General features: G+C 42.5%; 2 protein-coding genes and 1 long non-coding RNA gene across 6 annotated transcripts; 1 reads left to right on the plus strand and 2 right to left on the minus strand.

The window, feature by feature from the left end:
* Positions 1-15,013: 15,013 nt before the first annotated feature.
* On the minus strand, positions 15,014-51,255 carry LOC132249553 (uncharacterized). Of its 2 annotated transcripts, XR_009461042.1 has the most exons (7): positions 50,783-51,255; positions 40,881-41,068; positions 39,342-39,433; positions 30,542-30,667; positions 27,294-27,458; positions 23,938-24,025; positions 18,148-23,691 (listed from the first exon to the last, which is right to left on the minus strand). It is a non-coding gene; the product is annotated as an uncharacterized LOC132249553 (long non-coding RNA). The 2 variants fall into 2 exon arrangements; XR_009461043.1 differs by lacking the exons at positions 18,148-23,691; positions 23,938-24,025; positions 27,294-27,458 and adding an exon at positions 15,014-16,034 and having other exon boundaries at positions 50,783-51,253.
* Positions 51,256-51,282: 27 nt separating this feature from the next.
* On the plus strand, positions 51,283-65,916 carry LOX (lysyl oxidase). 2 transcript variants are annotated; one of them, XM_059724914.1, is made up of 7 exons: positions 51,285-52,098; positions 53,627-53,735; positions 55,061-55,198; positions 57,773-57,929; positions 59,843-59,938; positions 60,358-60,473; positions 61,522-65,916. In XM_059724914.1, the coding sequence occupies exons 1-7, from the start codon at positions 51,516-51,518 to the stop codon at positions 61,526-61,528; spliced, it is 1,206 nt and encodes a 401-aa protein (XP_059580897.1). In that variant the 5' UTR covers positions 51,285-51,515; the 3' UTR covers positions 61,529-65,916. The 2 variants fall into 2 exon arrangements, with proteins under 2 accessions (XP_019333711.2, XP_059580897.1); XM_019478166.2 differs by lacking the exon at positions 61,522-65,916 and having other exon boundaries at positions 51,283-52,098; positions 60,358-60,477.
* Positions 65,917-67,386: 1,470 nt separating this feature from the next.
* On the minus strand, positions 67,387-225,541 carry SRFBP1 (serum response factor binding protein 1). 2 transcript variants are annotated; one of them, XM_006270178.4, is made up of 8 exons: positions 225,375-225,539; positions 175,254-175,342; positions 170,406-170,478; positions 105,817-105,888; positions 75,695-75,776; positions 73,153-73,897; positions 72,461-72,498; positions 67,387-71,112 (listed from the first exon to the last, which is right to left on the minus strand). In XM_006270178.4, the coding sequence occupies exons 1-8, from the start codon at positions 225,477-225,479 to the stop codon at positions 70,922-70,924; spliced, it is 1,395 nt and encodes a 464-aa protein (XP_006270240.2). In that variant the 5' UTR covers positions 225,480-225,539; the 3' UTR covers positions 67,387-70,921. The 2 variants fall into 2 exon arrangements, with proteins under 2 accessions (XP_006270240.2, XP_019333745.1); XM_019478200.2 differs by lacking the exon at positions 105,817-105,888 and having other exon boundaries at positions 225,375-225,541.
* Between the last annotated feature and the right edge of the window lie 62,817 nt (positions 225,542-288,358).

Raw genomic sequence — 288,358 nt, forward strand, 5'->3', positions numbered from 1 at the left:
TCAGAAAACAAATGTACAAAATTAGGGCAGGTTGGGTTGAGCCGGTATGACTACAGAATGCAAGTTTGGAGAGGAAGAGTGATGACAAGCCATGACGTCTGACATTGTAATGCCATTCAGTGAGACCTTTATTCCACAATTACCAGGTAATATGTTATCAAACCGCATGCATCAGCCATGGATATACATTAAGTATACATACCTAGTAACTCACCCTTTTTTTAAAGTTAGCACTGAGACTGGGTATGGATTTCAACCTATGTAGGAGAAATGTATTTTCAATATGGCAGAGAACAATAGCCTGAGGAAGTGCTTATGAGGCTTAGTCTCTTTCTACACACATGCCATTTTGTCCTTTAACAGGATGATTGGGAGCAGAATGCAATGTTGAAAATGGGCCCACTGGGGGAAGGCCAGGATGACTATAAAGCTGGGAGAAAGGGGATATCTCTCCAGCCTGAAAATGTAGAGAACAAAGAGGAATAGGGTGAAGGAAAGGGAGAAAATGAGAAGGGTACAAATGTGGAAGAGAAAGAGACCAGATCATAAGATAGATCAGGGAAAAGGGGGAAAAAAGAAAGGGAGGAAGGAAATAGCAATGCATCTAGAATGTGGAGATGGCATTGAGAGATGTAACTAAACTCGTAAGATATGAATCCTGGGCCAGCATTTCCCAAACCTCATTGTCACTCTTGCAACCCAAATGGTCAGCTACACTTGCTATGGCAAAGCTTGCCAGGAAGGTTCTTTCTCTACTTCACAGCTTCCCAGTCCTCCCTGCTCTGTGTGGAGGGCTACCTCACTTATCCACAACACCAAGTGCCACACAGTTGCATGCTTGTAGACGATCTGCAGGGGCAAATTCAGGGGCAAGAGAGCAGACCTGGCATCAGAGTAGGAAGTGTTGGGACACTGTGGATAATCAGGTCAGAGGAACAGCACTGCAGCTGGAAGAGAGGTCCATTAGAGGGGTGAGAGAGTGTCAAAGAGGTTTGAAAAATGCTGACTACAGTGGATGAGCACAGTGGGCCTTGAGGATGACCCCCTTTAAGTCAGCGCCTAATTCTCACACCCCACTTGCCTATCCCAAATTACGAAGCTGTTGGCATTACTAAGAGAACAAAGAAATGTAGCAGAGCTGTGTTGTCAGGGTCACCAGTGTGGTTGTTGGTGGCATCCTTGTTGAGTGTTACTGATGCATTGTCAGTGTTGAAGTCTCAGCAATTGTGGTACTGGCCAAAGTCACAGCCAGGAGATCCAAATCCTAATCTTGTTTTAAAGAATGATCACAGGCTCAGTACAGTGGCAAAGATTTGGCCAGGTTTATTGTCTACTAGCATAGCCCTAACATGTTTTGGCTTAACAAGTACATCAGACTGGGTATTAATGCATTTTTACATGGGACAAGATAGTCAGCACAACACCACACAGGCTTCCCTAGGCCGCTACAGAGTTCCCTTGATTTCCAATTCTCCTTTTATATAGTGATCACAACAGATTAAGTATCACATTCCATCTATATCTTGGCTTCATGGGTATCCTGTTCTAGGTGTTCCTGCCCTAGTCATATCACACAGGCACCAGACTATTCAGCACCAAGCACAACTATCCCTTTCACACATCTCACGATAAGATTGCACATCTTGCACTATCATCATGAAAAAGAATAATGTACAGACAGATGGTAACCCAGTGGGTTAGACACCATTTTGAGGTTATCTTGTTATACCTATATATGCATTCATGCCCCGTCTATCTACATTGGTCTGCACATGCCTTTGTATGACCTGTAGACAGTTTTTGCCCAGTTGTTTGTTCCATTGATTTAATGCATCAATCCTTGGTACAACTCTGCTTGCTCTGTCCCTTTAAGTTTTGTACCCCCTGTCATAGGCAACATGATTTTTCCATGGGTAGATTTTGAGGAATCTGTGGCTGCATTGATTTATTTCATGTATGATTTTATTAAAACTAGGTGATCCATTCCTCCTATGAGCAAGGGTGGACTCAGTGGATTTCTTTTAACTTTTCATTCACTTCTATCTCTACTGCTTTTGCAAGTATTGTTCCAGGCTTCAGAATAGGATTTCTTGAAACCCGGCTTTCAAATGGCGTGGTTGTGGTACAGTGGCTATTGTCCATGAGTCATTGGATGGTAGTTGATCTAGGTCAGGGTTTTTCAATCTTTTTTAACAGGTGTACCCCTTCTGTCTCAAACTTTCAGCTCATGTATCCCATTTATATTTTTTCTTGTTTTTAATGTTACCAATTATGTAATTTAAGGCTGGCTACACTAATTAACATTAAATGCATTAGTAATATATGCATTAAATATATATATATCATAGTTATGACATAACAGTTTGGGCCAGGTTAGACCCAGCTGTGTGCAGGAGGCAGGTGGCATAGCCAGTGCACATTGTGCTGTTCCTGGGGCACTGGCAGTGGGGCATGGAGCGTAGCCTGTAGTGGCAGCTGCCTTTGCCCCACACACAGATTGGGGGGCACATGCCCCCTGTACCTTCCTGGAGGATGTGTGCAGTGGAAAGGGCCCCCACACACTCTGGATGAGCTGCCCGTGCTCCAAGTGTCCCACGACCTGCCCTGGGGCCCTGTTCATCCCATCGCCTGCCCGTCTCTGCCCCGCTCCTTCCCTAACTGCAGGGGCCTCTATCTGCCCCCTTGCCGCTTCCCCACAACAGACATACCTGCTGGCAGAGGGGCGGGGTGCATGCACGCATGTGTGCTCACCCTCCCAATCATATTTTCTTCCTCTGCCTATGGGGAAGCAGTGGAGCTGGGGCTGGAGCAGGCTCTGTTTAGCTGAGGTGTGGTATGGGATGGAGCCATGAGCAGCTCGTCCAAGGATTGCGGGGGGGTGGGTGGCTCCTGCCACTGCATGAACCCTGGGAGGACACTGGGGGGCATGTGCCCCTGGATCTGAGTGCAGGGCAGGGTGGGCTGCCACTGTAGGATGGGGCTGGGACAGTGCTGGGTTTTTCCTGGTGGGGGCCTGGGCCGGGCTGCCCTTGAGGTGGGCAGCGGTAGCACTGGAAGGGGGGGCTATGGCGAATTTTAGGGTGGCTGCAGCCCCACCCCCCGTAGCCCCTTCCCAGCACTGCTGCTGCCCACCCCAAGCACAGCCCAGCCCACCCCGCCGGGAAGAGCTCAGCGCAGCCCCAGCCCACCCTGCTCCACACACAGATCTGGGGCACATGCCCCCATGACTTCCTGGCATGTGTGCAGCAGTGGGAGCTGCCCCCACTCTCTGCGCCCCCTGGATGAGCCATGGCTCCATTCCCTGGTCCACCCTGGCTATGCAGTGCCTGCCCCTGCCTCCCTCCCTCCCTCACCACGGGGCCCCCCATCTCCCTTTCTTTCCCCCCTTTGTTTCCCCACAACAGACTTACCAGCTGACCCGGCTTTTCCATACTGCCGGGCTGCACTCCTGGCTGCTCATTCATTCTGTGTACCCCTTATGACCTTTTGAAGTATCCCTAGGGGTACACGTACCACTGGTTGACAACCACTGATCTAGGTCATTCATATATCTCCATCCTAGTAACCATCCCAATTATCCTATGATCCTTTCTTTAATTTTGCAAGAGCCACCTTTTTCCATTTCTACCTCTACTCCGGGTGCTATGTCAGTATTTGGAGCATGTTGCTGTCTTTCAAGATTTACCTTGGGGGTGGGGGTGTGTGATTTTTTAATTTGTTTCAAATTTTCAATTGCCGTTTCTAACTTTTTATTCTGTTCCTGCTCTAATTGCAACCTATCATGTGTCTGCACAGCTTGCTGCCCTGCCAGCAGGGCTTGATATTTCCAGTGTGTCACTGCTTATATTGTTTCTTCTAACTCCTTTCCTTTTTATCTCAGCTGCTCTTCTGATAATGACCTGATTTCATTGGGGATCATTAAACTAACCCTATACTTTTTCTCTAAGAGGAAATGTGCCCTCCAACATGCAAACAGGGCAGGATGTAGCAGGTAGATAACAAGATTGGAGCATCCTACAACTCTGTTGTTGGATTTATGCTGCCAGCCAAATGTAGCCTTTCATTGTCATCTTCTAATTCTCCTATTGAGCTTTATAAATGAGATTTATGGAAAATGACTTTATAATGAGTTCAGGAATTTATTAAATATTATGATCCTGAAAGTACCTTCAACAGCCGATAAAAACTAAAGTTTAGGAAATTATAAGGACCACAAAATCTTTTGGACCACATCTAAAAAAAATCTGTAAAATATTTCAAGAATCCACTTCCTTGAACTTTAATCCATATCCCACAAGTGATGGACGGTTATTAGGCCATTCTGTCTAATGCAGGAACAGATGGGGATTATGATCCTTCCAAATGTTTAAAATAAAGCATTAAGATCTCTGATGGGCTGAACTTCATTTAGCATATTAGTAGGCATTATTTAATTAAATGAGACAGGCATTATTTGACACATCTAAACACACACTCCTAATCAAAGAACTACCAGGCTAAAGCCTGTCTGCAAAATTCCTGAGTAGACTCATCTATCTATTTGCTTTGGGTGAAGAACATATACTTGCATTTTGTATTTGAAGACTGCTATATTTTCATACCTGCTTTATCTGGGAGCTCAATGACTTCTCACAAACTTCTTATATAAAGGACAGTGGATATGCCCAAAGTTTCAGTGTAATGATGCAACCGATAACAGTATTTTACAGAAAATGGAACAACGTATACAGAAGAGATTGAGAAAGATAAAACCCAATCTTACTGCACAGTGGCTGGGAGCACATGGAAGATGAATGACTATTTCAAATATCTGCACTGGTTAAAGTATAAAGGGAAGGTGGCACCACACCACTTCTGTCTGTTTTGTGAATGCTGCCTTATGAATCTGGCACTTTGCTTTTGTGCCCCAAATATTCCAAAACCAAACAAACGAAAGAATCCCATTCTATATGGGGTTAAATAGAATGCTTGGTTGACCAGACATTTTTTCCCACTTTGGTCCCTGAAATGAAAAATTAATTATTTGCGACAGCCCAAGGAATAATCCTCCAACACCTAATATAGATGACTGTACCTCTTCATTGGCATGTATCTTCTTACCTGGCATAGGATGGGCAGAATGACATGGTTCCAAGACTGTGACTTTCCTCATAGATAAGTTTTGGCCCCATTGCTAGTTATTTCATATATGTAAGACAGTGCATTTCCATTACTTTATATACCTGGTCTTGGTCTACAGCTGTGCTCTAGAAAATTGCCTATGCTCTATGCTCATGCATACTGCTACTTTATGGCAAGAACTGGTGGCTCCCAAAATAACCACCACTTCATGTCAAGTCTTGTAGCTTCCTTTTTCCGGCAAAATGAGAATTTGCATTAATTCCAACATATGGTATATGTTTGTTCTTCAAGATAGACTTGTGTCATGCCACTAGTTTGAATAAGGCTGTTGATACAAAACTAGAGTGTAACAGGCTAGAGCAGCTGCAACACCCCTTGCACCTTGAAAGGACAGACATATTTCTTCACAATCTACTGCAAAAAAAATTCAAAGTGCTTCCACTTTCCACAGTGCTACAACCCATGAGATATTTTCCCAGAAGTCTTTCTATAACAAAAGATGGTAGAGTGAAAGTATAGACACAAAGCATTACGACTCACTTATTCATCTGCAGCATGGCTTCTCTTTTAATGAAAGGTAGCACAAAGAAAGTCAGTCAAGGGTAAATCAGCTGTGTTAACTCTGTAGTGAAGATGTCGCTTAAGCTGAATGATGACAACACTATACTGGTTAGTTCAGAAAGAAACTGAATGCAGTCACCATCTCTCACTGAAAGACTATTTATCTCATAGATTCATAGATGTAGGGTTGGAAGGGACCTGAGTAGATCAAGTCCGACCCCATGGCCTGGGCAGGAGAGAAAACTGGGCTCATATGACCCCGGCTAGGTAATCATCAAGCCTCCTCTTAAAGACCCCCCAAGGTAGGAGCCAGCACCACTTCCCACTGATGTTGTGGATAAGTGAAGGGCTCTCATGATAGCCCTCTTTTTTCTTTGTTTGTGAACTCTTATTTCCTTTAATAGTATTCACATATTCACTGTAAATATGTACAAGTATGGGTTTTTAACAATTAAAATCCTGCCCACATCCTTCCTCTCATCATTGTCACATGCTGGAGAAGGGAGAACTGAACTGAAAGATGATGTCAGAGCTTTGTATGATTCCAGTCAAGCTGATGAGCCAATAATAAATTCTTACATTCCCACCTAGAAAACTTCACCACTGTCAGGAAAACAATGTGTATACCCTGTACCATAAACAATGGGATCTTTAGCCATGGAAATATGCAGAAAGCCAAAAAATGAAATATTGAATTACAACAATGATGCCAAACTCATCTGGCTCTGCTGTCAAATTTCTGGATCTCTGAACCCCATGAGCTGGATGACAAGGCTCTGCAGGCCATATCTTGGTCACCCATGAATTATAAAATAACACTATTTATATCATAAACACTTTTTCTACTAGTCTGTTTTACTCTTCATCCTACTATTCTACATAAAACTATTTCTATCATAAACGGGTATGCTTACACTATAGATTGAAATGTAGCATAGATATATTTGAGTCAGCTTTAAGTGAGCTAGATCCAGTACTGGAAGTAACCTCGTTACAGCAGCACAGAGCTAATTTGTGAGCTAATTTATGTTGCCAAATGGTGTAAATTATTCTGTGTGGTGATCCATTCTCCTGTGGCTAGCTTTCTTGAGCTAGGTTATGTACCTCTACATTACACTGTACTCTCTATATGCAAATAGGTTTTGTCTCTGCCCTAAGTGCAGCAGCGGTGGTCATTCCTCAATATGAGAATGACAATCTTCCAGTAAATAGGGAAGGCATTGCTGAATCTGTAGATGACTAAGGAGGCTGGTCAGATGATGAAGTCTGTGACAAATAGGTTTAAAATTAAAGAAAAATAATTTGATTTTTTGTCATCTTATTAGTATTGCTAGTCATCCTACTCATCACTGAATCCTCAAGCTAGATGGGGCATACACCAAATAAACAGGTATCCTTTAAACCTCAGAGAGAAAAATTGGCTTATGCTTTAAATTTCTTTTGTATATCACCCTCAAAGTTTGACTACATCAAACCACTGGCAAGCTACCCATGGTACAGAGGTTCATTTTGTGAGGTAATGTAACCTTCATGTGTATAAGAGAAAATACTCAGAAAAGTATGCATAATTGGCTAGGATACACATGACTTAACTTTTTCCCCAAGATAAGAAATTTGTCTTCAAATTTGTGAATCTCATCAAGGGCATTAAAAGAAAAAAATATGAAAAAAGTTAAAATTGCAGTAACAAGAGTATTGCATGCAAATTTTTCTGTTCTTATACTGATTTAATAATATTCCAGAATATCAAAGATTTATAGAATTTCCTTAAAAGCTGGAGCCATTTGTATGTAAGTAGAAGATGATTAATCACAACAGTAAGTTTTTGTATTAATGTTCCCTGATAATAACCTTATAGGCTATGCAACATGGCTAATTTTCTCTCTATGATAATAATTTTGCCTTAATCACCATGCTTTGTATTTTGCAGGAAGCCCTGACCTTTCTGGAGGTCAGCTGGGGTGAAACAAAAAAACAAATAATCTGGGATCATGAGCCAAGTCTTCAAAAGGAACCGTGAAAAAGTGAAAGAGGTCTTGAATTACTAGAACCTCATTATTTTTACTATTTACTACAATTCATTTGCTCAGGGACAAACCAGTACTGTCAATAGATCAAGAAAGCATATTTTATCTTTTATATTTGCTTTGTAATTTACTTTTTCTTGGATTAATAAGTATTCACAACTTGTTCTGCCCATTAAGAGGTATTATTATAATTATAACATTATTATTAATTGAACAGTAAATTTGGATTTAGTTGTGCTTATTAAAAATATTTAGCTAACACAAGATATTGAAGATATAGGAGTCTGACTTTTCCAGCCATAACATTCAAACCTATGTCTAGCCTTGAAGGCAAAAGCTGTAGGATTTTCCTTTTCTTTTTCCTTTTCTGTTTCTTTTATTTTACTGCTGACATTGCTTTATGTTCATACCTCCCTAATGTCTTACTCTCCAGATTAGCATGTTGAAACTACAACAAAAGGTTCCTTTAAAGTATCTAAAGACATGTTAAGAACGTAATTCTCCTCTGCTGGAGTTAGCGTTGAAGGACTGTTCTATTCTGGGACAGGGAAACAGTGACACAAGAGTTGAATGCACCTTGAGCAGCCATTTCATTACCGTGTCTCATGGGGAGCCAGCAGATATAAAAGATTATATTGCTTTATGTTTGTGTTTTATGTGCTAAAACACAGTTCAAATGTGCATGACCCAGATTCTCCTTTGAAGCTTAAAATCTTCCTGGGGAGATGAATATGGCTGCAGCTGAAGCAACAATGACTTTCTCACCCAGTGAAATGCTATCATGCATTCCAAATCTTGGACTATACCAACCAAATTATACAGTAATCTTAATGTGAATCCATGCCTATGAACACCTGAAAATACCTAAACTTAAAAAAAAAAATCTTTATTTCTAATATTACTGCTACACTTGTATTTGCCTCTTGGATTGAAACTGCTGGATTGGGTAATAAGTTGAGACATGAATTAAAATGAAGAAATTAAAAAAAACTGAAGAGGAAAGAATTCCTAAGGGTGGAGCTAAAGAAGGGTACTTAAAGAACAGTCCTAAAGAACAACAGAAATAATATTCATAGTATAAAGACTGTGAAATTGAACTTTGTACTCAAACCAGAATTTCTAAATCTTGGCAAACAAGGATGAAACATTAATTATAACTGACTTTCAGAAACAAATATTTCTCACACATGGGTGTCCATTGTTCTGAGCATTTTTAATGAAGTTAGACCACAACAGAGACTGTTGTCCTACTTTGAGTTCAGACTCCCTCTGTTGGACTGCTGCTGCACTGCATACTAATCAAAGCTTCCTCAGACTATCTGAGAGATTCACTTTAGGCTCATTGTTTTCATTAGTCATTACACTCTAAAGTGCTCTACAAAGAATTTCCTCTCTCTGACCAGGGATGGATGGAGGGGGTGCAGTGGTGCAGTTGTACCCCCCTTTGATTCCTGCTGCATCCAAACTTTAAAGCCATCTGCATTTCTATTCAGCAGTGCTGGGGGAGTCAATTGATTACATAGCTCATTATAAAGTACCTGATTCCTGATAATCTTGCTTCACCCACAGGTGTTAGTAACCCTCTCTCCTTTTTAATGGTCTTGATGTTTCATTAATCCAGTTATTCTGTCCTATGCAATGTTGCTGTCTTGCTATTCCTGGTAAACTAATATCTCTCTTCTATATCACAGCCCTGAACACTGTTGTGAGTTGCAGCTAAAAATCTCAATTCAGGTCAACATTAACTTAAGTGTAGAAATGACTGACTAAAGTATTGGATGTGCTGTCAAGATGCTCAGGAAGACTAGATTTTGTTTCATGATCTGAATAAAAGATGTACGTTTACTTATAATGACCACAAGACGATAACACAGTATCTTTGGACTATTTTTGCTTAATATGTTGTGCTTTTTAACTTAATAGGTAAGCTAGCAAATCAGTACACATTCCAATAAAGTTATATTTGTTTTTACTTTAATCTTAAATTGAATAATATAGCACTGGGCCCCTAACATATTGGTAAAGTTTCTATTTTCTCTTTAACTGGAGGAAAAATATGTGTTGTGTTGTATCTAATGATGCACACCACCTGCACTTCCCTTTTCAAGATCCTAGATCCGCTCATATTTTGGACTTGGGCAGTCCATATCATGGGGCTGCCCTGCTACACCTCTGTCCTCAGATACCCACCAAAGGATTTGGAAGCATCTGAAGACCCAGGCAGAGGTGGAGGATGTTTGCTGGCAGTAGGGCCACATTTAGTTCTTAATTGACTCACAGAGTTAGAATTGATTTGGCTGATTTGACTTGGAACATGAAAAATTTTCCTTAAAAAATAAAAGGGGGCCTGCTGGCAGTTCTATCTAGCAAAGTGTATTCCAGTGTAGCCTATTCCATTATCCTATGAGGATCAGCAAATAGGTAGTTCAATTTTAATAATAAAAGTTTCAGCATTTAGAGCTAAAATTACCCTAACTGTTGTGCCAGTGTCATACCACTCCACAACTGCCTCGCTGTGCAATTTAGAATGAGGGATTTTCTCTCTGCTCTAATGCTCCTGCCTGAGCCTTCTAGCATTCCATAATTTGCTATTTACAAATAAATACATTAATGTAGCTATATTACTCATCTATAATTGATTGAGTACAAAATTCTGGGTTATTTTTGGTGAAAATAGGGTCTTGGGTCTTGGTTCAGGAACCAATCCTTCATTTATAACATTGTTTCTTATGGGAAAATTGGTTCCAAGTTACAACGTTTTGATTTAAGATGTGGTTTTCAGAAACCAATTGTGTTGTAAGTCTGAGGGCCACCTGTATTTGGCAGATGCTATTCCTAGTTCTCATACATCTGACAGATGCCCTTCATTTAAGAAATACCCTCACAAAGGTAAAATACTGAGTACTAAAAGGACTCTAATCTAGCACTGAAGGACATAATAAGAACAAATGGCTGGTAGCTGAAAATAGACAAACTGAAATTAAAAACAAGGTATGTGTTTTAGTGATGATGGATAAACAACTAAGGAAGAAACTATGGGAAGTGATGCTATGGGAGGGTCCTCCCTTCATTTCTTGAAATCTTCCAAATAAATCTTCCTATCATTTTGAAAGATATACTTTAGTCATGCAAGTTATTGGGCTCATTATAAATGTAACTGGATGAAATCCTGTAGGCCATGCTAGGTCAGACTACATGATATGTTGATTCTATCTATAGATACAAAATCTAAGAGTAATGTAATTCCTCAAAAGTGGCCCACATAAGAAGTTAAATTATCATATTTTCTCACATATAAAAACACACCTCTCCCCCTCCTGCCCCCCAATTCCAGTTTTTGGAAACTGGAGTACACATAATATGTGAGGAAATACGGTAACCGCAGTTTCTGCTATTTATGGGGTAAAAGTGAAAGTAAAGTGTGGATTGGAACCACAAATGAGAAGGCTTGGCTCCCTAGCTGCTGACACTCAGTTACTGACTACAATAAAAGATGTTTTTTCTTTATTGTGCCTTTCAAAAACAGGATGCATACTTTATTTTGAGGTCCATTGTATGTGAGAAAAAATAGAATACCTCCACCCTCAGTTTTTGGAATATTCAATCAAAAGTTTTTCTGATATTTCTTTCTTATGCCCTCTTACCTCCTATTTCTTCACAACTGCTCCTCAAGACAGATTTACCAGTAGAGCAGAAGCAGCTCACTGCCACTTGACAAGGTCTGTCTTTTAGCACTGTACTTGTCTGTCTCTTTCTGAGCAGGTAGGAGAATAAATGAACTGGAAGTAAGGTCAGTGAAAGAACTCATTTTAATTTCTTTCTTAAAGATGATATTTAGTCTACATCTTGACTTTCTACACATCCAAAAAGAACATGGTTATACTTAAAGTAATTTATCTTATATTTCTGCCCTAAACCCAAATATCATTAGGAAAATAGCTGCATGTATTGGATATGAAATGGGATTTAAAGCCTATCTGCACTGGACCAAAAAATGGAGAAAGAGGGTCTTAAGTCTTCCTTCAGGGGGTTCCAAAATGCTTGAAGTTCTCCAATATGCTGTCTGTGCAGGGATCAAAATAAACATATGCCAAACATGCAAAGCATCCACTAAGACCTCTCCTGGGGATATCAAAGTACATTCTGTAAAGGATTCATCAAAATCTTAGGCTGAGAAGCATAGAGCTTTGTACTATGAGATTTATGATACAGCCACTTACAAGATTGGCAGTCCCTTCAAGTAATAAATGTTGAGCTCACTGTCTCCTTTTCTTTTGGTCTTCCTCCTCTTTCCTTTTTCTATTGACTCATCCTTTTTTCTTTGTAGAATACTGGAATCTTTCCCCACTCCACATTACATTTTTTCCACTTTGCACTAATTTTTCCTTCTCCTCTTATACATTTTCCCCAAGTTATTTTCTATTTATCTACCTTCTTTTTCAATGCTCTTCCCTGTTTTTATCACTAACTCTTTTCTCCTACCCTAAATTTCTCTTTTATTCTCTTTCTGCCATGGCCATTTAGTCTCTTCCTCCTTTTTTCACTGCCTGGCCACATCCACCACAGGGGGTACAAACTGGTCCTGCTGACAGCGAGCCCGCCAACCTGTATACAAGAAAATGTGGCATTTAATGTCTCTACCCTCATTTTTGTAGTGTTCAGGAGTTTTTTAGTATTTCTTCCTTATATTATAAAACAGCCCCTCTACCTCAAACAATCTTTCTCAAGCAACAGACTAGCTAACTCCCATTCTCATTGAGGTACCAGGTTTTGCAATGGACCCAAATGCATGCTGTGTCCCCACATCAATACAGACCACATCATCACCAGACCAAATAACAATGAGTACAACATACAATACTTATTCACCTGCCATTACTTTCTTATAATGCCCATCTGCTGTCTACATTGGACTGACAAGACAATCCTTACATGTAAGAATGAATGAGAACTGATCTGACATCAGCTTCAGAAAGACAGAAAGGCCTATGAAAGAACACTTTAACCTCCCTGGACACTCTACTGCCAAGTATGGTTTAAACAGGGACTACCTGCATTAGTTTTCTGTCATCCCTTTGTTCCTGTGGGCTCTTCTATGCCTCTCCCAGCACTGCCTCCCTCTCCCCTTCCTCTGTCTCCTCTTTTCCCATTCAAATCACTCTCACTCCACTTTATACACTGCCCTATGCTCTCCTTTCACAGCATCTGAAGAAGTGAGCTCAAGTTCACAAAAACTTATTCTCTCTATATATCTTATTTAGTTAGTCTTTAAGGTGCATATATACCCTTCCTTCTGCTTGACTTCAGGCTAACACAGCTAACTACCTCTTCCATCCACCACTCACACTCTGCCAAAAGCACTTGTGCCCTCACTCACTTATTCGAACTACATATGCATACTTAGTATCTGATGAAGTAAGGTCTTGCTCACAAAAGTTTGTGTGTCTCTGATTCAGTTAGTTGACAAGGTACAGCTCTATCCTGCCTTCTACCTCCTCTCCTATGAGGGAGCTGGGAAATGAGGAGCCCATGAGAAGCTGCAGGGGAACCACCTTTTCCCAAAGCTTGGCTTCAGAAGATCAAAGGGCTAAGAGAACTTCAGGAGACTGTCCTTACATTACGTTATTTTAGCAGCTGCAGGAGAGGGCAAGTTTTGCTGACAATGCTCTGTTAAAACCACCTGTGGCAAAGAGGCTGAAGTCACAGTAACAGCATAGTGGTGACAGGGTTCTTGCCTGTTTTCTTCTCTGATGATGCTTCTCCCACCACCCAATGGTATCTGCTCTCCCATCCCTTTCTACTGTCTTTTCCAGGCCTCCTCTGTTGTTGTATTAAGCTAGGCTGCTTGTCTTATTTTCTATAAGCTTGGAGGATTTCCACCGGTCTCTCTTGCCTTTAAAGGATGCAAGCACGCATTAACAAAGACCGGGGCACTGGAATTTCCTTGTCCAGAATGCCATTTTCCCATTGTGGACTCTGAAACATTCTGGGAAAATAAGAGGCCAAGAAAATTCAGATCAGGAGCCATTTCAACTCCTACATAAATAGAGAGAAATCACAAAGCCAAAGAAACAGGCTGAAGCCATGAATGCATTTGAATAAATATAGTTAGTCATGTTAGTATGAAGTCAAGGTAGAAGGCAATTGATGGTCAAGAAGCAAAGCAATCTCTTTTCCCCACTTATTTCATTTCCTTCAACTCCTTCAATACAGTGACCTTCCTCCATCTCTCCAGGGTCCATCAGCATTATTAGTAACTTGGCTGTGACGTGAAATGTTCTTGTGCCTAGGAGTGAATATAAGAACATAGACATGCCATACTGGGTCTAACCAATGGACCATCTAGCCCAGTATACTGTCTCTGACAGTGGGAAAAATGAATGCTATACAGGGAGAGCATCAAATTAGATATCTGTGATCTATCGCCTATTCAGTACCCTCCCTGGCATCCCCCAGAGAACTAACAAAGTTCTTTCAAAGACATAAAACAAAACACATTAATGCACTCATTTTCCATATACTGTTTGTAATCTTTCTCTCTCTTTGTCTTTCTTCAGGGGTTAAAGGGAAGGTGAGGATGTGAGGGCAGGACTGATTGTTTTTACAAATATTTTCCTGCAAGGGGTTGCCAGGAGCTGCAGGAGGGAAGCACAAATAGTAATAATGAAAAAAGGAGAAAGGACTTAGAATAATATTTTATTTCACTTTGCTGGGGGTTGTTTTTTTTCAATCTGGGCTGCTGACTGCATGTCTCTGTGGGCCCATCAGCATCTGGTACCTGTAGCACTGCCTGCATATTCTAGGTAGGAGTCGATTAATGTTCATCATCATGAATTATTTACAAGCTGTGTATCTCTGTCTTCTCGGTTATATTTAACTTCATCCTATGGAACTGATTGTTGAATAGTACTAATAAAACATAAACTAATTCTCATCTGTGTCAGGCAAGGTGGTATCTGAATTATTTGGGAATTTGTGGGAGTACTAAGAGATAGAGTGGCAACAAGTTATCAGTGAGAGACACATGTGCACACAGTCAGCTAGTTATGATGAAAAGTCTTACAGAATACAGGCAAAGTCTTACTTCCACAGAAGCAAAACTCAAGACTAAATTAAAGCAAATGATATGCCTATTGATAGCAGTGAGCATGACTGCTTTGCACTGCCACTAACAACCCTCTGGTCTTTTCCCCACAGAATGTCTGGAAAGAAGTTTTATTTGATTTCTAGTTCATCTGTGAGCAAGAAGTCGCCATCATCATATTCCTAAATATAGACAGATGATTTCATATCATGCTGTAAGTCAGGAGTAAGAAAATCCCAAAGCTAAGAAGCTTCAAAACTATATCTAGGTGGATACAAATCCTCAGAAAGCTGACACTATAAATATACTGTATGTTTTACACTACATCAGTAGGAATACATTAATTTGATCTGAATTGGTTTCATGCCATAAGATTTACATTGGTTGCCGTTTAAAATATCTTAAATAATAACCAGGTGAGTTCATCTTGACAAAGGACAACTTGTTGCAACTTTAAAACTGGCTATATGGGCTTAGAAAGCGTAATTTACTGTGGGTTATTGTGCTTCTGAAAATACTACAAGATGGTTTCTCATCATTTATCACTAACTTTCATGCCATGGCTATATTGTATTATTTTATCTTTCTATTTAATGCTTTGATTGGGTTGCATGGTGATGTAACAAAAACTAAAACAAGGCTTTGTGGGTTATTATTTTAAAGGACATTGCATGGTCAAGTACTTTAAAAAAGGTTTTATTTTATATCCCTCCTAGGAACTTGAAAATCAAATCTTTTTCTTTATTGTTTTTTACCCTTATGGCAAATGCAGCATTTGCTTGTTTCTTTTGTTTTGTTGTGTTACTGAAGAAATTTGAAATGTAGAACAGGGTCTTTTTTGCCGTGCCTTCATTTTAAACTGAGCAGTATTTCTAGAACAAATATACTGACAGTGGTTCTTTCTTGGGCAGCTGCCAACTGTAAATATGTTCTGAGTTGTTTACATTTTCATCCCAAGCAGTTTAAAAAATTGGTGTTGGCTTTTGTGCTATGTTAAAATCCTTTCACCCAGAAGACTGCTATTCAGGATGCTTAAACTTTATTGATAAACTACAATGATTGACTTTAGTTCTGTGACTGCTGGGGACATTGCATAAAAGTGTGTTCACCTTATCCTTGATGGGAGATTGCTTTGAATTTCTTGTTCTTCAAAATCTGTCTTCTTCACTGTCTCACCTTGTTCTCCCATGGTTATTGCTATCTCCTTGCAGTTGGGAAATGTGAGTTTGTACATCAGCAGGCTGAGGAAGGAAAGGAGCTTTGGTGAATACTCTTACTACTCACATACTGAACACAAAGGGCAAACCCGACTCTCCTTTTCTTATGAGGAACAAAACATTTTGTCCAGGATGATATGGCACATTTTGTATTGAACAAAACAAATTGGGGAGGGTAAATTGTGACAAGAAAAACTAGAAAAAAGTGGAGTTACTTGGAAACTCCCCTCATTTTTTGTATTTTGGTTCACTGATGATCTGAAAAAAATCAATTATTTACACAGTTATTCAGTTCTGAATGGCAAAACAGTCTTTTTGAGTTTCCCTGTCTTCTGCTAGTATGTAAGAGCTACAAGTGGCCTTCCTGCCATTATACATAAGAGCATACTAATCACTGCTTCCTTATATTAAGTTTACACACAGCAAAACATGCAGCTTTTGGCAGTACTGTGTACTCCCAAGCAATGGGTGAATACTATTTATATTACAGAACACATGGGCAAAAATCTATTTTATTCCAAAAAGGGAAATCTATTTTAATGGTCGTTAAGCCCTAGAACCCAATTAGTTATTCTGCGTCCTATTGTCTAAAGAGAAGAATACCAAAATGCCACACTTCTGTATTCCACAAATAAAGGGGGATAACAAAGGCTTCTACATAAAATGCAACTTCAGATTGAAGAGCTGGATTTTGTTTGTATTGCTCAATGAGGAGGAAAGGAGACAACATACATTCTTGCTGTAGAAGAAAAACCTACTTGTGACTCATACATGGGAGAATTTTTTCCAAGAACAGTTCATCCTTGCAAAAAAATGTTTCTCAGGTACTGTTGCCAAGGCTTATCTGCTCTTTAAAGCAATATTGTCAGATTAGAGATGGTGGGCCATATCCTCAGCCTGGTAAACTGATGTAGCTCCAGTGAAATTATGGGAGCTATGCCAGTCTACATCAGCAAGGATTTGGCTCAATATTTAAAATTATTATATTGTGTTATTGGTACCAAGTTAGAGTTTTACATTATTTCCAGTTTTCATTATATAATTTCCTTTCACTGCTATTCACATTCGCCATTCCATCTTTGACAGTCAAATTGTTTCAGTCTAGTTCTTACATACTTATAGATTTTTGACTGAAAAGGGGGCAGGGCAATTTTTGTACACAGACCACTATTTTGACTGAAATCAACAATTTACATTCATATTAGTGCACAGTGTTCTATCAAGTTCCTCCCACATAAGTAGATACAAGTATTTGTTTTAAACAGGGGTATACAACTCACAGACCCTGTGGGCCAAATCCAGCTGATGGGTTTCTTATGGGACAGATGACACATCTCTGGCAGCAGAGCAGTGGCTTGTAGGTATGTCAACTGGAGCAGTTACATTGGTATAGCTCTGGAACCAGTGGACTGAACACTGCCATTACTTGCCCCACTCTTTCCTTTGCTGCTGATTCTGATTACCAATGACTGAAGTCCCTGAATTCAGAAGCCAACAAAGAGAAGAGAAGGGGCAAGCTGCAGGAGTGCTCACCTCTAGGTTCACATAAATACAACCAAAACAACAAACCCTGTGGGCCACAATTTAACCCCTCCCACACCATATGTGGCCAAAGGGCTGATAGGTAGATAGCTTTGGTTTAAAAACTGCTCTGTAGTTCTCTTTTCTTAATCACTTCTGAAGAGTGGGTGCATCTACACATGTGCTTTAATGCAGAGTTGACTAATTAGCTCCGCAGTAAAACGTCACAATCTACATGTGTACTGGTATTAGGGTATAGTAAACTAATTAACTGCTGTAAGATAGTACTGTTGGAGACAGTACTATCTTAAGGTGGAGTCATTAAGTGCGACCAATGCACATATAAATAGTGACTGCTGGGTACAAATTGCATCCGGTTAGCCCAGCCCCTGGACCATGAGCTCCTGCCAATCCTTCCGCCACCTGACATCATCACTTGGAGCCCAGAACTGACCTCCTGTACTCTGTACTCTGAGAGCTGCTCTAATTAAAGTGCCCGCAGCATCTGTGCATCAGTGTTTCTGTACTTCACAATGGCAGCAGGGTCGCTTTAACTAAAGCTTGTTGAATGAGCTTTAGTTAAAGCGCCTCCTGTTGCCATTTTGAAGCATGGGGATGCTGATACATGAGATGCAGAGGCTGCTGGAGGTGTGCTAATTAGCAAGCTACAGCAGACTTGATTAATCTGCTGGAGCATGCTAATTACTTGATTAATCAACTGTGCTCTGACACGCTGTAAATGTGCATCAGAACAGCTTCCCCGCACATATACAGGCAACTCTAGAGGGCTACACACTGCTGCAAACCCACATGCTCTCTTGAGAAAGTCAGATATCCCACTCAGTAGATAGCAATATACTCTGCATGTACAGTATAGGAAATCCAACCAAGATACAACATAATTAAAGAGTTAGTGTTCATACACTAATATTATCAATAACGTCAATAAATTAAAAAAATATTCAAATTATGACAGTGTTAATGGTAGCAGGTACCATGGCTTGCTGTGGCAGAGCACCTTTGGTGCCTGCCACTTTAACGGCTTAGACAAAGCAGCAGAGCAGCCTGCAAGTGGTTGCAGTCTAAATCAGGGGTCACATGGCCATCAGGAGGTCGCCTGATTGGGGAAGAGGGCTCATCTGCTGGCAGTATGAGCAGTCCTGAGCAGGGGAGCCAGAGGTTTGCAGCAAGCAGCTGGAGGGGGAACATCACCTGGCTGGAGCTGTTGCTAACATAACATCCTTGGAGGTACAGGGCAGACACTATGGGGATGGCAGGAGGTTCCTGGTCTGGGGCATGATGTAAAATTATACCCTGCTAGGACAGGATGGTGTGGTGGGGCTGCCTGTGGTGGGGTGGTCCCCAGGAAATGCCACACCAGTTGCCTCCCTAGTGAAAGGTGAGTATGGGATGCCTTATAGCCCCAGCCCTCATAGCCTGGTGGGTAACATGGCAGTAGGGACAGGAAGGGGACCAGGCACATCTATGGACACCTGAGCCCCATTGGGTGTAAGACTTCAAGACCCCAGTGAAGGGGGACCAAGTAGTGGCCCCATCAAGTAAGTGAAAGAGTGGCACAGAGAGGGACTAGAAGCTGAGTTTGGCCCATTGTGGGGCAGAAGGCCAACAGCCACGTGGAGTATGGTCTGTGTGAGGGCAGCCTGAAGGGCTGTGTGTGAGCTGTCTATAGTGTGTGACCAAGGAAGCCTGAAGGGCCATGTAGAGTAGGATCCAATGGGGACCTGAAGGGCTGCGCAGACTAGGACAGGATGAGTAAGGCCCAGTGAGGGGCAGAATGATTGAGGCCCAGGAGCGGGCAGTGTGTTTGAGGCTTTGTGAAGCGCAGCATGCTAGAGGCCCAGCAAGGGGCAGAGTTTGGCCCGGTCACAAGCTGTAGTTGTCACCAACTTGGGATACCCTCTGTGAGGCATGGGACATGGTATAGGGAAGGTCGGAGCTGTGGCATCAGGGCATAAAATGGGCAGCCTCCCGCATGGTTATATCTTTTTTTTATACATCAAGTCATGGCAGGTGGACAGGGCAGACTGCCCTAGACAGGTGGGCAGGTCAACGATGAGACCCAGCCCTGAAATGGCACCCGTCACACTTGTTTAGACCTTAGAAGTTCAGAATTGTAGCTGGAGGACCTAACTGGCACTGTTCAAGAGAATGGCACTATGTCCACCTTTCACATTTTCTCTTCAGTTCAAAGATGGAGTTCCATTTCCTTCATCTAGGAGTCAAGTCAGTCAAAGCTCAATACAACTTTAAGACCAATAAAAATAGATTATTTATTGGCAACTATCAAAAAGTTGGTTTAATGTTAGAGCATGGAACAAGAAGTACTTTCAAGTTGCCTCACTATTTTGAAGCTATTCCTTTCAAAATCAGCTCTTTCATCTGTCAGCTACTTCTTGGAGACATGTATCTTTATAAATGTGCCATGAGTTTATTTATAGGTAGTTTTAATATGTAAAAGATAATACATTTCAACATATGTTAAAATAAAAATTTCAAAATATGTATGGGTAAGACTTTATCCATTGGAATACTGGGTAATTATTAAATGAAAAATCATAAGTATAGGACACATTTTTTTTTTGGTTGAATGTCCCATCTTGGAACAAATCAAGTTGACAGTGAAATCTATAAAAAAACTTATTAAACAAATCCTTGTGTATGATTGCCTCAGAGTATCCAGAAACACATCCAGTAAAACTGTAAATGTATTAAAAGACTACCTACATTAAGTAATCAATTCATGTTGGCCCCCTGAGGGATTAGCTAAGATTTTACTGTACTTATTTTCTTACAGGCATTGAATTATGATAAAAGAAAAAGTTTCTCCCCAATTAATGCTTTTTCAAGAATTACATCACATTTTGTCCATTTCAAACATGTCCTTGTCCAGCTGGCTAAACAAAAAGATGTTGCATACATTTTACCAAACTTTCCCCCCCCCTGTTGTTAAAGATTAAGGCAATACCTGTTGCCAACTCCCATTAGTATTAAAACAAATATTAATTATGAATATTTACAGATGATGCTATTGATGTTCACTGAACCCTATAGGAATAAAGAAACAATCCCTGAACTAATTCAATTGCAATCTAGTTTGAAGAAGATAGGACATTTGTATGTACACATTTAATTGCGTTACATAGAAGTCTCATGACAAAAAGGTAAACTGGACAGGCTGATCACATTTGTCACAATGAAACAAGACTTAAGATTCAATATATCAATGTGCTTTCTTACTGATGCAGTCTAAACGTGCAAAGGTAATTAGTGAAGTAGCACAACTGCTCACAAAAAGACAATACAAGCATCAAAACAAGCATAGGCCACAAGAGCCCTACTAGACCTTTGGGTCTTAAAATACAATAAAGAAAGAAGGCTCAGGATTCTATATTAATTTTTATACACAAAATAGAACCATTGTGAAGTCAATCTTTTTCCTGGTGTGACTGCCTTTCCTCATGCATGGACATATTGTTCTTTGACCCTGTAATATATAAAAACTGCTGAAAAATAAATTGACAGTAAAAAGGAAAGATTTACCATGCATCCCTCTAATCCTCATTAAGTCAGATTCTGCTCTTACATACATTAGCACAACTCCATTCAAGCAAATTCTGCTTTCAATTACATGATGTCATTGACTTGAATGGGGCTACACTAGTGTAAAGTGAAAACAGAATGTGTCCTGTTGGCTAAGTATAGACAGTCAAAAAGCCCCAGAAGGAATTGATCCAACCATCACAGGTTTCTCTAAGCTGTATAGATTGAACCGATAATGAACAGAACTCATGTTCGTTCTCTTGTTCAGAAAGACAGAAAGATGCCTGCACTGTTTGGGGCCAAAAGGCAGGGGGCACTCTGCCACACCTCCCAGAGAGCACCTAAGAGCAGCTGAGTAGGGACCATTTCTCACAGGCTGCCTGGTACATGCCCCTATCCCCCTGCTGTCTCCTCCCCTTGAGCTGGGGTTTTCCCAGCTAGGGGTGGCCCTGAGCTGCCAGGGGTTTCCCCTGCCCCTGTTTCAGCCCTTTTACCCCAATCTCCATGGCCTGTACATGCCCAGCTGGGCTGGCTCCACAGCCCTGCACCTTGTATCTACAGGGGGAGGGGGAAATGAAGCCCACCACAGTGGTCTGGAGCTGAGATAGTGACAGGAGAAACCTCCCCCACATGGTCCAGCCCCTCCCCCCATGCTGGGAAGAACCCAGTCGGGGGGGGGGGGAAGAAGCACTGAGACAGTGGTGGGGGAACATCCCCTCCCCCCAGCATGGACTCTATGCAGCTAGAAAGACTCCAACTGGGGGGGGGTGCTGAGATAGGACAGGGGGCTTCATTCCCCACTCCCCTGTGCAGGTCAGAGGCAGAGACTCACAGGGGTAAGGGAAGTGCAGCTGGCTGGTTGGGGTGGTGAAAATCCCCCATGGTACAGGGCCTCCCCCAGCTGGGCAGACCCATGCTTTGGGGTGGGGGGGAGCCTGCGGTTGAGGCTCAGGGCTTTGTTCCCCTGAATCCCCCCTGCTGGGTTGACAGGCACAGGCAAGACACAGGGCTAGGGAGCACAGACTTTGCTGCCTCAGCTCTGTGACAGCCCAGGGATGGGCCAACTTGGCATGCCTGGAGCAGAGCACTGGCTGAGGCTAGCCCACCTGTCCTGTGAGGAGGGGTTAGCAGGCTCTGCAAAGCATCCTGGGATGCCAGAGGTCTGTGACCTAACTTGAATCGGGAGGGGATCTGGAACAGAAGTTCTATAGACCAGTCTAATCTAAACTGCTTAAATTTGATACTCCATCCATCCATGTCTATCTTAAATTGGGTTCGGCCACTTTGAAACTGGTCTATGGGTGCAGACAGAAGCACAGCTCTTAGCTGTAACTCAGAACAATTTTTGCAAAGTGTTCTGAGTTACAAGTTACCCCAGACCAAACAGAAGCTCACTGTTGGTTCCAGGGTGGAGGGCAATCTAGCTGTGGGCTGGGATCCTGCAGCCAGGTTCCCATAGCAAAGGCCATGGCTCTTTGCCAGTGCTCACTGTTTTCAGAATGGGAGTGGGGAAAGGCAGCAGAAAGAGCTCATTCTTGGGGCTCCCCAGCTGGTGCTGAAGTGTAGGATGGGTGAATTGGAGCCCCCCCCCCCACCTTGGGGGAGAGGGGCTACAATATACCTGCCTACTCTCCAGGGGGGCTGAAAACCCCCCAGGCTGACCTCCCTCTTTCCCTCCGCCCATTCTGAAAACAATGACAGGCTGGAAGCTCCACAGACACAAGTTATACAAAACAGCACATTTCACAACATCTTTATCTGATACCTCATGTAATGAGGGGTCAGATTTTCACTGAATCAGCCATTTTTAAGCTGTTTGCAGCCGTGCACTTGTGTTTGGCCACTTTTTGTGGCCGGATCAGGCAAAAATTGTCATTTCTGTCTGTACTCTATGTGCATTGAACTTCTGTTCTGTTATAGGTTTAGACTGGTTTCCAATCACTTATACCAGTTTATGTGTAATTTCTGTCCCTAGCCATTGTGTGTTGATCTTAAAATGGAGTATATCATCTAGTGCTGCTAGAGTTGTTAAACTGCATATGGTGTCCCACCTTATAAGTATTCCAGAAATGGCAGCTCCCCATATCATTCTGATGTTTGTAAAATATGCTACATAAATTGATACTCCTTAGTTACACCAAGTATAAATTCAGCCTCTTATATTTCTTAAAGTCACGGTTTCAATCTTCCCCTAGTAACACGAATGAGAGAGAGAGAGAGAGAGGGATGGTTATGTGACTAACCCACCAGCTGGGGCTCAGGAATTCTGGGTTTTCTTCCTGGATAGCTTTCCTGTATGATGTTGAGCAAGATATTCCCTAACCACAAGTGTGACCCCTGCAAATGGCTTAAGTGCAGGAGACTGACAATTGTGCCTCTGTTTTCCCCATGTGTGCAAAAAGAACAATATGGAATACTGCGAGATTACTTTTTCTTTGCAAAGTGTCAGAGATCCCCAATTGGAAGGTAGTTAAAAAAGCTCATTTTAATTATATTCCCTGGTATAAGGATACTCATGGAAAACTTTTCTTTTTCAGTATCTCTCTCCAATCTTCCAAAGAGTATTATGGAAACCTGTAGATCCCACATGGCGTGACAACTGAAGAGAAAGGAAATATACAGAGAGGAAAATAAATAACTCATTCACAGCAGTTTTGTTGTGTAAACAGAGAAAACCACAACCAGATGTCAGAGAATTTGTTTGTATGTATGTATATGTAGTGAGAGGGGTAAAATGAAAATATTCACATTCCTGAGATTACAAAACACTGCAGACCACCATTGTGAGCAATACTTTTCTATAGCATAAGTAGAGGGATTTAATAAAAGCAGAACCTAAACTTACATAATGAGCACCTGTCTGTTATTTATTCTTCCAATTTATATTTAAGGCATATATCCACTTCTCTTCTAAGGTGCCAAATCTGGAAGAACTTTAAAAGATAAAATAAAGGGTCAATTTAAAAGAGCTGTATAACATTTTGGATATCGAATATAATTTATGGTGTCAGTGCTTGGCTAAAAACAAGTAATTTGTTTTGGATGTGGGTGTTTAAAATGTATCTTATTTGAATTTGTGGTACAGTATATTATAAAAGAATCTCCCTCTGTTTAAAATGAATTATACATATTTTAAAGAAAGGAATTTTCAAGGCAAATATATATTTTAAAACAATTTTTGAGCTCTTGGGACTAGTATCTTCCCATAACAACTACCTAGTACTTATCATTGTTTGGGCTTTGCACAAATTATGAGCAACAACATGCTTTGTACCATCAGGGAGAGAAAGTATCAGTTGATTATTGGGAAATTAGTGGAAGCTAAAATTATATATATATAGCACATGCATATTGTATGGTTATAATTAATACTTACATTAATTACATGCAATCAACTGAGAAATAATGATAACATTATTCAACTACTTGTTGAATCATATTAATTCATTTAAGAAGTATGGTAGTGCATACAAAGGCAAAAATGTCAAAGCTGTGGGAGCACCAAGAGTCTGCTCACTTTCCAGAGATGGTCCCTAATGATCAAGGCAAGGAGGGGGTGCTTGCCTTGTGCATGTTGTACCCAAATCTACAGTAGAAAGATAAGAAGAGTTTTCAAAGCTGTCAATATTTCAACCTTTGCCAGTACTACAGATACTATATTTTCTTTTATAAGGAGCCTCCATATTCAACATCATGACTTCACACCCTTGTTGGGACCTCAGACTCTCTAGCTTCCACCTCTTTCTCTAGCTGGGTCCTTGAGTCTAGGCCCACTTCACTGGACCCGACTCCTGGGTTCCAGCCTTCATCTTGCCTTTCTTGGGTGATGGGCCCCTAGCCCTGTTTCCACCCTTCTCAGGTGCTGGATCTTCTCTGGCCTCTTTTCTGCCTTCTCTGGCCTCTCTGGGGCTCTTGTTAGCCCTGTCCTTGCCCCTCCTGGGCTGTGGGGTCCTGGCCCCTGGCTTGGCCCTCCTAGCAGTCTTAAGCCTCATGTGCCTTGATGGCACTACTGAGATCTCTTAACCTCTCCTACAGTCCCATACCTGGTCCACCAGTTAAAGCCAACCAAAAACATAAGTGCATTGGCTGTAACTTAATTCTCTAAGCCTCCCAGGTATCTAATGAAATCACTATCCATACTGATTCTAATCCCCTGCCAGCCCTCAGCTTCTTACTTGCAGCTCACAGACATAACAGGATCTCGCTCACTCTCTCACCAACAGGAATCCTGTTGCAGAGCTTCTTCCTCTTCATACCACCAAAGCCCTCTTCATACCACCAGAGCCATACCACCAGAGCCCTGACCACTTCCAGTCAGATGATGCCCTGTGCCATCTGCAGATGCCCTCTAACAAGCTTTGCTTACTGGCCTGAATTTAGGGTACCCTATAGCAGCAGGCTGCAGTAGGTTTCTCCTGCCTCCACAGGTTACTCTACCGTTGTCATATGCTGTGCTATAGCACAATAGGCACTTCCCATTATGGGCTTTGGCTGGTTATTTCTTTACAGTTAACCCCATTCTTTGTCTGTCTGGGCTCTGTTTGCCCCTATTTTTCTTCTATAAGTAACAGGAGCTGCAGGTTCCCTGTTACACCATGAAATGAGCTGGGTATTTAAACCAAAAAAGGCATACTGTTTATAAGAAGCACTTTAAAATTACAGCCAGATAGGGCATTAGCTTGGTGCCATCTGGGGACAGCTGGCAAGGTTTTCTGAAACAAACATGGAAAAAATGAATTGTAATGAACTAAGATGGAAAACAAGGCCTACTTAGGGAACAGATTAACTAAAATAATTAAAAGAATATACAAAAAAAAGGCAGGGAGGGGGAAACAGAGTGATGAAAAAGAGAAGTCACTGGAGGTCTCTGAGTTGTATTGTTCATACACGTGTCTCCCTATGATGTGCTTGTGTCCTAGCAGTCTCACACAGAGCAACAAAAATGGTGAGGGGGCTGGGGACATGATTTATGAGGAAAGATTGAGGGAACTGGGTTCCTTCATTAACACTAGCAAACAGTCCCAGTACCACCAAACTGACTCAGCCAAACAGAAAGCAGCATAATCACCACCCAGGGGATCAAAGGTATGGGTAGAAAGTATACAGGAGGCTTTTGGCCACAGAATATGGAAAGGCATTAGGGAATCTGGACAGAGGCCTCCTCTGAAGCAGAACTGGCACTTTCTCTTGATGTCTTCTGCAAACAGATCTCTCTTTGGACGGCCTCAGTCTACAAACTGAATTCTCAATTTATGTCTGGTCTAGGGACCTGAGTCTAATAAAACAATCTGATTTGGTGTTCTGAAGGCCAGGAACTTGTTTATTTGGTGTTGAATGTACCACTGCCTAAGGAGAACTCTCCCATGTAGAAGGAAATAACAAAAGAAAAAAAGGCAAAACAAAATGTGTATATTTGAAAATATAAAGATGATAATAAATAACTATGTTAGAAACTTTAAAAGACCTTCAACCAGAGTTTTAGGCCTCAGACTGTGAGCCAACAGAGTTCTATTTTGAACTGATAATAGCTGGAGGGAATTTAAGAGTAGGAAGTGTGCACTTCTTTTAATCCTCACAGCACACAGCACAAGTAAAGGAAAGGCTACAATGTGTTCCCTACAGGGACAGCTTACACAAAGAATTTCCCATCTTGAACATTAGGATGCATGTATACCCACAGTGAGTATGTGAATATGGACAATCACCCAAAGGAGAAATATTTCGTTTAGAGACTTAACAAGCAAAACACATGAAATACAGGTAACAATGAAAACACATGACATTCCTTATAGGATAAAGACAAGCAGACTGCCCTACAGAATCATGTAATTCAAATACAAACCAAAGTTAAGTTTTGGGAAGTTAAATGAAGTACTGCATAAACATGAAAAACATTGTAAAAGCAAAGTAGAGAGAAATGCATGCATTTCCTCCAAGTGCACTTAAAAATGGCTTCCATCCTTTAGTAGCCATGGATAAAAGAATAATAAGGAACTGGAGTGCTCAATTTCTTCTGAACAGAATATAAACATATTAGATCATCCAAATTCATCCCATTTCTAGGGTTTCCCATGAGCATCAACTAAAGCAAATCTTAGCCTAACCTCAGCTTGATTTACGGGCCAATCTGTTTTAGACCCTCTTTTCCTACCCCCCCACTTCCCTCTGATATTTGAGTAGGAATAAAGATCCATAACTTACCAAAACGACCTCTGCCTTTCTATCTTGGATTCAAGCACTTGATATCAGGCTACCTCCTCGGAAGAGCTCACCTCTTGCTGATAGATTTTAGAGGCAGGGTGGGCAAAATGTGGCCCTGGGGCTGGATGCGGCCCGCCAGGCCATTCTATCCGGCCTGCGGGACCCCTAAAAAATTTAGAAAATTAATATTAACCTGCCCTGGGCTGCCTGTCATGCGGCCCTCAATGGCTTGCCAAAACTCAGTAAGCGGTCCTCTGCCCAAACTAATTGCCAGCCCCTGTTTTAGAGTATGCTGCAAGAGCAGACATATGAAGGCCAGACACCAAGTCATAGATAAATCTACTATGAAATACCAGAGTTATCTATAGACTCTGAGAAGGTGTACTTTAGAAGAAAATTATATGACCTTTATATCTCCCCCAGCATCTGCAAACCTCCAGGTGCTGTGCCTGCACTGCTGCTGCTCTGCTCTCTGTGCTTCCAGAGCCAGAGCTGAAATCACTGGAAGGAAGTTGCATGGGGTATGTTGGGGTAGGGGAAGACGATGGAGGGGCACAGATCTAGTCCATCAGTCATTATTAGAGGCACTCAATTCAAACAGAGTGATAATATGCTAATAAGGCATCTGATGAAGACAGCTTCAGCCCATGAAAACTTGTGCTCTCTCTCTCCCACACACACACACACACACACACACACACACAGATAGCTATAGACATAGACAGACAGATAGCAATAGACTAGGACCTCCTGAATTTGGGGCGGCTGCCCCCTAGTTTCACAGTCCAAGCATGACGCCAGTTGCCATGTTCATGGTGGTGTGTGGCAGTGTCCTCCCCCCTCCCCACCCCCCCCCAAATACTTCTGCTTGGCCAAGGGGCCCCAGAAGTCCCACTCCTCCCTGGAAATTGACAGATCCACCACGAAAATCTCCTTCCCTTTCCTTCCCCTTGTGCTTCAGAATGCCATGGTTTTCTGCCCTTTTCTGTTTTTGCAGCACTCTTTCCCTTCCTCTCTGCCCTACCCCACTTGCAGTTGACTTTGTGCAGTTTTGCAGTCCCTGTGCTTTTTCACAGGGACCAGGCTCTTTTCTAGAGACCTACCAATTTTGTGGTTTCTGCAAAAATCACATAGCAAATTCGGTAGATCGCTAGCTTGTACAGACAGATAGACAGATAATTTACTTTGGTTAGTCTATAAGATGCAAATCTACCCTGCCTTCTAATATATCTACCTCCAGGTAAGGGTACTTGCATTGTAGAGCTGGATTTGGGTATGTAACCAGCAATGGAGAATGTAAGTAGTCTGCCAAAACAGCTTCAACTTGATTTCTGCTGAATTTACAAACATGGGCAACCATTCCAGGAGAATAGGAAAAGAAATGACTGAAATGCACTCATTTATTCTAATGTAACCCATCTCACAAGAGGGTATGGGTGTGTGGCAGTGGTGACCCAGTTTCTCCTAAGAGTACCTAAGTTTAACAGGAGGGTACAAACAAGTTTGATTTATTTACACACACAAGTATCCAAACAGCAAGCTGTAATCCAACATGGAAACCTGTTAACACAATTACTCCTTTTAACAGGGCAACTTAAAACCCCGATTCTAAACAGTTTCACCCTCCTGGGTAAGAGTCTTCACCCTGTGCACAACCCAAGCTGCTCCAGATGGCACAAGGACTTCTTCTGCCCTACAATCACACTACACTAACTTCTGCAGCCTTTTCAGTACTACTTGCTTGGGTCCTGCTGGGATCTCCTTTGTGGGGAAGTCAATTCTTCTCCCAGGTGCACTCAGACCAGGCTCCTCCACAATCTCCCTGCAGCTCTTTCAATGGTTCAAGTAGCAAGGCCTGTCCCCTGCTCCAACCTAACTGACTCTGGGCAAAATGCCCCCCAAATTGCTGCTCCTCTTTCCCATTTCCCTTCCTGCTAGCCCTCAAAGCAGCCAGGGGATTGCAGTTCAACCTACTGTCCCCTGTTTTTCATTTTCCTAGGCTTTTTGTAGCCCCACCCAGTCCCTCTCCTATTGGCTCATGGCAACCAGATTCCCTGGGTCTGGTTTTCCTGGGCGTGGAGTGGCCCCATCCCTCTCTACTTAACCCTTTGCAACTTAGGGGTGGGGGCTACACTAACATGGGAGAATCAGATAGTAATTAATGGAGATACAAAAAATTGCTCCTTGCTTCAGGTTTTTGAGCAGAAATATGCTGTAATGAGGTATTTAGGGAACAAAGGCAACTTGAAACTAAGCACTGAATAGAACTTGTTGCAGTAGACAATAGTACCTTCTCTCTTCCTTCAAAAATCAGACCCTAAGGAAAAAGGCCTGACTTGTTAAAAGGATCCTGTTCATGCCCAAAGTTACTTCTAGGTACAGCACATGTCAATTGGTGCATTTGTGGAACAGGCACAAAATGAAAATACATTGTAGCTACTCAGAAAACTGTGCAGATGAAAAGGGAAGTGGGGACTAATATTGGGCAAGGAGTCATGGCCACAGTACATGTGCATATGTTTGTATGAGTGTCAGATCTTAAGTATGATGCTTTCAGATGTCAACTGAAGACAATTTTCACTCTATTGTGTTAGCCTCATGGCAACAGTTGCACACTCCTATTGTGCTGAGTCCAATGGGCCTCTCTACCTTCTACCCTTGCACTGAAGAGTGTCACTGGGTTGTGATACCAGAGCCAGCATTTTCTTCCCCCTAAAGAGAGCTATCAGAAGCCTTTTAAAACATCCTTACATAATATAAAACTGTGTATGTGTATGAATAAAACCTAGTTCTAAGTCTCAGTCAAAATTAATGTAGCCAAACAATTCCTGGAAAGCATCAGCATGAGGGTTTTTAGCAGGCTGGCTTCTCTGTTTTTTGGTAATTGTGGTGATAACCTCACGCAAGACTGATATTTTTCTCTCATCCAGGCAGCACTGGATCTTGTGTTTCAAGGACCATGAGAGAGATTAGGCATATACCTTTTCTATGGTTACCAGGTACCATGGACTAACTGCCTGAAAAATTTGTTCAGCAAGTAACCAAGACTGGGCAATGGAAAGTCTGTCAAAGATATGAATAATGTTCTTAGGAGACCTAATTCACGTATTTCAAAATGACATATTTTAATATTACCAGCTAAGACCAGAAGAGGGCAATGAGCACATATAATGTTGATGACTGTAAGACCCAAGTTACTGAAATGATATGATGATTGTCTTTTTAATCAAAGATCAGTATTTATTTACCTTATCCTCATCGTGATGTTCCCAACAAGCTGTGAGTCTGAGAGTGCATATTGCCACATGATACGTGACAGATCTCAGTTCTCTCAAAAATACATGTATGGGAAAGCAAAGGTATTCAGATGAATTCTGCAAACATAAAAAAAATTACAACTTGCTGTTCATAAGCTTCCTTTTGGGCTGGATAAAAGAATGTAGTTAACTGGACAGATTCCCAGAATTAATTCCACAGAAAGTTGTATGTTTAAAAACCTGCTTTAGAAGTAGGAGAACAGTTGCAAAGATCTTCTGTTTTAAGGACTGCTCTCACACCACTCCTACACAAACACACTTTCTCTGACTCATGTATGCACTTTAAAAATACTGTGTTTACTGCACCAAGGGCTCTCTCTCAGAGAGTTCACCTTTGAGTGAACTTAGGAGAAAAAACAATCTGTCCATTAACAAAATTAGGACAGTATTTGTTAGGTTTTTACCCAGAAAAGGAAGCTCAGTACCATTTGTGTTGCTTTTAGGTCTACTGCAGACATAAACAACAATAAATTGTCCTACCAGATTCAGGCATATAATTTTCTTTGTTTTCTTTTAAGAGGAAACTCCCTTTAGAGAGACAGGGTAACTTCTAATTTCAAAGACCTTGTAATACATAAAAAAGGGAAGGTTGCTTTGCTGGAAGCAAAAATAACCTTTCCCAAAAGCAATGGAATGAGTGCATCATTATCTTCAGGTGTAAACAAGTACAGAGGTTTAAATTCATAACTCACATTAGACTTTGAGGAGCTTTTTATGGCTGGAATGGAAATATATTTCATAAATGATCCTGTGTATTGGGAAAAACTGCGTATTTATATTTTATTTCCTGACATTTTTTCATGGTCTGGGGGTATTTGTTGGATTCTGATTTTGTCCTAAAGGTACTGGTTTAACATTTTATACACAAAAAAATCTAAAGCCCTTGTGAGGACCTCAGAATAATTTCTGTATCTATAGCGGTAAGCAAATACATATTGTCTGAAATACCTAACTAGCCTAATGGCTTACTCTAGTGATAGACTGCCCATTAATGGTGAATGTCCAGGGTGCCGCACTGCATTCGTGGCTTAAGAACTCAGAACTAAGCAACACCCGGGCAGCAGGCGATGGGCAGCTCAAAGAACAAGGAGGTGGCTGGCTATACCCTCTTCTGGAAGGGTATACAGGATGGAGAGCACCAACTTCATGGAATTGGCTTTGCCATTAAGAATGAACTCATAAACCAACTCAACAAATTCCCTACTGGACTTACCAAATGCCTCATGACTCTCTGCCTTTAACTGGCAGGGACCCAATATACTATTGTCACCACCACTGCCTTGATACCTCTGATGAAACCAAGGCGGAATTCTATGCCAACTTTGACTAACTCCTCTCTGCCAACTTTGACCAAGTCCTCTCTGATGTTTTGAAGGGAGACAGACTTATCCTGTTTGGCAATTTCAATGCCAGAGTCAGAAGGGATTTGAACCTCTGGAATGGAACCATCTGCAAGAAAGGAGTGGGAAAGGTCAACTCCAATGGCATCCTCCTCTTGACCAAATGCATGGAACATGGACTCACCATCACCAACCCCTTGTTCCAGTAGAAAAACAGACACAAGACATCATGGCAAAACCTGCAATCTAAGCACTGGCACTTGATTGACTACATCATTGTTTGTGCCCAGGACTGCAAAAATGTCAACATCATTCAAGCTATGCTAGGAGCTGACGATTACTGGACTGATCACTGACTCATCCACTCAGTTATGTTGTTCAAACTGCCTCCCAAATAACAGCTGAAGCAGAAGCAATACTGATGGAAGTTCAACATCAGATGACTCAAGGGCCCAATCTGGTGAGACCTCTTCCACCAGTGCTGGAATGAAAAACTGGCAAATTCCAATCAATAACAACAGGAGAATGTTAGCAGTGCTGGGGGTGCCTTCAAGTTCACCATCATCAGTGTCTGTGAAGAGACACTTGGATTCTGTACCAGGAAACATCAAGACTAGTTTGAAGAGAATGACTGGGAGATCCAAGAGTTGGTCAATTATAATTGCAAGGCCTTTTGTACTTTGCAGAATGAGATCAACCCCAACGAAAAGAAACTGAATCACCAGCAAGCCAAGGCAGAGGTTCAAAGGAGGATCTATGATATGAAGAATCAGATGGTGGGAAGACAAGGCAAAGGAGATTCAATATCTTGCTGACATCCATGATATGCTCAGTTTTTTTAGTCCCACCAAAACTATCTATGGCCTGAGTATTCAGGGACCAACCCCCTTGAGACCTAAGGATGGAGGAGACTTTATCAAGGAAAGGGGAGACATCAATGCCCCCTGAAAGGAGCATTTTGAAGGCCTTCTCAGTCGAGACAGTTATTGATGAGTATATTCTCTATTCCATCCCACAACACAGTCAGAGATGATCTTGGATTCCCTCCAACCCTTGACAACATGAGGAAAGCCATCAATCAGATGAAGAATGACAAGTCATCTGGAGCAGATGGAATTGCTGCCAAAATCTTCAAGCATGGCAAAAAGGAGCTCACATCACAGCTCCATGCCTTCATCTTAAGGATTTGGAATGATGAAGAAATCCCAGATGACCTCAAGGGTGCCATCAGAATCATGACAATCTTCAAGAAAGGATATAAGTTTGACTATGGAAACTACAGAGGGATGAACTTGCTGTCCACCAGAGGAAAGATTGTTTCATGAGCCCTTCTGAAACATCTCCTTCTGCTTGCTGAAGAGCTTCTCCCAGAATCTCAGTGTTTAGGGCATCAAAAGGCAAAACCAAGATGATCCTCACTGTTTGCCAGCTGCAGGAAAAATGCCAGAAACAACATAAATCCCTCTACATGGCCTTTTTTGATCTCACAAAAGCCTTTGACTCTGACAACAAAGAAGTGCTGTGGAGGATCCTCCTGAAGTATGGATGCCCACTGAAATTCATCACTGAAATATGTTTGCCTGTTCCATGACAGCATGCCAGTGGTGGTACTCAGTAATGGATCCCTTTGCAGCTAAGACACAGGTTATGCAAAGCTGCATCATCACTTCAACATTCTTCTTGATATTCATTACTATGATGCTACATCTTACCACGAACAAACTTCCAGTCAGAGCGGAGCTAAAACATAGAATGGATGATAAGCTGTTTAATCTCAGCCGACTCTGAACCAAAACCAAGACTACCCTGACTTCAGTCATCAAGCTCCCGTATGCTGATGATACTGTACACACTGTAGTGTGTGTTTACTTGAAAGCAGACTTTCAGGAAATCACTGACATCTTTACTGAGGCACACAAAAAAATGGGACTGATGCTTAAAATTCAGGAGACTAAGGTCTTCATGAACAAGCTCTTAATGAGCAGACCCCAGTTCCAGTAATTCAGATTTACAGTGCGACTCTGGAGAATATTGAGTACTTTCTGTACTTCAGCAACATCTCTCATAGAAGGCTGACATCACAAAGAAATCCCATATCACCTCAAATGTGCAAGTACAGCCTTTGGATGCCTGAGGAAATGCATGTTTGAGGATTGTGACATCAAATTTGAAACAAGCTCATAGTTTATCAAGCAGTCATGATCTTTGTCTTACTGTATGGAGCCGAGATGCGGACAACATACAGGAGACAACTCAAGTTGCTGGAGAAATACCATCAATGCTGCCTGCAAAAGATCCCTCAAATCTAGTGGGAAGACAAATGTACCAATGTTAGCGTCGTCTCACAATCACATATCACAAGCATTGAGACAATGATCATTTGACATCAACTTTGCTGGGCTGGCCAAGTCATCTGGATGTCTGCTCCATACTTCTGAAGTAAGTTTTATTCTCCCAGCTCAATCAAGGTGTATACTCAAGAGGAAGGCAGAGAAAGCTCTTTAAGATTTTCTCAAGGTCAACTTGAAAAAATGAAATATTGACATCAACTTGTGGGAGGCTATCACCCAGGACCACCCCAAATGGAGAAGAGTTTGTTGCAATACCTCATGACAACAGAAAAGTAGGAGACGGAAAAGCAGGAGTGGCAGAAACAGTGTGTTGTAGACCAAATCAGGATTCCAGAGCTGTTCACCCCAAAGAAAACACATGCCTGAGTTACCATAGAGCCAGTTGATCCCGGGTTGGCTTTGTTGGCCATTTTTGGACCTACAGATAAGACAATCATGGAAGACAATCATCCCTGGCTGCAAGGGATTGTCAATGATGATGATAAAACTGTCCACTAGATATTATGGTTCAACCTCAGTGATCAGAGTGCTTTCAAGAGTTCAAGTGGACTTAGCTTTCTTTTCTCAAGAATATTGTTGCTTTACAATACCTGCTGGTTATATAATAAATGCCGTAGGTGAGATATCTAACATTTTTTATTGTACAACAATGTTTTTATGTTGCAAGAACAATTACACAATCATTTTTAGCCTCTGGTTACTGACTTAAGTATTGCAGAAGACCAAACAAATTTTAAATAGTTATTTAAGAACTATTATTAATAGCAATTTATTTTTTAATAAATAAAATTATTACTTTTTATATTGTGCTATCAGTGGGCAAGGGCCTTTACAGAAAAAAAGTGGAGGCAAATTTCTGTCTGAAGTATGTTAGGATCTAAGGAGACAAAATGTAATCCCAGGATGTTCAGTGGGATATAACAACCAAGGGTGTTGATACATGTGCTCTGGGGTGGTAGTGGGGGAGGGGCAGGGGGCTTTATAATGGCTCCCGGACAGCTGGTCTAATTAAAAAGCCACAGAGTCACATATATTCATTGTCCTGTGTTTCAAAATGGCTGTGGGGTTCTTTAACTAAAGCTCATTTGATGAATTTTAGTTAAAGCACCCCTGCCATCCTTTTGAAATGTGGGATGCTGAATCCATGTGACATTGCAGGATGCCAGAGCATTCAAATTAGACACATTCTATTTAGAACATGTTGCAGTATGTGTATAGATACCCCAAGAGAGTTAATTCTACATTTCCAGGCCTCTTAGAAGTAATATGTTTTAAGGAAAAAAATCTGGAGGAGGTGAGAGCACAGAAGTATGTTAGACTAAGGGATGTTCCTGGTGCACAAACCTAGTTAGAAAACACGGAGTGGTGAGGATGGGAGTGGATAAAAACAGTGGTCAAGCTAACTAGTTTGGCTATTCTCTTCAGATGTGTTAAGTGTGTCTGCTGTGTTTTAATCTTCCCAGAAAGTCATGAGTGAAGGGAATGCATAAGTGAGCAGGTTTGCATCAAGGTTTCCTTTGACCAAGCAGGCACTTTTGCCAAATGTGTTTTTGCTTTGTGATGTGAATATTACCTCAGTAGGATAGGAGACAGATTTTTTAGCAACAGTGAATATAAGCCTCTGTCCTGAACATTAACTTCTAGTGGTTAAGAAAATTGAACATTTCCAACCTATATGAGCTTTGTTCTCATCCTAGTGTTTAGAAGACATAAACCATACAAGAAGAGAAATGACAAACCCCGTCATTTCCCTTCCCTGCTCACCCCTGGGGCCTTACTGCCTTGTTTTATAACTGACAGAAACTGATGCCAGGTTGGATTTGTTTTTGGATAGAAAAACACCCCGGAATGCTCTAACGTTATAAGAAGCGATGGTGCTGAATCAGTAAGTGACTCTTTTCCCTTTCAGTCAGATACTCCTTGGGGGCTTTGCCTTTGGGGCATCTGGTCACAATAGTACTCAGAAACAATAAAATAAAATACAATAAAAGTAAAAATGCCTTCCCTATATTCCAGAGCAGAATTCAAAGCTCTTAGTATACTGCATTGTTTCCCCTTCCCCCAGATGAAAGATGTGTTTAGGGCAATTGCATGATTGCTCCAGGTAACATAAAACACATTCCAATGGATTACCCCAAGCTATCAGAAAAACTTTAAGGAGATCACTGGGGCTTTGAACAGGCATTCATTTTTGGCATCAGAAATGTCTGGGAAATTTCTGATAAAATTCTACCATTGGAAAGGGAGAGGGAGCAGTGCAGATATTCAGCTTGCAGCTGCTCCCTCTCTCCTGTTTTCTGTGCCTTCCCCAGACCAGGGTAATCCCAGTCTATGCATGTTCTCCTCAGGAGAAATTGAATGAACACTTGCATGCCTGTAGTTTCTAATAGGAGCGCGGCAATTCTCTGGGCAAAAACATAGCGCCTAAATGTTGCTTGGGACTTAAACGCTGAGTTTGCAGCCAAAGCACAAAAGTGAGTATGTGAGGTCAGTTAATAGTGTTCTCCTTAGATTTTGGATCTAACTTAATGTCCTCCCATGGTGAGTATTTTGTTGCTGCAGGTGCTTTAATTAATGACTACTTGTCACTGAAGATAGTTTTTCTCAGGGTAGGGGTCTTAAAGTCAGATTAGAAACAAGACACAGTTTTTAAATCAAGGGTAAGTAAACACTGCAACAACTTACTGTGGGATGTGGTATGTTCTCTGTCATTTGACCTCTCTAAATCAAGACTACAGGTCTTTCTAAAAAGACATTTTGCCTCAACTAGTAATTATGACCTCAATGCAGAAATTATGGGGTGAAATTCCATGGCCTGTGTTGTACAGATCAGACTAGATCAGTGGTGCCCAATCTTCTTGCTTGATGGGCTGGATGGGCAGTACCTGGTCTCCCCATGGGCCGGATCTAGTTGGTGGTCCCAATTCAGAGCCTGGGACAGGCATGGTGGGTACCATCCAGCTGTGTGCAGGAGTGCAGGATGCAGGCCAGCCCTAACATGGCCCTGCAGGGCAGAGGAGCTTCACCCAGTCCCATGAGAGTGAAGGGTGTGGCCCAGTCCCAATCCAGAGGCAGGGGTGAGAGGGTGTGGACTGGTTCCATAGGGTGCATGTGAAGCTTGGGGTTTGGGGAATTCGGCAGCGGGACAGAGTGGCCATATTAATGACCACTGCTCCCTCTCTGCCAAATTTCCAGACTCATGGTGATCCCCACAGCCCTGATGAGATGGCTTTGCAGGCCACATTTGACCTGCATGCTGGAGGTTAAGCACCCCTGAACTAGATGATTGCCTTGGTTCCTTCTGACATTAAGAATCTATAAATCCAAATTTCCATCCATATTTTGACATGTACAGTCCCATTCTACGTGGTGAATTTAGAACCTTTACTAGCAGTTTCAATGAACAAGCATTTAATTCATTCCCTGTCTAAACCTGTTCTGTCATGTCATTTTTAAACAGGTGCCTTGTTCTTCCTCAGAGATGTCCTCATATCAGTTGCGAGTAAAGTATTTTCTATACAATCCTTTGAGTTCTCTCAATATTCATAGAAATCATTGTTTAGTCTTTACTGAATACTTAGTTAACTGTGGTGAGGGAGGACAAGGTGTGACTTCGAGCAAGCTGATTTCTCCCCTTCTTTTCATAAGTCATTGACTTTAAATAATGCATTGTTCCAACAAATACTCATTATAGTTGAATTGAAACTTAATTGAAGCAAATTTTGTAAAAGTAGTTTTCATTCAATGCTGAAAAAACCTCCACTTTTAATACAAAGTAAAAAAGTCACAGCTATAAAACAAAATATGACAAACGTAGGATCTTGAGGAATTTTCATTCCATGTAAATAGGTCACTAGAATCAAATTATATGCTTTACTGGAATAATTAACATTTACAAAGACAAATTTACCTTGGTATAACTCAGCTGACTTCTTTGGGAGTTATACCAGGAATGAATGCAACCTACAACCTTCTTATGAGGAGTCTAAGTCCAAACACACTGGACCAACCATCTTGGTTGCTTTTGTGGGGGGGAGGGGGGAGGCGGACTTCTTTAGGATCCAAATGCTGGTTAAGTTTTGTCTTCCTATCTCAACTAGAAAATTGACCCCTGAAAATTGTGAGTGTTAAGATTTATGTAGGCTTTCTGTTTCTACAGTTTCTTTCCTCTCTGGCCTCCATTCTGAAGCAGCTGTACTTCTCTGGGCTCCCATTGTGACTACTAACTTTGACTCACTCTCTTTAGTGGCCAAGCAGGAAAGCAAGTAAGAGAATGCTGAAAGGTCAATGATTCTTTTACTCAGTTACTCATTTTTCCATTGACTTTTTAGGGGAATCATGCCAATGAAATTAGCTTCACCTCTGTAGCCTGGTTCCTGCACACCAGTCACAGGGGGCTAAGAGCAGAATACTGCAAAAGCTGGAACATTTTCCTGTACCGCTTTGGCTCGTGGTATTAATCTAGCATATTATGTTTGAAAAAAAGAAATTTCAGGTAGTTGTTCTCAGTCTAGTAGTTAAATATATATTTAATGGTTAAATATATCTCAAACATTCTACTGGAGATGAGTTTCCTTGTTATAAACTTGGATCTCAACAGAGATCTAAACTTTTCCAAGTTTAGGACTATACATTTATGTTTCTGACTATGTGTGTGTCTGTGTATTTGTACAAATCTAAGAATTTGGTTTTGGCCCATCTATTAACTACTATACTTTGGAATGTTAGATTTATTATACTCATACTATACAGGAGATTTCTCTACACAAACAAATGTAGAGACAGAAAAATATTATGGTGAAAATTAGACCAAAGGAAAAGCCCCAGGAGATATTCACTTGGGTGAGAATTGCTGATTGTCTACTTTGTTAAATAATACACCTATCAGCAGGAGGGGTTTTGCATGGCTCTAGATGACTTAAATTATGGCACCTATATTAAGGACTTCTTTCGTGGCAAACCTCTTTAGCAGTTAAGTGATTTGCTGTGTTTTCACTGTTTTTGTTTAATAGGTTTGAAATTAAATAGAATAAAACTGACCTGAGATCCAATTACAGTGTTCATGCTTACTCCCAAAAGGTTGTACTTTGATCCATCAGAGAGTCCTCCAAGTATCTGTTTGTCAATAGTCACTGTGAAAAGGAAATAGTATTGAAGAATAGTTTTTACCTCTGCCAATTAAAATCAAACAGGTAATTTAAAAATATATTTTCCTCCTGCTATCTTTAATTAGTAGAAATACTGTATATATTACCTTGCTGTGCCTTTAATTTACCTCATAAAACATTCCTTTCAACTTACCTACATTGCTTTAATATTTTAATTGCAATTAGTCCTTTATTTATTGGAGCAAACGGAAGACCTAAAATGAAATCTAACAGTTGCCCATAATGAAAATAGGTGGCTGGATGTATTATACAGTTATGTTGAAAACAATAGTATAGGACACACATTTTGTTTTCAGTGTAAATTACCATATTTACTCAAATATAATATTACCCTGAATGTAATATAACCCCCCAGTAATTAGATTCTATATACGGAAAATTTATATTTTTGTTATAATTTTCCAGGTACAGAATCTAAGTTTTGGAGGGTTGTCTTGAATTCCCCTCCCTTACTGTGACAGCAGGGAAAGCAGTGGCTGTGGGGAGGGTCATCTGGCCCCCTTGCCCTCTGCTCCACTCACTTGTTCCCCCTGCAGCCTTCCTGCCCCCCTGCAACCTGAACCTCTGAGCCCCAACTCCCCACAGATTCTGCCCCATCCCCCATTCCTTTGTCTCTGCCTCTTCCCCTCAAACTCTCCCCAGTCTCCACCCCTTCCTCCCTAACTCTGCCTCTTTCCCCACACCCTCCTGCACCCCTTACTGTCAGATCTGCTCAAGTTGCTCCATCTGGGAGCACAGCATGTGGAAGTTCAGCCCTTGCCTGGCCGTGCAGCAGTGTCAGCACTTCTGATTGGCCAGGCAGGGGAAGGCGTTTTCATGTGCTCTATGCCCAGGAGAATCCCCTTCATCTTAAATACAGTAAATCTTTTACAGTCATGGCTGTAAGCAACAGTCAGTAGCAGTGCCTCATTATGAAATCATAATGAACATGCATAAGGAGTTATAGTCCATGTTTGGAAAAGCTTATATTTATATAAGAAAACATGCGTGTGCAAGAAACAATAGGAGGGAAATAGCGTGAGAAAACAAAATCATTCAGGCGCACAGAATCAGAATATACACAATTAATGAATAGCCTTTTATTTGATTCAGAACTCTCCCCCTACCTGTTCATAAGAAAGGTAAATAAATAAAGGTGGCTTTCCCCAAACATCATTATAGCTAGTTATCAAGTTCTCCATGTTGCCCATAAGACCTTGTGCTTAGATCTCAGAGATGAATACTCCATAAAAGAGGATCAATGGTCATATTACCAGTTAGCATATTCAACATAGCTTTTGAAAGAAACCACTCAAGAACTTCACTTAGTGCCTAGAGATTGGACATACACACCTTCTTTATTGAGATAAGTAGTGTTAATGTTATTCTTAAAAGACAGAGAAAATTCTGTTAATATAAAACATTTCCTCACCTCAACAAAGAAGCAGGTTAGATTGTTCAAAGATGTATGGGCATGTATATTATGTTCGTATTGCTTCAGTTCCTCTTGGGGCGATACACCATTGGCAATCCCTCACTGTCGAGGACGATTGTCTTCCATGTTTGCCTTATCTGTGGGTCCAAAGATACTGGCCAAGGCCAATCCAGGATCAACAGGTTCTATTGCAAGGGAAGAGATGCATGCACTGGAGAAATAATTAGTAACCAGCGCTAGACATAGAAAAGTGGTGGCTGAGATTTTTGGAGTCTGCATGTATTAGATGCTTGATTCCCATTAACCTTGCGTAGGTATGTGGCTCTTGCAGGCTAATCCCAAACTATAGTTCACCATAAACACAAAAGGCTGATCTATGAGCTAGAGAGGCAAGTTCTAGAGAGGACAGGTCTGAATATACTTAGCTTACTCAAGTCTGCTGATGTGTTGTAGATCTGGGAGTTCATTAGTCAGGCTACGCTGAGCCCACTTACGCTGAAGACAGAGGGCTTGGGAGTGGGCAGTGGGGAGAAGCCTGAAACAACCTCACTGGTGAATTTCTGAGTCAGGTGCATGCTTATAGACTTAGGTGAGTGGGCCATTGTCAGCTCCATCTTATCCAGACACACTGCTGCTCCAGTGTATACAAGACAAAAGGGCCTTTTTTTCACAGGTAGGTCTCTCCATTCTTCTAGAGATGTAAATTCATGGCACACAACAGGTTAGTTCATCTGATTTGGTTCTGTTCTTTCCTTGCTTGCTTTTGAATATGACTTGCCAATTATACCTTTAACATAACTGGTGTTGTAATGACACTTTGTGACTTCCAATATTAATGTTTCTGTCATATGAGTACCCCTGAGGAGGAAGCAAAGCAGCAGACAGAATCTGGGCAATTTATATCCTGGTTACAGTGATGCTGGAATGATGTATGCTGGTGCTTCCCCTCCATCTTTAGTGTACCAAACTTGCGCATTCACTAAATCAATGTTTATGTTCATTGTATCTCTAGACCATATTTGCTTAATTTGCAAAAGCACTTTTTTCCTCCTTTCTTGCCATTTCTGTGAATTCATGTTAGGATGTGATTTATATTACCACTAATCATAGAGATTTTGATCACATCTGTAACATCTGTGCAAACTCAGGGAAAGTTAATAGTGGGGCTTCATAGGAGTCATTAGAAACATAATACGAAGATGGTGGGTTCCAAAGAAGTTAGCTGAAGGCATAATTTAGCCATCAGAATGTTTAGTACTCTTGCTGATACACAAGATGGAAAAGAAACATGATGGAGGGATAGAACTTATTAAAATCCTGGTGCACATTCTCTAATGATTCCTTCCTGTGTGTTCACAGCTGAAGATCAGCGTACCTGTGGTCTACCAGTGGGATAAAGAGGGTAGCTGTGGAGAAAGAGGACTTCAAGTTTGGTCATAAATATATTGGCATTTTGAGGATCCATATGGGGACCCATTGCAGTGCCATTCATTTATAGGTACAGGAAATCCCCAAATCTGAAATACTTGTGTGAGAGAGTGCAAATGGAAACAGAAGCAGTGTTCTCGTCACGGATAATGTTCTTAATATCTTGTAATCTTGTCCTCATGGAGGATATTAATGTATAGAGGTCTGTAATCCATGGTAGCTAATATGATGTTAGCTGGAAGCTCATCAATGGAAGCTAGTAAAATACAATGTGATCATGTGCTGTGAGTTTCCACATACAGTTTTGGCAACATGCCAATTTTCTTAAACCAGGGGTGCTCAATCCCTGGCCCACTGGCCAGATCTGGCCTGTGGCATTATGTTATCTGGCCTGAGGGGCTTCCCATAGATCTGAAAATTAGTGGGTGGGAGAACAATGGCAGTGATTGCCTCTCCTGCTAAATTTCCATACTATAGGGAACGCCATCGACTGGATACCATGGTCCTGTGTGCTTTGTTGGGCACGCAGGGTCCAATGGAAGCAGTGCAGAGCCTAATCCAGGTGCAAGGGGCTGGGCAGTGGTGGCGCAGCCCAATCTCAGGTATCTGGGCTGGACAGAGGTGGTACAGATCCTTATCTCCACATGCTGGACTAGGTACAGATGGCACAGGACCGATTGGGGCATGATAGGGCATACATATAGGGGCAAGGGGCCCAATCTAGGTATCTAGAGACAGGAGAGTCAGTGCCTTGGGCTTGACCCAGCCTGCAGAATGGCTCTGCACCATTCATTCAGCCTATGGGGCTAAAAGGTAGAAGCACTTCACTGTTTTCAATTTTAACATTCCTGTTACTACAGTCTTATATGAAATCTTGTCCTGGCAAAGTTCCACTGATTTCAGTGGCATTAAGACTTCATCCATGAGTCTCACACAAGTGAAGATAATCAATTTCTTCACACTGATAAATGAACATAAGAGAGTAGTGAGCTGATATTTCATTGGTAAGGTTTGATTTCTGGAGACTATTTCTCAATGTAATTTTAAATCACACTGGGCAGAGTCTTGGTGAATAAATATATTTTAAATAGTTAAAGTCCATTAACTATTTTTTGTAATTTCAGTGGCAAGAAACCCATAACTTGAATCTGACATCAAATGTTTACTTTTGGCTATATGCATAACAATAGGAAGTTATGGTATTTGATTAAAACTTGAAAATCAGATCTTTATAGAGGTGCAAAATTTAACTGAAAGACTAATATCTATAAAATTGTATGAGGCCTGTTCTGTATCTCATTAATATCAGCTGGAGTCTGTGACCTTGATTAGTCTATAATCAATTGTGCAGTTGAAAAATTAGGTCATTATCAGCCCTACTTCTCGAAGAAGTCTATACAATGAAAAAAGTGAAAATATGAAATATAATTCACTACTGCTGCAATTTTGCTATAAATATAATGCCGTATAAGCAGCATAACCTTAGATGAGACCTTTAGCTGAGGACACTTGAGCTGTCTATAAAACGTACATCAGAACATGTTACAAAATTCTAATAGTGCATGATACAACTATTGGTTTTAAAGATATGAAACTTTAAAACCACAAACACAAATTCTGCCCATTCCTCAATAAGATTTATAAAACAAGACAAGTTTGAAGCTTCTAGCTTCAGCTATTGTTGCTTTGCTATGTAAGCAGAAGAAATTAGTTGTAATAGATGGGGAAAATTCTGAGTGAAGTAATTTTGCTTAAATGTAATAAGTCATCTTTGATCTAAGAAAGTACATAGGAAAGTACATATAGGCCAGTCCTTATAGAAACTTACGAAACAAAAAGGTACAGCTGAGTTGCTGTCCAAACAATATTAGCTAAAAAGTACATATTATAAATGTAAAATGAATCTTCTTTCAGATTTGGATTGTACAATATTACTTAAATTTAGTTCTTATGCCTATACCTAGGTATTCCAATTTAAAAATGAACAAGAATAAAATAAAAAAAAGAAATGAGTATGCTGTACCACAGTTTGTCTATAAGAAATGTATGTGCACTACTAACATGGAGACTAGTGCTGAATTTTTTAAAATAAAGCTTAAATAATAAATAATGTGACACATTGTTTAAACAATATTAAAAAATTCCATTCTGCATCAAGACATACAAAAAACTAGAACTCTTGGTTCCAAAATGATACCTTTTATTAGACCAACTGGAAAATGGCAAGAAAATTGTCCTTTTCTGCAAGCTTTTGGGATCCAAGTCCCTTCATCAGGCTCTGGGAAAAGTGTAGATGGTACAAGATGGTAAAAAGTCCCCATAGGTAGGAAATAAACTTCATTTTTGCACAGAGGTAGCTGAAGATGGAAGTCTGTCCCTCTGGGTTCATGAAAGTGTCTTTGTGAGCTGTGTTGAGTAGCTCTTTGATGTGTTGATCAGGTAGAATTCCTTCCCTGAAGGTGTCAGATGGGAGGCAGGGAAGTAAAAAAGCTTCCTTGTAGTTTTGCAATGAAGTTTAAAATCCAAAATTGGCTGAAATTCGGCATCTTCCATGTTTCTACCTAATCAACACATCAAAGAGCTACTCAACACAACTCACAAAGACACTTTCATGGACCCAGAGGGACAGACTTCCATCTTCATCTCTCTCTGTGCAAAAATGAAGTTTATTTCCTACCCATGGAGACTTTTTACCATCTTGTACCATCTACACTTTTCCCAGAGCCTGATGAAGGGACTTGGATCCCAAAAGCTTGCAGAAAAGGTCAATTTTCTTGCCATTTTCCAGTTGGTCTAATAAAAGGTATCATTTTGGAACCAAGAGTTCTAGTTTTTTGTATGTCTTTTTGTCTCAGACCAACATGGCTACCAAGTACACCCAATTCTGCATCAAAGGCTTTTCAGCCTCAATTGAAATGATAGGGTCAAAGGCATCAACCATATCTATTGTAAACAAATAAAAATAGATTTGATTTTATTGAATATTGATTAATTCTTTTCTGTTCTTAAAATTAGGATATCTTGCTTTATCCTGCAACATCAGTATGAGATGTATAAAGGCTGATCCAAAACCCACTGAAATAAATGGAAATCTTCTCACTGACCTGCTTCGGATGAACCCCTCAAAACTCTACCAATTGCATGTATTAGGGCAGGGCTATTCAACTTCTGAGCAGTGCCCCTGGTCTCCCCCACTGTGTGGACTGCCCAGCTCCCACTTTCTGCACACACAGCACAGGCAGCCAGGCCTCCCTCCTCTCCCAGCTGCATGCACCAGATGGGCTGCCCAGTGCCCCCCATCTCCTCTGCGTGTACCTTCATGTCCCTCTCCCCCCCCCCATGCATGCACTGTCCCCACTCTCCTGGCCACATACATCACCTAGATGCAATGCGGGCAGCCTGGCTTCCTCCTTTGCTGTGCTTGTAGCACTCCGGCCCCTTCCTTTGTTGCTGTGGGAGGGTGGGCGGTGGCAGCCGGGTGGGAGCCTGCAGGCAGCATATTAACCCATACTAACCCCACAGGCCACCAAGTTAGATAGCCCTGTATAGTGCATCATCCTTTTTTTCCCCCCTCAGTATATGACAGAATAAGTTATAGATATGCCTCTTTGTAGTTGGCATGTTTTTTGCGGTGGGAAGAGTGTTATTCTTCAGTTGTTATAAGAAATTTGCTCTGTGTGTGTGTGTGTGTGTGTGTGAGAGAGAGAGAGAGAGAGAGCGAGAGTGAGAGTGTGTGTGTCTCACAAATCAAGTTCCAGTTCAGCAGTGACTCAAGCACATGAATTGTTCCATTGATTCAAATGGGATAAAGGTAAGCACTTGCCTGAATAATTAGCTGAGTCTCAACTCAGTAAAAGAGATAACATTTTTTAAATGAAGCTGGTGAAGACATTGTATTGAATACTAGGACTGTGTGAAACAGCACCATTCCATTTCGACTTGCGTTTTGACGTTTCAATGGAACAGCGTTTTGTTCGAATTTCATTTCAGTTCAAAACTGCTGTTCTGTTTTGTTGAAACAGTTTCACTGTTTCAACGTTTTGGCCATAGGCTATAATGGGGAAGGTTGAAACAGCCTTTAACTTTGTCATTTCTAGCCTGATTTGGATGAAACTTGCAGGAATGGTAGCCCCTTCTGAGGGCATGAAGTCTGCCAAGTTTCAAAGAGATAGGTGCAGGGGTTTCAGGGAAACTGCACCTCAAAATCTTGAAAGCAAAAAACTTATGTCACATGTATGTGTTAAGCCACAGCAGGGTCAAAACTGCAGGCACACTAGCCTCTTCTGAGAGCATGAAGCCTGCCAAGTTTCAAGGAGATAGGTGCAGGGGCTTGGGGAAAAGTTCACTTCAAGCTTTGGACAAGCAAAACTTGTGACATGGGTGACACTGTGTGTTAAGGCGCAGCAGGGTGAAAGCTGCAGGCTTGCTAGCCCCTGCTGAGGCCACAAAGCATGCCAGCTTTCAAGGAGATAGGTGCAGGGGCTTCTGGGTTCTGGGGCCCTGCACCTCTGGCTTCTGACAGGCAAACCTCATGACTGTTAGGGTGACAATAATTTGTATTATTGGGGAGCATTGGATCTGCAGCTGGAACAAGGCTTTAACCTGTGTCTCAACGAAAAGTTGCTGACCACAAGGCAGAATGATGAATGAAAATAACCTTGCAAATGTTTAGGCAAGTAGTTTCTTTAACAGTGGAATAATGTGCAGGATACATGATTCCTTGTGTAAAAAGAACAAGATGCAGCTCACCAGCTATCGTCAGGAGATAAGACAGAAGCCAGACCTTGGAGAGTCTGCTGGAGTCAGCAGAGAACAAGAAAAAATCAGCAAATGACCAAGAGTACCTGAGTTCATGGCCTTACGCACGCGCTCTTAGCAGAGAGGCATGTAAATGAATGAAATGCATAGGCAATTCGATGCTAATGAAGTAAACCGTAAACCAAGGTGGAGCTTGAGATGGGAGGAGATGGGTGGAACCCGAGGAGGCACATAGGTGGAGTAAATGTTAATATGTATGAACCAAGGTGTATAAAATGTGAAAAGAACTAATGTTCAGTGCAGCTCCCCGGTTTGTTGTTTTCTTGGGAGCTAGTCTGAAGCTGTTTCCATTCTGAATAAAGCTGTTGCGAGCGGTGTGTGCTGGTGTTTCCTCCCTGCTTGCTCTGGCTAATGAGTAACAGGATCCATGAGCAATTGAATCATCATCTCCCTAGTTGTTGGGCACTGCATGGAGTTGGGATCTAACAGTGACATGGGTGCTTGTGGGACTGTCTGTCTTGGGGAACAGCAGGGTGAAAACTGCAAGCCTGCTAGGCCCTGCTGCAGCCATGAAGCCTGCCAGCTGTTGAGGAGATAGGTGCAGGGGGAGTCTGGGTTCTGGGGCCCTGCACCTCTAGCTGCTGACAGGAAAAACTTGTGACATGGGTGGGTGACACTGTGTGTGTGTTAAAGTGCACCCTCACTCAACTGACACCAAGACAGAAAGCAGGGCAGTTCGAACAGTGCTACCTTTTATGCAGTTTTTCCATCCCTCCCCCCCCCCCCGAGCACTGGGATTGGAAGGGACCTCAGGAAAGGATGACAGTCACTGGCCAGCTACAGTCAATAATGAGAGCAGTCCTCCCCCCTCCCTCTCTTTCCCCTCCCTCTCCTTACTTTAGTTTCTGTTTCCCTGTGGGCAAACCCAGTTTGAGCTTCAAAACTCAAAACGTTTCTAAAATTTTGAAACATTTTGATTTGCCTTGTTTTGTTTCGAGGCTGTTTCGAAGCTCTCTATTTTGTTTTGATTTTGCTGTTTCAAGCTCAAAACAAGTTGAAACAGCATTGAAACGAAACTGCCAGTGAACTTTTGCACAGCCCTATTGAATACCTATTTGTTCACTAGATTTCAGAACATTTTCCCACAATTAAATTAGGGGGCTGAAGGAACTGGATGGCTAGGAGATATATAATGGTACATACAGTCTTTTGCCTCTTGCTCAGGGTCAGTGGTATATTTTTTAGTGGTATCGGCAAAAGAAACTACTGATTTTAGTCGTTTCTAAAGCATAGTTGGTAATGTTTGCAGAGTGGACAGGGAGTGAATTGAATGTGGAGACCCAACTAGAAGCAGAGGACTTTAGTTTCTTGGATTGTCGCCAGGGCCTTTTATGACTCACAAGCTTGAAATTCACTGAAAATTCAAAATTGTACTTTGGAAAAAATGATAAACAATATAACAGACTGATAAATTGGTAGGGCAATCCTGTCCTATGCTTTGTTCAGCTTTATGAAAAAAACAGTTACTTAATCAGGCAAAGCATATAATGCTGTGGCCAGAATCCCAGTGTGGAAACATTTTCTAATATCACACATTAGGAGACAACCTGCTATTCGTAACACTAATAAGATTTACAGGAAGATTACAAAGACAGAGACCTCATTTTCTTCAGTGTTGTATTTTCCTTCTTCTCTAGACTTTCCATTTTCTTCAGTCTTAGTCAGTGATTGTTCCAGTCAAGATCCAAGATGAATGATAAAATTAAGAAACCACAATGCAAAAGGCTTAGGGGACTGAATTAAACTGTCTGAATATTTGAAGAAAAACCCTCCATAAAATAAATGAGAGAGCAGTTAGCTAACAGGACCTTAACTGCTACATCTAAGGAGAGTGAACAGTTACCTACTGTGCTTTCTCAGAAGGCTCAGCTTGGCAAAACCTACCATGTTAGTATAGTGCTTATCATCTCAGGACCACTCAGGCAGTTGGAACTCTCAAGGTAAAAATATCTGTTAGGTAGGAAGTGGTTGTGGTATGGGATTTAAAGCTGGAAAATTTCCAAGTGAATAAAAAAATCCCACTTATTATTATTACACCAAGTATAAATGGATAGTTTTTGCCACCATTCTACTTAAAAATGGCATACAGAACTGAAGATGACCACCCACTCCAAGTCCAGTTTCCTGCAATTGCAAGTGAACACGTAATGAAATGTTAGTCCAGAAAAAAACAAAAAACAAACCAGAGCCATAACTACCAGTTTCAGCATCTTGGGCAGAAAACAGTGTGTGTGTGTGTGTGTGTGTGTGTGTGTGTGTGTGTGTGTGCCAAGTACCAGAGAGTAGACTGAGAGTGGCAGGATGTGGACAGGGTTTGCACTGAGCACTGGAGACTGGAGAGTCGGGGTTGCAGAGTGCTGATACCCCCGCTAAATTGGTGCCCAGGGCTGGTGCCCTGTTTGCCCAGCCCTAGATTATGTTACTGAAAACAGCAATCACTTCTGCTCCCATCTATGCACCATGGCCACAAAAGAGCCCAAAACAATCCAAACCAAGTCGTCTGTAACAAAGAACTGCACGGTGCCAGAGGAAGAGACCAGGGCTAGGAACAGATGTATGTTTGTCTCAGGATCAATTCTGCCTGTGTTTATTCCAAAACAGGAAAGTCTCAGGATTAGCATGTACCCATATCGTCCTTCCAATAGGGGTTCAGAGAGTGGCTGAATACACTGCCCTTTTCTGCCATTGATTCAACAATGCAATCCCAGCATTCAGAGATGTCCCAGGACAAACTGGTAGTAGCATTCCTTATCCTGTGGACTTTTTTAAGGTTTGCCCTGGGATAAGACATGGACTCCCCCCCCCCCCCCGCACCACACTAATTAAACATATTCATTACAAGCAGTGTTCGAATTATGTAGGAGCTGGGGGTGGGAGGGCTAAGCATAAAAGATGAAAATCCTCCTGTAAGCATGGGCGACTGGTGCTGCCTGAGTCGGGGGGGCACTTGTCCCCACAGTGGCCAGTCAGCGACTGGGGTGGGGCTCCCAAACGGCCCATTGTGCCAACGGGGGAGGGGATCTGTCACAGCCAATCGCACCAACCAGGGGGGTCCCCCCTGCTGGTTGCACCTGCCGACCCAAAGTGCCAGTAGTGCACCCAGAAAGGCCAGGGATGTCCATCGACTCCAGTGCTGGGGGGGAGGGGGGCACCATTGCTCCTGCCTGCCCCCCTGCCCATTGCCTAAGTGGGGAGCGCTGGCCATCAGAGGGTGCACCAGCGCTCTCAGGGGATGCACATGCACCCCCGTGCATCCCCTATGTGTGTCCACTGCAAGATTTGAAAATCATAAAGGGGGGGGGTGTCTCCGATTTTAGTAAGGCATTGTGATGGGCAGCCCATTTTTTTTTTTTGCAGACCTCCGCCCAAGAGTCAAAGGGGGGACTCGAAGTCCGCAAAGGAGGCATTTTTTTTACACGTGGGCAGCGACAGAAGGCAGCACATCTCTTTGGAAACAGCCTTGCCAGGCACTCCAGACACCTGAGCCGGGAAGGGCTGGAAGGGTCCAGAGAATGACTGGAATCCATTGCGCTGAGAGGAGAAATTCCAGCCTGCCACAGACTGGGGAGTGACAAGTCAGACGGAAAAATCCTCAGGACCCCGCTAGGGGTGAGGGAGCTCCTCTCAGTCCCCATTCCTTTGCACAGACTCACCGGGAACCGCCTCACAACAACAACGTCGCCCCCTCACCCATTTCCTGCCAAAGGCTGCAGCGCTGAGGAGCCCCCTGCCTCGGGGGGGGACGGGAAACCGCCTGGCAGGCTGGAGCAAAACAGGGGGGATTGAAAAAGAAAGGGAGAGAGATGGCAGAGACTAAGAGGGAGATTTTGATGAGGAGCTGTCCCCTCTCCTCATGCCTGAGGACAGCGGGTGAGGGGCGGCTGCGGGGCTCCCGGGCACTTGCCGAGGGGGCGCGCAGGCAGCCCTTCCCAGAAACACGTCCCCCCCGCGCTTTCCCAGAGCCCTCTGATGAGCTCATAGCATTTTTCCTTTGCATATCTTGGCGCGGGCCGCGGCCCGTCTCAGCGCGCCCCTCGCCCAGCCCAGTGCGTGTGCACGCGTGTGTATGAGCGCGGGACAGGACAGGACAGGACAGGACAGGGCAGGGCGCGCCGCGCCGCGCCGCGCCGCGCCGCGCTCCTCCCCTCCCCTCCCCTCCCCTCCCCGCCCGCCCGCGAGGGGCAGCCCGGAGGCAGCGACCGCGCCGCACGTCCCCGCTCGCGTTACGTGAGAGCCGCCGCGCTTGTGTAACCGGGCAAAGCCGCCAGAAAGTTTAAAATCCCTCGTCCTGCCGCCGCCCGCCCGCACTCCCGGCGCCGCCCCACGGACGATGCGCGGCGGCTGAGCCGGCCGGCCCGCCCGCCACCGCGCCGCTGAGCAGGAGAGATGCGCCCCGCGCCGGCCGCCGCCGTCGCCCTGCTGGCGCAGCTGCACGTGTGCCTCTACCTAGGCTGCGCGGGACAGCCCCGCCGCGCCCCGCCGCCGCCCGCCGCCTGGAGGCAGCGCATCCAGTGGGAGAACAACGGGCAGGTGTTCAGCCTGCTCAGCCTGGGCGCGCGCTACCAGCCAGCCCGGCGCGGCGCGGCCCCCGCCGCCGCCGCCAGCCCCGTGCTGCTGCTGCGGAACAACCGCACGGCCCCGCGGGCGGCCGCCGCCGCCGCCCCGGCCGCCACGCCGCCCTCCGCCCGACACTGGTTCCAGGCCGGCTACCAGGGGGGCCCGCGGGCCGGCGGCACCAACCGCACGGCCGGCCGCGCCCCGGCCCCGGCCCCGGCCCCGGCGCCCACCCCGGCCCGCGCCCCCAGCGCCCCGCGGCCCGGCCGGGAGGACATCATGGTGGGCGACGACCCCTACAACCCCTACAAGTACACGGACGACAACCCCTACTACAACTACTACGACACGTACGAGAGGCCGCGCCAGGGCAGCAGCTACAGACCCGGCTACGGCACCGGCTACTTCCAGTATGGTAAGAGCCCGCTCCGCGCCCCGCTGGCAGGCAGGCAGGCAGGGGGCGAGCCCGCTTGTCCCGGCGCTGCAACCCTGGGCGGGCCCGGCGTAGGGAAAGCGCTCTGTGTCGGATCGGGGACAGCTTGTGGCCCCGTCCGTGTAAAAAGCAACAGCGGACAAAACACTCGCGCGAGGGGTGAGAGCTTTTATCACACCGCCTTCTCTCTTGTTGACAAAAACAGCGTCCGGATCTCGATCGTTGTGCGCTTTGGTGTTTTTGTCTATTCCGAGATTTTACCAGGGATCAGTACGTGGACCTGGCTCTCCTGATCCCCGTTAGACCAACTACATAGTAGCAGACAACAGTAGCTTTCTTGGCAGGCTCTTGGGTCCAAACACTCTTCTTTAGGCAGAAGAGAGCTCAAAGATTGTAAAAGTGCACCCAGGGAGAAACAACAAAGTTCTTCAGGGGAATCTGATATTTTTTTTATAAGAGCAACTTAGAAAAGACAAGGTACTTTAGGTGAATCTGACATCTTCTATAAGACCAGCTTAATTAGCTGGAAACATTTTTCTTAGCAAGCTTTCGGGTTTTAAAAACCCTTCATTTTAAATTTTCCCCTCCCCAACTATTTTAATTGGTCTAATAAAAGATGTCAGATTCACCCAAAGAACCTTGTCTGCCTGTGTTCTTAGACCAACATGGCTACAACCTACACCCAGAAAGAAAATAAACTTCATTGTGTGCAAGGGAGGTAAAGGACAGTGTGGTTCCCCTGGGTTTCAAAACATGTTGTTTTTTGAGGCAGCTCACTTATGGAGCCTATACGGGACCCAAGTCATTCTCAAGGGAGTTGTAACTGACTTTTGGGTTTGCTGGCAGCACTTTCTTACGACTGCTTGCCTCAAAATCAAAAAATGCTTTGGCTTTGACCCAGTTCTTACTCACTAGCTACAGTGAGCAAAATGAAGTAAATAAGATGATGGCTGATTTGCATACTTATTTGCATATTTTTTCAGTATGGGTTACTCTTTTAGCAAATGTGATCATTTTGAGCTTCCAATACAATAATTTCATATTTAAGACCTGGCAACGCTGGCAAGAGGTGATCTGTGCCTACGTCACAATGGGCAGGAGTCCTCCATGCAATAATAGGGGCACAGTGGGCATGGCTGGTGCTGCAACTCCCTTCAGTTCTGGGTGGGGGGGGAATGGGTTAAGACTGAGACCAAATCAGATGAGATCCAGTTACCCTGGAACAGGTTACCAAGAGAGGTGGTGGCATCTGCATCCCTAGAGGTTTTTAAGACCTGACTAGACAAAGCTGTAGTGGGATGATTTAGCTGGGGATGGTCCTGCGCGGAGCAAGGGTTGGCCTAGAATGATGGCCTCCCGAAGTCTCTTCCAAGCCTAATTTTCCAACCCCCATCACAGCTTAGCTCAAACATGACCTCCCCCTACATCACGCTTGGGAGCGCAGCTCCCTGTTTGCAGACGTGTCCTGGGTTGATCCTTGCCATTGTGTGGTTGGTTTGATGCACTGCAGGTCTCCCTGACTTAGTCCCGGATCCCTATTACATCCAGGCGTCCACGTACGTGCAGAGGATGTCCATGTACAACTTGAGGTGCGCTGCTGAGGAGAACTGCCTGGCCAGGTAGGCAGTTATGGCTATGTTTTTCCTTGCTCCCCCGGGAGTGGTGCTTTTGCAGCTCCCAGCCACAGAAGGAGAGCAGGCCCTCTCTCTAGCTTGACTGGCATCTCTAACCTTGGTGAGAGGCAGACAAGGAAGATCTACAGCACAAGATTTTATAAAGTTACAAGTGCTTTCGGATGTCTTCATACTAGGGAGCCCAGCTCCCTTTAGGGGTCTTGCCAAGGCCTGCTTTTCAGAAGGGGGAGAGAAGAGCTTGCTAAAAAACAGGCTTCTTAAAGGAGCATACCTGAACTGCCCCCCAAAATGACTCATCACTGGTGAAAATACTTGTCTAGGGTTTTTATTGGAATCTGTTCCCTTTCAGCTCTCCTCCTGCTCCTCCCCAATCTTAATAACCGACGATCCTGTTGCATTTCTTTTAGAAATGCTGCTTTGTAATCAATGTAAGCAATTCAAAATTATATGGTGCAACCCCTGTAAGGTTTAAACCCATTTAAAAAATGGTTGCAACAACTCAAACTTGAAACAAAACCGTTGCTATCAAGTTTATCCCAGTCCACTTGGCAAAGAAGGATTTTTCCTGTTTTGATTGGAACTGAATTGAAGGCCGTTTCTAACAACTTATGTAGTGCCTTATCATGCAAAACAGCTTTGTTTATGCACCAGCATCATAAATTTGTGTCAGCTGAGTTTTGGAAAGAGTTCCATGCAGCGGATAGCCAACGAAACACTAACTTGTTTAAGGGGGCCTTACAATAACAGTTATTTGAAAAGCATTTTATTGATTTTCAGATCGTAATTGTTTTAAGACAGCCCAAGCCCTAGGGATAAATGTGTCCTTTTAAACTATACTAGAAACAAAATATATTGTGGCTGTGACAATAAGATATTTTGGTTTATAGCAGTTACTAAAAAACAGTTTTTCTACCAAGCGAAGCCATTTATACAGTCATTTGCTGCTTAGCAGTGCCAAATCTTGGCACCACAAGTTAAACGCCACTAGTTTCCCTAAGTATCAACTGATTTCAAAATTGTGTTTACCAAGGTCAAAATCTGCTGAACTTGGTGGCAAATCTGCCATTAATATCAATACAAGCAGCAGTGAGTTATTACTGTTATTACAAAGTGCTATTACAGCATGGATCTAATACCAGTGGCTTATGACCATTTCACCTGGGATCTTTAGTTAATTTTCAGTAGCTGTGATACTAGAGTATCATTTAAATCATCAATTTCAGTTTATAGCAAGACCTACTTAAGAAACATTCTAACGTGTCTCTTTTGTGTTTTCTAAACATACTTATGCCTCTTTTGCATCCTTACAGTTCAGCTTACAGATCAGATGTCAGAGACTATGATAATCGAGTGCTTCTGAGATTTCCTCAAAGAGTGAAAAATCAAGGCACATCAGACTTCCTACCAAGCAGACCCCGATATTCATGGGAGTGGCACAGCTGTCACCAGTGAGTGAAATGCCCAGTATGGTACCTTTCTAATTAATTTTTTCCTTATTTCCCCGGTTTTTGTAATGTGGCGTGTTCTGCTACTCTCTGGTGGGGAAAGGAAGACTTTAGGATTTTACTAGCCCCTCGCATTTTATGGTTCTAGTTCATCGTATAGCTATCTGTGTAAGGATGGAGAATCAAATTAAAATAAATGGCATTAACTCACCTGTAAATACAGAAGTCTAGAAGCAAATAAGTTTAGATATAAAGGCATATTCATTCATCTCCTTTGCTAAATTAGTAGATAATTAGTAGGAGTAGAATTAATATAAAAAATTATTAAAATTACTATTCATTCTGCTAAATGTAAGCTTAGTCTCACACACACACATTATAATATTGCATGTCAGTTGGCCCTCTTAGTGACCCCTGTATTTCATGGGTCAGTGATTTATAAGTAGCACTCTGATTACTATTGGAGAACACACAAGTATTGGAATTATTCTTATTAAGCACTTGTGCACATATAAAACCCTATGGCTTTATTATCATCACAATCATCTACATGGGAGTTGCCAAACTATGACACAAGTGCTACAAGTGGCACTGGCAACCTGTAGGGCACATGGCAGATCAGGGAGGAGACATGCACAAAGTATAGCAGCAACTAGGGCAGAAAGCAGATCAGGAGATCAGGCTGGGAGCACAAGACAGGAAGCAGAAAGTGCAGGAGACTGCGCAGGGAGCACAGAGTAGGGAGCAGAAAGAGCAACAGATTAGGCAAGGGAAGATTAGAGTGGCACTTGGGAAGGGTACAGGGCTAACTCGTGGCATGCCTGTCAAAAAGGTTGGCACTCCACTAATTTCCATCATGCCACAACATATCCACATTCACTTTGCTACTCAGCCAAAACCATCCCTGAAGAATTGCTGGACTCTTACCAAAATAAACATCGTAACATTTTAGGACCTGACAAAACAACACTTGTACCTTTTATCAAGGGTTATAGTTATAAAAATGTATAACCTTGCTCTATGTTCAGCTCTTTTGTATTAGGTTCATATGTAGTACACTGAGAAAGTATAGTTGGTTTACCTAACTTCACATTTTTTGAAATGTTATTCTACAGGTGTAGGCACCTAAAATCATTAATATTAATTAAACGCTTGCAATAATGCACTAAAGGGAATGAGGTTCCTGTGGGCCTCCAAAGTCCCACAAAAGGAGTTCAAAGGGAGTTTAAAAAGAAAAAAAATCTTTCTGTGGATTCAAGTAATTTTGGACCAGGCCTTTATCTTCAGGTGATCAGACGTACAAAGCTGCTTTTGTTCTTGCTGGAAAACTTACTATCAAGAGACATTTTTAGCACAGAATAGGCAATTTTTTTTCATGGCTTACAATTTTTTTATACAATTCCCATAAGCAAAAAACCTTTCATGACTGCTATAAATAAAAAGTAAAATTAATGCATATGAGAGCTGATTTTATGGACAGTGATCTGAAATTGGGCAACCCTGCCCCAGAGGGTGCAGAAAATAGTCCACTTTGAATGTTCATTCAGTCCTGGGACTTCAAACAGATTTCCAATGAAAATGGCAATTTTGGTGATTACTCCTATGACACAAACTAGTCCATGAGGAAAAGAACTGTACCAACTAATTTGTGACTGATTAGCTATCAGATGGTGATTTTTCATTACCATCATTCCCTGGGCCACTCTGAGTGAGTGAACTATTTCATTTCTTCTTTTTCATACACACAGTGTGCTAAGGGAACAGTAGTAGAATGCAGGCAAGTTGCTGAGGTAGGTGACTTCAGTTTGCATTTTCCATCTATGTGAGACAAGTAAAACTGCAAGGAAAAATGGTGTTAGAGCCAACAGATAGGATCTAGGGTACTTCTTAGCATACACAGGAACAGCACATATTATGAAGTAAGCAATTTTTTCTGCAGTAGTTTAGAATGATCAAACACACTGAGACATCACATTTCAATCTATATACAGTAAGTAAACAAGTCTTTTGGCTGTTGGTATCTGGTATATACTATGTAAATTCTCTATTTAGAGTGGATAGTTTGCTGATAAACTTATAAAATATCACACGAGGAATCCCAGAAATAGAAAAAAAAATAACCCTAACACTTCAGTAACTTTCAGAAATAGCAAACTTTTTTGGAATTCATAGCATGTCAGGTAATCATTTCCAGCCAAACTATGCCTGAAGGCAAAGACTTATAACATGTACCAGTCAAATGTGAAGAATTTCGTATTTGCTATTTTTGTAAGAGATTAAACAGGACATTTTGGAAAACCAAATGAATTGTACAGCCTCTTCTTTACCAACTTGAATACAAGTTTTGTTTTTGTTTTTTCTTTACAATGAATGAAAACTGGAATAATAATAAACAGTAAAAACTTGAAGGACAGGCCTACAGAGGAAATATACTAACCCACAATTTGTAAGTTACAAAAAGAACTTGGTGAGCTGTCTTAGTATGTGGATTAAGTAGAGAACATACGATTAATGCCAAGATGAGTAAATGATGTATTGGCTACCTCTGAAATTACTAATCTACCTATGATTTAATAGACATTACCACAGCATGGATGAATTCAGCCATTATGACTTGCTGGATGCCAACTCGTATAGAAAAGTTGCAGAAGGACACAAAGCAAGTTTTTGTCTTGAAGATACCTCCTGTGATTATGGATATTATAGACGATATGCATGTACAGCACATACACAGGTAAGTGAACAAACATGTTTTTCTTGAAAATTGTCTTCCTTGAGATTTATATTTATCAATATATGCTCCAATTCTAAGGTACCTTGACCCGATCTGAGAGAATTGGCCCAACATAGGGGATATTCTAGTGGTATAAGGCTAGGGTGGCAGAAGTTGTACTGTCCTTCCTCATTGGCCATGAAGGGAATTCTAGTTGCTAGGACTGGAGAGTCCTGAGTCTTTCTTGCAACCCAAGCTCACTGGCAGGTAGTTCACATCAAAACAGACACCAAGCTAATATAATTTACATCTAGAGTACTGCATTGTCAGCTTACAGGGGTATCCCAGGACTGGGGACAATGAAGAGGTGGGTTAAAGTCCAAATATTTCCACTAAATTTGTAGTGTGCTGTTTGGCTGCAACCAACGGCTAATTCTCTCCCATCTTGTTGTTGTAAAATAAAATGCTGAGTGCCTCTACTTCCATTACTATCAAAAGGACTTGAAGGAGTCCTTGACAGCATAGCATTTTGCTCTGTTCACATGTATTACAGCCATTCAAGAAATTGGGAGCTGTGTGAACATAGCCAGTAAAATATGTCCCTTTTTAAAAAAAACAGAAAAAATAAGAGATGAGGTAGTAATTTTATCATTGGGAAATACCAGCTATGCTGCATTGGTTGATGTGTCCACATTTAAACCCTACATTTAATGCATGATCTACATATGTTAAAGCTTTGAAGAGGGTTTAAAAATATCTTTTTATCTTGTGCAGACAACATCATTGAACTAAGCAATGAATATATTTTACAGCTGGAGTATTTATGTCACTAGTCAAGGCTGTGTCAGCATTTCCATTGGAAACCCATATTTTCAGGAGTTTGTAATTGGACTGTAAAACTTTGCTCCAGCCTCAAACTTGGCACAGGGAGTGGGACAAGTTGAATACCAGTGGAGATAGGAGGGAGTTCCTCCATAGCTTTGTCTTACAAGTTCAACACTTCTCTAGAAGGACACCTTTCTCTAAAACAGCCTATATTAGTCACTGTTGAAGATCTAAAATGTGGTAAGCTCTCAGTTTGGCCATTCCTCTTCTGTTCCTAACAATGGAGTGGTGTTTTTTTTTGTGTAGATCAATTTGGAAACAGTTCTACTGCCATTTTGGATTTCCTCAAAATTGTTGTGATCACTTCTGAAATTTCAAAACCTTTACTTATTTGAACAATATTATATTATTAGGCCATTTTCCTAATAAGAGTAAATATCAAGATACCTCTTTAACTCCATGACTTTTCTATTACAAGAAAGTACTTCACTTTTATGAATAGCTGCAGACTAATCTTGATGTCAAAGGAAGCACGTAGCTTAAGAGGAGTCAAAGGCTCTGCCTCTGGCAATCAAATCAGTTTCATTTTAGGAATGTAATTTGAGGTTTACAAATCTGGTTAAGCCTTATTTTGTCTGAAAAGATTGTAAATAAACAACACCAAGTAATACAGTTAGTAATATGTATAAGTAAGTAGGATTGCTTACTACAAGTAATGCTTAAATATTTTGTGTAAATTATCAAATACACATTTTCAAAAATAATCATGGAAATGAATAAAGTATAAGATGTATTTCAGAATTTTTATTTGAAGCTTTTCTTTTTTCCTTAAAATTGTATTTTAAACACTTTTGTGAATGTATATTCTGATAAGTTTTTGACAATAGAAACAAAGTAATCAACGTTTGTGATGTTTCAAAGCTAGGTATTATTTAAATTCAAAGTCAGCTATTAAACTCATTCACTGACGTGCAATTCTGTTTCTCAGTGATGTGCCTTAAGGAAGCATGATTGTATTAACTCCCTCTTGCTCCCCACTGTCTTAATGCTGCTAATACCTGAAAGTATTGTTCCTTAGACTCACTTGTTTCCATCTATCCACATTTTAGGGATTGAGCCCTGGCTGCTATGATACCTACAATGCTGATATAGATTGCCAATGGATTGATATTACAGATGTAAAACCTGGAAATTACATTTTGAAGGTATACAAGGTTCTTTGGGTGAATCTGATATCTTTTATTAGACCAACTTAAATAGTTGGAAAAAAATTTTAAGTAAGCTTTTGGGTTTAAAAACCCTTAGGCTGAGGAAGTCTCTGCAGTTGGTGTGTGCTCTTCCTGGATGGAATGAAAAGTAAAGAAGCCAGAGGTTGGGCTGGTATGCATACAAGATAGGCAGTCAGTGAAGATGTAAATTGAGGAGTCAGTGGGTGAGAGACAGGCTGGGTGTGGCGGGGAAAGAAGGGGGATGAATAGTGGAGAGGTACCTGGGGAGTCAGATGTCAGGCAGGTTATAATTTTGAAGCTATGTCTTTAAAGAAACAATTGAGATTCCTATTAAGCTAGCAAGCTATATTATCAAATTAAGCCCTGAAGTAAACACTATTTTTCCTTCCTCACAGGTTAGTGTAAACCCTAGCTATTTGGTACCAGAGTCCGATTACTCCAACAATGTAGTACGATGCGATATCCGATATACAGGCCATCATGCATATGCTTCTGGTTGCACAATTTCTCCGTAAGTACATTCTTGTTTGCAACTACCATAAACTCAGAAAATGAAGGTTAACAATTAGGACACTATAAACATTTATCAAGATCTGTCCCTCTTTTTGTGCAAGGACACCCTCTAAAATTCTTGTGACAAGATGTTGCTTTTGAAATCTTTGACACAATTTATAGGGATTTTTAGATTAGTACTATTATAACTGGGTTCCCAATACTACACTGACTAAGCCACTCCCTGAATTTCCATACACATACAAACCTCCAGCTGTTCATCTGATTCCTATACACGGAATCACCCAAACCTCTTAAAAGACTTTTAGCTATCTGCTTAAGACAGTAAAAACACCTCCTTATGTATTATGTTGCTGCCACAGAAAATCTATCCAGCATACTTTTTCCAGGAATACTCTGTTTGCTTGTTTTTGTTAGCTCTTTGGATGTTTGTACTTTGTAGTCAATTAAAGCAGAAATGAACTAAAAAGTACTTTGTATTGTGAGATCACTTATAAAACTGGGCTAAAAACAATGCACATATTTTCACCCATGTGAGATTCTAGGCTTATATCACACGTCATAAAAGCCCCAAGTTAAACATAATTGGCTTAGTCCTTTATTTGTTCTTACCACCTGCATTTGTGGAAGACTGAGAAGCAGAACAACAGGACAACTGACAACTGCAGGTCAAGTGATGATTTTTTGGTAGATCTGTGAAAGGAAGCTTTCACAGCGTCTCCTACAGTAGATTAATTAGCATGCCCAGTAACACAGTGTTTTTTCACTTAAACTCAGTGTCAGGAGGAGTTATTTATACAAAGTTATTTTGCTTTGCACCCTCCCCTTTTCAGCTCCCAAAGTTTAACAAAATAGCTGCATTCATGAAGACAGAAAGGAGAAAAGGTTCTTTCATCCCTTTTGTACTGCTATGTTCAGGTTGATGCGTAAACTGGATTTAACATACCTAGATTTATTTGATTAAATACTAATTTGGTATTAAGCAAATGAGTTTGTTTAATATGCTGTGGTTCTTAACAACTGTTTCTTTTTCCTTTTTTTAATAGATACTAAGATGCAAGAAAATGGATGAGTCAATGCCAGTGTTTTGATTTGAAATGTTATATAAATTCAATAGGATGTAAACACTTCATAAAAATAAATTCAGAGTACACATACATACATACATACATACCCTTACCTTATGTGATTTTGAAGCATAATGGCTGCTTCATAACAACACTTGAAACTGGATTTTAGGCATTCAAATTGGCATTGCTTTTTAAAAAAATGATTGAAATGTGTGGAAATGGTGATTCATGCACAGATTTTCAAATTTTACAGGAAATCAAGTAATTCACAGAAACATAACTGTTTCGTTAACTCTACTGGAAGTCAGAGTGCAGATAACAGCAGGATTTGATCAATACATTGCCTGTGAATGAACTGAAAACATTAAGGGGTAGCAGTAGAAAGAACTAATATTAGCTAGCCCAATGAATGCCAAAACAAAGACCAACTTGGGAACGGTGCTCCTGCCATTACAGTAAGATTGATTTGGATTCATTTAATGCAAATGAGAAGTATGTTCAGTTTAAAAGGGATATCAATGCACGGCAATGTTTATATATGCATTAGTTACCCCCTGCATATGACACTTGTTTACATTTTTAATATATTAATAGGCAAACCATTTTCTTAAATTAAAGAATATGTGGGGGCCTATTTTATCTTTTAGAATAGAACTGGAGAACTGAGCCACCTTTCTGTAGGAACAGAGATTTTTAAAGTAAACTCCTAAAAAGATCTACCATGAATTCAGTGTGGGTAATGTGGATTAGAATGCATTTCTGTCCATCAGAAGTTAGGCTACTGAAAGAGACATTGGACAGTCCCTGATGTCATCATAATCTGTGAAAACAAAGGTAAACTGAACAGGTTAACCAATTGAAAAAACTGACAGTGGCAGTCAACTCAGGTGGCACCACAAATAAAAGTCGATCAAAGGTTTATCAGGATTTTCTTTATGAGAAAAGCCTTCTACTTGTATTCCCATTAACGTTATTTTACATTACGTACTGTACTTGATTGTTAATTGCGCATTTGTATTATTCAAGGATTAAAATATTATGCAATATTCATGGACTGATAGTTGACATATGCAAAATGCTTTAGTTAGGTTGTTCAGGAGCTCATCATTAAACTTTTTAAAGTGAGTAACTTTGTCCCAAATTAAGAAGATAGTCTATGCTGCTTACTAGTGATGGTTCCCAAAATAGAGACACAATTTGCTTATGCAATGGACCATGCTGTAAGCTAAAATAGCTGTGATTTTTTTAAACTGTGAAATAAGTTCTTATAAAAGAGCCCGGGCAGTTTTTCAGTACTGATGGTACAATTTACATGGTTTGCTCTTGAAAGAGTGACCCTGATTTGATTGTGCTCAACCAGCAACTGCCAACACCTAACGTAACAGCCAATGCTCAAAGACTTTCAGAGCAGTAATAAAATATACTGTTGATTAAAATAAGAAAGCATTGAATAGCTTGAGAAATAGAAAGTGTTCTCTTAAAATTAACAGGAACATTTTAATCAGTATTTGGGAAAATTCCATGCAAAAGAACCATAGAAATTTAATTTGTAAAATGTATGAGATGTCAGGATAACCTTAAGGGCTAGGGACCACCTGTTTCTTTTCAGTACATACTTCAGTTTCTTGTTTTTAAGATTATTAAAAGCTTCTGCACAAATCCTGATCAGGTTATGGCATAACAACAGAACAATTATAACATCAGTACGTACCTAAGTGGACAGTGAGGACTAAAGGACCATCAACTCAGAGGGTACAGCCTTTGAAGATCACATAGTTTGATATTTGAGTATAGAATGAGTACAATTTATGTCATCAGGCTCCAAAGTTTTCCACATGCTTCATTTCACTGATCAAACACTTAATTTATACTAATTGCCAATGTATGCATCTAACTCTAACGGAAAAGTTTGAACATTAGATGCTTGGTACTTTTACTATATGCATATCATGAGTTAATGTGTGCCTTTATTTTTCAATACAATATCCTATTTCTCTGTATTATAACTCGCTGCAAACATATCTGAAGTTTGGTTTTCAAGGTATGAGCCCCAGAAAAATGTTTTAAGAGTGATATTTTTTCCCAAATAGAAATACCTGTAAAGAGATATAGCTGCATTGATATCTCCTTCTTCTAAAGTGATTTAGGCCACATTTTCAAATCTAGTTAGTTGGTCTGATCCTGCAGCTTATACATGTGGAGCTGCACTAAAAGTCAGTGAGGCTCCCCATAGACACACCTGTGTGGAGCAAGCAGCAGGTAACTAAATTAAACTGGCATTATTCTGAACAGCTGTATCTCTTCAAAGTAATTTTTGGTGAACAGCACATCTGAGATCATATATTTATCGGCACCTGAGGTACTGAAGGTACTCTGAGGCATTGTGTTTTAAGTGAGTCATTTGGAGGAGTTTAACTCTGTCTAGATGTGCTGAAACCTGTATTTTCCTGTGGCTTTTAGAGCATCTTCAGGATTAGAGGGACACACTCCATACTCAGCCATAGGAAAGTAAATTCTATTACCTCCCAATTAATACCTCAGTAACGATGGAAGTATAAATAAAGGACCTGTTGAGTACTTTCAGCTTTTCTGTAGGACACATTCTGGCTGGTAGTGCAGATGTTTGGGCTGCAAAATGGTCCACTGATTTAAAAATCTCATAAGTATTATTTGCTCTGATTGTTAGGACTCAGTGACTGAGTAAAAGGTAAAGTGTATTCAACAGATAGTCAGTGGTAGCTCTTTTCTTTGGTCAAATACTGTAAAACTTTAAAAACTATGCACTTTTGTTTTAAGCCAGTGATTCTCAACCCAGATGCCATGGCACTCTAAGGTGCCATGAGATCCTTTTAAGGGTATAGCGCGATATTAGTACTTGTGTAGGTGTGCAACCACCTACACAATTCACAAGAGAAACCAGAGATTTCAAACAGAAATCCATAGCATCAACACTCTGACCTGTTGTATTTTCCTGCAACAGAAGAATTGCTCTATTATTTTTCTGTAGTGAAGAAAGAAGTGAAAACTAAGACCTGGCATTTTTTAACGGGTGCCTTGAGTCTAAAAAAGGTTGAAAACCACTGTTAGAAACAAAGGGAGAAGAAAGGACAAAAAACCTGTTCAAGATCATAGTCTTCCTTGAATAAAGAATAGGGATTAAAAATTGGAAAATAGTGTCTTTATTTATCCTGCCATGTTATAATGCAGGAGGCATTATACACAAACAGTTGATTTACCTAGCATATGAGCTAACATTTCTAAACGAGAGTGCCAGTCATCATTCTCAATATCTTGGCTCTCTAGGTTTGACCCAGATACCCTAAACTACTTTTCCATGCTGGAATATATTTAAAGAGAATACTTGTATTTTTGTTGACATTTTAAAAAATGTGTTTTGATAGAAGAGTTTATTTTATAAAACAAAGTATATTGTGCAATCATTTTTACTAGGCATTGGGCTGTTACTGTTCCCTTTGAAGGGAGCTTTGCCATTGGCCTTAATGGGAGCAAGATCAGACCCATCTTTTGTGATATTTCAGAAGTACAGAAATACTCTTTTGTTCAGTTTTGAATTTCCTTTGAAAACCTAAAATGTTAGAACGTGCGTGAAGCAATTACCTCCCACATTTCAGATCTTTATATAAATGTTGCACACAAAGAACATTCCATACGCCAGACTCATTATAAGAGGCCTTTTCTATATTTTTTAAGTCTTGAGATACAATTTTGATAATATTTGCAGTTTTCTATAAAAATATTACTAAAATGACAGATTGGTCATCATTTGAACCAACATATCATGTAGATGATGTTTTTATGCTATTAAAATTAGTCATTTTCTGTTTGCACCAAAAGTTTACTGTGTAGTATTTAATGTCGTGAACATCAACATTTTTTTTTCTAGTCCTTTTATATGTCTAAATTTTTTAAGTTGTAAGGATTCATACCAGCAGGGTGAATTTCATTCATGACATTCAAGGTGGTCTATCCTGTGCCTCGTATTAATGTGCTAATTATGGTATTTTCACATCCTACAGATACTTTTAAAAAAGGTGCTGAAATATTTTAACTTGAATTAAAAGCAAGGAGTATTCTATTGGTATTTTTTTTTGCAACTAAATGCTACAAATTCAATGAAATGCCACTTGTTTTTGCAGCTTTTGAAGGGATTTTCAGTATTTCCTTCACTCCTTTTACCCCCAAGAGTCTTAGTTTTAAAATCTTTGTGTCTTTATTTGAAGAGCTCTTATTTATAATATTCAGACACTAGCTTTATATTCTTGTTGCACTTTTATATTCTCTTGTTACATGCCTGTATTATGGTTGCAAGTTTATGTGAAAATTACTTGAATAAAATGTTTCAAGTGTTAAGAGTGTTTGGCTAGTATGCTTTGCAACATGGGCCTCATCCATCTTTCACCAATGTCAGCTGAAGTCTTTGTTACCAACTTCAGGGGTAATTGGATAGGTTTTATATGGGTCAAAATGAAAGCATTTAGAGCCTGGCAAAATTAGAAGCAGCTGAAAACAAGGTGTCTATTGGGAATTGTCTGGCAGCCTTACATGTTGGTGATGCTACCAGTTCTACTTATTATATATACACTGAAATTCAGCACAAATACATAACACCTGTGTAATCTAGATGTTGACCTAGATCCGTGAAATATAGATGTTGAATGGTTTGGGATACAGTTATCTGAGACAGCCCTGTACCATGTCATGGCAGCTATGATTAATGAAGTGTCTTGAGTATTTTGAACACGGGATTCCCATAAATTATTCCCTTCGGTTTATGCTAAATAGTGTGTTGAGGTGGCTCGTGCTTTCACAAGAAGAGTGGTAAGGGACAGGGGAGATCTATTCACTGAAACACAAAATCCTCTCTTGCCAGGAAGGGAGCAGTATAGCTTCTTTGCCAGTGATGTTAAGTGCCACATGCTTGAAAACTACCAAGAATAGCCATGCTATAGTGCAATGTTTACCTCATATAATTAGGAGGGTTGAGGCAAAGTTCTTTTAGTTGTTCTTGGTATCTTCCCCACTGAAAATAACAGCTGTCTGCTGCAAATTAAAAAGAAAAAAATGCTCTTTATGGAAGCTTGTTATGTCCTTAAGTCTTAGTTCATCTGGGGCAGGAATGTTTTTAAAATGTCCACAGAGGAGGGCAATGAGAACTGGGGAGGGGGGGTTGCAGTTTTACTTTTGTTTTAAGCAAAGCATTAACAGGAGTCCTCTGCAAGTGCCAGCTCAGAATCTAAGTTTAAAACACCCCTTGTTCAGAGGCAAAAGCACAATGAAAATGAAGGGCTTCAACTCTGGAATTTGTACCTTTTTCAAGTGTGTCAAAATCTAGTGACCTTCAGGGCATTACATACACCAACTAATGGGAAAGAGGATGTGCAACAATTGCAGCCACTGCACTCCCAGCAGCTGCACCACAATCAGTAGTCCAGCTGCAGCTGCTGCCCTTTATGTTGTCAATGCCCAGGGTACAGAACTGCACAGTTCCAGTTCTGATTATGTAACATAGTTCCATAAAGGTTTTGATTAAATTTTTTGTGGTCTAATCGGTCTTTAAAATGCCTGCCAGCCATTAGGTGCTAGAGAAATAAGTAATGTATCTCTGTAGAGTGTCAAAGGAAATACCAGTGAATAAGACACAACAGCAATGATGCTCTGATACTTCGAGCCAGATACCATTTGAACCCACATACTAATAATATAGCTTACAGGGCAGTGTTTTGTCATTCTGGATAAATTTCACAGTAAAAACTCTCTCGTGAATTTAATAGAAATAAAAAACAAGAAAGCAGAACTTGTAACAAAATTGCCACACAAACAAAACATGGAAGTAACTGTATTACTGTAATGCCTAACAATACAAGAACAGTGGATTGGTCTGTGGTACAGCTAAGTCAACACACTTTACTAGGGACACAAAGTTATCTTACCAAAGTAGCAGAAGCAGAGTTTTTGTGGGAACCTAGAAACCACAACAGAATTTCAATTCCACGACAAGATACAGAAGATCATTAGGAAATACAACTTAACTGTATCCCAATACAAGCATGGCTTCTTGACCTGAAATACAATCCCGGGCCTAACAATCCATGCACCTTAAGGTATCTAGTATAGACAACAGCAGAAAATATACTTCAGATACTTTGAAGAGCAAAGAGTTTCGCATATATTTCAGTAACTGCTTACATTCTGGACCTCTTAGAACATAAGATTTACAGCTTAAGGTTACACAATATGCCTGACATCAAAGAATGAGATAATGACAGATCTAAACTTGGAACCAATCAGCCTGATTCCAAAACCCAATGAAGTCACTGAAATCCATGTTGGTTCTGGGCCTAATCTCAGTAACTATCTAAATCCCCTACATATAATTTAACATGTATGTGTGTCTACTTTTAAATCTTTAAATAGGGATAGCAGTATTAGTATTGCCATAATTTGTTTTCTTATAAAGTAACTTGAAAATGTAATGTCATCATTTTTCTATCAGTTTTCTTCAAGTACTTCAATTTCTCTTAAAATATTTCCATTTTAAGCTATTGATACATGCCTGAAGTGCAGTCTAATAAGTTTCTGATAACATGGATTGAAACTGAGAGCATCACTTCTCTAACTTTACTAAAAATGATGTTGTTTTGTACTGACAAGTTGGCTAAAGCTTGTTAGGAGTTAACAATAAATAGTCAAAGAAGGACATTCCTTTTCAGTAGAAGATCATTATTAAAAACAAATATTCAAACAATTACATAACTTCACTGTAGACTTACATAAAGATGTATATGTTTTGCTAAGTGATCCATATTATGAGAAATTTCAGAAATTACAAGCCTGTAACAAATCAAATCTCAACCATTACTACACATTCAATTCAGTAACTACCACAATAGTGACGTAAGTGGTGCTTAGAGTCCTCACCTAAATGGTAATAATGCATAATATGCATGGAAGGCAGTAAAAAACACCTCTCACTTCTCATTTATGTAGATGCAAACTGTAATCAATGAATACTGAAATGTGGAATAATATTGATGTCTGTGATCAGGATCTACCTGTGAAAAATTAAAAAGCCTTTTTACTAAAAAGAAAGATGCTCTGATATATCAAGAGACTTCAGGAATATCCTTATGGTTAGAGACTATAGCTTTTAGAAAGTCTCTTTCTGAATCCTTATCTGCCAAGAAGAACTGGCACCTGAGGGACATGTAAAAACACACAAAAACATGCTTTAGGATCAAAAATTCTTACCTTTAATCAGCTTCTAACTATGTATTGTAGAACATTTCAAATTTACAGCTTTTCTTTCAGTCATTTGCTCAATAACAAGAGTCAAAATTGGGAAACTTCCAGCTGCCCAGAAAATATTAGCAGTCTGTGAAGAAGCATTTTATAAGTGATAACAGCTAACAAAAGGAGAGAAAGCATTTCCTGTGTTTTATTGAAACCAGAAAAAAATGTACATCAAATTGTTTGAACTAGAACTAATCCTTAAAAAAGGATTCTTATCTAGAAAATATATAAAGTGTGCCCTGGCTATATGATGTAAAGGATAGGGCTTTTTTTCCCCTTCAGAACATGATTTTCCCTGAAGAAAAACACATGGTCAAAAATACAACAAACCTAGTTCCTAAGTACAGGCAATGGCTGCTTACATACAGCAAGATTACTTTGACGCTAATGCTAGAAGGGTGGCTTGAATTCTTCAGAACAGGTATAAACTTTCCTTATGTACCACACAAAGAGACTGTTTCAATCAATGCAGTGAGAAGAAAAAACAACCTGGAACACACACAATCCAATATTCTCACCCATTCAGAAAGAGAAAACTTCATTTGGACCTAAATACCAGTATGTTATATGACCTGCAAATTCCAACATCTTAACCCTAGTGCTGTAATACAAGCTCTGGGAATTCATTCAAAGTTTGTGAAGGAGAGTAGCACAGTAAGTTAAACTATAATGTGTAAGAAATTACAGTAACATTTATAGATCTTTTTCAAACAACTAATTTGAAAAAAAAACCAAACAGCTATCTCCATTCAATATCCTTTCTACCATTTAAGACAGTGGTCACCAACCAGTTGATTGAGATCAACTGGCCGATTGTGGAGCCTCTGACAGTCTGTCAGAGGCTCCACGATCAGGAGTGCCAGGACACATGTGGATGGGCTGAGACACATCTCCTGCTGCCTGGGAGGGCTGGATGAGCCCCGGTGGCTTGTCCGGTGTGGGGGAGGACCGGGGCGTTTGGGGGGGGGGGGGGGAGCGTAGATCTCAGATGTTAAAAAGTGATCTTCACCATAAAAAAGTTAGAGACCACTGATTTAAGAGGACTGAAAGAACAAGAAACTCTTTGGAGGAACAAATCAGGAAAATGGATTGGAAGGCACATTTTTCTTTACACTCTCATTTCTAATTTTAATATTTAGGAATTTGGTTGGATGAAACCTAATTGTGCAACTAAGTATAAATGATGTAAAATGAGGAACACTGAAGAGTTCCTTCAGAAAAGAATACACATGACTATGCCAGTTATCTAAGCTACTAATTTAATCAGAGATGGGCATTGTTTTTTTAAAAGGTTAAATCTTTATTCCTACCTAGAATTTGTTATTCTATGAAAACTACCTGGCATTTCTTCCTTGACACATTTATAAATTTATCAAACTTATTCAAACTTATTCAGGTAATAGACTTCTGAACTTCTCCCAGATGAAGTAAGTGTATACTTTTTTTACACAATTTCTAATACAGTTCATATTAAGGAATATTAACGTCTTTTCATAGATAAAAAAACACTTGTTTTTCCCATAGCGTCTCATATTGAGGTCCTTAAATAGCAATCTTGAACTAACTTTACATAACAAAAATACCAATATAGAAAACAAAGAAAACCTGTCACGCTACAGGATACAAACTCCATCCATAGATCTACTTGCTCACTTTCATCAGCATTTCACAGGTGGCAACCCTTAAAGCCATACCATGTGAACTTCCAATCAGTCTATTCATAAAGCACATGAAATGAGTGAATCTGGGATAGGTATTTTATGCCAAAAAGGTTTTTTAAATTTACATCACATTTCACAAGATCAGGACAATATAATGAAAATAATATAGGAAAAAATTGTAAATATTTTTTTGAAAAAAGAGACTTTTGTAGTTCTCAAGCACTGCAGAATGTTCAGCTTTTAAACAACATTGTATGTATTATTTTAACCAAAAATAAGAAGTACTCTCCAGTCCAAATACACAGCTACTTCATGTGTAAATATTGTCAGTTGTGAACTTTATCTTCTTTAAAATCTGAATCTTCAGAATGATCTTTAAAAATCTGAATTCACATGAAAAAAGTTCAGTCATCATCAAATTTAATCTTTTTCCCCTGGAATGCTGTAATTTGAGACACCTGTTGCTGACGTTTCTTGCTTGCCTCCCATGAAGGATGAAGAGGTTGCTGCAAATGCTCTTTCTTATTTTCATGCTTTATACCTGCAGCTTTAGCAAGCTGGTGTTTCCTGAACTCTGGTTCCATTTTCGGAAAAGCTGTGCATAAAGTACAATACAAAACATTAAATGCAATTATCTGATGAACATTCATAAAACCATGAAAAATCACATGCTAAAAGTGGCAGAAGATAGTGGTAGGTATTTAATAGAAACCATTGTATCAATACAAAGTTTGAAACAATCTCTGATCTATTCCTTATGAGCCATGTGTACCACATGCACAAGAAACACATGAATGCACTTTTATTCACGGCTCAATGGCTTTAAAGTCAGGCGTTCTCCAGATTCTTACAAGTCAGCAAATGATCACTTTGTGAACAGCAAATATGCTCAAGATGATTTGCTGCTGCCAAACAGCACTGGGGTCTAAGTGTAGAACCTGTGTGGAATTTAATTACCACATGGAAACTAATGGCTCTCAACAATCTGTGTTTACTTTTGATTTCATCAGCGAGGGATTAAACAGCACTTTCCAAATATCATTTTCCAATATGAAACTAAAAACCTAATTTGGTGCAGAAAAAGAAACATAAAGCAAAAATTACCAAAACCACAATCATGTTAAAATACTGAAATGACTAAATAAATAAATCAATAAATCAACCCTTCTGTTCTTCCACTGGAATGAACCAATGGTTAAGATTAATGGTCACTGGGGGTTCCAGTACTCTTCAAAGAGTAGGAGTTTGCACTTGAACTATCTCAGCAATGTTCAGGTGCCTAGCAGCATGGTCTCTGCAGGGCTCCGACAGCTCACCACAGCTTGGGCCAGAGCGCTAGCATTCTCCTTCCCTTCCCCTTGGCTTGTGTTGGAAACAGGGCTTTTCCCCAGCACAAATGTAACACCTGTCCATAGTCTGAGACAGGAACTTTTACCCTGAGCAGTCTTACTGAAGTAGAGTCATGCAGTAAACTACTCAACACAGAGGAATGTAGAGTGCAGGACTATATGGCTCTTGCATAGAAAAATATTGTTTTCCAGACCATTATGAGTTAATAGCACACATTATGTATATCTACAAGAACATGTGCTTCTGAGTTAAAGTGCAATCATTTGACGTTTGATCGTTTAGGCAAAAACATCTTTGAATAGAAGACATTGCACTGATAAACAAAAAGCAAAACCAGCCTAATGGGGCTTCCATGGTTCCCTGCTTTACCTGTTGCAGGCTGGGGTGTTATGTCTGTGTTGTGTCAGGGTTGATGGCAGTTATGTAGAGTGTAGATTATAGATTGTATAGGATAGTTTGGATAGGGACGATCCTGCCTCAGGCAGGGGGTTGGACTAGATGACAGCCCTGCTTTTTTTTATGATACTCTAAGTCTACCTCAAAAGGATTTTTTAAATTTTATTTTTGGTTTCTATGATATTACCAATACATACCTGTTCTTCTGTTTTTGGGAAGCTGTTCCTTTACATTTCTGAAAATAAAATAAAAGTGTAAGGAACATGGAAAAAAAAAAAAGATTAAACTAAAAATCATTTGTCCCCAAAATGGACAGCAGCAGATGGAAGCTCGATGCATTTGTTGCCTTCAGTGTGCAGAGTTTGGGGAAGGTAAGACTTTGCTTCCCTCTCCTCCTCTCCACAATAGTGATCAGTGTACCTCCCCAACTCCTGCACTGCTATGGGTGCCGTATGAGCTTGCTACATCTTTGCTATATAGCACTATTGTTAACCAATAGCAGAAACTGTTTAAAGTGTAACAGAGATATTTATTAAACGACTACAAGAACTTAGTATAAATTAAGTTGTATAAATGTGATTTTTATTGGTGACTTGTACTGAGTTACACAGTTTTGTGAAGATCTAAACCAGATCATTAATTTAAAACTTTAATGAGTGCTGACAAACTAGTGCCGTTTCTAGAACAGGGATGAATTTGAAAAAAAGGGCATAAGGGTCAAGGAAGTATGGAAAAAGGCCAGAATACTATGACTAGACGTATACAGATTGATTGATTAATTGAAAGTCTGCATATTTGATGAGCAATATTAAAAGTCATAACCATTTCTATTACTATAACAGAATGGGAGGGGAGGTGAAGTGAGGTGGGGCACAGCAGGGCAGCTTACCTCCTCATATTTTTGGATTTCTGTTGAGAGCTGGACAAAGAAGAGCAAAATACAGATTCTAGCTTCCTTGCTTTAGCACTTGGGTTGTTTCCTTCTGTGTTCACATCCTTTCTTGTCACAAATTCCGAGTCCTTTTCTGCTTTTAGTAACATTTTTGGGGGTATTTTCTTTGCTGAAGAATGGTTAGAGTCTGCCACTCTCCTCCTTTTTTTCTGCTTTACTTTGCTGATAAAGAAATCATCACTGCTATCGTTATCTTCAGAATCTGACGACTGGTTATAAAACCTCTCTTCAGTGCTGTCATCAAAGTATTCCTTATGTTTGTCATTTTCTTCAATATCACTAACATCGCTATCTGACTCTTTAGTAGCAATAACCTTGTTCACACCTGTAAGTTTCTTTTTTTTGGGCCTGTCAATTCTTTTTTCTGTTTCAGCCTGAACGACTGCCTGCGTTTCCAAAGCTGGGAATGGAAGATCATCTGGATTGCATGTTCTCTCAGCGTCCAAAGTCTCCTGATTGGACTTTTTCTCACCGATTTCTTTACCCTGTATGTTTGTATCTGTTTTCACATTCGCCTTCGTTTTGTTTCCGCCCTCTTTCTGTTTTTGAACTAATTCAAAATTTTGGTCTTCTGTATTGCTATTAGAATGTTTCACCAATTTAAGTTGTTCTGATTTACACTCCTCTGAAGAATGAGCTTTGGCTGCTGTCTGTCTTGCAGCTTTAAAGGCTTTTACAGCAGCTAGAAAAAAAAAAAAGCAAAAAAAATAAACAGGAGGTTCTTTGATAACAACACATGTCAAGACAAACATTAATTGAAATAATGTAAAAAAACTGAAAATTTGCAAGGTAAATAATTTAACAAATAGGATTTTCAGTGTCTGTATTTGATTATATATTGTGTAACATTAGGGGCTAAAAATGGTTTAAATAGAGGCATCAAACTCACCTCCTGCCCTCAGCCAGATCCAGACCACAGGGCTCTTTGTGGGCCAGATCCAGCTTGAGGCACGAAGTGACTTTGGCAGTGGCAGCAGCTCCAGCTCCTGCCACATGCCCATGCCCCATGTTGCAGCAACAGCTCTACCTCCAGCACAGGGGACACAGTGGCAACAGCTGTGGCTTTGGCATGTGGCAGTGGTGGTGGGCCTGGTGGCTGAGAAGGCAGGGCCATGGTGGTGGCAACGGGCAAAACTGCTAGGGCTGTATCAGCTCTCATTCACCTTGTAACTACCTGCCAGGTCCACTAGGGCCCAAGGTCCTCAGATTCTGTGGCAGGCTACTCCCCTTAGCCATACACCCACAACTTTCATTTGCCCACTGGTAGCTCAGGAGGCCAGACAGAGCAGGTCCATGGGCCAAATTGTTTGATACCTTTGGTTTAGAGTACAGTATCAGTATTAATAAGAAATGTGGAAAACAAATCACAATGGGGAAGAGGCCAACTTATTGAAACACCTAGTCTAAAATCAAATATAAGCTTATCAGCAGATGTGCAGTTTACAATTTGATGTAAGGAGATATTTGGGGTATGAAAACTGAGCACTAATAATATACAAATATATAATTATAATGGGTATCTAACCCTGTCTTAAATAAGATTATTTTCATCATAAGCTATTTCTCTCACATAGTCATCTTTTCTAAATCTTTCACTTTTTGTTCTCCTTCTACCTCTGTGATTTTTTTTTTTTAATTTTAAGGATATTTATTAAAAAAAAAAGTAAACTGCAGTGGAACTACAATCTTCTCCACAGTAACAACCCACATGCCTCATGCCTCAAACTCTTTTTAAGGGAATCAGCACTACAGGCAGGATGGGAGAGTGCAGTCTCTAACCTCATTCATTCCTAAACTTCTATATTGAAACTCAAAAGGTACGCATTCATGCTAGTTGTGACAGTTAGTCGGTCATTAGGATCCAACAGCATTTTTTAAAATTTAACATTAGTCATGCTATTCCATATTTTATGCAGCAGGGGCGTCAAACTTGCCTGGTCCCTCAGAGCAGTTCCGGATCAAAGTGCTCCTTGCAGGCTGGATGTGCAATGGAAAGAGCCTTGCAGGCCAGACCCAGACCTCCCGCTGGCAGTGGGGTGAGTGGTGACAGCATCAGCTGTCATGGGTGCCCAACTTGCTTAGTCTCCTCAGAGAACAGTGGGGATTAATGGGATAGGATTTTCAAAGGAGCGTAAGGGAAGTCAGGTTTTCTGAAAAATCTCTGTTTTTTTATCCTATATGTACAGTAGTGTTAATGCAGAAGAAACTTATGGATTTTACGAATTATAATTGCAGTTCTGCTAGTGACTATGCCATTGACAGTTTTAGAAACTACTGAGTAGCTAGGAAAGAATAAAGGGCTGATGTAATCTTAGCTAACTGGATTGGGTCTGATAACACAGGTGGAAAACATTGCACGTATCTGTATGTAGATATTATGCTTGGACCTACAGTAAAAGCAAATTAATCAAGATAATGTGTAAGCAAACAAGTACATTTATATGCGCATTTGAACAGGGTTAAGCTGTTTATTTCATACCTTTAATATCAGCAATTTTTGTCTTTAAGAGTGGGTGTGCTGCTAGCCTAGCAATTGCTCGGTCAACTGCAGTACAGTTGGGCTGTAAAAAAAACGGTTGAAATTAATTAGATTTACTGAAAATAAAACAAAACAAAACAAAAATGTGGATATATGGTGGTAGAGTAGATTGGTATGATTCATGTCATAAGGCATACTAGGGAAATTCTGTACCTCTCAGCCCATCAAAAAAACGGAGAGAGAAATTAAGGATGTTATCAGGTTTGTACATCTCTTTTATTGTAAACTACTCTCTCAGGTCATTCCAAGGCATGTGGAAGAATCTAACTGGAGAATAATTTATAAAAGCATCACAAACATGCACTTCTGCAATTACACAAATAATAAATACAGATAACACTGTGATTTTTATGTTCAAGAATGTTGGCTAAATATCATCCAGACACAGTATACTGTAAGTTTACACTCATTACATATTTGCTATGAGTCCAGCTCATTTGCTACTGGTCCACAGTAAGTTCAAGAAAAGGAAGAAAAAACTATATACTCCATGCCAGTTTTATTTTCAGTATTTTACATTATAATACTGCTGATCTTCCTTTTTGGCTAAACTTTGAAACTGCTATGAATTCTTTCCAATACGGGCCGCAACTTGCTAAGCATTTTTCAAATGTAAGATGAGTCTTTGTCCCCAAGAGCTTTTTCTGTTCTAAAAGACAAAGGGGTAGGGAAAGGGATACATTATATAATGAAGAAGACTCAAATTAGCCAATGGCTACACTTTATTAATACAGAGTTTTCAATATAAAATGTACTTAAGTAAATAGGTAATGAGGAGGCTGGGATAAACAGAATAATCATCACGTAAGGTAGTCTTCAGAAGACATTTCAACGTTAAGGGTGTTGCAAAGTTGCAGACCAGCTGAAAGGGGCGTTCCACTGGGGGTGGGTGATTTGAATTGAAATGTTTGTGAGAAAAGCAGCTTGAATTAGGCATCAAATTGACATAACTTAGGGAGTAAAGTTGGTGAGTGAAGATGCTTAAAGAGTAGATTATTGGGGTGGGGGAAGAAACAGGGTTTAAATGGGATAGAAGTTTAAAGTTGATGCAGTAGAGCAGGGAAAATCAGCAGAAAGATTCAAAGAAGAGGCTGATATGGACAAAACGATGAGAAAAAATGAGACTGGTGACTAAATGTGTGTGTGAAGACAGAGACAGGCAGCAGTATGGATATAATGGGAGTAAGAGAAGAGATTAACATTAAACAGGGAAAAAACTATTATAGAGGCTATTTATTCCTTCTTCCCTTGTGATGTCTCTTTTTATATGCTAGAAGACAACATATTTTTAGAAGGGGTATACTTTTTCAGTAAAATGGTCAACATTTCTTAAGAAAGTTCCTAATGAAGAAAATAAAACCTGGTTAAAATTTTTACAATGAATTCCTTTGTTGTTGGTGGTAGTTATTTCTTTCATTGGGAAAGTTTCTCAGAGAAGAAATTGGGAAGGTAGGTAAGAAAGAAACCAACCCCCCGCAGAATAGTCAATAATTCATGTGTTAAAACACCTAGGATGCGGGAGTCCTAGATGGGTCCTTGATAAATTAAGGGGGGAGAGAGACTGACTATGTATCTTGTTTAAGCTGATCCACATTGTATAAATAATTAAATAACTGTTGGGCCAGAGATTAATGCTATAGATCAGGAGTTATGGCAAGCCCATGAAGGAGACCCAGCCTCAAGTCCATGGTCTCAACGGGGCAGTCACTACATCCCAACCACGTGCCGTAACCACCAGACTAGTGGCTGTAGTGAGATGAGCCTCTCTGAATTACATAGTATTGAACATTTCATAAAACGGACATATTACTATTACAAGACCCAGGCAAAAATTACTAAATAAGACAAGTTCAACCAAACAGTTGAAGACCATTCAGTTTACAAAAGGTATTTGTAAGCATCCCCAAAATATTATTATATTTAATGTTTGAGGAGGCGATATTCTGGGAGTGATTATATTTTGCCTCCTTCCTTCTTTCTTGATATTACAGGAATGTTTTCTCATGTTGAGAAGACCTAAAAAACTGTTTTTCCTCTAGACTGTCTACAGTGCCTTGAACGCTGGCCAGAGGAGATGTACATATTCTATTTCCAAGGGCCTCAAGCTGGATCACTCCCAGAATGTGTTGGCTTAGAGAGCTTAAAGACTGAACCTGGTCCCCATGCGACAATAGAGCCTGCTGCCACCAAACTGTGCGACAGCTGGGTTCATATGTCTGAAGATCAAAAGGTATTTTCTTTGGAGGTTTTTCTATAGCTGGAAAATATATTTTTGAACATAATTAATATACTTTTCCCCTCAGCCACTTCCTGTGGGTTTTGAAAACGTATACCATAAAGTTCAGAAAGCAGCAACAGCTTCTGTTCAACATCTGGTGTCCTTTAATTCAAGTATTTATGGAAAGGATTTAAGCTTATATATGCCAGTTAGTATAGGATAGTCACTTTTCACCCCTATATTAAAATACCCCACAAACAATCTCCATTAGTAGACAGTAACCATAAATATACAATGTGACATTCATATCCTTAAAAACTTCCTATTTTTCTATTTGTTTGGCATATCCAAACTTACAGGGGAAAAAAAGCCAAATAAAAACAAATTAAACTTAGTGTTTCCAGTATATAAAATGCTTGCAAAAAAAATATAAAAGGAAAAAAAATGTTAAGTGAATCCACAGCCTGAAAAAAAAGATACCAATGCAGGCATTAGAACTGTAAATATTTATTTTCATGAGGCCATGCTACTCCTATTGCCACTTTGCACTAATATAGGGCCTTTCATACAAAAAGTGTGCAGTTCTTTCAAAGGCAGACATTTTACAGATTGAAGATATACTTTATCCATGTGATGTGCCTGGAAGTTAGAAATCTAGAAAGTCTGGTTTGCAACAATAAAATCCAGGTTTCCTGATTTTCTGGCAGGAAACTAATTATTACAAACCTAATATTTAACTAGATATATAGAAATGCTTTGTTAAATTGTAAAGTTTTAAATATCATCGAGTGCCTCCAGGCTGGCAGATGCAGGGGCACCACTTATGTGATTGGTAGTACAATCCACCATCCTTCAATCAAGCAGACTTATCTCACAGCAGACCGGATAGTAGTTTTATTGCCTCAGGTACCCACCGCAGCTCTATTGTGTTTGCAGTTAGACCAAACAATTATTTGTTGCTATTTTGTCACATCTTAGGAGCTGCCATTCGCAGACCAGAACCTGTTTGTGCTAGGCATTAGATGAAGACAGAACAAAGCATGGCCTTTCTCATGGCAGACAGGGAGCATCCAAAGGTAGAAGTGAACAAACGGATTGTCAGGATGAAGGCCTGGTGCTACCACTTAAATGTTACCCCAGATTAACTTCTCAGGCTCACTTCTTAGCCAGCTTGAGCTCCCCAAACATCCCATACTCTTCAACACAAATAGACCACAGATCCCACCAATCCTGCCCTTTAGACTCTACCCAAACCAACCTTCCTTTTTCCTCTTCCAGCTACTTAATTCATTCTGCACTGCCCAACAACTACTACAGTAGAGTCTTCCTTACTTACCTTTGGCTTTTTTTTTTCCCTTTGTTTTTTCCCCCTCCCTTCCATGCTCTACCTTTTGTTTTCCTAATTTCCACCTGGTTACACTCTCAATGACATCCTGTCACACATTTAGCTTCTTTCATTCCTTGGAGTCTCAGAACAGCAGAAAATCTCTATTCCTGAAAGGTAATTGTGCTTGAAAGCTTGCAAAGAACTTTTTCCCAACTACTCAGTTGGTCTAATAAAAGACATCATATCTACCCAAAGAACCTTGCCTGCCAACAAATCTCAGCAATTCCAGACAACCTTTGCCACCCACCCATCTCTGTAGCCTCCCTAAACACTTTCTTATCAATAGATGCCAAATATGTAGTCCTGAATCCTTCCAATACCACTACAAACTATGTTGGGTATGTTTATAATTGCACTCAAATTAACTTTATAGGTTCAAGGTGGCTTATAGCAATGGACACCTTTCAACATAGTAAATCAAATAAATGCTGCATTTCTTGAATATAAGATGAAGTTCCCCTCTACACCCCAAATCAACATGAGGGAAAAAAGCCCCTCGTCTTACATTTGCATACATTAAACCACATTAAATACATTGCCTATCTTTGACTGCTGCTAAAAGCAGCATATATACTCAGTACAGGCAGCCCTCAGATTTACGACACAACTGGTTCAGTCAGTCTCAGGCCAGTCAGTCTCACCTCCATCCTAGGCAAAGTCTTTGAAACAATTATCAAGGCTCACATTTGCGAGAGCCCGGCAGGAAAAATTATGCTGAGGGGAAACCAGCATGGGTTCGTAGCAGGTAGATCATGCCTGACTAATCTAGTCTCTTTTTATGATCAGGTTACAAAACACCTGGACGCAGGAGTAGGGGTTGACGTCATTTACTTAGACTTCAGGAAGGCCTTCGATATGGTATCCCACCCCATACTGGTGAACAAGTTAAGAGGCTGTGACTTGGATGACTACACAGTCCGGTGGGTGGCGAGTTGGCTAGAGGGTCATACCCAGAGAGTCGTAGTGGATGGGTCGGTATCGACCTGGAAGGGTGTGGGTAGTGGGGTCCCACAGGGCTCAGTCCTTGGACCGATACTCTTCAATGTCTTCATCAGCAACTTGGACGAGGGAGTGAAGTGTACTCTGTCCAAGTTTGCGGATGACACAAAACTGTGGGGAGAAGTGGACACACCAGAGGGCAGGGAACAACTACAAGCAGACCGGGACAGGTTGGACATATGGGCAGAAAACAACAGAATGCAATTCAACAAGGAGAAATGCAAAGCGCTGCACCTAGGGAGGAAAAATATCCAGCATACCTACTGCCTAGGAAATGACCTGCTTGGAGGCACGGAAGCGGAAAGGAATCTTGGAGTCCTAATGGACTCCAAGATGAACATGAGTTGGCAGTGTGATGAAGTTATCAGAAAAGCTAATGGCACTTTATCGTGCATCAGCAGATGCATGATGAACAGAACCAAGGAGGTGATACTTCCCCTCTATCGGGCGCTGGTCAGACTGCAGTTGGAGTACTGCATGCAATTCTGGGCACCGCACTTCAAGAGGGATGTGGATAACCTGGAGAGGGTCCAGAGAAGGGCCACTCGTATGGTTAAGGGCTTGCAGGCCAAGCCCTACGAGGAGAGACTAGGGCACCCGGACCTCTTCAGCCTCCACAAGAGAAGGTTGCGGGGCGACCTTGTGGCTGCCTATAAGTTTATCATGGGGGCACAGAAGGGAATTGGTGAGGCTTTATTCACCAAGGCGCCCCTGGGGGGTTACAAAAAATAATGGCCATAAGCTAGCAGAGAGCAGATTTAGACTGGACATTAGGAAGAACTTCTTCAGAATTCGAGTGGCCAAGATCTGGAATGGGCTCCCAAGGGAGGTGGTGCTCTCCCCTACCCTGGGGGTCTTCAAGAGGAGGTTAGATAGGCATCTAGCTGGGGTCATGTAAACCCAGCACTCTTTCCTGCCTATGCAGGGGGTCGGACTCGATGATCTATTGAGGTCCCTTCTGACCCTAACATCTATGAATCTATGGTTCCTGAAAACCGCATCTTAAGTTGAAACATCTTCACTTGGAACTAATTTTCCCATAGGAACAATGTTATAAATGGGGATTGGTTCCTTTACAATGCTAGATATAGCTGCATGTAGCTGTTAAGTCTGTTGCGGTGGAAGGGAAGGGGTGTGGGGAAGCAGATCAAGGCCCCCTGCAGTGAGGAAGGGGCTGAGGCAAGTTGCTTATCTAGCAGCTCCCACTGCTCATCCAAGAGAGGGGGGGGGTGGGGGAGGGGGGGGCGCTGTGCCCCCGGATTTGTGCAGGGTGGGGCAGGCAGGGCCGGGGCTGCCCTGGGAGTGAGGGCTATGCCCTTCTGCTGCTCTCCCAGCTGGAGTGGGCTGGACGCAGGACAGGACCACCGCACTGCCTCCGGACGAGCAACGTGCAGCAGCTGGAGCGCCCCCCCACCCCCGGCCGAGCCACAGCTCCATCCTGTGCCCACCCTGCCCCAGCTGGGTAAGTGGCAGGAGGGCATGGGGAAGAGGGCGTGTGCCCCTGGATCAGGGCAGGTGGTGGGGTGGGCACTGGAGCAGAGGCTATGGGCAGGCGGTAGCCCCCCCATAGGCCCCGCAGCCTGCCCAGAGCACAGCCCGGTGCAGTCCTGGTCCGGTCTGCCCTGATCCAGGGGCACTCGCTTCCCCCATGCCCTGCCACCGCTTGCCCATAGTATGAACATGAGCTGTCAGTGCGATGCTGTAGCCAGCAGGGCAAACAATACTCTGGCATGCATCAACCAAGGCATCTCAAGCAAAACCAAGGAAGTGATTCTCCCGCTTTACTCAGCATTGGTGAAACTGCAGCTGGAGTACTGCATCCAGTTCTGGGTACCGCACTTCAACAAAGACATGGAAAAGCTTGAGAGAGGCCAGAGAAGAGTCACCCGTATGATCAGACACTTGCAAGGCAAGTCATACGAGGAAAGGCTGAGGGATTTGGGTCTCCTTAGCCTAAAAAAGAGAAGGTTGAGAGGGGACTTTGTCAGGGGACTACATCACAAGGTTGGCAAACAAGTGTTGACCAGGGCCCCCTTGGGGAAAACCATGAGTAATGGCCACAAATTCCTGGAAGACCGTTTCAGGCTTAACACTAGGAAAAACTTCAATTACAGTGTCCAGACTGTGGAATAAACTCCCTCCAGAGGTGGTGCCAATCACCTACCCTGGAAATCTTAAAGAGGAGACTGGATGGTTACAGTTGTCTTTCCTGCCTAGCACAGGGGTGATGGACCTGATAATCTTGTGAGGTCCCTTTCAGCCCCTTACAATCTATGAATTTATAAAAACTTGCCTCATACTGATAGAGAGCTTTTATATATTTAAGATGCAGGCCAGACCTAAAGAATTAAAGACCTAATTAAAAGGCCAGACCTAAAAGCTATATGGCCTACAAGTTGCCAAATAGTTCTTAAGTTTCAGATTGGTGATTATGTTCCTTATGCTGAAATACCTGCAATAAGATTTTAGAGTGCAGGAATGTCATTTTCCACTCCTTTGTTGGAACTTTTTGGAAACATTACATTACCACATTTTTTCCTCAAGAAAGTGAATGTGGTAGGCCTTTTGTGGAGGGGGCGGGGGTTGAATTATGAAACGTGAGGTACTAAAACTATAGTAAAAGCAGGCTTTGTGCCACTTCCCCACACAGTTTGGGCAAGAAAACTCAGCATGACCACAACACCCCTGCTCATCAAGCTTCTTTTCCTTTGATGGGAAAACCTGCAATCATGTTAATTGGTATTCTGGGTTGCTTTTTTGTGTTTGATGTGGACAAATTCCCACTAGAGACTAGGTAGATGCTATACTCTTCCGATTTGACCTTACTGAGATGAAAACATAGAATTTACAGAAAATACTTAACTGCAATTAGAAGGGATACTAGCTATGACAGTCTGCAAAGTGCTTGAATTAAAAATACTGAAAGTAATTAGAAAAAGGATGCACATATAATGGAATAAGAAGAAAAAGGAGCATGAGATAATGGGGAATAGCTATAAAAATACAAAGACAAAACACACAAAGAAGGCCTTGGTTATAAAACTGGTATTAACTGAACATCCTGTAAACTTTCAGAGACTTTAAATTATTTCTATTGTTAAGGGGAAATAATTTAGAAATAAATATATATTATTAATACAATTACTTAATTATTTCACACCTGATTCAAAAGCATGGGCATTTATAGATATGTTCCAGCAGGCGGGAGGGGATGCTTTAATTAGTGTCCCCACACTGAAAAATGGCAGCAGGGTGCTTTGAACTAAAGCTCATCGAATAAGGTTTAGTTTAAAGCACCCCGCTGCCATTTTTCAGTGTGGGGATGCTGATACACATGACTCTGGAGGCTGCTGGAGCATGTTAATTTCTGTGCTCTGATGCGCTGGATTTACAGCATGTTGGAACAGCTTCGCTGCACGTCTATAGAAGCCCATAGTTTCATGATGGAAAAGGTGTAACAAACTGTAAAACAGATTTGTCAAATTTACTACAAGGTAACCAACCCACAATAAAAAGGGAATAAAGAAAGCCAGGGAACTGAGACCCAGAGCAGACAGTTGCTTTCAACTAAAAGTTGGATGACACATTAAGGGAATTAGCCAACCTCAACAAGCTCCAAAAGAGAGGCTTGAAACTAGTATGGTTACTACTGTTTGAAAAAAACGCACTTCCAGTTGCCACCCAAGTTTTTAAATAAATAAGAGAATGAGGGTAGAATAAATGATTCCCCTTTAAACCTCCAGTGTTATAAGCCAGGCTGGACAGGGAGTTCTCAAACAACATGCAGTTAGCTGTATCCTGAATGCATCACAATTCTCTAAAGTTGAACCTGCACCAAATGCCATGACCAAAAACACAGTGGAAGCAGATAGTAGAAACATATGAGCAGAGGTGGGTGGGGAGGGGACAGAAGTGACTTCTACATGAATAAAACCATGTGACAGACCAAGAAATGTGGCTGCTCAGTCAAAAAATATCAGTTAAAGAAGGCCTGAAACTAAAATTACATTGAGAAAAGCTTATTAGAAACTCAGGATGGTGATGACATTATAAACATAGGGATTTATGGGGATTTAACATCTGAAATGTTATTAGGCAATTATATGGCGAAGGTAGAAACACAAACCCAAAAATATCTTTCCTTAGGTACAGGCTGATAATAGCATACATTTTACCTATACACATACCCGCCCACCATGGAAAAATCAGTGCCTCCTTAACTAAAGCTCTAGGGGAAGACATGAGTTAATCCTCATGAAGTGCTATGGTGGTAAGGTCCAGCAGGGAGTCACAGGAGGACAAATGACCCAATGGGTATTGAGTACTATTACTAGTCATATAGAAGGGTCAATTTTAGATGCTGGAGATGCTATTGAAAATAAGACAAGATTTTTCTGGCATACTACACTTGGGTTTTGCCCACAATTGAAAACAGATTTTTCCCCCTAGCTATGCATATTTAAGCATTTTTCTGAAAGAGACAGTGGAAATGGAAATTCAGTTCAGCAAAAAATAAAAAACAAAAAACCAAACCCAAAACAAAAAAACAACCCAAAACTATGAAGTATCTGAAATAAACATGCAGATTAACAACTCTTTGGCACTGAAAAGTAGATTTTCCACCACTGAGCCTACAGAGGCAATACAGACATTCAGAGCTCTTGGTCTGAAATGATTAACATATGCCACATATGCTTGAAGACTGTCAAGGTTTCCATATATATTAGTAACAAAGGAGATGAAAATATGAGACATTCTTGCACTCTAAAATCCTACTATAAGTATCTCAGCATGGGGACCACAATCATCAATTTATACTGGAGGAGATCTATTTGGCACCTTCTAGACTACAGCAGTATTATTCTCTGGGTCTGGTCTACACATTATACATATATTTTTATATATTACCTTTACATTTCAGTAAGGGAAATTTCATAGATTTTATAGACATTAGGGCTGGAAGGGACCTTGGAAGATCATTGAGTCCAGCCCCCTGCCCGAGCGGGGGCAGGAAGTCAGCTGGGGTCATAGCAAGATAAGCATCCAAATTTCTCTTGAAGGTGTTCAATGTAGGTGCTTGAACCACCTCGGATAGGAGGCTATTCCAGACCTTGGGGCTCGGACAGTAAAGAAATTCCTCCTTATGTCCAGCCTGAAACGGTCTTGCAGTACTTTGTAACCGTTTGACCTCGTCATCCCTTGGGGCGCACTGGTGAACAAACGTTTCCCCAGATACTGGTGGTCACCCCTGATAAACTTATAGGTGGTCATCAGATCATCCCTGAGCCTGCGCTTTTCCAGGCCAAAGAGCCCCATAGCTCTCAGCCTGTCATCGTAAAGTCTGTTTTCCTGACCTCTGATCATGCACGTGGCTCTTCTCTGGACTCTCTCAAGCTTCTCCACATCCTTTTTGAATTGTGGGGCCCAAAACTGACTGCAGTACTCCAGCTGCGGCCTCACCAAGGCCAAGTACAAGGGGAGAATGACGTCCTGGAATTTGCTTGAGAAGCATCTATGGATGCAAGCCAGTGTTTTGCTTGCTTTACTAGCCACAGCATCACATTGAAGGCTTATGTTCATCTTGTGGTCCCTGATGACCCCCAAGTCTCTTTCTTCTGTAGTGCTAGCCAGCGCTGAGTGATAGCCACTGCTGAGCCTATAAGGATGCTGCAGATTTTTCCTCCCAAGGTGGAGAACCTTGTGTTTTTCGGTGTTAAACACCATCAGGTTCTCATCCATACATTTGCTGAGCCTGTTCAAGTCAGCCTGGATCACCCTCCTGTCTTCAGGTGTGGATGCTTTGCCCCAGAGTTTGGTGTCATCAGCAAAACTGGCCAGTCCACTTCTGACTCCAATGTCCACATCATTAATGAAGATGTTGAACAATATGGGTCCAAGGACAGAGCCTTGCGGGACTCCACCGGCCACAGGGCACCACGGAGATTGACTTCCATCAACCACCACACTCTGGGTCTGACCATGGAGCCAATTTCCCAGCCAGTGGATCATGGTGGACCCAAGGCCACAGTTTGCCAGTTTTGCCAAGTGATCATGGGATACCATATGGAAGGCTTTTTTGAAGTCAAGATATATGACATCAATCTCTTTTCCCTTGTCCAGTTGATAGGTCACCTGGTCGTAAAAGGAAATGAGAAAGGTCAAACAAGACCTACCCACAACAAACCCATGCTGGCTATCCCTCAGGATGTTGGTGTCGGCCAGTCCATTAAGGATGACCTCTTTAATAAACTTTTCTAAGACCTTTCCTGGGATACAGGTCAGGCTGATGGGCTTGTAGTTTGCTGGATCCCCTTCCCTCCCTTTCTTGAAGATAGGCACCACGCTGGCCTTCTTCCAGTCTTTGGGTACTACACCAGAGCACCAGGAGTTCTCAAAGATCCATGCCAGGGGCTGGGCTATGATGCTCACCAGCTCCTTGAGTACCCTGGGGTGTAGATTGTCAGGGCCAGCTGACTTAAAGGTATCCAGCCTCTCAAGGTGTTCCTTCACAAGGTCAGCACTGATGGAGGGCAGGGGAATCTCTCTCACCTGGACCTCCCTGTCCCATAGTGGGCATGGGTGTCCCATGGGACTGATGAAAGACCGACACAAACCCATTTAATAGGTTGTTTTTTTCCTGGGCATCAGTTGTCAGATGTCCCATCTGGTTTAGCAGGGGTCCAATCTTGCCCTTGCTTTTCCTCCAGCTCCCCACATATCTGAAAAAGGACTTTTTATTGTCCTTGATACTCAAAGTTAGCTAGAGTTCAGTTGCAGCCTTGGCTTTCCTGGTTTGCTCCCTACAGGACTGGACCAGTGCAGAATATTCCTCCTTGGAGGTGAATCCCGTTCTCCATCCTTTGTAGGCCTTACTTTTTAGCCTCAGGAGGTCTGCTAGGTCCCTATAGAGCCAGGGGGGCTGCTGTGCCCTCTTGCTGCCTTTCCTCTGAGATGGAATAGAATTAGCTTGTGCATTGCGGATCACTCCCTTGAGGAGCAACCACTCTTCCTGAACTCCCCTCACCCTGGGGTCATGGTCCCTTAGGGTCTCACTGACAAGCCTCCTGAGCTTGTCAAAGTCAGCTTTCCTGAAGTCAAGGACTTCAGTGTTGCTGACTGACTTGCCAGCTTTATGGCAAATGGTGAAGGTGATCAGCTTGTAGTCGCTGTCACCCAGCTTCCCATCGATCACTAGGTTGCCGATTAGGTCATCCCCAGTTTCCAGTACCAGGTCGAGCAGCACTTTACCTCTCGTTGGCCCATAGACTTCTTGAGTCAGGTAGAGGTCATCCAGGCATGATAGGAAGCTTTGCGACCGCTCGGATTTTGCTGAGTGATCCTCCCACGAGATGTCTGGGTAGTTGAAGTCAACCATGACAACCATGGTCCTGGAGCATGCAGCCTCAGCCAGTTCCTGGGTGAACTCCTAGTCAAGCTCTTGAATTTGGGTGGGAGGTCTGTAGTAGACTTCCACCGTTGTGATCCCTGTGCCGTGTTCCCCACGGATTTTAACCCAGAGGGTCTCCAGTCGTCCACCCTGGTTGCCAATATCAGCTTGCAGGGATGTGTAGCTTTCCTTAATATAGAGAGCTACACCCCTGCCCCTTTTATCTATTTGATCTCTCCTGTACAGGGTATAGCTGTCTATACCCGTGGTCCAGTCATGGGTGGAGTTCCAGCAGGTCTCCATTATCTCTATGACGTCATAATTATTTGTGTTAAGCAGGAGGACGAGTTCCTCCTGCTTATTCCCCAAGCTCCTGGCATTTGTGTACAGACAGGCAAGTGTCCCCTTGGGGGCTCTTGCCTTGCCCACAGATTGTACCAGGGCTGGGGCAGGGGTGAGCTCCCTTAAGTGTCTTGGCCTGCTGGCTTTGCAAGGGTTGCTCAGCGGGCCAGCTGTGGTGGTAGTCCCCCTGTCCCCCAGTGGGCTCAGTTTAAAGCCTGGTGGAGCAGGTCAGCCAGTCTGACTGAGAAGAGCCTCCTCCCCAGGGGAGAGAGGTGGAGGCCATCTCTTCCCAGCAGTTCACTGCTTCTCACCAAAGAGCGGGCTGTGGTCATGGAAGCCAAAGCCTTCCCCATGATACGAGCGTTGAAGTCTTTGGTTAACTACCTGGATCCTCCTCTCCCTCAGCCCATACCCTGAGACTGGGAGGATCGAAGAAAACACCACCTGTGGCCCCGGACCCTTAAGCCCCGCTCCCAAATCCCTATAGCGCCTCATGACCCGGCTGGGAGCGCTCCCAATCACTCTCAACTGTGAAGACTACATCAATAAGGCCCATACTGACTCCTATAAAGAACTTGTGGTAGATTCCATGCCAATATTCACCCATGAACTGAACCCCCGCCCCCCGGCAATCCTTTCCATCCTAACTGCACAAAAAACTGTGCGCACTTATCTCCCATGTCAATAACTTTTTATATCAGTGGTTCCCAAATTCTGACAGATTGCATACCACCAATTTAAAATGATACAGCTTTAAGTACCACCAGCAAATGTTTCATACACATAGGTAACAGACTACATATTAAAACAACCTTTAGTAATCATCAAACATTGTTTTATTAGTTACATATAAAACAATTGTAAATCAGAAAGAAGACAGTGTAAACTTACCTGGCCAGAGATGCTTTTGGGGATGTCTTTAGTGGGAGGGGTGAGCTTGCTTGACAGAGCACAGTATCCACATCTGGTGGGGGGCTGTGAGTGTGTGTGTGGGGTTTGGAGCTGAGAGAAGGGGTGGGGTCCCTGCATGCCTTGCCAGGATGCAGGGAACTGCGGGTCAGGAATGAGAGGCAGCAACAAGGCTGAGGGGGCAGTGGTTTGGGAGTGACAGACATAGATACATACAGTGCCCAGCAAGTATGTCTGTGGAGAGGGAGGAAAGAGATGGGGGTGCAGAGCAAGGCCCCCATGGTGAGGGAGGGAGCAAGAGAGGGGCAGGGGCTGAGGTGAATGGGGCCCCAGGGCTGGGGTATGTGGGGGACAGAGCCACGGAAGGCTTGTCTAGGGGCGCTGGAGTGGGGGCGTGGCTCCCCACCACTTCACATACTCCCAACGGAGGCATGGGGGGCACGTGCCCCCCCCCCCAGATCTGTGCGCAGGGCAGAGGCAGGCTGCCTGCTGTGCACTGGGCTCCGTGCCCTGCTACCACTGCCTCGGGAGCTGCGCGTGATGCCATGTGCCTTCTGCCACTGGGCAGGCAGGGGACACGGAGCAGCCAGCATGCAGAAGGCACGTGGCATCGTGCATGGATCCCGAGGCAGAGCCCAGTGCACAGCAGGCAACTCACCTCCACCCTGCACACAAATCTGGGGGGCATGTGCCTCCCCATGCCTCCCCTGGGGTGTGCACAGCAGCAGGAGCCCCCTGCGCCTCTGGACAAGCTGCCCAGGGCTGTACCTGTGTCACATGGATAATACGTTTATCATGTGGACTGAACCTAAGAACAAATAAGAACCTAAGAACATAAATGCCATTTACTGGGTCAGACCATAAGCTCATCTTGTCTAGTATCTTGTGCCACACAGCGGCAGAAAGTGGATGCTGAAAAGGAGAGTGAACTGGGCAGGACCAGCATTTTTTCCACTGTTCCTCTCTCACCTGCAGTCTCCAGCATTTAAGGTCTAAGAAGTTTTGATCTGAGGCTGTACCCCTATCTCCTATGTTCAATAGCTTCTGATGCGCCCTTCCTCCAAGAATTTGTCCAATCCTTTTTGAATCTGGCTAAACTGTCAGCTTCCACAACATCCAGTGGCAATGAGTTCCACACTTGCTTTACACGCTATGTGAAAAAGAATTACTTTTTGTTAGTTTTAAATTGACAGGATGTGTCTACATGTGGTGCTTACTGTGAATTAGCCTCATAACACTGCACAGTAATGTCACAACAAAAACCATGCTAATAGCCTACTGCACTGTGTTATGAGGCTAATGCACAGTAAGCATCACTAAATAACTGTTTGCCAGCGCTACTGCACAATAACTCTAGGTACTGCACATTCAGTTAGTACTTTCTTAAGGAAGTACTAAACTAAATGTGCAGTATCTAAGGTGCATTAATGAACATGTAGATGCACCCACATTCTACTAGTTTCATTTTGTGACCTCTAGTTCTTGCACTGTGAGAGAGAGTAAATAATAAATCCCCATTTACTTTCTCTTCACCATGTAACATTTTATAAATGCTTATCATACCTCCCCCTTTCAAGTGTTTCTTTTCTAAGATGAACAGGCCTAGCCTCTTCAGTCTTTCCTCATATGGAAGCCCCTCCATACCACTAATCATCCTTGTTGCCCTTCTTTGTACCTTCTCTAGTTCTTTTATATCCTTTTTGAAATGTGAAGACCAGAAGTGGGCACAGTATTCAAAGTGTAGCTGCACCATGGATATATAAAAGAGTATAATGATGCTTTCAGTTTTGTTTACAATTCTCTTAATTATCTCTAACATTTTGGTTGCCTTTTTGGATGGGTGCCGAGCACTGAGCTGATGTTTTAATGAACTGTCCATGATGACTTCCAGATCTCTTTTCAGTGTGATAATAGCTAATGCAGAGTCCATCCTAGTGTAGGTATAGTTTGGGTTATTTTTGCCCATATGTATCGCTTTACATTTATCTACACTGAATTTCATCTGCCATTTTTTGCCCCTTTACTAATTGTGCCAGATACTTCCTCACAGTCCATCTTGGTATTTACCACTTTGAATAATTTTGTCTTCTGAAAACTTGGCTACCTTGCTACTTACTCCCTTTTCCAGATCATTTATGAATATGTTAAACAGCACTGGTCCCAACACAGATCCCTGGGGGACCCTGCTGTTTCCTTCTTTCCAACTTGAAAACTGACCGTTTACACTCTGCTTTCTGTCTTTGAGGCAATTTCTAATCCATAAACGGACACTCCCTGTAATCTCATGACTACTTAACTCAGTTAAAGCCTCTGATGGGGCGACCTTGTCAAAGGCTTTATGGAAGTCTAAAATACACTGTGTCAAAGGGATTGCCCCACTCCACCTGCTTAATGATATACTCAAAGAACTCTAGTAGGTTGTTGATTTCCCTTTAACAAAGCCATGTCGATTCCTCCCCAGCAAGTCATGTTCATCCATGTACTGAAAAATTCTGTTTTTGAAATGATTGTTTCTACTAGTTTTCCAAGGAACAGAAGTTAGGCTCATGGACCTGTGAACCTCCCGAGTTTCCCGTGTCCACTCTAGAGTATTTTTTTAAAATATGGGAGTAATAGTGGAAACCTTCCAGCCCTCTAATACTGAGGATACCCTCTAATATTGTTTTAAGTGATAGGTCACATATTACAGTTTAGCAGTTTCTGATCTGAGCTCCTTCAGGACCTTTTGGGTGAATGCCATCAGGTCCTGGTGATCTGCTACTGTTTCATTTATCAATTTTTTCCACAACATCATCTATTGAAACCTCAATTTGGGTCAGCTCCATTGACTAGTCCCTAGAGAGAAGTGGATCTGGTGAGGGAATCTCCCTAACATCTCCCATAGTTTCTCAGCAATGACTGTCATCCTTTAGCACCCCTTTTAAACTCTGATCATCCCAGAGGCCCAACTAATGCCCTGGCAGGTCTTTAGCATCTAATATACTTCAATAATTTTTTATCGTTACCATTTAATGTTTGTCCTCAAATTCTTTCTCTGCTTGTCTTATTATAGGGTTTTTTATTTTTATCCTTAGGATTTGACTTCCACTTTTTGAAAGAAACCTTTTTTGCTGGTATTGCTTCTACAGCTCTGTCATTAAACCATGCTGGTTTTCTTTTGGTCCACTTTTCAGTTTTCTTTTGATTTGAGGTATGCATTTGCTCTGTGTCTTCAATATGATGGTCCTTAGCAATTCCCATGCTATTTGCAAGTTCTTCACCTCTTTAGGGGCCACTTATCTTCTGTCTAACTATCTTCCTGGTTTTGATATAGTCACTCTTTTTAAAGTTAAAGGCTACCATAGTAGATTTTCTTCTAGTCTCCACTCCTACATGAATGTCAAACCTAAATGCATTGTGGTCACTACTGCAGAGCAATTGCAGAGTAACACTTACCTTTTGCACCAAATTCTGTGCACTACTTATAGGACTAGGTCAAGAATGGCCATTTCTCTAGTAGGTTCCAGGACTAATTGCTCCAGGAAGCAGTCTTTTATAATGTCAAGGAATTTGGTCTCTGCATCCCAGCCTGATGTTAGATTGACCCAGTCTATCTGTAGATAATTTAGTCATCTGGACTCTCCAGATGGGAGACAATTTTGTATAATTAGTACTATTTTTATCACTTTAAAAAACTGACCTACAAAGAGAGTGGAGCAGAGATGAGAATTATTATGTACTTTTTATTATTATATGATATATTAGAGAGGCAAAAGAAATACTCCTTTATTAAAAAAATAAAAATGCCCAAAAGCAACAGCAGCTGTTTTTCATTTTAGAAATATTAGGAATGTAAAATGCAGCCTTCCTTGATTTTGTAATATGACTCTGAGTCATGCTATGATGTACATGTGTACTGCAAACTTTCTTAGCCAGTAAATGAGGGGGGAGTGGATGCTGAATCTTTAATAGTTATTTCATTTATTACAATTGGTTATAAAGAAGCATGAAATTTAAACAAACCGTAATGAAAAGCAAAAAAGCCAACAGCAAGCCTCCAAATATGGTTTTCAATATACTGAGGAAAACTCACTTCTCTGCTCAGATAAATGTAATTTGATTGGTATTTGTGATGTGACAACTCTTCTAGTTCTCTAATGGTCCATAACATATCTTAGGAAAAAAAACAAAATACTCCCCCCAACCCTGAAATGACAAAAATTAATTTCCAATGTATAAAATAAGCAGGGGAAAAAACCCCAAACAAACAACCCTCCCTCCCCCACCCCCAAACCAGACATACCTCATTATCAGGGATCTGGGTTTTCCATTTCCCATGGATAAACAACTCCCCCCACCTAATTTCCCTTTTTAACTGTGAAAACGGTGGATTACTCATTTTAATGGAGAAATGTGGATTTTCCACCTTTGCAAAGAGCTCTCTGCAGGCTGGCAGAGTTCCAGCCAGCACAGGGTAAGGGGAGTGGAAGGAAGGTGGTCAGGCAGGGGGCACCATTTGCATATGTGCGCTCATACATGCACATGGCCACCAGGCAACCTGGAGAGCAGCTCCCTGCAGGTAAGTTGTCCGGGGGGGGGGAGAGTGGGGATTGAAGCCCCCATAGGAAGTGAGGATGTCGGGCAGGGCTGGGGCTGCTGCCCAGCCAGGTGGTGCGTGGGGTTTGGGGCTGACATGCGGGGCCGCAGGCCTGGGAGGCTTATCCACAGGGTGGGCAGGGGGGGGGATTGGCTTCCTGCCACTGCACACACTGCTGAGGGGAGTAGGGAGGCACAAACCCCCCAGATCTGTGCACAGGGTAGGTGCATGCTGCCCAGTGTGCTTGGGGCTCCCCGCCTTGCTGCCCTACCCCCGGGGCCTTTGCAGCCCAGTGGACAGGACCTGGCATAGCAGGGCAGAGAGGGGCCAGGTGGGGAAGCTTGTTGCCACTGCTGCAAGCACTGCTTTACTACAGTGAGGCAACCCCTGCCTCCTGGCAGCAGCGGGGCTGGTGGTGCTGAGTTGTGCCCTTTGCTGCTGCCAGGTGGGCAGGAGTAATCTTGTCAAGGCTGTGCGGGGCTCCAAGTGGTGGCATCGAGCTTCCCTGCTCAGCCCCACTTTGCCCTGCTGTGCTGGGTTTCACCCATTGGGCCGCAGAGGGCAGCAGGGCAGGGAGACCCGAGCTCACAGCGGACAGGCCCCCTTATGGGCTGCACTCCTGCCATACTGCCTGTGGGAGGGGGTGGGGGCTGGGCTCCAGGCTCTGATCTGCTGTGGCAGCCAGGACTTGGGCGCTGCTGCAGGGGGCTGCAGACCCAGGCCCCGGCTCTATAGGCCTGGCAGCCGGGGCTCCTTCCAGCAGGGCTGGGAGGGGTGGCAGGGGATGTGGGTGGGGAGTGAAGGGTACCAGTAGGGATGGGGGGGATTGTGGTTGGGGAACAAAGGGCACCAGCTGGGGTGGGGGGGCTGTAGGTGGGGAGTGAGGGGCCTGGACCTGCATCCTGGTGAGGTATGGAGATAGGGGAGGTCTGATTTTCCATGATAAAAAGCCCAAAATAAGATATCAAAATTTATAGGTACTTAGAATTTATTTTATTATAGTGACTGAGGCACTGGTAGGCTCTCAAATTGATTTACAACTGTAGATATATCAATAAAACATTGTGTTCATTTGATACCTATACATATATAGATATATATATATATAGTGGCATTTCATTTTAATCGTGGCGTTTGGGGTGTTTAATCAGAGAATCTGCAGGAGTTATCAGAGATCCAGTGATTTTTAAACAGAGAAAACCAGGATCCCTACTCATTATTCAGGTAGTTTAGAAGGTTTCTCTCCTATTCCCCTCCCCACCAAATGACCCCCCTCCTCAAACTCCCCACTTTTTTTTTTGCCTTTGTGGACCAGCTGAAAAAGCAATGAATTTCCCTCGCAAGTATGTAGCAAATGCAAATCTTAAGACTTGTCTCTTGTTGCATGGCTGAAAGCAGCCTCTTACTTTGTCAGGGCAAGGTGTATTTAGCCTCCTTTCAAACACTGCCCAGGACTATCCACTGTAGAGAATTTAGTATAGAGAAACAAGGAATGGATATAGAAACATACTATCATACATAACTGCCATTCCTATGGGTTATATGCATCCATTATTGCTATGAATTTACCTACATTCATACAACTTAAAGGAAGACAGGGATATAAAAGTTTAATCTATTTTTCTATTAGCTACATCACATGAAACCTCAATGGAGTTCTTTAAAAAAGTGTCTCTCTCAGTATTTTGGTTGCATAAATTTAGGCCAGTTTCATGCCTTCCCACATTCTAACAATATTTTTTCAAATCTGTAGGAAATTCTTCAAAAAATATTAAAAAAAAATATAAAAATAGTACATATCCAATGTAAACTTTTTCTTCCTAAAAACACTTCCAGCTAAAAAGACTAAATCTATTTTCCTAACAAATCTACAAGTTTCAATTCTGAGCACCAACCTATTTTAACACACTTTTGTTAAATCCTTGGCTTAAACATGTGAACAAAAATGTAAATGATTCAAACTCTCAAGCAACAATGGTATTTCTACTAAGCCAAACCAACTGAAGACAGCAAATAATTGAAATTAATGTAATACAATACAAGTCATGCTTAAATCACAAACTGAAATATGCAGCTTGTGTTAAAACAGAATTAGCTGTTATGTCTGCAGCTGATGCCTGTATACAAATATACACACACACACACGCACACTTTGTTTAAACTATTGAACTATTCTGGTTAGAGGTGTGACTTCATACTGATATAATTAAGTAGCATAGCTCCTCTGTATGGTCATAATTATACTGGTATAAAAAAGGTTACTAAAAAAAGGGACTGGAAACACCACACATTTTTTAGGTTTGATGACCCTATCAGACAACTCTGTTTTCAGTTGCTCATAGCTAACTTTGCCAAGCTATAACTGACATTTTCTAAGGGCCTGCCTTAGGCGGAACATTTTTGGAATTTGGTTCAATCACTTCTGAAAATGAGGCTAGAGAAAAACACGCTTTTAACATGATAAAAGCAATGTGTGGTGATGTACTACAGACACAACCATAGTAAAAGAATAACCATTTTAACTCTGTTTATAAAATGTAGTTAAGGAGGGTATAAACTCTAGTGAAAACCAGTCCTAAATACCGCTAAGTTCCAAGTTCAAATGATTAATTTTTGAAGTAATGAGACTGAGTCTTGAAGAATCAGTCCTGCAGACAGTTTTTACACCTGAATGCAACATTCTTCACATCATCAGTCGTCTTTGGAAAAACAGTAATCTTTGTTTGAAGTTAACATCTTCTGTCTGCCATGGAAAATTCTCAGGAAACTGTGGTTTAATATACACGGAGCCATTTACATTCCAAATAGATACAGAAAAAGGATACAATAAATCAACTGTATACTTTTGATTCCCTGGGTATCTTCAGTTATTTTAAATCTGTACTAAAAAAATAATGTATTTATTTAAAATCCTTTTTTTCTGAAGTAGAACTCTGATTAGGTAAGTGTCTTCAATATTTCACCTGTAAGCAACTTACAATTGAATTTTTCATTAAGAGGTTCTGACACTTTCTTACAGACAGATACTGCAGGATTTTAAATAAAAAATCACTATGACAAGAAAGTTATTTTATACTTTTAGCACATACAGACAGTATATACACGTATACAGGACACCTGAGTGACAGCTTAGATATGCTTTTATATGCCCCAAGCTGGTAGACTGATGTAAAAGGCAACCTATCAGTTTTGCAACAAGGAAGTAAATGTGATAATCATATATTGTTAGGATATGTGAATAATTATAGTACTTAAATAACCTGATGGCAGTATTCTAGTAGTTGCTATCACTATAAATGCAAAAAGGAGAGTAGCTACTAAGGCAGAGAAGGACAAAATGAGTTTCAGATAAAAAATACAATTTGAATCAAAATTCTGTACTGAATGTTCTCATAGGATATCCATTTAATTCAGCTGAACCTTTTCAGGCCAAATTTGGGCCATAAGTAGAGCAAAGAAAAAATAGTAGTAGTAGCAGTAGTAAGTTTTGGTAGGTCTCACAAAAACAACAGCTGTTTTTTGTCTGAAAATGTCCTGGCAGTGACATAAGGCAAAACACTCATCTTGCCAGACTTGCTTGATGATGACTGTTAGAATGCAATCACACTCTGACTCTGGTAATTTTTTAAAATGGCAAATTTTGGAAGCTAATGCTGACAATAATCAAGTATAGAAATACTGAAGTGTAAGCTAGAGACAATCATAATATATAAGAGACTAAATGATAGGCTATCACATCAACATTAAACCAAGAGGCAGAGAGAAGACTGCATACAGTAGTTATTTCCCTGTGGATTACAAAGTGCAAACATAATTTTTTCATAAGCAAAGAAAGTTAAAAATCCATGAGTAATTATCTTTTTATATTGCCATTAAAGAAAACTAACAAAACCAGACGTTTTATATCATTAACAGAAATCTGTCATTATAGAAAAGTTGTTTTTTTTGCTGTCAGCACAAAAATTGTAGTGATTCTGCTCCTTATCCAAAGCCCTTTTGTAGTCAATGAAAAAATTCCTATCGACTAGAGTGGGCTTTGCATTGCCTAACCATATGGAAACAAAAGGCATCTGCACTGTTTTAACTATACATATTTTCAATCATAAAATGCTTAGTTCAAACTAAGTTAAAATTATAAGGATATATTTAGGAACGTCATAAAAACTGAAAGGAACTCCACATGTGAGAAGACTAGTGAACTGTGCTTTTCCGATGAGAAATCTCAAATATTAATGCTCTCCTTGCCTCAGCAATGTCTTCTGTCATCCTCTTTCCTTTGCCTGTAGGATAGTTAAAATATGCATTGCCGAATACCAAATTTTAAATGATTTTATATGTAAGTCTATTTGACATTGTGTTTACTGTTACTAACCTTTACACAGTTTTCTGCAAGTGCTGTAATTAAATGCTCTGATCATAAAACTGGTTGTCCCACAGTTTCATATGGCCTAATCATACAAAGTGCTGAGTGCCCTTAGACCAAGCCCCTAATGCAGGGGTGTCAAAGATATGGATTATAAGCAGCATCCAGCACTCAGAGCCATGCCATCTGGCCTGCAGAGCTCCTATAAGACTGGAAATTTGGCAGCAGGACAAATAGTGACAGCATTACATCTGTTACTGAAGTAGAATGCATATTCTTTTCTTTTCTTATGCTTGCACCCTTTCTTTGGAAAAAGAAAAGAAAAGGAAAAGGATTGGGCTAAGACCTAATTGCCCCAGTAAAGCAGGACTGGAGACTCTAAGTGCTACCACAATACAAATAATTTTCCACTACTGTAGATTTAATACATTCATCTCCCCTGCTAACTGTTACTAACTGCAAGCTTATGTACATTTATATAAAGACAGCAAAATCATGAAATTAATTTTTAAAATTATCTTACTAGATGCTTAGCATAAATATTTGTGTCAACAGTTGAACTATATATAAACCCTTTCCAAACAGCAATTTACGCTTATTTTATGCTGAAAAAATATGGAAAATAGCCATAATGCAACATAAAATCTCTGTAGGTGGAAGGAATTAACAACTAATGTCTTGACTTTGTGTCTACTATGCAAAAATAATATTCAGCATTCCACAGAGAATTAAAAACAGATCATTTTTACCAATGAAAATAAACCTATTCTGAAAATGAAGAGTCACAGGATGTTTTACTTCAGATATTTGGATATTCAAGTTAATGAAGGAGTAAAATAATATATGTTTTTTATCTGACCTGCAGAACATTATTAGGTATTAAAAGAGAAAGAAAAACACATCCTATCAAAAATAATAAAGGATACCTCTATGAATTATGGGAGGAGAACCCCCCCCCCCCCCAAAAAAAAACAAACAAAAACAAAAACCAAATTACTTAGCAGTACTGAGATAAGTATGCACCTCAAGCACTCTGGTTCAGAAACTTTTTTTTACCCTAACAGTACTTGCACAGCATACACATGTCCTCCTCTCTTTTTTGTGCTTCATGTCTAGGCAAACAGGTAGGGTGGACTTCCTGGTCCTCAGTTCTTCTCAATCCCACTGTCAGAGACTGAGGAAGACAAGAGAGTGGGCAGGATGAAAAACATGCTTCTTCTATACACTGCATCTCGAAGCACTCAATGCACTTTTGCATGTGTCAGGTAAGAAAATGAATGCCTACAGGGATTTTCTGAAATGTTTACTCCTATGCAGGTAAAAAGAGAAGTGTCTTTTTACATGAAGCATCTCTATATCAACTCTGGAAAATGGAGGTTTTGAGAAAAGCACTAGCAGAGGGATTCATTGGCTGAAATAAAATTCAGTAACAACCTTAGGTAGACGCGCTTGCAGTGAAGTCCATAAGGAGAGCTGGTTTGTGTAAAAGACTATGTGGAGCATTGGGGTTTCCCCTGCCTGAAACCTGTTTGCAAGGAAACTGGCTTATTCCTCACCTTCCTCCCACTGAGGAACCAGCTACATTGAGATCTTGAGGTGCAGGAGAGTGAACTTGATGGCTCTAACAACCCAGTTTTATACAATCAGCACATACTTAGGCAGAAATAAGCTCCAACAACCCAAGTTAAAACTACTTTTATATGCTGAACTAAATTAATCCCACAGGACATTTAACATGGCATTATTATATAATTATGAACAGCAGCAACATTTTTTTCCCTGGATCTTCTAACCTTATTTTATCTCCCACCTGCCAGTGGCTGTCTCAACTCTGTCTCCTTGGTAATTGTTCACACTATTTTCTATTCCCTGCGCCTACCACTTGTTCACACTGAATTATCTGCCTCTACCTCTCATCACTAGTACTTAGGTCTCACTCACCCTTTTTGCTGAAGTAATCAGTAGGGATCCAGGTTTTTTTTTCCCCCATGGAAAAATGAACAAAACCAGGGATTATCCCCTTTTACTGGAGAAAAACACGGATTTCTCATTTTAATGGAGAAACCTGCAGATTTTGCAGTTTTGCAAAGAGCTCAAGCTGGCAGAGTTCCAGCCTGCAAGGGGCTGGGAGGGAACAGGAAGAGGGTGGTCAGGCAGGGGACACCATGTGCATGTATTCAGTGCTGAATAGAGAGGAATAATCACGTCCCTTGACCTACTGACAACACACCTACCAATGCAGCCCAGGATCCCGTTAGCCTTCTTGGCACCAAGGGCACACTGCTAGCTCATATTCAGCTTATTGTTCACTGTAACCCCCAGGTCCCTTTCTGCACAGCTGCTGCCCAGCCAGTCTGCACCTGGCTTGTACCAATGCATGGGATTGTTCTGTCTTAAGTGCAGGACTTTGCACTTGTCCTTGCTGAACCGCATGAGATTTCTTTTGCCCCAGTCCTCCGATTTGTCTAAGTCACTCTGAATCCTAGCCCTACGCTCCAGTGTATCTACTACTCCCCCCAGCTTAGTGTCATCTGCAAACTTGCTGAGGGTGCACTCTATGCCATCTTCCGGGTTACTGATGAAGACATTGAACAAAACCAGCCCCAGGACTGACCCCTGGGGTGCTCTAGTTGATACCAGGTTCCAACTAGACAACAAGCCATTGATTACTACTCTCTGAGCCCAATGCTGCAGCCAGTTTTCTATCCATCTTATAGTCCATTCATCCAGTACATTCACCTCCTTAGCTTGCCTGTGAGACTACTGTGGGAGACCATATCAAAAGCCTTGCTAAAATCAAGGTACACCACATCCACTGGTCTCCCCACATCCACAGACCCAGTCATCAGCATAGAAGGCAAGAAGGTTGGTCAGGCAAGACTTGCCCCTGGTAAAGCCATGCTGACTGTTCCTAATCACCTTTTTCTTCTCCAAGTGCTTAGAAATGGATTCCTTGAGGATCAGCTGCATGACTTTTTCCAGGGATCAAGGTAAGGCTGACTGGTCTGAAGTTCCCTTCTTCCCTTTCTTAAATATAGGCACTATGTTTGCCCTTTCCAATCATCCGGAACCTCTCCTGATGCTATGAGTTTTCAAAGATGATGGCCAGTGGCTTTGCAATCTCATCAGCCAACTCCCTCAGCACCCTCAGGTGCATCCCATCTGGCCCCATGGATTTGTTGTACACACCCAAGCTTTTCTTAGTCCATAACCCATTTGCTTTTTTTTTTTTTTTTTAAACCACTGAGGGATGCTCACCTCCTCCCCAAACTGTGCTGTCTAGTGCAGTAGTCTAGGAGCTGACCTTGCCTATGAAGACTGAGGCAAAAAAGGCATTGAGCATTTCACCCATTTCTGCATCCTCTGTCACAAGGTTTCCTCCCCAATTCAGTAAGGGACCCACGCTTTCCCTGATCCTCTTCTTGCTACTGACATACTTGTAGAAACCCTTCTTGTTCTCCTTCACATCCCTTGCTAGCTGCAACTCTAATTGCACATTGGTCTTCCTGACTTTATCCCTGCAAGCCTAAGCAATGTTTTTATATTCTTTGCCAGTTATTTGTCCAAGTTTCCACTTCTTATAAGCTTTCTTTTTGTGATTTAGTTTGGTGAAGAGTTTCATGCTAAGCCAAGCTGGTCTTCTGCCATACTTGCTAGTCTTCCTGTGCCTTGGGATGGTTTGTTCCTGCACTCTCAGTAAGATTTCTTTCAAGTACAGCTCTCCTTAATTCCTCTCCCCCTCAGTCTGGCTTCCAAAGAGATCCTGCCTATGAGTTCCCTGAGTGAATCAAAGTCTGCTTTTCTGAAGCCCAGGGTCCTTACTCTGCTGCTCTCCATCTTTCCTTTCCTCAGGATCCTGAACTCTATCATCTCACGGTCACTGCTGCCAAAGTTGTCATCTGCTACTACGTTCCTCACTGATTCTTCCCTGGTTGTGAGCAGCAGGTCAAGAAGAACATGGCCCCTAGTTGGCCGCTCCAGCACTTGCACCAGGAAGTTGTCCCCAATACTTCTGCACTGCTTTACTGCCCTCCCAGCAGATGTCAGAGTGATTGAAGTCCCCCATGAGAACCAGGGCCTATGATTGGGAAACTTCTGCTAGCTGTTTGAAGAAAGCCTCATCCACCACTTCCTTCTGTGGAAGATATTCTGGAGATATGCTGCAGGGTAGGGCTGGGATTCAGAATGACTTAGACAAATTGGAGAATTGGGCCAAAAGAAATCTCATGAAGTTCAACAAGGACAAGTACAAAGTCCTGCACTTAAGACGGAACAATCCCATGCACCAGTACAGGCTGGGGGCTGATAGGCTGCGCAGCAGCTCTGCAGAAAAGAACCTGGGGGTTATATTCAGCTTATTGTCCAATATAAGTCAGCAGTGTGCCCTTGATGCCAAGAAGGCTAATGGCATGCTGGGCTGCATTGGTAGGTGTGTTGCCAGTAGGTCAGGGGAAGTGATTATTCCCCTGTATTTGGCAGTGGTGATGCCACATCTGGAGTACTGTGTTCAGTTTTGGGCCTGCGGGCTGCACTGCTCAAGCAGGGCGAGGAGGGAGACAACGTGGCTCCACAGAGCACCTGCCAACCCAGCCCTACGCTCCTGCTGCTCCACTCTGGGCCACACTGGCGCTGGCCCCGGTGCTCCGGCATGGGCCTTGTGCTCCCACCTGGCTGTCACTGTGCTCTGCCCTGCCTGTCAGCTGGCACCACATGGCTCCCACCTTCAGCACCAGAACTGCAGGAGCTGGCCTGGCTGGCTTTGAGGAATGGGGCAATCAACAATGGTCCTCCTCTGCCTGCCTCCCCCCTCCTTCTTATCTGTATTTCCCTCAGCGCAGGGAGGCAGGAACAGTTCCAGGCCAGAAACCCTCAGAAGCCCCTGCCAGGCAGAGGCTTCTAGCTGGGGTTTGGGGAGGGGCTTGGAGGGGGGGCAGGGCCGGGCTGGGCCAGACTTGCTGCTACGGCCATTTAGTTCTGCTGCCTGCTCCCCCTGGGTCCTACTGCTCCTGGATCCTGTCATCTTTGACAGGCAGCCAGGGGCAGATAAATATTCATTTTCTAAATTTTGTAGGGGCCCCATGGGCCAGATAGAATTGCCTGGGGTGCCAGATACAGGCCATATTTGGCTTGCCCCTGATCTAAGGTCACAAAGACAATGAAGGAGATCTAAACTAAAAATTGAGAGAGACAACAGGAGACTCTCAAAACGGCTAAAAATGGGTTAAATAAAAATAAATAGATAGACAAAAGGCTTTAAACAGCCGTAGGCCAAACAGAACAGACTTCAAAACACTTAATCTCAAGGTAGAACTGCTTAGAGGAACTGAGGAATTTGAAGTACATACTTCCCTTTATGCCTTCAGCAGAGTAGTAGGAGGAGAAGAGTGAATGAGTTTGTGGGTAGAGTTAACACAGTAAAGCCCTGAGCTTGAGTGCTTACAGAGCATGCTCTTCCACAGTGATAATGTATAAATGGACAAGCACTTGAAAGAGACATAGCAAAGACAGAAAAGGAACTGGGGAGCTGAATTTTATTAAAATACACTGATAGTTGTACCTTTTGTAACTGTTCTTGTGAGCAGAGATTGCATTCATGCAGAAGCATGTTCAAAGTAAAGCCTTGTTTTGCAGAGCCATATAATACAGAAACTTAATAGCAGAGGAGCTTTACAATTAAGATCCTTAGAATAATAATTCTAAAAATGGAATTTCATAAGTACCTGTTTATAAATAGGATTCTGAGAAAAACAAAACTCACCTTAAGGACTAAAGCATGCAGCTAGATGTGTCTATGAACACCATTACTGAGGAAAAAAATTCCCAAAGCCTAGGAATTTCATGGCATAAAAATCTTCCTTTGCAAGTTTGCTACAGTCATACTCAGGGAAAAACGAAGGAGTAGACGCAAGAGATTATTTGGTAGGATTAAACAAAAGAAACAAAACAAAACAACCCCCACACAAAACAAATCCTACCACTTTCCTTTTTTGGGTAACAAAACCTAACTGTGCATAAAGTGTTCCAGTGAAATATCAACCGTTGCTTTACTTCTGGGCCTTTGTATCTTTCAGTAATTCCATCAGTGAAAAGCCTAATGCTCTTGAACTCTTGGCAGTGCTACTTACCACACTAACAGACATCAGCATCTTGATGTCCTTAACCCATGATTTTTCTGAGATAGAGACTTGCTGCAAGAGTCTTTTTAAACTAGGAAGTACCTCTTCCCCAGTACTATAAATCCTATTTCCTGGTAGTCTGTCCCCAGCTTTCCTCCTGAATGGAAACTTCATGTCCTACCCTTGAAAACATGTCCTACTGATTCCCTGTCAGCAACACTGCAACCCTTTTTGTTCTTATTCTTGTCTGGCCATCACGTGAAGGAATGGCACAGAAGACAACACAGCAGAACTCTTATTAGACTTGTGCCATGTCAGACCCAAGAAGTCTTTTTTTTGTTATAGAGAATATGTTACATTACTCTTCAAATAGGAGATTAACCCAATTTTATCCATGGAACTATTCTTGTTGTATATGCTGGAGACTCCATAGGCTAGAGAAATCACCAGAAACCTTTAGCAGCAGGCTGTACAGTCATTGTACAGTCACCATAAAAGAAAGAGGTCAAGCTTATTATGGGGAGATGGCCACATTCCATGTTTAGTTATACTTTGTGGACATGGATACAAAATTAGTTTTGTGATCACAATCATTAGTTAGAGCACAGAGATCACGGGGAGAAGACAGCCTTTATGGAGTACCTAAACTTGTTTCTATCATTTATTACTGATTCAGTATGATTCTGTTAAAAATACCTGCCTCTTAAGGGTACTTATTACTGTTCTTCATTTTCTTCTCTGTTGCTGCCTATTTACTCTCTATGTGAATTTCCTTTGCTCTTTCCTCCAAATTCCATCCTGAAAAGCAACTCCTAATCATGACCCCCTCGGACATTCCATCTGCTAGTGACATCAGGAATGGAATAGTTAATATTTAACTAAGCATCTTCATTGGATTTCAGAGGAGACATGTCAACAAGATTAACAGAGAACAGGGAGTTCACACTCAATTACGATTTTAGGCTGTCCATAGACTCAAACAGATGTCATGATGTTGGTTACATTCTGTGAAAGATTTTGCCTGCCATCTAAAGAGTTAGAATTTTTTTCTTTTAAGTGAAAGCTTTGACTGGGCAAAATTAAGTCAGTCATTTGAACCACAAACACAGAATGCCAATAAAAAATAAATAATGAATATGACCAGTTCACTTAGCTTTTTATGAGGTGAATCTGAGAGAACTGGGCTGCTTTAGTTTGGAGAAGAGACGACTGAGGGGGGATTTAATAGTGGCCTTCAACTACCTGAAGTGGGGATCCAAAGAGGATAGAGCTAGACTGATCTCAGTGGTGGTAGGTGACAGAACAAGAAGCAACGGTTTCAAGTTGCAGCAAGGGAAGTTTAGGTCAAATATTAGGAAAAACTCTCACTAGGAGGGTAAGTAAAGCACAGGAACAGGTTACCCAGAGAGGCTGTGGAATCTCCACCCCTGGTGGATTTTAAGACCTGGGTAGACAGAGTCTTGGCTGAGATGATCTAGTTAGGGATTGTCCTGCTTTGAGCAGGGGGTTGGACTATATGACCTCCTGAAGTCCCTTCCAACAATAATTTTCTAAGACTCTATGAATCTAATGTCAAATACGTAACAGATGTGACCAATTACCTAGCTGCCTGTGACTGGTGGGGATGAGTCCCACCTGCCTTAAATGACAAGCCACTTCTACTAAATTGCAATTTGTAGGTGCACATGCCATAACATACAGATATAACTCCAGATTACAGGCATAATTATCAATAATAGTGATTTTAATGTATTTTTAAACTCACCATTTTGCAGACACTCTCAAAATTACTTTCTTTTTCAAGAGCAAATTTGGTTACTTGATCTGGTTTAATTTCCTGTGGAAGAAAACATTGTTTACTTATTCTCTTTAGATATAAATAAAAACAGTATTTCATTATATAAATGTCTATTCCAAAGGGAAATCTTAGAGGTTTACTAGAGTTTGGGGTTTTCCCATTAATCTCAAAGGAGAAACGATTGGTGCCTAAAAATAGCAAACACAAATATTCCTCTGAATTTTATGGATATGTTTAGTGAAATTGCTTCCAAGATTCACTAAAGCCTACTCAGGGTCTGATTCTGTGTGTTAATATCATACCCATCGCAAAAATATCTGATTATACTGGAACCACAGAATGAACAGATTCTGCAAGATCATGATCTTATTTATAGAAACATTCAATTGCCTCAACGTGTGTTAAAATATAGACTGTAAAAGGTTAAGAAATGCCAATCTACCACAGACACTGAAATTACTATGAGACCTCTAAGCATATATAAATACATAGGTTTGATTAAAACCTTGAAATTGAGGTTGAAAGGGAAAACTACGTACCTGTAATTCTCCTTCACTGAAGGCACCATCTGTGCAGGGTTCTCACTGTTGGATCTCAGCATTGCCATCAGAAGATGAGATCCAGTAATGAGAACCCAGGATAGATGCTATCTTTAGAACTCTATTTTTCTGAACCGTGCCCGCAATGAGGACAGACGTTTATAAATATGAAAAAAATATATATGAAAATGCTTGGAAGCGACATATAATCAAATAATCTTGGAAGCTACATATATTCAATAGTCAGTTTAAAGCTCTTATATTGGCTTAAGCATTTTTGTCCAAGGGTACTTGAGCAAACAAATCATATTACAGATCAACTGCTTGCCAGCAATCCATTTTAAAATAGATTTTATACTGCTAGGCTACATGAAGACTAAATGACTTTTCCATGTATTTGTTGTTTTGAAAAGTAAAAGTCCCTTATAAAACCCTGTAAAGGAAGGAATTGAACCATGTTTGTCAGTAGCGTTCTGGTTTACCTGTTACCAGGATGCTTGTAGTGCTAAGCTGTGGTAAAAATAAATCTATACACTAGGTATTCAAAACAGTAGAAATTTGGAGGCTCAAGAGACTCTTTTCCATGTGCTGCACTTGCACCTGGAAAACTGTTTCAAATCCAGACACCCCATTACAAGAAAGGTATTAAGTGAAGGAAGCTCAAAGCAACTAGAATGATGACTGGTCTAGAACAGGTAACAAGTAAGTAAAGACTAACATATCTACAACTTGCAGGTAGGCTGTTGTTTTTCACATAACATCTGAAAGATATAAACATGAAAGACAGCAAGCCACCTCATCCTCACAAGGTTGTTATTGATCTTGGTGTCATTTTCCCTTACTTAAAAGGGCCTTCCAGACCTCTAATTATCCCACTTCATTCAGCTTTTTACATTTCATCATATTGCTCCCTTAGGCTAAGGACAAAAATTAAACATAAACTGGTTTAAGTGACCAGAAACCGATTTAAACCTGTTACAGAACCATGGGCGACTGGTGCTGCCTTAGTCATGGGGGGCACTGGTGCTCCCGCCTGCCTCCCTGCCCATTGTGGCAAGCATGGCCCATCAGGAGTGCACTGGTGCTCTCAGGGGGGGCGCATGCACCCCCGTGTACCCCCTACGCGTCGCCACTGAACACAAGTTCAGTGCACATAAACCAGTTTCAAAATGGCTCAAACTGGGTTAAGATAAACCTGGTTGAATGTAGTATCAGACTTAACTGATTGAGGTCAAACCAGTTTATGGAACTTCTGTCCCAGACCCCTTCCTGGTTTAAATTAAATCAGAGTCCCCCAGCATCCCAGCATGCTTTTCAGCCCTGGGCTGGGCTGGGCTGTGCTGTCTGCTCCAGAGAGTAGAGCTGCCCCCACACCCCTCTGCTCTCTAGCCAGAGCAGGGGTGGGGGCGTGGCCAGATACCGGTTGGGCATAGCCCCCTGAGGCAAACAGGGAAGGGAGGGGGCTTATTCCCCCCTCCCTCCCCTCTCTGCTTGGGACCCCAGCTGGGTCTGGGGTCCCTCCCCCCTCGCCGCTGCAGGGGTGGGGGCATGGCCAGATTCTGGTTAGCAAGGCCCTCTGAAGCAAAGTGGGGAGGGAGGGGGTTTATTCTCCCTCTCCAGCCTCTCTCCCACCGGGGAACTGCAGCGGGGTCTGCCAGCTGCAGTGTCCCCCGTTGACTTCTGATCTGAGCCACGGCAGGTATGTGGCTGCATTTCCGGAATCAAAACATCAATGTCTATTCACTTGCTTGGCAGTACAATCTACACAGGTTAGACTAACCTGCAAAGATTGAATCAATCAGGCTCGGGCTCTTTGAATGTCTGTACTTAGCCTTAAAGTAAGACAATTTGTGTGTCCTCATGCTTCTTTTTTAATGCCCACGTTTCCAGGTAGTCTCTTTCCTTTCTTATTAATGATTCTTGCATCTTTTCTTCCTACTAATTAATGTCCTGGCCATCCTCTTAGACTGTAAGCTAATTCAGAAAAGGAGAGCTGCATACTTTAAAACAATTAAACATAACAACCCCAGCAGCGAAGTATAACCAAGCAAAATAGTTTAAAATTAAAAGTAGAACTCATTTGATATAGAAGTCAGGAAAAACTTGCCGACAGTGAAAACCAGTAGCCTGTAAAATCATCTCCCAAAGGTACTGGTGGAAGCCCAATCACTTGGCACATTCAAAACCAGACTAGAAAAACACTAGTAAATGTAGGAAACAATTCTGCATTGGCAGGTAGACAGAGTGGATGATCTAATAGGTCTTTTCCATCTCTACACTCTATGATTCAGTTTTCCATGACTTTTCAAATATTTCACAGATGAAGAAAATAAGTCAGAGTTGTTAAGTGATGTGCCTACAGTCACATAGCAGGTCAGCAGGCTAAGAAAGAGGAGCTCTGGCTCCCTGTGGAGTGATTTAAAACAGTAGTGGTGAACCTTTAAAAAAATACATATATTTATTTATTTTTTTTTTTAAAGTGGACCAAACCTTAAAATAAAAAATGGGCCAAGGGCCACATAGAAAAGCATCATAGTTCTATAATTTGACATATTCTAATATTAAGTATTTTATGTAATAGTAGAAAGGAAAGTATATATTTTAAGCAAACGTTGGCCTATTAATGCATAGTAAAAAGTTTAATAATAATATTCTATAATATTATTTTATATTTTAAACAATTAAACTTTAAAATGAAATGGTACCCTGTGCAAGCAGCAGGGATTGAGGTTGATGGATCACTAAACTGTATCAGCTAGTAAGGAGCTAGATGTTTACCAGCTTGTAAGAAGCTGGATGTTTTACTCGTGTTGGTGGCAAATTGCAGGAGCTAAGCAATACCGCTGCTGCTTGGCCCCTTTTTTCCTGCTGGGGAATTCAATGGGGGAGAAGGGGGAGTGTGAGGCGAATGGCAGTGATGTTCAACTCCTGAGCTCTGGAGCTGTGTGAAAGCTGTGGCTCCATCCAGAGTGCAGTGAGCTCAGAACTTTCAGGCAACTCTGGAGCCCAGAAGGTGAGTATCACCATCACTGCAGCTGTTTGGCTCATCAGTGCATTAACTGGATTTATAATACCTAGATGTATTTGATTAAATACTAATTTAATATGTGGTGGTCCTTAACAACTTTTTCTTTTTTTAAGTAGATACTAAGCTGCAATAAAATGGATGAGTCAGTGCCAGTGTTTTGAATTGAAACGTTATATAAATTCAATCAGATGTAAACACTTTATAAAAACAGAGTACACACACATACAAACCCTCTCTTTATGTTGGGGCAGGTAAAATACGGTTTGGGGACCAGATCTGGCCCAGGAAGGGTCCCACTTGGTTCAGGTGCCATCTGGCCTGTGGCTCTTTTCTCTGGGCATGCAGCAGGGTAGAGGCAGCTTCACAGCTAGACTGCCTTCCTAGGCAGCTCAGGTGGTAGCAGTGGCTCCTTCCAGCTGCCGCTATCACTGTCCCCAGCCCCATGGTACTGGAGGGGACCTGCACACAGACCAGACCCTGGTCCACCCTGTGCCCACTCTGGACTTGGCCTGGACTTGGAGCAGCCAGAACCTGCTTGCCCTGCCACCAGCCCGCCCCATGCCTGCTCCACTCACCCACAAACGCTGAAGAGTGGCAGCAGCATCGCTGGCTGGGCAGAATCTGCTGCTCGGCCCAAGGGAGAAGCAACACCTTCCCTTCACCACTGCTGGGCTCTTCTTGCTGCAGACATCCAGAGTCCATGCCTGGGCTGCCTTATGGCTCTTCTGCATTGCCACCACTGTTTTGCTAGGTGGCCCAGATGTGGTGGGGATGGCAGTGGAGAGGAGCCACAGGGTAGTTTGCGCATGGGCTCCAGGCAGCTGCAGCAAGAAAAGCCTGGCAGTGGTGAGGGGGAGGGACCGTTTTCCCCCTGCGCCGAGCAGCAGCTTCTGCCTGGCTGTTGCCCAGCATGGGCAGGTGGTCCAGAGCAGGCACAGGGCAGGGCAGAGTCAGGTCTATGCATGTGGGTTTTTGTTGATCTGGAGTGGGCATGAGGCAGGCTGGGGGTAGGGAGGAGCTGCAGGGTGTGCAGGCTCCGGGCTGTTTCAAGGGGGTGGGAGGATGGAGCAGTGCTGACTGGCCCACGGCAGCTCCCCAGACGTGCCTGCCCCTGGGCTAGAGGTTGAGCAGCGCTGATTTAGAAAAACATCATCATATTCAGAAGAATGTATTTTTCTAATTGAAACACCCCAAATGGAGAAATGTTACAATGCACATTTCAGAGAGATTCTATATACAAGAGCTTCACTCTTTTATCATTGTTACTCTATGGTAAAACAATCTTAAAATTTGCAAGTAAGATTAGTTGAGAAATAGTGGTGTGGGAGAAAACCACAGAATTCTCCACAGAAAGCAGCATTCTTCTCCCAGTGCTTACATAAAGGAAGCCTTTCCTTGAAGCATAACCTTGTCATGGTGGCAAGGTGTGTGCGTTCCAATGATCCTCAGAGCTATGTCATCTGGAGTCTTGGACTCCTGGTAGGGTCTCCCCTGGTGAACAGATCTGAGGTGAGGTTCCGGACTAAGCATGGTCCAAACTCCTGAAAACCCCAATGGTGCAACAGGCATACTTGAGGACCTGCTGGTTCTCTGTGGCTGTGAAGGCAGAAGAGGGCTGAAGCAGGATGGAGGTCTCTGGTTGTCTTGGACTTCCTTGCCACTGGGTTCAGGGCTCTCTTCTGTCAAGCCTGTCACTTGCGCACTGGCTTCCCCACGTTAAACAACGTCACACGCAGGCGTCTGCCAGGAAAGTTAACATCTCCCACAAATCAAGTCCTGCAGTGATGAATAAGTGGCAGTGAGGCCAGGAATGATGATTTCTGGGAGTCCCAAGTCACAAATCTGCATGTAGGCAGCGGTTGTGTGATAGTTGTTTCATACTTACCAAGACAGGAATACAATTTGGCAGCTGTAGCCATGACTGAGCAATCCTCTTTAGGATCCCCTCTGGTCACCCTGAATGGGGAAGGGGCTAAAAAACGTGCCCTAAACACAGGCTGTCTCAACCCCCTCAATTGGATTGCCACATCTAGTAGGATCAATCTACTTGCGGCTGAAAACAACAAAATAAAGTACTAAAGTTCGCCACATGGAATATCTGCACTTTTGTGGTCTCCTTGAACAGTGAGTGTCCTGAAAGAAGAACTGTCATAGTGCTAGAGAATTTGCAAGATATGACATCAATGTTGCTACCCTAAGCAAGACCCACTGGGCAGATGAAGGTCAGTTGAAAGGAGGAGGTGGCTATACCTCTTTTTGGAAAGAAAAGTCACCTGAAAAGAGGTGTATTCGTGGCGTTGACTTTGCCATCAAGAACAAGATGGTCAGCCAGCTTTCAGAACTCCTTGTTGGTATTAACGAATATCTTATGACTCTCTACCTCAAGCTCAGTAACAACCAGTATATGCTACAGTCATCAGCGCGTATGTCCCCACACCTGATGATGAAGAAGTCAACAAGGAACAGTTCTACTGTGCTCTTGACACAGTCCTGACTGCCACAGCCAAGGAAGACAAGCTCATCCTAATGGGTGACTTCAATGAAAGAGTTGGGTGACACTCTGAACTGGCACCACTGGGGAAGAGGGGATGGGGAAAGTCAAATCTAATGGTATCCCCCTCCTCAGCAAATGTGCAGAGCACAACTTGCTCATCATGAATACCATTTTCAGACAAAGTGGCAAATATAAAACCACTTGGAAACATCTGTGCTCCAATCAGTGGCACCTTCTTGACTATATTATTGTCAGAGCCCATTACTGTATTGAATCAATTAGATACACCACTTACCATCACCAACATTGGTTTGAAGAGAACAATGAGGAAATCCTAGCACTTATCCATCAGAAGAGAGCCACAGGTAGGAAAATGAACCCTCCAACTAGCAAAAATGAGGCTTACTACCAGGTGAAAGCTGCAGTTCAGAGGAAGCTATGGGACATCAGTGGTGGCAAGCAAAGACCATGGAGATCCAGAGTTTTGCTGACCAACATGACATAAGAAGTTTCTTTCAAGCAATAAAAGCCATCCACAGGCCACGTTCCGATGGCCCAACCCTTTTGCAATCCCAGGATAGCTCCACTGTTCTCACAATGTATTCATTAAGCAACACTAGAAGAAGCAAAGACTAACTCAACTGTGAATCTGAGGCCTCAGCTGCCACCATCGAGTCCATTTCTTAAAAACCAGTAATAGAACCTCTTGCTGATCCCCCATCCTTCAAGGAAGTCTGGAGTGCCATCACTCAGACCAAGAACAATAATGTGCCAGGCCCAGAAGGCATCCCCACAGAGGTCTTCAAAGCTGGTGGAACAGTACCAGTGCAAAAATTTCACCAACTTCTCATCAAAATATGGGTTAATGAGGAAATTCCACCTGACTTAAAGAATGCCAGCATTGTGACCATCTTCAAGAAAGGGGACAAGTCAGTGTGTGGGAACTACTGAGGCACTGTCGTCGTCTCTGTTGCTGGGAAGATTTTTACACACATCCTTCTGAATTGCCTCTTCCCCCTTTTCGAAGATGTTCTTCCGGAATTACAGTGCAGCTTTAGACCACCTAAGGGCAACACTAATATGAATATTGTTGGATGACAAATGGGAAAGTATAGAGAGCAATACCAGGAGCTGTTTATGGCATTCATTGACCTAACCAAGGTATCTGACCCCATCAATCGTGAAGCTGAAGGGGAACAGAACGGAGTCAATCACCATTATGTGTAAGTGAGCAGGTCACGTACACAGCTTAAGCTGTGAGGAAGTCAAAGGGCATGACCCCAAACTGCTAGGCTAAGCAGAAACTGGAACAATTCTAGTTTAGTAAAAACAGGATACTAGTATAGAAAGTGTGTGGCTATTAAATAGATTGATGTATCTGTTACTATGCATATGATGTCATACTTCCTATATCATACTTGCTATATAATCAAGCTGCGCGTGAAGTAGAACAACAGACAGTTACCTCTCGGGGCAGTTGTCTGTTCAGAATGCATTCTTTAATAAATCAAGTCTTTAAACTTACGTTGTTGTTTGTTTGAGCCTCTGCCTAACGAACCTGGGGACAAGTTTTCCCCAACAGTTTTCTGGTACCAGTAGTGGGATGCGGCGGAACGCCGAGCTGACGGCTTGAACAGTCTGGGGACACAGCTGACACCCGTGGCGCCAAACACAGAGGTAAGAGATCCTAATTGAAAAATCTCACTTAACGGGTCTCAGTGCTCCCTAGCCTGGATGAGTTACGTCTCTCAGCAGTAAGTGCTCCCTACGTTATTAATGTACAGTTTAAGACTTGCTTTATCTGACTGACTGAAATTTGTAACAGGATACTTTATCTGAAACTGAATCTATGGGATCCCTGACAGATAGACTGCTCTGACTTGGTCTGGGGATGCCCAGACTCTTCTCTGCCTATCCCTTTGCCTACTGGCTTTAGCAGTCCCTGTCCTGAGGCTAAAATTTGATTTGACAAACTTGTTAACTTTCTACAAGTGTAGTGGGGAACTGGGTTTATATTAGATTACTATAGACTAAGGGATATTGAAACCTCGAAAGTACTATGAACATTATCCATACCCTCGCTGACCAAGGCTGGGACTAAAGAAAAATTTCTTGAACCCCGTGCCTCAGCACTATCCTTTAAAATAATAACGAGTCACTGACCAGATCTGAGACTAAGGCTGAGTCTAGCCGCCCCAAGGCTGCCTGCAAAGCAGACTTGAAAGCAAGGGGGCTCAGCTCGAACCTTGTGATCCAGCAGACAGGTTCTCCTCCCTTTCCTTTCTCCTCATTCATGAACGGGCTGACTAATCAGTGGGTAAACGTAAAACGCCGCTTTGTGTACTAACCTTGGTTACAATTATTATATTTAAGTTCCCATTCTCTTCCTTAACTGAAGAAAAAAACAAAAAAAACAAAAAACACCCTTGGGTTGTATGTGTAAGACTTATGGAACTCAATTGGGTTCCAAGAAGCAAAAGCGCTTAGTTAAATTGGCACATGCTTGGAATGGGTATACCTATGAAAAGCCTGAGTTACAATTTCCAAATGAAGGAACCTTTGACCCTGACAAATTAAATTACCTGAGGGGATTCCTAGAAATACCCAAGCCAAAGCAAATGGAATACTGGTACCTATGGGATAATGAAGCTTCTAAAAGAAAACAAAAATCAATTGAGGCTAGTCTCAGAGACTCAAACAAAAAATTGAAAAAACAATCGGCTACTTTAAAAGACGCAAAATCCAGCCCTAGCGCTTCCCAACCTGATCCTCCTACCTATAAAAAATTGTACCCCAGTATTCTGGCACCCAACGCTACCACCACTCCGGAAGACACAGAAGATCTGCTAGACTCCTGGGTACCCAGTCAAGTTCCTCCACCTCCACCTCCAGTTCCTGCAGAGGGGTCCGTTACCTCTGAAAGCAGTGCCAGACAAAATTCTGCTAAAACACCAACTGCTCCCCTCTCTCCCCCGCCTTCTACTGACTCAAGTTCAGATGAGGATGACCTGCCCACTGTCTGTGATGTTAAGAAAAATTTAAAGTCTGAATTAAGACCATTATATGACGTTAAAAATATCGAAAGGGGTCCAAATGGGCAGACTGCAACAACCCTATATGCCCAAGAGGGAGGAAGATTGATTGTAACCACCTTCGGAGACCCTCAGTATTTTAAATCAACTGTTCTCTGCCCATTGCGACAATACCCACCTCAAATGCACGGCAGCCAAAGGACTATTGTTCACGTTCCTTGGACTGCTAGTAACATCACCACCTTTTGCAATACCTTTCCAAAACTGAGAGAAAGTCCCTCAGACTTTAGAAAAAAGTTGCAACAAGTTTTTAATATCTATAATCCCACAGTGTCAGATGTTGATTGGCTCCTAAACGCTTATGTAAAGAATTTACAGCCGAAGCTACAAGATAAACCACAGCAATTAGTTCTAGGCTGGAAGGGTAAACCCATGGCCGAGACTGTTCAGGCTTGTGTAGATTTATAGGAATAACAGCAGGCAGAAAAGGAAAAAAGAAAAGAACTTAAAAACTAGCCTTATGGCTTTGCAAATCCAAGACTTAGAACAAAAACAGCGTACTGGTCCTCGCCCATACGTCCAACCTCGCAAAAACTTTTATCCTGGGGCCCCAGCGTCTGATCAAAACCCTCATTCACAAGTTAATTCAAGACCAAATGTACCTCCTTTCCAGCCGTGTTTCCAACGTGGACTGTGTCCTGACGATGTTTGTAATTACTGTAAACAAAAGGGACACTAGAAAACTAATTTCCCAAACCGGCCCCAGCGTAATGGCCCATCTGTTTCCTGTCCCTCAAGCCCTACTCAATGACAGTTTAGCATGGCCTCTGTGTCTCTGCAATGTGCTATGCTGCATTCTCTCATCAAAACCTCTAAAGATGCCAGTGTAACTGTGAGTGTTAATGACAAATCTCATAGTTTCCTTGTAGATACAGGGGCCTCTATGTCTACTATAAAATATGAAGAAGCTGGAAGACTAATACCCACCAATGAAACAGTCAATGCAATTGGTGTAGGGGGGCAAATCATTCCGCATAAATATGCTAGTCCAGCTACAGTCAATATTGGGCCATTGTCTGCTGAACATGCTTTCTTGTTAAGTCCTACTGCTCCAGTAAATCTATTAGGAAGAGATTTGTTTTGTAAATTGGGTGCCACAATCTACTGTTCCCCTGAGGGTGTGTATTTAGATCTGTCCTCTAATCAGACCCAAAATTTAATGCTCTTGTTTTCTACAGACCCTGAGAATAACCAAATAGATGGTGACTCTTCCAACTCTCCATCTCTTTCGGATGTTCCAGAGTCCTTGTGGGCTTCCCACCTCAATGAAACGGGGAAGCTCTTGAACTGGCTCACTATTCAATTGACTTATAATACACTCAAACCTTTTCCTGCTGTAGATCAGTATCCCCCTTTCCTGAGAAGCTAAGGAAGGTATTGCCCCGGTTATAGATGCACTGGTGCAACAGGGTGTTTTAATTCCAATTCGCTCTCCCTGTAACACCCCTGTCCTACCTGTAAAGAAACCTGGGAAATTAGACAAGCACGGAAAACCTGTTTATTGCTTTGTACAAGATTTAAGAAAAGTCAATCAATTTGTTATTCCTTCTCATCCTGTTGTGCCAAACCCTTCTACTATCCTCAGCATGATTCCTGCCTCTGCTGCTTTCTTTTCTGTTGTTGATTTATGTTCTGCTTTTTTCTCTATCCCAATACACCCTAACTCCCAATTTCTGTTTGCGTTCACTTACAAAGGAAGGCAATATACACGGACACGACTGCCTCAAGGGTTTACTGAAAGCCCTTCCATATTTTCTTAAGCGCTAAAGAAAGATTTAGATACTATCACATTACCTTGTAACTCAGTACTCATTCAGTATATTGATGATCTTATGATTGCTTCAGAAACTGAAATCACCTGTGTTACAGATACAATTCACCTTCTAAAATGTTTAGCCCAACAAGGTCATAAAGCTTCCAAAGCTAAGTTGCAGTTTTGCCAGCCAAAAGTTATATATTTGGGGCACGAAATCTCCAAGGGGCATAGACATTTAACTACAAATCGCATTTCTGCTGTTCTTTCTCTTCCCAAACCTACTACCAAGAAACAACTCAGAGGGTTTTTAGGCTCTGCTTCATATTGTCGACAATGGATACCCAATTTTTCCTTACTGGCAAAACCCTTAAACGAGCTTACTAGAGATGATTCCGCTGATAACCCTCTCCCATGGACTGAACACCACGAACAGGCGTTTGTTGATTTAAAGGCAGCCCTAGCCTCTCCACCAGCATTGGGACGCCCTGACTACAATAAGCCCTTTACTTTGTACTGTCACGAAAGAGAAGGTGTTGCTTCTGGAGTTCTGATTCAACTTTTTGGTTCTTTTCACAAACCAATTGCTTATTTTTCTTCCTTGCTTGATCCTGTTGCACAAGGATTTCCACCCTGCCTGTGTGCTGTAGCTGCCGCTGCATTGCTTTTGGACAAGTCAGCAGCTATAGTGTTAGGATCTCCCCTTACCCTTGCTGTTCCCCATGCTGTATCTGCCTTGTTAAACTGTGGAAAAATTCAACACTTGTCCTCTCAAAGGTTATCTTCTTATGAGCGCACTATTTTAGCTGCTGATAATGTTACTATTGTTAGTTGTAATGTTTTAAATCCTGCTTCTCTTTTACCTTTACCGCATGATGGAGATACTCACTTGTTAGATCATGACTGCATTACTCAGACAGATCAGGTATCTACCCCACGTCCAGATCTCACAGATACACCTCTAGTTAACCCTGACTGTATTTTTTTCGTAGATGGCTCATGTAAAAGAGACGCGACTGGGCAACTTTGTGCAGGATTCGCCGTATGTTCACCACATGCAGTCATTGAAGCTCACAGTCTCCCTGGTGTCCGTAGTGCGCAACCCACTGAACTAATAGCCTTAACCCCTGCTTGTATTCTAGCTAAAAATAAGTCTGCTAATATTTACACTGATTCTCACTATGCCTTTAAAGTGTGCCATTCCACAGGTCAGATTTGGAAGCATCGCAGATTCCTAACCTCTGCAGGGTCCTCAATTTCTCATGCTCCGTTAATTAACGCCTTGTTAGATGCTATTTTACTCCCTAAACAGATTTCTGTTATACACTGCAAAGCTCATACAGGAGGCTCTAATCCGATAAGCCAAGGAAATGCTTGTGTGGATCAGCACGCGCAGCATGCCGCCCTCGAAGGCACCCCGCTTGTTATCTCCTTATGTGCAACTCTTAATCTTTCACTATCTAATATCTCTTTCCTCCAAGATGCAGCTCCAGAATCCGAAAAGCGTGCGTGGCTTGTGGTAGGCTGTACTTTACATTCTGATACCCTATGGAAGTCTCCAGATGGGTGCATTATTGTGCCCAAAACTCTTGTCCCTCAGCTTGCCCGCACGTCCCACGAAATGGGACATGCATGCAAAAGGGGGGTAGCTGAGAACATTTTGAGATACTGGTATGCACCCGCCATTCATGCAGAAGTGAAAAAGGTATCGGAAACCTGTGCTATATGCCTACAGCATGGAATTAGTAAACCAGCACATGTCTAGGCCAGTGCTACTCCATGGTTCTATGAACCATTTCAGAACTTGCAGATAGATTTCATTGATCTCCCACCTAGCAAAGGGTTTAAGTATGTTCTGGTTGTAATATGCCATTTCAGTGGATGGATAGAAGCCTACCCTACCAGAAGGGCAGACGCAGTCTCTGTAGCAAATAAATTAATGACTGAATTAATTCCAAGATTCGGCATACCCCTCAGGGTAGACTCAGATCAAGGGCCACATTTTATCTCACAAATTCAGAAAGTATTAAGTAAGGCATTGGGATTTACATGGAAATTCCATACACCTTATCACCCAGCAAGCTCAGGAAAGGTTGAACGTCTTAACCGAGATATTAAATCCAAATTACCCAAACTTTGTAAGCAAACTGGACTTTCTTGGCCTGACATTCTTCCAATTACACTGATGCACCTCAGGAACATGCCAAATAGAAAACATGGGTTGACGCCATACGAAATTTTGTTTGGTAGACCAATGAATGTAGGCCTACACCCTATCAACGAACAAAAAGCAGCAAGCCTGTTAGAAGGCCATGGGAATGTGTTAAATTATTGCAAAGGACTCATGAAAACTGCTAAAGCTTTGTTCCCACAGGTCAGTGCAGCCTTACCCGTGCCTACTGATGTTCCTTGCCATTCTCTAAGCCCTGGAGACTGGATCCTTGTAAAAGAATTTCACTGGAAAAACTGTCTGCAGCCTAGATGGAATGGACCTTATCAAGTCTTACCAACCACCAATACGGCTGTAAAGGTTGATGGAAAGTCTGCCTGGATCTATGCATCTTATTGCAGAAGAACCTTAACACCAAAAGAAGTAGAACAAATCGACCCGGAACTGACCCAGCTGGATTTAAATCCCATTCCAAAGGGAACTGGATTTGATGAGGAAGAAGGTCTCCCCGATGTAAGCGCTGAAGCAGCTCACCGGGTTGAGCCCCCTCATACCTACAACCTGTGTCTGAAGAAAAAATAAACCAAATACAACTATTTCAGTAAAAGAAATCTTCCATACGGTGAAGCAAGTGACAATGTAATCCAGAAGAATTCCCTGCAGAGGCAAGCCAAACAATACCTGCCAAAAGAATTCAACATATTGAAGCTGTTGATGTTAATGTTAGTGGTACTAGCTATGGCAAATGCAAATGTGTATTTACAGTTCCTAAAAAGGGTTACTTGGCCTTAAATGTTTCTGATTGTTGGGTCTGTGGACTTATCCCCAGAACTAATGATGAAGGATTTCTAATGATACCGCAACCTTTAACCCTTCTAAATTTAACTGTGTGGTGGGCAGACCCAAACAATGCCACCTGGAATGATGCCGAGTACCTTAAGGTGACACCTCAACAGGGAAAAATGTGTTGGGTACGCAACTACTCCCAACAGCGAAATTATTCAGTGGGGCATAGTAACTGTAACCACTATGATATGGGTAATGGAGTTTGGATGAATAATCACACCAAAGACAGAACATGGTGCAAAAGTTTCAAAAGTTGGTATAACCTATATGATCAATCAACCACTGACAGCTCAATAACCTGTAAATCAATACAGCTACCAAATACTACTGTGTGGGATTGCTCTCTAATAGGAGGACATTGTCATAAAAATGGCACACCCATACCAACAACAAATGTTTGGGGTAGACCTAGTCCTTTGGGGGGCTGGGGTCATCACATGTCTGACTTTCTTTACAACGACCAGTATAATGAAAATAAAAAAACCTTACCCAGCTGGATGGCCTTAAAGGGAACCTATTGGGTATGTGGTACAAAAGCTTACCACCATCTACCACCTGGCTGGTTTGGGTCTTGCTATTTAGCTTGGTTAACTCCAGCAGTAAGAATAACCAAGTCCTTACCCCAAGGTCGCCTCAGAAATCGGAGGGAAAGCCCTAACCGGTCAAGTCAAGAACAAGCTGCTCGAGCTACTTTAGAGACATATAAGAATCCCTTAACAGTAGGAAAGCTGATCGGATGTTCAGTAGTGGGGATAATTCCGCTTATAACCGGCCCCGCCATTTCCTGTGTGGGAAGATATACCCTACGACTACAAGCGGTGGTTGAAGTATTAGCCCTAGAAACCGAAACTGCCATAACCAGTTTAGGAAATGCCATAAAAACTGTAGCACAAAACCAGGACAATCTACAACAGATGGTTGGCTGAAACCGATTGGCTATTGATTACATATTAGCGTCTGAAGGGGGTGCCTGTGCTGTAATAGGGCAGGAATATTGTACCTATGTAAATAGTACTTTTAAGTTAGTAGAAGAGCAAGTGAACGATGCCTTAGCTCACGCTGCCAAGGCTGCTGAAGTAGCCTTTGTTCCTAAAGATTCTTTGGCAGATTGGTTTGCTTGGTTAGATCCTAGAGGATTGTTTAAAGGGCTGCTGGGGAATATAATGTCTGCATTATGCATGATTTTAATTTTAGGCTTAAGTTTATATGTAATAGCACAACTAATTTTATGTTGTGTAAAATTGTGTGTAAAGAAGGCTGAACAAACTATCTCAAAAATATCAAAAGAAACAGTAAAACAAATGATGGTAGAATTTAAGGAAAATGAGATAGAACAGGAGAAACTATGGATAGACCTGTGCCAGATAGAAATAGAGTGATCCTTCTTTTGAAGGATCAAAGGGGAGAATGAAGGGGAACAGAACGGAGTCAATCGCCATTATGTGTAAGCGAGCAGGTCATGTACACAGCTTAAGCTGTGAGGAAGTCAAAGGGCATGACCCCAAACTGCTAGGCTAAGCAGAAACTGGAACAATTCTAGTTAAAAACAGGATACTAGTATAGAAAGTGTGTGGCTATTAAATAGATTGATGTATCTGTTACTATGCATATGATGTCATACTTCCTATATCATACGTGCTATATAATCAAGCTGCGCGCGAAGTAGAACAACAGACAGTTACCTCTCGGGGCAGTTGTCTGTTCAGAATGCATTCTTTAATAAATCAAGTCTTTAAACTTACGTTGTTGTTTGTCTGAGCCTCCGCCTAACGAACCTGGGGACAAGTTTTCCTCAACAAAGCCTTATGGAAGATGTTGGCTAGGTTTGGTTGTCCACTGAAGTTCATCAGTGTCCTCAGGCTACTCCATGAGTGGATGACCACCACAGGTCTTTGCAAAGGATCAGAGTCAGACCCATCTACCATCTGTACTGGTGTCAAGCAGGGCTGCATCATTGCCCCAACCTTTTTTTCCCCATCTCTTTTGCTGTGATTTTGAATCTCATCCATTACCGCTTTCCTCTGGAATTGGGGTTAAGTATTAAATGGACGGTCAGCTTTTCAATCTGCAGTGCCCTCACAGCAAAACCAGTTACCAAGACTGGCATCATTGACCATTGGTATGCTGATGACTGTGTTATACTTGTACATGCTGAGAATGATCTGCAGTCTACGCTTGAGTTTTTCTCAGGTGCTTATCACAGCCTGGGACTCTCCCTTAGAATTGGGAAGATGAAAGTGCTCCATCAGCCTGCTCCAGCACAAGCTGCCCCTCTTCCTCCACAAATTACCACCGGTGGAGAAACCCTGGAAAATGTTGAGCATTTTCCACACCCTGGCAGTCACCTCTCCCAGTCAACGTTAATATAGAACGCGAATATAGGATTTGCTGTGCCAGTGTATCCTATGGAAAGCTGCTTTGCTGTGTCTTTGCTGACTGAAATCTGCAGATGAAAATTAAGATCCTGTTCTACAATGTAGTGGCTATCGCCATGCTCCTCAATGGGTGAGAGACGTGGGTGAGACATGGGTGAAGCACCTGGAATGGTTCCATCAGCATTACCTCAGGAAGATCCTTTGCATTAGATGGGAAGACCATTGAACCAGCGCCAGCATCCTCTCTGCAGCTAACATAACCAACACTGAGGCAAAGACCATTAAACATCAACTCTGCTGGGCTGGCCACTGTGTATGGATGGCTGACACTTGTCTCCTGAAGCAAGTCTTCTTCTCTAAACTTAGTCATGGTAAGAAGACCCACAGAGAACAGAGGAAGCAGTACAAGGACACCCTGAAAACATACCTTAAGGAGAGTAGCATCAACTCTATAAATTAGGAAGTGCTGGCTGGGAACAAGTTTCTATGGAGCTGTATCATACATCAAGATACAGCCCACTTCGAAGAGAACCATCTTGCTTAGGAAGCCAAGAAATGGCTGAGGAGGCAGGAAGCGCACAACATCCTGGCCAACAGCTGTGCCCTCTACTTATGCACTCTATGTATTTTTGTGACTTAATCTCTCTGTTTGGGAACTAAGTTCCCAAAAAATGTTAGCTGCAGGAAAACTACGACTAGTTTACTGACACCTGATAAAGAGAAGGATGACAACAATGACCATCCTCCCACCATTTAGGCTTATAACCTAGTTTCTAGCCCCTCCCCACTCCCCAACCCAGTGCAGTTTGAATCAGCACCTCTCACTTCCCAACTGAGTGCCCTTACAACCAGGTTAGGACTTGGGGATTGCCAAGAGCATCCTCCATCTGTCCTGTTGAAACTGGCCTACTGGGCAGCCAAGAGAAGAATGGCCAGGAGCATAAACTAGAGGCTTAGTGAGAAGCTTAGCTAGAGGCTTAGGGCAGGGAGGCCTTGGTTTCTAGGCTATCCCACTGTCATTGCCCTGTTTTACATAATGGCTGTTACAGGCAAGATACAGAAACACCATTGGGAAAATGCCCCATAAATACCTACCTGCCCAGCTAAGAGGAGCACATTTAGCATAACTGACAAACCATTAAAATGACATTTATATAAATTAAACATAATCCTATTATAGTGAAGAAAAAGACTCGGTTCTAAACACTAACGTGCCAGGCAGAAATGATATTTTAAATTTTAATTTCAGATCCTCATTAAGATTACTCAGAATGCAGTTGTGTCCACAAGGTGCTGAGCAGCATCCAGATACAGACTAATACAATCCCCAGCCTGACAAAAACAGAAATAGATTATATTTTATTAAATAGCTTAAAAAAAAATCTAGCGGAATAGGCAAACATACATATCAGAGCTGGAAGAGAGCAAAGCAGAAGTGTTAAAAAGAAATAAAATGTATTCTCAACTGTCTTGTCTAGTACAGCTTTAGATGACTCAGAGGAAAGATTTTCTAACACTTCCCTAGGGATATGATACCAACATCTAGAAGACCTCAGTATTAAGAAATTTTGCCTGATATTCAGCCCAAATTTTTCTGTTCAGCTTTATTCCCATTATTTCTACTCATATGCCCATATGCTACTGAAATATTCTTCCTCTTAAATGTCTACACCCTTGTATATTGTTGTGTTATATACACTTTCCTTGGTTGTCAGAACTGTAGCATCTTTCCTCTTAAATCTCTTAATAACTTTTGCTTATCTTGCTTAAAATTCCCTTCCATTTTTCTGATCTTGGAAACAATTTTTATCTTAAATAAGTATTAAATGATAAGATTAGGCCATAAACAGATGGTACTACACTGACAAGAACTCTTGAAAGTATTTTAGATGAAATTTCAGTAGTGTCACATAGAAGATGACTTTCTTTGCACTTTATGATGATATAAAGGAGCACAGATCAAAACTGTAATGAAAATTTTGCTGCCATAATGTATCCTAAGCTTGTCTCTAATTGGCTGTTCACTACTTCACATAAATCCTTTTAGTTAGTACACTTTCTAAATAGATTTCCTCAGTTGTGTTTTTATTTCAAATTACGTCTGTACAAGCGTAATACTAACCTGACCTTCTTCTCAATCTTCCAAGTTCATTTTGCTATTTCCTGTCCATTGTTGTACACTAAGGCTCATAGTAGAAGGCTAGTTTTTGGGTTTTTTAAGGCAGCAACCTGCTTCTTAAAGTGCCACTTTTCTAACGACTTATGGTTGGATAGCCTAGCGTCATGATTAACTTAATATTCAATTTATGTCTTTTGTCTGAAAAACAGTAATTTAGTCCATTAAGAACATAAATACTTTATGATTGATAGTTGCAAAGTACTGAAGCCATGTGCTGTCACACGTGGAAACAGAGCATACTTAAAACTCAATAGAGAAAAAAATTGTGCACCTGCTTGGATATATACTTCAGTTAATACAAAGGGTCACATACTTTCCAAGCAAAAACTAGGGGCCAGGTCCTACTCACCGATTAATCTGTCTGTTTTTGTTCACTGTAGCCTTAAGATTATAACACAAAGTGGGAAGAAGGATGACCCAACCCCATTTTCTATTAACAGTTTTTTCAGGGACTCAGTCTGGGTGAAACGGAATTGTGCTTAGATATAATTACCACTTTGAGCACGGACACCCCTAAGACTTAAGTGGAATAGTGCCTGGCTCTAAAACTGTATTAGGGATATGGGTCAGATTTAGGGCCGTCTTTCAAAGAAGTGCTGTGCTATCAGTCTATTCTCGGATTACCACTCAATTGATATCATATTCTTTTTTTAACCAAACAATCTAGGATGGTAGATCTGAAATAGTAGAAAAACTATTTTTTGTCCTGGCATATTTTAAAACTTCAAACTCTTTGACAGCTATTATGATACAAGTCTTCATGAATTTCAGCAGATGGAAATCTCATTAAGGGTCCATTGTAACAACAAAAGAAAAAAGCACCCAAACTATTTCTAAAAAATTGTTTTACCAGATGTGACATCTACACTTACCCTTCACAATGCTGCCAAGGTTTATTCAAATAAAATATAGTACGTATTTTAGCAAAGAAACCTAGAAGTTGATATCCAGCTTCCTTCAAATTCCAATTTAGATTCTGGATTCTTGTAAATGTATGTACAATTTTAAAAGTAAGAAGTAAATAATACATCAAAAGATTTATATAAACATAATGTTCATCATGTGATATTTTCCAGTTCTCGAGTACCACATTAACCAGTTGAATATTATTGCAGAATTAGAGCAATATACTTAAGAAAAGGAAAATAAAATTCAGGCTTCAACAGCTCTATTACTTTCCAAGCCACATATATAATTCATTAACAATCTCTGCAACTCCGCAAAGGGTCAGCAGACTTTAACATAATCTGTTTTTCATCATGTGTCACTTTCTCTCTTCCAGAGAATACCACTTCTTTGCTTGGCCTAAGTTTGTAGAATATTCTACATTTTAAATCACTATTCTCTAAGCTATGTTGCAACTTTCTATATAATTTATTAACTGACAAAGAAACTGTTCTGGTGCTGAATAAAATATATTGTTATTAGCGTAGATAAAATTATGGTAACCATCTTTTTGTCCTGTGTTTATATCATGTCCAGCTCCCAGTTGTGACTGTGATACTACCACAACATGACCAATAATAAGAATTTAGAAAGATTAATTATTTGGAAAAATATTCAGCCCAACTCACAAGACATCCATGCAACACATGGGATAACTATGGTAAGCTGCGAAGCTACTCTGCCCATTCGTGCATGCAATGTCCCAGGGTGTAAGACATGTAGAAAGCTATATTCTTTATTTCTTTATTTGAATTAAAACTAGACAGTGCTCATGAAAATCACAATATTAAGTAATAAAAATATAGAGATTTGCATAGTAATTGTACATTTAAATAGTGTGGCTTATTAAACCATAACACTTTTTATTCTCTGCACAAGGAACAGTTAAATTTTGCCTTTTGATTTTGAATTACTCAGCTGCTTAATGTCTCAATGCTAACATTTCAGAAATGGAAACACCTCCCCCTCCACAGCCTCCAAACAAGACTAGGATTTTTTGTTTGTTTGTTCATTTTTAAATAGAACTAAAATAGAAAAAGACAATAAAAGCAACCTTAGATTCCAGCTCATGAATTTACAAGTCTGGAAACCAACAGGCAGCCATGCAAACTGCAAGCACTGGTGAGATATGGTTCTTACTTGACTCTATACCACAGTAAGAGATTTAATGTGGGGTGATTTAAGCTGTAGCTTAATGCAAACCACATTTCAGTTATGTAATTGTCAGCTAATGTAAGATCAGAAATCTCTTTAATTACCTGAAGAGATGATGATAAGACAATTTCTTCCCTAGAAACTTACTGCATGTTAGGAGCTACTACAGATTCACTGAAGTTTAGGACTGGAAGGGACCTCTTAAGATCACTGGGTCCAGCCCCAGGCAGGAAAGACTGCTCTGGTCAAATAAGCCCAGCCAGGTGTGCTTCCAGTCTCCTTTTGAAGATCTCCAGGGGAGGTGCCTGCACCACCCCTGCTGGGAGTCCATTCCAGAGTCTGGTCACACAAACTGAAGAAGTTTTTCCTTATATATACTCACAGCAGTCCAAAGTGACTGATTCCCAGAATTGGCCATTGATGCACAGCTTATGAAAGCTTTTTCTTGCAGACATCAACAAAATGAAGTTTGGGCAGTCTAAGCTGAAGTTTGCCAGTGGCCAGCTCACCATGAAGTATGTCCTTGGGGATCCGGCCATTTCTTATATGATTCACATGTCCTAACCAACAGAGGCAGAGGTGTATCTTTGTCTCAGGGGCAAGAACATATTGCGTTTGTTTACTGGCCCATTACAGAACAGAGAAGTTGAAGATTTTGTCATGCCATGAACCTGTCTCCTTATCATACAGGGGAGTCAAGTTGGTCAAGCATGACTTGCTCTTGGAGAATCCATGATGGCTCTTCCTGATCGCCTTGTTCTAAGCCCATCTTCAAGAAGGGGAGGAAGAGAACAAGGCGATGGGTACAATGTTGGCCCTCTTCCAGCCTTCTGGGACCTCTCCTGAGCACCATGAATTCTCAAAGAGGTTCGCCAACGTTCCTGTGATGACTTTGTCTAGTTCATTCAACACGCTTGGATGGAGTTCATCCAGTTCTGCTGACTTATAGATATCCAGCCTCTCTAGCTGTTTTTTCACCAGCTCTACATTGACTATTGGTAGGTATCTCTACTGTGACTATTCTGTGTCATATTTGCATTTGGCAGGCTAGCACTCTTAGTCTGGTGGAATACAGATACGAAGTACTCATTCAGGAGTTCAGTTTTCTCCTTGGTGTCAGTGATCAGACATCCAGATGCATTGAGCAGTGATCCCACATTTCCACTGGTTTTCCTCCTGTTACTTACATACCTATAGAAGGACTTCTTATTGTCCTTGATTTGGGTTGCTAACCTGAATTCAGACCCTGCCTTTACTTTTCTAATCTGTCCCCTACAGGTGTGGGCCAATCTTATGTAGTTCTCCTTGGGGCCTATTCCTAGCTTCCTTCATGATGGCTCTTTCTGATCGCCTTGTTCTCTTTTAAGTAATTTATAATACATTTCTTGAGGACCTGCTTCATGAGCTTTCCAGATATTGTGGTCATCTGACTGGTCTACAATTCCCCAGATCCTCCTTCTTCGCTTTCTAAAAGATGGGAACTATATTTACTCTCTTCCAATTACCTGGTGTAGACTACAGTAGGCCTTATGATGTTTAATGTTAGGATAGTCTGTCCTTTTTTCAGCAACAGAGCAAACAATCCAGATGGGAATTTTGATCACTCTCTCCTGCCCTCAGTTTGGTTTAAAGCCCTCTTTACTAGGCTGGCCAGATGACCCAGATGTTCTTTCCAGTTCTCATCAGATGGATCCCATCTCTCAAAAGCAGTGCTCTTCCCCAGAACATCCATCCATTGTTGAAGAATCCAAAGCCTTCACATAGACACCACCGTCTCAGCCATGCATTTACTTCCAGCATATTACATGCTACCCAGATTACAGTTAACCTTTTAGGTTCACTACTGATAAAATAGGCAAACGGAGATCTACAACTGGACCTTTTATTTGCGTGTACACTTCAAAACACAAAAACAAACATTTACCCCAAATTCCATCTGGTTACCTGTGACAGTACAACATAGATTCTCACCTTTACTGGTTGGGGAGACTCAAGAGGCAGGAGGAGGATGGTACAGACTGCCAGCAGGTCTTTTTGAATTTGCTGAATTCTTCAAGTTCCTCTCCAGCCTGCACCCAATATTTATAGATTGCTTGGTCTAATAGTATAATAAATTACCTCTGATTGGTTTTATTAAATTTCTTCACTGAAACTTTTGGAACTAGACTGAATCAGATCTCTTGTGGACCTGGAAAGTGTTAATTAATGGGGTTTTATATCCTTAACAAAGTAAATGGAATGCTTTTCAACACTGCCCTGCTTCTCTTTCCTTTAATTTATGGTCTTTGCTGACAAAGCTGTTTTGTTTTGACAAGTTATCTAAGTATTTTAACAAAAATATATCTATTATAGCAAAGTAACATCTAATATATTTGGTTATATCAATCACAACTGCTAATATTTTAAGATAAAGCTATGATATAATATACTTGGATTATTTAATGTATGGTCTTCCCTTATAATATCTCTTTTCAGGCCTGGTTTAATTGCATCTTATTACTGGTTTAGACAGATATATTGATGACTTATTTTACTTTGTTGACCAAGCTAGCTGTTACATCTGGAAAGGTTCATGCTATGGTCCCTCAGTAACAACCTTTGGGGCCTTCTGCTTAGTCATACTTCTGCAGCTTGGCTTAGGCCCCCTGAAAATGGCCAAAGCTGACAACATGAAGGATCACTTCCCCCGATTTGCAAACAACAGTTCTGTTAATACAGCCTAGTATGATGCAAGCCTTTTTTGCAACAAGAGCACATTGTTGGCTCACCTACTCTGGATTCCTTTAAGAAACACTTGGATGCCTATCTTGCTGGGATCATTTGACCCTAGCTGACTGACTGCCTGTCCTTTGGGAAGGGGGCTGGACCCGATGATCTTGTGACACCCCTAATGTCTAAGGCTAGACAAGGTAAAGTTTATATAGGGGATGACAATAGGAAGGTGCATATTAATCAAGAATAGCACCTATTACAAATGTTTTAACATTTTTTACCTTAGTAAGCATTTAAATATTTTAGCCAAGCAATAGAGTATGGAACCTGGGCCTACTTCGGGATTTTGGGTCTTTAGTCCTGAACTACAGTTCTTGTTGAATTGCCCACTTGCGAGTATAGCTGGTTAGCAATATTCAGCAACTTAATTTTTTAAACCTAGGTGAAAAGGTCCTTTCCTTAACAGGCTGGCCACCAGTTAGAGGCATTTAAAGACGTTAGGACTTAAAACAATTTAAGATTAAACTGCTTTCAAATACTGATAAGATGGTTATGCCTTTAGATAAATATGTATTTTAATATTTTAATAATTTGCTTGATATGCCTTAACTGTACTGTTTAGTAATGATCTTTTCCATAATTTGTTATTGAAATTCAGAAATTAGGTATTCTTCTATTGCAATTATTTAATTTTGGTGGGACTGGCTTTTTGAATTTTTGTTGGTTCTCAGAATCCATCTGAGAATTAACACCAGAACCTCACCTGACCTCCGTGAATTCTCAAAGAGGATAGCTAATAACGCTGAAATTACCCAAGTCAATTCTTTTAGATGGGTGCATCCCATCTAGCTCTTCCAACTTGAAAGCAGTCGGCTTCTCTAACTAATCCCTAACCTGTTCTTTTACTACTGTAGGCTATTTGTCTCCTTCCCCAGGTTTACTGCCAACTGCATTTGGCACCTGGTAGCTGCCTCTATTTGTGCAGGCTGAAGTTTAAAAAGCCATTAAATACTTCAGCCTTGTCTGCAACATCCATATCTAGATTGCCTTCTGTACTCCATAAAGGGAATATGGTTTTGGTCTTCCTCTTTCTTCTGCCATACTTGTAGTCTTTTTATTGCCTTTTATGTCCTCTGCCAGTTGCATCTCAAATCGTGCCTTGGCCTCCTTAATTTTTTCCCCTGTGCACCTGTACAATACTCTTATACCCTTCCCTCATACTATGATCAGTTTTCTACTTATTGTAGGATTCCTGTTTGAGTTTCAACTCACTGAAGTGACTGCTGTCTAGCCAGGCTGGCTTCCTGTTGTACTTCCCTTTCTCCCATCACATTGGGATAACCTGCCTTAAGAAGATCTCCTTAGAGTACAGCCAGCTCTCCTGGACTCTTTTCCCCTTAGACTTGCCTTTCAGGGGATCCTGCCAACCAGTTCCCTGAGTATGTTAAAGTCTGCTTTTTTTGAAGTCCAGTGTCTTTATTCTTCTTCTCTCCTTCCTTCCTCCCCTTTGGATCTCGAATATCACTTAATGGTCACTGTCACCCAATTTATCTTCCAACTTCACATTCTGAACCAATTCCACCCTGTTTCTGAGCAGCAAGTCAAGAAGATCTTCCCCCATGTGCTGGCCTCTACCATCTGTATTACAAGTTATCCCCAACATACTCCAAGAATTTGCTGGACTGCTGGTGCACTGCTGTGTTTCCCTCCTAGCAGATGTCCTGATAATTAAAGTCCCCCATGAGAGCCAGGTCCTTCTTTCAACCCTTTTTACAGATCATGTTTTCCAAATCTCTTATCATTCTTGCTGCTTTCCTCTGAATGTTGATCAATTGCCTGCATGTTTTAAAAGCATAGTGCACAAAGCTGGTGTGGCCTTAAATGATATAGCCCAGGTTCAAGTACTGAGTAAGGCTCATTTGCTTTTACTAGAGATGTATGGTTACTACTACAGACGATAAATTAGTGAGAAGTAACTTGAATGAAAACCTTAATTATGAATCCAAACATAGATGATAAAGCTGGAAAATAAATGAAAATAGGATACACTGTGCAATCCTTGTTCTATCAATTCTAGTCACGTATCCCTGGAGTCGGTAGACAGTCAAAATAGTGAGCACACTCAAGTGTTCTTCTGTCCACGTGCCCGGTTCCCCTTCTTTTATAACCCCAACATCACACATATTACATATACAGTGCCTGCCCATATCAACACTTACATATACTACAATTCAAGTATCCTTAAAACAATTATAAGAACATGATAAAAGTAACAGACCCAATTATACAAGCTTGTTGGCTACTCTTCAGCTAGTCTTATGAATAGAGGTTAGATCAGGGATTCTCAACCAAGATGCCACAGTATCCTGGGGTGCCCTGACAGCATTTGAAAGGTGCTGCCAGAAGAGAGTAGTTAAGAGAATTAAGTATAGGCTCCAGCAAGGAGCTAAGTGCATGCTCTTCTCAGCCAGCCGCTCCTCCTCCTTTCCAGGCCCTCTTCAAGCACAATAATAAATAAATTAGTTTTTGAAATGGGGTGCTGCTCAATTCACAAAAGCTATGGAGGGGTGCCTTGAGACCAAAAAGGTTGAGAACTACTGGGTTAGATGCTGGTTAGTGACTTAAGCCACGCTGGCCATACATCTGGTCTATTAATACCTCTTTTTAATAGGCCTTACATATTATTATGCCCCCTACCTGCAATGCAACATCCTATACACCTAACCAGTAATGCAAACTGAAAGCAAAACTAGAAGCTATGCTGGTCACAGTATTCCAGTCATAGTTTCAACAATATTAAACAGAACAGAATAGTTTCCTCGTGTTACACATAGAACACTCTTGTTAACTCATTCCAGATTGACATTTGCTCCTTTTCCTACAACATCATATTTGTTAACTCATATTGTGTTTGTGGTCCACTGCAATACTCGCATCCTTTTCTGCACCACTGCCATTGTGGGTACAATTAACCTGAATTTTGTACAGATGTTCCAACAAAAGGATGATTGTAAAACTTTTTTCAGTACTGCCTCTCAAACAGCCATCCACACAGTCCTGGACAAAATAGCACTGTATATACATTCTAATTGAATGCGAGGCCTCAATAACTATTTCCAGTAATCATTTTATTGTGAGATCAGCCAAATGCCAAGATATTATAGAAATAAGGTAAAAGCCATCACCCCTGACACCGAGGAACAAAAAAAAGGAGGTTTAGTCATTTCACCTACTTAAATAAACTTATGATTAAAAAGAAAGATTATAGGAAGCTAAGAGAATAGTATTTTATTTTTATGCGTTTCCAAATAATAATGATTTTCTCTAACATAGCACTGTGCAGTGTGTAAATGTAAATATAGCACATGCTACAGAAGTTGAAGCTAAGCTTATATTCAAGCATCATTTGCCATAGAAACATTTTATTGAATGGATAACAGATAACTTCTAGAAAACACCAAAAAGACAACCTCATAGTTTCTGCTTTATCATTCTAAGCAAAATGTTAAAAAAATTCCAAGTAATCTGATTGTATGACTGGATGGATGGATTGTGCTGGAAATTCTATATTATCACTGAAACTAAGGGTTTTATGCAGTAGGAATGGCTGTAATTAAAGATAAAATAGGTTCATGCTAAGTGAAATGAATTGTAATTTTGAGTATGCTCCACATATCATTGAGGATTAACAGTATTGTAATGTCCTGAAGTAATTATAGTATTTTTTATTTATCAAAACATAATTTCTGTATTACTAACAGAAAAAAATACATTACAAAAAGAGAGGTTTCTGAAGTTACAAAAGAAGTTTAAAAAAACCCAACCCCTTTTAAAACGCTATACCCAATAAATTATTGTGTATTGTTCAATATGATTCTGTACCTTTCATCTATGCCCCATTAAACATTTTAGATTTAAAAGAATTATATAATGTAATTTATTGCTACCAGTTTTAAAATTTTAATATATGCTTTTCACCATACATCATTTATAGGTCTCTGAATGAAGTTGAATTGTCACACTTAATGATAACTAAACTTGCAGTTTGCAACACAGGTCAGGTGTAAAGAAAAGGAATAGAAGTTATTAAAAATGCAATACAAAAGCCATACAGAAAGTCACTAGATGATAACCCATAAGGGCCTCCTCCAGATGTTACATTTGTTGCATGATATATACAAATAGTCTTGAAAAAAAAATAGTAACGTTCCACATACGTGAAAGGAATTTATCTCTGGATAAAACTGATGGATCTGCCAGAAAATGGCAGATCCATGACAAAGAAACCACTCTTTAAACAGCAACTTATTTGTGATACTGGGACAAACTGAACATATGGCCAGGCAGAAAAACCTCCATGATTCAACAGTGCTTTGCTCTCTCCAACCTGGTCCAAGGAGAGGAGAGAAGAGCTAACTCTCTTGTCAGGAGCTACCTGGATGGGGGAACTAGTGGTCCCTGCTCTGATAAGTAGCTCCCTGCAGGTGCCAGCAACCTGGTAGCCAGAATGCTAGTCACTAACATCCCAGGTCCTGGCCTGTGGGTGCATGCTTTCAATGCCTGGATGCCTGTAGAGCGGGAGTAGGGAATGTCGGTCATCAACATCCCAGCTCCTGCACTGTGGGCATGTCCTATGTTGGTTCTGATGCATCTGCAGCCATGGAGTTGGGCATACTGGTGACTGGTATCCTGGATCCCAGGCTGTGGGTACAAGCTTTAAAAGTCTTGGCACAGCCACTGCACAGGAGACACAAGCACTGGTGACTGGCATTCTCTTACACTGCAGGCGCTTGCATTTAAATCTTCAAGCGGAGGCAGGAGCTGATGTAGGTAGAGACCATTAAGGAATTGAGAGCTTAAAAAGCCTCCTGCAATGCCTGAGCCTGGCTGGACTTTTGGGTTGCTCAGCAACCCCACAAGCTTGTCTGTGAGCCTGTCTGAAGCAAGCCTTTGCTATGCTCCAGCTAGGGTTCTCTGAACATGTGGCTGGCCATAACATTTTGTAGCACTACAAAAATAACATATGGGAGCCCAGCCATGATTACAGAACTAAACCTAAGGCAATCCAAGGCTGCAAACAACCTTAATTTGGATTAATATATGGCATTTGATTTCGATGGCAGTTTAATGTAATTTACCTGTTTAAAAAAATGCTGCCCCAAATGACTGTTTGCCATTGGGAGCTTAAGAAAGTATTTAAAGTTGAACTTATATAAAGACTGTTTTTTTGTGAATTATATTAGCATCAGTTATTCGCTGGAACCAATTTTACACATTACTAAATGTCTACAAGTAGTGCTGTCTCAGTTTAGATCCAAGTGAAATTCAATGTCAAAATCTGTGAATCTCCATTTATGAAGTTGTACATTAAAATGTTTCAAGCACAATTTCTTATTCAATAATACCACTTTCTGGGAAGAACACAAACACAACTATTAACAACTTCATTCCTTAACTTGAAAAAGTAAAGCTACATAATATTAATTTAAATTTCTTGCAGGTAAGTATACACTTCTACATATCTGAAATTCCTTACCCATCTCTAGTCCTATTTTTTTCTAAAATTAGAACATGTAATCAAGATAAAACATAATTATTCACAACATAATTTAAATAACTAGGTAAGTATATTTAAAGAGCACTGAAGAGTTAATGTGACCAGCTTGTTTAAGTTGATGTGAAATGCCCAAGCTTTATTTGGCAGGGTAGGCTGTTCTCCTCTGCCACGTTTATAAACTAATTTAATATTTCAAGAGGCACGCAAGTCAAATGCCAGCAATTACATCATCCTAAAGGGATGAACATTATCAACTTGGTACTTTATTTAGCCAATTAGAATGGTGTAATTTTGGAGATTCCCATCTGACTCAGTAGCCACATTTGGGGAGCAAATGTTACTCTTTTCACCCTAACATGCAAAGATCAGTTAGGACATCTGTAATTTTGCGACAATTTCAAAAGTAGTAGGTTACCATGAAAGTACTTGGTAAACTGCAGTTACAGTGTTCCAAAAAAAAGTTATAAAAAAGGAAAAACCAAGCTCACACCATTATTCAGTATGGCAAGTATGATAAAACCAAAATTACAATGTTTGAACAGTCTTTTTCCTTAAACATTGTTTGGTTTCGAGTGTTTTCACTTGGATGAGGACAATCTGTAATTGCATTCTTTACTGGCAATTTGTTCGACAGCACTTTTCTAATATTTAAAGTAACAGCCACATAGAAATTCAGGGTTAATAGACTTGCTAATGGTCCTGTTTTGGTTGAGACTATCCTTGGGTTTTGATTACTGTCCCTGGTATTCATAATGGCTGCCAATGTCATTGGTTGATGAACTGTTTTTGTTTTTGACAAAAACAGAACAGCCTCCTCTCTTGCCAGAAGGGGACACCGTGCATAGCTGGAAGAAAGCCTGTAGCTAAAATCTTTTCTGTCTCTTGCCTTAGTCATTTATCTTCAGTGTTGAAATCCCAGACAAGAGAACAGCAGAGGAAGGGAGAGGAGCCAGAAAAAGGTGGTAGCAAGCCCTGGAGGCAGAGTTTATCAACATTTGTTCCAACTCCCACATTCACCTAAGATTTAGGTGTAGCCTAAAAGAAAGGGGAGCCTTTAGACACTGAGCAGTGGTTCTCAAACTTTAGAAAGCTGAGGCCTTTCAGGACACTGAAAAAAATTACATTGTGCTCATGTGGCATTAATCATCCATTGCAATTCTAAAACACTATGGCTACGGCCGGACATTCAAAAAAACTTGAGCCTGAACTGATTCAGTCTTTGCAGGTTAGTCTAACCTGGCTAGGCTAAATCAGCTTGTATCTGTACAGATATCCCAGACGTGCAGGCACATGCCTGCATTAGTCAGGCTAGACGCCGGGGGGTGCTAGAGCAGCCCTCCCTTTCTTCCACAGCATGGAGCTGAGGGGGGTATGGCTAGGCCCCAGGAAGATGCTCTGATTAGCCCAGCAGGGAATTGATAACAGTGTTTATCACCCCATTAAGAAAACAACAGAGGGGCATCACCAACTACCTGTTGATTCTGCTTTTGTCCCCGTGGGCCACAGCACCGACCGCAGCCAGCATATGGTCTGCTACACAGACACCTCTCAGCAAGGCAGAGGGGAGGGGGGAATTCCTGTTTGGCAGAGAGTGGTGAGGGGGAGGAGGGGAGAAGCCTGCAGTCTCTGTGGAAGGTCCAGCCAGGGAGCAGAGGGGAGGGACCAGTCCTGCTGTGGAAAAGAGAGCCCCTCCCATCCGAGAGAGCATGCTGGGATGCTGGGGGTGTCTGGTTTAACTTAAACCAGCAAAGAGTTTGGGACAGACATTGCATAAGCCAGTTTGACACAGATCAGCTCCTGATACCTGCTGTGCAAGGCTGCTGCTGGGATTGCAGGATCTTGTCTCAGGAGCCTACTGGAAGGGGAGGAATTTAGGGAACCCAAAAGGTAGGGATCCTGCTAGGATGGAGTGGATGGAAATGGCAGAGGTGAACAGACTCCAACAAAGGGATTAAAGTTTGCACTTTAGCGCATCTTTTCTGCATATAGACTAAATCTTCAACCCATAACTGTCACGCATATTATGGATAAGTAGTAGGGAGGTAAAAAAGCTAGTTACTAGGGGTGCTGACAGATGTGAGACCCCCCACCAAAACCAAAAAACAAAAGGGCTTTACTTTCAGCTTGGTGCGCCCTTGTGCGAAGTGCAGTGCATGCCCAGAAAAGGAACTGAGTCAATTTGACCAGGGTTGCTCAGCACCTATGTAGTTCATGCACATCAGCAGGGCTTTCTGGCTCTTATATGGTAGATGATTGAATCAGATGTTGAAAAAAGCATCAAAAAGCCCCGCTAAAGCACATGAGCTATATGATGCTGGGGAGCTGGATCAAACTGTTGCGATTCCTCTTTCAGTAAAGTGCTGGTTCCCCCCCCTCCCCCAATGTCTGCCAGCACCCTAAGTGTTTAGGGAAAAATAAGGTAAAAAGAAAAGTATAATTTTTGGCCACTCTTTTTTGAACTACTGCAGCTGGCAGTACTGCAATTTATACAACTCTCATGTTGGCTTATCCTTCATATATCCATACATTTGGGGAACAAAGATAAGGCACTTATTTAAAAATACCTGATACTTTTCAAGCTCTGCTGTTTATATACATTCTACCAGAGACAGAACAGGGGTGGGAAAAATACGGCCGCAGATCAGATCTGGCCCACTAGGACCATTCTATCTGGTCCACGGGGCCCCTAAAAAAATTAGAAAATTGTTATCTGCTCATGGCTGCCTGTCTAAGCTGATGAGGTGCCAGTGGCAGCAGGACCCAGTGGTGACATCAGCAAGGCCCACTCAGCCCCACCCCCAGCTGGAAGCCTCTGCCTAGCAGAGGCTTTATATATACATAAAGCTGTCAAGACCAACATCTTGAAAGTAGTTTCATCAAATTGTTCAGGCCCCATTATGTGGATAGTTTTCTGACTGGAGGGGTTTATCTGTTGTAATCCCTTTAGAAATCTGGACATCCTGGACATCCAATAATTTTCACATCTTGTGTTTTAAGGATTTCAGAGTAACAAGCAACTACAGATGGCAAACAAACCTTTTACTGAATTAAAGACCCAGCAAATTTTATTAAGATCAGATAATCCTTAATAAATGCCAGGTCTGCAAGAAATAGTAATGCAGTATCACAGGGTCTCAACTTCAAATATTTTTAAATGAGTAATTATGGGAATGATTTTAGCAAGTATATCTAATCTGGAGATGCTGAATGTTTTTGGAATAGGGCTCATCTGTCAGTCAAGAATCAAATATCTAAACTGCAATGATGACAAATATGGTAGAAGGCTTTTCTTTCCAGCTATCGCACCTGGGATTAGAGATGACAAAATTGGGGTCTAAACTGCTAGCTTCAGTAATTCTTGAAACCTGACCTGGATGGGCTACACTGAGAAAGTTAGAATAATGAAGTTGTGCTCTGCTTGAGTTTTCTCAGAGTCTGAGGTGTCAACAGAACCAGTGGATTATGTTGAACCAACAGAACCCTGGACTATGTTATTAGAAAGGTGTCAGTAAAAGCCCAACTGTGCCCACCTCTGAAGCAGAAAACTATATTTTTCTATTTAAGATCATAATAAAGAAGTGATCTTATTTCTGGACAGCTAAGGTCTTTCTGAACCACCAACAGTTTGTAGATAATACCTGTTTAGCCAATTTGCAAGAGCATTCTTCAGCTCTGGCAAATAAATAGTGATGCTGGAAGTTTAATGTTTTATGCAAAGTTTGCAAAAACTGATTTCTTACTGAGGGTTGGGGAGAGGAGGAGAAGGAAGAGGAACAGAAAAGATAGTCTGTCCCATCCTACTCTGCTTCTATATAAAACACAATAGTATAATTATTTGTACTGTTTTACCAATAATTATAGGCAAGAACATAACATATGCCAGATTTATATACAGAAACTCACTCTCTCTGTCCATAAGCCTCTCCATCTTTGAAAGGACACTTATCTCCAGAGTATATGGCAACTGAGGAAGGGAAAATTAGAGACCCTGGCATACATAAAGCAGGTCCCTTCCATATCTGAACAGAAAACAGAACATGACTTTTCCACTGATGTGTCCATGTTGACTTAACTGGGTTGAAAACTCACTTCAACCAACTTTGTAAATTAGTGCAAATCAAATCTGCCACGAAAGTGACAAATGTGTAATGCCAAGTAGCCCAGCAGTCTGAGGTTGTTGATGGGTGTAATTTATATCCGTCTCCTTCAATTATGTGCTGAAATCTATACATTTTGTCCGGTGAAGGGATATCATGAGAAGACAAGATGAGAAAAGTGTCCCCTCCTCCCCACAAACCCTTGCTTCTCACATATTTCCTGGACCACCATAGTTGCATACAAGAATGAAATCTAGAAGTGCGCCTATAAATTCTGTTGCAGTCAGTAGAGATTTTTTGCACGTTTGTAAATAGTTTGGTGAATAAGTGAAGAGTGAATGAGATATTGCCTGAAAGATGTTATTGAAAGAAATCTTGTGCTAGCCAAATCACTTATATAAAGGTGAAACTCAAATGTTCTATTTTTGAAGGAATGCTGCAGCCAATCACCAGATACTTTATAAATACCTTGGGAGCAAATGATGTAAATGGTATTATTTTTTACATACCCACTACAAATCTTGCATACTTCCAGCAGGGCAGGATAAATCAAGATATGGAAATGAGTATCTTCCATACCAATAACTGCAAATCAATTAAGGTGTATCTAGGAAAGGCATTAATAATATTTACTCAAATGCAAGACAAGGTTTTATTCTCCCCATGTAACACAGGGGGAAAAGCCTCTTGTCTTGGATTCACAAACAAGACAATGGGGTGGCAGACAGTTGCTGTGGCTCCAGCTCTGACCCAGGGTCGGAGTCAGAGCTGCAGCTGCTGCCTACCTCCCTGCCACCTCTCCCCATTTACCCCCATTCCAGCTTATCCTCTAGTTTTGGCAGGGCTCCAACCCTGCTCCAGCCTGGGGCATGGACCACATGGTTGCTCCACACCCATGCCAGCCCAGTAGCACAGCAGCTCTAGCCAGGCCCCAGAGTCCAGCCAGAGCTGTCACTGTCACCACTGCTACTGGGCTAATCTGGGGCTGGAGCAATCACATGCTTCATGCCCCAGGTTATAGCAGGGCCAGAGCAGAGGGAGGGGGAGATAGCAAAGGGGCAGGGACATGGGAAGGGGGAGTATAGAACTTACTGACTAAAAGCTAAGCAGAAGCAGCGAGTATTTGGCTCTGAAAGTGGATACTCTATAGTCACTTTTCTCTGGTAGGAATGAGTTACGCAGTCTATGTCCAGCTTCTCTAAAGTCTTATCTCCTATGCTTATGCATATTGATGGTTTCATTATTTCAATGGAGCACAGCTGCTATGGGAGGCAAATCTCTCAGACTGACTAGTGATCCCAGTCAACAATCACACAAACTGGAATCAAAACTTATACCTCAAGCTTCTGAAGAAATCACTATTTTTTCATAATTATCTCTTCACTCTAGAGTTAATGTGAATTATTTCTCTGTAGTTAGCCAAGCTTGAGTGAGAAAAACTATACCTGAATGATAGTACTACAAAGCAGCAGAGATCTGCGTGTGGATTATCAAATTGTTCTTTGAGCTGAAAAAAGCAGACAGGTTGTATGAATTATTTTCCTCTATGGGAGAGGTCATCTGTCGTATTTGGATAGATGGTAAAAAGTTGTGTGAAGGCACTACAAGATTAGCAGTACTCAAATGTTTGGCATCTATAAGCAAAGCTCACAACAGCTGAGGAGTTATGTTACCTTAAGTTACACTATACACCTAATGGCAGACCAGTCAACTTGCCTTTATATAATTCAGTTAATTTTGTAGTCAAGTACACTTACTGGAAACATATGAATGAAGTCCCTTTTTCATTCAGGTTTGCGGTCAAGAATTCATAATAGCTAATACAAGGTAAAACACATAACTTCAGAGGTCTGAGAAACAGTGGTGAGATTAGTTCACTATGAAATTCAGAATGGATTAAACAGATGTTACAGTGAGGAAACAAAAGAAATGAAACTGAATACAGTCAGAAAAAATATTTTTTCTTTTTAAAGGAACAAGATGATGTAAAAATCTGTCTTTGCAGTTCGGGTTCTCTTATTCTAAAATTAGGCAATGACATTTAAGGTTAGGCATATGGATTATATTAATTTGTAACATAATGTACTAGTTGCATCTTTATGAAAAAGCAGTAATATAAATAGTTCTGTAATATTCAGAAGGTAGATGGAATTTGAACTGTAAGCCATATTTCTGAAAATATCTGTGAAAGACTCAGGAAAGAAAAACAGTATCATCTATATGCCATATTTTTAAGTGGAAATAGCTGACAACCTCTATTATAGAGTCTACTTTAGTACTTTCCTTCCGTCGTCACAAATCCAACAAAAATCTGCTCTTGTGATGTCTTTTCACTTTATAACTAATAGCCTACAATGCTTTAAGAAAAAACATAAAAGCACATAACTATTAACTAATTCTATTCAAGTATCTTGTCTACAGGGAACACTACGAAATGAAGGTGTGGCATTAAGTTTCACAATTAAGAAATGCAGGCCATAGCCTCTAACACAATCTGAGGAAACACTGCATGCATATTGGTAAGTTATGTACATTTTGGTGCAAAACCCTGATTTTATGATTTTTTTCTCAATAAAGGTGAAACATTAAGATTCAATGCTTTGTATCAGCTGCTTTGTACATTATACTTAACATATTATAATAGAAAGTTTTTCATCAAAACCTACAGCTGAATTTGTTCCTTTTAATTTCACTTACAATAGTACTCAGTCTTAGTTTTAAACATTCTATTACTAACATCTGCAAATTAAACAACAAGGATAATTTTTCTTATAGTTACATTTCCTGGTATACTTGAGAAACCAGACACTTGGACACCATGAGAAAGGAAAAAAAAAAAGGGACCTGTGAAAACCCCTCATTCAGGCAAACTAGGTATACTGCAGGACTACAGGTTTTTACTTTAGCACAAATGTGAATGGAAGCAATTTATGGGTGAACAATAGATCTAGAAATCCAGAAGAGAAGTAGATCTCCACTGTGTGCATGCCTGTTCCCTAATTCTTATAAATGTAGGTACAGAATCAGAAAATAGCTGAGGGTGTTGGTGGCAAGTCAGTGCTGCTGAGAAGTCTGCTTTCTTGGCCATACTTCTGTTAACCATAAGCAGTAATATGGTAGCTATACAATAGTCCTCATCAGGCATCTGGGTTTTCTGTTTCCCATGGAAAAACAGAAACAAAAAATGCAGATTTTCCGTTTTACCCAAGGAAAACGTGGATTTCTCATTTTAACTGAGAAACCCATTGATTTTACAGTTTTGCAAAGAGCCCTTTGCAGATCTGTGCGCAGTGTGGGGGCGAGGTGGATTTGGGTTCCCTGCCGTCCTTCCCAGAGGCCTCCGAGGCCAGTGGGTGCAATGTGGCACTACAGGGCCGTGTGAGGAAGCTCCTTGCCGCTCTGAGCTGCCCTGGCGAGGTGTCCGCTGTCCGTGTGGCAGCAGCAAGGAACACAACCCCACAGGGGCCAGGGATGTATTGCCAGGGCTCACAGCAGCAAGCTTCTCTGGATGGCCCTGCTGTGCCCTGAAGTACTGGGTCATACCCACTGGGCTGCAGAGGCCCTGGGGCAGGGCAGGAAGCCCGCAGTGGGCAGCCTGCCCCCACCCCACACACAGATCTGGGGGGCACAAGTTCCCCCCGGCCCCCAGCCAGGACTGCACATGGCACTAGGGAGCTAGCCTCACCACTGCCTGAGCCCACAGCAGGCGGGGGGAGGGCTGGACTCTACACTGCTGCAGCAGCACTTCTTCCTGTGTGGGGCAGGGAGCTGAGGACCCAGGTCCTTGGCCCCATAACCCTGGCAGCTGGGGGCCCCCTCCAGCAGTGCTGGGGGGTGGGGCAGGGCGCTGGGGGTGGTGGGGTGAGGGGCACTAGCATGGCTGGGGGGGGGAGCTGTGGCTTGGGAATGAGGCGCCTGGACCTGCATTCTGGTGAGCTAAGGGGACAGGAGGAGCTCTGATTTTCCATGATAAAAAACCCAAAATCAAATACTGACATTTATAGGTATTTAGAATTTATTTTATTATAGTGATTGAGGCACTGTTAGGCTTCCAAACTGTTTTAAAATTGTAAATATATCAAGAAAACATTACATTCAACTGATACATATTACACACACACACTCACATACACACTGGCCTTTCATTTTAATCATGGAGTTTGGGGGGGTTTATTAGAGAATTTTTGGTTTTTTGTATCAGAGAATTTGTGATTTTTAAATTTTTTTATTTTATTTTATTAAATCAGGGAAAACCAGTATCCCTGGTCCTCATTAACACGGGAAAAGGTAGCCTCAAACACTCCTTCATCCTACTTGTATTTTGCCTTGCATGTTTATACAACTTCCATTCTGCAGGATCAAACTTTGTTATTCAGGTAAAACAACTTATTTCCTTTGAAGAGTGAAGTATGCACTTAAGATGCCAGAGCAGAACATGAGTGAAATGTCATTCCTTAATAGTGGACTGAATCAGCAAATACCAGATTATCAAAATGATACCTTCACTGTCACAATGGAAAAGCAACTATGAAAGAGCATGCTATTATGTGCTCTGGAATAATTACAACTATTCTAACATAGAGGTAGTTAGCTATGTTACTCTGAAGTCAGGCAGAAGGCAGGATAGATTTGCCCCTCATACAGAGCTATATAGCATGAACTTTCCTGAGCCAAAGTTCACTTCATCAGATGCTGTGAAAAAGACATGCACAGAGCAGTGTATCAAGCAAAGAGAGTGATATAAATGCAAAAGACAGGTAAGGAAAGGAGGAAGGGGGTCAGTGCTGGAAGCAAAGTAATATACCTATACAGACAAAGGGGTCACAAAAGCTAATCCAGGCAATGGGATAAAACCATACTTAACCACAATCCAATCTGTGAATGATTTCTTGTCCTGCAATTTTGTGTTCAAGTTCATTTTTAAGTTCTGTTGTCTAAGAACAACTATTTTGAGGACAGCAATGATAAAACATATTTGTACAGGCTTTACTGCCTGTTTCAGGAATTTTATCATTCTCCAAACTCTGAGTGGCTAATATCATTTTTGTATCGTTCCAGAAAAAGGAAGGCAGGAAGAAGTCTTAAAAAAACAGCCAAAACATTGAAAGTTGAAATACAGACAACTAATACCATTTAAAACAAATGAAATAATTTAACATTGCATTTCTAAGGCATTGTTTGTTTAAAGCTAGGCTGATGCACCATAAACCAAAAAATGTATGCAGTTGTTTAGATCTGTCTTTGTATTGCATGGTAGCTCATTTTTTAACTTTGGGAGAAAAGAAGCACTTACAACCACACCGATTATGTTACACAGGGAGAATGGTAATCAATGCTTCCCAACATCAATGTTTATATAGAAAATGAATGCTGATGATAATTACTAGTTAGGCTCTGTCTGGACAGTGGACCTTAGGGGAACCTGTTTTTATGTCTGCATATTAGAATAAGGAAGCTACAGAGGTCCTTTCACTGGCTGCATTAAAATTAGAAAACCCAAAAATTGTACACACAGCCAACTTCAGGACAGGTGAAACTTAACCAATATTGCGTAAACAGAGTTAACTGTTTCCATGAATATTTTTAAGTCCAAGTAAATCACTGCAGACATTAGGTTTCTTCCATACACCTTGTTAAACTTTATGTGGTATTTTTTTAGTATTCCCACCTTTGGTCAACCATCTGTGTTCTTCTTCAAATATTATGCATTTTACCCTTAAAGGAAAACATTATCCATCTTAATAAGAACATCTCAAACTCGTAACGTTCATTGAGTCTATGAATGACAAGTGGTATAATTATAACAATGTGTTAAAGTCTTCTCAGTGGTAACTAATGTCTTAGAAAGTCTCACGTACTGCATACTAATGTACCCGGGCTCACACAGGCTCATATAGTGGTAGCTATTTTCAATTATGGAAAGAGGGGACACCTCATCTTCCTTCCTCAACAACACACATGCACATTCTTTTGCTGGAGGATGAAGAACATATTTGTAGAAGCAAATATGTTAATACATCATGCAAGAAACGGAATAAAGTCTCTTCTTCTCTTTTAGGGTCAAGAGGCTATCTATTAAGTTTTACAGTGTGGCGAAGTGGGCATCCTTTGCTAGCTGCAGCTAGCTCCCCACCTGCCTCTGGGCATGCCGCCCGCCTTTTTCACTCGCCACAAGTTGTTGGTAATTAATAAAAGTTGTTACCTAAGGTGGGAGGCTGTCCATTGTTGCACCCTGATATTAGGGGGTACCCACGGCTCTGTACCACCTCTACACTGTGGCCCAAGCCTTGCAGATGGCACGTCAGGCAGTTAGCTAAACTGGCACCTTCGCCCATTAGCTGTGGCCACCTTCAGCTTCCATAAGCCTTGGCCCATCTCAGGCCCAGTCAGGACCCCAAGCTTCTGCGCTCATCATGGGCATCCCTCGTGGTGGGCCCCTGGACCTTTTGATCCTCAGGTCGTGGCCCCAGCACTTACCAGTCGAGTCCCTCAGTGGGGTCTTCACCTCCTGCCTGTACTTCCTGGAGTGGAGTTCCCCATTCCCAGCTCAGGTGCTCCTGGGAGCATGCCTGGCCCTGCGGGGTCTCTCCCCAACTGGCTCAGGCACTTCCAGAAGCTTCATCTGGCCTCTGCTCCTCCCTTGAGGTTATTCTTTGCACACACCACGACTGGTGCTACAGGGTCTCAAGGGGACTCTCACTCCCCCCTTGGAGCAGCAGGTCATTGTGCTTGGCCACTGATGTTGCTCTCTACCCACCAGAATGTGAGGACTGGGGTTAAGGAACCCCTACATGCCTTTCACCGGGGTGGTCACTGGCTTGGCATTTCCTGGGGGCTCCCGTGCCACTGAGAGTCCCACTAGGCCACCCACTCCCAGCAGGGTGCAGTTTTAGGTCATGCCCAGGAGCCTCCTAACCATCCCCTACAGCTCCTCCCTTACCTCCAGGATGATGCCAGTGGCCTTGCAGCCAGGCAATGTTGCTGCCTCCCCTGCCAGCAGGGAACTGATCTAGTTATAAAGGCAGCCAGGGATCTAAAACGGCTGCTGCAATCAGGCACCTGATGGCAGCTTGGCTCAGGCCCCTGAAGTGGCAGGCACCTACAGTGCCATGCCACATATAGTTAAACACAATTACTGTACTGTCCTGTCTAAAGCAAACAAGAGGAAAGAATGAAACCTTAGAACTTACCAATAAAAAATAATCTTTAAAAAAGGTAAAAGAAAAATACAGAAGTGATATGAATACTTCATCTATAATGAAATAAAAGCTTTTTTGTACCCTGCAGTGAAACCTGACCAACTCCACAAAGAACACTCTCTAGATTCTAGAATCACAGAAAGAAAAGCAAAATATAACACTGAATTCTAAAGCAAACAGTATATTCTTTGAAATCTCTTTAAAATGGTAGAACAATACTTTCCACCATATTGTTTAGATAACTAATCAAAAGCATTGCCATTGATTAGTTTTTTTAAGAACATCTTTCCTTGCATTTCTAACATTTAAATGAGAAAGAGAGAGAGAGAGAGAGAGAGGTTTTGAAAGACTTGTGATTGGGTGTGTCTGATGGACTGTACAAATCCCACATTGATCTATAAAGGAGGTTAATGGGTTTGGAGGCTCAGTCTTGCCCCCACAACACCTGAGAGAAAGTCTTCTGGCTTGAGTGGGGTTAAATGGAAAACATAATCCAGCTATCAGAAGACTAGACTAGACCTCTAGTCCCCAGATATTTCTGCTTCCTCAGGGACAGGAGAGCCTGGCTCTGAACTAAAAATTCTGCCTTTTTTCAGAGATTTTCCAATATGCTTGGTAGAAGTCACAGAAAAAAGTCCTGTCATGAACCTGTCAGGTGCTACTGTTTTTAATCTCCTCTACATAGGGTGGGATTCACTAGGATTGGCTGAAGAGCCAAATTCCCTACAACTTGTATTATTGTAGACTGCATGGACATCACAGACCAGAGGTTGAGAGGAAAATACTATCATGGCATGGACTGCTGCTTGGGTTTTGCAGACCATAAATGTTCCATGGACCATGGTCTGAGAACTACTGCTCTAACAAACAGTAGGTTCCTGGAGGAGGAAGGCAAATGGATCTGCTGGAGGACCATGAACATGTCTTCTTTGGTAACATGCAACAAAACCAGGAAGCAGAGGAACAGGAGCTGTGGGTCAGAATAATTGAAATATAGGACTTGGAAGGGACCTGAGGAAGTCATCTAGTCAACCCTTTCCTTGAGACAGACAAATGCTTGTCAGGCATGATCCTTTCTTGCTCTTAAACTTCTAAGGATGGAGATTTCACCACCTCTCCATGTAGTCTGTTCCAATGCCTGACCACCCTTATAGCCTGGTGATGGAAATGAACAGACAAGAACTCTGATATTCAAAGATAAAGCAACCAAGTTTAGACTTTTAAAATTAAATTGTCTGGATTGTTCCAGTAATTAATATTGGCTTGTTAATTTAATAAAAAATGTGGTAACGTAAGCTGATTATCATATTCTTTTCTTTGGCTCGTCATCTGCAGTTGTGCTCTTATGCAAATATCCCCCATCTTAGTCTGTGTCCAAGGCAGTATTAAGATTAAATTCCTTATCATTTTATTTTATAAAATCTATTGACTAGTAATGTATGATCAATGCACTATTAAAAAAATAGAATCTGAAAAATTTGACATGAAAATGAAGTATTAAGCCATTTGGTCCAATGATCTTCAAGTATAGTTCTATTATGCACAGCATATTCTGAAGTGCTTCACCCAAACTTCTTTTCTATGACATTAAGACAGGAAACTTCTACCACTTCTTCGCAGACAAAGCTACACTCTAGTACATTTATTTATAAGAGTCAGCACATAAGATTCAGAGGTGCAAGAGCACCATCAATGGCTTAATACCTCCTTCCCATATTGCATTTCTAATGTGTCTGTGGACTGAGTTTCCAGAGGGATCTCTCTGTTCCATAGGTAAAGAGACCCCCTCACCTCCCAAAATAAAATATAACAAAACAAAACAATGTTCTGTTACATTAGTGAGTTTTTTCAGAAGAGCTCACTAGACACCTCCTACAGACTCCACAGTCCCAACTCCACACTGCAGAAGGTACCCAGGCATCTGTGATTCCGTACCAACCCTACTAGCACATATTCACACTGCGGAGCCATGTACAACCCATAATCATGTAGCTGAATCTACACTGGTATGGCAGGTAACAGTTTTGGCACAAAGTTTCCTTGGGTGGAGGAGGAAGATGGGGGAGTGATTATCCTAGTTTTCCTAGCACCTCTGTAGGAACCAATTCACAGAGTAATGCTGGAGAACTTATATGAAGGCCAGGAAGGCCAGATATTTTTGTAGTCTGCCAACACTTATAGCTGAGTCACTTCTGGCTCTACATGGTCCTAGCTTTTGCTCCAGCTGGTTCCTAGCCAGGGGTCCAGCAGACAAATGAACTATTCCTGCTTGTGGCTAAACTGGTGTTGCAGCAGGCTCCACATTCAGGCCTTTGGAGATGGTAGAAGATCTTTCAGCAGCAGCTTCTGATCCTCAGAAGGCAACAGCTAGTATGCAGAGGGAAAACATTCATGCCATAGTTCACATATGCAGACTTGCACTTTTGGCTAGCTAAGCAAGAATAATGGAAGAAGAGAGCAGACAGACATGAAATGAACACCAGTAGCTTCAGTACTTCCACATAAAGAAGACACAGCTTCATGAAGGTCTGCTAAAGAAGCCTGAATCCTCCAGCAACAGGATGCAAATGAAGAAGGCTATACCAGACCAGAAGCAGACCGTCACTGCCATTCAGAAGCTGGAAATCTCAAACTGCTATAGTTCTGCAGCTATTTGTTGTTGGCAAGTCGATTGTCAATGCTGCAGTACTGGAAGCAGGGAAGACAAACTTATGCTACCATATTTACTCAGCTATAACACAATGATTCCCCTCCTCTTGCCCCTGATCAGCATAGGGCAAAAAAGCTACATACCTTATATTCACATACAAGAAATCCTCATTAAATATACTGTCTATCATTAAACTGCTGCCAAAAGTAACATGTGCTCAGTAATGGAAACCAACTATGAAACTGATTAAATGCAGCCAGCACTGAGCATGACTATAAAACACATGGCCTATATTGGGCAAATATACTGTGGGGACCTACCACAAGAATAAGTTAATGAAGCCCATTTGAATAAGGTATATGGTACTGCCCACTGAGCACAGCCCCCTGCAGCACAGACTCCTTTTCAGGTCTCGGTGAGCCGCTAAACTGCATTTCAACTTCCTGTCCACTCCTGTTTCTTTACCAGCCTTAAACATCTGGCAAACACCACCAAATGGGGCCCCAAATAGTTCACCCAGAATACATCTGTTGCCCCCTCTCTTGGCACGTTGCATATGATTAGTGTGGCCCTGCCCACCATGAGGTGGAGCTGTAACAGGTTGCCTTGTACCTCATCTGCACATAATTTTTGGAGGATCCCAGGACTTGTGACAAGACCACCCATTTCCAGTCACGAGTTGGGGGCTAGTTAGCACATGGATCATTTTGTTGGGGGGTGGCGGGGAGGGGAGTGGGGAGAACATATCTGGAGTACACACACACACACTTACTGAGCAGTGCTGAGCTGTGGAGTCACCATGGCTTGAAATGCTGTGGACTTTACTGGGGCCAAGCCCACTGAACTATATGGTAAATCATGAGCCTTTTGATTTTGGACTAATATCATGCATAATAATCTTCTTAGTGCATCAGGGTAGCATGTCAATCTCAATCTGAAGATCCTTGCACTATATACAAGTAGGTACAAAAGTGCTACTTAAAAGTGTGTTTATGGAATGCCCCTCACATGTGCTCAGGGAGAGCAGGATCTGACAGTAAGGAACAGGGGGGAAAGAGCTACAGGGGAAAGAAGTTGGAGGGGGAGTGGGGGGAACGACAGAGGGCCAGGCAGTTGATAGGGCCGTGTGAAATTTTTCTGGGTGTTTTGTTTCGAAGTTTTTTGACATGTCTCGAGCTCGAAACAGTGAAATTGAAACAAAACAAAAGGCTTTGAAACAGCTTTGAAATGAAACCAGGGCACTCGAAACATTTTGAAAGTTTTGAAATATTTCAAGTTTCAAAGCCGGGATTGCTTGGCTGCAGTGCCAGTCCCAGTTGGGAGCGCCAGCCTGCTGTCATCCCACAAACAGATGTGGGGGTCCGCACGCCCTGGGAGCGGTGTGGCACAGCCCCGCAGCCCTCCCATGGGGCACAGGCCCCCAGATCTGCATGCAGGATGACAGCATGCTGCCACAGCCAGCTGGGCCCAGTGGCAGCAGCAGTCTTCCTGGCGCTCAACATGGGCTGCGCCCAGGGCCTGTTCCAGCCAGCATTGGCAGGCTCCTGTCATTCCATGCACAGATCTGAGGGCTCGCACCCCCGGGAGGGTTGTGGAGCTGTGCCGGACTCCTCTTGGGGGTGCAGACCCCGAGATCTGTGCACAGGATGACAGGAAGCTGCTGCCTAGGGCCGGTGGCAGCAAGAGTCTTCTTGGCACTGGGAGCACGCTGCACCCAGCACCAGTCCCAGATGGCAGTGGCAGCCTCCTGTCATCCCAGGCACAGATCTGGGGGCCCACACCCCTGGGAGGAGTCCGCCACAGCCCTGAAGCCCTCCTGGGGGTGCGGGCCCCCAGATCTGCACATGGGATGACAGAAGGCTGCTGCTGCCAGCAAGTGATATGAGTTTTCCTTTCAGGAGTTTGAGGTGCAGTTTTCCAGAAACTTCTGCACCTATTTCCTTGAAACTTGGCAGGCGTCATGTTCTCCAAAGCAGGCAAGAAATGACAAAGTTTTAGGCAATTTCATGATACCCCATTATAGCCTAAGGGCAAAACGTCGAAATGTGTTGAAACAGTTTCGATGAAATGAAATGGAACAGTGCTTCAAAACAAAATGATAAAATCAAACACTGTCCCTTCAAAACAGGAAAACAGAAGTCAAAATGGAAAGGTGCTGTTTTGCACAGCCCTACTATGTGACTTCCCAAATTTATTTTCCCTGATGTAGCAGATGGAGTGGGACAAATTCAAGGCAAACCTCCAATAATTAGATTTTATACCTGGAAAATTATGACAAATTTATAAAATTTGCCATATATAGAATCTAATTATTGGGCGGGGGTCATCTTATACTAGTGGTCCTCTAATATTCGAGTAAATATGCTATTATTTATCCCTAGATAATGGCCTTTGCTTTTATAATAGAAGTCTTCAAGATAATTGTGTTTTCAAACTGCAGTGGGGCCACTGAAGCCATGCTTACTAGGTCTGTGCAAAGCAGCAAGTATTTGATTTGGATTCAGCCAATTCTGAAGGACAGTGATTCAATTCAGTGATTCGATTTGGCCAAATTGGATTCAGAGATTTGGGTGCTGAATTGACTGATTCGGCCATAGACTATAATAGGGAATCACTAAAATACCTATAACTTCATCTTTTTTTTTTGCAGATGTGGATGAAAATAGCAGGGATGGTAGCCCCATGTCAGGGCACGAAGCCTGCCAAGTTTCAAGGAGATAGGTGCAAGGGTTACTGTGAAAGTGCCCCTCAAACTGTTGAAAGCAAAACTCATGTTGTGTGTGTGTTGAGGCAGAGCAGGATGAAAGCAGCAGGGATGGTAGACCCTTCTGAGAGCATGAAGCCTGCCAGGTTTCAAGGAGATAGGTGCAAAGGATTCTTTTCACAGATGAGCCTATGAACTTCACTTCATCAGCCTCCTAGGTACAAACACTCATGGACTCAATATAGATATTGGATTTATGGCACACTATAACCTGCCTGATATCTGATTCCCCAGGTTCCTCTCCACTTTTACCTGCTACATCCCTCTCCTCCACCCCGATGCCTCAATTTACATTTTCACTGACTGGCTTTCTTGCATATCAGCCCAGTCTCTGGCTTCTTTATGATTCATTCCATCCAGGAAGAGCAAATACACCAACTGAAGATGTTTCCTCAGCCTGACAAAGGGTATTTAAACCCAAAAGCTTGCCAAGATATATTTCTCCAATTATTCGGTTGGTTTAATAAAAGATATCAGATTGATCTGAAGAACCTTTTCTGCCTTGTGTGTGTTAAGGTAGAGCAGGATGAATGCAGCATGGATGGTAGCCTGTAACAGGGGGCCTTGCCAGTGCCAGTTAGATCTCAGCCCACCCACCTGCTTCTGGGCCAATCGCCTGCCCCTCTTTCATCTGCCATGCCTTGATAGAAAACTGATTCAGATGTTACCCAGGCTGTCCGTTTAGGCCCCTGATGTCTAGGGGTGACATCCATTCTGCAGCTCCATACTTTCCCTACACTGCGGCCCATGCCTCACAGATTGCATCCATCACCCCTTTAGCTATGGTCCCCTCTCTGGGACCTTTGGCTCCCGTTTACGCCCTGGCCTCTCCTTCAGATCAGTCAGAATCCCGAGCCTCTTGCTCTGGGCAGTCCTCACAGCGGGCTCCTAGCCCTTCGATGCCCTCCCCCTTTGGGTCTTGGCCCCAGCATGGACCAGTCGAAAGTACTTCAGGTCAGATCTGGGATGCCTACCTGTTCTCACCCTCACAACTCCACTGCAACCAGTAAGCCTCAGGCCTCTCAAAATCTTACAGGTCTGGGCTTTCCCTAGCCATGACTGCGCATGCATGCATGCATGCGGTGACTGGAGGTTATCAGGTGCCTCCTACCCACCTTTCACCAGGGAGGTTTGCAGTCCTGGCATTTCCTGGTGCTGCTGCACCACTAGCAGTCCCACCATGCCTGCCCACCCCAGCAGGGTACAGTTTTATGTCATGCCTGGGACCTGGGGCTGCCTCCTTCCTCATAGCCCCAGCCCATACCTCCAAGTTTGTCCTGGCACAGGAGCTAAGCAGGGAGATGTTCTTCCCCTGCTTGCTGGTGAAAAACTGAGCTGCCGCCTCCAGCTCTGACAGCAGGGCATTAAACGGTTGTGAAAGCAACTGAAGAAAGAAAATAAGTGCGGAGTGAGGAGGGTGGCACTCACTGCATCTGCATGTGGAGCTTGGGGACTTTCAGGAACACCAGCTGCTCCACCAAACCAGGATCCAAGGAGGTGCAGTGGTGGTGTCACAAAGTCCCCAACAATGCTGAACACCCTCTCACTCGGAACACTAGTTGGAGGACAGAATAGGTGTTGCCAGGCAACGGAGGGCAGATCCTGCTACATCTGGCTGCAGGTTGCCCAACAGGCCAAGGGGTTGCATTGCAGCAGTTCCACTTCCTCAGCAAGATAGGTAGCCACCGAAGCCTCCGCATTACCTGATGGATGGTGGGGTCTGGTGCCTCTGGACCCCAACATTGAAGCCATACCCTTGGCCAACATTGGTAGCAGCTGTGGTGGAGGAGATTGCCTGGTGCTTGGAGTGCTGGCACAGGACAGTGGATCCCCCCTCTTTCACATCCCTCCGCCTCCACCCTTCTGCCTCCCTGACTCTCTTCACCAGCACCTCTATCCAGTGATAGAGGGTTTTGCTGCTGCAGATGCTCCCCTTTACCCTTGGGTCGTACATGCCCACCAGCACATGGACCGTATTGGACTGCAATGGATCCAGCTGTTTTGTGATGCCCTCCTTCAGCCGCTTCACCAGTGCCTGCACCTCTGATGAAAGTGGTTTGGAACACTGATCCCTAGAACGTCTTCATTTGATTCTCAATCTCCTTCACTATGGGGATCACCTGGGCTAAGGAGGGCACCGCCAATGCTGAGGCTCTCGGTGGCCTCGAGGAATGGCTTGAGGACCACCAAGATCTGGGAGATGGTATCCCACTCAGTTTTGTTAAGGGGGGCACTTATCCCAATCTCCCCGAGCAAGGCCATCTCATGGATGGCCTTCTGTTGCTCCACCAGTCTTTCAAGCATCAGGTATGTGGAGTTCCACCGAATCTCCACATCCTGCATGATTTTGTGCTGTGGGATGCTCAGCTCTGCCTGTCTCTCCTGCAGCATCTTGCCCCTCTTGATGTTCGGGTGGAAGTAGCCTGCCACCTTTCTGCATTTTGAAATGAGCTGGCTGGTCATGGTAGTGATGGCTCCATCACCGGTAATCCTGTTCCCCTCCAAGGTGTCCCTGACTATGAAGTGGAATGTGTGTGCTACACAGCAGATGCCAATGAAGTTGGCATCACACACTGCCTTGACCATATTGGCCCCGTTGTCAGTGACCATGAAACTGTGGGTGAGCTTAGCCTGCCCAAAAAGCCTCTGGCACTATGCGGTTCATGACCACCATGATCTCCCTTGGCCTGTGGGACTCATTCATCACCTCTGCTTAAAGGAGAGCCCACCGTTGCCCTGGCTGATCTCACCAGTGCCCTGTGAAGGAGAGGTAGGCATGATCTCCACCCCAGCTGCTCCAGATATCTAGGGTGAAGTGTAAAGCTGCCTGCGGCCCTGCCTTCTACAGCTCTGCCCTCAAGTACTCCCTGGATGCCTCATATAGGGAGGACAGCACCTTCCTACTAAAGGTGGTGAACTACGATGGGGCCATGAGTGCCACAAGCCATCTGAACCCTGGACATTCAACAAAGGAGAAGGGCGAGCCATCCACAGCAAGCATCTTCCCAATGATCTGGGTGATCTCACTCACCTTGGGAATGCGCCCCTCTTTGTCTCCACCTTTCCCCCACTGGTCCTGGGTGGCCTGCCTCTCCTGCTTCTTGGGGATGGGGGCTTTGAAGTGCAAGGGGGACTTCCCTTTGGGCACGCTCCCACTGGTGCCAGGCTGAGGAGGAACAAGGGCAAGGGGGTACTACCTCCTGAAATGCAGCAGCATCACTGTGGTGGTGAAATGTTTCTTGTCCTTACCCCAGCTGATCTGCTTTCGTCAATGCTGGCAGGTAGCATACCTGGGATCATCTGCCACCTCAAAATGATCTCACACTACATTACCCACCTTCTTCTCCCTCCTCAGCAGGCAGAGGCACAACAATAGGAGGAACTGAGCCACCTGCCTCCACAACCTCCTCTGAGGTGCCTTCCGGAGAAGGAGACCTGCCTCTAGAGCAGGGGCAGGCAATTATTTTGGGCGGAGGGCCACTTACTGAGTTTTGGCAAGCCATTGAGGGCCACATGATAGGCAGCCAGGGGCAGATTAATATTAATTTTCTAAATTTTTTAGGGGTTTCCACGGGCCGGATAGAATGGCCTGGTGGGCCACATCTGGCCTGCGGGCTGCATTTTGCCCACCCCTGCTCTAGGGGAACTTTGAGGGGTGTGGAGCACAAGCTCAGATTCCCCCTCCTTCCCCAGAATTTCCTTGGCTATGGCACTCAGGTCCCCTGCTTTCAGATCCAGCTCCTCTTCTGGCACTGGAAGGCTCACGCTGGCAACTGAAACTGGAATGGAGAATGTCATGCTGCTGCTGGTTGTGGTTCATGGTGTTACTGGTGGTGCTGCAGGTGCAGACACAGCTCCCACCTCCTTGCTCCCACTAGCAGCAGTAGATTCCTTGCTGCCAGGAAAGAGGATGCATCTATATATATGGGGGTGGGGGGAGGGGCTTGCAGCCTTACCTCTGCCCCCTCTCCCTCCCTGGCCAGAAGACCTGGCATCTGCCTTTCCAGTGCGCTTCATGATGTGCTGCAAAATGTGTGTATCTGTGTGTAACATGCGTAATAGATATGTTGTGCTTTCCTGCATAGTGATGACACACTGTCAGGGACAACACAGATTTGTTTTTGTGGGGAGGAAAAAAAAAAAAAAGACAGGCTAACAAGAACAAATAAGAGGATTTTGGGGGAAGAATAAGATGAAAGGAATAGATAACAATAGGGACTGTATGCAAGGGTAAATAGGAAAGGATTGGATAGAACTTGGTGGCAAGAGACTACCTACTACTAAGCCAGAACCCTTCAGACGTTGCTGCTGCAACAGGACAGACAGACAGACAGACAGACAGACAGACAGACAGACAGACAGACAGACAGACAGACAGACAGACAGACAGACGAGTTCACACACAGCCTTATATGTTGCTTCTACATCCCTCCCCCAGAACACTGTGACTGTAGGGGAACTGTCACTGGCCAGCTACAGATGTCAATATCAGAGAAGTCTTTCCACCCCCTCCTCCCTGTCCCTCTTTTCAGTTTCTGTTTCTTGCATGTCTGCCTTCTGAATCTCCAAATCTTTTCCGAATAGATTTGGGGGCTTCAGTTCAATACGGAACTTTTAATAGGTCTCTCGATTCAATTCGGAAGTTCAGCAGCCGAATCTCCTTCAAATCGAATCAGCTACTGAAGCTTTGCACAGCCCTAATGCTTACCTGCAGTTTATGTTTAAAAAAAACAAACAAACCCCAAACCACCAGAACAACACATGCCCATACAAACCACAAAGGATACTACTGGATTAGGTAGTTCTTGTAGATCAAAGATTGTTAGTGAACAACAATATGATGCCAGGGTACTGAAGATATTTGGTACCTACTTTTTTTAGATAAGGGTTCTGAGACCATCAAAATAACATGATCTTTAATGGTGGTGCATCTGTGCCCACTGATTTGGAGAGGACACATCTATCTGATTATGGCTGGTTGAAGGCAAGATAGCCCTGCCTACAAAACCTATTTAAGACTAATATGGGTGTTGCAATCCATACTGCAGCACACTGCACAAAATCTAAGGCAAAGAATCTTAACCACAAATGGTTTTAAGATGCTACTGGTTGCAGGCAATAAGAAGTGAACTTGTCATCATTAGGAATGAATGCAGTTAAGCAAGGGAAATAAGCAGGGTTTTCTCACATATGTACCTGCACCCTAACATGGCAGGCATAAAAAATATGACAGCCTAAGAGAACACAATGCTGTGTATTGTTCTAGAATATATGGTATATCTGCCATTGATTTGGCATAATAAAAACAAGATATGATTTCCTAATATTTCCTTTCTACCCCACGTACTCACATGCCAACATGTCACATAATCAAATCAATTTTATTAACAAGCTAAAACAGTAGTTTGAAAAGCCTTGTAAAATAGTTTTAAATCACATTAAAAATGTAATGTATGAAACTGTTAACACACATGTGAACACTACAGAAAGTGGAACTGTATGTTAGAAGTGCAATTGCTTTCCTCCTTCTGGTTGTACAGGAAAAAAGTGAATAGGGAATATGTGATCATTCCAGTTTTTTTTAAGTGGGTCATAGCCCATACAAATCCTGAAGTACCTGCCGCTGCAGACTGTGGTAAGAATAAAAGAAATTCTATGGTTACTGGTAGTGGGACTGTTGCAAGTGCTGGAAGCTGCAGGATGTACAGCCACAAAAACCAGTCTTCCTACTCTGCTTGGCTTTGCTCCCTCATTTTCTGGTTGTGCTTGAAATACTGCCTGATGATTCCATCCTCTCTCTGCTTTCTCTCTCCCCAAGTCCCAACTCACCCTTCCTTCATTGTTATCTCAAGCAATCATTTGGTCTGCAAACAAAATTGCCTTGCATTTCATTTGTAGGCCTTTGAGCCGTTTCCTTCTTTCACGATCATCTAGGACCCCTCCTCTCCAGGAAACTAAAGCCAGCAGCATTACAAGGTTTTGCCAAGCCCAGGGAATGGTAGTAGTGAGGGGGTGAGGGTGAGGTTTGTCCATGGGGGCGGGGGAAGCAAGTTCCCTGTTTTATACATTATAAAGCCACTGATTGATATGTATTAACTACCAAGTCCCAGAGTGTGGAAAGGGAGCTTTGGTGTGAGGCTCAGTCTGTTTAGGGGAAGCAGCACCATCCCCTTGCTGCATTTCATTTTGGAGTCCCCAGAGTACAAAGTGGGCAGGCAGCTTTTCTTAACTGCTCCAGCCCCCTCTCCTCCTCCCCCCAGGAATGGAAGGACTACAGCAACCCTTACTTTTCCCAGACTGGGATCACCCAGGCCTTGGGAAGGCACAAGGAACAGGGGAGAGGGGGCAGTTGCAGACTGAACACCTGTACTGCTTCCTCTTCTGAAATGAATGCTTCTACACAGTGCCTTATTATGGCCAATCTAAGCTTTCTGGGACGATAATTTAACACTAATAGTTAAATTAAACACTAATGGTCGAATAGTTAGACCATTACAAATAGCAGCATATGCTGAAATATGTACTCATGCACATTAGGCCTGAATTCTCACCTTAGATTCTCTTTTCTCCTTTGCTAATCAATTCCAACTTAGCACAAATAATTCAAAGGTAGTCTTGCTTCCCCTTGTTCAACTGCCACTTGGTAAAGGTCAGGGCATCCGAATAGTTTTAAACCTTAAATGAAGCTAATAACACCTCACTGTCCTTCATAAAATTTTTGTTGGTTATAACCAGGAAGCATCTTCCAGTTAGGCTGTAGCTTCCACTATAACAAAGATGGGGATGTCACCTACCTGTCTGCAACTGCTGGCTCTAGCAATTCTTCCTTCTGGGCTGTCCTCCAGGGTTATTCTCTAACAGATCGATGATAGGGGCATCCTTATTTCTTCCAACTGTGTGGCATGTTCCATGACATGGCTAAAGAGGTGGGGTGTTGACCCTTCAATGCCAGAATCTCCTCCCAAATGTAAAGATCAAACAATATCTAATCAGAAATCCATCTTGCATGACTATAAGCTCCTGGTAAGAATCAAATCAAACACTTCATAAAAAAAAAAGAGCAGGTAAGTGGGAAGCAGACTTGTTACTGCTATATCTACCTTTCAGTAGAAGCTCTTTAGGTTCCGAATACACTCTTTTCATTAGATAGTAACCCACTCAATCTCCACCAGGGCGTAATATGCGTGCTTACCATGTTCCTTGCTGTGCTCTCATCAAGTGTAATCCTCCAGCCAGCAAGGCTGGATGACATCTCCTGTACTATTTGGCTGAGATAACTCAAGTACAGAAGAAACACTACAGGCCTTGTGAAATAAAAGGTCAATAATCATCAGCCATGTGCACAGAAACTAACAGGTAGCTTCTGAGGCATAGGAAGCAAGAAGACGTCATAGCTGGAAAATACAGGTCTAGGTACCTGTGGGTTGACACCGGAGAGCTAGCAAAATACAAGTTCCAATACCCAGGCTCTAACTATGTTCTTGCTACAAAAGGAGGGAACTTAGAGCCTTTCTGATAGAAACCCAGAGATCTACCTTTGACCCCCAAGACAGGGAAATAAGTAGAGGTTCAAAGCACAAATGTACACATATAAGTGTCTTGTGAAGACAGTTGTGTGAAACCAAAATAAAATACTGGGTAAGAGTCCAGAGAAACTGGAACACAGACACATTCTCAAAAACAAAAACACCCCCACAAATCAAAAGGAGACACTCATTCCCAGATTTGAGGATATCATACTTAGCATAAGTTTAACTGGCAAGAAGCAGTACTTTTTAGTTCAATTTGTGAATTTTCCAAAGCTTATGTAAAAATGTGCTTTGGCATTTAGAGCCGACAAGAATGCTTATAAAGGTTTTGATGCTTTACAATTTCAGACTCAGACAATTGCTACACTATCAAGTTTTAAAAGGTTCATCTATCTGAGGCTGATAATGCATCTTGGCTCTAAAATGTTTTCACTGATATTTCCAAAAACTTTTAACATATCCTTTCATACTACCAACATGGAAACTTGTGGTGCCTTGTATTAAGCAAAATATGCAACATGTTTTTGTTGGAAATGTATCCCAGGAAGCAATAGAAAACTAAAGCAAAACAGCAACAAAGAATGTCAGTCACAGCTCTAAGACAATTATTTGCAGTCAAACAACTAAAACCTAGGCTACAGAGGTGGAAGAATCAAGCCAAAGGAAAAGCTACTGTTACAAGAAATTATAATAATAAGGATAAACAATCTTTGTCAATGTAAACAAACAAACAAACAACCTCTTCCCTTGACCCCTACACTCAACCCACACACCAGAAACCAAATCAAGTAAACAATGGAAGAAGAGCAACAACTCTTGCTTATATGACTGCCCACAGTGATCTCAGACAAGAGGTCTTTTCTCTGTCATGTCAGTGACTCCACCATTGCTTTCATGAACTCAGAACTTAATTCTGTTCCCAAGCCAAGAGATATTAAATCAATCCTGAGTTTCAAGCTTGCTGTTCGCACTACTCTACATGCCAGGCTGGCTGTCAAAAACTTGAAAAGATGACTTGAGTCTATGTCTCTCAAACCACAGCCTTGTTCATTCTTGAAATCTTCTATTTGTTGTCTCTCCCTAATTTATTTTTTATTTTTAAATCTCATCTTAAAACCTTTTTCTATTTATCCTATTGACTACCTAAAGCATTTTGCAATACTGAGTACAGAACATAGCCTATGAAATAACTGTACTAAGTCTATTGCTTCCAATAACATTTGGGGAAAATGGAGAACTCCATATTTTTCATTTGAGCTATCATCTTGCTATTGATGATTTCTCATTAACTACTGCTCAGTGACAGTAACTTGAACTCATACATTTCTCTTTTTGGATAAAGAAGGAGCCTTTACCTTTCTCCCATTTCTCCAATACAGATTAGGGTTGGCAAGATGGTAAATTGACTGGTCAAATATTGTCAACTGAGCAGTCAAATGACTGCATATTTTCTGGCCGGTCAAAGATTTTAGCAATTTTACAACCCCCCCCCCCCTACTTTTTCTGTAGTTTTCTTAACAGAAATATGATTTTAAAATTTGTTTTTGACACATTTCTTACTGGAAAATTTGTATTTTTTCCTGTGTATTATTTGGACCTATTGGCAATGTTTTACAAATTTGACTGATATTTGACTGGTCAATTGACTGGACTGTATTACAGATAATCTTTAATCAGATAACTCTGGGTAAGAGGTAACATCTACCTACCTTAACGAACTGATATTTTTAAAAGAAAATATTCAGGGATAAAAAGGGAAACCTAAACCAGTGCCATCCAAAACTGCAGTTACACAATGTGTGTACATGTTATTGTGTTACCTGTTCTGCAGGTATGTAAAATCATTAATGCTTTGTGTCTCAATTTCTGCTAAAAAGCCGAAGATTCAAGAGATAAGCTACCTATGTTCTGATGAGTTTTATCTCCAGACATTTCTGTGTAATGAAAGCTATGTTGTTACATATTACATTTTAAAACAGGAAAATAACTATTCTGCATATTATAACTATAATCCATATTGACAGACTATTTTAAAAACATCTCTCTTACCAGTTCGTCACTTTTGTCTAAAAAAGTAAATCACTTAAAAATGAAAGGCAAGCAAGGATCATTCTGTTCTTTCTTCCTTCTCCATGGTTTATATAGTTCTGGCAAAGTGAAGTCAGAGGAATCCAAAAACAGTGTTCTAGTCCAATAGCTCTGAAAACTCCTGCAAACAATTAACCCAGTTCTTGCATCCACGTAACTGGAATTTTAACTACTGTCATTTCCCCCATAAAGAAGAAAATGCCTATTGTTTTAAAACTGAAATAGTAGTACTTCTCTTTGACAAGTATCTGCAGTAGTAACCCCTTCCTTTAATTCTCCAGCATTTCTAAAAAGATATATACAAACACCAAGGACCAAAATGTGGTTCCAAACTAGTCAGGTAATTTATTCTATGAACAAACTTGCTGCAAGTAAAAATGTTCCTCCCTACACCAGTCAGTAGAAAAACTCTCTCAGGTTTCAACATAAATACCATTGTTTAACCAATGGCTATTAAATAAAATAACTTTTAAAAAAGTAGATAAATCTTAAGGTAGCAGAATATTTGTTCATCTTTGGGGATGAGGTAACTATCCCTAACACAACACAATGACAATAAAATTAGGATGTTGAAAGGTACTCTTTATTATCTGACATGGTATTAAGAAACAATGTTATCATTAAATCTGGAAGGTTGTAAACTCATCTCAGAGACTGCATGCAGTCTCTCTTTTTCATTTTACAAAAGTGGAAAATTCCTAGGGAAGTAAGTGCAGTGGTGGCAGTGGTGGATGTGTGAATAGCCAGAAAAGAAGAGGAAGAAATAAAGAAAAAAAAAAAGAAAGGCTTCAGAATCACTGCTGCCTTGTAATATATATATATATATATATATATATATATATATATATATATATTCAAAACCACCATAGATTCAGGGCAATATTTAGGTTTCAAATTCAACCCTAGTACTACACTATATTAAGATTTGTTTGAATGTTCATGTGAAATGTTATTACTCTCTTCAAATTAAATAAAGAAACTAATTTAAAAACTGTATATTTGGAGAGAATTTTTGAGGTAGTACAAACGTGTGTACAAACACAAAAATCTCAAACAAACTTTAGTTGTTAACACTTAATTACATTCCTTATGTGAAGGCTCTGGTCCTGAAAAGTGCAGAGCTACTGCAAATCTTCCCCAGTTGAATGGTGGAAGCCTAAATCAGCAGACAGGTCAGGCAAGGAAAAACTAAAATGTTTAAATGACATACATAGGTCAAAAGTGAAAACAAAATTTCAGAAAGCAGCAATGGCCAGAATGCAAATATGCAAGATCTGGTCAATTACAAAATGCAGGTGCTAAAAACAGATGAAGGCGCTAAAAACAGATGAAGGCCTATTAAATGTAAGGTCAATTAAGTATAGATAATCTCTAGAAATTAAAGCATATTTGCTTTCTAGGTCCTAAACTGGCTAAGTTTTTTTGGATACTCTTATGTTTTTTCCCTTTTAAGTTTCCTTTCTTTGCCCTTACCCTCTTTAGATTTTTTTTTTCCTTAGCCTTGCTGTATTCCTCAGACATGGCTACATAGAGATGCAATCCAAAATACATTCTTTACATATTTTTACCTGGCAGCTAAGAAGGGACTCGAATTAAGCTGTTCAACTGCATGTTTAGGTATGCCAAAGTGACAGGTGGAGAAGTCTGAACAGAAGATCTTGAAGGTAAAGTGAAATTAGAAGCAAAGAAGAAAATGGAAAAGAACATTAAATAATGCAAAAAGTAAAGCAAAGCCAGAAGGGAAGCAATAGACAGCTTCAAAAAGCTTCACATGGATAGCAACGTATGCCTTAATTCAAATAGCCCATTTTTCAAAAGACCATCAGCACAACCACCTAAGGCAGTCATAGTCAGTAGAGCTTTAATTAGTTTTTGAGGTTGAACAAATCAATCTACAGAGCTGGATTCCAAATTACAGAGCACGCTCTGCTCACACATTTATTAATAGTATACATTTTAAAAAGAGAATCAAGAACTGAAAGTGAGTAAAACCTAGCTAAGCTTGTGTAAAACATTGTTTATTGAAATACAACTAGGCATACACATACTGTATTAATGCATGCCATTGTATTTAACTATCATAGGATCATAGGAAGCCAGGGCTGGAAGAGACCTCATGAGGTCATCTAGATTGGCTCCCTACCCAAAGTACAATTACCCCTGACCAAACCACCCCAGCTAAGAGTTTGTCTAACCTGTTCTTGAAAACTTCCAGGGATAGAGATCCCACAACTTTTCTAGTGAACCTGTTCCAATGCTTGATCATTCCCATAGTCAGAAAGTTCTTCCTAATCTACAACTTACATTTCTTCTGTTGCATCTTGAAGACATGGCTCCTAGTCCTGTCCCCTGCAGTCACAGAGAATAGACTGTCACAACCCAATGATTTTAGTGCCTCGGCACGATGGAATTTTCCCGCCACATGAGAGTCTCTGTGCACAGCAAAAGTTTTCTGCTGCAACAGAAAACTCCGGTGTAAGAGCCATTCACATGCAAATTTGTGTCCCACTATTGGCCAGTTCTAAATTATTCCTACATGGCGGCTACCGATTGGCTTGTTAGCCGTATAAAATTCTGTGCGACTTCCGCCCAAGTCGGAGAACTTTGAGCACACTGCAGAGTGCCTTTAAAGATTCTTGACTTGTGGCTGAGCTGATCGATAGCCTGATCACCTATCGATTCTTCTCCCCGTCGCCGAGCGCAATCCTTCGACGTACCTTTCCCTGCCAGCCTGACTTGTGTACGGATTCGCTGGTCTGAGCCTTGCCAGATGGAGCAACTCGTGTAGTTGTTTAAGCGACCTGACCACCTGCATCGTGACTACTAGCGGCGTAAGTAAAGCTTTTTGCAACCAATACGCTTTATCTGCCTCTCCGTTCACCAGCCCGCCCAACGACCGAGTAATTTCTAAATCACCTCAAGTCGGCTCTGGCCGTCTGAGACATAGACTATCTCCATCCCAGTCATAATCCTCAGCCTTGGATGCACCCATTACTCAAGGCCTCTAAATAAGGTTTTAACATCAAAAAAACCCAAAACAAAACCAAGAAAGAAAACCATGACACACAGCAGCAAGATGGGACAATATAGCCTTCCAGCCCTATGAGGCAACCAGCAAAGCTCAGAGACATGGGAAAAAACAACTGCAGAACACACATAGGCACAGCTACTCAGAGATCATGATGCACAGCTATTCAGAGATTGGTCCTGACCAATGCCTATTCAACCTCTTGAACACTCTTCCAATGATGAAGAGTTCACAATTTTCACTGAGTTTTTTCTGATATTCAATCTGAACCTATTTTCATGCTACTTCAAGCCATTGGTCTATGTCCTACTCACTGCAGCAAAAGAAAAAAAAGTGTTTTCCCTCTTCTTTATGGCAGACCTTCAGGTGTTTGAAGATGTCCTCTCAAGTGCCTTTTCCACAAGTTAAGCATACCTAGCTTCTTCAACCTCTCCCTGTACGACTTGTTTTCCAAGCCTTCCATCATTTTGGTTGCCCACCTCTGGACCCTAACTTTTCCACAGCATTTTAAAGAGGTAGAGCCCCAAAACTGCACACAATACTCTAAGTGAGGTCTGACCAGCGCAGAATTGAAAGGCATTGTTGCTTCCCACGTCTTGCATCCAATGCTTCTGTTCATGTATACCAAAACTGCATCTGCCCTTTGTGCAGCTTTATCACTCTGTAAACTCATACTGAGTCTGTGATCTATAAAGATTCCCAGAACTTTCTCTGTAGTGCTGCCATCCAACCAGGTGTTACTGATTTTGTATTTGTGTTTTTGAAGATTCTTCCTGATGTGTCCCACCTTGCATTTGTCAGCAATAAACTTAATTCTGTTAGCTCCAGCCTAGTTTTCCAATCTGTCAAGATCCTTCTACATCTTCGCAATCTTTCCCAGTGTCATGTTGCCGGCAGACTTGCTCAAGTAGCTCTCATTCTCAGCATCCAAATCATTAATAAGCATGTTGAACAGCACTGGGACCACAACAGACCACTGTGAGACTCTACCCAAAATCTCCTGCCATTTGGTGTGGATCTATTTGGATCCATTACCCTTTGCTTGCAGCTATTGAGCTGAATTTCTATCCATTTTATAGTAATTTTATCTCGCCTACAGTTCTCCAGTTTGTTTATCAGGTGGTCATGTGGGACCTTGTCAAAAGTCTTGCTGAAGTCCAGATACACTATATATCCACAGCATCCCCTTTAGCCACCCAAGTAGTTACCTTGTCAAAGATGAAAAACAAGTTTGACACAATTTGTTCTTAGCAAAACCAGGCTGTACACTTGTGATCAGCCTTTCCTCCTCCAGATGCTTGTATATGGACTTCCTTTGGATATGAACCAGTAACTTCCTGCGTATTGAGAAGGCTAACTGGTCTGTAGTTCCCAGGTCCTCCTTTTTGCATTTGCTCAAAGAGGGCCACTATGTTGAGTTGTTTCCAGGCCTCTACTGCTTCAACTCATCTCTCAAAAGCTCCTGAATATCACTGCCAAGTGCTCAGAGATCTTCTCTGCCAGCTTCTTCAATACTCTGGAATGAAGTTCATCAGGCTCTGCTGACTTGAATTCATTCAGACGCATCAAAAGCTCTCCGATGGTCTCTGCTACCTCATCCCTCAGCTTGTCCTCTTCTTTATCCAAATATTTTTTATTAGGCTTCTGGTTGCAGCCTATTTTTGGACCCAAAGTTTTCTTGGTCTTTTCTTGACCATATCATACTTATAGAACCTCTTCTTGCCTTCCTGAACCCACCTCACCAGTGTACCTCATACTTTATCTTTGCCTTCCTGATTTTGTTCTTGCTATTTCCTGGTATGTTTCCTTGTTACCTGCCCTTTTCCATTGCCTGTATACTTTCCTTTTGCATTTGAGATATCCCAGAAGCTCCTTTGTGCAGTCACATTGGTCTCTTACTATTTTCTTGAACTTCCATCAGAAGAGTTTCTTGTTGGGTTCCCAATACTGTGCCCTTTAGAAGCTTCCAACCCTCCTAGGTACATTTATCCTTCAGTACGTCTTCTCATGGCACCACACCTATTAACTCCTTTAGTTGGTTGAAATCAGCCTTTTTTGACATCTAGTGTCCTAGTTTGATGACCTCATGCTTCTCCAATCTCAGGAACTGGAATTCTATCATACAGTGATCACTTCCTCCCAAATTTTCTATCTTCTTCACATTTTCCACCAGTTCTTCTCTATTGGTCAGGACAAGATCCAGGACATGATTCCCTCAGTTATATGCTCAACCTTCTGGAATAGAAAGCTGTCCTCTTCACAGGTTAGGAACTGACAATGGCCTGACATTTTGTTTTTGGGTATACTGTTCTTCCAGCAGATGTCCAGAAAAATTAAAGACTCCCATCAGTACCAATCTCATAGCTTCTGGATGGATCATTTTGTCACCTCCTTGAAGAGTGTCTCATCCACCTCCACTCCCTGACTTTGTGATTTATAATAAATCCCCACCATTATATTTGTGCTACATCTTTCACCTTTCACCCAAATATATTCTGATTAGCTATCTTATTCCTCCCAAACCAGGTAACAAACATATGTCAAAAACACATGCAAGGCTATACCATCAACTTTTCTCCCAACCTTGTCCTTCCAAACAGAGCATAGTCCTCAGTGTTGATATTTTAGTAATAAAAGCTGTCCTACCAGGTCCTGTGATACCAATCAGATCATGGTTCTTTTTATAGGCTGCGACTTCCAGCTTATCTTATTTCCCAGATTTTTCACATTTGTATACATACATCAAACATATTTTGCATTCTGACCTACTTGTTTCCCTTTTGCACACTCATTGCTGTCCTGTGGCTCTCTGGCTCTTTACTATCATTGAGTTGCTTCTTCCAGTCCTCTCCCCTTTGGATTCTTTGCTCTGTTGTTGTTGTTCACCATCCCCTATGGAACCTAGTTTAAAGCCCTCCTTATGAGATTGGCTAGAGGATGCCCAAAGATACTCCTTCCAGTTCTGTTCCAATAGATCCCTTCTCTTGATAGAAGTCCTCCACCCCAGATCATCTGCCCATTGTCAAAGAATCCAAAACTTCATGTTGGCACCACCATCTCAACCACGTTTACTTCTATGATACAATGGTCCCAACTTGTGTCTTTGTCTTCTGTAGGGAGGATTGATGAGAACATCACTTGGGCTCCAAGCTCCTTAACCCTAGTGCCAAGAGCCTCACAGTCATCTCTGATCTGCTCAGTGTCATTCCTGTTCCATGGATACTTCCAGAGATAAGCAAAAAGGGGTAGTGGCCTGAGGGATGGATGAGCTCTAGTAGTCTTCATGACATCCTGAATTTGGGCTCCAGGCAGACAGCACACCTTCCAGGACCCCAAATTCAGATGACAAATTGGTGCTTCTGTCCTGCACAGAAGGGAGCCACCAACCATCACCACTCTTCTCTTCATAATGGCCTTAGATTCCCTATCCCTGGGGCCCTGCAAGTCCTGCACTCTAGACTGCTGAGTCCTCGGGCTGTCTACCGATGTCCTTACCTCTGCTTTTTCCTCAGCTGTTCCATCACAGAGTACTTTAAAGTGTTTGCTGACTTCAATTTGTTTCTCTTAAATTCTGGGGGCCCTCCTTCTTCTAGTAGTCGCATGCTACCACTTCTCTTTTCCCTTTAGCGTCTCCGTAACTCCTGTCCAGGTTATCTTCACTTTTCTTGATAAAATTAAATATGGATAACTCTGCTTTCAATCTTGTCCTCCAAGGCAGACACCAGCTTACGCTCAGTGCAGAAAAAGTGGTCTTGACTCTCTGGGAGGAACACAAAAAAAGGGCATATCCAGAGCAAGTCAACTGCTTGTAGTCAAGACTACAACAGGTCAAAATGTTTTTAACACTATGGATTCTTATTTGAAACCTTTGGGTTTATGCTGTGCAACACATCTGTACATCAGCAGTATTAATATTGTATGGTATCCCATGGTATCCCTGAAGGATTTCAGGGCACCCAAGTGGATCACTGCATGACCCTGAATGAAAATCATGGCCATAATTGTTCCTACCATGCCAAACTATACTTTTGAGTGTGAAGGAAAAAAATAAGAAATCCAATCCTCTCCACAGACAGTAAAAAGCTATATAAAACTTTGTTGCAGGTCACATTTCCTTCTAGACAATAGCAGTAAGTGTTGTGGGAAGCATTAGTCCAGACTGGTGGATGGAAATATACTAAACGCCTCTCTACATGTGTAGGTAAAGGCATGATGAAATCTAATGCATGATCCACACAATCATGCCTCCTGCCATGCCACATATGCAGGGCAGGAGGCGCAACTGGGATTGCACATAAGATCCCATTGCGCCTTATCATTGGTGCAGGGGGAGCCCAGGAATATGATCCTGGGCTCCTCTTGCACGGGCTCTCAGCTATGAAACCTGCATCCACTGGGGCTCATAGCAGGGGCAGCACTGGCTGCACGCCCCACAGCCAATAATGCTTAAAGGGGGAAGCAGCACCAGGAATGCTACCAGCACTGTAGGAGCTGGCAGGAGGTGGTGAACTCCTGTGGCCTGGAGCCCCACAGTTGATGGGCCTCCATTACATTACAACCTTTACCTACACATACAGCTATACGATTGCTTTGGTTGTTTAGAGAGAAATGCAAAAATCTACATCAAATGCAATTACTACAAGTTAACTTTTAAAAATATATTTAAAACCCCCTATAATCAAACTACAGAGTCTATAGTGCTTGTGTTCACCAAAAAGCATTAGCTATTAAATCACTGATCAGATCAGTTTAATAAGTTACCTGATTCCACAGCTTCAGTTTTACAGCTTCCAACAGATAGGGCAGGAAAATCTCTAAAGCAAGATGGCCAATGGTTTAACTAGCATAGTTAAAATATGACCATGTTTATTGCTTTTCTCTGTTTATTATTTCTGAACTATTAATGTATGCCAGAGAACCAGCTGGCATAGACTTCAAGCATCTACTCCAGGAAAAATAGCATACAGGCTAATATCAGCTTCCCAATCTGTGTAACAATGCATTTTTAAGTAACTGTCTAGGGGAATTCACAACTTTTTTTTGCACTATCTAGTCACTGTAAACGACTCACCGTGTTTGGGCATTCCTTTGCATGACTTGCATGACACTATTTCTTCTGCCCCCCCAACTGACAGTTCCATGGGAAGTTTTTTTTATGGTTCCTACATTTCAAAGTAACACTTAAATTCTGTTTTCAACTCCCCTCCAAGGTTGAAGACTGAAGGAATTTGAACTGTACTTTGAATTGAAAAAGCATTGCGTGGTGGGTTCGAAAGCATGCGATTCTTCTGAAATGACTCACCTGACACATTCTTTGATTGCTGTTCCATTTTATAATGTTGCCCTATATAAACATTCAGTTGCTTATATGGGAGAGGCCGGGTATTTTTTCTGTTTCTTGTTTATCTGTTAAGACTGTCTGGTTTTGAATCAATTACGAGTTACAGGGAACACATCTAGCTAACTCCAATTAAATAAAAAAAAATAACTCCAATTAAACTCCAAAAAATATCGTATTTTTGCCTGACATTATATAAAGCCTAGAGACTCTTGAGAGATCAGGAAGGACAGCCACAAAGACATTGTGATAAATGACCTAAGCAAAATGGAAGTTTAATGATAATCTAAAATGAAAATATAGATTTCTTGGCATTGACATCTTATGCTCAAACTTGAAAGTAGGAATTTGTAATTCAAGATAATATTCATAATTTAGAAAGGTTCCATGAAAATTAGTACAATCATCTGTACAAACGCTGTGTTAAATTTTTGCTTTAAAACAGCTCCTAAAAATAAATTGAGATTTCAGAGTAAGAGAACTGAAAAGACATGAACATTATGCTAAAGAACGGCTAAAGAGAAAAAGTAATAAAGCATGATTCAATATTTCTAGTCAGTCTGCTGCAACTTGAATTTCAACAGCTACTATACAGCTTTAAAGCTGAAAGTAAAATACAGCAACATGCAAAAATTTATAGATTTGGCAGTAAGGAGAATATGATGTCAAAAAAAAAAAAGGACTGCCATCCACAATCCTGAACAGCATATGTATTTGAATTCCTATACTTGTAACTCTTACAGTAAAAACTTTGGGCACAGAGCATTTCTAAATAAATACAAAGTTTAGCTTGGCAAGTCTTACATTCAAATTAGTCTAAGATCTTGACAGATATATTAAACAAACATGGAAATATGCAAATATTCTTAGTTGTTCCACTACAGTAATATACACAGCCAAACTGCCCTAGGAAAGATTGCAGGTAAATCTTTTCACACCATATTCCAAGAATATGGGCAAAGGTTTGTGTTACTAAAGTAAGAGACACTAAATTTTAAATGTGTATATATGATATTACCTTCATAGCATGGATTTCTTCTATTAACCTCTGTGCTCGCCTTTGGTTCTTTAATACCACATCTTCTGAACCCCTGTAGATAAAACATGCTATTTAACTGAATAACATGTGGATATACAATTATTTCCCCAACAGAAATATATAGTTACTATTTCCACCAAACTAAAAGTCATAATGATCATATAATCATTGCTGTTCTCACATTCACTTTGTTGCACATAAAAATTCAACATGAACAACTCTGACACAAACACATAACAAATTCTGAGCTGTCAGAAGACTTGAAATACACAGAGAAGTTTTAAGATCTGGCTGCAACATTTTGGTAAGTTTTTAATTTTTTTTTCTACATCAGAAGATTCTGTAGCATCTTTTCTGTGCATTGCTGACTTAAAAGCAGCATCTGGTGAAAGCTAAGATGGGCAAGTTGGATAACAGCTCAGTCAAACCATAGAACAGTTGATGGGCTGAATCACTAACTTACAGTAAACTGAGTGAAATTTGTTTAAAGCAGACCATAATTAAGTTATAAGTTCTCTTATACAGGAAATAATACAATCTTAAGTGGAGGAGAATTCAAGAATATCTCCAAAATAACTTGTTGTGATAGAGCTGAAAATTAAATACCAAACTTTCACATTGTCTTCCTCTGCAAAGTGTACAATAAAATTATTTAATTCCAATATTTTAAAACCTAAGGCTAAAAACCAATGAAAAAGGGGAGGGGGGGGTTAATCTTCCTTCCTTCCCCTCTCCCACTGCCACAGGACCCTAGCCAGGGTCTTCCTGACAGCAGCTCAGCAGCCCCTGCCAGGCTTGACCCCGCCACTCGACTGGTGAGTGGGGAAAAGCCTGGCAGAGAGTGCTGAGCCCCTGCCAAGTAGATCCTGGCTAGGGGCCTGTACTGGTGTGAGAGGGGAGGGAGAGAGGATTAAATTCCCCTCCCTCCCCAACCTTCAACTCAGGGGCCTGGTATCTGGTCACCCACCCCTGTCTCTGTCTCCGCTATTCAAGTAGCGAGCATGGGGGAAAAGTCTGGTAGGGCTGCTGCATCCCTGCCAGGGAAACCCCAGCTGGGGTCCTGTACTGGTGGGAGAGCAGAGGGAGGGGGGATTAAATCCCCCTCCATTCCTCCTCCTTCGCCTCAGGGGTCAGTCCAGGGTCTGGCTATATCCCCCGTCCCTGAGTGGGAAAAAGCTTGGCAGGGGCTGCAGTCCCAAGTAGGGTTTCTCACCCACACCCCCACATCTTCTCAGCCAGCCAGAGCAGTGATAGTGCTCTGGCTGGGGAGCAGAGGGGTGGGGCCAACCCTGCTCCAGTGGAGCAGGCAGACAGCCCAGCCCAGCCCACTGCTGCAAAGCATCTCGAGATGCTGAGAGACTACGAAGTAAGTTAAACCAGAAAGGGGTCTGGGACAGAAGTTCCTTAAACCGGTTTGACCTAAATCAGTTAAATCTGATATACTACATTCAACCAGGTCCATCTTAAACCAATTTCGGCCACTTTGAAACCAGTTTATGTGCACTGAATTTCTGTACTATTACAGGTGTAAACTGGTTTCTGATCACTTAAACCAGTTTGTATGTAACTTCTGTTCCTAGTCAATGTGAAAAAGGAACAGGAAGTGCATCAGGAGGCCAGACAGACTAAATAGTCAGCTCTACACTGAGTTGAAACTCAGAAGGAATCCTATGAAAAGTGGAAACAGGGCCATAATACTAGGGAAGAGTATAAGAGTATCACATGAGCATGCAGGGATTTTTTTATTTTTTTTTTAAATCAGAAGGTCAAAGAATGGTTTCAGATGTAACAAGGATTCTAACAAGTACATGAGAAGTGAGAAGACAACTGAGTAATGGATGATATGGAGAAAGCTGAAGTATTTAATGATTTTTTTACTTTAGACTTTACAAATAAGATGACAAGTGCAGTTGACAGCAAGGTCAGAAGAGATAAGCAGCTCAGAGTACTAAAAGAACAGGTTAGACATTACTTAAGAGAAACTAGATGATGTAAAGAGAACTAAGCTTAATAGGACACACCCTGAAGTACTGAATGAACTAGCTGAGATAACTTCAGAACTATTGGCTATTCTCTTTGAAAAGCTTATGGAGCTGGGATAGAACAACTGCATGCACAAGAGAAACTGAGCAATGATTGGCTTTTCTGCAGTACGGTAGCAAAGAAATTAGGGGTTACAGTGAATCATTAGCTGAATATGAGTCAATAGCATGCTCATTCCAAAAAAAGCCAATAGTATACCATGCTATAAGAATAGCAGCATCACTTCCAAATCAAGGGAAGAGATTCTTCTGCTCCTATCTGGCAGTGAGGCCTCACCTGGAGTGCTGTCTAGTTTTGAGTACCACAGATCAAGAAGGATGTGGACAGATTGGCGTGACAAACAATCAGAGGCTATGATTTATGAACGTGAGTTATGAGCGTGTAATAGAGCCCCTACCCCATTAGTTAAAGAGATAGGAAGCCAGTGATCCGCTGGCTGGTTCCAGCCTCCTGGACAAACTGATACTGGCAGAAGGCCCTTTAATAACATGGTTGCCCACCCCAGGTGCGGCCAGTGATTGACAGTCCTGGGGCAGAAGTAGTGGGTCAGCTGACCCAGGGAGGGGCATATAAAGCCCAGGGCCTGAGGCAAGGGAGAGGGTCTGGCCTTGCAGGCTGCAAGAAGCAGACCTCCAGTGGGGAAAGGGGCTTGACTGGCTGAGGAAGGACTCCAAACTGCAGGGAAGCTATAAGGAAGCCTCTGTATCACCAGGCAGAAGATAAGTATTTTGGGGCCTTGTGTTATACCTCACTGACACAATAAGGTGTTGACCCAGGACTAGGGAACCTTTTGTTTGAGAGCAGATGCTCATATCTTTTTGTTTGTGTTTAAATACCAGAGGAGTGGGTTGTGGCTGTAGGTGCAGAGGAGGCCACAAAGAAGGGTGCCAAGGGCACTCCCAGAGCCCCTGAGGGGTAAGACCAAGGCCAAGGGGCCCAGAGCCCACAAAGAACTGAGCTGAGACCCAGGAGCCTAGGGTCCTGGGACAGTGGACCTCAGGTGGAGGGACCCAACTAAAGTTGGCCAAGGCCAGGGAGGCTTTGGTCCAGACAAGGAGCTGAGACCTGAAACAATGCACCCCTCCCCCCCCCCCTTCCCCAGTGGAGCCTCCTTGCCCAATTATAACAGCAAAGCATGGCAGGTGAGACAACAAGCCGGGATCCTGAGCAGGCATGCAAGGCAGGTTCAGGCAACTGTTAAGGGGTGACTTTGCTCCCCCAGCACTGGACCCACGACAGAGGGAAAAACCTGAAAGATTTATTATTTTGACTGAAGGAGAAAACTGAGGCAAGATTTCATAACCATCTTCAAAATACCTGGAGGGAGGTTACAAAGAGAATGGAGACTAATTATCCACAGTGTGAAAAAAAACCTCCCTTTTGTTAGTTTTGTTAAAGTGTGAAACTCACTGCCACAAGATGTTGTGGAAGCTGATAATTTAGTTAGATTCAAAAAAGGATTGGACAAATTCTTGGAGGAAAGCTTCAGTAGTAGGTATTGAGCAGGGGTGTTAGGTCTATAGCCTTTGAATGAGAACTTCTTGGACCTTAAATTTTGGAGGCTCCAAGTGGAATTCATACAGTGGAGTGGTCATACCCTGTTCACTCTCTCTTTTGGCATCCAGTGTCTGCCACTGTATGACCTAGGACACTGGGCAAGATGGACCTGTCGTCTGACCCAGTAAACGGCAATTTCTATGTTGTACTTATGAGACAGACTATTTTCTGTGGCAGCACAGGGCAGAATAAGGAACAATGCTCTTATATTCCAACAAGGAAAATTTAATTTAGATATTAGGAAGAACTTTATCATTATGGGTGGTTAAGCACTGAAATAGGCTATCGAGAGAGGTCGCGAAATCTCCATCCTTGGACATTTTGCAGAGCCAGTTAAACAGACATTTGACTGTGATGATCTTGTCCGAGCAGGAGGTTGAACTAGATTCTCTCTTGAGGTCCTATCAACTAAACTATGCTCTGATTCGGCGGTCTTTAAAAATCTATCCCTTAGCATTCTAGAAAAGATTAATTACAAGATAAATCCCTCAGAGTCCAAATACAGGCAAGCCCCACTTAGTGCTCTTAATTGGTTTCTGAAAAACAGTGTTAAGCGGAATAGTGTTAAGTAAAACCAATTTTTTTTGATGAACCAAGATGGCAAAACTGGCAATAAATTGCACAAGGCTGCATGTCACCAAATGCTATAACAAAATTTGCTGAGTGCTAACTGGAATTGGGTATCAATGTAAAATGAGCGTTATAGTGAAATACCACTAAGCAGAACAGGGTTAACCAGGGTTGCCTGTTTAATACATATTTACACTTACTGAAAGTCACTCTGCCACAACGTTGCAAGACACTGTGCTAAGAAATGCAGCTGCAACTTACTTTAAACAATACAGTGATCTAAAAATCCAAGGTGTGATTTTAAAAAGTGTTTAAGTGAGTTCGAGACCAGGACTTGGGCTCCTAAATAACGAACCAATTTGAAAAATCCTATCCTAAGTCTCCCTTTAGATTTGCACTATTTTAGACTATACTAAATCAAGTTAAATATTTACATAATTAATAAATAAAACTTGTTATATCTTACTTTATAGTTTGCACGTATTCATAAAGCCTAATGCAAGTCCAGACCCATTCTAATCAGTACTTAATCACAATTTATAATCATTTTAAACAGTTAGTGTGTTTACTTTTAGAAAGAATCGTTTTTGCCTATTTTTATGTAGGTCAATTAAATTAATTTCAAACACATCTAGTAATATTTAATATTAAACTAACTTTTTTAACTTCAGCTTTCCAATGTGTCTTGTTAGCCGGCGAATGGTTAGGACTCTGGCCCTCTTCACTTCTTTTCTCAGCTTCACCACCTATTCAAAAGAGTAACAGTATATTAGAAAGTTACTAAAAACTAATCAATATCCTGTTATGTCTTTGCCTTTAAAAAACAGGCTGAATGAGGAGAAATGTCCTGGAAAACAGTTCACGCCCTTTCTTAAAAAAAAAAGAAAAAAGCAAGCATGTGTGTGTACATGTGTGTACAAAAACACACACACCAGCTGAGCTGAATTTAGGTCTTTGTTAAAATCAGGACTGCTCCATAAACATCAGAGAAGGAACAAACAGAACAGTCTAAAAAGTGTCTGAAGTCTGAACTGAAACAAGACATGAAATAAGCCATGCTATTCCCTACCAGCCACATTTTAATATTATTTTTAGACACAGGTTGGGATAAAGTTTTGAAATGGCTCATTTTTCCTCATTCATTTCATTCTTAAAGTTTTACTGAAACTACACTTGTGCCACTTCAAGGCAGTTTATTTTATAATAATTTAAAATGTTCTTATAAAGACCCTAAAGGCCACTAATTTTTCAACTGCAGCTATATTAATATGTCAGATGTTCTCCTAAATTCTAAAAGAGCTAATTCAAATAGACAAATCAAACACTGCTACATTTCTCACTGACACTAAATTCAACACCCCCTTCTTGAATTATACTTGCAAATTATCAATTTAAAGAATTACTAAATATAAGAAGTTTTGTTCAAGCACATTTTGGTCATGCTTCTTGCAAATAAAAAAAGCTTTTAAAGATAAATTCAGCAAGTTATATAGGATTTCTCCTCATGAAACTTTGTCATGGGTAATGCTATTGCAAGTTAGTTTCTTTGTTGTGATACCAGAAATTAAAAGGTAGGTGATGACGGTAATGGCATCTCATTACTAATTAACTTAATTCTTGAAAAATTTCTCGTTACTTTGTTCATAAATGTTATTGTATTTTAATTGTTAAAGATAGAATTTTAAATACTTGCATACTCCCCATGTGTATCCATGTGCTAAATTACATTTATTGCATCCTGCTGACTGCCAGAAACTACTAAAGGCAGCAACAAGATGGAGGAAAAACACTTCCTTCTTCACTACCCTAGCTCTTTCTCTTTCAAAATTACATTGGCACAGGGATCAGCTGGCTAGATACAGCCTTTAATAAGAAGCTGTTGTCTTACAAATTAGTGTGGTCTGAAATGAGACTTTTATGTAATTTGAAAGTTGCAATGTATTGAAGAGATGACAAATGTAGGTGTATAGCAAAAAACAAAAATTTTGACTCGTGTATGAGATCTAATTGCTAGCCAAAAAAGGACGGATATTTGACCAGGCTAAAAGGTAACTGGTCAAGTGACCAGTCAAATAAATATTAAAAATCAATCATCATTCAGCAAGTTGATTCATCAAAACAACAACGACATAAAGTATAATTTACAACAAGTTAGATAGCTTGCTCAAGTATAAATAAACAAGGTACATAACTGAGTTACTTACAGTTACAAAAAGAAAAGAAATTAAATTAAAAACAGAAATACACACGTACCAAGAGGAAAAAGGGTCATTTAAATACAGTTACACTACGAATGCAACAAGTCAATACTAAGAATGTTGCTTTCTGCTATATCTTACAACATCAGCTTCAAATATTTTATCTACAGGTTTGTCATCCTCAACTTATCTTCCTTTCATCGAAATACCAAATCAACTCCTCTTCTGCCATTTTCTTCTCTAATCTTAAATTATGAAACAGTAATAAGCATGCTTGAAGAGGAGGTTTTTGGTCTACTCTCTGGTTTTAAACAAATCATTCAGCCGCACATTCAGGACAAGAAGAGTTAGAAGTTCTGCCCTTATAAGTAGAGTGCAAAGAGAGCACAATCTTTCCAATCACAATGAAAGAGCAAGCCTTGATTGTATCACTGGGATTGCATTCTATGTTGCTTTCCAATTGAACAGGCTGTTTCTCACTTCATAATTTGCTGCTTCTAGCAGAACAGTTTGTTTTTTCATATAAAGTTGCTAACACTTATTTTATGGTCATAAACCAAATCAAAATCACCACCATGAAGATCGTAGTCTTGAAAGTGAGGACTGATTTTGTGACTGTTTTGCCCATTTTTTTTTTCTCTTTAGCCTTTTTAAGTCAACTTTGTTTAATATTGGTAGAAATGGCTCTAAATGGTAGGCAACTCAGGCATTAGACAAACATGTAACATATTCTGAGTGGGCTGAGCAATGGATTCAATCAGTAAAATGAATTTGGGTTTGCATCCTGAAGACCTCCTCAAGAAAGCCTGTGCCAACTACACATGTGGATAACACCAGCTGCTCCTTTTTCAACAGTAGTTTACAGGAATAGCTCCTTGTACATTTTAAGATAGGATGCTTATGAAGTACAATGCTTACTCAATGGGTGTGTCTACATGTTCATTAATGTGCAGTGGTTATTGCACATTTAATTCAGTACTTGTATAATCAAGTACTAAATAAATGCACAGCAACCAGAGTTACTGCACAGTAGCTCAGCCAAATGCCTTTTTAGTAATGCTACTGTGCAGTAGCCTAATAATTCTGTGCAGTAGTATATTAGCACTGTTTGGGCTGTGATGTGCTACTGCACAGTATTATCAGACTACTTTGCAGTTAGCGTCTCATGTAGACGCGCCCAATGTGGATGTAGCGTTAAGTAATGAAGAAATATAGTTGTTGGTACCCATTTTTAAAAAACCTGACACTGCCTTCCACTTTTAACATATGAGAAAGTTGTCAGATTTTCAACTAAGCAAAACAGTGCCACCCACACTGCTCTCAAAGTCAAAGGTCCAGGCCTCTGAAATGTTTTTGTAGGCATACCTTTCCCTGGCTTAGTCCAGAACAGAATGCATTACTGCCGAATAATCTAATCAAGTTGAAATACATATAAAACATGCTAGTTTACTTCTGAGTAATCTTAGTAAACAGCAGTAATCAATGTACCAGTTAAGCCTGTGCCTAAGGTCATATCTACTGCAGAAAACGTGTCCAAAGTCTGTGCACATCTGGCTCTTGATGCTGCATATTCTCACTCCAGAGTTGAATCGCTTAAATTATTTGCAGATTTGTGAACCAATTATGGAAAATGCATTTGTCAGGAGATAAGAGTTACAAAAAACCCCCTCTAAGACAAAGATATTATTGGGTCATTGTAATAATAGGAAAACAGTCATGTAAATCAGGTAAAAAGGTACAACATGCCTTTTTACACCTAAAACTGGAGAAGTAATACTATATTCACAGTGCCATACAAAAATAATAGGGCTGGAAGGAGGCTCAAGAAGTCCTGAAAGGAGCAGGCTAAACTCAAGCCAGGATCATCCCAGACAAATATTTGTATCACCATAATTACCTGTCTAAACACTGATGTAAGAGTGGGAGACTGAGTCCAACAGCATCCATAGCTTTGTTACAAAATTATGAGTTTCTAACAAATGATTGCAAATAGTAAGCAAGCGGGCAATAAACTCATGCTACAAAAAATGGTGACATCCTTCAAAATAGGGGGCACTGGAAAAGTAGGAATCCATATTTGATATAGTCTAGTAAAAATACTTTAAAAGTAAACATAAGCTAACTAGAAATATTTATATTGAATTAAGTGATACCAAATTTCCAACACAGGGATCTCCAATTGGCACTTGCAGGCTGCATGCGACTATGAGGGGCTAAGCTGCAGCCTTCAAGCTCCTGTCTGGCCGTCATAGCTGCTCCTCCTATTGTTCTGTCTGTAACAGCAGCTGGAGTCTCTAGGATCCTCCTCCTTCTTCTGGCCTTTGCTACTTGTCCTTGGGAGCAGGGCAGTTCAGCATCGCATGGCCCAGGGAGCTGAGGGTGAACCTGGGGCAGCAGCACAGGTGCACAGTGCAGACAGGGGGAACCATTCAGCCCCCGGCCACTTATAAAGTTGGACTACTTCATTCTAACTTACACAACTTTTTAATATATAGTCAAAATTAGGGGAAAAAATACTGTACCTCTTAAGCTTTAAGGTCAAGCATTTCAGTTTTTCTTTTACTGACTGTAAACATACGAATTCACTCTATTGTTGTTTTATTTGTAAGATGTTATCCCTCATTTCCACTTTTAATTTTGTATTACCTATTAGAACATAGAACTTAAGCCTGGCATTCCAGATGCCACTGGCCCTTAAACAAGTTACCGCAAAGGAAAAATGCTTGTAACCTTGAGACCAACAGGTCATGAATTTGTCTGGGCAGGCAACAAGGGCTTTACTATTCTCTAACATTTTCATGTTGGCAAACACCCTTCTTCCCACAACTGGGATAACAGGAAGCCTGCTTTAAAAAACCTGTTACAGATATATACTCCTTCAAAATAAGCACTGAAGACAAACAAACAAAACTACCCTTATAATACCTTATAGTTTCTTAGGATGTCCTCTCTTTGTCACTAAAAAGGAAAAAAATGAGGGCTTTGTGCAATTAAAGAATTATAGAGAGTAGGAAATTATTTGCTTGGAATTAATCAAGTTGTACATTTAGCTCTGTTTTGACAACTGCAGTTCTTATGGTTGAATACACATTAGAAAACATATTACACAAAAATCATGTAGAATTCAAGATAAAAAATTAGTATTTTATAGCAAACTTTAAAAGCTATTTTTAACACTAAAGAAAAAATCCACAAGTCACAATAAAAAGTCCAAGTTTACTCTTTGAATGAAACATACAATAATTTAAAAAGGTACATCAAATCATCATGTACCCAAACATAATGTATATTTAGCTTCCTCTCCCAAAAGTTTTGCAATCTATTTTTTAGGAATATTAATGCAAATGCAGCATATTTTCAGAGACCAAATGAGCCAAAAGTCAGCCTTTCCTGGTGCCAGCCAATGAAAGCTCTGCAGATGGATTATAGCAGGACTACAGGAATGAGGGGAGCTTTCTACTTCTGGCAGACACAGGATGTCAAACTATGACTGCTTCTTTCCCAAGGGATGATAATATGCCAGCTGGACTCATGGAAGTCTGTCAAGTTATTCCCATGAAAGTGGTCAGCACTTTGGGACAGGAACCAACATTTTGTTCAGTCTGTACTGAGCCTATAGCAAAAGACAGGATCTTAGGACACCTGTGCACTATTAAAAAAACAACGACAACAATACTCAATGAGTTTTAATGCCCAAATGAGAGGGGAGATTTTTCCTTGACTGACTGCTCAGTTGTGCAAGGTTTTTTTTGTTCATTTGTTAGTTGGATTAAAAAGGTGAGTTTAGCTTGGCTATATAGTGCTGTTATACAGGGCTATCTAGCCCATGGACTTTCCCCTGTAATGGAAGCCAGGTTCTTTGGGTTCCCACACCCTCCTTCAGCCTCTATTTCCTGCCAGTTTTCTGGGGGCAGGGTAGGGCACTGCAGGTGGGTAGCACATATGGCCTGGAGGGGAGGAGGGTGCTGTATATGCAGTGGAGGGAAGCTGAGCAAGAGATGGTGATGCAGGAGATGGAGAGAGGAGGTGGGGAGAGAAGGCATGTTGGGCTGCCCTCATGGCGAGTGGTCCCCAGGTCTGTGGCCCACACACTGGCCCTCAGTTGCCTGGAAATTGAGCAGCCTTCAGCCCTTTGATATAGATGAGAGGTGTCAAACTTAGAGCTGTTTCATCCAGCCTGTTTCACTTGGGTTCCTAGAGGGGGCAGAAATTCAGGGGCCACAGAAATCCAGGGCCTGGAGCCCTGATGGGCATGCATGTTGGCAGCAGAGGGGAGGGAGAAGGGAAAGAAATCAATAGCTGCATTAACCCCCACATCACTGTTTTCCCTGCTATTACCACCACCATCACCAAGTCTAGATCTGGCCTGGGAGGTCCTTTGCAGTCTGGATCTGGCCTGGGCACACAGGTAAGTTTGAAACCCCTGTTACAAACTGTCAGGTAAAAAAAGGAAAATAGAAAACCTTTGCACAAATGAAGTGGCTGGGGTATAAGCCAGGTCCACAAGCACATCAGAGCTCCCTAGACTTAGTATTTTCTGAGACTTGGTAACAGGGGTGTTCCCTTACCCTGGGATAAATGCATCAGAAGACAGATTAATTATACCTCAAAAGCAAACCTCAGCATCAAATTATCTTCTCTATCAATAATGGAACATTTTTGACTTCCTGGAAGTTCAGAGACCATGCAACTACAAATGGGAAAAAAAAAGAATTCTAGAAGTCTAGATCAATGAAAAGGAATCTGGGCTCTCATGAAATTGTTCTGCGTACACTGCAGAATGGGACTTACACAGACAACTGCGAGGTTCACAATATGTCCAGTGAGAGCTGATCACAGATGTTAAAAAAAATCAAGAATAACTTCTGTCTAATATTTGAGAAACCTTGAGAAATTGTGGAATGAAAGCTGGCTTTCAAAAAGCTAAACAGCGTTGTAGTAAATACCAGTGTGGCAGAGCACAGGGTGTCTCTGCCACTAAGGGCCTGGAGCTGGCAGCCTCCAGGTGCCTGATTAGGGCAGCCATTTTGAGGCCTGGGCTGCCTTTATAAGCAGGGCAGTTTGACTGCAGGAGGCCAGGCAGCAACATTGCCTGGCCGTAGGACTGCTGTAAATGACCCGGAAGTAAGGGGGAGCTGCAAGGGGTTGGCAGGAGGCTCCTGGTCCTGGGCATGACCTGAAACTGCACCCTGCTGGGAGTGGGTGGCCTGGTGGGGCTCTCAGTGGCGCGGGAGCCCCCAGGAAATGCCAGGCCAGTTATCACCCCGGTGAAAGGCAGGTCAGGGCGCCTTAACCCCTAGCTCCCACCACCACTGGGTGGGTTACCCATGTGTTTGTTGGAGGGCCTAGAGGGCCAGTGTTGTGAGGGGCCCAGAGAAAGCAGACCCCGAGAGTGGCAGTGATGTGGGCGAGGTGCTGCGGTTGCCCCCGAGAGGACGGGGAGTAGTGGCACGGTGAGGCCCAGTGACAGAGTGAGCGGCTAGAGAGACCCAGCCCGAAGGGGAGAGTACCCTCGACTGGCCCAAGCTGGGGCCAGGACTACAGTAGTCAAAAGGGCCGGGGGCCCACCGTGAGGGACGCCCAAGAACCGGGCGCCTGGGGTCCTGACTGGCCTTGAGGTGGGCCAGGGCAGGAGGCTGAAGGTTCTGGGGGAACCACACCCGAGAGGGGAACAAGGCTTCGGGGGGGCTAGGTAGCCCGGATGAAGGCGGAGTGGCCACCTGATAGGAAGGATCAGAGAGGGGTCCTGTTAGGATGATTCTGGGGCCCACTGTGGGGCCAGTGACTAGGAGAACAGCGAGATGCCATCTGCGAGGCTTGGGCTGCGGTATTAGGGGAGGTCGGAGCTGCAGAGCGCCCCCCGGGCATCGGGGCATTACAATGGGTAGCCTCCGGCTTAATTGACATCGATATGTGAATCAATTATCATCAAAGGCGTGGCGGGTGAGATAAGCCGGCGGTTGCCCAGAGACAAGTGGGCGGGCCACGAAGAGCTCGGCCCTGAGTAGGCCTGCTGTCACAGTGACAGGCGGGCGGGCCATAGAGTTCGGCCCCAGGAGGCCCCCTGTCACAACCAACATAATGAAAAAATAGCAATGTATTTGAAGTCATCCTTAGAAATCCTACCAGAAATAATGTGAGATTCTGTGCATCTTGGAAGGTTCATTCATGAACATATTTATTTATATTTCTGCAACACTGATGAGCCCTTTTGCCATTTGGTGCTTAGGACCCTAATGTCATACATGCCATATAAAAAGATGTAAAAGATCACTTCCCCTCCTAATACCTTATAATCCAAAGACAGGGCAAGAGACAATGAACAGATACAGATGGGAAAGTACATAAAAACAGTATCAGGCATTACTGGTCAACATGAGTAGTGGTCTCAGCACATCAAGATTCGCCACTTAAACTTTCTGTAAGGCATCATAGGTAACAGGAATACAGCACAAGAACTTGCACCCAAGGGTGTGTGGGGTGTGTACACTATAGTAGCTTTATGTACCTATTTTGCCTTCCAGCCATTAAATTGAACCCTAGCATAACCAAACAGGTCCTGAGGGGCCTGCCTAAATTAGGGCAGCCTCCTAGATATTCCAGAGTTGAAAGTACTACCCAGGATCTCTACAGTACTGTATGCTGGGGCCCATCCCATGGCACAGAGCTTGCAAGGGTGGCCTTGGAATGCAGCTTTATCACTTTCTTCAGTAACAGTATTGCAAAAATCCTTCCTCAGCCAGATTTTAGGTCCTGTTATACTGCTCTAGACCTCCATCCACAGCACAAAGGGATTAAAGCAGGTATGAGGGACTCACCCATTTGTACTGACAACAGAAACTAAACATCTGCTTATATGAGATGATTAATAAAACTTGTTCACAGCTCCAATGTTGGGAATGGAAATAAACACAGGAATTAGATATCTGTGTTTTGTATTCAAATATAAGTTTCATGAACACATGCAAGGAAGTCAGATTTATATACAGATTTTCTGTACATTAAAACATTAAATAATTACACATCCTGCACTTCTACAATATGTTCCAGCAGAATATGCCAAAATACTTTACAACAAATCATTTAAATTGAATACTGCACTGATGTGGATAAAAATGTCCTACTTTAGAGCTGGAAAAACACTAAGATATGGAGGTTGGAAGTCTCTCTGCAAATCTATGGACTATACATATAAAAAAAATCCATGTTGCCTCCTTTCCAGTTTTGTCCATACATGATTAGCCCATATTTCCTTTCTACACTGGTAGGAGAGACACTGGTATAATTAGAGAATTAACAATTCCCTTTAAAATTAAAAAAATACCTCTATGTTTAAGATGCATCTGCCATAATGGATAACTTTAAAATATGCTTTAGTTATTAAACACAACTATCTCCTTACTGTAATGATAAAACAAAACTGGCTCTATGGTTATAGTTGCAGCCTGGGAAAATATTACTACTATTTTTCTGTGTTTTGTAATAAAACTATTGGAAAATGGAACTCAAACAGCATAGTGAAGTGTATGATGTATTCATGTTTCCTCCCAATGCTAGGAATACTTTCCCAGCATTTTGTAGTTTGAAGACACTGCTGATGCCCAAGCTGTGGGAAAATGTACTGGACAGTCCAATGAAGCTTTGGGCCACTTAGGAAATTAAAACTTGTGTTTCTTCAAAGAAGGCTGCTGTTTAATTTTTAGTTTTGATACTGCTGTTCAAAACTCAGATATGTAACTCACTCTCAACTGATCTATTTTCTCTAAAATGTTCAATGGACCAAACTAAAATGTGCCTGCATTTACTCTGTTTATGAAATGTCATGAGTTAGCTATATTTTCTTGCTTTGTATTCAACAGAAAGTGCTCAAATGCTTCTCTAGCAGTTGGCCATTTCACTGTTCAGATTCAGTAACAGGAAGAAGCACACCATGAAACAGGATGGCTATGGAAGCAATCACACAGCCTGCTTGAAATCAGACAACACTACAATGCCTTAATGACTTAGTACATAATAAGCTTGGGTACCTTAAACACACAAGACTTTCTCCTCTGCTATGTAACCCATATTCCACTCAAATACAAGTTCCATAACATTACTACATCTCTCGTGCACTGGCTAAAGAGTGCAGAACAGGAGCTTATTGGGACAAGGTTCTTCTATCAACTTTATGTGCCAACCCAATTTCAACATTTGGTGCTTATTTAAGTTTTTAAAAAGCCATGAAGATTCTGTAACTTCCAAGAAATTCCAAATCTTAAACTAGAAATGAACAATTAAAGAACTCTGCCACTTTTTTCATGTACTCTATCACATCTCAACTTGTCTCTAAAATTTGCAGATAAGCAACTGAATACATCATACATTTGAATGTTTTATTTTTTTTCTTTCACTTCTTATTGCACAAGTTATGTTTTACTATGTCGAATATCTCAGGGCTTTAATCGTTTAAGATCCTGTAAACGTTAAACATACTCATTATCACAAGTTAAAACCTGTGAAAATGGGTTGCAGGGACTTATTTAGACATGTGTTCCAGGGTGCATAATCTGTAGACCATTTTTTCCCATATTCCCCATATTCCTCCATATTGCCTCTAAAGTAAAAGAAAGGTTACTGGACTTTAAGTGGGTTCCAACGATCACAATATTTACCAGATACTTTTCTCTTGGTTAAATGCGACTGAAGCCAAAGATGTGTCCCATCTGTGAGGCTAACTACTACACCTTTCAATTTAACAGTACAAACAGATTTTGCTATACATTAATATGAAAACAATATGGAAAACAAGCCAATAGGAAAACATATTACTGCATGCAGCTTATAAGCCCCCACCCTCCTTTCCATATATTTTAAAAGTGCTTGCACAATTAAACAAAGCTAGCAAGTGTCACCAGGTAGGCTTTGCAACTATTTTGAAAAGGAATTTGAAGAGTTACTAGATGAACGGGACAAAAAAAAGCTCTACTATTGTCTCCCATATGTTTAACTAATACTAGGAATAATGAATCTCCATTCATGCACCAATAACATACGAGGCCTAGATCCAGACACAGAAGTACCTTATGTGCATGGATAAAATTCATATGCATAGAATAGTCACTTCTGACGAGATCCTCTTTTCCTACACACCTATTAGGAGCATATGTATAAACACAAATCTCCAAGATTATGTATGTGGTGGCAAAGTTCTCAAAAGCATATTACATTAGAATAAAATGTTATAGTTGGCTGCTTGTAGGGTTTGTTTTGACACTTGTACAGGGAGCCAATCTCCAGACAGAGCTAACATGCAGCCAATTCAAAAAAATAATCTAGGAAAGTGTGACTAAAGAGTTGTAGATGTATCGAGATGTACCCATCTCGATTTGAGTTAGAGTAACTGTTATATTTCAAAATACTTCTGCAAATCTGGTGAACTAAGCACAAAAATAAGCACCACTCTCATTTTATTCCCAAGACTGGCTTGATGTTCTAAAATAATGAAATATGAAAAGATCTGGACAAGTTTTCAAAAAGAACTCTGAAAGATTCTTCTTCTGTTATTGTGTACAAAATTCCTCTTCACATAAGGACACTGTATATCTTTTCATTCTTTCATGGCACTGCTTTACATAATAAGTGTTAATACTTTAAAATCAAAATGTCTGGCATCCTGAAAGGCCCCAAAAATGGGAACTTTACATTCTGCAGGGGGAAGAAGGAGAGACCTGCAGGTGCAACGTCCAACAGTGCAAGATACTGGATTTAAAATTAATAAATTATTGTTTTAGATTATTTGTGAAGATGCTTTTAAACATGCAGTGTTACTTTGTTTCTTCCCTGTGACCCTTGCTCAGTTAAACTCATGTCAACAAATATGAAATACATTAAAAGTATATTCTGATGTCATTAATCCACAAATAGCAATTCTAAGTATGAAATGTCATGGTGAGACTTCTAGCCACTCTATTTATTATTTCAAACTCCCTCCAATACTGGGGAGGGGAGCTGGAGGCAGGGGCCCAGAGGGGGAATTAAAACAGAAGGCTCAGGGCCCCTCTCTACACATTACATTTATGCCACAATTAATATGTCAAATTGTTTTGGCAGTGTTAATGTGATGTTGTCGCCATGATGATCCAAGAATTAACAGAAATGAAAGGATTTTATGGGGGTGATATCTTTTAGTGGATTAACTGCATGGCTGGAATAAATTCAGAAAGGCTTTCAAATGTAAGACATTTTATCACCTGACCCGATGAAGAATGTCTTTAACTTGAAAGCATGTCTAAATGTATTCCAAACATACAGTTGGTCCAACAAAAAATATCCCCCCCGCCACTAAATCCTTGTCTCTTATATTATATTGCAGCATAAGTGGCAATGGTTCTATATGCGCACCCAATTTAAGGTGACATAAAATGGCAACTCAACCATAAAAACATTCCACACAATGTAGACCATTTTTATGGCTGGTTTATGTAATGCCTTAAGCTGAACGTGTGGCATGTTTGGGGCTGCCCCAGAACAGCTGATTGTTGGTCCTGGCCCCAGAACTGCACTGGAGTCTTGAACCAGCCCCGCATGGCCCTAGCCCCAGGGCAGACAACTGGCTGATCGTTGGCCCTGGCCCTCAGACTACACCAGTTCACACTGGCCTACAGGAACCCAGCTTCCAACTTGCTGGTGTAGGGGGAGCTTGGGATCATGATCCCAGACCCTCCAGTACTGACAACTAGAAAGGAGATAATTCCCGATTCCAAAATTACGTCTCCTGCCATGCATGTGTGGCAAGGCTGGAAGTGTGATTTTTGGGATAGGGGCTTAGATCCTATGGCACCCTTAAATGAATATGTACCAGGGGCCTAAGCATATTTCATTTCTAACCCATTTTAGTTGCTTAGAAGTCAGCTTTCAAACAGAAAACAACCATAGCAACATAGTAATTTGTATTTTAATTTTTGGCACTATTTGACAACAGACAGTATTCAAATTCAACACACCTGCAGCTACACATTTGATAGCCAGAAGTAACAAGAGGTCATAATCTAATGAGTGACTAGCCCAAGTAAGTTTTAGAATGTCACTAAAAATATTTTGTCTCTATTTTTCTCCGGAACTTCAGACTGAAAGATATAATAATTTTTAAATTCTTAGAAAAAGATTACTAGGTGCCAATTTCCATCCTTTTTTGTTTCAGTTTGATAGATCACAGTACATACTGTGTGAGCAGGTCAAGATTAGACAGATATCTGGAAACACATAACATCATTTAAAAATATAAATCTGAGACCACAGCATATAATTCATAACAGATTTATATGAAGAGAGTGAGACAAAAAACACAAGGTGCATCTGCATGGAAGGCTAGGTTCAGTTACAACATTCGCTCATGTTTATCAGTAAAGTGATGATATGGCTGCCTATTAAAAACAATCAATTCAGACATTTTTTAATCTGTAGGAGGCATTCTTCAGGAAGGTAGAAAGAATATCTAAGACATCTAAGGAACTGATACTAATGGGGGATTTCAAAACATCCTTAATATTGGTTTTACAGTAAAAATGGCAAAACATAAGATGCCCAGCAAGTTCTTAAAATGTCTAGATCTCAAAAAAATTGAGGAAACTGGGGACTATTTATCTTTGATCTGATGCTGACCAATAAGGATGAACTATTTGTAAACCTGAGGATGGCTGAAAAGTTCATGATATAATAAAAATTATGATTCTAAGGCAAGAAAGGCAAGCCCCCCCCCCCCAATCAAGAAACACTTAATTTAAAAGGCAGATTTCAACCAATTCATATAAACAACATGTCAGGTCACATGGCGGGAAAATTAAAAAAAAAAGCCAACAAATTTAAACAAGAGGATAGGTTGGCAGTTGCTCAATGACAAAATACTAGAGGGTCACATCTAGCTATTACAGTTTAGAGGGAAGATAAGAAGCACTGCAAGGGTGTGCACACAGGAATACTGTGAGCCCAAAGCTCAAATATATCATCATGGAACAGGGATTATAACATTTAATTATACATTATTTGAGACAATATATTAATGTAACCTTTTCAGAAGTTTTATAAATAGGTCACAACAGGCCATGGACTACATTAGGGGCCCAATCTTATGGGGTTCCCAGAGGCTCCTCTATAGATTAGTAAAGATTAAAGAAAACCATTGTACCCAATAGGACTCAGTGCTCAGTCTAGAAGATCCCACTAAGCATCTCTGTGATGCTTAGCTCCAGTTCTCAACTCTGGAATTGTCTCTCCAGAGATCGTAGACAGAAAAGGTTCTTTGGGTAGATGTGATATCTTTTATTAGACCATCTAAATAGTTGGAAAAATTATTCCTTGCAAGCTTTCAGACACAAACACCCTTCTTCAGGCATAGGGAGAGTTTGTTGTCTCCAGAGATAACATCCTTGTTAACAGCAGTACATGAATATGAGAGATAGCAGACCTGATTACCAGGGATCCCGGTTTTCCGTTTTCCATGGAAAAACAATGAAAAACACAGATTTTCCTATTTACCAGACAAAACCGCAGATTTCCCATTTAAGCTGAGAAAACTGTGGATTTTGTAGCTTTGCAAAGAGCTCTCTTCAGGCTGGCAGAATTCCAGCCTGCAGGGGACTGGGAGAGAGCAGGAGGAGGGCAGTCAGGAAAGGGATGCCATGTATATGCATGTGGTCATCAGGCAGCCTGGAGAGCAGCTCCTGCAGGTAAGTTGCAACGGCGGGGGGGGGGGGGGGGGGGGGGGGGGGGGAACGAGGCTTCCATAGTGAGCGAATTGGGCATGGCTGGGGCTGCTGCCCAGCCAAGCAGTACATGGGGCTTGAGGCCTGAAGCCACAATGCAGGGCCCCAGCAGGGAGTGGGATGGGGTCACAGGTGGTTTGTCTGGGGAGGGGAGGGCGGGAAGGAGCTGGCTACCTGCCACTGTACACACTCCCAGGGGGATGAAAGGACCCGTGCCTCTCAGATCCGTGTGCAGGGCAGGGTAGACTGCCCACTGTGGGCTCAGGTTCCTGCCCTGCTACTGTCACCTGGGGGTGTAACCCAGCAGTGCAGGGAACAGCAGGGCTGTACTGGGATCTCCTTGCCACTGTGAGCCCTGCGCTGCCCTGCATGCATGGCAGCAGCAGGAGCAATGATGCGTGATTGTGTCCCTCACTGCTGCCACGCGCACAGGGGACACCTTGCCAGGTCGGTGCAGAACTCACAGAGGCAAGGAAATCGCCACACAGGCCTGCTGTGCCCTGCAGAGCCGAGTCACACTCGTTGACCTGTGGAGGGCCTGGGGTAGGGCATCAGGGCAGGAGCCCAAGCCCACAGTCCACCCCAACCCTGCATACAGATCTGGGGAGTATGGGTCCCCCCTGCCCCCTGGGAGTGCGCACAGTGGTAGGGAGCCAGCCCCACCTCCCCATCCAAGCCCTCAGCAGGCAGGCAGCAGGGGTGTGGATCCGGGCTCTGCTCCACTGCAGCAGCCATTGCCTCCTGCTGGGAGCAGGGACTATGGACCCAGATCCCTGGCCATGTAGCCATGGCAGCTAAGGGGGAGCAGGGACCTTTCATTTTAATCACAGATTGTGGGGGGGGTTAATCAGAGAATTTATTATTTTAATCAGAAAATCTGCTATTTTTCTTTATCAGGGAATTTGCTATTTTTTTATGCCTTTCTTTTTCTTTAAGCAGTGCAAGAAATGTTGGTATCACTGGCAACACTTTTTGCAAAACCAAGGATGACAAGTTTCCCAGGCAGGTTTTTCTAAGCACAATGTGCAATTTTGTTTTTATACTGATTTAAAGCTTAAACTGTACAAGCATCCCAATATTAGCTTGTGTTGGCCTACTGAAGTCAAAGGGGCTGCACACGTCTCTTAAGAAAAAAGCTTTGTACAGTACTGTACTGCAGTTCACAATATGAACAGAGGGATAAGTACATCAAACCTTAAAGTTTATATTGTATCTATGCAATGTTAAACAGGAAATCTAAACACTAGACCCTTTACCTGAACTTTCCTCCCAGAATTTTTATCAACTTTTTTTTGGAGAAAAGTTTTCTGTGTTTTTTCCCTTTGTATTTGTTCAAAAAGGACTCATTTTTTTTGTTGGTAATATTGAAATTACGACTGGGCTGAATCCAAAATATTTTCTCATGCAAGTTCTCAAGATTATGCCATTTGTTAGTTATAAAAATGGCTCCAACACACACAAGTGAAGAACTCTATATTCCTTTTAATGAGGCCACTTGCTTATATAATACAGTTATATACTTCCAAGTATTTCTGTTTAAACTTTACTTGAAAATTTGAACACCTTTTCAAGATCAGACTAATATTTTTTTCTTTAATTTAAAGGCAATTTGTAAAATTTTTGTCATTGGGTAATGTCCTCATTTCACCTTTTGTTTTGTTTGAGGCAATATGGAGTATTTGGTGAGGTTTTTTTGCTTGCTTCTTTAAAGATTTTCCCTCTGCTCATTTTTCTATAAGAAAAACAAGAAATAAAGTTTTGTCTTCTCAGGCATTGACTAAGAACCTCTGTGGCTTGCCCATCTCAGAACATATAACATAATTACTCCATATCTTCATTGAAAGATCAGTGTTTTAAAACCTAGAACTTTGGGTTTATGTTAAAAGGGGCAAGGATTCCTTAGGGCATTATCTTTTATTGGATCAACTATGCAGACAGGATAAAATTAAGCAAGCTTTTGAATGGAAGACATTCTTCCTTGGGTCTGATCACAAAGAGCCAGGCAGAGCTGTAAAAAACACTATGCTGTGCCTGGCTCCTTGTGATCAGATCTGAGGAAGCATGTCTTGCATTCAAAACTTGTCTAATTTTTTCCCGACTACTGTACACAGTGGGTCCAATAAAAGATACTATCCTAAGAAATCCTTGCCTCTCACAATTTCTGGACCATCACAGCTATGGCATCACGCTACCACTATCTTCAGGTTACAGGGACGCTGACACCACAGCGCTGCTGACAGAGCTTTGGCAGAAAAGGCCCCTTTTGAAGATGCACAATATTGCGGCCAAAGGGTTTTTTTCTGTTGGCTTAGTTATACCACCTTCCAGAACAATGCTAGTTAAGTTGGCAGAAGCCTACTCTTGTTAGAAAACTGTGACCAGACAGGCAAGCAAAGATTACTAGCATACTTATGTCAGATAGGGAATGTGATTTTTTTTTCTCATTCCTAATTGACACAACTACAATCGCAAAAACTGGGCACATCTAAACGAGACGCTGACTGCGCAGTAGTATCACATGGCAAAAACTGTGTCAAGATGCTACTGCGCAGTAGCATCACTTAAAAGGTGTTTGCCAGCCCTACTACGCAGTAAGTCCAGTTATGGTACATCTATTCAGTAGTTGCTTATATAAATGCAGTAAAATCCCTGTAATTTGGGATTTTCCTAACTGACATTTCTAGCTTGCCAGCCGGACGTGGGGGAGGAAAGCTTGCACACGACCCCTGCCGCTGCCACCAACCACACTGTACTGCCGCTGCTCCTCGTGCGACCACCACCACCCCCCACCACCTACTCCATGTGCGGCCGCCACCACCTCCCCCACCCCCACTCTCCATGTGGGCAGAAACCCTCTGCCCTCAGGTAACCAGCATTTTCACATTACCGGCAGCCCCCATTCTCCACTCGTGCCGGATAGCAGGGATTTTACTGTACTAAATAAATGCACAGTAACCACTGCACAGTAGCATCTCATGTAGACGCACCCACTGTATTGTAGACCAGACCATTCTTTCTGTTCACAAGTTACTGGAGTTAAATTTTGTTTTTCCTTAACACTCCTTTAAAGTTACTTTTTAGAACATGGCATGGTAATTTTATTTAAAAAGTACATGTCCTTTCATTCTTGTTTTTCTTTCATTTAAAGACTTTAAAGATTTGCATCAGAATTGTTCATATTTTATTTGGAGACTGAATATCTTCCATTTGCCTGAGACTACAGCAAATGCCAAAGGTGAGAAAGGCTTTGTGCTGCAGTCAAATATGCAGATACTCTCAGCCAAGCAGATTGCAATACGTAAGTGTGGACAGTTGGGCTTGCAAGTGTTTGTATTTCACTAGAAAAGGCTGCTCCTCTGATGGTATTTCTAACTACCATTTCTGTATGGACTCCCTGGCCCCCCCAACCCTATTCAGTGAGAACTGTGTCCTACCCAGTGTTTATAGATTAAGCCAAAAAATTTTTGGGATACATCCAGAAGGCCCTTAAAGTAGAAAGTGAGGCCCTGCATAATTTTAAAGACTAGTACCATTTAACTACTTTTCCAGCATTTATAGGAGGAAAGAATTCTCTCCAGTGGAAGAAGGGGATTAGCTTTATATATCCATTATTTAGTAGCAGTTTTCTGTATCTGAAAAAAGGCAAGTTAGAACTGGTGTTGTGATGTAAAAATTTACAGTATCTGCAGTTCTGAGCGCAGTATTAAGAACGTTAAATCACTGTTTGATATTGTATTTTGTTTTAAACTAGAAAGAAAACAGTCATTTGCACTCATAAAAAGCTTTCTAAAAGGTAAAGTAAGTCTAGTAGGACGTTCATATGAGAGAATAAGAGATAAAAGGGGGGTGGACAAAAAATAAATACTCTTGCCAAATGTCTGGTTGATGCTCTTTAGCCTAAAGCCCTTACAGTCCCCACAGCTGATCTCCCCTAAGGGAGCCTTAAGGCCCTAATCCACAGGAGATGGCACAAACCACCACTATCTTTTAAAGGCTATCTAAACTACACTGGAAAACTTATTACTCTTTTTTTTTTAAAACAGAGATGATGTCATATTACATTTAGAAAGGGAGTAGCAATAAGTTTACAGATTTCATAGCATCATAAAAAGTAGGGCTGAAAGGGACTTTGAGAAGTCATCTAAGTCCAACGCCCTGCCTAAGGCTGGATCATCCCTATCCAAACCATCCCATAAAAATTCACTGACTACCCTCTTAGGAAAACTACTCAGTCAACCATAAGACAACACAAAACATCCTAACCTGCTACAGGTAAAACAAGGGGGACCATGGCACCCAACACCCTGCTTCTGTTAAAGGATATTACTGTTAAATCTATGCTCAGAAAAATCCCAGGTAGATCCCTCCCCACGTGCTACAGAGGAAGTCAAAACTGTCACAAACCAAATCAATCTGACCATGGGGTAAATTCCTTCCTGACCCAAGCAGGCCAATTGGTCTGACCCTACACAGAGTGACAAGACCCTCCAGGCAGGAACCTCTGGGTTTCAGTCCCACCAGCAGCACTGGCACACCTCAGTCACAATCCCCAGCCTTGTTTGCAGCCAATACCTAATGCCTCTGAGCAAAGCTTAAAAAACTAAAAGCAAAACAAAACTAACAAAAAAAAAATCCCTCCCCATCCTATGTGGCAATGAGCAAAGCCCGGAAGCATGGGAAAAACCCATGGTAAAGCACAGGCATAGCTAGGCCTAGATCATCCTTCACCAATGCCTGTGCAATCTCTTTAAAGATGAAGAATGAACAACTTCCCTAGGCAGCCTATTCCACTGCTCCACTGTTCAAATGGCAAAGACATTTTTCCTGATGTCCAACCTAAATCTACTTTGCTTTAGCTACAAGCCACTGGTTTATGTTCTATTCCCTGCAGCAAGAGGGAAAAGGTGCTTTCCTTTTTTGTGGCAGCCCTGCAGGTATTTGAAGACTGCTATTATGTATTGTCCCCCCCGCCCTTAAGAGCCTTTTCCACAAGCGGAATATGTCAAGCTCCTTCAACTACTCCTTGTATGACTGGCCCTCCAAGCCCTTTATCATTTTTGTTGCCCATCTCTGGACCTCCCAAGTTCCCTATATCCTTTTAAAAAACATGGAGCCCAAAACTGCACTCAATACTGTAGGTGAGGTCTAATCAGTGTCAAGTAGAAAGGCACTATCACCTTCCATGTCTTGCATCTAATGTTTCTATTCAGGAATCACAAAACCACATTTGCCCTTTGTGTGGCTGCATCACACTGCAGAATCATAGTCTGTGATCTACCAAAGCTCCCAGATCTTTTTCCATATTGCTGCCAATCAGCTGGGTATCACTCATTTTGTATTTACATTTTTTATTATTCTTCCCAAGGTGTAGCACCTTGTGTTTGTCAGCATTGAACTTCATTCTGTTGGCTCCAGCCCAGCTTTCCAATCTGTCAAGATCCTTCTGAATTGCATCCTCCAATATGTTCACAATCCTTGCCAGTCTTGTGTCATCTGCAGATTTGCTCAAGATTTCTATGCTAGCATGCAAATCATTAATAAACACAATAGAGAGACTCCTGTGGGACTCCACTCAAAACTTCCTGCCATGATGACATGGATCTATTTATAATTAATTACCCTTTGCTTATACCTATTGAGCCAGTGGGTCTATCCATCCATGTTATAGTAGTTTTATCTAGCCCACAGTTCTCTAGTTTATCAGAAGGTCATGTGGGATCTTGTCAAGTTTTGCTGAAGTCCAGATACACTATATAGCCACAGCATCCCTTTGTCCGCCCAAGTAGTTACCTTGTCAAAGATGAACAACAAGTAATCAGCTTTTCCTCCCCCCAAGTGCTTGCAAATGGACTTCCTTTGGATGTGCTCCAGTAGCTTCCTGGACACGGAGAGGCTAACTGGTCTGTAGTTCTCCAGGTCCTCCTTTTTGCCTTTTTAAAGAGGCGCTATATTTGCCCATATCTGGTTGTCTAGTGCTTCACCCATCTCCCACGAGTACCTAAATATCACTGCCAAGTGCTCAGAGATCTGCTCTGCCAGTTTCTTCAGTACCATGGAATGAAATTCATCAGGCCTTACTGGCTTGAATTCATTCAGACTCATCAAAAGCTCTCTGACTTTTGTTCTCTCAGCTGTCTCATGATCATAATATTGATAACTCCTTGTCGTCTACATCTACTGACAATATTGGTGGAAGAATTCTTTCCTTGGTTATTTCTCCTCTTTTCCTGTCTCATCTCCACCTATAGCTCAGTACTTCCACCTCTCTCAAGATTGATATATTCCCATTCCCCTCTTCTATCCAACGTCCTATCTCAATACTTTCTCATGATGACCATTCTCAGTTATCCTTATTATCTCCCTTCTTCCTTGACCACTTCCAATTAAACCAGTGCACAATATACACTCTGCCTATTCAACAGTTTAATACTGCACCCTCTGAAATGCTGATTTCATCATACAGCAAAATACACTTTATGCTCCTTTCTTTACTTCATTCCAACTGAAACGCTGACTGACTTGGGTCCGCTGCCATTGCTCAAGGACACTCTTTGAACACCTTCAGGCCTTAAGACTCCAGTGGTAACATCAGCACCTCACTTTCACACTCCATCTATCTTTGGAAACATATACTATTAAACTCTTAGCATTCTTAATCCTGGATACCCCTCCTTTTGGCATTCTAATATTCACCTTCAGTGTCATCCCTAGTATCTTCAGCCTCTGTTCACAATCCTTTAGGCTCCTATTCCACTCAGTTCCTCTTCACTGGTCTCCCTCTGACTTCTGCTTCTGGAAAACATCTCTCATTCATTACCCTAACCTCTTGGCCCAGTTTCCCCTGCAAAGTGATTTTCATGGAGATCTCATCTTATTTCTCTCTGATAACTTGCAACTCTCCATAGCACCATGTCTATCTGGTCTGGAAGAAGTCTTCTCCTCTGCCTCGACAAATCAAGACACCACCGAGGCAAAAAAATGCTGCTTGGCAATGTCCTTTTCTACTGTTGTCAAAAGTTATACAACATAGAGCAGGGTTGGTCAATCCCCTGCCCACAGCCCTGTATTATCCAGTCCGCAGGATTCCCCCAGTGTCCAGAAATTTGGTGATGGGACAGCAGGGACACTGCTCCTCCACCACCAAATTTCTGGACCTATAGAGAGCCCTGGGCCCAGAATGCAGGGCTGGATGTGCTGGGCCCCAGAGCCCAAGCCTGGCAAGCTGGGATCTGGGACAGGGTGGCACCAGGCCCCAGGGCTCAATCCCAGAGTGAGGGGCTGAGAAAGGGTGGTATAGGTTCCCCAGGGACCAATCTCAGTATGTGGGGGCAGAAGGGGGAGCAGTGCTGCACCCCTAGGACCTAATCCTGGCACAAAGTGACCAAATCCTGAGGGGAAGGAATGGTGCTATGCCCTTAAAGCCCAATCCCAGCACTCGGGGACAGGAGGGGGCGGTGCCTGGTAGAGATGCATCAGTACATTAGTCCTATATCAGATCAACACGGATGTAAGCAAAATTCACAGTACCTGTAATTGGCTTTTTTTGGCTGATGTGGCTGATAATGTCACTGATAAATGCCCTGTGCATATGCAGTCAAAGTGCAGCATGCAGGTGGCCAGGAGTGCAGCCTGGCAGCATGGAGAGTGGCGTCCAACTGGTAAGTTTGTTGTGGGGGAAGATAGAGGTCCCTGCAGTGAGGGAGGGAGTGGGTATGGGGCGGGGGCTGGGGCAGGTGCTGCCCAGCAGGGGCAGGGCAGGGCAGGGTGCAGGACAGCCGTGAGCAGTTCACCGGGAGGGTGCAGAGTGGGGACGGCTCCCGCTGCTACATGAACCCCAGAAGGGCATGGGGGGCATGTGCCCCTAGATCTGTGAGCAAAGTGAGGGTGGGATGCTGCTGCAGGCTGGGGCTGCACTGAGCTATTCCTGGCAGGGGAAGGGTGGAGGGGTGGGCCAGGCTGCACTTGGGGCAGGCGGCGGTGGTGCTGATAAGACGAATTTTGGGGTGGCTGCAGCTCTCCCCCATAGCCTTTGCTCCCAGTGCCACTGCCACCTGCTCTGAGCACAGCCTGGCCTAAACTGCTGCAGGGAAGAGCTCGGTACAAGACCAGCCCACAGTAGTAGTAGCCTACCCTTGCCCCCCACATGGACCTGGGGACACACCCCCTCATGCCCTCCCGGGCTTCATGTAGCTGTGGGAGCCCCCCTCCACTCCCCAGACGAGCTGCTCACAGCTCTGTCCTGTGCCCTGCCCTACCCTGGCTAGGCAGCATCTGCCCTTGCCCAAACCCCACTCCCTCCCTCAACATGGGGGCCTCAATCTGCCCCCCCCCCCCCGCTTCCCCAGAATAGACGCTATGGTGAGGCTACAGTGAATTTTGGGGTGGCTGCAGTCCCCTCCATAGCCACCTCCCAGCACTGCCACTGCTCGCCCCAAGTGCAGCCCAGCCCAGCCCCTGCCAGGAAGAGCCCAGTGCAGTCCCAACCTGCAGCTGCAGCCCGCCTTGCCGAGATCCGGGCAGTGGGTCCTCCGTCCCTATACCCCCCGGATGAGCTGCAGCTTCATCCCATGCCTGCCCCAGCCCCACTCCTCCCTCACCGCAGGGGGCCCTGTCATGTCCCCTCCCTCCTCCCCTTCCACCACAACCGACTTACCAGCTGGACACAGCTCTTCAAGCTGCAGGGCTGCATATTGGAAATCGGATCGGCATCGGCCAATATGCCTCCTTAAAAATTGGCTATCAGTATCGGCCCCCAAAATATCTATTGGTGCACCCCTACATATTATACTTTAAATTCACATATATCTTAATTCTTAATATTGCAAGAACAGAAATCCCACAGCCCTTTCAGTAACCCCTCAAAAGGAACACTGCAGTATTTGTCCAAATATTTTCATGGACAGTCAAAACATGCTGTTCTTCACTTCAGTTCCCAATCATCTCTCTTCCTTGTCCACTTACAAATTTAATGAAATGTTAAGAGTAATATCTATAATTGTATTCTTATTCTCATACCTTTTTTAATTAAAAAAAAATTTTTTTTGTCCCAGGAAGTCATCATAATGTGGTATTTTAAATTTGATAGTTTATCCAGCATGGTTGTTGAGTATTACCTCATGTCCTGTTTCTAATGACCACAAAGATGTTTTGTTTTTGAAAAAGTCCAGTACCACATGGAAAATCAGACTGCAGCACCCAATTCAGTGAATCCAAACAGTGCTGGATGTCAGACTGTACTTTAAAGTTTGTGAACCAGAATGCTTAGATAACCCTGGATTACTTTGTGGTATCCTGGAGATTTATGGGCCAAACTCACAACTGACTTTAATAGTGATTACTCAAATCCTATACCTAATGCAATTTTGGCATTGTAACTGAACACTGGAACTATGGAACAGAAAGCCACAATGACTCAAAAAGCCAGGCCATTGTAGAAAAAAAAACCAGACAAATTAAAAAAGGACAAGGATACTTACATTTTAAAGAGCTACACACTATTTGATCTAAAACTTTTCTAAGTTTTCATGGATAAATATACTCATCACACTATGCTTTAGCATAGACTGCAGTTACTCATACAGCAGAAACTTTAGCATAGACTGCAGTTACTCATACAGCAGAAACTTGAGAGCTGTTGGCCCACCTTCCCAACATAGCAGATGCCTCACTTAAGTCACTGTTAGGAAGTCTAAGACATGTCATGAAATATAGAATTGAGTACCACATATGCAAAAGGATATGCAGTTTCATGCTGCTTTGGTCTTGATCTTTTGTATGACCCAAGTGCCAGTGAAGTCCATACAAAGACTTTGAATGATTTCCAAGGTCCATTAATGATCTGAAAACTTCTATTTTGAAGACCAGAACTCAGAATTGTACTTCTCCAAGTGCTGTGCATCACTTAATCCCACAGCATTAGCTAGACTGGAAGAATTGTGCTCAACACTATTCCATGTTGACAGAAGGTATTCACTATTAGTTTTCTAAGAAAAAACTGCAAGAGCCACAATTCCAATTAGAAAGTGAAAACTGAAGTGCAACTCTCACCACAGCATCTGTAGCCCGCTCCTTGGTTTTGAGAGCATCAAGCCTAGCAGTTCTGAAGCTGAACAGAGAAATTGGCATAATACCAATACAGCAACCAATCGCTAAAGCATGCTTATCACATTAGAGAGCTTTTTAAAGAATCATTCGGTCTTTATACTTACATATATAACAAGAAATCAAATCTGAAAGTACAATGTAGTTTGTATGCTACAGCTATACTACAGCTCTTTTAAAATAAAATTTGCAAGCTTCCCATAACTGTTTGCATGTTTTTTTCATTACTGAACACTACCACACCAAGGAACCACAGATGTTTTGTTTTATGAGTGCATCTAACTAGCCTACGTGGCCTACAACACACACTTTAAAAAAACCATTTTGAGCTGAAGAAAAGTTACAATTCTTGTTCTCAAACACTGAACATATTTATTTTTAAATTATAGTTTACACAGAGCAAAGCCAGCAGCAAGTGACAAAACTGCTTTACATGTATAATTACTTTTATAATCTGCTGAAAGAAAATTTATGTGAATGAATGATTTTAGTTTGCCATTAATACACTCTAACTGATGATGTGGCAACTTGAGAAACTTTAAAAACAGCTGCTGGAAGAGTTCCTAGAAAAAAGCACAGTTCCTTAGTATTCTCTCACAGGGTTTAAGTTTGGAAATTTCATAAGCTTTGAAGAGACCTTTTCTTTAGGACATTTACATGGTCTGTAAAAGAATGCCAGTAATTCAACACTAGAATCATTTTAGGCAGAACTCAAACCCAAGCCATCCCATTTTTTTCCTGCAGCAAGTGCTTTGTTTAGAATGATTTAATAGAAACACAAGTAAAATCATATCTTCCAAGAAGCAAAGGGCGATTGTTCTCAAGTATTCTAGATTTAATAAGTACTTTTTACATTTATCACAAAACTGAAATTTGTTTTCAGAGCAAAAGCATGAAGTTTTAGCCTGTGAATAGTCAGGAGAAATTGGCAAAAATAAAAATAAGTATTTAGTAAAAAGGTGAAATTAAAATTTCCAGTACAACTACTAAATCCTCAGCAATGTGATTAAAGTGAAAAAAATAGAAGAGAACAAAAAGAAAAGAAGTGACTTCTAGGTTACTAAAGCAACCACAGCAATTTTAAGGCAATAAACTAAACTAAATGGTGAAAAACATCGTGGTGCAATACTTTTGAACTCCTGACCTCAAAAAGGGAACATTCAGACAACTCCACTCCAGATCCATCTTTCAGGTGCATTATTATTTTGGAAAATAGCCCTTTGCTGCACCTTATCCAGACCATATACATCTTTAACATAGATGTACAGTTCTAAATATTTTAAACGAGGTCTTATTAATGGCTTGCAAACTGGCACTAATACTGCCTAATACTAATTATACTAATACTAATACACTAATGCTAAAAATAAACCACCTAATGCAGTGGGAATCAATCTTTTTGGCAGGCATGCCACAAAGTAGCGCTACATCCTTCCCAAGTGCCACTCTTTTCCCTTTCCTTGTCTGACCTGATGCTCTACTTACTTCGTCTTGCCCTGTGCTCCATACCCAATCTCTTGCTCTGCTTTCTGTCCCCTCCCTAAGCTATGCACCACAGAGAGACTGGCTATCCCACGTGGCACATGTGCTTGTAGGTTGGCCACCCTTGATCAAATGCATCCTTATAGCGGACTAACTTTTTCCTTGATCACATCACACTAGCGGCTCATAATCATCCTAATGATCAACAAATACCCACAAGATTGTCTCTTTCATCACTGCCCTAACCTGCAAACCTTCAGTAACAAAAATTCTTGCAATTAATCCTAAATACATGACTTTGCATTACTAAATTTCACAAGGCTTCTATTACTCCAATCCACATGGCTTTCTCATTCTTCCTATGTGGTAATTCAGTTCTCTGTCACATTGGAAATAACTTCCAACTTTGAGTCATCCCCAAATTTTATACATCTGGTTCTTTGCACCAAGGTTGCTAATAAAAATATTAAACTGGATGGGTCCCAAGACTTACCCCTGAGGACTTCCCATGGTTCTGGCACTGTAGCGTGCCGCTGGGCCAAGCCGGGTCCCCGCTGTGCCATGCGGGTCCCGACCATGCAGCCAAGAACCACGTCATGCCAGGACAGGATAGGCCTGGCCAGGCTGGCTTCGTGCCATGCTAAGAGGGTCCCAGCCATGCAGGTAGGAATTGCACACTACAGTGGGATAGGCCAGGCCAGGCTGGCTTTGTGCTGCACCATGAGGGTCCTGGCCTTGTGGCCAGGACCCGCATGACGCAGCACAAAGTCAGCCCATCCCATCCTCTCCTGGCAGCACGTGGTTCCCGCTACATGGCCTGGACTCAGGCCGCGCAGCAAAGAGGGGCCAGGCCGAGCTGGCTCTGTGCTGCGTCATGCAGGTCCTGGCTTTACAGCAGGGAACCATGTGCTACTGGGAGGGGATGGGACAGAACGGGCCAGCTCCATGTGGTCCCAGCCTCACAGCCAGAACTGTGTTGTGCTGGGACATGCCAGGCTGGCCCCATACCAGACCATATGGGTCCCAGCCTTGCACTGCAGCTGGGATGTGATGAGTGAGGCTGGCTCCCCACCTCCTACCATACCCCTGACACACTCCCACACCCTCTCACAGCAGCCACACATGTTCCTACCACCACCACACCCAGACCCACATCCTCCCACACATCCCCACCCAACCACATACTCCACACCCCTCCTTGCACCCTCCCCACACCCCAGCAACCATACCCACATCACACACACCCCATCACACCCACTCAACCACACAGCCCCTTATCCCCCCCCCCCCACAATATACACAAGTAAGACTGTATTTTGAGCTGTTACGCAATTGCCTCTACATACGCTACCCAAACAGGCATAAAACAGGACAAAAATATTTTTTAAAATAAAATTAAAATAAGTTACAGTAGATGTTTGATTTTTTTATCATATGATTTGGGGGGTTTTCCAGTGTCAAGATGGCAACCCCCCCCCCCTCCCAAAGGGAGTACTTCTGGGGCAAGGGGATGGACTTCTGGTGGCAAAGGTCAGGGGTTAGGGGTTGGGGCACCTGTCAAGGGGTGGAGATACCCTTGCGGCTCTTGACAGCTCACCAAAACTCGTTAAGTAGCCCTCCAGCCAAAATAATTCCATAACCCTGACTTACTTCATTATCTACCTATCAATTATACTAGTGGTGCTCAACCCTCTAGCTGTATGGGCCAAATGAGTGATGCAGAGCTGTTCCACAGGGAGGACTGGCACCATAGACCAGGATTAGGGCTCTGGGATCCCAGTGTTGCCTCTACCTGACCCTGCATGCTGGGGTTGGAGTTCTGCACTGCCCTACACACTCAACAGCATGCAGGGCCACAGCTTGCATGAACCCATGGAGAGACCCATGGGCCAGATTACATTGTGCAAGGGGACAGATCTGGCTAAGGGTTGAACATCCCTGAATTATAGTAAAGATACCCATATTCTCCAAACACATAGTTGATGCATTTTACCAGAGAACAGCAGCCACTCAATGACAGGCAAAGTGTTTCCCCCTGGTCTGTTGGAATGACATTAATATGCTGTGTTAATAGTAGTCATGCACAAGACCCAGCATAATTGCAATACAGACCACAATATATTAAGATCTTTAGGTCTAACATGGGCTAGTAAGTTGTATGCATTATTCCTTAAAGAAAATATACACAGCTCTGAGCTATGCAACTCAGACAGCTCAGCTTCAGTAAGAACATGTGTCCCTCATATTTTTCCTGTCCTTCCTTAAAATTCCACCCTATACCTCTCTGCAAGACTGAGACATGTTTTTTTCATTATTATACAGAAGCCAGTATCTCTGAAAGGAACTTACTGTAAACTGGATGTACAAACAACATTCTTTCACAGGTCAACACAAAGCAATTCAGGAGCATACAAGTAGGCAAAGAAGTCTGACAACTGACTTTTTCTTTACTTTTGTCATCTTAGCTGTGGAAATCTCTTCCTGACCAGCTATTTAGCCAACTCCTGAAGAACAATACACATCCACCCCACATGCAAAACAAAGGAATTGGTCCCCAACAAATAAATGCATAGATCTCCAAGTTAATACCCAGCATCTAGCTTTGTTATAAAGAAGAAAGCTACATGGATAATACATGTATACAGAAAATACAGTAACGGGCACAAAACATTTTGAAAATTATTACTGGTCTTCTAAACAAGTTTAAAAACAAAAAGCTCAACTTTTTCTTTAAGAAACTGAGGTTTAACAAACTAATACAGTAAAAGCTCTGTTATCTGACGTGAGTGGGGGATGCTGGGCCAGTTACCTAAAAATGCCGGTTATCTAAAAATACCGGAGCTGGGTAGGGGCAGGGGGAGGCTTGCATGCGGCAACAGTGGCGCAGGGGGGTAGATGGTGGCAGCGGCAGTGCAGTTCCAGTTAATAGACTATTTCGGCTAGTAGAATGCCGATAGCATGGATTTTACTGTATATTTCTACAAAGCTGTGGTCTAATAAACATATACTAAAAAGACTGCTTTTAAATTTAGGATGACTTTCAGTGCAATCAAGGAATTTATAATACACCCTAGAATCCAGAACAACCTGGATAAATTGGATGGTCCAAAATCAATGAGATGAAATTCATCAAGGACAAATGCAGAGTCCTGCATTAGGGACAGAATGCTCACACGCACAAATACAGACTAAGCAAGAATGGACTGGGCTGCAGTACTTCAGAGAAGCACCAGGGGGTCACACTGGACCAAAGCTGAATGTGAGACAACAGAATGCTCTTGATGCAAAAAACCCCCCCAAAAACAAAACCAACAGCACACTAAATTGTATTAACAGAAGTGCTGCTACAAATCAAGGGAAGTAATTCTTTCACTCTGCTGAGCACTCACGAGGCCTCCCTAGTTGTAGTAGTACAACTAATTTTGGGCCCCACACTTCAAGAAAGAGGAGAACAAAATGAAGAGTACAGTGGAGACTGACAAAAATTATTACAGTCTGAAAACGATGACTTGTAAGGAAAGGTTGGAAGAACTAGGATTATTTAGTCTGAAGAAAAGTGAGGGGAGACAAAGTAAGTCTGAAGGTAAATAATACCTGAAGAAAAATTATAAAGTGGATGCAGATCTATAGCCACAGAGAAATGTCTGAGACAGGACTAGGAGTAATGGCCTAGAACTGAAACAGAGGAAATTTAGGTTGGAGACTTTAAAGAACTTCCTAAGAATGATGATGGTCAAACACTGGAATGCACCACCTAATGAGATTGTGGAATCTCTATTCCTTGAAATTTTAAACAGCAGATTAGAAAGAGACTTGGCTGGGATGGTCTAGTCAAGGACAATCCTGCCTTGAGCAGGGGGATGGACTGCATGACCTCATGAGGTCCCTCCTCCCTGCCAGCCTTACTTTCCCATGATCCTACTATATCTCAAAGTATGGATACACATAACAGACTGGTTTAAATGCAGTTTAAACTTGAAGCAGACAGACATACAAACCTGTTAAACCGGTTTAAACCTATCTGGACAGGTTTAAAAATGCACCTGAAAAAAGCTCTCAAAAGTACTCTTTTGGTTCACTGTGAACTGGTTTAATATTACATGTGGACACCATGCGTTCTGTGAGAAGGGCCAGTCCTCCAGGCATTCAATACCGCATAGCTCCTCACCTCCCTCTACTGCTTTAATTGGCCATTGGTACATGGTAAAAATTCTACTGAGTCTTTTTTTAAAACAATGAGCTCCCTTGCACTACTTGGTCAGTAAAAAACAAAAAATCATAGAAAATCAGGGTTGGGAAGGATCTTGGGAGGTCATCTAGTCCAACCCCCTGCTCAAAGTAGGACCATTCCCAGCTAGATCATCCCAGCCAAAGCTTTGTCTAGCTAGGTTTTGAAAACCTCCAAGGATAGAGCTTCCACAACCTCTCTGGGTAACCTTTTCCAGTGTTTTACTACTATCCTAGTGAGAAACTTCTTCCTAATATCTAACCTAAACTTCGCTTGCTGCAACTTGAGACCATTGCTCCTTGTTCTGTTATCTATCAGCACTGAGAATAGTCTAGCTCCATCCTCTTTGGAACCATCCTTTAGGTAGTTGAAGACTGCTGTTAAATCCCTCATCAGTCTTCTCTTCTCCAGACTAAATATGCCCAGTTCCCTCAGCCTCTCCTCAGAAGTCATGTGCCCCAGCCCCCTTACCATCTTCACTGCCCTCAGCTGGACTTGCTTCAATTTATCCATTTCCTTTCTGTAGTGGTAGACCCAAAACTGAACATGGTACTCCAGGTGTGGCTTCACTAGTGCTGAATAGAGGGGAATAATTACTTCCCTTGATTTGCTAGCAACACTCCTACCAATGTAGCCCAGGATGCCATTAGCTTTCCTGGCAACAAGAGCACAGTGTTTGCTCATATCAAGCTTATGGTTTACTGGAACCCCCAAGTCCTTTTCTACAAAACTGCTGCCAAGCCAGTCAGCCCCTAGCCTGTACCAATGCATGGGACTGTTCTGTCCTAAGTGCAGGACTTTGCATTTGTCCTTATTGAACCTTAAGGGATTTCTTTCGGTCCAATCCTCCAATTTGTCTAGGTGCCTCTGAGTCTTAACCCTACCCACCAGCATATCTACTATTCTCCCCAGCTTGGTGTCATGTGCACTCTATGCCATCTTCCAAGTCATTGATGAAGACATTGAACAAAACTGGCCCCAGGACTGACCTGTGGGGCACTACACTTGATACCAGCTGCCAACTAGACATGGAGCCATTGACTACTACCCTCTGAGCCTAATGATCCATCCGGTTTTCTATCCACCTTACAGTCCATTCATCCAACCCGTACTTCCTTAGCTTGCCTCCACAAATGTTGTGGGAGATCATATCAAAGCCTTGCTAAAGTCAAGGTATACCGCATCCACTGGTCTCCCTGAATCTACAGAGCCAGTAGTCTCATCATAGAAGGTAATCTGATTGGTCAGGCATGACTTGGCTTTGGTGAATCCATGCCGACTGTTCCTAATCACTTCTTCTCCTCCAAGTGCTTAGAAATGGATTCCTTGAGGACCTGCTCCATGACTTGTCCAGCGACTGAGGTAAGGCTGACTGGTTTGCAGTTCCATTGATCCTCCTTTTTTCCTTTTTTAAATATGGGCACTATCTTTGCCCTTTTCCAGTGATCCAGGATCTCTCCCTATCACCATGAGTTTTCAAAGATAGTGGTCAGTGGCTCTGCAATCACATAGGCTCCCATAGCTCCCTTGGGTGCAGCTTGTCCAGCCCCATGGATTTGGATCTTTCTAACAACCATCCACAATGCACCACACTGCCTAACTCTTTAGGTGTCTGGTTTCCAGAGTTTAATTCACAGCCCCAAATTAGATAGCTAAGCTCCAGGTACAGTGCTTGAAAAGGACTCAAGCACCTCAGAATGGGATACTGAACAGCCAAAATGTAGAGGTATACTGGTGTTGCCCAGTTTGAGCCAGAGGAATTTTCTTCTTCTCAAAATTTGCACATTTAAATTTGACTGCGGGAAGTGCCTGTCATACTGGGATGCATAGGGGAGCACCTTTGGCCTAAATGCTTACGTTTATCGCTTTAAAAAATTGGGAGGGTGGAGGGAGAAGGGGGGAAAGTTAACACCTACAAAGAGGTATCATAACCACCTGCCTGGCACCAAGCTGATTTAGTATGGAGCACTCTCTCATATTGAAGCTGTGCAGTGAGAAATTCAAGATTAATTACACCTAAGGGACACATGACTGCAGTCCAGCAACTAAGAAAAAATGGATAATCTCCCGAGATCCCCTGTAGCAACACAATGCACCCCACAAGATCTGGCAACACCAACACCAGCAGCAGTGGCCACGCAGAATATTGGGAGCAGACCATATAAAAAGGTTGGACTGGAGATACGGCGACAAAAAAAGAAAGAGGAGGAAGCAGGAGACTGGGAAACACACTTGGGAAGGGGGCATCCTAGGTAGTTTCTGCTCCCTATGCTGTTTAATGTAAAATGCATAAACATTTTATCTAATGACTTTTTAAGTCACCTTCATATACAAATAATATTTTATGTACTCACTGCTTACATTAATGATTTCTCCAACATAAAAATCTTGATTGGAAATGCTTAGTTCTCACCATCGCTCCTTCAATCCACCAAAAACAATTTTTTTTAACTTAAATAAGACTGTGCCAAGGACTAAAAGTCAAAAGTGCTGGTAACTTCTGAAACAGAAGAGTTGGGAAGATTTTTAAACACAGCAATAATTGACTAAGGGCGCTGATAAACATGAAAAAACAAAACAAAACAGGACTTTACCAGAAGAGAAAGTGCGTTAGTTTGACCCAGCTCTCCAGCATCTGAGAGCCAGGTCAAACTAACGCGATGCCACTTCTGGGCATGTGCTGTCCTCAGCGCAGAGGTACGCTGAGCTGAAAGTAAAGCAGTGTGTTTTTTGGGGGGGGGGGGGGCGGGGGGGGGCACATCTGTAAGCAGCCTTAATGACTATAAATGATGAACTTTGCTGTGTATGGGCCTCAGAGTGCCCCCCAAGAAGGTACTTGCTTGGGACCACTGTAGCCTTGTCTGGTCTCCGAGTACCCCCTAAAGCCAGCCCAGGGCACAACTTTCAGCACCCGAGGGAGCCCAAGCTCCTTCCCACTCTGAGATGCTGGCTATCCAGGCCCCAACTGTCCCTGGTTGCCTGTGGTCCTGACCCAAAGAGCTAGCTTCCAGTTCAGCTCATGACAGAAGGACTTTCTCTTTTGCTGGGGAGAATACGTGCAACTCAAAATTTGAAGCACCAAAAGACAGACCCTCTTCAACATAAGCATTTTCTGGAGCAAAGACTATCCAGCCAGAGGTTCTCTGGCCTCACCAAAGGGTTAAGCAGTCCCCATTCCAGCCTGCATAGCCCTGAGCACCCCAAAGTTTCCCCTCCAGTCTACCCAGTCAAGTCTGCACTGCTGATCTCTGGTCTTCACACACTCCTGCACCAGCCAGCCTCTTTGTTCACTGTCATGTCCACTGTTATGCTTCATTCTGCATCATCTCTTTGATACTCCCCAGATATAATCTCCAGAGGATGACTAGAGCAAGCTTCAGTATCAATACAAGTTGAAGCTTCAGCATCAGTATGACTATTCAGGTGCTTGTAGATGGATGCATCTTGTCACATAAGCCAGCAACTCTGACTGCATCCTTAACCCAGTCTCCCCACCCTGCATAAATTAGCCAAGGAAATCTGCAGTACGTAACACTTGTAAGCCTCCCTGAAGCATTGATCAATGTATATATTGTACATACACACACACCTCTCACAAAAAGGCTTTGCTAAGCACTAGCTAGAGTAGACCAGACAAGAGTAGTAAATGTTTTTTTTGAAAAATCCATTTAAACTCCGTCAGTTATATCAGCTAAACAGTTAGTTTAGCTAGCTTACACCTAGTTTAGTAATCTTTGCCAGTAATAACCCTGGCTCCTTAGGTCTTCACCATGCTCCTGGTGCTGCATGAGCCCCACTCTGTTAGCAGGGAGCCACAGACAGGGGGTGGGGGATGCAGCTAAGTCACTAGGGGGTACTGCCCAGCTGCAGAGCCACAGCTTCCTCTCGCCCCCACAGGTAGGGGCTAGGGCTGCAGATGGATCCAGGGCTGTGGACCTCTCCTGTGTCCAGATCCTGCCACAGGGAGGAAGGAAGGGAGGGAGAGAGAGAGAGGGAGGGAGGTGCCGGGCCCCCACACAGGGGTCAGGCAGGGCCTTTCTGCCACAGCAGTGAGACCCCCAACTCTGCAGTGGGTCTGCCCGGCCCCCTGTGGGTCCCAGCCTTCTTGAAATGGCAGGACCCAGACAGGGTAACAGACTCCCTGCACTCCTGTTATGCTTGAGTTGCTGCAGCCTGGATCTGGAAGACTGTTCCACGCTGTCACTCTGGGTCCTCCCCAGCTCACCCCAGGGGAAGGAGTGGTCTGTCAAGCATGTTGCATACTTCCCTCTGCCACTCATGGTACTGGGGCCACATGGAGCCTGGCCTAGCCTTTAGGTGGGGTTAAATGCACAGCTGGCTTGGCTTAAGATGCTGCTGCAGCTGGAGCAGGCGGTGCCAGGTCTAAGGGGTCGCTGCGGCCCCAGGGCATTCCTGAGAGGTGCTGGCACAGCAGCTCTGGCCTGGGAGGCTGCTGTTGCAGCCCTAACATTACCCCCAGGGTCTCTGCTGCACTGCCTTGCTGTGCTGCTGCCCTGCATGAATGCCCTGGGGCCATGCTCACTGCACAAGGGGCCGGCAGCGACTCCTCAAACCCAGCGCCATGTGCTCCAGCTGCCACAGTGCCTCCTCAGGCCGAGCCAGCCATGTGCTCAGCCCCACCTCAGGGTTGGGCCAGGCCCTGCGAGGCTCCAGCACCACAAGTGGGAGGGGGAAGGATGCAGCACACCCAGCAGAGGCTGCCCCACCGGAACCAGACCCCCATTCCCTGGGGCGAGCTAGGGAGGGCCTAGCCTGGCAACACAGAGAAGCCCCCCAAGCACAAGCCGCGGCAGCACAAGTGCAGTGGGACATGCAGGGAACCTGTTACCCTGCCCAGGTCCAGCCACCGCAGGAAGCCAGGCAGACCTGACATGGGGCCAGGATTCTCACTGCTACGACAGGAAAGCCCCGCACCTGACCTGAGTCAGGGGCCTGGCACATCTCTGTGACAGCGGGATCTGGGGAGAAGACAGGTCCTCAGTGCCAGGACAGTGCCCCCTAGTAGGTCAGCCATGCCCACCACCCCCTGCCCATGACTCCCTCTCCAGTATGAACTCATTTAATATAAAAAATATTACAATAAAATGCAGTCTACCACAATATATATTCAAAATACTTAAGTTGTTTTGATCTCCTGCAAATCCATCAGGTTAGTCTCACTGTTTCAGGCCCTTTAGTGAGAGAATACTATTCTGTAGGGATTTCAAACTGGACTTTGGTTATTATGGCATTTACTATACATTTGAAAACCTTACAGCAATGCCTGCTTGTGTCAATTTTTATGTTATTTCATCTTTCTGGTTACTCATTTGGTGGGCCACATCCACAACAAGTTTACATAATATAAAAAGGGCTTTAAAAGAAACAAAAAAAACTGTCCCAATTTCTATAACTCACAACTGCTGAAGCCAGAATGGAAGCGTACACCTAAGAAGAGTAGCAGCAGGCCAATAACACCTATAGACAGTAGCTCTGAATGAAGTCAAATCTCACATTTTTGATCAAGCATCAGCTTGTCTCATGTTCTATAGGAGAGATCAGCAATGTTTTCTGGCGGGGAGCCAGAAAGACTGAACTCAGATCTGAGGTGGGTCTAATAGGACCCAGCTACTTTCCCTGCTTCTCCCTGTTGCCTGGTTGTAGCACAGTGCTGCGAGAGCTTCTCTCTTTTGAATCCCCCGGTGTGCAGCTGTGCCACAGCATGGACTGAGTTCCTCACTGCCAAATGTTGCTGAAGCCACAGCTCCAGAAGCCAAATCCGGCCCACAGGCCAGAGGCTGCTGTCCCAGTTCTACACAATGGAAGTGTCAATCATTTTTCATGTTAAGCATATGTGCAGGACAGAACTCTCAAAAGCAGCCACTGACAAGAGTAGTTGCTGATTATGTACTGCCATCTAGCAATTTTTTCATACGAGTTTAGTTTATCCACAGAACTGCCTTGAAATTATCCACATATCTGCTTTGAATACCCATGATGGTACTCCAATAGACAAATGAAGCATCAAAAACAAAAACTCTTGCTGTAATACATTTAATTTTCTATTTTTTCCTTCCCTTTTGTGTGTTCTAAGCAATGCACTCAAAAATACTGTAATCCTGAAAGTTTGCAGGCATCAATATATGGGCAGATGACAAGGCGTCTTTTCAATATAAAAACAACCTTGTAAAATAACGTACAAGGAACACAAGACTAAAAGAGACCTCTTGCATCATTTAACTTTACTTCTCTGCCTTTGTAGCCATCACATAATAAACTTACCTAACTTCACCTTAAAGCAAGCAAGCAAACAAACCCCTCAGTTTCTTGTCTCTTCTATACCAATAGAAAGTTATTCCATATCCTGGCTATTCTAACAGGTGGGAACTTTCTTATTTTCATCCTACTTTTGAAACTGAACCAGCTACAGAAACACAGCAAAAAGCACTCATGAGTTGGCTATAAATTAATAGAACAAAGGTTTTGCTTGATTCCCTACATGGTTTTATTTTTATAGCATTTCTTGTGTCTTACGAAAAGGGGAATATTAATTTCCTAGCACTATACATGAAAAGTATTCTGTTTTCCTATGCAATTCTCAAATATCACACTCACTCATACCTTTCATGTTGCTTCAATTTTCTATCAAACATTTTTTCCCCAGCCATCCAACGCACTAGAATCCATGCGAATCAATATGTGGATTTTTGTTCTGTCACTTAAATACAGAAATAGGATTTCAAGAAGAAACAACACCCATGTAAAAGCACTAGAAGCCTGGTGAGTTAAGGCAGTGATTCTCAACCAGCGTGCTAAAAGATCCTTTTGAGGATGTCACACAATATTAGCGCTGTAAGACATGTAAACAACAATACATGATTCAAAAAAACAAATCAAACCCATAGAGTCAAAACATTCTGACCTGTTTTTGTCTTTAGAGTTCTTTGGGACAGAAAATTCTCTCTTATTTTTCTGTGGTCAAAAATGGGTGAAAGTGAAGAGCTGGCATTTTATAAGGGGTGTCTTGAGTCTAAAAAGATTGTGCTCATTCTCCACCTTCAGTATCACTATTAAGGAAGGATGCTTAACATCAAGAATACACACGATCACATTCTTAAGCGGTTTCCAAATTCAGGGATGTAGTCAAGACCTTCTGTAAATTGCATATCAACATTCAATTTCTGACTACAGTAATAGTAACTACAGAGAAGATAACTGCTTCAAAATTAATTTTGAAACTGAATGATTGTAAATCAAAATTCACAGAATATTAAAGATTACTAAACAAACTGTTTGCCACTGTTTTAAACTAGTCATATTCAACGAAAATTATAACAACATTCTTTAAAAGCCTAGTTTTCTTCTATACAAATAAAATAGAGAAGCACAATCATTAGTTGAATTATACCTTTGAAAATCACGTAAAAAATGCTGTAAGTCACAGAACATGCCTATACATATAACAGATAATTTTGAGAAATGTTATGCCATAGATAAGGAAAAAAACTAATGATATAATCTGAAACCACTATGAATGGTATATCTATGTTTAAATTTTTTGTCATGTTTTAACATGATTATATATGCTAGTTTAGAAATGACATGCTTACAGATGGTCTCGTTTAAAACGTATCCTTACTGTCTTATGCCAAGGTATAACTATAGAGGTCTCTAATTCAACTACTGTGCACACAATTTCTTGTCAATGAGTACTTTAAACTTAGCTTAGCACACTTATTAAGAGGTGCAGACTGAAGCAGAAGTGCTGTTAATGCTTGAGCTAGTAATACACTAGGAATTCAGCTATTCTCTGCTGCTCAGCTGCTTTTGTGCAGACACCATTTCTACCTGAGCTTGGGTAGAAGGCGTTAACTCAAGCAGACACGGTAGTAAAGGCAGTGTCCTAGATGACAGCTAAGGTTAGCAGTGTACATATCCTGTTTATGCTAGACTTCAAAATATGGTAATAATTAAAACATAGCTAAATATCAGAGCAGAAGATATACGCAGGAGGAAGCATATAGCCAATCCAAATTATCACTATATTTTGGCATGTACTTGCTTGGTTTGGGTTTATGTTTATTTGCTTGCTTGCTAAATGAGTTCTTGTGGCTTACTGCCTACAATAGATATTATCTCCATTATTAATAACTTTTTTTTGGTAGGAATATCACAATTTGCTAATGTGGAAATAATTTTTATAGTATGATCACTTTTAGCACAGTATCTAGTTGTGTTGTAGTCCTCTGGAACAATTTCACATTAAGTTAAACAGCAGAAGTGAAAAAATGATCACATGAAGAACTATCAAGCCATAATTTATTTTCAACTGTTCTTTGCTTTGACAAAAAAAACCCCAAACATACAAGGTTTCAAAAGGACAAAGGGAAGCTGCTTTGCCTTTCATTAACTAGAATGGTCATACAGATTATCTATTTCATGGCAGTCAAATAAGGCTGGTGGATACATGCTGGAGGTGGGAAATAACGATCATTTATGAAAGAACTGGATCAAGACTGCAGGGCTTCTTAGAGACCAGGCTTGGCCGCCATGCGGCCCACCAAGGCATTTTCTGTGGCCCGCGGTGCTGCGACGGGAAACCCCTTGTCCCTCCCCCAGCCCTCCAGCAGCTTCCTAACGGCTGCTGAAGGGCTGGGGAAGGGACAAGGTTACCACACACACCGCGTAAGTGTGGCGTGGCCCGGCCGGGTCCCTCGCAGGGCTGGACCCCACCCCGGCTGGGGGCGGTGCTGGCTGCAGCTGCTGAGCAACACCACCCACCCCCCCGGAGGAGCCGGTGCCTGCCCAGGTGGCCGCAGCCGGTGCCATGGGCTTGGGGCAGGCGCAGGACGGAGCCTTCACCTGAGAACTTTGCCGCCGGGTGGCGGAGGAGCGGCTCCACTCACAGGCCTGGGACACGCCGGTTGCTGGAGGGGGGGATGCGCGTCCGGGAGCGCCCGTGCCCCTGCCTCGACACCACCCCTTGCCTATGACCTGCGATGCCGGAGCTGCCCCGCGCGGGAAGCCAAGCAACAGCTGCTGGCACTGCCGGCCTGCGCCTGCCTCCTCGCCCGCCCTGCTGCCCTGCCCCACAGCAAGGCGGTGTCTGCTCCCCCGGCCAGTCTCCCCCTGGGCGCTGCCGCTCTCCAGGCCCAGCCACCCATGAGCGAGGCCCTGAGTCCCGAGGGGGCCGCTTCTCATGTGCTGCTGGGGACGGGAGGCAGCGCGGGCACACGCGGCCACCATGGCAGTGAGGTGGGCAGTGGTGGAGCAGAAGGCACCTTTCCCGCACATCCCAGGGAAGCTGTGGCCGGGAGGACGAGGAGCCCAGACAGGGGCTCCTGCACATGGCAGCAGCTCTCCCAGCCCCGCTCCGCGCCCAGCTGCAACTGCGGCCGTGTCCAGCTGAGCCGCAAGCCTCTCTCGCAGCCTCTCAGATGCACTGAGGAGCCCCTGCTCCCTCCCCTCCCACCTGCTCCTTGCAAGGCAGTGAGCGGCGGAGGCTGCAAAGTGCCACGCAGGTGTCTCCCGCCAAGATGCATCCCTCCACCTTTGATTAGTTTCCACTCTGGCTGATACCTTTTCCACATTTGATCTGTTGACTTGCATTATGCGTCTTTCATTACGCGACAGTGTTTATTTCAGTCAAGTGTTTAGTATTATTTCATTGTTGCTTTCATATTGTTTTTATTTTGGATTTTAACCACATTTCGAGGCCCTTTTCATTGTCACTTGCTGCAACTTCATTGATGTCAAAGGTCACGTAACATCACTTCCTGAAGTGACACTCCTTCCTGTGAGGTCTTTGAATATGGCTCCCCCGCCCACTGGGTGATAATAAGTTCGTGATCCAGCCCCACACTCAAAAAGGTTGGATACCCGTTGTAGACCAACCCATTTCTGGTGGCTGAGTGGAGGCTGCGTTAGCACAGCTCCAGAATTTAGGAGGCAAGCACTGCCACTGATCATCCCCCTTTTTCCTCTGCAGTCAACCTGAGTCACCATTGATGACCAACTATTTCAAATTTGGTGGTGGACAAAAGAGGCAGCAGCAATGTTTGCCCCCCTCTCCAGGTTCTAGGCTCACACCAACACGGCAGTTCTAGCAGCTCTGTTGACAAGCCCTGCAGGCCACCAGCTGGACCAGCTCTTGAGTTATGAGAATTACTGTTTTTACCATAAAAACAGTAGTACAATCCTTTCTGAGGTTTCATTTACCTTTCTACAATGGTGTCTTATTCTGCCTCCAGTACTGGAATAAGCAATATCAATATAAACATTAGCCTTTGATGGGAAGGATGAAATATAAATCCAATAAATAAATAAAATAAACAATTTGTGCAAGTAAAACAGGCCCCAGAATGTCAAAGTCTGGACACTAAAAGCTGTATAACTTCTGTGTATTAAATAAGCCATAACATCTGACAATGAATGAAGATTTGGAGCTTTTCATCACTTATACATCTTTATTTGTCAGTTTTTCCTCCACCTAAAACTACAAATATCAAATTGAAAAATCCATGACAAAGATCAACTAAGATGACTGAGAATATCAACTCAAGTTATTGATAAATACTGCCCTCTCGATGCAAAGGAAGAATTAGCATGGTGAAAAGAATTTCAGAGAGGGAAAAAAAAAAAAAATCACCATCCTCAAGCTACTCAATACAAGATCATTTTCCCATACTGAACATTGGTAATTTAGTTATTACCAAGTCACTATTACCCAAAGGTAATTAAAAATACTCAAAAGCTTATAACATTGTAATTATGCAACATGCAGTCATGAAGCAGTTTCAGCTTCGACTCCAAGAAGCGTATCCAGAACATTGTTCTGTGAACCAATAAATATATACGTTGTCTGCGCCAGTGTTTCATGGGGGACTGAGACTAACTATCAGATCATAACTTGGGAGGAAGGGAGAAAAGGAAAGGAATGTGATAACTAAGAAAGCTCTCTTTGAAAACTTGACTGACTTTTGATAAGCAGGCACACAAGTTTTACTACGTTCATTTAAGAAACACGCTAAAGGAAGTTTTTCCAAACCTTTACTTTGAATCTTTATAAGATTGAAAGCTTCTATTTATTCTAACCAGTTTATTCTGACAAAAAATTCTTATGTTAATGGTCTACAGTAATTCCTGTTACAACTATAAACCAACATGTTCTTTTTAAGACACTTTCTTCAGATTGCATTTTCAGATAAATCAATAACTTTAAAAACTTGCCGTGTAAAACTATATTTTAGAGTTGAACTACTACATCCAATTACAGAAAGGTAAAAGCAGTTAAAGCATGTTCAAAACTGGATTAGACTGGTTGACTAAAATTCTTCAAAAAATTTTACTTTACAACTGTTCTGGAAATTTTCTTTCACATGCACTCTACTTACATGCCCTATACTGTTCAGCAGGGCACCAATACTAAAGACATAAAATGACTACTGTCATAAGAACTGCCATACTGGGTCAGATGAAAGGTCCATCTAACCATGAATTCATCTGTATCCCTACAAAAATCTGGTACTTTATGGTTAATCTCCTCTAGCCCTAGAGAAGCTGTCCATCAGGCCAGAAAGAATGATCCTGGCCAGAGGGAACCTAGGCAACTGCAGGGCTGTCTTCCTTCCCCTTGTCTCCAAGCGTAGTTTTACTGGGCAGCATCCACTGGCTCCTTAGATACATTCAAAGGAAGTGAGTGTTACCCAGAATTCTCTGCTCAAGTGTTCTCCCTTGACATTACAGCTCAGCAATTCTCAACCAAGGTACCACAGGAGAGGACAATATCAGCACCGTGAGGTGTGGAAACACCCCCCCCCCCCCGAGATTTCAAGTAGGAATCCATAATTTTTTGGTAGTCAAAATATGACTTAAAAGTTAGAGGTGGCATTTTCCAAGGGGTGCCTTGAGTATAACAAAGGATGCCTTAAGTCTAAAAAGGCTGAGCACCACTACTGTAGTTACAGGCATGTAATCAGCACTCCCATTTATCATTATATTTCCCCAAAAAGTTTGCAGCATATGTCTAGCCATTTTGGGGGGGACGGGGGGGAGGGGGGGGGGGGGCGGCTCAGTTTCCAGTGGGCCTAGGCCTCATGTCACTGTACAACAAATAGGCCTGTCTCTGAAAGGGAAAAGCAGTGGCTGCTGTATATGAAGAGTCTAAGACACAGGGCATCATTGTTCCATCCCCAGCAATGCATTCCCAGTTATCAGAAGTCATAGGGTTAGGGGTACCTCAAGGATCAGACTGCATCCCTGAGTGTTTTAACAGACTCATGTACTTATTCATAAAAAGTCTGAACCTGATTAGACCACTGGTCTCCACAGTGTTGCAAGTGGATAGGCAACTGGCTTAATAGTCATAAATTACTATAAATTAATCTGTGTTAGAATGGCAGGAGGTTTCAAGTAGAGTTGGACAGAGGTCTGATCTGGATCCAGTGCTGTTCAATGTGCTTATTATTTATTATTGTGCTTATTATTATTTATTTGGATGCCAAAATAGAGATATATTCCTGACCAAATTTGCAGGAAAGGAATGTGCACACACACTGGAGGACAAGAGAATTCAGAAAGATGTTGATGATTTGGTAAGCCAGGCCAAAGGCAACAGGATGAAGTTCACTACAAAAAAATGCAAAGTGCTATACCTTGGAAAGAATAATCAAAAAGCACACATGAAAATGGGTGAAAAGCGGCTGGATGGTAGCCATGTGGAGAAGGATCCTTGAGTCTTAGGGAACCACAGACTCAATACGAGTCTATAAGGCAGTACAGTTACAAAAAGACAAATTTGATTCTTGGCTGCATCATCTGGACTATTAGGTGTCAAAAACACAGAAGCTGATAGAGCCATTCTACTTGGCACTGGTTAGGCACTGTCTAGTATTGTGCGTAGTTTTGGGTTCCACATTTTTAAAAAAGACATGGCAAAGTTAGAGAGGGTCCAAACGCAGGTAACAAAAACAGAGCTTGGAAAACAAGCCTTATGAGGAGCGACTGAGAGAAATAACTGTGTTCCACTTGCAAAAAAGTCACCAGGGGTGCACCAATACATCGGTCCCATATCAGATCAGCACCGATGTAAGGAAAATTAACAGTATTGGCAATCGGCTTTTTTTTGGCTGTTGTGGCTGATAATGTGGTCATTAAATGCCCCATGTATGCACACAGCCACAGCACAGTGCAGCACGTAAGGTGGCTAAGAGCACAGCCCCCCAGCATGGAGAGCAACATCAGGCTGGTAAGTCTGTTGTGGGGGAAGAGGTAGGGGGAGGGAAGTGGCATGGGGGAGCAGATAGAGGCCCCCATGGTGAGGGAGGGAGTAGGGCTGGGACAGGCACTGCCTAGCCAGGGCACAGGATGGAGCCATGAGCATCTTGTTTGAGGGGCATGCTCCCACTGCTATGTGTACCTTGTGAAGGCATGGGGGGCATGTGCCTCCAGATCTGCACGTGAGGCAAGGGTGGGCTGTTGTCCTTGATGTTTTTGGGAACCCCACCTGGTAGCTGCACAACAGGCTTGTTTGTGTTTGAAATAGGCTGGATGGACACTCATCTAGGATGGTTTAGATTGGAATAATCCTGCCTTGAGCAGGGGTTTCGACTAGATAGCCTCCCAAGATCCCTTCCAGCCCTATTCTTCTGTTTTGATGAATGACAAAAATATCTGAACTTCAAAAACTTTGAGAGATTTAAAAAATTTTATATTAAGTGCTTCTAGGAAAAAACAAAACAAAAGGATAAGAGCATAATCAGAAGGGGTACTGGTTCTGAAGCATTTACCTTTGGCTGGGTATTGCTGTTTGCTATAAGAGTGTATGTGTTGTAAATAAATGTATTGTATGATCATAATTAATAATGATACCTACAATTTGTGTAGTTAGATTCCCCAAATTAAAAAAAATGTTTAAAGAAAAGCAGTTCATAAACCTCCCTTCTTCCAAAAGGCATCTTTCAAAACACGGGCTAGTACTGCTAGTCAGCTCACCTTAGAGATGAGGATAGAAACAGGAAGAGGAAGGGAAAGAGAAATGCAAATGACAACAAAATTGGATGACTGAGGATCTCACTTAAAAAGCCAACTAAGCCTTCTGCTGTTCTGACAGAGCACTTAAAACCAGTGTCTCCTTACAATTGCCAAAACTTATTTAAATATGTCAGCAGTTACAAATGAATCTAAAGGAGATATTTTATGTACCTCAACAGCCATAAAATGAAATGAAAGTTTAAAGTCTATCCCCCACCCAAAAACCAAAAGACCCAAACAAACATCCTGTCATATTTTAATTTGTGGAACAGTTTTTTGTTTAGCTATTAAGAGAAGAGAGACAAATGCTGTTTGTTCAAGCAGTTCAATCAGTAGAATCTGTTTCCACCACCTCCTGAACACAGGAGAGAGCTGTCCATCCGGTAAGCAGCAACTGCTCATGTAATTTTTCTTTTTTGTTCCCCAGAGTATATATTAATTTGTTTAGCAAATTAAAATTTTACTTGGCAGAAACCAGCTAAAATCCTTTTTAAGAACACTTATTTGACTTGCAGTTAGCCTAGGTAATCTACTAATTGAATTAAACAATATACATGCTAGCACAGATAGTAAAGCATCTTTTCTTGCTTACCAGATCAATAACTAGGGACGGAATTCCTTAAAAATCCATTTCCTCCCTTTACCCTGTGTAGATCCATGAAAAATACAGTCATTCGTCATTATCTCAAAAAGTGCCTTAACAGCAAGGCTTCATAGCTCAGACTTTTCCATGCTGCATATATCCTCATTATGTATATTACATACAATCTGTATGGAATAGCAATTTCCACAGCACTGTAGCTGCAAACTCCTGAAACTGATTATCTTACAGAGAATTATGCCAATGGCAGAACAGTTTTTGAGCAATGAGGCAGTAGGTTTCAAACTAAATCAAATCACCAGTCACCAAGTGCTAGCACTGACAAAATACATTGAGAATGAATTTGAAAAACAATTAGAAGATAAAACACTGGAGCTACCCTTCTTCAGCGTTCAGTAGCTATGAGGTTACCTGGCATACTAGACTGCTGTACAGTAGAACCACATCACTCCTATCCAGCTTAATTTAAATTAGGCTGTCAAGTGAAGGACAAGCTGTGCAGCTTTTTGCTTAGGCTTTTAATTCAAAAGTGCTGCTTCTCCACCCAGCTGAAGTTCATCAGTGGTCCTCCACGCAGATCAGAAAAGCTGTACCCTTTGAAACAAAGGTGCAGCAAACAGCTGGAGGATCTCAGTGGTCCGGTGCAAGTGTCTGCTGTGACTGAAAATAATTCCAGGCTGGTTCCGACACCCTCATATTCAAAAGGGCTACAAAGCCTAATTCTACAAAATTCCCAGGTTCTACAGTACAAGATTCAAGAATTCTTCCCGGATGGGCATTTACGTGCAACTCAGCTGCTGCTCTGAAGAATATATTTACTTGCGACTCCACACCACAAAACTAGAAATTGGAGATTTTAGAAAAAACAAACAACACACAGTGCTATAGATCTTATTTAATATATTAAATAATGACCAATGACCTGCCACTGTCTCTAGGATGTTTGCATATACTGACTGTAGCTACTTGTGCTTAAACAACTTCAATTTCCAAATAACTTCACTGAAAGGAACCTGAACAGTACATGACTGTCACAGGCAACAACTGGAAGAAACTGAAACTGAAATCAAGCACAAAGATCTTACTAATGTGATTCCATTTACACCAGGAGTTGCCAACCTGTAAGAACAGACCTTTCATGGACCATGGAGAGAACAGGCAGTACCACTAGGGAGCGGGATTGGGCAGAGAGCAGAAAGCAGAGCAGCAGATTGGGTAGGGGAAGGGATCAGAGTGGCACTCAGGGAGAGTCCAAGGCTAATTTGTCAAAAAGGCCAGCCCCCCGACTGCCTTACATTCACATTATGCTTATAGCTAACTTGAAGTTAGAGGTGCACTGGTACATTGGTCAGATATCAGATCGGCACCGATGTAAAGAAAGTTTGCTATATCGGAAATCAGCCTGATGCAGCCGATAATTTGTCCAATAAATGCCTGTGCACGCGCGCAGCCACAGTGCAGCAAGTAGGCAGTGAGGAGCAGAGCTGGCTCTGCATGCAGCTGGTAAATCTGATGTGGTGGAAGGGGAGGGGGAAGGAGAGTGGGAGGGCAGATTCAAAGCCCCTGCAGTGAGGAAGGGTGTGGGCCTGGCATTGGGGCAGAGGCTGCCCAGCCAAGGTTGGGATGGGATAGAGGTGTAGCTTTTTGGGGGGCACAGGAAGGGGGGCGGCTTCCACCACTGCGCACAGTTTGTCCACTGCTTGTCTGGCAGCTCCAGCCACTCATCTGGGAAGGCACGGGGTGGGGAGGGGAAGCATGTGCCCCCAGAACTGGGTGGGACAGGGCAGGCTGGGGCCAGGCTCTTCCCAACCAGGCAGATCCGAGGGCATATGCCCTCCCCCACCCCCCTCCATGCCCTCCCAGATGAGCAGCGGGAGCTCCTCCATCCTGTGCCCACCCTGGCCCGGGCCCCAGCCTGCAGCTGCAGCCCATGTTGTACCATGCAGATTCGGGGCGGGGGGGGGGGGGGGGCAGACACCACACCCCTCAGACGAACCACTTACAGCTCTGTCCCACCCCACTCCCTGCCGGGTTAGTGCCTGCCCCTGCCCCATTCCCTCCCTTATTGCAGGGGACTTGATCTGCATCCCCCCCCCCCCCCCCACACCCCTTCCCTTCCACCCTACCAGATTTACCAGCTGGATTCAGCTCTTCAAGCTGAAGAACTGCGTATTGGAAATCAGATGGGTATCAGCCGATATGCCCCCTTAAAAACTGGCTATTGGTATCAGCCCCAAAAATCTCTATAGGTGCACCCCTACTTGAAGTTACTATCTTTTTTGGATGTTTAGCAGGTGATACAAATCAAAGTTAGTGTAAAGAAGAGGGTCACCCTAGATCACTCGCACATGGAGTAGTAACAGAACCCAAAACAAGGGCAAAAGATCAAGAAGAGAAACCATCTCCTGAGCAAACAACACAAACTATCCGAGGAGAACATACACTAAAATTGTTTTGGGTCCTGTTACTACTCTGCCACTGCAGGAGTTGAGAACGGCAGCAGGCCCAGACACACTTATCTACTCGCACCACAAAACATTAAACACACAACTCAGTTACATTCCATGGCCTGATTAAAGCTAGAATGAGAGCTATCCTAAGTTCCACAGTACCTATTCACCTTGTTCTGTAGGAACCTTATCTTGCAGTTGTATCCAGTAACCTATGTAGCACACCTACAATGTAGTTCATTACAAAGAAAATCAACCAGCACAACTATAGTGAAATAACTAATTTGGAAGTAACAGGGTTTTATTCCAGAATAATTATTTCGTTTCCAAAGCCGATTTATTTTGGAATCAGAGTAATTATTTCAAAATATAATCTCTTGTTCCAGAATAGAATGTCCACACAAGAGACTTGCATCAGAATAGTTCAATTATACTGGAATTAATTATTCTGCTGTAACTATAAGAGAAATTTCCTCCATGCAGAGGAGGATTACCTGGACTATTCTGTATGTTAAAGCAGCGTTTCCCAACCAGTGTGCCGTGGCACAAATTCTGCCATCAGAAATGAACAGGTGTGCCACAGAATTTTGACATGGCAATGAGCTACAATAGGTATGAGGATGGGGAGTGCCTTAACAGGTATGCCACTGAAAATTGTTATTAATGTAAGCATGCCTTGGGCTGGAAAAGGTTGGGAAACTGTGTTAAAGTAAAACACATAGTCTGTATGTACTTATCCAACTTAATGCTCATAAAGTACAAAGGCTGTATTAGCAACCCTGAAACTCAGAGCCCTAGAAGCCTTGGAAATGGGCACTAAGCAATTACAAAGCTGCTAGAACACTACAGCACTAACTAACAGCACTGTAAGCAATGCTCCTGAAGAACATAGCTATCAGTGCTCCAGAACTGACTAGCTTTCTTATTTTCAAGGCTTCTAATACTCAGTTTCAGGGTTCTATTAGATGCTTTGAAAACAGGGAAACAGCAGCCAGCCAGGAAACTGAGTCCCATCACTTTCAAGCTTCTAGCAACAGCACTTTGACAGTTGTTTTTCCTTCACTTTTTCTGGTGGTGTTAAACAGGGTATGAATACTTTCCAAGTAATCATACTTTCTGTATTGTATCTATGTAGTTAAGCATAGTAAAATTAAGGTACAAAGCATATTGTGCAGATGAAAGATACCACACACTTAAACTGTTTCGGCATTCAACAGACATGTGAATAACTGGATGAATATAGCATCATCTTATTCTGTAAGCATAGAAGTAAAGTATCCATTAGAGGGGTGGCAATGTCCAGCCTGCAGGCCAGATCAGGCCTGTGGCAGACTCCATTTCCCAGTAGCCCCAGCCCATTTCACTGTGGACGGTTTCCATGGAGATCCCAGGAGCGGAGGGCCATGATAGCACAGGACCAAGCAGTGCTGGCAGGGTGCACAGCTCAGTGGAGAGCTGCCTCGGGGGCAGAGCTGGGATCTTGCAGCAGTGACAGTATGGGCCGAAGTCAGTACAGAGCTGTGATCCACTTCCTGCACTCCCCGGACAGGGGTGTGCAGGCAGTGAACTGTGGCTGTGACTCTGCCTTAGCTTTCCCCAGTCTAGGAAACTGCTAGCTCTTAGTATTCATTCGCTTTCAGACTATAGACAGAGCAATTCTTCCAGTGCAAAGAACTCTGAGAGACCACAGCAGGACAGAATGCTTCTGACACCAAAGATTCTCCTATGATGTCTCTGGGTTTGTAACCATAAAAACTGGCAGTGTCCAGTCCTGCGAGGTGCTGAAAGCAACTAAGCTTGCTAAAATGCCACTTGCTAGTTAAAGCTGAGCAAAGCAGCCACAAGTTTAGTCAAAGTGGAAGCTTGGTCAAGGATGGTAAGAAAATGATGTTCAGAAAGAACAAAGGGAAGACAAGAAAAGTCTGCCAGTCTGAGTGTGTTCATGCGTACAGGGGGGACAAAACCCAGGAGTGAAAACTCAATTCTGCAAATAACTTGTTAACAGCCAGCAGCAGAAATGTATAAAAACAGGTTGGGAACAAAGGGCGATAGGGAGAAATGAAACTGGGGGGGGGGGGGGGGGTTACACTGGACCTTAAGTTGAATACAAGTCAACAGTGTGTCCTTGTTGCAAACAAAGCTAAGAGCAGCCTGGGCTACATTAGTGAGAATGCTGCCAACTGACTGGAGGGAAGTGATTCTTCCCCCCTATTCAACACTGGCGAGGCCACATCTGGAGTACTGTGTTCAGTTTTGGGCCCCCCACTAGAGAAGGGATATGGACAAATTGGAATGAGCGCAGCAGAGGGCAATGAAAATGGTTAGGGGGCTGGGGCACATGACTTCTGAGGAGAAACTGAGGGAACTGGGCTTATTTAGTCTGGAGAAGAGAAGACTGAGGGGATTTGATAGGAGCCTTCAACTACCTTAAGGGGGATGGGGGGGTTCAGAAGAGGATGGAGCTAGACTGTTCTCCGTGGTGGCAAATAACAGAACAAGGAGCAATGGTCTCAAGTTGCAGCAAGGGAGGTTTAGGTTGGATATTAGGAAAACACTGTCTCACTAGGAGGGCAGTGAAGCACTGGAACAGATTAGCTAGAGAGACGGTGCAGACTCCACACTTGGAGGTTTTTAAGACCTAGCTCGACAAATCCCTGGCTGGGATAATCTCGCTGAGGCTGGTCCTGCTTAGAGCAGGAGGTTGGGCAGATGCCCCGAGGTCCCCTCCAGCCCTCATTTTCTAGGTTTCTGCGACTAGGCGCCTCCAGCCTCAACGTCCCAGTGCAAAACCCGCCGCCGGGGGACGTCCCCGGGGCGGCGGCCGCGCTCGCTGCGCAGTGCCCGACACCGGCGGAAGCGGGTCTCTCCCCGCGCCGTCCCTCTGCACAGCCCGCCGGCGCGGTGCGGAGCGGAGCGGAGCGGGGAGGACCCGCGCGCCACTCACCTCATTGTTGACGTTGAGCACGTGCGCCATGATGGCCGCAGCCGGCTCGAGCCCCAGACCCCTGCACCCCGCCCCGCACGTTGGGCGAAGCCAAACTGCGCACATGCGTGGTTGCGGGGGCGGGGCAGGGCAGCGCCGGCGCTCTAGTTGGGCTCCCGCTGGTTGCAAGCCGTTCTAGCCCGAATCTCGGTGGCCAAAGTCCTCCAGAGGTTAGGGGCGGGGCTGTCCCGCCTGAGCTAAGCCGCGCTCCCAGCGCGGGGGCGGGGCATAGTTGTGGGCGGCCCCTCGCCGTGGGCCCGTAGCATGGGGCGTGGCAAGGTATTGCCCTATCACAGTAACGTGGCTCACCTGGCTCACAGGCCAAGCTGCTCCACCAGCCGCTTCCGATCTAGAGGCTGCGGCTTCAACCGGGTTTCCAGCCCTTATACGTGGGGGCTGCGGGGTGCCCTCGTGCACTTGCACCAGCTTTTGATTCCTGCTCCCTCCTTGGTTTTAGATCTGGAAAAATGGTAACTCTAGGGCTGTGCATCCGGAGAGACTGGGAACTGGTCTCAAGAGCCAAGGCTTTAAGATAACCTGGACCTGCAACCATTCGTGACCTTAGTGGCTTGGCACAGGGGCCCCCTGTAACAAACGCTCTCACGTGTGGGTTACAACCGCACTCAAAACCTAAAAGAAATGGCATACTGTGTCCGCAAGTGCGTGAGGGGCTTCCAAGAATTGAAGGGTTACCTTTTGTTTGAACTCAAATATAAATGATTACCCTATTCCTAAATACAGTTTGAAATTCCACTAGTTCAAGCTACGCACACAAATTCCAAACAATTTTAATAACAGGACACTATATTTATTCCCTAGTCCTTTATAGATCCAGAAAAAGTACAATTTTTAACAATAATGTTGTGTACAAACTAAAGATGGAGCAGATCAGCCTAAATTCAAAACAGGTTACAAAGAAGGGGAAGTGAGTTCTTACAAGGCAATGTATTTCAATGGGACTCCTCATACTCTTAATTTTAGGCATATGCATAAATTTTTGCAGAATCAGGGCCTACAAAAAAGGGGAAATCAGAAAATACCAGCACAATCGAATACATATCTGGAAAGGCTACAAATAATCCATGTAAAAAGTCACTTCTATTACAGATTTAAATGGACCATCATTTTATTTTGTTCAAAACTGATGAAAATCAATTTTTTTGTTATTATTTTAAATTTTTGCTTCCCAATCTGCTGCACTATTCAGATTATGTAGGATTGTATGAGAGGAAGTCCTTCTAAATGCAAGAACCACAATTTTCATCAGTGCTTGGCCATTGTTTTGGCTCCACATCAGGAATTAACTGACCCCTGGGTGGCACTGTTGCTTCAAAAATTATTTTACTTTACACGTCAAATATTAAGAAAACTAAATGGTATCCCATATCATAGGCTTCAGGATCTAGCATTTAGATCTACTTCTGTTTTGATGTTTGGCTCTTAACTGGTGATCCGACAGGAGTGAACTGCAGCTATACCACCTTGGGCTGTGATTTTTGTCATGTCTTACAAAGCAGCAAGGTCAGAAAAGGCTAGTAGTTGGATGGGAAATATCTAAGTCAAATTCAAGATACTGCAGGAAGTGGCCTTCATGGTTCTGTATCTGGCTCTGTTCTATCTGGGTCAACATAAAGCCAACTGAAACAGTATTATATCGGTGTCCTATTAATGCAAAAAAGGGCTCTGTGCTCCAAGTTGAGCTGCCTTTCAAATTAAATATACAATTGAGGTCACTAAAGTTGCCAAAGCATTTTCTGTAGATTTGAGGTGCTACAGCTGGTTCCTTAGCTCTACCTAAATTCACTCACTCTGTTTTTAATTGTGTACAGTGTCTGCCATTCAATTTTTTCACAAATGGTTACAAATGCTGTCGTGTGCAGTTGTAGTGTCCCGCTTCAGAAGTGGCTGCATTTCAATTATTTATTTATGTTTGTAAATCATTTAGGGATGTGAAACACTTGCACGCATCAAGCTATTTTCAACAAAGTACATAATCCATTATGTTATTTGTAAGTCTCACTTCACATGAAATTGGACTCAGAAACTCAAAGCACTTCCAAGTAAACTAAAAGGAAGCCTTCCTATATCTCAGAATGAAAAATCATCCCTTTTCTCCTCTGGAAATCATTCTTAATGATGTCATCCTCTATTCAAACCTTTTCTTGTCAACTCAAGAGGTGTAACCCCATGAGTGAGAACATGCATTTCCCCAGGGACAAACAGCAGTGGCACAATATGTGCTGCTGCTACTTGTCTCCGGGGTCTGCCCATGTACATGTGCTCTGGCGCATGGCACATTGCCCTGGGTGGGGTAAGGGAGACTGGGGCACCTAGGCTAGGGACAGACATTACACATAAACTGGTTTAAGTGATCAGAAACTGGTTTAAACCTGCAACAGAACAGATGTTCAGTGCACATAAACCAGTTTGAAAATGGCTAAAACCGATTTGAGATAAACCTGGTTGAATGTAGTATCACACTTAACTGATTTGGTCAAACCATTTTATGCAATGTCTGTTCCAGACCCCTTCTTGATTTAGTTTAAACCAGAGTCCACAAGCATCCCAGATGCTTTGCAACTCTGGGCAGGGCTCTGCTCTCTGCTCCAGCCCAGCAGGGCTGGCCCCACCCTTCTGCTTCCTGGCTGGAACTCCTGCAGAGACTGCAGGTACAGCAGCATGTGCCTGACTTCCTCCTGCCCCCCACCTCACCCCCTCACCACTCCCTGCTCAAGCAGGAATCCCCCTCCTCTCTGCCTTATACAGACACCTCTTAGCATTCGCTAGCATACCACATACTGGCTACAGTCTGTGCTGTGGGAGAGCGGACATAGACAGACAGGACAATGACAGTTTAGGACTTTTTGGAGCTAATCAACAGGTAGCTGGTAAGGTCCCTCCATTCCTTCCTTGGAAAAAGTTGTTTAAGAAGAGCTTGAACTAGTGAGAGAGGCTGTTGTTTTGTTTGATGGGCTGATAAATGCTAACAGCTCCCTGTGTAACTCCCTGCTGTGTAACTAAATGCTCTGTTATCAACAGCGAGGGTGGGGGGGAAACCCCTCCCTAGTCAGAGCATCCTGCCATGGCCTGGCCACTCCCCCCCTCAGTTCAGTATTGTGGAAGGGAAGGGAGGGCTGCTCTACCACCCCCTGGCTTCTAGCCTGAGCCACTGCAGCATGTGCAGTCATTTGCTCAGTCCAGAGGGGATGTCTGTTTGATTACAAACCAGTTCAGCCTAGCCAGGTTAGACTAACCTACAAAGAATGAATCAGTTCAGGTTCAGGCTTTTTAAATGTCTGTCCCTAGCCCTGGGCTAATCCCTGCAGCCTCTCTTGGGGACCTCCAGGGGCTCTAGCCATAGGGATCTGGCAGCAGGGAGCCTGGCCAGCATCCAGAGTCTGGCTCTGGCCAGCCAGGCTCCAGTTTCAGGTGGCACACGCTGCCATCATGTGCGCCACCCTGCTCTTTTTAGGCACAGGTATTTTTTACCCCACCCCCAATGCTGCAAATTAGCAGCGTGTGCAGTGTATGGCACCACAGATGGGCCTGTGGTGCGGCATACTGTACGTGCATGCTTGTCTGGACACACATGGAGAATCTAAAGGGTGCCAATGAGCCTCTGACTCAGTGAACCAACCTTTGCTAGTCCTGGCTTGGTGTGAATTAGAACAGTTGTCTGTCTCTTCAACCTCTTGTGTCAGGACTTGTCTCTGTCATGCTTGCCTGTCAATTCCTTCTTATCAGACCAGTGAAAGAGCTCATTTTCTCACTAGCCGTCATCACAAGTTCCATACCAGTGGGTCTGCTCTCTAAATACCTTTCTGTTGCTTTAACCCTTTGTTCAGTTGGTCTCTGATGAATATTTATATATTGTTTGGTTTTGCTTTTCTCCTTCGAAGCTCTCGGTCAGTGGCCTCCTAGAGCATGGAGTCACCATGCTGCCCTAAGTCAATCTCAGCATTTTCATTTGCTCTTGCTCATAGTGTTTTGATTTGTAAATTCCATTTAATTCAAGTTTTTCTTGTCAGCTTGTCACATCTGGGAGGGTTTGGGGCCTTGCTGTACATGCCATTTTGTTCTTTTCTTTCAGCCTGGGGCTTTCTGGCCTTTTGGTGCACCTATTTCTGTTATGTCTATGCATCAGCATTTTCTTCTCGTGCTAGGACATTTTCTCATGTTTTAACACATTTTTTTGTGGCAATTCAGTACAGCTCTAGGATCCTGGGTGCTTTCTCCCGCTTAGTGTATACTAACATGGCTTCATGTTTTGAACTATATTCAGTACTCAGCACTTGCTTCTTCATTGTCAAGACCCAGAGTTGATCACAGGAGGCACAGTGCAAATAAAGCACTCTGGAACTGCTCTCACTTATACTAACCCTTTATCTAATGTAGAAATATAGGGAAAATTTTGACCAGCTGTTTGGAAGCTGGCCATGTAAGCAGGGCACTTGTAAGATAACCAGGGTTGTAGAGGTATATAGGACTACTTTTGGTGGTCTGTAAAAGAGAAGGAAAGATGATACCTGCATTTCCTTCATGCACAAGCCTCTGAACAACAATATGAAACAGTAGCCTTCCTAAAACAATATATTTGTATTTTTTCAGCAGTTAGAACAAAGAAATAAAAAGGAATTAAAAACAGTGAACACATTAGATGCATATGTAACCTCACATTTCACATTACGCTGTTAAACTTTTCTTTTTTATTCCAAAACCAAAACAACCAAATCACTCTCATGTGTGGGGTCCAGATGTGTGGGGTCAGAGTTCAGAAGCCAAAGATCAAAATACCAAAAGCTCAGAAGCTAAAGCCAAGGCTTGCAATACCAGGTGCCTGTCTGACTGATATATCATTCCAGGAACTGAGGCAGGCCTGCGGTCAAGGCTAGGCTAGAGTTAAGGAGCCAGGGAATTCACTACATATAATAGGGTAAGCAAGAATGAAGTACTGGGATCCAGGGAAGGGGCAAGGGTGGAGGCAGAGCAGGAGCACCCAAGGCAGAGGCAAGACAGAATTGTGGCAGGAATTCTGAGCCAGAAAATCAAGCTGAGGGTTCAACAGCAGAGTCAAGGTCAAGACAATATCAGTGGATCAAAGCTGAGAAGTCCAAGACAGGAGCAGGTATACAGGAGTCAGGCAAGGAAATCCACATCAGAAGTACTAAGAACTTTGTTGCAGGGGCAGCAATGTTGCAGGGTTTTATAGCTCTCCCGTCAGGGGCCTTTGGCCTTCTTTGGTCTTCTCAGGTCACCTAGTCCCCTATAAGGGACCTCTTGGGAGGGCCTAGATTGGGCTAGGCCAGGTACATGTCCAGTCACCTTGTGGTGCTACAACTTGGTCCTCTGCCTGCAGGTGCCATTGATTGGGATTCATAATCGTGGGGCCCTGGTAGTGACACAGTGGCATAAATTGGGTGGTGGGGAGTAGGAGCAACTGCCCTGGGTGCTGACTCAAGGAGGAAGGTGAAAAAGAGTGGATATTGCTGCTGGCAGCTGCACATTTGCACTTGCAGCAACAACCAGAAGTCATTACTTCTGCTTTGCCCTGGGCTTCCAGCCGTGTCCCTACACTGCTGCAATCACGCTTTCTTAATAACACCAGATGATCCTTCTTTCTCTGTCACTTTAATCACCCCACCCAGAAAAGTTTGGTTTAAAAACCCTAATCTTCTCAGGGGAAAGCAGTCCATTTACTTGTTGTTCAATAGTTCCTTGCTTGCTTTCTTCAAAGAGTGTTTTTCCCCAATCTGCTGGAGCATGCAGCAGGGCCTAACCAGGAGACTGTACCCATTTTAGCTCCTCTGTTCTTTGGTAATTGCATCCATTCAATCTCAGGTGTAATTAGTGGCCTGATGGCTCTGTACCTTCATAGCTAAGGATGCTGACACTGTCTGATCCCATTTGTTAGTATAACACACCATCTTAGAAGTCAAGTATGTAAATTACATTTTAGGAGACAGATTGAAATATGCAATTAATGCAGATGGTCATAGGCAATGCTGTGGGGTGGACGGGGGGGGGGGCACATGCGCCCCCTGATCCAGCCAACCAGAGCACTGTTCCTCTTCTCTCCCCCTCATGGCCCCTCCCTCCCCCTCCCTACCAGAGTCTGCTCCGATTCCCTAGCACAGCTTGTTCTGGTCCCGGAAAAAGGTAAGCCTGCTGGGGCTCTTGGAAGTGGGGTGGCCCAGGGAGGGGTGGAGGGCAGGTAGTGGTGTACTGTGCCCCTCCAAAGCAATTTTATGGCTGCATGGGCCAGCAGCATGTTGGGGGAGGGGGGCACTGGGCCCTGGTGTGTGGGACTGGGCCCTGAACAGGTTTGGGCTGTGCAGGCCCATGTGCGGGGGGCACTGGGCTGCAGCATGTGGGGTTGGGCCTCTCTGGCCTCGGAGGGAGTTTTTGAGCTGCACAGGCCAGCAGTGTGTGGGAGGCCTGATGGGGCCCAGGCTGCGGCTGTGTGCATGTGTGGGGGGGCCACTAGGCCATAGTGTGTAGGGCTGGGTCCCAAGGGAACTTTTGGGCCTGTGGGGGAGGGGCACTGGGCCCCGAGGTGTGGGGCCAGGCCCCTCTAACCCCCAAGGGAGTTATGGGACCCCATAGGCCCATGGAGGGACAGCACCAGGCTGCAGTGTGTGAGCCCAGCCCCTGCTGAGCTGCAGAGTGATTTTAGGGGCCAGGCATAGGTGAAGGGAATGCCTCCTTGGCTGCCAGCTTTACAGGAAGGCCAGGGACTGGGGCTGGGGAGTCCTGGGGGGGGGGGGGGGGGGGGGCGCAGAGGGAAGCGCCTTTTGCCCCTACTGGCAGCAGCATGGCCTGTGCTTTCAGGCATAGTGGCTGCCATTTTGTCTTAAAGCAAAACTTGCCCAAGAATGCAGCCAGAGTGGCCCCAGTTCCGCCTGGGTTTTTTTGAGTGGTTCTAAAGTAGAAAAGTTTGAGAACCACTATACTAGACCGTGCTGCATCTAAAGGAAATAAAATGTTGATTTGCAAAAGAGGGAGATAAACAGACGTACAAAAAGCCACAGCTTTCAGAAGCGAAGTGAGCTGCAGAAGACTGAAGCAGTACTTCATGTGGTAGGCTTGAGTTTAGTTTTTATTGCATAGAAACTTGGGACATTCACAGAAATATTGGTATTTTAATTCTAATGGTTTTTGACATTTCTGATTTGCTGATTCTTTTGGAATGGGTATTAAGACAAAAAGGAAATCACTGAGCATTCAGCTTGTAAGTAGAAAGCAACTAAAACTAAAGGCTGCTTGTGACTGCGCAATGTTTTGCCTCTTGTGCTTATCCTGCCAAAAGAACAGGAAATCTGAGGGTAGCTTAGGTCCCTTCACACACACCCTAAGTCCATGTTTCACTGTGGTCAGGTACTAATAATGTACCTTTTCTTTAGCTTTGAAGAATAGCAAAGAGACAGTTGAGTTTGGACTTTTTCTGCTTAAAGAAGGCCAAGACTCAGGCCCAGGGCCATCCCTAGGGGGGGCAAATTGGGGTGGCCGCCCCGGGCCCCATGCCTTGGGGGGACCCATAGAGCTGGGCAGAGTGGCCACAGTGACTCTGCACTGCTACCGACTCTGGGCAGCTGCTTGGCACTCCCCCCCCAGCTGCCAAATCTGATGCCAGCTTCCTCGCATCTGGGGTGGGGGCCCCGCACAGGCTGATTTGACCAGGGCCCCACACCCTGCTCAGATCTCTCTGCTCAGGCCCCCGCCCTCCCCTCCCCCTGAGACTTCGCCCCCCCCGGGAGTCTAGCCCTCAGTGCAAGCACTGCAGTTCTGAAATATGGTACCAAAAGCAGCCACAGTGAGAGTGACACTCCAGATTGAGATGCCACATCATACACTAGCACTCATACAGATGTTAGTACAGCTTCCAGTAGCAGAGACCCTTGCTTTGGGCCAGATGGAGCTTTGCAATATATTGAGGAAGGGCTGTATCAGCCCATAATTGTGTTTCCAGGCACTCTGTCTGGCTATAAAATAAGAAAATTCAGAAAAGAATGGTATGGTGATCACAAATGGCTTGAATACAGTGTCTGTCAGGACACAGCTTTCTGTTTCTGCTGCCGAGCATTTAGCAGTTCCCAAACAGGTGACCAAGCATTCCAAAATGCGGGTTTTCAATCATGGAAGAAAGCCAATGAAAGATTTCATGAGCATTCAAGGTCTGAAGCACATCTCAAAGCTCTTGCTAAATGACAGGGCTGGCTGCAGCCCAGGAAAAGGGGGAGTGTTGCATCACAACTTGACAGTCAGAGGAAAAAAAACAGTGGACAAAAACTGATCATACTTACAAACTGTAATTCAGACTGTGTTGTTCTGTGTTCACCAAGGCATACCTTTGAGGGGACATGATGAGGGAGTTGATTCCACAAATCAAGGAAACTTGCGGGAATTGGTGAAACCGTGTAGTGAAGACAACAAAGTGATTCAGCGGTTTATGATTAACTGAGAGAAGTTCTTCACACAGCTCCTGTCAAAATGAAATACTTGAGAATATGGCTTCACAAGTCCAGGATTCAATAGTAAAGTAAGTAAAGGAAGCTGGAGTATTTGACATCATTGCAGATGAAACAATGGATCTCTCCAGGCATGAACAAGTCACTCTCATGCTGCGATATGTAAACCAGTCCTTTGAAATACAAGAACGATTTATTGGCTTCTATAGGACACTGCAGACAGATGGTGCTTCGCTTGCCACACTGATCAAGACTGCTTTGTCAGATTTGGGACTTGATATTTTGGCTCTAAGAGGTCGGTGCTATGATGGAGTTGCAAGCATGAGAGGACCCTGTAAAGATGTGGCCACACGGATACTTAGTGAGGATCCTTTAGCTTATTACATTCACTGCTATGCTCATATATTAAACCTGTGCATAGTGGATGTGGTTTCTTGTATTTCCTCTGTCCAGAATGCCTTCACACTTCTGCATGAGCTATGAACTTTCATTGAAGGAAACACAAGGAGACATGTTATCTTTGGAAAAATAATATCAGAAAGAAGACAATCAGAAACTGCTTCTTTTTCTGGTGGACCAGGAACTCTTAAACTGCACAGTGGCACTGGATGGAACTGTCAAGTCGAGGCTATCAAAACTCTTTTAGAAAATTTTGGTGAAGTAGTTGAAACTTTGGATTAAATTGAACATGGGTGTTCAAAAGCTAGAGTTGAAGCTTGTGTACATCTCCAATGCCTGCAAGACTTCAACTTCCTGAACTGCATGCTGCTTATGAGGAGAGTGCTTATACAAACCAGCCACCTATCCAAACTTATTCAATCAAAAGACTTTATATTTCACAGAGCAACAGTGATGGCTAAATACATGGTGTCTGTACTCCAAGGACTGAGAAGTGAGGAGTTTGCATCCCAAGTATAAACAACGCTAATGAACTGTACCAGAAAAATGGGTATCCTGGATCTTATGTCCATCGTAAAAGGGTTGTTCCCTGAAAACTGGTGTCACAACCAAATTAAGTAGTGCCCATGTCACAAACAAGTAAAACCATTCAAAACAGTTTTTTTCTACACTAGGTTAACTAAGGGTTAACAATAATGATAGTAACCGCTTTTTTCCTGCGCATGTCAAAAAGATTTATAACTGCGACACTAACTAGAAATGAAACTTAGCCTTCTGTGCTGTACATAAATCATTATAACTGGTCAGAGAAAACAGGGAGTAACCCTGTGAGATAATACCCTAGCAAAGACCGCTAGGTCATTGGCGATTCTAATTAAATTTATGACGTGGCGAATAGCAATTGGCTATTACACAAATAAAACCCGTCTTCACTTCCGTGAAGAACAGGAGACCTCCGCACACACACCTGAAAAACCTCTGAACGTACGCGTGAGAGTAACTGACAAATTGATCACTTGTCAGTTTCCCCCGTCTCGACCCAATTCTCAGACGTAAATCAACGACTTGCTGGCCCGACCTTTCTCTCCATTTCTCTGCCCGACCGACGAACTCTTATGCAGACCGACATACGACCTACGAACCTTAAGCTGTAACTAACCAAGTATCTCTGACCTCCGCTATTCACCACCTTAACGGCGTGAGTAAATAATCTTGCTTTGCAACCGATAAGCATCCGCCTAATTAATTCCACTCCAAGTGTCACAAATACCCGCCTGACGGCCTTCTAAGGCCCTGGACCCTTATCTGCCCGGGTGGGAGTCAGGGAGAGCTGCTGGCCGGCTGCCCTGGGTCCCGACAACTGGGAGGAGGGGAAATGTCCTCCTTTGAGAAACCAGAGGACTATTACAGGACAGAAATACTATACAGAACGTTGGACAGACACCCTTATTAGTAACTTCAAAGACCACTTCACTGAGAATGACCTAAACAGTTTCAAGTTACTGGAAGATGTTCTCTCTTTTGAGACCCCATCAGAGGAAAGCATAGGCACTATTTCCAAAAATTACAGGATTGCTCAAGAGGATCTGAGGTCTGAAATCTATGTGTTTTCCAGACTGTTTGAAATTCATGGCAGTGCTGGCATGAGTCGTGAAGTGGAGCGCCTTCAGATTGAAAGAATAGTGAAGTTATTTCATGAAATGTCACTGTGTGATACCCTTCCAAATCTGGAAAACTTCTTTGTACTTTACCTAACTATCCCAGTTACCTACAGCATCATCAGAGAAAAGCTTTTCTTCATTGTGGCAGTTGAAAACTTACCTGGGGACTACAATGACAGATGCTCATGTTTCTAACCTGGGAATACTACAGACTGAAAAACAAGCTATCAATGTACCTGACATCATTGCACAGTTTGCCAGCAGAAAGGACCGATGCCTACAATTCTTCTAACAAGGTAAGTAACAGGGGGCTGACTCCTTATGTATGGGAAGTGTGAGGGTGGGCAGGGTCTGTGGCAGGAATTGCATGGCAGCCTGTACATGCTTTGGCTGCTCATCAGGTCAGGGGAACCAGCCAGTCAAAGCAGCTGTTGGGTGGCAAGGACCATGACGCTGCCTCAGATTCTTTCTCTGTTTTCCTTATGATTCTTAGGTATTTTGCCCACCCCCACAGTGATGCAGATGAAGAGCATGAAGAGAAGAAGAAGCACAAAGCTAAGTACACGTTCTTTATTTGGTTTGGCTTGTGGGATGTTCCTGAATATACCTGTGATTTTTTGTTTGTTTGTTTTGTTTTCCTTGTGATTCCTTGATTAATTTGCCCACTGCCTGTGATGAAAATGAAGGTCTCAATAGAGCTTTCCAGGGCACAAAGCTCTTTATTCAGTTTGGTTTGAATTTGATTTGAGAGTGTGACTCTACAAGCATTGCCAGGACCCTGAAGTCCAACTACCTGGAGGCCAGGGTTCCTGTTAGTGGACCCATGGTCCACCCATAGAAGCAACAGCAAAGTGGTCAGGGAGAGCCAGGGGAATACCTATGTTCACCTGACCCGACTCACAGATCTTTGCCTCATGCAGATAGGATGACTTATGTGAATGCCTTGAAATGTTGCTGTTACTCAGTTTATTGTTACAGAAGTATAGAAGTGGATATGGGGTTTTTGGCCTGCCCACAAATTGTGCCCCCCCCCCCCCCCCCCCGAGTCTCAGAAGACACCAGTTGCCCATGCAGATGCTGACAGTTATATTCCATCCCATCTTTATTATATGTACGTATTCAGTATTTTTTGCATGGGGAGTGACAGAAATGGGTTTGCGACAGTTTCAATTTATTCCTCTTTGAGTTTTCATGAATACTATGAGCTTTCAGGAGTACAGAGCCCACACAAAATGAAATAGTCAGTAATGACAGACAAAGATGGAAAGAGCTAAAACTACAATGTAATTTGATATCCTTCAGCTTTTGACTCTGATTTCTTCCAGATTAATTTCTTTTTAATGATACTGGGACACCTCATCTGGTTTTGCTTTCTTATTTTGTTTGTAGTTATATTATAAAGAGACCTGAAAGGACCTAGCTGATATTAAAGCCCCTTTGTGCTGGGTTTTATGTATACACACTGTAAGAAGCAGATCTTGCCTCCAAGAATTTATGATCCAGGTGGACAGAACAGAAAACGGAAATAGCGTTATCTCTATTTACAGGAGAATGGAGGCACACAGAGGTTATTAAGCTATTTATCCTAAATTGCAGAAGTCTAAGGACCTTGTTAGACATTATACTTTGAGCTGCCCAAATGTTGGTTGGCTTAGTGCTAGCTTGGAGTATGGAGCAGTTACACCTTTAGTCTAGAAACCTTCTCTAACTGTCCCCAACCTGCAGAGCTGTGACTTGCCACTACAGACCTGGTGAGCAGGGAGGTCCTTTCCAGCCCTGCTTCTCTATGCTTCTCCATGCTTCACCTGTCTCTTTCCCACTGCAGCAACAACATTGTAGACTGCAGGGAGGGGAGGGAAGTGGCAGGGTCCCTCAAGAGCATGGTAGAGGTATTCAGTATGGGGCTGCATCGAGAGGTTGCTGTCTACCCAGCTTCCGGCATCCATGTGCTCTGGGCTCTCTTACATCCACATCTGGGCACATTTCCCAGCCATATGCGTCCTTCAGGCTGTTCCCAGTACCCAGACAACTTCAGCCTGAGGGGGGCTCATCTGCTGCACTGCCTCTCCCTTCCTGCCCTACCTCTCTCCTTCTTGGTACTCCTGGACCTAGTGGGGCCAGCCCAGCAGCACGTAGGGTGACTGCATAAACACACCTGGCCTTTGGCAGGGGAAGGCACATGAGGTGGCATCGGGAAGCTGGTGGTGGCAGAGGTGGGCAAGGGGCTGGGCCTGAGGCAGCAGTGACGGCTGGTGCAGCCAGCTCCCCCGCAAGTTGGCTTCATTCTGTAGCTGGAAGCAGTCTGCCCGCAGCTGGGGTAGGTCACTGCATCCTGGGATATGGGAGGACTTAAATTTGAACAGCACATCTGTTGGAAGTGGCCACATGTTAATAGAACAGGAGCTGGATTGTATGGATCAGAAATAATCCTGCCCTGAAGTGGTATAACTTTGAGCCATATAATGAATGCTTAAGCCATTTAAAGGTGTTATTGTGTGGACAATCCAGGGGTTAAGAGCTCCAGAAGCTGCCCAAAATTAATATATAACAAGGCCCTAAAGAAGGTAAAACTGGATCTATATGTCCTGGGTCCTAACCCAATAATGTCACGACAATACCAACGTTCATCTCTCTATCTGTGCTTTAAGTGAAAATTCTCATTACACTCAATTTCTTTTAAGTATTCTACAGTGCAGTGACCATATATTTAGTGGATTTGAAATGGGGCTTAAACAGCCCCCAAATAATTCTATACCTTAGATAAATCAAGGACATGACATCTTCCAATGAAATATGATTTTTCATGAAGGACATGCAATATTATCCTTATAACGAGAGCAATTCTGATAAGCTTTCTAAAGCTGGTAGCCAAGAGTATATTAACACAGAAACTTGTTGGTAAAAGAATCAATAAGTAAAATAAGATCGTACTGTCTAAAATACCAAGTGCCAAAAAAATTCTACTTTCAAGCACACACTACTGAGGAAGAAGAAAGATTAGCATTTGCAGAATGCAAAGCAGACGTACTACATTCTGTTATAAGCAGGGATCCTGGTTTTTCCTGATAAAAAATAGCAAATTCTCTGATAAAAAAGGCAAATTCTCTGATAAAACACCCCAAATCTGAAAGTAAAATGAAATGCCATTACATATATAGGTATCAACTGAATGCAATATTTTATTGATATATTTACAATTTTAAAGTAATTTGGAAGTCTACCAGTGCCTCAATCACTATAGTAAAATAAATTCTAAGTATGTACCTATACATTTTGGTATTTGATTTTGGATTTTTTTATCATGGAAAATCAGAGCTCTCCCTACCCTCTTAGCTCACCAGGATGCAAATCCAGGCCCCTCACTCCCAAGCCACAGCTCCCCAGCCCTTCTAGTGCTGCTCACTTCCCACCCACAGCCCACATGGCGTCTGTGCCTGACCACCCTCCTCTCACTCCCTCTAGCTCCTTGCAGGCTGGACCTCTGCTAGCCTGCAGGGAGCTCTTTACAAAAGAGCAAAATCCATGTGTTTCTCTGTTAAAATGAAAAATCTGCATTTTTCTCAGGTAAAAGGGAAAATCCATGGGTTGTTCCATTTTTCTGTTGGAAATGGAAAACCTGGATCCCTGCTCATTACTTTGCAAGGGTTTACAGGATCTGGCCCAGCTTTGCCAGTACAGTATTTATTGTCAAAGTAGAACTTTCCAGAAAACTATTCTGAATATCCAATTATTTTTAGGAAGGATTATGATAGACAACTTGCAAGCATAATCATAAATTTATATTTTGCTGACACTCTTTGCAATCAGAATGACCAAAAGCTTTTATTAGTTACAGTTTAGATAATGCAGAGAAGAGGAGCCAATTCCAAAAGAAAAGGTTTTAAATGTTTTCCATAAATAAGCTTTGTCTACTTGAGTCATCATAATTTACAGATTATACAAATGTTCAATGCATGATTATGTTTGCTATCCTGACACCACTGGGCAACTTTAGTTAGACTGCTGATCTGTAGCGTTTGATGAGTTCCTTGTGCCTGGCTCCTTCTCATGAGTCTCTCCTGCACTGTCCTAGGTTATCCAGACTTCTTGGTTACTTCTTGATGGATGGAAAAAAATAAGACATGGGATCTACAAACCTCTTCTGCTTACCTTACCAAAATGAAATAGTAGACAAAGTACATTGGGCTTATTATTCCTTTCTTATAATCCTTTCTTATGACTTTTTGAACAATAAAAACAGTTAATATGTGATCTTAATAATTATCACTGAAAAGCATCTGCATTTATGTTCCAGACTTGGATATCCCTCCACTCTGGTCACTGGCACTGGAGAGACAAGAAAATGAGATCAAAAGATAGGCTCAAGAGAGATGTCTGGAGTGGTCTAACTGATGCATTTCTGGGTTTGGAGCCTGCAAGTGGGAACAGGTGAATGGGCAGATGTACTTGGGGGAAAAACTCAGCCAGCTGCTGCCCTGGCTGGACATACACTTATGTGCCTCCAACTGGAGATCCTGAGGGACTAGTGTCAAACAGGGATTTACCAAGTTATGCTATAGGAAACACTAGACGTGGAGATTTGTGTGATGTCCCTCTCATCTTCAAGCCTCAGGACTGCAAATAAAGCACTTCCACTCAGGATCTAGGGCACCCAAAGTTTGGGTGACTAAATAGCTGGTGACGGTACTCTACTTAATAGTTGGCACACTTGCCTAGGAAACAGTTCTGGTCCTTATGAACTGGCTAAGCATAAAATGCATAAATAGTCCAGGGAGCAGGAGCCAAAACCAGGGCTTCTCTACTCCCAGAGACATTTTCTCATCATTATCAGTGCAGTGCAGAGGCCTTCTCCCTCTTGTTTCTGTTCTTTCTGGCCCATTAAATCTTGCATTTTTTTGCTGCTCCATGGCCTAAAAGGAGGGGTAGAAGGTACCCCACTCATTTTATTCTATAAATGGTAATTAGGACAATCTCCTCTAAGATGGGAGATGTGGGTTTGAATCCTCTCAAGCTGAGGAGAATGTAGGAGCTAAACCTCTCCCATGAGTGATGCATGCCCCTGGAGACTGGGTGGGGCATGTCGATCCCCCGCAGGCAGCAGCAGCGTCGATGGCGGTGGTGCGGCGGCGGTGAGCGGGGAGCTCCTGCAGGCAGCCATGGTGGGGCCAAGCTGAGCAGGGAGCTCCTACAGGCAGCTGCAGCAGTGTTGGCAGCGGGAGGAAGAGTGGCAAGTATCGACCGGTGGTAAGCAACTGTCAGCAGCAGCCAGCGGCAATCGGGGACTGCCTGCAGATGCCACCAACAGTGTTGGCAGTGGGGGTGGGAGGTGGCAAGCAGTGACTGCCTGCAGGTACTGCTGACAGCATAGGTGGCACTTTTTGCCTGGGGTGCACTGCCCATCTCAGGTGCATCACCAATGGCCTTTCTCATCCTGCTTAAACATGTTAAATACTAGCCTATTCTACCAAAGTTAGGCATTATCACCATGACCGTGATAATGATGTGAGCTAATCACCTACATACATAAAAATGACTTGTATACCTAGTCCAAGGGGTGGTTTCAAGCTATAAATTCCCATATTCTGCCAGTGCATAACTGCTGCCTATGTCCAGGAGACAGGTGGGATTTCCCCTTCTTCTTTCTGTGTTTACCTGAGGCATTTCTTGCTTATCTGTGAATCCCAACCTTAGGTACTTAAGCATGTACATGTAACGTACAAGAAGTTTAGCACCTAACTTACATTTGTGGGTTCTATGTATGGAGCCAGGCAAGTAAATTTTAGGTCTGTGAATGCTCAGGATTGCTATATCCAAGGACCTTCTTGGATCTGAACTTTTATTTGCTAAAAAGAACACTTAGGAGTATGAAAACATGGCGAACACTTAGTCAAATTAAGCTAAGAAGCAAAAGAAAGCATAAAGCCTTTGCCCAGAATAATTATTAAATGTTCTTTCTTCTTTGACAGAGACCTTAGCAACCACTCAGCTACCTTTGTACTTTAAAGATCTTCAGTTCCCAAGTTCTCTCCCCAAGAACATACCCCATGAGCTTCAAAATATTCATTTTATTTTCTTCAAACATGATTAAAATGCTGACACTTTTCCCCTGAGAAGACAGAGAAGCTTTAGTCTACACTTTTGCTTTTATTGCCTCTAGTCTGGACTACTGAACTTCACTTTTTTTAGGAGTTTCAGTTGGATCTAATTATAGATCCCACAAAGCAGCTGCAAGATTTGCTAAGCCCAAACAAAATAAGTTATCTTTTTGTAGCCTTTGTATTCACAACTTTTGTATTTAATATTTTACTTTTCATTTTTAAACTTCTACATTCTTGTTCCTCAGATCAAAACCCTGCTTTCAAAGCAAAACCAATGCACAGTGCTGATTAAGGTGAAATCTTGCAGGCTTTTGAAAGAGAAAAAATGATTGTGTGCCTAACAAAATAAATTTGTATGATCTCAAGTTTAATATATTAAGTTTCAGCCATGAAGGTTCCAGTAGGAGATTAAATGTAGTCCTCCAGCATCCCAGGATTCGCTTCTCCCACAGAGTAGGAGCTCCTTGCTCATTTAATCTCCAAGGAGCAGACTGAAGTTACCTTAACATAAGCTAGGTAGGGATCCACATGTTTAAGCTCCTTAACTCATGCTAAGCATCCTCTGAGCATCAGAAAGTTACCTAGCTTGATGTAATATATCTGTGACCCATATTGCCTTCCCATGAACTGCACCTCATACTCCAAACTCTCTACTCCTCTTATGACCTTCTATGGCTATTACACTTTAGCAAGGAGCTTGCTTTATGACATGGGGAATAACAACAGGACCTGATCTCTGGCATAGCAGACTTGGAGCCAAGCATCTTTGTTATAATGCTGTTCCTGGGTTTGCTGCACAGCTCTAAGGTTTTCCCTGGAAGAAGCCCCCACTAGATCCAGTCACTCCCATAGCCAGAAAATTTATTGGGCAGCATTTGGGGCTTTTGTGCCTTGTACTTCCCAGGTTTCACGTAGCAGGTATAATGCCCCTCAAGGCTGCCTCCTGTGTAGGGGCTCAAAGGGAAAGAACCCTGTAGATGATTGGGGCACTTCCTAGATTATAAACAGTAGACAAGGAAGGTGCATGTCCCACTTCCCCGTATCATAAATTTCTCCCCAAATTTCTGACCAGGTGATTTTTCAGAAGTGTTCATACTTTTTGCTGAAGCAGAGATATAGAGATAGTGCCTTGATCTCTTAATATTTCTCATGGGAGGCTTACCCCCAAGATCTTAAGCAGTTTTGTGACTATTATCTGAGCTGAGGCATTGTGGATTCCCATCACCTCTGGATATCAGATAGCATAATCCACAAGGAGCAACATAAAGCATCAGCCACTGGTACTAGGTTCAAAAGGTCCTATGAGGTCTATCCCAACCAGCTCAAATGGGTACACACCAATGGCAAAAAGAAACAATGGTGCTACCAGCAAGGGGCTACCAGCTGGCACTTGGGGCATGAGGCACAAAAACCTTTCATGACCTGGTAAATTCCAGGCCAGAACTTGATGATCACCCTTTCCTAGATCTTAAAAAGGGAAAGATGGCTCTGATACACCCTAGCTTGGTTTCATTTGGGACAGCGGTCTCCAGCCTTTTAAAGTAGATCACCTTTGGCATTTAAAAGCAACCCAAGATCTACTGTGTGCCATACCAAAAGTATTTTTCTTTCTTTTGAAAAATAAAATAAGTGGCAGCAATAGCTCCCAAGATATTGTGGCTGAATTTCTGCTTTGCCACTAAGGTCACATTTCTGAGATATTAAAAGTAGGAGTAAAGCAGTAGCAACTAGGGGTGTGCAAAGCTTTGGTCCCTGATGCAATTTGGTGGAGATTTGGTGGCCAAATCTGAATTGAATCAGGAGACACTTTAATCTCTCTGAATCAAATTGGAGAGATTTGGAAATATTGATGATTTGGACATAGACACAGCTTTAAATGTATTTTCTACATACCTCAAGGTACCAGGCAGCTCGTGAATGCCAAGATGCTGGGGCAGATGGAGTATCCTACAGGAGCATGGGGGGCTCCCCAGCACACTCAGCACCAGACCTGAAAGAGGACCAGAAGCACAACAGGTACCTCCTGGGTCGGGGGGAGGGGGGCACCCAGGGCCTCCCACAGCCAATCACCGAGCACTTCTGGTCCACTTCCAGGTTTGCTGCTAAGCACGCGGGGGCCTCCCCTGCACTCCTGTATGACGGTTCATCCGCCCCAGCATCCTACTGTTCATGAGCTGTACCTGGTACCTTGAGGTATGTAGCAAAAACATTTAAAGCTGTGTCTATGGCCTTCAGATTCAGATTTGGCCAAATCGAATCAGGGACAGTGATCCGAAGTAACGAATCGAATCACAGTCCCCTATTCGGGACAGATCCGAATTGAATATGGCCTATTTTACATACCTTTAGTAGCAACCTTAGAGGCTAACGATGGTCAAATAAATAAATAAAATAAATAAGTAAAATAAATAAAATCACATGACTATTTCAGTGTCCTAATTGCTTCAGTAGAACACAAATCTGCTTGGATTGACTCTGCACTACACCTAGCAACAATCTTTACAGGTCCATGTTGCATAGGGTCATGAATTCATCTCACAGGATTTCTAGGAGCACAAAAAACAAAACAAACAGAAAAGTCAAGGTAGGAATTAGAGCATTCTGTCTACAATTAATGAATATTATACTAAAGGAACCAGTAAAAATGCTGAGTATTAAATGAAGAAAACCCAGACTAAGAGTCCAGATCAGAAAGATATCATTTAGCAAGTTAAAGAAACACATGGCAAAGAGTCAAGAAACTGCTGACAGTCACCAGATGGAGCTTTGCTCAGCTCACTTATTAGCAGCCTAAAAATCAAAACTAATTTGGATAAAATAGCGCAAAGTAGTGCCATCTCCCTGACATTTGATATAGGTTTCACGTGCTACCATGGAATCCTAATGGTATGCTATAAGCAAGAGACAATACTGCCCCACCCCCACAAAAAAGATAGGGAATTACGTTATAGTAAAACAGAACAAAAGGATCAGATCCTTGATAGACAAAGTAGCCTGTTTCAGTCAACTCATTTCCCTTTCAACAGCCTATGGGAGAGTCAGATCTATAAAAACCTTAGATTCTGGCACTAAACCCATCCCCTAAAAACATAGTATAAAGACATTCATCACATGAAAGAACAGACTATGCTACTTTTCACAGTCCAATGCAAGTTGTATCCTCCATTTCTTTATACTGCTTCCTATTTTCCATATTTTCAGAGATTAAATATAAGAAACACGATTTATTCTATGAAACAAAATCTTGTACAGAAAAATGTTTCAAATTATAGTAAACACCAATTTTTTATGATAAGATGCATGGTTAATATTTTCCAGAACTATAGCATGTTGAGAGAGAGAGAGAGAGAGAGAGAAAACTGTGAATGAGGAAATGCCCCATACATTGCTTTCTCTAAAAAGCATGAAGAATAAGGCTTAGATACAAACAAACAATTAAAGGTCTAACTCCCCAGTGAATTAAATTAAAGGTCTAACTGCCTAGTGAAATGCATTAGTGCTTAAATAGCAAGATGGGCACCTAAGTACCTCCCTGGGTCTGTCCCTGAATGTCTAAAAACACAAACACCTGAGATCAACTGTTCTTGCCAATTTAGCAAAACATGAACTTCCTATCTGCACTGACTTTACTCCCTAGTGCTTTCTGTCCCAAGCTCTATTTTAGATAGAAATTATCTACCACAATTAAACTTCTCATATCAAAACAAATGAATCAGTGATATAAAGTGTTGAATATCACTATTATTGAAATTAGTTTCAAATGTTATATTTTAAAAGAGAGCATTTCAAAAACACTCTTTTCTTACAAAATATAAAAGTTTTTATGACCTCAAATACTACAGGTAGCAAGTAGAACTGTTTGAAAAATGCCAGTTTTTTCATGCTGGAATCTCGTTTTTATTTTTTAATTTCCCAAAAACAAAGAACAGTTTTTCATTGAAAAAAAGTCCTAACAAACAAATCCTCCACAAAAATCAGTGGCATAAAAGTTGGCTGAAGAGGTTTATGACAAAGCAACCGAGTCTGACATAAATATCATAGCAGTGATTACCTTATCATCATTTTCTAATGTAAACACTTCTCTTCAGACTAACCATACCAACCACTGTGCAGTCACTGAGGTTTCCTTGAAAGAAAATACTACTGTGATATAGAATGAAGACTTATTTCAAGTTAAAAATAAAATATATTCTAAACCTTTAGAATTCTAAGTCTTTAAGAGCTTTAAAACTCAGGAAATAATGGCTAGTTTTACTGGTTTCATAGTGCACATTTAGCAATTGACTTAGCATTTGGAAGACACCAGTTTTTTCCATCCCTTTGTGGCTTGGAAAATGAATACATTTAATCGTTGAGAAAAGATCATGTGTTACAGAGATTTATGAAGTACCAGATATAATACATTTCACCACGCACAGCAGTGTGCATACATCTTCTTTGCTGTTCAAACTCTAAAAAGCATTCTTATATAGTAACATGTTATTTTAATTGTAAATCTGCATGTTTCGTTCCAACTCCATTTATACCATCTGGTCTGAGAATGCATTCTCAAACTATAAAAAGGATTATAGTGAAGTCTTCCAGACCTGCAAACGTTATGGAGTTAGCAGTCAAAGTTTCCATTGTGGACCTTTATTCTAAAAGGCTTCTAACTAAATCACACTTCTGTACTGGAGGAGGAGCACTGGCTTGAAAAGCCTTTGAAGCTATTTTTTAAGATCATGGAAAGGAATTAAGTCAGTTACTTAGGCAAAAGAATTAAACATATAAAGTTTACCAGTTTTAATATGTGTTCCTGTGTTTTATAAAGTCATGTTTTGTGATAAATTGACTAAGATGTGGATTTAATTTTTCCCCTATAATTAAGCAGTGCACGTAGTTGTCTTGGAAAACTGGCTGTGAGTGCACACACTCCCTCATTTTATTGTTGTATAGATTTACGCTTAGTTATAAATGAACCTGTTCTGGAATTATTACAATTAATCTGTTAGATAACTTGTATTTCTAAGTTGTTCAGATATGCATTTTCCCGTTTAAATCCATAGCAGATTGTTCTGAAGTCCTTTCCCATGTGAATAGTCCTCATTAGCAGGGATCCTGGTTTTCCCTGATAAAAGTAAAAAATAAAAATCACAAATTCTCTGAAAAAGACCCAAAATACACAAGTAAAATGAAATGCCACTAATGTATATATATTGAATACAATGTTATATTGATATAGTTAAAATTTTAAAGCAGTTTGGAAGCCTACCAGTGCCTCAATCACTATTCTATACATATATAAAAGCCTTAGTCTGTCAGTAACGTTTTATTCATACTCTGATTGGCTGTCTTGGCAGCCGATCAGAGTGCTAATAAAGCGTTAAGGCCAGCAAGCAGCAGAGCACCACCATGACGGCAGGGACAGAGGGGGCCAGGCCAGGCCAACACAGCTGGCCACCCCCCACACTCCATGGAGGAGGCAGTGGCATGGGGGCAGGGTAAAAAAAGACAGGATCGGGGCCACCATGGCAAGGGGGGAACAGGGGGAGTGGCCCTGAACCACCAGGGGAGCATGGGGTTGGGCCCGAAATGATGGGGGAGGGGGGGGAAAAACAGGGTCAGGCCTGAATTGGGGGGGGCAGGGCTGGACACTGGGCTCTCTCCACTGGCCCCCTGGGTAGGGGCAGGGGGAGCAGCCCTGGCCCCAAAGTGGTAGAGGCAAGGGTGGGGGGAGAAATTATGGCCCCAGGCCTCTGCCCCCACCCAGCCCCCCCAGCAGGCAGTGGTGATGGAGTAGACAGGCCAGTGGCACTGGCTCCGCCCCCCTGTGGCAAAGCCACCCACTCCTTCCCACAGAGTAGGAATAGAGCCCAAGTGTCCTGACTCCTAGCCACCCCCCTGCTCACCAGCCTTTAGTGGCAAGTTGCAGCTGTGCAGACAAAATATATTAACTCTTAACATGTGACTGCTCACAGCATGTTCTATTTTTAACAATACTTAATTTTCAATAGATGCACCATGGTCTAACTCTAACATTGTAACTTCATCCTAAGACAGTGAAGTGGTCACCAGTATGCACCTTGGCCTTCAGAGAGCTAAAGCAAATTCTTTATTATGAAGTCCAGACTTTAGCTGGAGATTCATCCTACAAACAACTGCCTCAGACCAAAGCCTGCTTTCTCAGGGCTTTGAGGATGAGGAACACCCAGTCCTGTATCTAAGCTGGAAACTCTTTCCTCTAAAACAAAAGCGCTCTCCAATTGTAAAGAAGTCTCTTGTATAAGATGGATGGTCAAGGCTCTCCATTGTTTCCTCAGAAACTATGACACCCTGATGTGCCTACACATGATGAAGGAAGCCAACCCGTGACTTCCACATCAATACCTAGTGTTGCGAATTCAATGTCCACCATGGCCCTGAAGCAGCACACAGGAATACAGACTTCTTGTGGAGCCAGGAGGTGGATTGAATATGGGAGAGTGAGTATTGGACCTCACTTCTGGGTGTGGAGGGAGAGGGGGGAAATGATGTAGCAGAGACAAAACTTTGTTAACCTACTTCTCAAAATCATGCCCTATCCACTAGCTTAACAAAGTCTCATGGATGCAAAATGCTTGTTTTCCAAAGAAAGCTTTTGTAATATATTCCTCTGACTTCCCCCTTCCCCACCCCCTATTTATAAAGTAGAAATACTGATTTTCATGGGTGCCTTGCACTACCATAATGCTGCAAGCATATACAATCTTAGTGGATCCAGCTCTCACAGCCATCTGTTCTGTCTACATACAAGATGGTATAGAAATCTAGGGAAATCTGACTTCAGCCTTGGTCTACAAGGTGTTCCTAGGGATAAGGGAGCATAGATGAGACATTCTTATTTTCCGGTAATCCTTAGAAGTTCTTTTGGGTCATTGGTAGCTGGGTCTCAAGATGTTGTAACTTTATACCAGGGGTCAGGCCATCCAGCTGCAGAAAATGCAAAGGTGGAATAAAACCAATACTAGGAATAGCTCACGTGGGAACCAGAGAATCTAGGCTGAAGTCCTTGGGCTCCCATACATGTGCAGGGAGGCTGCTCCGACATGCTGTAATTACAGCGCCAATTAATCGACTCTGCTGGAGCATGGTAATTGCCACGCTCCAGCAGATTCCAGCATCATGTGTATAAGTGTCCTTGCACTGAAAAATGGTGGTGGGGCACTTTAAACTATGGCTCAAATAGCTTTACTTCAAAGTGCCCTGCAGTCATTTTTTTAGGGCAGGAACACTGATACACATGATGCTCTTGGTGCTTTTAATTAGCTCAGTTTTGGGAGCTGAACTAATTAAAGCGCCCCCTCCCCTGCCTCCGTCCCGGCCTCCTGGAGCACATCTATGAATGCTCTTTATGCTTAAAAACTGCAATGCATAAGCACCCTGGTGCACTTTATGCACAGAAATTTTGGCTTTAGTTTATCAGTGATTCATCCATTTAGCTAAACCTTTATTTATCTAAATACATTTTATGTCCTGTTTTATATCTGTCTAACTTTTTTGATTCTTGAATTGATTTTTTTTCAGTCTGGATAAAATGAACTGAATTATAGGACTTCCTTTGGGGGGATTTTGTTTCTTTCTTCTTCTGAAAAGCAAGTTCATTTATGTAATAAAAAAGCCCAAGAGACTAGAAGTCATTTTTTCACGCTACTTTTGAGTGGTTTAGGAGTGGAAGGAAAAATGATACCTTGAGCAAAGATAAGATGATCACAGTCTCTGTGCTTAATAGTCCTGGAACTATTTTTTCTGTGTGCATATACATTAGGGCTGTATGAATAATCTATTAGTTTTTGTGGCCATACTAAAAAATTCCAACACTTGCATTTTAGGTCAAATAAAGTGGTGTAGTTCCCCCAAAATAATATATTTAGTTTTCATTTTGGGAATTTTTAATAACAGCAAAGCACTTAGAAATGGAAGAAGAGCTCCTATCTTTTTTACCCAATAATTTAGTAGCTAAGGGAGTCTCCTACAATGTTTGCTAACCAGGTTTAACTCCCTCTTCAGGGGGATTCTTTTTCCATCTAACGTGTGAATGTGCTAGTGACCAGACTTTATAATAGTCTGAAATGTGGGTATTTTTCAACTGTCTTGTTGAGGCTATTCCACATTGCATACAATATGGGTTTTCTTCCCTTCAGGTAGCCCTAGTTATCAGCCTATTCATTATTCTCACTCTCTATGCTCAATGTTTTTTAAGTATTTTGTGAAAAGTGAAACAGCTTCAATAAGAGAGGTACCCACATCAGAATGCATTAAAGCAGTTGTCTCCAACCTTTTTAAGTAGGAGATCACTTACTTGGGTTGCATTTAAAAGCAACCCAAGATCTACTGTGCACCACCGCCACCTCTCTCCCCTGGAAAGGTGGGGGCAGATCTAGGCAGAGGGAGAAAAAATTATTGGGGGCACGCCTTCACAGCAGGTAAGTCCCACCTGGCCGGGGCCCCACTCAACTTACCCCTGTTCATGCCTCTGTGGCACTGTTGCTCACTGTGGGGGCCTCAATCTACCCCCCTTTCCTTCCCTTCCCCACGGACTGACCTGCTGGGGTAGGGCGCATGCACGCATGCATACATGCGGGCACTCAGCCCCCCACCCCAGCCTCGGATCAACTCCAAGAGGCTCCAGGTTCCAAGATCTAGATCTATTGGTTGGTGACCACTACATAAAAACATGATCATTAAGGATATAAGGCTTCAAGTTATGACTGCCATGAAAAAAAGGCAGAGAAGGGATTTGAACCTTGGTTTCCCCACTTACGTGAATGCCATAATTACTCTGCTATTGAGTAAAAAGGAACCACCTTCTCTCCTTAGATTAAAATTTTTGTTTGTTTGTTTGTTTTTTCAGCTGAAACTGTTCACTGAATTTGACCCATGCAGTTTTGGGTCAAAACATTCTTTTTAGCAATTAATTTCTGAAAACTTTACCAGCAATATGGCACAGCACCTTGAACTAGGTAGGGCTAAAACTGTTTGCTCTATTTATTGGTAAGTCACATTACACAAAACAGCAGGTTGCATGCTCTCCGATGATTGATTGAGGAACTCTGTCAAGGGCCTTTCTTATAGTGGCACAGCTCTGTACTACCTAATCTAGGAATGCACTTTCAAGGTGCAGTCTAGGATTTATAAGCTTAAAGAAACAAAATTATGATTAAATTTCTTTTTATGTGATAGTCAAAGTACTGAGAGAGCAGATTTGAAATCGATCAACAATTCCAAAAGCAGAAAGTTCTCATACAGCCTATCATTTGCTGTCACTTGCTGAGAGTCTAGAAATGCTGTAATTAAAATGAATATTCAGATGCATGTTACAATGTATTCCTGATGAGAAATGTTGATCAAATGGATTTTCAGACTCCCTGGTTCAGCACAAAGAATATAGCTTTTCATTAAGTAATGCCAGCCAAATCCTGCTGGGTTTGCTAGTACAAGTAGCCCTAATTTAGTTAATGGAACTTCTTGCGTGAATAAGATGAATGGAGTTTGTGTGTAGTGTGTGGCATTTATAAATAAAAGGACCAACTTAGAGAAGTTGTCAGCCTCTTGGTAAGGGACATGAATCTCTCACAAAAGGGAGAACACAAAAAATGAAAACAAGAGGTAAGTTCTCATTTTTTGAAAAATATAATTTAAAGTTGAACCATTGTGACTTTACATTATGCAACCACCAGTTAAAGTGGATGTAGATAGAGAATTTTTTTAATATCATAGAACAATCCCTTCAGACTTCACTCAACAGTCGGATCTAATCATGTACTCAAATCAGTTGTATAGATTTTGCCCTAGCCTTTGCTCATCAACAAATAATGACTGCAACTTTCACTAAAAACTTCCAGAAGCAAGATTCCTTGAGAAGGAAGGAAGTGTTGATTAAAGCTTTTTAACATTTCAATCTTTTTAACATGTTTAAATTGCTGGGATAGTTATTACTTGTAAGAAAGAAGATTAAGAATGTTGCTGGACATCTTCAAAGACTAGACATTGCTGGGAGGAACTGCTTTCTAAAAGTTTACACTATTCCAGGAAATTCTCTCAGGTCCCAAGAGTTCTCTTTGAAGATTATTACAATTCTAATGTTTGGGCATAATTGGTAGATTACCTTCTTAAGGACAGATCCAGAAGGAGTGTGGTGGCATGGTCATACCCACCTTCCTGCTTTTCACAGTGTAGCTTGGTAGCTCCAGTGCCCTGCATCCCTGACTGCCTGGGTCCACTGAGGAGTCCAGATCATGCCACAGGGGCAGCATCTGGGGACCTTTTTATTTAAATCCCAAAAGCAAGGAGGAATCTCCTCCAGACTTTCTGTGCTACCACTCCCTTCAGCTCCAGCTGAGTACCAATGAACACAGAATAGAGGCGGTACGGAAAGCAAGGGCAGGGACCTTGCGCAAGGACTTAAATTAAAATGGTCCCAAATTGCTGCTTTGACTGTGTGGTCTTCCACATTGATGGCCTAGGGTAAGAATGGGAAGGGGTGAAGCCACCCCTGAAATGCTGGTCACTAGTTCTGTACTCTGCTTTTCAAACCCTGAATCTGCCTATGTTAAGGTTTGCTTTCTGACATCTTGCACCTGAGATCTACAAAACAGGTGGATCAGGGTGATTTTATTTTTCAAGTCTGGTTCTTTTTAAATTTTAAAAATTGGACCAAAAATCAGGAACTTTTCTGTTCTATAAAGCAACATCAAGCTGACTCATTGGGAATTTCCCCCTATGTCTTCACTTTTCTCTGGAGCTTCATTTACGGTCTTCACTGGGATGAGCAGAATGTCTGATGCCTCAAAAACCAAGGCCCTGATCCAGGAAAGCATCTACATTTATGACAACACTTGACTCATGTGCTTAACATTAAGAATGTATGTAAATGTTGTCATGAATAAGGACAGATTTAAGAATGTGTGTAAGTGCTTTCTTGAAGTTAATACCTTACTGCTGGTATAACGCTAACTACTGTGAGGAGTTAGCTATAGTGGTGCTCCCCATGACAGCACCCACTAAACTAGCTGCTTTAAAGACTAGGGGCTTAGTTATTGTGAATAAATGAACCACCTGGCAAAAAGCAGTGTTTATGTCATAGAAAAGTTAACACTTTTAATCACATAAAGAAATGCAAATCCAGGCTGGAGTTCTAAAATTTCATGGAATATGTTATATTGAACCTCCTCTGTATGAAAGCTGCCACACTTGAGTCCAGTTAGGTGCTACCCTTCAGATTTAGAATGAAAAAAATCAGCAATTACTGTCATGTATAGATCCTGCCACATCAGGAAATATGAGGGTTGAAATTATAGTAACAATATTACCCTGGTGAATCATCCCAGATTGCTGAGTTCCAGGATGTTTATGGCAGTAGACTCCTATAGGGAAAGCTGTAGCAGTGTTAGAGGGCTGTCATTATACCAAGAGCTGTTTCTTCTGTATTCTGTGGCAAAGAATATGACGGGCAGTAGCTGAGGGCAAATTACCATGTCAAATCACAGCTGTTCCAGTTAGTTAACTGTTTGAAAAGTACTTAAATGGTTCAACTATTCTAAAAAGAAAGACGTCTTTGCTGCTGTGAAAAAAAGTGACAAAAACATCAAGATTTATTGTAGGAGATATAAGTAATGAGTAAATATATAAGCAAATGTTTCCTAACAAATAAAAATATGTCTCTGCTCACCCTGTGTTCAGTCAGTATAGTGTGATGAAAAACTGGAATTATGGGGGATGCCCTTAAGGAAAATTGAAATGCAAGCAATGTTTCCTCAACATCTCATTAGCCAATAGCAGCCCCTCCTTATTAATTACTTGCAGTCACTTTATATGCAACATAATGGGTATGGCCTGCTTGGAGGAGAAGTACTCCTCATACAGGTTTATCTGCAATGGTAAAAATAGGAGTCCTAGTGCATGAATATGCATTAGGGTTACCATATTTCCAGTTTCAAAAAAGGGGACAGCTGTGGTGGGGAGGGGGGGCAGTGCTATGCTGGTGCCCTGCCCCTGCCCCTCACTCTCAAGCCATAGAGCCGCCCCCCCAAGCACTGCCAGCTTCCCTCACTCCTGACCTGCAGCCACCTGCTCCCCCCAGCCCTTCAGCATCTCCCAGTCACCCCACCTCTGTGAGCAAAGGCACCAGCCCTGGTGCTGTGGGCTTGGTCACACAGCTCCCCACTGTCCCCGAAGGGCCCCCTGCTTACCCCACTGGAGGGGCAGGCCTCTCCTGCCCCTCACCCTGCTGCAGACCCAACACCCAGACATTTCCCCCAGCGCTGGCAGGTATCTGCCCTCCCCTCATACACCCATCCCCTCCATACACTCTGACACACACACACACACACACACACACACACACAGATTCACATGCCTCACACAGCCCCCCAGACAGTCCTCAAGCCCTGGCCCTCCAACCCCTACTCCCCATAGACTTACTTGCATCCAGCTGCCAGGGCTGCTCCCACCATCCTGCCTGGCTACATGCTGGTCATGTGGGTGTGCACATGCAGATGCATGTGGTGTCACCTGTTTCCAGTCGCCCTCCCCTCCTCCCCCAGCCCCAAGCAGTTCCTTGTTAGGGCAAGCTGGGAAGTACCAGGAAAAACTTTGATGATGAGCAGCGAAAAATCCTGGACATTTGTTCATATTTAAAAAAAATGCCCTGATAGAGATGGAAAGATCCAAAAAGAGGACATGTCTGGGAAAACCTGGACATATGGTAACCCTAACATACATGGATAATTTTAATAATTTTTGTATTACTTTGGACAAGGCATACAGCACAACACAATAGTTTAAATGCTAGCAGTGATGGAAGCCTTGTCTTCTGTTGGCTTCTCACTGCAGCTGCTGCTGATGGAGCTGTATTGATGAAGGTGATGGCCATTTACCACTTCCAATATCAAACAACTCAAGTATATGCAAAAGTCTGCAATTCATATAATTTATTTTGGTTTTAGAAATTAAAAGCTTCTCCCATTTCAAGATATATTACAGGATATATGATAATTAAAGAATTAAACTTGCTTCAAAAGGGATCTTTTTTCACTTTAAATTAGAAATGGCTTGTAGGTGTATGCTATGATTTTTCAAGTACTTAAACATGTAGAGCATGGTAGTTTAGGACTTAAATAAGGCACACTAACTGAATTGAAAACCTGAGGTTGCAAATAGCAATTACACAGCATGTACACCAACTCCTTTTTTCCATGAGATTTTTTTATGAATGCTGTATTATTAATTCCCTTCATGATACCAATATATTTTGCTATCAATACACATTCATGACATACTCCATGGTTGCTCTGAGTAATCAAAGTGTTGAAACAACTGGCTGCTGGGACACACAGTGATATTTCAACACTTTCCCCCAACTTCTGTTTCTTATTTCAAAATTCTGTAATGCCCCTCCTCCCTGCACAGGCCTGGGCCCCACAATAAAGTAGGGTGGCCAAAATAAAAAAAATGAAAAGAATCTTCTGCCTGAAGCCATAGTGTATTTGAGTGGGTCAGAGGCAGATTTGAGCCTATAATATTTTCTTTTTAAATGTACAGCTGAAAATGGACTCTTGTACTTGTTATATAATTTTGGAGGATGAAGAATTCCAAGTTTTTACAACCAAACTCAGTGGTGGGACAGTAGGAGGAATATAGTTTGCAGAGGCTCTTAAACTTCCAAAAGATTTTTTTGAGTTTGTGGACAATATTCTACCTTTGGTTTCAAGAATATAAAGCTTGAGTAGGGATGCTCAACCCCCAGCCCATGGGTCAGGTCCAGCCCCTGCACCATGTCATCCAGCCCATGGGCCCTGTGTGGTAGATAGGGTGAACAGGATGTCATGGAGTCAGACAGAGGCAGCATGGGGCCCTGACCCAGCATGCAAAGCCCCAACCATGGTGTGAAGAGGCCAGGTGATGGCAGCATGGGGCCTGCAGAATGTGCGGGCCATCTGAGTCTGTGCAGGAAGGATCCAGGTTGTGGGCCTGATCCTGATGCTTGGGGTCCAGTCCATCCTGCAAACCAGACCCAAGCCACTCACCTGGCCCCTGAGGCCAAAAAGTTGAACACTGCTGTTCTACAGGACCACCTTTGTTTTCCTTAGTGTAGAAGGACCACCTTTTCACCCTTGTGTAACTGAGGGTGAAATACTGGACAGTACCTAAGGTTCTGGTTAAATAAAGACTGACTGTGGGTGAGATTAGAAGTTACAGTTCAACCTTGTTAAGGACTCTTAAAACAATATGGATCACAGCTTCACATGCTCGATAACAAGTGCTAAGTGCTTTCTAGGCCTCTTAAAGATATGTTTTCTTTGTGCAGTGCTAACCAGCTCAATTTTGCCTAACTTCTAATTGTTCAGAGGAGATGGCACCTTCCCTGCTGCTGTCCCCATACCCCAGCTGTGCTGAGCAGTGATGGCCAAAGGCAAGTCTGAGGACGGGGGAAAGAGGGTGCTGAAGGCTCTGTGTGAGTTCTGGGGAAGTTGTTGTGCCGTGTGTGTCATACTGTGCTATACTGGGGTGGGGGTATGTTGCTATTAGACAGCTGGCAAGCAGAGCAGGCAGGGGGAAGACTTGTCAGCTCCTAGCCCAGGGGTGGGCAAAATACAGCAGGGGGGCAGCCTGGGCCACAACGTATGCGGTCTGTCCAGCTGCTACTGGGCACACAATGGGGCTGGGGTGGCATGGCAGTCAGACTGCTTGCCAACAGCCCCCATGACAGCAGCTCCATGTGGCTGCTGCTGCCACCAGTGTCACCGCCAATCACTTAGGGAGTTTTGGTGAGCTCTTGTGGGCTGGGTCAGCATCACCCCCCCACCCCCCAGACTGCAACAGCTCACCAAAACTCCCTAAGTGGCTCTTCAGCCTCAATAATTGGCCACCACTGTCCTAAGCACACCCCTGATCACTAGCCCTCTGGCAGCAGTTCAGAGCTGTGCACATTACAGAGGGTATTAACTCTGAATGTGCCACTGCTCCCAGCATGTGTTAACTTTAACAAAGACCTAACACATTCCTTAAAGTTAGCAGGTGTTAACTGTAAAGTGTAATCACACACTATGAGAGTTGCAGGTACCCAGCACTTCTGATTCACTGCAGTGATAAGATATAAATGAAGGAGGAGAGCTTACACATAGTCTTCTCAACTAGGACTTGTGGTGTTTTATCTCATTACCTGGACTTGCTGCTAACCCTAGTGCCCCTGCAGGTATTAACTGCCTTATTTATCTCAATTTATCAACTGATAGTCAATCATTTTTTACCACTTTTAGTGTCCCCTCCCTCTGTTTCTTTCCCTTCCATATAAAAGCTCTTTCTTCCACAAGTCCTTTCATAGCATCTGACAAAGTAGTTTATGCCTATGAAAGCTCATGCTTTTTCTAAACCAGTTAAGGCAGTGATTCTCAACCAGGCATACTTGGGTATCTTAAAATCCTTTCAAGGGTGCTGCAGGGTGCCATACAATGTTAGCAGTGTTAGGTGGGCAAACATGATTCACAAGACAAACCCAGTTATTTCAATTAGGAATCCAGAGTGTTAAAAAAGTTCAGGCCTGTTCTGGTCTTTCTGGGTTCTTAACAATAGAAGAATTCTTCTATTCTTTTCCTGCAGTCAAAACATGAGTGAAAACCAAGAGCTGGAATTTTCCAAGGAGTGACTCAGTCCCATTGAGGGGTTCCTTGTGCCTACTGAAGGGTGCTTCAAGCTTTAAAAAGTTGAGAACTGCTACTCTAAGGTGCCAACCTGCCCTACCTTCTGTCTTATATGTAATAAACAACAAAATATATACACATATCTAGCAGTTGAAAGCAAAATAAGACAAAGAAAAATAAAATGAGCAGTCCTTCTAATCATATAATTAGGCTATTAATATAATTAGAATAGACATAGAAATAGAAACACAGGACCTCTCCTGCAGCATAAAATGTAGTTAGAAATGTCAGTAGTTTCAATGGATGAAGGGGTCAAAATGACTAAATTGCAAGAAAACTAGGATAATGTACTGCAGTTACAGGGATTATTTCTTTTCATAATAGAAATAAATTAATATGTTTTAGCCTATAAAATCCTTTGAACAGACAAGATTCTACAAATACTTGCCAAATACTCTTTAAGAATCTCTAACTCTGTGGTTGCATCTACATGTGCATATTAATGAGAAGCAATAAACTCCCATGCATATTGCTTCTCATATTGCATGGGAGTTTATTGCTCCCATGTGCTGCTTTTACATGTGTGTCCAGGACAGCAGAACAATGAGCTGAGTCAGAGAAGCCCTGGCTGGCAGGGTGTCCAGGGGCTCAGCCTCTGAGCCTGGAGCTGCTCCAACTGGGATTGATGTACTGCAGAGTCTGACTGGGGCACAGGGGTACTTTAGTTTGGGGCTAGATGGCAGGCAGCTCCCGCACTGAAGCACCCTGGTGCCGCAGCCAGCTGGGTCAGCTTCTACATGTGTTGCTGCATGTGAAAAAATTCTGAAGCAGGTTAGTACTTGTAAATAAAAGGATAGGGATCTCAAGTCCTCATTCTCAGCAAGTCTCTTACCCCGACCTCCCATTTCCATTCTTAGGGACTTGTCTAATTTCTCCAAGCTGCTGGTAAATTTTCTGTCACCAGATAGTAGGGAAACATTATCCGTCTATTAAGCCCCTGGAAATTAATTGGGTCATCAACATTAATATTATTCTCATAAGGGGTAGTTACAAGTGGCCTCTTAATAACTAGCTCTTCAGGTTGGATAAGAGGGACTTGTATCACAAAATGATCTGATTTTCCCCTCACCTTCTTCCTATCTTGTGAATCTTGATTCAGTTTGCTGGCCTAGAGATCATTCTGGGCTTTCTGGTTAATTTTAATTAAATCCTCCTGAAGAGCTCTCAAATGGCAAGCTTTCAAAGGAAGCCAGGAGATAGAATTCATTGTTCAAATAATGGTGTTGACATCCCTCCCTTTCCTCCATTAGGTCAACCTCCAGTCCATCAGCTGAGTCCAATTCAATCAAATTTGTAGATTCCTGTTTAATTGTCTTAATATCTAGTCGGGTTGACCCTCTAGTTTCAGAAACCCCTTTACTTTTCCTTATCTTTTCCCAGTATGGTTAGACAGGGCTAGCGGTCTCTCTTGTGATTGGGCCTAAAGTTGGAGATTTTTTACAAAGGGGTAAGATTTCGGAGACAGCAAAAACCCTTGTTGGGTGAACTCCCCAATTAATCAGAGCCCTCTTTTTCCTCATGACCAGGGACACTAGTGAGGATGAGTATAGTTGTATCATGTATTTCTTTACCAGTGTATTACTATATAATTGCACTACTTTTTAACATCCGTCCTTCCTATATTCATGGAGAATAGCATTCCTAGATGTTGTATAACCCTCCCAGGAGTGTTCCAAAGGGGGATAGCACCATTGGGTAGGGTAGGGTAAATACTGTTATAGACATAGTATCTTTTATTAAAATGGCATTTCCTGTCCCACTTTGATAAATGAGGGCAGTCTGATCGGTATCCTTTGTCCAATCTCTATTCCCCCTAACCTCTGGCTGGTCTGGGCTTCTGTTACCCCTATCATCCTATCACCCTCCCAGTAGGATTTCTTTTCTCAACAAGGTGCTGTTGCTCACTCAGGTTATCCTTAGCCCCTCCTAGCATTACTTCTAGGTCTCTTATTTTGGAATATAACAATTCCACTCAAAGAAAGATCTGTTGAATTGTATTAGCTGTCAAGAGGGCATGGTCTGCAAGTGAGGAAAGGAAGACTCTGATGTTATCAGTTGTCTGTGAGTTAGGATTGTTGTCTACTCCAGGTATACCTTCCTGTAAAAGTTGATCCTTGTATAACAAAGAATCAAAATTGAGGACCATCTTGGTGCCCAAGTCTGAATGAGAAAAGGAGTTTGATGATGATACATATACTTGTGAACCATTCATATCTAAGATTTTATTTTTTTATCAAATAAGGATTGAGTTTACTTTGTTTTATAGGGGGTATTGCTGTAACTGGAGATGAGCCGGGCCTGTTTGTTCTGGAACCCATTTAAAAGAAAAAATTATCCAAGTAATAACACTAAAATCCAATTAACAACAGTAAAAGTAAGATTTCTCAGATGACAATGATAAAATGATAATAAAATAACAACAACAATAATAATAATAATAAATGATAGTAATACTAATGATCATAACTATTAAAATGGAATTTCATAAAAAAGGGAAAAAGATAAAGCAAAACTAAAACACTTTACTGGGGGAGCAGTAGATCAAGTCTGTCTATCAATTGCCCATCCCACTCAAGCGGGTCACTCATGAGTAAAATGATCCAATTGCTTCAGAACTCTGAATAAACCCAGAGAGTTTTCATGAGCAAATCAGGGCAATCAGTCTATCGCAAGGAGTACTCACTGAAGGTTTTGGGTTCTCTTTGTTTTAACATGGGGTGTCTTTACTAGCCTATTTGTCATACAAATTCCACCCTGGCAATGAGTCCACTGAGCAGTACACTTACTCTCACCACTGCTCGGCTCCTGGCCTGGGCCTGTTTGCAGGGCGCTCACCCGGGACTCCACAGTCTCTGTGGTCAACTTACTTACGTTGTCCTCAGTAGGTTCAACATCCATCAGATAGCCAGTCTCAGACTTCCAAGACAACTTGGGGACTCGAGGCTGCAGTGGCATCACTGCGACAGCTGGACTCAATGGCCCTACTGCCAGGGGTCCCTGTCACTACTGCACCTATGGGTGTCCCGGCTGCTGTAGCCACCACTGTTGCTACTGGTGCTGCCGCCAGTGCTGCTGTTATGAGTGCTGCCAACTTTTTTTCCATCGACTGCCCCTCCGCTGCTTCTGATGGAGCTGGTGCTCTGGCTGTTCCAGCCCTCATTGCTGCTGGTATGGCTGTTGCCAACTCCCTCCTTCTTTCCTGGGGGCTGCAGTTGCTCCAGCCCTGCCACTAAGCCCACCGTCCTGGGCTCTGGCTGCAGCCAGTGAGAGAGCCTGAGTGCACCGCTTCCACCTCAGGTACTGCTCCTGCTCTTCTGCTGGCTGGATCAGTGCTCACACAAAGACCATCAAACAGGGCACTGTTTTGGGTACTTCCTTTATCTGGATAATTCTGTGTTCCTGGACCAGCTGCAGGCTCTAGTTCATCTTTGTTGTCTCCACACCACTCAATAATGTCTAGAACACTGTCCCAGGAATCTTGGATATCACCAAAATTTCTCTGCGGGTTACACATTTCACCAGGTAGAGTACAATTTACCTACTACATCTTGATGGAAGCTTCAGGGAGGCTGCCCTCAGAGACTGACAGGCCTCAGGTGCTCTCTTCTCTCCTGTGGTTAACTCTCCCAAACCTGCTTGCCTTAATGGCTTATTACGTGGCTCCAACTGGTCGTTACACTACACTCATGCCTCACAGATATTGTGTCATCATCATTCAAGGGGGCTCTTGTCCCTAAGTCACCAGGCTACCTCAGGCCTTTATTCCCTTGTTAGGGCTTCAGACTCCCCAGCTTCCATCCCTCTACTCTAGCTGGTCCCTTTGCCTTGAGCCCTGCCAGGGGTCAGGCTCAAGGGCAGAACTTGGGGCCAGAGGGCTCAGAGCCCAAAGAAAGGCAAAACTTGGGGCCAGAAGCCAGGTCTGGAACAGTGGGCCTTGGCTGTCACGTGCCCCTCGGGTACAATTGGGACCTCCAAACCACCCCTTAGTCTCTTCCACAAATCACCAGTTAAAACTCAAACAGAGTCAGGCCTTCTGGAAGCAACCCAAACACCCAGCCCACCAGCTGTCTACCACAATTCTTCCAGGCCCTAAATCAGGTCCCTCAGGTTGCTTTCCAAAAGCTCCCTGCCAGGTAGTCATCAGCAACAACCATCTCAAAGCAAGTCTTCTTCACCCTACTGCTTTCCAGGTCTCTTATTAGTTTCCTTCAGCCTAATAGGGCTGTAGGTGTAGACGCTGACTTGTTTACTGCAGAGCTAATTAGGCAACTCCACAGTAAATGTCTCGTGTAGACGCGCCCTCTATGAAATAGGAAAAAGAAAAAAGATTCAGATCTTCAGCCAGTAGAAACTTGCTTTGCTGCATTGCAATCAATGAAGATACACGGTTTTAATTAGTTGATGTTCTGATCCATAATATGGTATAAAATGCTAATGCTCAGATATGTATTTCAGTAGCCTAATAAGTAACTTTATATCAGTTTATGACTGAAAAATCACAGGGATTGAATTAAGTTATACACGCTTAATCTATTGTCAAAAAGATATTTTCAAATTCTGAAATTGGTAACATACTGATGCTACTTAAAAAATGGATTGGATAGTTTTTAACAAACTAGAGACAAACACAGTATAATCAGTTAATACTAGAACAGAGTACTTCTGAATGTTGCATGCAGTAGCTCAGAATTGTTCAGCATCAGTTATAATTCTAATGATTTTCTGTTTTCTTTCTGGTATCTTATACACTGGGGTGGAATACAATGCTCAGTTTACATTAGCATTTTATCTTCAGCAGCCTTGCAGCAAGCATCGGGCAGTACCACGGTAAGAACTATCTAAAGTACCTAGATACACAGACAGCCTACAAAATACACATGAGAAACACAGATATACAGTGATGTTTTAAAATATTAGGCTGATGTCTTGAAAATACATACACTGAAATTGAACAACCTTCTATATTTCTGACTATCTGCAAATGGGGAATGCTCATTGTTATTGATTCACCCCAAAACTGACTTGCCTTTGGAGTTCGCTGTGCGGCACTTGGATATTCTCCCAAATTAGATTTATTCCTGTGGTGTTTAGCCTCTATTTGTTGCTAGCTTGAAGCTGGGTTCACTTTTGTCATTTTCATATCTGTATATATTATAGTATTTGATATGCAAGTAACTTTAATTAGCCAAGGCTGTTCTAGTGAGGGAGTGATTAACTTAAGTGGCCGTCAGGTTAGAAGGGGTAATCACTGAGAATTAGCATTTGAGTTGCATTGTTTGCTGGCTCCCTCACATTCACATTTTATAAGCAGTTTGACACCTGCTAGTAAAATTATTGGGGAGAGAGAGGCAGTATATTGAATTAGCAAATCTCCAGGTCTAAATAGATGCATGTATCCTCTAGAGAAGGCTGGGAGGGAGGGATGCAGCCATCCCTGCAGCACTGGTCACTGCAACCACATCTCCCTTTGTATAATCCTGGATCTATTTCTGCTCGAGAGCATGGCTTTGTTTTTAGTCTGCCTGGATACAGGGGAAACTGGAGTCCCTCAGCCTGAGTAAAGGAGGCTTAGAAAAGCAACCTGACAGGAGAACTTGCAGGAAGCCCTGACATAAAGGTGGTTAGGGACTGTACTCTTGGATTTAAGGTGCAGGGTAAGAACAGGTTATTGTTCTGATATCTTCTTTTGTTTCTTTATTCTTATATCTCTATCTGTACCTCAACATATGACTGCTGATTTCTTATGCTTCTTGTTTTTTGTTAAGACTAGAAAAAGGTGTGATTCTTTTAGCTGGGAAAATCCTCTCTGATAAGGGCTGATAAGACCTAAGTGACACAGGTAGGGCTGAGGCACCAGAGGCTAAGGAGTTGGTCTCCAGCACACCTCAGCTGGTTCTCAGTGGTCTAGCAGTGTAGAGGGGTTTGGGGCAGAAGGGCATTCCAAAGATGTGGAAACACCCTTAAAGATGCACCCAGGCTGCATCCAGGGTTGGGTTGTGTCACACTCATCAAGCAGATATATTTCTAGTGGAATTTCATAGGGACTTGTTAGCTCTACATTATTTTATCAGTTATATTTACCAAAGCATAAAATCTCTGGTTGACATGACAATTAGAGATGTGGTAATGTAATTGGGCTCCTATCCCATTACTAGAGGGATTGGGGTGTTTGGGGCTCCCTGTTACTACTGAATTCTTCCTTTTTTCCCTTCTCTATCCCCCTTGGGTGACTCCCTATACTTACTCCTAAATATATTCAATTACCTTCTACTCCAGCTCTCTCTCTCTCTCCCTTAACACACATGAACCCTCTTTTCCTGTCTCCATGGGGCATGGGCTTTACCACAGCTTGCTGGCAGGCTGATAGGACAGGAACCAGAAAGCCACCAGGCACAGATGTAGGTAGCTCCAGAGGCCCAGGGCAGAAATCCAAGGCCTCCAGTGACCTGTACTCGCACTATGTAAGTCCTAGGAGATCAAGATAAAACTCATTGGGTGCATCTACACATTGCCATATGGCAACATTGCTACAGCACCATCCTTTAGTACTTCCTTTTGAAAGTCCTGAAGTATGGCACAGTATGTGCAGTTACTGTGTTGTGCATATGGTGCACAGGTAGATTTTGCCACTACATCACTGTAGCAGCACACTAAACCTGAGGAGTGCATCACTATGGAGATGTAGCTGGCAATCATGTGTAGACACACATGATTGCTACGTTGCTGTAGTGCACCATGCAATGACAATGCATTGTTACGTTGCCACGGGGCAATGTATAGACAAAACCCATTGATGTTATTATGGTTCAAAATCTCTGTGATGAAGGAACAGTTGTTCACTGTAATTAGCATTAATACATATTAGCAATGTAAGGAATAGGTAAACTATTTGAATGATTTTACCAAAAACATTGTATTTTGTATTGGAAAAAAGTGAAGCAAGATATTTAATTTGGGGGTATTTTGACTTGCATCAAAATATTTTATTTGAATGAAATGGCACTGAACATTTTCCTATCAGCCTTTTGTCTCAGGAATTGTTTCTTGAGTACCCATTATCTCTATGTGCTGGATTCCCAGAACAACAACATGACAACATCGCCCATAAAATAACATGGATTTTTCTCTATTCAAGCTGCATGGTGTAAAAGGAAAGTCATCTGGGTATTTTCTGAAAAAAAAATTTCCATCATAAAATGTGGATCTGTTAAAATAGAAATGGTTTGAAGAAACATTTCAGTTGCATTGAACTTCCACTGAAATACAGGTAGGGTTCTGATAAAAATCCTGCCTGGTTCCTTGCCAGTTCAGACTGCTTAAAGGCTCTGGTTCTGGGGAAACCAGGCCACAAAAGCATGAACACTCAGCAAGACCTCTGAGTCTTGTTTCCCAGCTCTGCAAGAGGGGACTGCCCTGACCCCATGTTGCCTGAAAACCAGCAACTTCCCCAGAGTTTAGAATGTAAGTCAATGAGTTTCCTATGGTTTGGTGCAGCTAGCAGCTGTGTTTTATTTTGGGAAATCTGAAGATTTTATGAATTTATGTGTTTATTTATTATTATTAACAACAACAACAACAATAATAATAAACCAAAATATGTTAAGGATTTCCTTTCCTTGGGAAAGCTTGAAATTTCTTCCTTTAATTACATTTCAGAATTAAACAATTTTTCAAAATGTAATTTTCCATGGAACAGAAATTTTGAGTTTCAACCTGTAATTACCTGAGTTTAGATAGTAACAAATAATCAGAGCATGCAGGTGATAGTCCAGATTATATAAAGGTATCAGTATCTGAACAATTCTGAAATCTTCCATAGAGATTGGATACATCAAATCTAATCTGGGTATTTACTTTATCATAATTTTTAATTCTTTCTGTGCTGGGCTCTCTGAATCTAATCCTTTGTAATTTGCCCTCGTTCATCAGAATCAATCCAGAGACTGCATACACAGAAGATACAATTACCAATTACCCCACAAAGCCATGGCCTTTTAATTCTAATTCATAGGAGAAATATTAAGAGTGGCTTTATTTAAAAAGCATTCATGATAAGGATCAATGGCTGTAGGGACTTCTTCAGTGACTAATTGCGGTAGGCAGCTGGTGAAATTTGGTTATAGATGATCCAATAGCATCTTGCAGATGACAAATTTGACAAATCTAGTCTTTTTCTTTGGTTTGACAATCGTTAATAAACTGTCCTATTTCTGCAAATTAATTTGTTATTCTTAAGGATTCACTGAATAACGGTAAAGTTACTGTTGTTTTCCAAACTGTTAATAAACTATTCACTGTAGCTATTTGTTACTCATTATTCATGGTTCAGATTGGTCAAGTGGTATTGTTGTGCTCCTTGTACTGCACATTCAAGTGAGCACTATTGATAAACAGTAAATGTTGCTCAGGCACTAAAGAATTATGAATACAAATGAAGCGGATGCACAAAAAGTTTTGCTGATGAGTTAATTCACCCCCCCCCCCCCAATTAAACATTTAAGCAAACTGCTGCACATACAAGGAAATTAGCACTGGTTCTATGTATTCACAGATTACAAGGGTATGATTTTAAAATCATGGTATCTTTAAGAAAAACTTTCACTTTTTGATTTAAAAATTTCCAGTGGTGAAGAACCTTTGGTAAGTTGTTCAGCTGCTAACTATCCATTCTGTTAAAAATGTGTGCTTTATTTCTAGCCTGATTTCTTAAGTTTAGATCTTGTTATATCTTTATCTGCTAGACTGAAGAGCCCTTCACTAGTAATTTTTGTTTTCCATGTTCCACATAGATACTTAAGAACAGTGATTAAATCACCCTCTTATCCTTCTTTATGTTAAACTAAACAGAGTGAACTTCAAGTCTTTCATAATAATTCTTGTACTAATTCTCATGGATCTTCTCTGAACTCACTTCAGTTTCTCAACTTCCTTTTTGAAAAGTGGACATCAGAAGTAGAAACAATATGCTAATGCAGCTGTAGCAGTGTGAAATACCGTAACCTCTATATTTGCACTGGCTATTCTCTTTGTTTAAACATCCAAGGATTGCATCAGTCTGGTGGGAACTCCTCAGCTCACAAATCCTTTTTAGAGTCACTGCTTCCCAGAATTCCCCATCCTGTATATTCTTTATTCTTATATCAATCATCTTACTTGACTATTAAAATGCACATGGTTTCTTGCGCACAGTTCATCAAATGATCCACGCTGAAGTACGTCTGAGACCTTTCCTCTTTCTTATTTACCTGCTCACCTTCCCAGGATGAGGCACAACATACTTATCCTCCTGAATTTTTCCTTCCAGCAATCAACCCTTTCCCTTTTGCCATCCTGTCAGTGACCTCACCTGCCGTGCCTTGGTGGGATAAACTGACAAGGGTTTAGCCTCACAAAGGGAAAAGGATTCTCAGGCACATAGTCCTTGTTTGGCTGTGGTAACTGTGTCTCTGCCTAAGTTTACTCTAACTACACCTGGTTAGCTCTGGGCCCAGTATTCAGAGCCCCAGGCTTGCACCATAATAGGACACTCCTGTCTCAAGGCTGTCAGTCCTTAGTCAGGCTGTCCCCTCTCTACCTCAGTCAGCCCCTCTCTGCGGAGCTTACAGGCAGTCTCTCATTTATCCTTCATCTCAACTAGCTTTTTGCAGATGAAGTCCCAGTCAATCCCTCAGTTTCTATCCGCTTCTTGTGTGCACTGAAAGTTTGGGGTAGCACTTATGCGTTTCCCTTTCTGTTGCCTCCTCCACCCTTAGCCACATCCCAGTCCACTGGGTTGAGGAGCACCTGTTCTGAGCATCGGCTCAACTCAAATCCAAAAGAATATCCTGCCATGGGTTGGCCTCACTCTGGGCCATTTACCTTATCCAAAAAAAAAAAAGAGAAAATAAGTCCTGAAACTTATCTAGCTCTTTGGTGAGCACCACTGGCATCCTCCGTCTCACCTCCCTCTGAGCCTGCTTGCTCTGGTTCTGCTTCCTATCCCCTGTCTTCTCTGCAGGGAATTACCTTCCTCCAGCACTCCCATGTCCTCCCGTCTCTCTGGTCTGAGGGACAGACTTACATAGTGCGAGTATAGGTCACCGGAGCCCTTGGATTTCTGTCCTGGGCCTCTGGAGCTACCTACATCTGTGCCTGGTGGCTTTCTGGTTCCTGTCCTATCAGCCTGCCAGCGAGCTGTGGTAAAGCCCATGCCCCATGGAGACAGGAAAAGAGGGTTCATGTGTGTTAAGGGAGAGAGAGAGAGAGCTGGAGTAGAAGGTAAGTGAATATATTTAGGGGTAAGTATAGGGAGTCACCCAAGGGGGATAAGAAGGGAAAACAAGAAGAGTGCAGTAGTAACAGGGAGCCCCAAACACCCCAATCCCTCTAGTAATGGGATAGGAGCCCAATTACATTACCACATCTCTAATTGTCATCTCAACCAGAGATTTTATCAACGCAGAGAAAATGGTGGTGGTGAGCTTTTGAACTAAAGCACCTCTGAGGTGTTTTAGTTCAAAAGTGCACTGCCACCATTTTCTTCGCACTGACACGCATGTCGCCATTTCTACAACTACAAACATTGTAGCACTGGAGGCTTTTCAAAGTGCTTGGTGCCGTGGCACTTGCACGTGTAAAAATGCCGTGTGTGTGTGTCTGTCTGTCCCTGTCCTTGCCTCCCCAGCTCCATGCCTGCAGGGTGCTAGCCAGCCAGGCCCTCCTTTGTAAACTCAGGTGGGAGCTGGCAGGCAGAGTGAGCTGCTGGCTCTTGGGAAAGGGTGAGCAATTATTTTGGGTGGAGGGCCACTTACTGAGTTTTGTCAAGCCATCAAGGGCCTCATGACAGGCAGCCAGGGGCAGATAAATATTAATTTTCTAAATTTTTTAGGGGCCTCGTGGGCAGGATAGAATAGCCTGGCAGGCTGCATCTGGCCCGCAGGCTGCATTTTGCCCACCCCTGCTCTAGGGGGCAGGTGCTGCTTCAGCAGCTGGAGTTTGCCTTGCTGGGCAGTGAGGGTGGGCCCAGGGAGCAGTGACTGTCGTGGGACAAAAGAAAGTGGGTGCTGAATTCAGCAGTGTTGTGCATAGGGGCTGGCTGGCTGGCTGATAGCCTGGCAGCAGAGCAACTTCCACCATGCATACTGTGTTTGCTGGGGAAGGAAAGACCAAACCAATCCTTTGCCACACACAGTGCTACCTTGGAGAGTCCTTCTGTTCATAAAATTCAGGGACTGATTTATGGCTGGTTCCTGTGAAGAAGCTTAAAGGTGACAGTACACTACAAAACACTTCCCAAACTCCCATAGTCCTCTTCTTCTAGTGGCTCGACTTAAGCCATTTTTGCAGCAGAAGCTACTATTGTCTTGAAAGAAATACTGTTATTGAATGAACAGTGACATTCTCAACTGGAAAACAATTCCTATTTACTTATACGTGTACACTTTTTAATGGCAGATATACCACCTCAAAGCAGGTCACTATTTCTCCCAGTGTTTTTTGTTGATGCTTAAGAATTGAGAAGGTGAATCTCAATGAAGAAAAAATATAGTCCACCAGTGCTAACTGCGAGACACTGCACAGTAGCTGAATAATACTGTACTGTAGTGCATCACAGCACAAACAGTGCTAATATGTTACTGCACAGCATTATTAGGCTATTGCTCAGTAGCATCACTAAAAAAAATTTGCTGGTGCTACTGCGCAGTAATTCCAGTTACTGTGTATTTATTTAATACTTGATTATACAAGTACTAAATAAATGCTCAGTAACCACTGCCCACTGGTGTCTCATTTAGACACAGCCAATAAAAGGCAAATGAAAACCTCACAATTCCAACTGGACTATTTTTTCATGGTGGTCAAGGGCTTCATGACTTGACCCAAGTCAGATTCAGGTGGGGGTAAGGGGAGACAAAGAAAACAGGCATAGGTGTGTGCGTGCACTTGCATGAAAGGGATCTTTTTTGTGTTTACTATTAGAGATTTTCATATATGTTTGCAGCTTTCTTGTAAAACTGTAATTTATTTTTACAGTTTCATAGCTTTGCAGAAGGCAAATCCTGTGTTTCCCTGATAGTGCATTGCACCTCCTTGTGAAGTTGAGCACAAAGCATCTGGCTTCTTCCAGTTAATAGGTTTTAAAAATTCTTCAGAGGCAAACTCAGGGCTGAGAGAAAATGTGAGCTTCTGTCATCTAATTCCTAAATTCCCAATTCTGGCTTAGGTTATCAAGCCAGAATGGGAGGAAAATAACCTTTGCAGCTAAATAAATTATGCTGCAATATCATCCCTATTATACATTGTTTAATGAGCATACATAGTTCCTTTTAGAAGCTAGGCATATCACCATTAAAAGTTTACCCCCTGCCTGTTTTTTTATTAAGTAAGTTTAAATTTGCACGTGAGGAATATTACTGAAAGAACACTCATGTCAACAAACAAACAAAAATTGCCCATTATGAAAAACAGAACGTTGCATAGATTCTTTAGTGGAGAAAAAAAGAAAACTTGGTACGTGGGAAAGGCTCTTATTGATAAAAAGAAAAATGCAGGTTTTGAAACAAGAGCCTTATAGGTTTGCATTGAAGTGGAGTCAAGAATTAAAGGAATACCTAAAAGAAAGCCATGAAAAAAATCCGTTAAAGAGAGTACTAAGAAAATAAAGCAAATGGAGTTGAATAAAATCAGGATTTAAACTGCAAGTAGAAAAATAACATATTTTTACTCCTCTTATTTAAGTTCAAATGTTTAAAAGGGAGAAATCAGGATAATTCAAATCTGAAATTAAATTGAAGGGGATAGTAAAAATGGTCGAAGTATTAAATATAAGTTCTTCATGAGAGAAGACAACGAAACTATACGGGCTTAATGGATGATAAAGCATAGTTGATAAAGAGAGCTACAGTGAAACAAATTAACATAAAAACAGTTAATGCCTCTACCTTTTGAAATTGATGTAGTCAAAGGAGGAACAAAGACATTTGTGGGTCAAGAGAGTAATCTTTTAGGATTGCCTAGTGTTCTAATTTTTAGAAAATTAGAAAGAAGTGCGGCAACTATGTCCATTCTTAATCTTTTATGAGGGAAATGGATTGTTCCACGAACATAGCATAATTTTTAGAAAATTAGAAAGAAGTGCGGCAACTATGTCCATTCTTAATCTTTTATGAGGGAAATGGATTGTTCCACGAACATAGCATACACAATAGGCATCCTTAATAAAATCATCCTGCACGAATGATTGCACAGAATATTGGGATCAGAACCACTTGTATTTGAATTCCATTGACTTAAACATGTGTGAATTTGATTCCTCACCTCTATGGACAATGATAGGTTGGGATTTAATACTTTCATCTGAACAGGACTGTGACTCAGAAAAGAGAGGATGTGAATTCAGTTATTGAAGCACATGGGAACAAGGACCTTATTCCAGATGTAGAGACCAGCATTTTAGAGGGCATAAAGTGAAAAGGAGTTCAAGGTACAAGTACTGTAGATTACCACAGAAAGTGGGTGACTGAGAAGGTGGGAAATAAGAGCAGACAGATGATACAAGATCATGTAGGCTGACCAGGAGCTTGAAAATGACACTTCTCAATGAACACGTAGCTGGTGCTGAAGGAAAGGAAGATGACAAAAGTGAGAGAATAGAAATAGTAATCAAGCTGAGAGAAGACCATGAGTATTAGCAATAGGGCCACTGAAACAAGAAGTTTGAGAATACAAAACCAAAAAATAATAAGCCTAAACAAAAGATATGATAAGGAGAAGAACACTGAGGTTATGAAGACAGATTTACTGAACAGCATTAGAGAAATTTAACTAGAATTTCTGCTTAAAACAAGATCAGGATTGGAATAAAATAGTAGTTTAATTCCTGGACCCATGTCAACTGAGTGAAACTTTCACATTTGGGACCTAATGTTTTGCACCTGTCTGGATAGATGGGCTCAAATGATCAGGGATATTGTTAAGAAACCTCTATCATGGGAAGACCCCTACCTCCTAAAGACACAGATCTTGGTCCTCTGATACTCCTGTTGAGGTCAGCCCCAGAGACATATGAAACCAGTGGAATTCCAGAACTCTCAGGGGAACATTCCTACTGGAGTTGGTCGGCAGCCAGCTCTTTCCAGCTCTTGATGTCAGCTTCTGTTTTCTTGAAGTATGCCTTCAATGTGTTGTTGTAGTGTTTCCCTTGGCTACTATGAGATCTCAGAACATTACCAAGCTGGGAGCAGAGCATTTATTTTGGGAGTTGAGAGTCAGGCATCTGCACACAGTGTCCAGTCCAGCAATGTTGGTGTTTGAGGATCACCGACTCAATGCTGGTAACACTGGCTTCAGCAAAGATGCTGGCATTTGTGGGGTGATCTTCCCATTTGATATGGAGGATTTTCTGGAGGTATCGTTGGTGATACTTCTCCAGGTTCTTGAGATGAAGACTGTAGGTCACTGTAATGGGGCCCCAACCCCATTATTAGAAGGGGGGTAGGGTGACCCAGGCACCCCAGCCCCTTGCTGGAGCTTTCCTGTCCCTTGCCTCCCCTCCCCTTACCTCTGTATCCCTCGCTGGGAGCTGTGGGGTCATTGCTTACAGAGAGCCAGTGTTTCTCTTCCTGGCATTCAGCACACCTGATCAGCTGGGAACCAGGTTGCCAGGCAATAGCACATGACCAGGTTAGCCAGCCAGGAGACCAGGTGACCAGGGACATGGGACAGAATAAGAAGGAAGGGAAGACAAGCAGCAGGGCAGCCAGAGGGGGGAGCCAGAGCTGCTATGGCTGTCCCTGGGTGAACCCCATGAGGAAAAACGGGGAATCATCGGAGTTTCTGCCTCAGGACAATTGAGTGAATCCTCAGATAAGTTTTTCTTTTGTTTACATTTCTTTTGGGCTCTGCAGAAGCCCCATTAGCAGCCCAGGCAGGGCTTCTGGCACCAGCCGGAGATTTGAGTTTTAGCAAAGCTGGGAGTGTCCAGGAGCAGGGTGACAGGCCTGAGTGGCTTACCTGCTATGTTGCAAGGGTAGCTCGGGTTCCTATATTGTGGACCTGGAGCAGGACCTTGGGCAGCTAGACCAAAAATGACTAGTTGCAGAGTTGCCTGGCCAGACACGCCTTCGGAAAACATGCCATCCTTGCAGGTGCACCCCAGGGCAACTTACAGTCACCCATATTTTACATCCATAGAGGAGGGTGGGATGATGACTGCATTATAAACATGGATCTTGCTGTTTTTCCAGAGATCACAATGAATAAAGATGCACCAAAGCAATTTCCCAAAGGAGGCAGCTGCACACTGGATCCTGTGCTGGATCTCCTCATCAATGTTCATTCTCTGAGAGAGGTAGCTCCTTATGTAGGGGAAGTTCTTGACTAATTCCAGGGTCTTTCCCTCAGTAGTAATTTGGGGGAGGGGAGGAGGGTCACATTCATGGCCTAGGGCAGGCTGATATACTACTTTAGTTTTCTTGACATTGAGAGAGAGGCCCAAAATTCAGTAAGCTTCTCCAAAGAGATCCAGCATGGTCTGGAGGTTTTCCTCAGCGTACACATGGATGGTGAAGTTGTCATATTATCAAAGGTCAAGGATGGTTGTTTTGGATACTTTGATCTTCAACTGAAAATATCCCAGATTGAAGAACCCTCCATCCATTTGTTATTCAATGTGAATTCTGGAAGGAATGTGGTTCTTAATGAGAAACAGGATGATTGTTAAAAAAATGGAGAACAGAGTTGGGGCAACACATCCTTGCTTAATTCCAATTTGGATGACAAATGGATCTGTCTCTGATCCACTACATAGAACAGTCACAGTAATATGATTAAGGAGAAGTTGCAGGACCTTTATGTACTTTTCTGGGCATCCAAATCTGACCAGTACTTTCTGCAAGGCTCTGCAACTGTTGGATTCAAAGGGCTTAGTGAAGTTGTCATACACAAACTTATCTCCTTTTTTGAAGATAGTCATGATGTTGGCAACCTTCAGGTCCCCAGAGATCTCTTCTTTGTTCCAAATTCAAAGAATAAATGTATGGAGTCTCAGTATTAGTTCCTTACCAGGAGCCTTGTAGATTTTAACAGGTATGCCTTCTGGCCCAGTAGCCTTGTTGATAGTTTGGTTGATGGCACTCCAGACTTCTTCTAGGATTGGAGGGTTGGTGAGGGATCCCCTTTAAGGGTGTTGGGGGATGGACTTGATGGCAGTATCTGCCACAGTCGATTTGCAGTTCTGGGGTGCTTCAACATATTCTTTTCATCTAGCTGGGATAGATTCATTATCTTTGAGGACCCTCAAGCCATCCTGTGATCACAGGAAAGTAGAACCATGGGAAGTTGGGCCATAGATGGCCTTTGTTGCCTGGAAAAAGCTATCTATGTCATGTTTGTCAGCATAGAGCTGGATCTCCTTGGCTTTATCTTGCCATTAATGATTTTTGATTTCCCAGATCCTCCTTTGAGCTTCAGGGTTGAGGAGCTGATATATCTCCTTCTGCTGAGATGAGTTGTCATTTTGCCAAGTAGAATGAGCTCTTCTGTTCTGTCTGAGGAGGGTTTAGATTTTGGTGTTGCACCAGTCTTGGTGTCAATAAGTGGTATAGCCAATGGATTCAGCATAGGCCATATGGACAGCAGTTTTAAACTCCTTTCAGAGTTCTTCTGTGTTGCCTTCACTTGTGGATACGGCAGAGAATTTTTCATGGAGACGTTGGAGATCCTTACAGACCTTTGGGTCTAGAAGAGATTTGGTGTTGACGGTCCTTCATGTTGCTTTTGACTGTTTTCTGTGTTTTAAAGCAAGCCAGTGTTTTATAATGGATCTGAGAAGATGGTGATTTGTCCAGCAGCCATTGGTTCCTTGCATGGTTTGTGTGATATGGGCATCCATTTGATCAAAGATTCTAACAATAACATAAGGAGGTACCAATGCTTAGGGAGCGGGTGTCTCTAGGTGTCATTATGCTAATGACACATAGCTCTACCTGTCCTTCTCTTCTGACCCTGGGCCTACAGTCACAGTCCTTTCCCAGTGCCTGGCTGCAGCTGGAACCAGGTGCCAGCGAACAAATTGAAAATGAATCCAGAGAAGACAGAGGTGATCCTGGTGGGTAGATCATATGACCTGTGGGGAGGGAGGAGACTGGGACACCTATCATTGATGGGGTTCAGCCTCCTGTTGTCACTATGGTTCACAACCTTGGGGTACTTCTGATTCTCTGCTGCACCAGGACCTTCATGTGGCAGTGGTGGCTAAGAGTGCCTTTCATCAGCTCCCAGTAGCTTTCTGGGTGCAATTCAAGGTGCTAGGTTTGAACTGTAAAGCCCTAAATGGTCTGGGCTCTACATATATAAGGGATTGCCTTCTCCCTTATACCCTATCATAATCCCTAAGGTCTAGAGCAAGGGTATGAAACTCATCCGGCCCTATGGGCTGGATGAGTGGCATGGGGCTTATCCACAGGCCCAGTCAGGTCCACAGACCCCTTCCATTTTCCCCTCCCGCTCCCCCTCTCCCAGCATACATGATCAGATGGCTGCTCTAGCCAGTCTGGGATTTGCATTGTGTGTGGTGTGGATGCCAGAAAGGTAGGACTGGACACTGCACATAGTTCTGGGACTGTGCCATATGCAGCCTGCTCCAGGCAGTCCAGGACCCACACCATGTACTGCACTTGTGAGCACTGTGTGCAGTGCAGGTCCCAGACAGGATGGAGTGGGCACCATATACAGTGTATGTTCCAGAGTGGGTGCTGCATATGGTGCTGTGTGTCTGTTACTCCAGCTGCATGTGACACCCATTTCAGACACTTCAGGATCCATGCTGCACACAATGCAGGTCCCAGACCAGCTAGAGTGGCTGCTGAATCAGGTATGCTGGGGGAAGGAGAGAAGTAGAGGGAAGGGAGGGGGTCTGTGTGTCCGATTTGGCCCGTGAACTGGCCCTACATCACAGGTATACCCTATGTGTGTATGGCCTCAGTCTGGAGCAGCACTAGGGGCTGGATAGTCAGGCTCTGCAGGCCAGATCCAGCCAATAGGCCATATGTTTGACAACTCAGGTCTAGAGTAACCTCCTTCGAGTACCATCAGTGCACCAAGACCGCTTGGTGAAAATATGGGAAGTCACTCTCAGCACTTACTCCTCAGCTCTGGAACTCCCTTCCTTGAGATCTGCCAGAGTCTGAGCCTGGATGAACATCTTTCAGGAGCACTGGAAGACTTTTCTGTTTGGGCAGGCATTTAGCAACCAAAACTAAGCTGAGATGTTGTTTAGTGGGTCTCCTGTTTATTTTCTTTTATTCTGTTATTTTGCTTTATTTATCCAAGTTGCCCTTTTAAGTTGTTCTCTTTTTTTTACTATAAGCCACCCTAAGGTTTTGTTTGAAATTGCAGCATATAAATTGCATAGATAAAGGAATAAATATTTGCTTGTTGTTCAGCAATGGCCTGGGTTTGATGCTCTCCTCATTGTTTCTTCCATGCCATTCGCAAGAGGAACTGGTGTATCTTAACGATACTAGTCTGGTGGTCTGCCAGGCTTAGGTTGGACCATTGACCTTGATGTGGGAGCTCGGTACTTTTCCATAAGTATATGTAGATAATATTTTCAAGGAGAACTGAGATAAAAAGCAGTGAGATGGTATATAAACAACTTGATGAGAACATCTAATTACCATGTAAGCAAATGTTTCCTTGGGGATAGCTGTCAAAATTGATAATGCTGAACAGTCACTTTACTACTTCTATAGATTATCATAATCCTCTGATAGTTGTTGACAAGAGATAAAAATGAACTTCAGTTCCAATCAATGACATGAGTTTTATTGGGTGACAATGCAGTGACATTTTTTGCAGCAATGGTCAGAGTTAAATCCTCATAATAAAGTGGTGATTGATGTTTCTTTACACTTTCATTTTTGACCTTTTCCAGGTCTATAATTTGCTCTGCTGCATTATTAGTCTTGCATATAAGTAGGATTTTTTCTTCTACCAATAATCTGTATCCCTGACACATTTGTGACACTAAGATTCATATTTCTGAAAATATTTAAACATTCGGTTGTTTGCAAATGCTAGGAGATTAACAGCTGTGATGCAAGTTGGAATTCAACACATGCATTCTTGTATCATCATTTGGGCCTGTTTTTGTCATTTAAAAAAATGTTTCGTTAAATAGATATGTGTCTATAAAGCACTACCAAAGTTTGAGGCACTATATACAAATGTATTTCAGCTTGCTTTAAAAGTTCATCTCCTGGCTAGCAGCAGCAAAAAAAGGACTTTGATTAAGAGTTTGTACAGTAGCTAATGACTAGAATTTAAAAGGAATTTAGGTGCCTTAAATACCTTTATATATCTAAACTGAAAAGAGTTTAATCTTCTGAGCCATCAAATAATGTTACCTTTGAAAAGTAAATTAGTTGCCTCCTCTTATTGGAAACTGCTTACAGCCTAAGTCCAGCCTTGAAACCCTAACCCCACATACTGCTTAGTTCAATGGAAAACTTTTATTAAAGACTCATGGAAGTTAAGTGCCTGAACACTCTTGACAATCCAAGCCTTAGTGTCTTTACTACTGCCAAATATATTTGATGTCATTTTTGGAGTTGTTACCATTTATATTGAAATAATTAACATGATTAAAAGTATCAACTAATGATAATGTGTATTTACCAATTATCCCTTGGTCAGCAGAATCTCTCTTAAAGTAATTATAATTCCTGTTTCTTCAAGAACTAGTAGTGAAGAATTTATTATGCCCATTCTTGATTATGAGCTGTATATATTATAACCATATATGTATTAGGGCTGTGCAAAATGTCACTGTTCTGTTTTGCCTTGAGTTTTGAGTTTTACACAGAACAGCGTTCTGTTTTGAATTTCATTTCATTTTGAAACAGCTGTTCCGTTTTGCTTTGTCGAAACAGTGAGGCTGTGTCGATGCTGTTTCTACGTTTCACTAGATCGGGCTGGGGGCAGGGAGTCAGCCATCAGTTCCCCATCGCCAGCACTAGATCGGGCTAGCCTCATTTCGACTAGCCTCATTTTGTTTTGAGGCTGTTTCAAAGCCCTTCATTTCAATTCAATTTCACTGTTTCGAGGTCAAAATGAGCCAAAACAGTGAATCGAAACAGCTGGCAAAATTTCACACAGCTCTAATATGTATCTATATGTATACATGCGCATAATAATCCTTCTGAATCATTTACATGCAAAAATATTAAGTAATATCAAGTATCAAGCATCAATCCTCTGAGCCAAAGAAACATAACAAAATTCAATTAATACCACACTACGGGTACATGTACAATTGGAGATATTTCAGAAGGGGAACTTTTCAAAAGGGCAGCAGCTGTTATGTTCTAATTATTACATGTGGATAGCCTGGGAATTATGCAAATGTAGCAGAACAACTCTGACATTAACGCTGCTTCATCTAGGGTTAAAGCTGGTATAGCTTTGCTACATTTGAATTGTCCCAGGCTTGTTCACACAAGAATTAGATTGTAAAAGCTTCTGTCCTTTTGAAATATTCCCCTTTTTAAATACGGTATTTACTGGATTCTACAATGAGATTTCCACCCTGCATTTAATATATATATATATTTTAATTTTATGTATCACAGGCCAAATTAGCCAAAACTAATTCCAAATCCAAGAGTCCAGAACTGTAAGTGGCCCTAATACTGGCAAGCATAGACTACACTTGATCTGAGCCTTCAAGAGGCTGAGGCCTGCATTTAATATGGAGAAAAAAACTCCTTATCTTAGAATTGTGTATCACAGCAGTGGTGGGGTAGGTGGGTGCTGTGGCTCAGGCTCCAGCCCCTACCTAGGGTCAGGGCTGTAGCTGCAACCAATGCCTGCCTACCCCACCCCACCACATCTGCACACTGCCATCTCCTCCCTGTAGCTTCTTCCTCCCCAACTTCCCTCTCACACATAGCTTCTGCTCCCCACCTGTCTTGCTTTCTCCCCGCTTACCCTTGATTAATGCTGTTAGGCTCCATTCAAGCTGCAGCCTGGGACACTGAACATTAGGGGTGTGCAAAACAGGCAGTATTTGATTCAGGTCCAGTTTTGGCCAAATTCAGGGGACAGTGATTCAATTCCCAGATTTGGATCACTGTCCCTATTTGATTTGGCTGAATCTGAAGATTCAATTCTAATTCGGAGAATCAGCATTTCGGCCATAGACACAGCTTTATATGTTTTTTCTACATACCTCGAGGTACCAGGCACAGCTTATGAACACTGAGATGGTGGGGTGGATGGAGCATCCCACAGGAGCATTTGGGGGTGGGGGGGGGGCATGTGCTCAGTGATGGACCCGGAAGATGACCAGAACTACTTCTGGTCCACTTCTGGGTTCACTGCTGAGCACACAGGGAACCCTCCCCTGCACCCCCTGGCTCAGCAATCAGCTGTGGGGGGACCCCAGGTGCCCCCCAGACATAGGAGACAACATTCACCAAGTCAGGGGGTGGGAGGGGCAGGGGGTTCCCCCACGCGCTCCATGGCGGACCTGGAAGTGGACTAGAACTACTTCTGGTCCACTTCTGGGTCCACCACTGAGTATGCGGGGGACTCCCCCTTCACTCCTGTGGGATGCTTCATTCACCCCACCTTCTCAGCATTTATGAGCCATGCCTGGTACCTTGAGGTATGTAGAAAAACCACATAAAGCTGTGTCTATTGCTGAATCGTTGACTCTCTCCGAATCTCTCCAAATCAATTTGGAGGTTTCCAATTCGATTCAGAGAAATTAATGTGTCTCCTGATTCAATTCAGATTTGGAGTTTCAGCCACTGACTTGGGCCGAATCTCCTCCAAATCGAATCAACAACTGAAGCTTTACACAGGTCTACTGAACATGGCCCCATCTCAGCTCAGTAGAAGTGGTGCACAGCCCTCATGGCTGTTATGGGGTCTGGGCTGGAGTCATGCTTTACGTGCAAGCTAGAATGGGGCTGGAGCTGTAGGCCTATAAGCTGCCTTGACATAACTGAAGCCATTTTTTGGAGCGGACACCATTAGCTCCAAGCAAAACAAGCAGAGGCAATGTAAATAACTGTAGTAGGCAAAACAAAATGCAGATAGCTGAAGAATGTAGAAAAACAAAGATAGAAGGAGAAGCAAAACAAGTCTAAGGATGGCTCTGTAAGTAAGAAGTAAGTTAAAATGAAACAGGCTGAGGGTGACAGATTGTTGAGGAAACAACTTTTGTAAAAGGTAATTGGTGAGGCTCTATAGCATGACCATATATAAAATATACAGAAGAGGGCTCAAAAAGGTTATAAAAGCTTAAGGAATAAATTTAAGTTTGGGGATCTGTCACCAAGCAAGAGGAGACCATGATGGTCAAACCTGAGACCCCTGGTGCTGTGATAATGCCTGGCTAGTTGAGTCATCATGCATCATTAAGAAGGCCTGTGTAAGAATACTTTTACAGACTGTTTGGAGTTTTGCTTGAGCAGTGGTATTGTTTAAATGTTCAAGAAATTAGGATTTGGGACCTGAATAGTTTCACTGATCATTTCATTCTGTTCACACCACATGTTAATCAAAATTAAGTACAAAAGATCCTGTTGGCATGGAGCAAAGATAAGGTGGGTGGGAGACCAGGGAACAGAGGCTATGGGGGAGGCCCAGGAGTGGAAGCAGAGGTGGAAGAGGAAGCATGGGGCCAAGGTTGTGAAGGGGTAGGCAAGTGGCAGGGTGCAGGCACAAGAAGGGAGCAAGCTGCGTGACCTCCCCACACTACCTGCCCATGTACAATGGTGGAGAGGATGAATTTAAGAAGACTCTCCAATATTTAGATCTATACTTGGAAAATTATAACAAATTTATAAATTTTCCATGTATAGAATATATAAGGGGGGGGTCATCTTAAATTTAGGGTAATCTTAAATTTGAGTAAATATGGTAGCTCCAAATCTATATGTGTCCATACCCAGGGATGAACAATTTTACATGGTGGCTAGCATTGTGTAGTTTTTGTAATGCAACTTGAGTCACCTGAGTTTGGTCATGGATTAAGTAGCAAAACATAAGGTCGCTAGACCTAAGAAAAATATAAACCTGACTACCTATATTGTGATTTTAAAAGTAAAAGACAATAGGTTACTCAGACAATGATTAAAACTAATCTTTTCTCACAGTTTTGTATGTCAAAAATGCTATTCAAACAGGAGTTGTGGAGTAAAATATAAAGGGGAAGTTATAAACATCTTCCACTGAAATTGTAAACTGTTCCTTTCAGAGCAGGACTAAGTGAACGTAACTGAAATAATAGCAAAGAAGGTGAGACCCTTTTTAGCTTTATATTTCTGAAATCTTTTCAGTCAAAACATTTATGATCGAGACGAACTGCATTTCTTGATGTGTGCACTTTCTAAGCCCCAAATTACTAACATGACATGGGTTTTCATTGGCATAAAGGCAACCTAGCTGGCTCTAATTTGATAGTGCCTGTGATCTCAGAAGTAGATGTTTCCAGTAGTCCAAGTTCCCGACAGGGGCATGATCTAAAAAAACTCCAGAAGTCTGAGGGAAAGAAAGAAGCCATGTGTGTGTAGATGAAATGGGGGTTTACCTCACCCTAAACTGAAGTGGTGGGTTTTTAAAAACAATGTTTCAATTTAAGGTGAAGTAAACCCCTGTGTCATGTACACCCATGTCTTATCTGCCTCTCTGGTGGCAGGGAGGGGAGGGTGAGCTGCCAGCAGGTGGAGCAGTCCCTGGGCTTCTGTGGGGGGAGGGGTGGGCTTGTGCTTCTCTCCACAGTAGCAACACTCCCCCACCAGGCAGCACCCTCAGGCACTCTTAGGCATGAGGCTTGGGCAGTCCCTGGGGCACCACAGCTGCAGAGGGAAAAATTGGGTCCCCACACAGCTCATCCAGGCAGGCAGGCTCTAAGGGGGAAAAAAAAGATCAGGTTCGCCACTTTTTTTTATTTTCCTTCAGTGGAGCCTGCCTTCCCAGGCTGCTGCCAGGCTGCCTGCACAGCCCCTGAGCCACACAGAGCCTGGTGTTTTGCTCTGTGGCTGTAGGGCAGCAAACTAAAACTCCTCAGAGGTGTTTTAGTTTGCTGCACCCCAAAGTCATTTAATTTGCGTTATGCTGCTGAATGTGCTGCAGCAGCTGGAATTAATGCGCAATATGCCACCGATGCTTGCAAACCCCAATGTTATTAAAGCAGTGCAAAAACATTTAACCTGCTTTAAAGTGTTGTGTGCACATGTCCCTCATTTTGTCTAAACATGCCCCATGCCATTATCTTGTTTCTGACTCTTGCCAACTTTCCTGAAATGGCATCTATTACAACTCTTGGGGTATTTATTCACATACTTTTTTGTTTGGTGATGCACCAGAGATCTGCCACTTCTGAGCAGACTTCATTAATTGAGTCTGCTCCACATGTGAGCTGATGTGCACTGCGGCATGTACAGTTGTTTAAGCAGCAAAATGAACGTCAGCATGCAGAAAATGGTGGCAGTGTGCTGTTGAACTAAAGCACCTCCGAGATATTTTAGTTCAAAAGGGTGCCTCCACCATTTTATTAGCGCTAATGCACATTTTGCCACTTATACTACAAGTGCAGCCGGGCACTTTTCAAAGTGTGGTGGTTTCAAGTGTTAAAATGCCCTTGGTTGCTAACCTATAGCTATAAAATGCCACTACAGTTAACAAGGAGGCTTTCTCCATCCCCATGACTTGCTCTGAAGTGGTAGAAGTCTAAGAAATACACCAAACTTAACAAAGCTGTCCAGAAATGTCATCTCAAATTGTGCAGAAGGCAGGGTAGTTATGTGCCTTTGGCATATGCTGACATTGGCTCTGGCCCTGGTATACCCTGACTTGGCTCAGGCTTCTGATCCTGGTTTGGACTTCTAGCTCATCTTGACCTCAGCACTGGCTGTTGGTTTCCCCTGATTCTGCCTTTGGACTCCCAGCTCCCTTGGAACCTTCCCCTTGGACTTTGCCTGTGTATCAGGTGACCTTGCTTGACTACCTAGACCATAGTTCCTAACATAGAGAAGACTGCTTCTTTCCCAAACTATTATGGAAAGCTTGTAATGACTTTTTTTATTATGTAGACAAGGTTCCTTGGGTGAATCTGATATCTTTTATTAGACCAACCCAAATAGTTGGAAAATAATTATTAAGCAAGTTTTTGGGTTCAAAAACCCTTTGTCAGGCTAAGGAAGTTTCAGCAGTTGGTGTGTGCTCTTTCTGGATGCAATGAAAAGTAAAGAAGCCAGCAGCTGGGCTGGTATGCATACAAGATAGGCAGTCAGTGAAAATATAGATTGAGGAGTCAATGGATGAGAGACAGGTTGGGGCGGGGAGAGAGAGAAGGGAGATGAAAGTGGTGAGATACCTGGGGAGTCAGATGTCAGGCAGGTTATAATGTGTCATAAATCCAATGTCTATATTTAGTCCATGATTTTTAGTATCCAGGAGGTCGATGAAGTGGAGTTCATAGGCTCGTCTCTGGGAAGTGTTGTGTAAGTTTCCTTTGAGGATCAGGACTGAGAGATTGGAAAGAGAGTGGTTTTCTTGTGAGAAATGTGACCCCACTGGTAATTGGGTATTTCTGTCTTTGATAGATTTCTGGTGTGCATTCATTCTGGGGCGCAGTTGTTGTTTGGTCTCTCCTACGTATTTTCCATCAGGGCATTTGGTGCATTGGATGAGATATATAACATTTCTGGAGGTGCAGCTGTAAGATCCAGGAATGCTGATGGCTCTGTTGTGGGGTGTAGTAATTGTGGGGGTGGTGGAGATGTGTTGTCAGGTTTTGCATTTCTTGTCCTGGCATGGTCTGGATCCTTTTGGTGTGTTCTGGGCTTCAGGGAGTTTGCTTCTGGTGATGAGGTTGGCGAGGTTCGGTGCTTGTTTAAAGGCTAGGATGGGTGGCTCTGGGAAGATCTTTTTAAGAATAGGGTCTCTTTCTAGTATGGGTTGCAATTGTTTGAGGATTTTTTATTATGTAACACTTGTAATGACATTTGATATGGCTTAACTTGATAATTGGACTAGATAGTTGCAGTCAAGATGCTCAGCTCATCTTACACAACATGGGCTACTTCCATTCCTCTCACCTTTCTCAATTTTCAAGACTCCCTGCAATCCCCAAACCTTACCACTTATACAAGGGACTCGAAGTGCACTCCCTCACCTTCCTTTTATTCCTTTCCTTTTCAAAAAGTATTTCCCACTTTCTACCCAGGTCAGTGTTCTGTTTACTCCATACTCCCCACAATGCCAGGAAGTCACCTCATTCTGAAAGGAATTATTTTCCTGTAAAACCTCAAACTCAAAGAGAGGCTTGGAGGATGTAAAAGTTCAAGCTGAACCTCCTGGAATAATCCACTGAAACTTGTGCAAAATAAAACACAGAGGCTTTGTACAGCTTGGGGGTAATACTTGGACTTCTACCGTCTCCAAGGCTCCCTTTTTCTGAAATATAATTTGCTTTTTTGAGTGTATACTACAAAAATGATTGTTTTCTTTCCTTTTCTACGTGATTCTGCTCCCCACCCCCCAGTTCATTCATAGTGAACCCCAAAGGTGGGGGAAATAAATATATAATCAGAGCAAGCTATAGGTCAGATGGAGGATGAGACTTCTATTTCAGTTGAAGGATAGATTTTACATATGAACTTTCATGGCAATGAGAAATTCATAATATATTGAAAAGCTTCACAAGGACCACAAAAATTGTAGGGGTGTATGTGTGTGTGTGTGTGTGTATGTGTGTGTGTGTGTGTGTGTGTGTGTGTGTGTGTGTTTTCACTTTAGGTAAGAGATATAATTCTTTCATTATTGGCCTTATGAAGAAAAACAGTTAAGGTAGAACTTCAAGGGGTCCTTTACTTTGTATAATAATTTACCTCAGTATAAAGTGCACCCTTTTTGATTTACAAGCATTTTAACACCAGCTCCATACTCTTGTGACTATACAGGGTGTAAAACCATACAGAATCTGGATATTAGTATTGCTTCTGGAGATTGTTGCCTCAGAAATCAAGTTTAATATCATTCACAAAGACTAATATCATCTGTACAAGTCCCCATCATTTTGTCCTAGTTATTCTGATATATGTGTTATTATGGATCACTTTAGGATCAGGGCAAAATGGCAGAACTTACTGCTACACATGTAGAAGACAGTTCAAGAGTGGTCAAGACAGGGCACCCCAGAGTGTGTACACCACTCCATTGCACTTCTGGGTTTGGGATGGGAAAGTAGGCACAATACACACAAAAGCATCCTTCTTGGAGCATTGGCAACATGATGTCGACATATCCTTAGAATATAAAATCTGAGCTGACAACTGAATTGTAAGGGAGACTGTCCCAGGGGGACTCAAGCAGTGGGTCCGAAGCCCCCTCCCGCAGTGGGACCCAAGGCAGGGCCAACCCACCTTGGGAAGAAAGAGAAAAGCCCTGAGGACAGGGCAAACTTACCTTTTTTAGAAGAAGCAGAGCTGTACAGGCCATGCCAGGATGAACCACCCACGTGGTTCGTCAGCCGCCTTTATTGCCAGCTGGGGATGGCATGTGTGGATGACATCATCAAAAAATGCTGCCTGGCTGATTTAAAAGCCGGCGGTGGGGAAATGGCTGGGGGAGCACTGCCAGATTCAGATGGCAAAACTGCTCCCTGAGCCACACACAGGCTGTATCGGCAGCCCAGAGGCAATCCCAACCAGGAGCCGATGAAGGGGTTCAGGATTTACTAAAAGAGGCACAATGGCTGGCTTGGCAGGGTGACTGGGCCAGGGAGGACAGTGTCAAGTGACCTTGGAGCCACAGATGCCGGACCCGTGAGTGGGGCGGGTTGAGACCCCATAACCCCAACCTTTCCTTTTTGTGTTTTAATTTTGTTTTGAGTTATCCTGAGGCCCCAAAGCAGGGGAGACCTCCACAGATCAGGAGGAGCTGGGACAGTGCAGTGGACAGCTACACAGTGAGAGAAGACCCAGCACTTTGTCAGGGATGGTCCAACATCCCGTGGTCATCCCATGCAGGAGGAGGCTGGGAAACAAGCGGGAGGAAGAGGAGACAGGTGAAAACATCAGAGGGTGAGCTGGGGATCCAACATCTGGCTGTCCTGAGGGCTGGAGCATGGCTGGGGTGTAGGGGAGGTGGAGCCCCAAGAATGCCTGCTAAGGGTCTGTAAGGAGCTACAAAAAGGGGCCCCACCATTGAAGGGAAAGATCAAGTCATGGCCAGTGAGTATCAGGGCCTCCTTCAGGGTGAATATAACCCAACATCTGGGCCATAGGAACACACCCTGTGGCTAGCACCAGGTGCACACTCCGAAGTGGCATGAGAGCACTTACATGAGTCCAGGCGGATGCAGAGGCAAAGGACAAACCCACCATCCCTTTATAAAAACTTAATTTTATCATCATTAGATCCTTAGTTCTGTCTCACAGGTTAAGAATACATATTTCACAGTAGCCTGCCAAAGCTGACTAAGTGTTCTCCCAGTCTTTTATGCTCTTTAATTATGACCCAGGTATTTACACAAACAGCATTGTGTCATATCACCCTAAACTTAGTGTCACTGAGCATTGAATAGTGTATAAATGCTGCACACAAGTCTTGGAAATACAATTTATGAGACATATTCTGCTTTGGTTTTAATCGCCAGCAGTAAATCATCTTGTTCTGATCTTTTGCACTTATGTACACAAACCAATTCCCCAATTTTCAAAGTTAGAGAGAGGAAAACTCTGTTGTTCTTTGAAACCGTGTATATGAACTAAAGAGGAATGAGTGCTTTGTCATTCTAGGCTCTGCATCTTTAAAACAATCCTACCAAATTATGTGTACCTTAGAAAAATACAAACTGTAATTTCTATATGACTTATGTTAGCCTGGCTCTGATGTGAAAAATGCTTATTTTCAACCCAGGAATATTTTATGTATGCCGATTCTTATAATATTATGTATAACAAGTACCAGCGATACTCTTTTTTCACCTTTTCTAAACTTGAATAAATTCAGTGCTGCCTGGAAGAAGGGAGACTCATACAAGGGAGAGAGTGAGTGGAGATGGCCTGAAAAGACTTGTTTTGTTTATGGCTTAAAATTCACCTATGGAACTATCCCAGGTGAGGTGGATGCCCTCTTTTCTGTCTGCACAACTAGGCTTCCCTGGGCCTGACCCTGCAAAATACCAAATTTCTTCCACCCTGAACTTCTGCTGGCCTCAAAGGGCATGTGCAGTATTTTCTGGAGTTGCTACACACATTATAGGTTTAAGCATAGAACATTTGTGGAACAGGCGATCTATTTTTCCCAAGCAGCCAGAATTTGGGAAGACACGTTTAGGCTTCTAGGGTCTGAAGTGTTTCACTCTGACAGATTATTTTTCCCTTCTTTGTTCTCAAATAAATAGAAAGAGTATCAATATCTTCCCCTGTGGATTTAGGGAAAAAAGAAGGATTATGTCTGTAAAAGAACAGATACAGTTGATGTATCCCTTGCTAGAGAAACTAGGACAGAAGGTATCTAAACTCTACTTAAATGAGTCTCGTGCAATGTTCATGCATTATTCAGCGTTCAATCATCCTAACACTGTTATGGTGCTAATAATGATGTTCATTTGTTAATATTTAAACAGTCATCAGAACCAAAATCAATTAAATTGACTTGTCTTCAAGTAGCATAATGCTGATTTTGTAAATATGTGGGTCATAATTAAACAGCTCTACTGATAGTGAGAACAGTAATATGTTGGGCAGTATTAACTAAAAAATAAGAATTTTTTTTAAATGATTTTTCTCCATTAGCATTAGATGGATCAATAGATACTCATCAGTTTGAGAGATGAACTGTGGTGTCGCACTTCCTAGAATATTTCTGTGTCCCAACAGTTGCATTCTGAACTGTCTGTATAGTTGAATGGAAAATACTAAGATACTTATACTATGTATATGAGAACAGGCTGCTTCATAGACAAACCTGCTTAGATATAGTGGGCAGGTCTTCATAGAATTATAGAATCATAGAGAAATAGGGCTGGAAGGGACCTCCAGAGATCATCTAGTCCAACTCCTTGCCTGAGTCAGGATCATCCCCTATCCAAACCATCCCATACAAACCTGTGATGGCTGTAGGTATTGTAGGGCTTGCTACCACTGCCCTGAGTTTGTTTTCCTACAGGCAGTGACAGGGTGGACCTCAGCTTCGGATCACCTGGTCTGCCAGGAAGTTGATCTTGCGTTTCTTTCCTGCCACAACTTTGATGAAATTATATTCCTAGGAGGCAACGCCCATGGTGATCCTACTTGGTCTTGATCCCCATTTTCTTCTATGGGACTCCAAGCCTCCCCTTTACCTAAGCCTAGCCTCTCCAGATGGTACTCAAAATCCTCTGCAGCCAGGTCATAGTACTGCCTGTTAGTCTATTGTTCTGCCCTCTACCACCAGGGTGACCTTTGGCTTTGGTTAGGTGCACCCCTTCCGGGGCTGGCCTTGGCCTGTGCTCAAATATCTAAAAAAAGGGAAACCCCCCCCCCCAAAAACCCTGACTGCTCTCAGTCTCCTTGCCAGGCTCAGTCCATGTCCCCTTCACCCAGGGTCAGGCTCTCAAATCCCAAT

Source organism: Alligator mississippiensis, chromosome 3 (assembly GCF_030867095.1).
Source record: "Alligator mississippiensis isolate rAllMis1 chromosome 3, rAllMis1, whole genome shotgun sequence".
Taxonomy (NCBI): Eukaryota; Metazoa; Chordata; order Crocodylia; family Alligatoridae; genus Alligator; species Alligator mississippiensis.

Excerpts from the sequence above, each read along its gene's own strand:
- LOX (XM_059724914.1), top strand. The coding sequence starts at position 51,516 with ATGCGCCCCGCGCCGGCCGCCGCCGTCGCCCTGCTGGCGCAGCTGCAC. Across the intron at positions 52,099-53,626 it reads CACCGGCTACTTCCAGTATG|GTCTCCCTGACTTAGTCCCG; the intron begins GTAAGAGCCCGC and ends GATGCACTGCAG. Across the intron at positions 55,199-57,772 it reads GAGTGGCACAGCTGTCACCA|ACATTACCACAGCATGGATG; the intron begins GTGAGTGAAATG and ends ATGATTTAATAG.
- SRFBP1 (XM_006270178.4), bottom strand. The coding sequence starts at position 225,479 with ATGTGCGCAGTTTGGCTTCGCCCAACGTGCGGGGCGGGGTGCAGGGGT. Across the intron at positions 105,889-170,405 it reads AAGAAATCCATGCTATGAAG|GAAATTAAACCAGATCAAGT; the intron begins GTAATATCATAT and ends TTTCTTCCACAG. Across the intron at positions 73,898-75,694 it reads AAAAATTGCTGATATTAAAG|CTGCTGTAAAAGCCTTTAAA; the intron begins GTATGAAATAAA and ends TTTTTTTTCTAG.